General features: G+C 43.6%; 1 protein-coding gene and 1 long non-coding RNA gene across 3 annotated transcripts; both read left to right on the top strand.

Moving 5' to 3' along the window:
• The first annotated feature begins 31793 nt into the window (after nucleotides 1-31793).
• On the top strand, nucleotides 31794-62839 carry LOC138284737 (uncharacterized). The gene is made up of 5 exons (XR_011201450.1): nucleotides 31794-31946; nucleotides 34438-34580; nucleotides 37688-37824; nucleotides 46669-46767; nucleotides 62570-62839. It is a non-coding gene; the product is annotated as an uncharacterized lncRNA (long non-coding RNA).
• A 46679-nt stretch (nucleotides 62840-109518) lies between these two features.
• OSCP1 (organic solute carrier partner 1) lies at nucleotides 109519-240543 on the top strand. Of its 2 annotated transcripts, none has more exons than XM_069223864.1 (10): nucleotides 109519-109796; nucleotides 121729-121883; nucleotides 123784-123951; nucleotides 124466-124546; nucleotides 162230-162333; nucleotides 166763-166891; nucleotides 171451-171520; nucleotides 180498-180637; nucleotides 182282-182345; nucleotides 233113-240543. In XM_069223864.1, the coding sequence occupies exons 1-10, from the start codon at nucleotides 109685-109687 to the stop codon at nucleotides 233227-233229; spliced, it is 1140 nt and encodes a 379-aa protein (XP_069079965.1). In that variant the 5' UTR covers nucleotides 109519-109684; the 3' UTR covers nucleotides 233230-240543. The 2 variants fall into 2 exon arrangements, with proteins under 2 accessions (XP_069079965.1, XP_069079966.1); XM_069223865.1 differs by lacking the exon at nucleotides 233113-240543 and adding an exon at nucleotides 226787-227190.
• Nucleotides 240544-288358: the final 47815 nt, after the last annotated feature.

Here is a 288358-nt window from a genome sequence, read left to right as displayed (position 1 = left end):
ATGATGCTGGCTGACGGGTGATAATGGTGGCGAGGGGGACTGGTGGAACAGTTAGGCCATGAGGACCTTAAGGTACCATGGGGACCCTCCCCAAACAGCTCTATGCAGGCCGCGGTTGCAACGAAACCTCCCCGAAGGACCCTGGATGTCCTGACTCTGAGTAGCTCGCCTCCACAGGTACCCATGATCGCTTCCCAGCCCTGAGTTACCCGCAGTACAGCCTTACCACTGGAATAACCTCACTCGCACAGTGAGACGCCATTGGGCCGGTGGTGCTGTGACTGCCACCCCGTCCCCCTTCATATGGGCTCAGATGGGGCATTGAGGAAGAGGGCATGAGCCGATCCCGGGGTGCGTGAGTGGTCAGCAAATTCATTTTACACACAGAGGCACTGGGAGTGAGGATTACGGGAGGATGGGCCGCACCATCGGATTGGTCTGGCCTCGCACGCGGAGGCCTTGCGGTGCATGATAGGGCCCCTGCCTCCCCAACGAAGATAACAGCGAGACTTGCAGGTGCTTACAGGAGGCGTGAGCTTAGTGATGGATACGTTCTGACCGCATTGGGCCTACCTTTCTCCCCAAATAAACAAAATCTGACAGGGTCACAGGACAGACTTTCCCTGAGAGGGAATCCCCCACATTCAACATCTATTTTTTTTTAATCTGCCTGCAATGTGACTGAGTGATATTGATACCCAGCCGATTGACCAACACATTGTTTATATTAGTAGTTACCTGCTGAAGTTCGGAGGCTTGCCCTGCAAACTACGATTAGGGCTATGTGACTTGCTGGGCTTTATTGCCTCCCATGTTGCACAGACTGATCTCCGCATATAGATAATCAAGCACTGGATGTGACTGGTACTCAACAGCTTTACTTTCCACACCATCACTTTGCATACATTAAAAAGTGCACATTACCTTCTCTTGGCAGGCACATCCCCAAATCTGCACTGTTTTTTACTGATTTCCCAGGCAGAGTCAAGGGTGAGACAGAACCATCCCGACATCAGGCGGCCTGACCCTGACTTCTATTGCCACTCTGCTTCCTTCTGGCTCCTTTGTTTCGCAATTATCCTCCTAAGCTCACCGGTGCTCACCAATAATGATGGGGAAGCCCATTATCTCGAAAATATTGACCAATAGCATGAGTGAAGCGATGACACTCTATGGCAAGACCCTCGATAGCCTCCAACACTTTGAAGCGACTCTAAAGGTGCACTGTGCTCAATTTGACAAGGTACTCCAAGCTATTATGGACATTAAAACCTTCTATTTCCCTTGATGTGAATCTATTATGAGCTGATCACCACAAACGGGTCAATCGAGTGGAGGAAACAGAATCCACTCTTGCCACAGTGAGGCCGACAGTACAAGAGTTACAAGAACGGTTGAAACAGGTGGAAGAAGAAGTTGCCACTGTACATCGCAGAGTGGAGGAGGCAGAGGGGTGCTCTAGATGTAATAACATGCATCTATTGGGCTTCCCTGGAAGCATTGATGGCCCTAGCATGTAACTATTTCTCAAAAACTGTCTGTCGAAAATAGTCCAGATAGACAAGGTGCCGATTTATTTTTCTATCAAGCGAGCACCATACCCCAGGAAGCCCCCTCCTGCTCCACCGTGGCCCGTAATAGCTCGTCTGCTCAACTACCATGACAGTGACCTGCTGCTACAGCAGTTTCACACAAAAGGCCCTCGACAATATAAAATGCAACAATTACAGCATACCCTGACTTTACAATGGAGGTACAGCACCAAAGGAATTCCTATGTCAAAGTTAGGCAATGTCTCAGCGAATTGGAACTGAAATATGTTCTACTGTTCCCACTGAAGCTTTGAGTAACTGAGGGTAAAACTGTGCACATTTTCCACTGGCCGGAAGATACATGGACATGGTTTCATGCTAAGAACCTGGCAGGTGTTCAGACGGAGATCTCTAAGATCGAAAGCTGTCTAAGCCTCAAATCACAACAGAGCAAAAGGAGATCCGTAAAGGCAAAGCCATCCAAGGACCAGTTGGCGGCTGAGCAGGCTTGGGCTGTCTCCGCGGCCTTTGTTCACAGTATGAACTCCTTCACCATCCTACGCAAAGAGCAGTTGTCAGAATCAGGATCAGACTCGAGTAGTTCTGTTTCCTCCGCCGCCAGGGCCCATCCGGGTCTGAAAGTCACCCCACACTCAGCAGATGACATGTGAGGTAGACTCTCCTGATGTGAGGGTGAGATGGCTTCATGGGTCCAGGTTCCTTTGGGGTCTGATGCCCCTCATAAACGTAAGTTACGTTAAATGGAGGGGCCTGAATGCCACGCCATCCACTACGTGCTCATACCATTGACTGCTTTCAAGTTTCACTTAGCCCGCTCCCGCCAGACTGCTCTGCATGGACATCACTATATTGCAGACTATTGTTATGCGCTGGTTAATTTGTTTGAGGGGTTGCGGCTAGGTGCACATGAGCGTTCAGGCCAGGGGGGATAGGGGAGTTTAATTGTTTTTTATTCAGGGACAGCTCCTCCTCTTTGGCGTAGGAGCATCACCACCCCCCTCCACCAGCAGCAGCAGCTAAAATACTTTTACAAGAAAACAATAATAAACTGTGTATTACTGTTTTCTTGTAAAAGGAGCAGGGCCACACGCTGTGACGATCACGGAGGGGGAGTGCACAGCACTCCCCTCAGTGCGCATGTATGTTTGGCCAGCCTTCTCGGCCCAGCAGCATGAAAGCAGCGTTAGGTTTGGAAGCAGGGCAGGCTGGGAGCCTGTGCCTGCTCTGCAGTTGAGGACCGAGGATCGACGCAGAAAGAAAGGTACGCTTTTTTGTTTTTTTGTTGAATTATTAAATATCGTTTTTTTGTCTCCCGCTGCCATGCGCAGCGCTGCCCCGACCTTTTTTCCTCCCGCAAATTGTCACCGTTTTTATAATCTGGCTGGCTTGTTGTATTATTGGGGCGGTGGGGGAAGGTGAGGGCGTGGTGGTGAGTGCTGAAATCCTGAAATCTATGGTCTGAACACATGGCTACTACCTTTAATGCACTAACATGGAATATCAGTGATACAGCCACCTCTGCTAGGAGACACAAGATTTATGCATATCTCTGAGGTGGACACATACCCTTTGCCTGTCTCCAAGAGATCCATTTCACCATAGGGGAGCTGGATAAGGTAAACAGGAGATGGAATAGGCAGGTATATGGTATAGGGTACTTGGCTTGTGCCCAGGGGTTCTTAGCTGTATCGCCCCAGAGGTACCATTTGTAAAAAACAGGGTTCAAGTCAACACTGAAGGTCTGTACGTAGTCTTAGAAGGAACTCTGGATGTATGTCTCTTTTATTTAATATCCCTCTATGCACCCACACTGCTCAAGGTGCTTTTCAGGACACTCTCTCCAACTATGCATCTTGCCCTTCAAGCCCCGGTGATATGGGGAGGTGATTTCACCTGTATTCATGATTCAGATTTAGATTGTTTGAAACCCTCACATCCAGGCACAGCAGGTATACAAGTAACGAAACACTTTCAGCAGTGGTCCAGGTTATCTGATTTACATGATATTTGGTGCTTGGATCATCCAGGTTAGGAGTATTCGTGCTATGCACCAGGGCATCAGGAACACTCGACTAGACTACTCCTTTTGTAATACTAATTCCTGGCCTCTCATACGCAGTTCTGAATACCTGGGCAGGACCCTTTCAGACTACAACCCACTCTGGATTACATTTCAGTGGGGGAGAAAGGGATTCCATCCCCACATGGCAGCTCCATACAGAAGCTTTGCAGGACCCTGCTTACAAGGACACACTAGCTGCGCACATTTCCACATATTTTGCAGAGAATGCAGGATCAGTGGGAGCCAGTGGGTTAGAATGGGATGCTATGAAAATAGTTATGAGGGGGCACTGTATCACCACAACATGGGGAACAAGATCAACTCTCGCTCGCAGTGTACTAGAACTGGAGGCTCACCTGCGGACCCTCAAGCTTGAGGCCGTGTGATTCCCACAGTGTGCCCGCATCTGGCTAACTTGCGTTGCCAATTCCGGGAAAAGGTGAAGCGGCTTGGGGACATGGACTATAAGTTCTTCATAACCCGCCAGCATGCTGATGGTGACAAGCTCGGGTGCACACTAGCATGGTTACTGCGATCAGAGACCCCCAGGAGTCTGGTAGGTGCCATACTTGAAAGCACAGGAGGCATTAGAAATGCTCAAACAGATATTAATGAAGTATTCGCTAAATACTATGAGCGGCTATGTTCCTCCCCCGGGGAACTTGTGAGAAAAGGCCTCTTTTGTCTTGGTTAGTCCTGACTTTTGCCTGGTATTTGACGTGGTCTCAAAGTTGTTAGTGCCCAAGGCCTCTGCCAACCAGGTTCCCTGGGCCAGATCTATTTCCCAAAACTGTTGTGAAGCACTGGCACAATTCAATTGGCTGCCACTATAAGTCCATAGTAAATGGTACTTAGGTACTCAGGACAAGCATACTAAGGATAGGCCCCTGAGGGCAGCAGCACAGATTGTGCCACCCTCTAGGGCCATGCATTCATAAGCACCCAGCACTGCCATTGCAGGCTGAGTGTTCTAGTGCAATCCCAAAATGCAAACTCAACCTGGCACACAGTATGTGTGCCGTGCCCACTATACACTGCATGCAATATTGGTAATTCACCTCTCTGGCAGGCCTTCTAGCCTAAGGCAGGGTGTACTATCTTGTATGAGTGGGCATAGATACATGAGCAATGTCCCCCTACAGTGTCCTTGCCAAACTAGGAACATAGTAAGTGAACAGAGCAGCCATTTTAAATGCATGTGCTGGACAGTGGTCAGTACAAGTTTCACAGCTACATGATGGCTACTCTGAACCCGGGGTTGTTTGGAATCAAACAACTCAGAATGATAAATCTAAACTGGTACCAGTATTGGATTTATTACAAAAAGTATCCAGGAATCATCTTAGAGGTGCCCCCTGCAAATGCTAACTACCCTGGCATGGTTGCTGGCCGATCAAAACAAGCCTGCCACCAACAGACAATTTTCTGGAACCCTGGGGTGAGAAATCCCGCTCTCTGGGTTCCAGAGCAAAGCCATTCCTGCTATCACACCTCCCCCCAGGAATGTGCACTGCCCTGCTAGCGAGCTTCAAAGGGTTTTCAGCCCTTGGAAGTTGACCTCCACGCCTGCTGCTAGCAGCAGATGGCCGCCCCTATTGCAAACCCCCACTTTTGGTGGAAACAACGGTAGAAAAACACACAAATGACAGGAGGAGTGGTCAGCCCCAGCTTGTACCACTCGTAATGTGTTGCATGTGAGATGACCCCTCAATTTAATTTTCCTACATCCTGCACAGAAGGAAAATAGCTAATCAGGAGTAGTGAGTGACCTCTGCCCACAGGAAGTGGTCACTTAGTGGGTATAGCCATCCTAAGGTAGGTGACCCATTGGTCACTAATAGATACTCCCTTAAATGCCCATTAAATACAGTATTTTGTGGGCACCCCTAGAACAGAGATTCAGATTCCAAGAACAAAAGAATACCAGCAACAAAGAAGACCCAAAGATTGAGAACTGAAGTCCTGCTGCACCAAGAAAAAGATGTCAAACCCTGCCTGCTGCACCCAGGACTCGACATTCGCCGCTGAGAGTTGCTTGGGTATTGGATGTACAAACTGTCAACATCAGGGCAGTGCGCACTCTACAGGCAACTGGAATGCAAAAGCCCAACACTTATGAAATAACGTAATTCATGCATTATGTTGCTATGCTGTTGTTTAACTTTTTGCATTGCAGAGTTTAATCCTGAAGACTTATATTCAAGGTGCTTGTAAATACTGTTCATTTGCAATGTATTGCTGCAGGCTTTCAGAGTGTGTCAGGGTGTGGTCCCTTTCCAGGGCTTTCTAGAAGCTTTCTCTGCAGCATGACTGGGTGTTGTTTGTGGGCTGGGCCAGACTATATATAAGGGAGCCAGCCCAGCTCCACGTGCTCACTATTCAGAGGTCCCGGTGCAGAGCAGCAGCAATTTCCTGAGCTCCTGTTCCGGAAGCCTACTTTGATCTTCCAGGCCTTGTCCTTCATTGTATTGGTGATCCTTGATCAGGGAGGTAAGACGGAGGTCGGGCTGGGCCCCCGATCCCGTTTTCAAAGGCATTCGAGTTCTTGGGCCTAATTTTCATATTGGGAGGTTTTTCCTTGTGCGTGTGAATGTACTCCTGGTTTCTGGCATTTACGTTGATATTCGAATCGGCAAGACGCGCGATTCATTTCTCGTGCTTAACTCTTGATACTCATTGTGCGCTACCATTTCTTGGCAGTTACATGGTGGCATTCAAATCGGCCAGACGTGCGATTTATTCCTTCTGTTTAACTCGTGATACTCATTGTGCGCTACCATTTCTTGGCAGTTACATGGCGGCATTCGAATCGGCCAGACGCGCGATTCATTCCTTGCATTTAACTCTTGATACTCGTTGTGCGCAACCATTTCTTGGCATTTACATGGTGGCATTCGAATCAGCAAGACGCGTGATTCATTTCCTTGCATTTAACTCTTGGTACTCATTGTGCGCAACCATTTCTTGGCTTTTACATGGTGGCGTTCAAATCGGCAAGTCACACAATTAATTTCCTTGCATTTAACCCTTGATACGCATTGTGCGCAAGCATTTCTTTGCATTTACATGGTGGGATTCGAATCGGCAAGACTCGCGATTCATTCCCGCATTTAAAACTTGAGGTTTCAGATCGCTTGCAGTGTTCGTGATCATTTCATGCCATTTGCATATTATTGTTGAAATCAGCAGTGTGCGCAATTCGTTTTTCTGTATTTAAAACTAAGTGTTAAAATTCTAGATGTTACTTTATATGTGCATAATAAGTCCTTAATACAACCCCTATTGTGTTCCAGGAAATCGTTCAGATTATTTTTAGTCCTCATGCAAAAAGACCATGTTTGATTTTGAAAACATAATTCTAGAAGGTTCTTATATTCCTAGTCAATGTTTAAACTTTTTATGAAAAGGTTCATTGAGAAGTTGTATTAATCAATCTTCCCAGGTAACCAGACGTCTTGAGGCCTAGTTATTTAGTCCTTTCTTAAGTTATCCATGGTTACAGTATGACAATGCTTAGAATCACAGTCTAGTAAATGTCAATGTGATATAATCCTAATATTGTGTGTTTTAACCTTTTGTTTCCTACAGGTCTCCTTCCCAGCTGTTCCCATCCTAATCCACTTTTCCCCGCTTGGACTCTCTCAGTCTCTGTGATTTATCTATCAGAGTCTTGGAGCTGTCTAGTGGTGGACATCTTGGGAACGTGCGCAGACCCCGAGGATCTGGTCTCCCTGACACAAACCCCAAGAGGACCTCCACACTTCTGAAAATCGCTGAAGATCTCCCTCCAGAGTGACAGCATCACTCTCATGCAACAAAGACGATAAGACTAGTGAAGTCCACTTCACTGACCGGCTACTGACCAGGGAACCGGAGATTGCAGTTGGACCAAACTCCACCTGATGGACCATGTGGACAAACCCTGCAAATGTCCCAAGTTTGGTGTCACTGCACCCTCTAGTGGCCAAACCGTGCAATAGCCCCAGGTACTGGTCACCTAACATCGGACAACCAGAAGGACAGTTCACTCTGGACTGAAAAAGGACCAGGAGGAAGCCCCAGTTGAGGGACTTCAGAAAACACCAGGACCTCTTACCAGAGTGCCCCTGCTGATCTGCAAGTGATCCTTAACACGACCTACCTCCTGCTTTCAAGGGCACCCTTGCACGTAACTCCTGGCTCACCGATTCACTCTGTACGCAGCCGCTGTGTGACCTGAACTGAATATCCAGCTGTGCCCTAGGGGTCCCACACCCCTTGCAATCTTGACACTCCAAGGGGACCCACCGGACTCACTTTGAAGTCCACCTCTGCAGTGCTTTTCTAAGTGGTCCCCAGCAGTGGCCTAACACCAGTTCCAATGACTTTCTGCAGCTGCTCCTGCTGGAACCGGGAGCCACACAAACTTCTCCAGCTGGTCCACAGAGCCCACCGACGACCTCAACATATCTGCAAAAGGAGACAACAGTGAACACATTGCCTGACTTTATATGCATTTTTATGTATTTCTCCACTGATTCCTATGGTGCGTAATTATGCACAGAACTGAGACATTTTCTAAATTTTAAAAATTCATAACTTAAAAAGTACTTACCGGATTTTGATGATCTTGGTCTTAAAAATGTTATAAAAGTTTGAAGAATTTTTGTAAATTGGTGTTGAGTTATTCCTTCGAGTGTGTGCCTTGCTTTATTGATATTGTGAGTAAAACAAATGCTTTGCACTTCTCCAAGAATATGCCTAACTGCTCAACCAAGCTACCATAAAAATTAGAGCATTAGGTGATCTAGTTTTTACCTCTGTAAACCAACGTTTGGTTGCCCGGACTCTCTGCACAGTGGGCCTAGCTTTGCACACTACATAGAGAGCCAGCCTCCTACAGAACTTCCCTTAGCACAAGTGGCCCTTCCTTGTCTAATCTCACTACAATTACTAGACTTGGAACATGCAACCTTTAGAGCCACTCTTGCTCCTCGTCTGCTTGAGGGCCACTAGGAGGCACACCATCAGGAAACTTTGCAGGACTCCTTATGTGAGGCCCTTATAGCGGTTCTCTTGAAACTGGGTAGGGACACCCCTGGAGGCAAGCTCCTATAGACGTCTGTCAATGTTGAACATTGACTATAAAATCTTAAACAAAATCTTTGCCAACAGATTACTTCCAATGCTTGACACCCTTGTCCATACAGACCAACATGGATTCATGCCCAAAAGAGCAACATATTTCAACATTCGGCACCTGTGTCACATAATGGATGCACTGTCTGTTGTGGCTAACCTACCAGTGGCGGTCTCCCTGGACTTTGACAAAGCATTTGATAAGCTGAGTTGGTCCTACTAATTACAGGTGCTAAAGGCATTTGGGATGGGTCCTAATTTTTTAGGTTGGGTTCAGCTCGTATACACCGCCCCTCGGGCACAAGTCCACACACGACATCAAATCTTGCATTCTTTTCCCATAGAACAAGGGACACGCCAAGGATGCTCCTTATCACCAGTACTATTCGCCTTAGCTATAGAGCCACTAGCAGCCATGCTACACATCCGGGGCCAAGACTGGGGCATTAAAGTGGGTCCAGTATGTCATAATGTGTCCCTATATGCGGACGATGTCCTACTATACCTACGGGACCATGCCTAGGCCAATTTATGCCCTACTTAATCACTTTGGGGAATTAGCTGGCCTCAAGGTGAATTGCGGTGAATTGTGCATATTCCCTCTATGTTGGATCAAACAGAAGCACCGAGAAGCACCAGGTGAGGAGCATCTCCCATGGACCTTTGAGACCTTTCAATATCTCGATGTGACTGTTTATCACACTGACAAGGATTTACTCAATGGCAATTATGGCAAAGCCTCAGCCTCAATTCGCCAATCCATGCATTTCTGGACGTGATTGCCCCCTCACCTATAGGCCGAACATTAGTGGCTAAAATTCTGGTCCTCCCGCGACTCCTATATTTCTTTACAACCCTGCCAGTGATACTGGCTAGATCCTTCTTCAAGGCTATGAGGAGTCTGGAATCTGAACTTGTGTGGGTACCTGCTCGGAAGTGGGTCTCGTTGCCCGTACTTCAACACCCTTCCCTTGGAGGAGAACATGGAGTTGCGGATCTAGAGCTGTACTTCATAGCAGCTCAGTTGCAATGGCCCATACGCTGGCTCGCTAGAGATAGAATGATGTAGGGCGGCCTGATTCGGTCAGACCTGGGAGATATGGATATCTTGGAATGGCTTTTTTCCTCAGACAGACCAACTAGGGAGACGGGAAAACTCATGCCTACAGCCAAGCTAATCTGGAATCATTATATTGAACCCAGACACACACCGACACCCTAGGCACCACAGTTACCCTTGTAGAGCATACCAGCTATGAAGAAGCTACTGGGAGTCCATGATCCCTCCCCGTGGTGTGATGCTGGACTTACCCACATGGGTGACATATACACCTTCTGTTATTCCAAGGTCTACAGGAACTTTATGACATGGGGGGGGTCTCTTCCTTGCACACACTGCTATCAAAGCGATGATCGCGGAAATATGGGCCCCGGGGCTGGCGGAACCTCCCTTGCACTTGGATCTGCAAAGCTGCTTGATGCACTGGCTCAGCCGTTGGGCGGTATCAGTTTTATATGCAACACTGCAGAGGGGAAACAGCAACTTCCTGGCCTGGAAAAGCCCAGATAGGATGAATGCTTGGACACAGAACTGACCTTCAAACAATGAACCATGGCCTTAGAACATGTAAAGTGAGTGTTGTGTAATGCTCGCTTAAAGTTTACGCAATTTAATTAAATACATCAAACTTACCTTACACCGCACCACTTACACAAAATGTTTCCAGGGATGCCCCTACCATGCCCAAGATGTGGCCACATGGATGCCACATTTGTTCACATGGTTTGGAAGTGCTCCCCATTACTTCGTACCTGGACCCAGGTGTTGGAACAGGTGTCAGCGGTCATTGATGTTCAGCTGCCGCTAGATCCACTCCTATGTCTTCTGGGGATCACAAAGCATACTAAACATAACAAAAATTACCTGAAGCTAGTAGACCTGGACCTGGACCTGGACCTTTACAAGAGGCTGATTGCTTTGGACTGGAAAGCCTTCCACCCACCCACTGTTAAGTGTTGGCTTGGAGTGACTTGTTAATGGGCCCTGGCAGAGGCAGACGCCATGATGCTTGATCATAGGTCACGAGGGGGTGGCGGTGTAGCTATGATGTGGGACACGTGTCATCAAACTATTTGACAGAATGCACCCCCTAACCACCTCCCCAAGAAGGATAAGGCACCCAACAGTATAAAATCAATATGTGATCTGTTTCTCCCTCACACACTGGACTGCGAAGCTCCACTGGGAACCCCCACCTCCACCTAGATAGTATTTGATGAGAAGTGTCCTCCCCTCTGCCTCCCCGCCGTGCCCAGGGACACTCTGCCAATGGGCACCCTGAGTGTCTAAGAGTGTCCTTCAGTCTCTCAGAGCTGCATAGTCCAAGATCAAAATATAATACCAGCCAGACAGTTTTGGTTTCACTTGGAAAAACAATGCATAAAGTTGAAATGTTGATTTGTTATGTTAAACAATGCACATGTTGGCTATTATAAAGATATTTGGGTCGGTGCCTAATTTGTAAATAAAAACTTGCCGGTGCCCAAAGACCTTGTAAACACGTGGCTGCTGCAATTAAATGTGCAAACACAGAATACTGAGGCACCGTAATCCTGAAGCCATCTTGGTCCTCTTCAACTCATTTAAAGCCACTCCCTGCCACTTCCGCTCCTTCTTGCAGCTTTTTGTTTTCTACCATTGAGACGCTCTTTTCGTTTTTTTCTTCCTCCGTCTTTCCCATATGTGTCTTTTGCTCGCAGTAAATGCTTGAGGCAGAAAATTAAGTGCCGGCCTTTAAAAATAAGTGCAGTTGCTCCACACCGGAAAAAACAAGCACAAATTAAGCACTTCTTTGGGTGTAACATGTCACTTTAGAGTTTAGAGATTACCCCAACCTCATCCCCCTCACTGCTTCTTCACACCCTACATGTTAGTCTGTGACTTGCTAACAGATTGTTATTATTGTCAAAATAATGTGGAATTTGTTACTACATACTTTCTATAGTAATGTACATAATTGTATCCCTATACGTATGTGATGCAAGAAAATGGCAATAAGAAATATAAAAAATAAAGTCGCATCACAGCTGTAAAAGGACTCAAATGGATTTGTGCCAAGTGGGTGGGGGGCAACATTGTGTATGGCGGGGGTCAAATTACACTTACATATGCTCATGAATTTGCAGGGCCATGTGTCCTAATATTCATAGACTTTGAGAAAATGTTCACCTCGCTGAGATGGGTAAATTATAGTAAATCTTGAAAAAGGTGATTTTGGGACCTTCCGTTCTGACGTTCGTTTCCGCTCTGTGTTGTGGGTGGACTTAAGAGTGAGTGGCGTCATACCACAGCACCCCCAACTTAGAGAAACACGAGGCAGTGATGCCCTCTGTCCAAACTGTTTTTTTCGCATTTGCAATGGCGCAACTGGAAATCTGGATTAGATGAGACTGGCTGGTTATGAATTTCAGTGGTAGCGTGAGTTGGAAGACCAGGTGGCATTGTGTGCAGACGGCTTGTTATTCTTCCTTCTCTACACCAGATGGACCAAGGAAAGGCTAATGCAGATATTGGGCCTTTAAAATGAGGCATTATCCCTCTGGTCAACTCGGACAAAGCCGCAACTTTTCCAATAGAAGATGCGAAGTCATTGAGGGGTGGGCCTCACGACTGAGGATATTCTCCCAGAGTTTCAGGTATTTGGGGTTCACATTGCATTAGATCAGACATTGTACCGGGGGCTTAACTTGGCCCTGCTTATCACCAATTTGCAGAGAAACTTTCAAGCCTGGGATAGTCTGTCCATCAACATATAGGCCCTCCTTATGACATTGGCGGTAAGTCCCGCTTATCGTCACGCTGACTGCCACCAACATACGGCTGGCGCGGCGGTTTACCGCTACCCATATTATGACACACACATAGCAATCCGTCACTATACAGCCACACACACAAGTCCGCCAGCCCAAAGGTCAGTGATAAACTGGCGGTACCAAAATCCACACCGTTACGCCAACAGAACTACGCCCACAACATTATGACCCATGAATCACAATGGCGGACATTCATCCGCGGTAAACCATTGGTGGTACATACCGCTGTGCTCAAAATACACACACACATACAGAACAACACCACATTGGACAATTCAAACTACACACACCTGACACACATACACACACCACACCCACACACCCACATCAATATAAAACACACACACACACACTACCCACAACACTTCATGACTAAAGAAAATTGACAACAGAGAGATAGAGACATCAAGAGCACCCACAGAATCAGAGCCACAGAACACCATCACCCATACACCATCCACGCACCTTACAGCACACACCCCAACACATCACACCACACACCCTCACACACACCACACACACTACACCCATGGCACCACAAGGACACCCCATGTTCTCAGAGGAGGAGCTAAGGGTCATGGTGGAGGAAATCATCCGGGTAGAGCAACAGCTATTCAGATCACAGGTGAAGCAGACATCCATTGCTAGGAAGATGGAGCTATGGTGGAGAATCGTGGACAGGGTCAACGCCATAGGACAGCACCCCAGAACAAGGGATGACATCAGGCAGAGATGGAACGACCTACGGGGGAAGGTGCGTTCCACAGCAGGAAGACACCAGATAGCAGTACAGAGTACTGGCAGTGGACCCCCACCTCCTGCCCAACAACTAACAACATGGGAGGAGCAAGTCTTGGCAAATATGCATCCTGGGGGCCTGGCAGGAGTAGCAGGAGGACTGGACACTGGTAAATCAACTCTTTACTACTTTCACCCCCCATACTTGCATGCCATCACATACCCCCAACCCCTACCCTCACCCCATCACTCCACCACCTCACATACACCCCACCATCACAACCCACCCATCCCAATACCAAGCCCAGCACGTAACACCAATGCACGGACCCCCATCACAGACGTGCATGGACACACATCACTAAAGCATGCACATTAGAGAGAATCACCTAGCTCACAAAATCACTACTCACACAATGCAAAGCTGACAGGGCAATCACAACCATAGAGGGCAACATACCCATGCACAAGATGTCACACGCAGAAACAATAACACTGCATTTACATCCCCACAGGTCCCCCACACAACGTCACCGGAGAGGAGGTGCCAGCAACTTCCAGTCCACCCCCAGAAGAGGCCCACAGTTATGACAGCAGCTCTGGACGCCTGGATCTGGATGACCAACCTGGCCCATCAGGGATCTCCGGACAGTCGGTTACCCAAACATAGTCCCATACTACCACAGAGCCTCCCCCCTCAGGAAACACCAGCACAGTACCCACCCAGCGGGCCCATACCTCTGTCCCCAGGACACGTCAATCAGCAGTGTGTTCACCACTACAGGGACCCCAGACCACCCCACAAACACAGGACAATCAGGGACCTGGGGTCTGTGGCAGTGGGCACACGGTTCAGGGGACAGAGGCACATGACAACAGGGAAGCTGGGAGGACTACAGTGCGACAGGGGAAGGACAGGCTCAGGGAACCGACTCTCCAGGAGGCACTCACCAACATCCTGGGAGCATACCACCATTCCCAGGAGACGATGGGCCAGATACTGGACAAGTTGCAGGAGACCCAGCGGCTGCAGGAGGGACAGTACCCTGGGGATCAGGGGGGACCTGAAAGACATCCACACCACCCTGGTCACCATTGCAGGGGTGCTGGCAGACATGGCCAACACCATGAGGGAGGCAATGGCACACCACCGGGCCCCTGACACTAGCCACGCCGATGAACAGCCCTCCACCTCCGCTGCTGCTAGTGGACAGGAGGCCCGCCACAGGACGAACAGGACACCAGCACCCCTCCCCCTGCAGAAGGAGAACCACCACGCAACCGGTCCCTGTAATCCAGGCAGAAGCCAGAGAACATTGCCAAGACCCCCGCCAGGAAAAAGGACTCTCCTGATTGTCACCCTTGTGTCCCACTCTGTCACCCTGTCCACCTTGAACTGTCATTGCTCTCCTTCCTATGCCCCCTAGGACAATGCACCTGTGATACAAATAGACTGAACTCTATCCTGGACTTTCCTCCACCATCAACCCAGCCCATTCCACTACCCCCTCTACTTCTTAGCACTTAAATAAACACCAATGAAAAAAATACAAGTATGGAGTATCTGTGCCCCCTCCTCCCAAAGTACACAAACGCAATCACTCAGACACCCAACAGCCATCCACCTCACAACAGCATCCAGCCTATGCACCTTCACCCAAAATCAGCAAACAGACACCTCCTACAACCACTTCCTCTTCCGCCACTCCCAAACCTTCACTCTCTTCCCGCCCCAATGTCCCTAAGAAGCTTTTCCTCTCCATCGTTGACCTCTTCCCTACCTCCCCCTCCACCCCCATCCTTCACATCTGGCCAGGGTGGTCAGAACCCAGTCAAGCACCTCAGCCACCCAGTCCATGGCCACAGTAATGTCGACAGCTACTGCAGGTGGGAGAGGCTCCAGGGAACCAGGCATCAGCACTGAAAGTGTGCCTGCACCAGCTGGCAAAGCGAAGGGTAAGGAGGCACCACCAGCTGGCAAAGCAAAGGGCAAGGGGGCATCACCAGCTGGCAAAGGGAAGGGCAAGGAGGCACCACCAGCTGGCAAAGGGAAGGGAAAGGAGGCACCACCACCTGCGAAAGGGAAGGGCAAGGAGGCACCACCAGCTGGCTAGGTGAAGGGCAAGGAGGCACCACCAGCTGGCAAAGGGAAGGGCAAGGAGCTTGCACCAGCAGGCAGGAAGGACAGGAGGCCTGGTGCTGGGACTGCTTCTGAGCCCCCACCACCAACCATGGCGGTTCAGCCGTCCAAGGCTGCACGGGAAGGGCTGGAGCCTCCCCCCACCACTGCCTGCACCGCCAGCAGCACCACTGCCAGCAGCAGCAGCCCCAGTGGGCAGCCACCCGAGGCTCCAGGGGAAGGTCTGGAGCCTCCCCCCACCACTGCCTGCACCGCCAGCAGCACTACTGCCAACAGCAGCAGCCCCAGTGGACAGCCATCCGAGGCTGCAGGGGAAGGGCTGGAGCCTCCCCCCACCACTGCCAGCCCCAACACCAGCCCCACCGCTGCCACTACTGAGCAGCCATCACTGCCGGCGGGCAGTGTGTAGTCCTGCCTCCATAGCCTGTAGTGCGTCCTGGCCCCAGCAAATCCTGTAGGTGTGACACCCAGGTGAGAGACTGTGAACTTGCACTCCCCAAGATCTGCATCACAGGGCACAAGACCCCCTCCAGAACCAGTAAAAGAGGCCATCCACTCACCCTATTCTTGCCAGGATGAAGCACACTGGGCACAAGGCCCCCTCCAGAACCAGTGGAAGAAGCCATCCACTCACCCTATCCTTGTCAGGATGAAGCACACTGGGCACAAGGACCCCTCCAGAACCAGTTGATGAAGCCATCCACTAGAGAGACTGTGGCCTTGCACTCCCCAGGACCATGCAGTGGGCAAACCACCCACTAGAGAGACTGTGGCCTTGCACTCCCTGGGACCAAGCAGTGGGTAAACCACCCACTAGAGAGACTGTGGCCTTGCACTCCCCAGGACCAAGCAGTAGGCAAACCACCCACTAGAGAGACTGTGACCTTGCACTCCCCAGGACCAAGCAGTGGGCAAACTACCCACTAGAGAGACTGTGGCCTTGCACTCCCCAGGACCAAGCAGTGGGCATGTAGCCCCCTCCAGGACCAATGGCGTTGTACCATCTTCTGGCTGAGGTGCCCCCTCTTTACCCGTCCCCCTGAGGTGCCTCTGTATTTTCGACCTGAAGCCCCTGCAGTGTTCTCTCCATGTTGTTGCAGGAGTGAGGTGGGGCCTTGGCCTATGTGTAGTGTCCCTGTGGCCCACGGACATTGAGGACTGGGCAGTGTCCCTCCATTTGTAAATATGTATATACTTTTTGATTTTGAAGCACGTATTTATACCATTTTATCTTATTACACTCACTTTAATCAATTCCTTTTGTCCTTGCTTTATTCCTGAGGGGTACGGGTGGATATGTAATGTTGTTGCATGTGGTTGTGTGTATGGTGTTGGGGGTGGGTGTGGGGGTGTTGCGTGTTGTGTGTGTGTGTCACTCTCTTTTTCCTCCCCCCTCTCCTGTGTGGTAGGCGGCAGTACTCACCGTGGTCGTCTTCGCCAGCGTTGATGTTTGTAATGCAGGAAGAGGTATAGCAGCATGGGTAAGATGTGTAACTCTGGCTCCATGGTGTAGTGGTTGTTCTCTGAGTGTCCAGAGGTGAGTCCTTTGCCTTCTGTGTTCTGTTTCCACCGTGCTTTTGTTGTTGTTGGTACTGCCCCAGAAAAGGTGGCGGATAGACCTTCTTAATACAGTGGGCGGAGCATTGTCTTCCGCCTGGCGGTTGGCAGTTACCACCGTGGTGCTTGTTGCTTCCACCGTGGTCATAATTCCTATTTTTTTTACCGCCGGGCTGTTGGTGGTATTACTGCAGCTTTATCACAGACCGCCAGGGTTGTACTGAGGGCCATAATCTTAGCAGTATTGCACTCTTTAATATGGTGTCCTTGCCTAAGCTGTTGTATACAATCCAAAATTATCGACACATTGTTCCAGACCAATACTTCTACACCATCAATTATATGTCCTGTCATTTTATATGGGAAGTTAAAATAGCACAAATCTCACGTGAAGAATGCATACAATCCTCATATGAGGGTGGCCTGAGAATAGCCCACAAGCGAATGTGTAATTGGGCTTTTCGATTGCTAATAGTTACTGATTGGCTCTTTGAGGCCAGAGATGACCCGACTATTCAGGGCAAATTAGATCCATTCCAGAGTTCAATACTCATACTTTATTTGTACAGTGCTTCGTTCTCAAGCTACATTCCGAAACGCACCCGGGGTGAAAAGTGATCAGGTGAATGTGGTGTCAGACTAGGATAACACCAGAGACTTTCTTCTGGTGCGGCACAGTGCTAATGCAAGTGGACAAACTTTGGGAATTTCGACAGAGGTATCCCATAGGAATTTCCAGATTGAGGGGTGTATATGGATTTTGCCACCTCAAATTATTTAAAGCACTTGTGAAGTAAACCGAGTTATGCCACTTAAAGTTCTTTAGACACAACTACGACACACTGAACTAATAACATTCCCAATGCACAGCTTTCATAGAATTTAATCCCTTTGAGGCAAGAATAACAACAGAACCCCTAGTAAGGCTTGGGACATCACATATCTGGCAATCCATGTCCATAAATGTACCTCATTGATTCGTTGCACTGTAGGCTTTGTGGGAGCGTGACATTGGCCCATTGGGAGATGAGGAATGGGCTGAGGCCATAATGGCACCATGTGAAATCGGTAGTCCAGCACGCCTATGTCTCATGCAATTCAAATAACACAATAGATAAAAAATAACACAGTAGATATTAGTCACCCTAACAAATTATGGAAAATGGGCATGTTGCGCTCTCCTGCTTGTGCCCAACGATATTGGAGTCTGGTTCTATAGTGTGGTGTTGCCCAGTGATTAAGCATTATTGTCAGTACCCTGGATCAGTATTAGTGAAGGTGTTGAGCAACACTGTTGAAATTGTAGCAAAACTAAGCACCCTGGCCATAATAGGTGACGGAGAAGGATCCCCATATTCTGGTATTTTGTTGTGAATTGGTTTTCTCCTAGCGAAGAGAGACATTGAACAACTTTGGCAGTCAGACAATGCCCCAAAACATGCTGAGTGCTTCAGAGGAATGTACCTCTGCGTGAATATGAAGAATATTATATTACAGCCTAGAGTCTCTCGCACAAAACATAGCAAGATTTGGGTCCCCTAGTAAGATACTTTTGGCCTAGAAACGGCATGAACTGTAAGAAATTTGAAAAAACTGTTGATTTTACATAGATTTTATGGTCTTCTTGGTTTTACCAATAATGTAGATTTGATTGTCTCCTTAGTTTTTACCAGTAATGTGGATTTGATAGTCTCCTTGGTTTTACCAATATTTATCAAGGTACAATAATGACCCTGAGTGGCAGAGAGTGGTCAGGTGATACTTTACTCAGGTTCCAGATGTCAGAATCTGTTGGGGTAAGCTTGAAGTGGTTGTGCAGTGCCCCAAGTATTAGAGAATTGGCCTGGGACACAGGAGTCCAGCACTCTAGGATTTTCCAGCTTTATGATGATCTAGTTGTTGTTAGCATAGCTGAAGCAAGTTAGGGTTGGAAGATTTAATCAATGCTCAAGATTGGCCCCCACCTCAAAACAACACCATACAAGAAAAAGACAATCGGTGGTACAGCTTTCTCTTTTCAAATGGCCAAACTATGGAATTCATTACCCCCAAATATAAGATCCTTCAGAAGACTATTGAAGAGTTGACTCTTTCCTAAATAACCACCGTATTCAAACAGCAATGGGCTCCATATCTCCATGTACGTAAACATGGTATTATTTGATTATGTGTACATATTTAGATATGTGTATTTCTTTATACAAATACGTATAATAACTGTTTATTTTGAAATATATACATACTCTTTAGGCCTCTTTAACAAATGTATATTTTACTTAAATTAAATGTATTTATGTATGTATTTGTATGTATAGGTGTATGTATGCATATATATTTTATGGATATGTGTATTTTTCTATGTATAGATATATATGTGTATATTATTCTACACTTGACATGTTCATAGGTCATTGCAAAGTTTCTATATAAATTACTTTATTAAGATGCTTATGAGTCTGTTTTTATTTTATCTATCACAATAGGTAACTATTATCTTAACTATTTATCTACAAGCATAAAATACTGTCATAGAAGTACACAAATACATTAACTTCAAATATTGGAACTCTAGAAAGCCTCTATTTATACAACTATATAATTCAGTATCTTATATTCCTTACACATTTATCCCCTTGATTATCTAATCATGTATCTATACATTTACTATTCTAGTCCTACTGTCCAAGAGAAAAAAAAACATTTTACTCTCTTTAAAGCTTTATTCTTTCTTACCATCGCTCTATCCCACTAGCTATCTATCCTCCAGGTCCACTCTCTGACTCATCCCAAAACCATTCAACTACTATGACCTCCAAATAACCTTTCCAAGACTCTTCCCTCCTCTACCCCTCCTGGCTCACCCCAAACCTCAGTTTACGACAATGAACTCCCAAACAACCCTACTAAATTTTCCATAATTTATCTCAAAGTGTGTCTTGAAGAGTAGCAGAGATATGGTGGAATTTTGTGGAGTGCTGGTGATTGAGGAAAGGTGTTAAAATAAAAAGAGGAAAGGAGGTTTTGACAAGGTAGGAAGGGAGCCAGTTCAGGTGGCTGCCTTTAATTCAGATGTAATTCTTTCTATGTATTACAGTGGTGTAGTGTAATATATTAGATGTGGAAGTTTGATCCTCAAGCAATGAGACAGAAAATCTAGGGCATTTTAACAAGCCCCTGGTGCCACCTTGCGCTGCCCTAGCGTCATATCTTGTTACGCTAAGGTGCCGTTAAGGTGGCCTTTCTCCCATGCTGTATTTACAAAGTGGTGCAATGATTGCATTGCGCCACTTTGTAAACTCTTGTGCCACATTATGCCTATGCAGGGCATAATATATGCAAGGAGGGCGTTCTGACCCAGGAAGGCCTGAAAAAATGGTACAGTGAAATTTACAACATTTGACTGCACCATTTTTTCAGTCATTTTTAATGCCTACTCATAGCAGGTGTTAAAATGACGCACCCATTTTAATCAATGGGCCTCCCAGTGCTTTGCTGCACTAGCTTCAGAGTTTTTGACACTAGTGCAGCAAAGCGCCACAATAGCGCCAAAAATGTTGACACTATTGTCCTAATGACAACCATGGTATGCATGTATTGTAAATGCAGCGCAACCATGGTGTCGCTAGGTGCGGCAGGGGTGACAGAAGAAAAGTGGTGCATTGGGACCGATGCACCACTTTCTAGTAAATATTCCCCTTTGTTTGTTAACAGTATATCAAAGTGAACTTATCAATGTAGTGTTGGTCAATGTGATGTCTCACATCTATAGACGAAGTGTACGTTTTTCCCAGAGAGAATGGTGGAAGATGTTCCTTTACCTTCCACCCAGCACTCCAATGCTAACCTTCAGAGCAGCTTCTTCATTCTTGGTAGAAAGTCAATCTAACGAAAAGGCGCCGCAATACACATTAAAAAGGAGCCCTTCCCATACAACACCATCTAATTGAGAAACTTTAGTCGAAACTTGCTAATAAGTCCTACTAATTGCATGTAAACCATGCTGCTCCTTAGAAATTCTTTAAAAAAGAAACCGATAGAAAAATCTCAAATATTAGTTCTGAGGATGCTGAAGGCGATTTATTCCGGACATGTGTGAATGTGCGGTATTTGGATGCAAAGGCTCTTTCGGTTCCTGCTGCTTTCCTATTGAGTTGAAGTGGCCGCTCCTGCCGTGTTTTCGGCTGGTGCAGCTCAAAGACTGCTGGCTGGGTTCATGAAACTGCAGTCTATTTTGTAATGGCAGTTTTTCCACTCTCAAAGAGTTTAATAGTTTTACATTATGCATAATGCAGTATACAATAAGCAGACCTATCAGTCAAGATTACATTGTTTTAATGTTGTACAATAAGATTCTACAATGTCTACAATCAATGTTAAATCTATTCTAGGTGCACAACATATCTAAGGTACATAACAATTTGTATTTTTATTAAAAGAAGCTTTTACGATTTAATCCAATTGAGTTCAATTAATCTGACAGAGAAGAATGCAAAAGATACACCATTTCTTGTCCTAGAAGCTCTAAAACAGTTATAAATAAAGGACTTTAGTCATTGAGATATTATCTCCTGCCAGTATCAGGCTCCGGGCATCCTTTTGGGCTTTGGTATCATGGAGGCATACAGAGACATCACTTAAGAGAACAACAGTCTTGGATAAGAAAATGTTAAGAAAAGTTGTGTGAGATTAATTGATCTAGCTAGTCACATCCACCAGCATGTGAGCTTTCTGTAGTCCACAAACATGTCCACTAAATTTCCATGGCAATAGTTGTGTCTCCAGTCATTTTTCCCTCAAGAAGACCTATCATAAATAGTTGCCTAGCATCTAAAACCTCATCAAATTCACTGCTGTTTATAAACTGCATATAAATGAGAGCTTTCCAAACAGATCACCAATACTTGTGCCAAACAGTTGAAGGGATGCCATAGCTGAGTCCCTTTCACAGTTCTGTTTGGGTGTCATGAAGGCTAAAGGAATGGTTTGTGGAGAGGCAGACAGCAGTCTCATTTATCATAATTCATTTTGTGATCATTGTGATAATTCTTGTGAGTCTTTCGTAATCCCCAAAGATACATAGCTTGAATAGATAGTAATGTGTCTTGTCATTTAGAGGCAGATGGTTCCTTGTGTGCAAAGTCATAAATTGAGTGAAAATCTAGTCAGGTTTGCACAAGACTAAAGTAGTCATTATGAATTTGGGGGTCACCTGACCGCCATGGTGGCAGTGGCGGTCGGTCCACCGCCAGGCCGGCAGTGAAGACCGCCATAATATGACAGCAGCAGTGACCCGACCCAAACACGGGCACATCACCACCAGAACCGCCAGTGTGGTCCGAAAGCAGTTGCCATCCCCAGGCCAACAGAAGGCATTTCCCAACCCACCATATTACCAGTCAGCAGACCACCAAGATTTCTGGGGCGGACAGACCACCATGAAAAGCCTGGCGGAAACAAGCAGTTTATAAGGTTTTGCTGTGGGTGGTGGGAGTGGGTACAGTTTTTGCCTTAGAGGGAGGCTTTTTGGCTGGGGGAGGGACATTGGAAATACTAGGGGACCCTGGGAGGGCTGGGAGCTGGAAGGACTGGGCTGGGGGAGGGGAACGTGACGCTTAGGGACAACACATGGATAGGCTGGAGGAGAGAACCCGTCCAGGCGGGCAATGAAAGTTTTTAGGAATAGTGGGGTGGATTGTGGGAACAGGTTTAGGAGAGGAGGTAGAGGGAGTGGTTGTAGGACGTGTAGGTGTGCTGGACTTGGATGTAGGTGCATGCAAAGTGTGCATGTTTGAGGTAGATGACTGTTGAGTGGATGAGTGGGGGTGTTTATGTGTCTTGGGAGGAGGGGGGAAGAGAGGCTGGGAGAAGATAGGCAGGGTGTGAATGTATGTTGAGGTGGTGTCTGCAAGTAAGGTGGGTGTGCAGCATGTGTGTGTGATGGTGGTCAGTGCATGTCTGTGTGTCTGCTGTGGTGGTGACTGTTGGCAAAGCTGAACTTGTGGCTGGATCTGATAATGAGGATACAGTGCTGGCAGGAGTGAGTGGTGATGTGACTGTGAGGAAGGAGGTGGTGGGGGAGACAGTGGAGGCAGTGGCTATTGTCATGTTTGCTGGTGTGTGTTGAGTGTGTGTATGCTTGTGATGTGACCTATGGTGCTTGTGTTTGTCTTTGCACGTCTTGTCTGTTGTCTTGGGTCCATGCAGGTCTGATGATGTGCTTGGGATGGGTGGGGGGAGAGGGCTCCGGGAATGAGCATAGGTAACTGGAGGGGGGATGGAAGAAGTAGGGACACTGGCTGCCATCAAAGAGGAGGCCAGAGCCTGAAATGATCTCTGTAGGCCAGCCAATACACCGTAAATGCCTTCCAGGTAGGCATTGCTTTGCTGCATCTGGGATGCCAGCCCCTGGGTGGCATTCACCATGGTTGACTGCCCCACAGAGATGGTCAGGAGGTCAATAGCCTCCTCATTGAGGGCAGAAGGGCTGACTGAGGCAGGGGCAGACGTGCCTGCGGCGAAGGAGATGCCCACCCTCTTAGGTGAGCGAGCACGGGCAACTCGGTGGGGAGCTACTGGGAGGGCGGTGCTGGTAATTGGGGTGGTGGACGATGTGGTGGCTGGGCTAGTCCCAGAGGGGTCCGCCACCACCAGGGAACTTCCATCGAAGGAGGAATCAAACTCAGATGTAGCAGTTCATGTCTCCCCAGTAGTGATCTCTTCGCCCTCCAACCCAATGGTCCCCTCGGCGTCGGTGGACTCTGCCTCCTGGGTTCCGTGGGCTGCAGCCTCCCCACTCCCCAGTGCCCCTTCTCCTTTGCCTGATGATGCTAATGCACACAAGGACAGAAGAAGACAAGGAGGGAGGGTGGGGGGAAAGAAAGGGCGCATTGGGGCAATTACAACACTTATGCCACATATGAGCCACACTTTACAACAATACACAAGTTACATACAGTCTGCTGTGCCAAACACCAGACTACACGAATGGCTACTGACAACAAGAGACCATGCAATTTGAAGCCCTTACCATCCCCCATCGACAACACTACACTGATACAGCAGGAGATTGTGACTACTCACTAAACCATGTGTGGGAGTTAACTTAGGGACATCTTCACTTACCACATGAGAGTGTGAACAACCTGCATTTGCCTGGACATACCACATAGCTAGTTGAAACAGCAGTACATGAGAGTCACCAATGTTCCCTTTAGTTCCAGGATGCATCCCTCTACATATGTAGCCATGTCTGTAACTTACAACTACCTATCAGACAGACCAATAAGCATTACAATGAGGACCTCGGTTACAAACCCGACTAGAGGTTACTTAGGCATCCACTAGCTATTAGCAAACTATACAATCACTATGCAACTCAATACCTACATGAAGAACACTGTGAGTACTCACTCCCTTATGGCTGCTGTGCTGCCCTCAAGCGCCCATCTAACTCTGGGTAGGCCACTGCCAGTATGCGGGCCATTAGGGAGGTAAGGGTTTGACGGCCACCTCTCCCTTGTTGGGAGGACATCCCCAGCTGGACCTCTGCGGTCTTACGGGCCCAACGGCTCAGGTCCTGCTACCGCTTTCTGCGTGCTCAGCCGGCTATGGACCCCCAGGGTCCGCACTTCCTTGGCGATGGCTCACCACAATCCCTTCTTTTGATGGGCGCTGACTTGCATGGGAGACACAGAGATAAGGGCACATTTATGTAGACTCCTCAACCAGTTACAGCAATGGACTACATACTGTATCCATATCACAGTCATGCTACACATGATACATACCTATGTGCACATAAAGTTTGCATGACACAACACTCTCAAAAAGACGTACTGCATGCACACACATGCAACTACATACAACAGAAATGTGTATCAGGTGTGGTGCATTTGAAATGGCCAATGTAGGGTAGTTTTGTTAGGAAGTCAGTATTTTGACCGCAGCAGTCCACACCGCCAATGGCTTACCACCATTGAAAGACCGCTGTACTGATTTGTGGGTTGTCCTTTGGTGGGCGGTATCTTCTTAGCGTGGTGGTGAGGGTGGTGGGACCGCCTCTTTCCCGCCTTAGTTTGGCCTGGCAGTGTCAGATTTGTGGCTGCTTTCTGGCGGTTTTGTTTTTGTGACTTGTGATATGGTGGTCGAATTGCCACCTCAGCGGCGGTCTTTTGGTGGCCACAAGCACGGCGGTCTTCAGTAAAGATCGCCAAAATCTTAATGACCACCTAAATGTAGACTTTTCAGTGTACACCAGTAAAGGCATTTACTTTGTATTAGAATGTGATAGGTTCTCCTATAATGGTGCCTTGGAGGATAAATATATATTCTGCTTGTTTGTTTCAGTCACTTTGTGAAATGGGGATCATTCAGCTCACATTTAAAAAAGCCAACATTATTTTCTTTCATTGGTTAGTAGTGTTTTGTCTGTATTCTTTTTCAGCAAGAATAAGTTCATATTTAAACCAGCCAGCTTTATTTTATATACTAATCCTGTGCTTAAAGACTTTCTTAGAAAAATGGCTAAAGGCTTTGCCACTTTTCTAGCTTAGCGTAAATGTCACTGGGCTTATTCTATGCCTAAAAATTCTGCTTTAAAAAACATATATTTTAGGTGACCAGATTTATAGTGTTGGTGGTGTCGTAGAAGTTATCTATATGAAGGAGCAACTCTCTTCCTACAGCCTAGGAACTATCCAGGTTTTCCTACTTGTTTTTTGCACATATATATATATATATATATATATATATATATATATATATATATATATATATATATATATATATATATAATATGTTTAGATAGATAGATAGATAGATAGATAGATAGATAGATAGATAGATAGATAGATAGATAGATAGATAGAGTTAGGTTATTCATCAGTTATCATGCCCTAAAGTAACTATAGCTTGCACCCCCACCATCCACAGTGTTGTCATCAATGATGTCATTTCAGATGTTGAAGTGATGTTATTTATGATGTCATAGAAAATGTAATATGTGATGTAATTCTGGAGGTAATTAGCAGTGCATGGTGAGAGCGTGTTATAGTTACTTGAGATACATTTAAAACAGTCATTTTGACATTTTCACCTAACCATAATGGTCCTTTAAACATTATTTGTTTCAGTGAATTTTGAAGGTTTTTTCATATGCAAAGTGTTAGACCTGCCAGCCTTGGTCATCCCCCAACGTTTTGCCTTTTCACCAATTATAGTTAGAGTTATCTCAAGTAACTATAACCCGTGCCCTTAGGTAACTATTACTCTTGCACTGGTAATGCACTGCTAATTACCCCACATAATAAATCATTCACAACATCTTTGATAACATCATTGATAATATCAATGTAACATTTGCAGTAAAATTATTTAGCAGAAAACTGTGCATGGAGGGGCGCGAGTTATGGTTACCTTAGGGCACAAGTTATAGCTACTTGATTCTATTTCCTACCTATAATGCCCCTGTAACCTTTATTGTTTTCTCCAGTGAAAATAATTAAATATATATATATAATTTTTAATATATGAGGCTGGCCAAACAGCTAAAGTTAGCTGTCTGTAGGCCACACCTAAAAATGTGCTTAAGGCAGTACCCCGCCTAAAAGCTCCTGGAGAGCGTGACGCAACATGGGCTGTTATTACAACATCTTTGAGGGCTGGTTTTGGCTTACAGCCTAGCCTGGTTTTAGGAAGTCTGTTAGATTGTGGAGAAAACTCAGCAAACCTGTTTGTTGCAACTCCTTACCCACTGATGTGACGAATTGTTAAAAATATTTCATGATTCTTTTGGTATTTCTTTGAACAGTAGAAGAAACGTTTCTATCAGAAACGCAGTAGTGAGAACAGCAATTGTATGTACACCTATGGTCATCAGTGCCTTGGATCTAAACATTTTAAGGTGACCAATGCTAGGTGCTTTGTAAGTGATGTTATTTACCCTCACTTCGGAATTGCATATAAACAATGGAAATCTGTTCATCTTGGCCTGAAGACTTCCATCTCCAAATTCTGTCCCCTGAATCTTAAGATCCCTGAGACCCCTAAGAATATGAACATACACATGGAAGGGTATCCTTTTCAGTGTTACTGAGGGGCGGACGGGTTGGATTGGGGCTCTGTGTCTTGGATTGTAGGGATGGTTCTTGGCGGTTCTTTTGAATGTGGGCAGGGATGGGATGCTACCGTGCAGTAGTACCCGGAGGCAAGGGGCACAGTCCTGCAAGGAGTGACTGGTGGTGAATGATTTTTTTGTCTGGAACCTGGAAGCGTTGAGACAGAGGAGGGCTTTGAGAGGCGGTGCGTGCTCTGTGGCCTGCGTTAGATAGTTGGATGGCGAGAGGTGAGACGTAGAATGAGATATTCTTTTGAATGTAGAGGTAGCGCAGCCTGGTGTCACCATTGCAGGGAGTGGAGGTAGGTGTCAACTGAGGGGGATTAAGGGCTGGCAGGGTGGCAGAATTCAGGGTCCTGCCTAGATCAGGTAAGGATTAGTCACTGGGGCACTGATGTCCAGGAGATATGGCCTAATCGGGGAACAAGGTCCAAGTATCACCTCAATATCCTTTGCTTCTGGGAGAAGTACTTAATCTCCATGTTGAAAATTAAAAAAAATCCGGTATTGTGATAAACGCTCTGATGCATTTTAGCCAAATTAGCTCCATATAAAATTAATAAAAAAAGATAAGCCAGGTGGAAAGAGGTGAACCACTGTGGTGTATGAGGTGATGCAGGAGGGCAAAAACATGTGGCTGACAAAGAGGACTCTTAAGAGCCCAGCAGAGGGCGGGGGGAGTAAGGGTTGGTTGTTGAAAGAGATGTGCAGGTCACTGAGAAAAAAGTTTATTGGGAAGTCAGATCATCTTTGTGAGCTGTGAAAATGGGGAAATTAGCAATCTGCTTTTTGACTGAGTTAAGAATCTGACAGCATTGAGACATTCAGTCTCCGCGACTAGTAAGTGAGGATTGAAAGAGAGGATGGCTTGGGAACCATCAAAGGGGGCATTCTTTTCCAGACTTCCTCCACCTTTCTTTCCCTCATCCTGTCTCACCACTCCATCTGCCCCTTCAAGGTTGTTGCATTACAAGTGCCCCGAAGCAGCGAGAGCAGCACATAGGTGCTCTAGAGATAATATAATGAGTTGAAAGCTAACCCAAGAGAAGGAGGAAATACACCCTGGCACAGGTGTATAGAGTGTAAAGAGGAGCACTGCAAAGATTGAGCTTCTGGTTGTCCCTGAGGAGAGAGAGGTTGGCACAGATTAGGTTCCATGACCAAGACTCAGTGCACTCAGTAAGACTGGTGGTGAACTAGGAGAGTGAGTCCTAGTGATGCCAAGGGTGAACATGGTTTGAGAAAGATGGAGGGCTCGAGTCGAGGGTAGACGCGGAAGACAGCGCCTACCCACTTTTTTCACAGTTTGGACTCCGTCTACCCTGCAAAGTATGTGGGCTCCACAGAAATATGCTAAGCTTCTCCCGGTGTAATTTTTGTAGACACTGGGACACATTCATTAGCGCCTGCACATTGTCTGTTTTCGTTCCGAAGAGGGACGTGCAGGCAGGAAAGGGGCTTGTCAGATTCCAGCTGAGCCCATAGCAAAGGCCAAAATTAAGGGGACATCAGGCCTCCTTTTGTTAAGGCGAGCCTAGGTAGAGCACATGCGCTGTCTCTCAACATGCTGTCATCTACGTCTGTGGGCTTTCACCACACACATCACTTTCATTCGTTCCTTGGCCTGCCTTTCAAAATTCCTTTGGTTTGTTAGGTAAATGCTTTAGGTTTGTGCCGCCTTGAGGCTGTTTTGTTACCGCCTTGGAGACTGACCCTTTTACAATGGTTATTGCACAATGGGCTACATACCCTAGTGTCGGCACACTACTTTTTTCTTTTGCCTGGTATGTTGTTTCTTCCTCTGGCATCTCACTGTTTCTTTACAGTGTCTGCACCCAACAAAGGCTGCAAGCTGGGGGGGGATTATATTTTATGTATTTATTTAACATGAACTAGAACAAAAGATTAGAGCACTTTACATATGAACCTGTTAGATGTGCAGCCCCATTCCTAAATTCTTCCCAAGTTTAGCAGTTGAAAAATATACAAATAGACACCTTCTGAATAGAAAAAACACTAGGGAAACTCTCATTTTGGCTCTCCCCAGCACAGCAGGAGAGCCGTTACTACAATATTCACTGCACTCGTGAAACTCGCCCCATAATGCTTTGGAAGGCATTCCTTTCACAATACATTTCTGTCCATAACTCAGCCTATGGTGGATCTAGTACAATGGGACCACCACCAAAACGCCCAGTGTGACCTGGTCTTTCTGTCCAGCTTGTCTTTTGGGTCCCCACACTAGGTTGGATGGCCCAAAAATCATAACCTCTCATACCATTCAATGGCTTTTTAATTTCTCTCATGGTTGGAGCTTTTGCTTTACAGCTGGGAGTAGTTTGTGTTCTACGGGCCTTTTTTGTAATAATATTCTAACAGGCCTGTTAGTCCTGAAAATGTGTAATGCACTTTGCCCTCCAATGGCTGAATATATGGTTACACTGTAATGCTCCCTGCCTTTTTTTTCATGTGGTTATGTCCTCTAGGGGCTAACTATATGGTTACATGACCATGTTTCTTCCAAATGCTATTTATATTGGGGTATCTTCTGGGGGATGTTCTGACCATTACAGTTTAATGCCAAGTATATGAAGGAATGCACAAATACAGTTTATTTCTGATAAAGGTTTAATGTGCTGCATGGCTAAATACTTATAAGGCACCAAAGGCGAGAACTTTTGGCTATGCCAATGCTTGTGGAAGTATCCTGGCTGGAATCTATCGGGAGCCTCACACCTAAAAGCAATGGAGGGGAAACAAAGACACACAGTTTATCTCTTCACAAGTACACCAGAGGTATTTTTCGGATTTGTTCAGCCCCTCTATATAAGACATAAGCATGCACTGAAAGTACATCAGATGTGTCAGTCTGTCCCAGTTTTTACACAAAGAAAAATTAAAATACCACTATTTTGTTTTATTTCTTTTGTAGCGCTTTAGCGCTACTCATCCCAATGCAGAGTTTAAGAGTGATGTACCTCACATGTACATATTATGCCCTGACAATAAATCATGTGTGTAAATCAATGTACAGGATGTGTTTCATAAGACCATGTGGGTTGCAAGGTGTAGGAGTGACATGCCCTTCCTAGCTCACTGTGACTTACAATCGATGAACTGCAAGTAACAAAAGGATCTCAGTGCTAAATGCAGTAACCCGCCTACCCATTTACAAAAAATAAAAATCTGTTATCTGCTGTTACATAATGTGCTTTGCAGGAGACATATGAACTCTCTATGGTACTTGATTCAAAACTGGGACTAGACAAAACACATATAGCTCTGTCCAGCAAATGTGTTAACCACCAGTTATTTTAGCATTATTATTGGTCCCTAAGATTTAGTTGGTGCACAAAGATCTCTGCAGCAGGTACCTCAACCCCATAAAATATTTTAAAATGCACACTTTGCAATCAATTAAGCAGAACAGATTTACAGCCATGTTTCTCCTTGTTTCCAATTTATTTTTGGCAGTTTTAAAAAATAAATGTAAAAGTTGAGGCCCAGATTTGGCGTTAAGATTGCTTCACTATTTTGATTGTCACAACCCCAATGCAAAATCTAATTTGTTAAATATTGTAATGTGCTCAAATGACTCATGTTAGACTTCCTAAACACATGGGAGGTATTACTTCTTGTGATGTCAGTACCTGGGAGGTCCTGGGTTGTGATGCTACTCCCTATGATTCCACAATGTCATGCGCCATGATGTCACTTGCATACCGCCTAAGATGTTTAGTCCCCCACTTCTTTTTTTAGGACTTGAGCCCTGTAAAGATGCAACTGGCTGAGCCAAAGATGGCAGAGATATCCGCAAGGATGGCAGGGAGGAGGTGTGAGAAGGTCGGAGCGTTTGCTCTGTGGAGACCCATCTTTTGGGGGTGCACATACTAGGCGTGTGAGGGGCACAGGAGAAGTCTGTCGGACACTTATTACGGATTTTGCAGTGAACAGTTGAAGAGTTGACAGAGGTGGTCGAGGACAGGCTTTTTGAAGGGGGGCTGGGAAGAAGGCCTGGTGTGTTGACCATAGAGGCAGCAAGGACATTCTGTCATATTTCTAAATAGTGCATTGCTAGAGAGGATAACGGTAAAGTTTAAGGGTAATGCTGTGCAGTAGGACAGGGCAGGAGAAATGTGGACAGCAACGCATTATCTGATTGTTGAGCACACCCATTAGAATGTAGTGCCAGGATGCCTTTTAGTTAACAGTTGGCGCTTTATAAGTACCAATAATAATAATAAAAGTTACACTCAAACCTCACAGTCTCAAAATTAATTTGCTTTTGTCAAACTAATTATAAAGGAATTCTGAAAAATCACTTGTGCTGCGGGGAAAGTCCTCGGCATAGTAAAGGAAACGGATGGAAACACGGGGCCATTTTATTCTACTAACTGTGTATGCGGCAGGTGCATAGCTTCCATGGGTGCAGCAGGTGCAGTGGCACTGGGGCTCAAAGGCCCGGGAATTCATTTACATGACCCACTGGCTACGATCCTGGTATGTGCTGCTTATTAAGTGAGTGGTACTGGGTGTGAAACGTCGGCTGCCATTTTCCTTCCCGAAAAGGCCTGTGCTGTCACAAGTCTTTCCGGCCCAAGAAGTCAGGAGGGGCAGTTTTATGATAAGGCGGTGAAATCACACCACGGAGGCTGAACGGACACGAGCCACTGCGGCATGCCGTCTCTGCTGTCCCCTCCCCTCACGAAACGGTTTGCAATTTCCTCTTTCTCGCCAATTTAAACAATTGCCCCTCGGTGATCCGCTAGACAGCCCAGAGCCAGTGCAAGGGTAAGTGCCCCTGTCATGTGTCTAGCGTGTGTGCGTTTGTGTTTTTCACAGCTCTGAAGATCGTGTGTTTTTGTTGTTCCTGGTTTTAAGGGTGGAAGACACATTCATAGATGTAAAAAGCCACATTGGTGATGTGGGCTTTAAGTTGAGATCAGAAACTCTGCATTTATAGCTCAGGCTCCCTGTTTGACACACCATGTGAGCTTTGTCTAACCCACCCGATTTTACTAGTTGCTTTTTCAACTTCTGAAGTGGGAGTACGTCAAAGTTCCTTTAAAAGGGCTGGTGGGGGCGCTTAGTCCAAAGTTTCTGAAGAATGTTGCAGAGACAGGATATGTTTTATACATCACAGCAGAGAGCTTCCCACGGCAGTGGGCACAGTGAGTCTCAGTTATTAAGAGGTAATGCTGCTTCTGGCGTCTGTATAGCGCTCACCATCTTCGTTATGGCATCGTAGCACAATCTCGAGTGTTTAATGGTGTTTGGTTGTTCTATCCACAGATGCTAACAGAACACATTAAACTACCACCAGGGAGACCTGTACGATTCAGAGTACAGTATTCTGCAACCCCTGATTACAAATATTGGGTTTAAAACACCTAAAGTTTTACATATCACGAATTGCTCGCGCTGAGCCTATTCTATGCGCTTGAAATGTACTCAGATAACTGAACTGAGGCAGAGAAAAGATAGTGACCTACCCAGAATCACGCGATTAGTTGAAGCGAGGAAGGCAAGATCGGAAGGCAGTGAGGGCTTCTAGTTCCGCAGTGAGCAACTTAACCACATGCCCGCATGTCCGCCATTCCTGATCTGGGAGCATCCTGGATCAGTGGCTTGGTTGGTTAATCCTTGGCCAAGTGATATTACCCGTGTTGTACCTTATTATCACGTGCATAGTGCTTCATGCCCCTGGAGGTGCTCAGAGGCACTTTATCAGTCGTCGGCCAAGAAGCCCTCTGTTAGCATAGTGCAGCTAGAGCAGATGACGCAGCTGAGCTTCTAAGGGGTGCTCTGGTCAGGGCCCAGCATACACGTAGTTCTGCTTATGCAGAAAGGGGTGCGACAGGTATGCCTACAGATACATACCATCTTCTTGGCCGGCCCACATCCCGGGGCCGAAGCCACTGGAAATGCGATTCTGTAGCATTTTCCACATAATTGTGGGTTTACCACACTTATGTAATCCATCACACTTTTCAGATTTCACAGTAAGTTTACATCTCAACTGTAATATAATGTATTTGTTCAATGAATTAAAATTGTTACACAATAAATCGTGCACAAAGAACGACACTACATTTATGAACACTAACAGCTGTGCATTTTTTAACCCCATTTAAAATTAATAAACGTCTCAAATGTTCACAAGGAGACAGCCCAGGGAGTTATTGGGTCGCTCGTTTGGTGCCGAGGTTTGACTGTAACCTGTAATCCCACTCAGCCTTTCATCCTTCTGAGATGGAGAAAATGAGTGTCATGGAGCTAGCTAATAATAAGAGGATATGACTGTGGTTATTTTGGATGAATGCTGGCATGCAAGCTGCCGTTAGTACGGGGCGCTTCAGCCACAGGAGAGAATTCGTGTGCTTTGTGCGTTAAATTAATGAGTCGTTGTGCCGTACCCCATCCAGGCTTCTGCCTCCTTCACAGACCCCTAAAGGGATCTATTTGGTGAGCAGGGTCCTTAATTCTGAGGCACATCCCAGTCTCAGTGACATTTACGCTACATGTTCACCAGGAAGGCAATGGGCACAGTTCGCTCTGAAGTATGTAGTTTCCTGCACAGTCCGCTTGCGTGAGCATCCGAGCTAAGAATGAAGTGTGCCATAGGATGAATACAATGTCATCACAGTAAGAAAATGTGATTCGTCTGTTCTCTGTAAAATGTTTCCTGGCGTGTTGTGCAAAACCTGTGTAGCTCGAGCTCATTGTGCGTGTCTTAGTGGCGTTCTCGCCAGTGAGAGGAGCGCGCCCTCGTGTCAGAGAAAACGTATTACAAGTCAGCGAGACATATTTAGCAGCAATTATTCCTAGTAGTAATATGTATATGAAACAACTGAAAATAACCTCGAGAGATTCTTTCAGTGGTTTATGATTTTTATTCAAGCGCAGCCGGCCACGACTAAAGGTGTGTTGATGTGAGTCAGTGAGTACATTTGCATTGTTAGATTAATTAAAATCATTACAATATGCACTGTTTGACGTAATGAAACAAACAATCAAAGAATAAAAAGCCTCTTTCCAGTCAGCGAGATAGCTCAGTGGCTGACTGTGCCTGCTGCTGCAGAGCTCGCTACGCGACCTGAATGTCATCAGGTGCAAACCCAGTGACTTCAATTTATGTAACAGTTCCTCGGATTGATGAAGTCAGCCCCATGAGAGATGGTAACAGATATTAGTGACTCGAGCGTCGCCAAACCGTGTCAACAAGGGCTACATTTTTAAAAATGTTTTTTCCGCTAAACCGGACCTGTTGTTTCTGTTTAAGGACCCGTTCTGACCAGTGGGATATCTCTACGAAAGCCATGTCTGTGGTCACTCAGCAGCCAGGCGCAGCCCCCGGGGTGACCATTTCGCCGACGGGAGAGTGGGGCTCCGGCATGTTTCAATGCTACGACGACTGCGGCATATGTGAGTTACTGCTACCTCTGCACTGGGAACCCAGCAAGTGAAATAAAGTAAATGCTGAAACAGTGGGGCTTGTTAGGGATTTTCACAGAGTCGAGGCGCTGTTTATGGCGAAAGGGAAAACTGAGAAACTAGTTTTTTTAGTAGAATCGCGAGCTGTCAAAAAAGAAGAAAAAACAAGAACAGGTCTGTGTGTGTGCTCCTAAATGTGTTTATTTGTAGGGCCCGGGCACCAAAATAAATGTGCCCCATTAGTGAGTCTAAAAGCTAACAAAAGTTGCTTATATTTGCACATTAGGGTAATTTGAACGTGTAAAGGTGCTTTGCAAAGTATGGGCGAAAGCATGCGTTTGTGCTTACTGCAAGAAATGTTTGTTTTAATATCAGAGAAATCAGTAGTAAAAACTGGCCCACCTGGCTATAAAACAGGCCCACAGGCTGCCAAAAAACACGACCCACAGATTGCTCACCCTACCACTGCAGCCCACGTGTGTTAGCGTAGCAGCAACACGTCGCTTCAGAAGGTGGAGACTGTCCCAATGTAGAGAATGTACATTATGCATCCTGTACCCGGGAATGGCCATCAGACAGTACTTAGGGCCATATGTACGAACACTTTTTCCCATAGATACAGAATGGGTAAAAACCTTTGCTACATCTGGCCCTTAGTTTCATGGTTTATTCTGACCTGCCTCCTCAGCCTATTTCATCATATACTGATGAAATGTCCCCTGCAGTCTCCAGCTTTACTCTGGCTATGTCCCAACTTCTGCTGCCCTTTGAGTCGTGGCTTTTGCAGTTCTCTTTCTTAGCTAGCCACCACTTTTACACGTGCTGCATATTCACGTTTCAAGTCCTCGGTCCGTGAAAGAGTTTTATCTAGGGATACATTGATGGGGAGGGAGGGAATTGTCATTCTCGTTTTGCTTTCACCCACCACGCATACAGCATGGAACAATAGGAGAAGTCAACTTTATTCATTGACTCCCTTTAGATTGATGAAAGCACAAAGCCTTTGTACATTCTTCAGTTCTACCTAAACATAGTTCCCTAACCTTCAATGATAAACATGGTTCAAAATGTACTTTTTTTGTTTTTATCATAATTTTAAATACCAGCTATTTATTTTTCATGAACAGTAGGTGTCCAGGTAAATTAGGATTTATCTTCCGTTTTCTTAAAAAAACAGTAAAAATGCATGGCACAATTAAAGGATTGTTATTAAAAAAAAGCTTCACTATCAAAAAAGCCACCACAGTGAATGCATTTTTCATTTAAACTGTGAACTGCAAGCTTGTGGCAGCCATGTTTAGGCGGTGGCATATTTTCTCTCTTTCGTTCTTTCTTTCTTTCGAATTTTTATGTTTGTGGCTTGTAATAAAAAGAAAATAACCAACACATCAGTTTTTCCAAGGCCAGGCCTATTGGCTTTGACAATACTTATTTGCGCTGGAAAAGCTTCATGGAAGATACATGTAACTTAGAAGACTTTATTAAAAACCTTCCCCAATGTGGTTAGAATTTAATATGAATTTAGGAATCCCCAAAACAGCTCTTAATGCTTTCCATTTTCTACAGTAGGAACCTTTTGTACATGACATTTACAGACCCTACTTCTTTTAATGAATTCTGTGCTGGAGAGCTTCAGGATAATATGGCCACAGCCATGAAAGGTAACACAGAAGTCAGAGTAGGTTCATATAAGTCTTCCAGCATAATGTGTTGGCAGATATATATATATTATTCTCTATCTTGTTTTAGTGGTCCACTGTAGTGCAGTGGTTATATGATTTATGACATGTTCCTTTAGGAGGGCGGTGGTCTTCACAGTTTGCTGTTTTTTTATTGAGGTGGGCTTCAGTGCAGGAGTCCAAGAACCTTCCAAAGGCAGGGCAAGATGAGCCTTCCCCCACCCTAGAAGTGCTTCAGAGGAACAGACAAGTAAGAAGCATGCTGGATTTGGCTAGGAAGCCTTGCTCCCACGAATGAGCAAATATAAGTGAATTACTGCAGAATACTTGCTGCCCAGAAATAGTCTCACCCAGACTAAGGTGCAGCGGGAAATCTGTGTTCTTTTCAGGGAGTGGGGCGAATGCAAATCCTAAAATGGCCTCGGAGGAAACAGGAAGTGTGATTGGCACGTCAGTGGCAAATCCAAATTTTTGAATTAGTAGCAGAATCCTGAATAGCGTCCCCTTGCATGTTCAGGGTGCTCTGGAATTTACAGTGGCCAGTAGGGATTCTAAACCCCCATTTATGTTCTCTTACAGATGTCTGTAGCTCCTTTTATGTCTAATCCAAGGAGGCCACAACACCGGCTGGACGTGCGACACAGAAATCAAGTTAATATGCTTATTGCCCCAAAGAGCTGGCCTTAAACCAGTACGAGGATGAAGGGCTGGTGGAATAAAACGGTTGTCCAAGATTTTTCATAAATGAGGGCCAGCCCTGTTTGTGGGAGGACTGGCCCGTGGCACCTAGAGTGGCTAAGTAACAGTGGTTGCTTGTTGAGTAGTGGCATTTAGTAGTGGCATTAGTGGCCCTATATTCAGCTCTTCGGTTGAAGGTGTACTCTGAATGTAAACTTCTCACAGTTTATATACACCACTTGGCACTGCGGTTTAACCTATTTCAAAAGGCCCACATTTTGCTATGGAGGGAACCCAATACACAGTGAACTTCAACTCCAGGTCCATAGCTCGAAGTTTCACCGGTAGACTAAGGAGTTTAACTTGGCCAAAAGCTTTGTTCGTTTCCTTCACCACAGGCTGGACATGCTTAACAATATCTCTGTTGATGGACTCCACTAAGAAAAGACCCTGCAAGGGATGGTAGGGAATCAACAGTATTTGTCGATCATGTTTACATTCAGGTGTTTGTGGGCAAATGGCAATTCATGTGGCATGTGTCCCACAAGGGGTATACAGCACTTTATAAATATTATGGTCCAATACAGCAAATAGGACTCAGAAAGACCAAGAGATTTGCATTAAATCACACAGAAGTGGGTCCTTCAACTGTATCTCTGAACATGCAACTATAACCTAAAGGCCAGGGTCTCCTTTGCAAGCCTAAGAGTATACTGATATGTTGTGCTTTTGTTTTTTCAGGCTTCGTTGGGATGTGCTGCCCATCCATCCTAGGCTGTTATGTGGCACACAAATACGGAGAGCCCTTCCTGCTTGGCGTGGCCCCTGGGGGCTTGACTGCTCTGCGGACCCACATGCGCCTCTCTTATGGAATCAGGGTAATGCGACTTTCTATACATTTGATGTAGATTCTATGGGGGTGATGAGACCCTTTCTTGGACCCACATAAATATTATTCATGTGTGACAAATATAAGTATAATCTCTGACGTCAACAGTGGCCGTTCTTCACCTATATGTTTACAGTGTGTTATGTCCTTACTTCGAAACAAACACGTTTGATATGGAAACTGGACAAAGAACTTGGCTGAGGTGAAACTCCTTGTGGGATGTGAATTCAATGTGTGATATCTGAAGTTATTATTTGATCACGTAAAAGATTCATTCAAAGATATTCCGAATTTTATTTGGCGGACGAAAAAAAGAAAAGGCTACTGGTTATTTGTTCACAACTTGGTCAAATACATTGAAAACTGCTTATGTTTATAATTTTTAAAGCACATGGCTACCCCAACAAACCATAAATGAGCAAAACGGTGGGAACTTAGAACAACCAAGGCTTCAATTTCCTACTAAAAGCTGCTTCAATAGGACAGATTCGCAGCTCAGAAGGGAGGGAATTCCAGAGTGCTGGAGCCAGGAAACAAAAGACTCGTCCTCCTGTCTGGTTTTCACTATCACAGGTACAGTCAGGCAAATATGCTGTTAGAAGACCTCAAAGCTCTTGTAGGGGTGTGGTAGGGTTTGAACAGTTGTCTAAGAAAGATTGGGCCAGTATTGGCAAATGCACGAAAGGCAAACATAGTAGCAAATGTGCAGCCACATTTTTAACAATCTAGAACTAAAAACCTGAACTAAACTAGAACTAAAAAGAATGATTGCCAAAAACAATTGATGCTAATATTTTAATGAAGATTTGCCCTGAGTGTAAGCATTGTTGCAGACGTTGCATTTTTTTCATTCATCAGAATTAGCAAAATTATTCCAACACAGGTCCCATTCAGTGAAAATCATAGAAGAAAAGTCTGCAATCTTTTAATTTCTATGTAGGTTCTCAAAACTGGAAAAAACTGCAGCACATGGATTTTTTTTTGGTCAACAGAATTCAGAAAGTAAAGTGCATTTCGTGTGCAATCTCGAAAACATTAATTCTGCTTTCCACAACTCTCATTTAAAATCCCCAAATTCTTCATTTTCTAACTGAAAAAAAAATGAAATTTAAATGTCCTATTCAGATTTAAACCAGAGCTTCCTGACCGACTGTAGATCTGATCTAGCGGCAGTCATGTGTCCGCCACATATAGAGCACGTGCCTGTGGTACTCGGTCACATTTTTAGAGGCTTCCTTCTTTTGGCAAGTACCCCAGTTTTATATTCCACAGATGTCTGTCTTTTTGGCAATATATAATGTGACTGCGTGGTGTAAAGATTATCATGGACAGAGAGTGTTCTCAATTGCCTGTTAGAGTGGCCAGTTTCATTGTGCTTGTCTTACTCAACATGTCTCTCGCACGGTTTGGAAGAAGTGATGTGCCAAGGGCTTTTCTCGTAAACCATGTCAAATATGTCATGATGTCTGGCTGAAACCTGTCGTCGAGCCTCTTTGAGAGGTCTTTCTTTGGCCATCAGTGATATGTGAAGTGACAGTCCTTCTTGATCCTAACATTATTCGGATCTTTTTTCTTGGAATCACTGAACTTAAAAAAAATGGTGTTTTTCTCTGTGGTAATTTCCCTATCCTTAGTTTCTAATTGAGTCTCAATACTGATGTGAAATCACTTGAGGAAAACATTAAATTGTCGATGCATCTGGGGAAGTTGGCTAGTAGTCCTATGACGATAAGGAGAACACCTTCTCTGCTGCAAAATCTGTTTCAGACTGTCAGTGTAATTCTCTGCTGTCCATATCCTAAAGTTGCTTCAGAAGAGGAATAGAACGTCGTGGGACAAACTATAAAACTCTAATTAAATTCACAATGTAGAGCAAAATGTTGGAAAAACAATGGAAATTAATTTGAAAAGTGGTGCAGTTCTCGCAGTACATATTGTCTATTTGTATACATTTAGGCCCTCATTACAAACCTGGCGTTCAAAGACCGCCAGGGCTGTTTCGTCGGATGCACCGCCAATAGGCTGGCGGTGCAATCCATGGAATTACGACCGTGGCGGAAGCGCCGCAGTCGCACCGCCGGGACTGGCGGTTTACCGCCATGTTGGTCCCGGCGGTTTACTGCCACGTTGGTCCCAGCGGTTTACCGCCTCGTTGGTCCCGGCGGATGTGATCCTCCAGTGCTCTTGATTTCCCCATAGGCAATCTCAACCCCTGAAGGTAAGGGAGGTAGGGGGACAAATTCTAGACCGTAAGCAGAAAAATAATATTGCAGATTCTTTTTTTAAAATTTATTTTTATTTGTATTTTATGGAATTTCACTTAACATTGACATCACAACATCACTGATAATCATTCCCTCTCCTTCTCCCACAAGAGTGTGCATTCAATAACCATCACAATGCACAACAGATGGAATTTCGGCTATACATAGTGTTCCTTCTACTTGCGCCTCCCTGCACCCGTTCAAACAGGTCGGGTTGTTCCACACTCAAGCAACTTACTCAGTGTCTCCACCATCACTTGGTACAGTTTCTTCATTGTCCTCCAATTGTTCCAATTCTACTGCTACAAGATCCCACTCTAACATTTCATTTCTTGGCTCTTAAATAGCAGAACCTTTTATTAACCAACTTAGTGGAGCCCATTATGTAGAGGAATAATTGGCAGGCCTTACCAGTTCAAGATTCGAACCTTGAGCTGAACCCACTTAGTCTTTGAACATAAATTCTTTCAAAAACCCACCCTGGCCTACTAAAGGAGCGCACAGGATTCGTTATGCCGACATTTCCCAATTCACCTTTTTGGCAATGTGCAACCATACTCTGGCGCGGACGTTGGCATCATTTCTCGTTATTTTGTTTCCTTTTGCTACACCACAAACCTCTGCAATATTGTATTTGAGGAAGAAGTTGCGGCTGATGCAAGAATTGACATTCATGAACGTGCATAGAGTCTGTCGTAATAAGCATATAAGAAACCGTATTCAGAGCAAACTGTCCTTGCCTAACATTTTCTCCCTGCATCACTTTATTACATTGTGAACATTTTAATCAATGGGGCGGCACGCCATTTTGTGAACTCATTTTAACTCCTGAAATGAGGATTAAATCAGAGGAGAAGGTAAGCACAATCTTTAAATCCAGAGGAGCAGGTCAGGTGTCATTTTGCGTCTAAAGACAGAGTGACTGTACTTCCTGTGCAACCCTGATTCCACTTCCTGTTTCAAAGGTTGAAGGCCATTTTCAAACGGGTGTCTAAAGGAGTAAAATGGCAGTAACTAGTGTTAGTAGAAAATCAACATGTTATTTTTGGGCAAACGTTTTCTTTCTGTATTGGCTTTCCAGAAGCCAGCTGGATACTGAAGATAAGAAACAGATTGCAAATACAGAGTCAGAATTTTGCAATAGTGTAGGTGCAGGGATCTGCAAAGTCGGTCCTGGAGAGCTGGGTCCATGCCAGGTTTTTAGCATATCCACATTTAGAAGAATGTAGATTTCTGAAACATCTTTTTTCTAAATGTGGATATTCTGAAAAACCTGGCATGGACCCGGCTCTCCAGGACCGACTTTGCAGAACCCTGGTAGGAGGAATATGAACAGTAACCCAACAGTAAAAAATACTCTACTTACTAGACATATCTTTGGGGAAGAGGAATCTTAAGGTTGAGAAAAATCACACACAATGCTAAACTGTAAGTAACAGATATTCTTCCGGAAGGCACCCACATTAATGGCAGCAGCAAATAAAAATAAAACACCTGTGGACCCATAAGAGGCCTTCTTAACAGTTGTAGGCACCAATGTCTAGTCGCTAACTTGTTCTCTTCTACAATGTGGAGCTGGGGCTTCTAGTCCTGACTCTCCCCTTTAATGACAATAACGTGTGATGCTGATCGATCCTTTTTGTTGTCCTACACTTAACTGTTCTTATCTGCCACCCAGGGAGCTTTTAGATCCATGCTTACCCTATGCTAAGCACCTAATAACCAAACTAAACTTTAACATTTACGGTAAAAAGGCTTCTTGGCTAAGGGCAGTTTGCTGTCCATCCATCCCTCACTTTTTCATCGATCAGAATTATATGTATCAGGGGTGCCCAACATAGGTCCAAGTGGCACCGATCCTTGCAGAAGTTTCTGATTAATAACCGACTGTGAAAGTGCTTTCAGTTTAGGTCAACTGTATATGAATTCTGCATATGTGGATGTTCTGAAATCCTAGCATGGAGCCCTCCCCCCAGGATATACAGTAAACACTCCTGATACATACTGACACACCTTTACTCAGAATCACCTAGTAAAGTGCACTTCCTAAGTCTCAGATGAGGAGACTCCGGTCCCCTGCTGAAGTGCAAGGTTCTTACATCAAGCACCATAGCATTCATGGTGTCATCATCAATAACAATAATAATGTAGCAATCACAGAAACTTGTTTGTAACATATATTTATACTCTTTGTGGCTTATCAAAGCGCTCTAACAAGGTACACAATAGAACTCAATTTATTACCTGCATAGCATTAAATGTTGCGTTGACTCACCCAAAACTTCAATCTGCAGAATTTTGCAGCAGTCCCATCAACCAATTGAGATATTTTGTAAGCTTACCTACAGCTTCACCTGCCTTCAGAACAGTCTGCATAAACCACTTTCTCCAGTTTGTAGAGCCCCAATGGCTAGTCAAACACACGCTGCCACGCTGATATTGGTGACGTCACAAACTAAGGCTTGGTGTATAACAAATGCAAAATAGGTGGTGGTTAAGGTATGGTGTTCGCATACCCTGTCATGGATGTAAGTTAGGGTGAATGAAGTCCGATCACAAAGTGAGTAAATCCGAAAAAAGAGCAGTCAATAAATGTAATGCTCATGTGGTCACAACTCCCAACCACCTAGGGTGAACCAATCCATTCTGCAAAAACAGTCCAGCAAACTTATAAAGAAGGTACCGAAGCACACACAGGGAATGTGTTGGAAGAATACAAAGACCGTGATAAGTGAAAAAACGTCAGCCAATAGGTCTAGTTGCTTCTTATCTGTTAATTCATCCAGAATCTTCAGGGCATAAATCACAGTACTTTCTTTAAGAGGCACCTGACACATGCTTTGTCCACAGGAATATTTCAAGACTACTGTAAATAATGTGGTACGTCTGATAATGCAGTCTGTCAGAATCAAGGAATAGTTCAACAACTGCTTTGAAAAGTCCTCATAAACATGACCAGAAAGATTCTAGTGATGAGCAGCAGCGGCTGCCACTAAACAGAGGTGGTGATCGGAACAGGAAGCGATGGGACAGGGGCGGGAGTTAAAAAAATAAAATAAAAAAAAACACTTACCTTCAAGGGGAGACTGGTTAGTCTCCCCTCCGTTCTCTTCCTCTTCCTGGCTGCAAAGGCTCCCAGCCAATCACAACACTGCTGTCACCAGCATGACAGCAGCGTTCTGGTTGGTCTGAGCAGCCTGCTTCGCTGCTCAAACTGGGAATGGAGCCTGGGCATGTTCTCCATTCGGCTGTGCAATACAGCCAGGTGGAGAACACAATAAGTGCACATGTCTGTTTGGCCAGCCAAACACAGCCGGCCAGGTAGACATGCGCACTGATTGTAGTGCACGTAGCCCTCCACTGGCCCCCTCCCTCCAGCCCAGCCCCACCCCGTACTACATGGAAAAATAAAATGATGATAACGTAGTGTACGTTATTGTCATTTTATTTTTCCTTTTTGGAAAACCCAGCGGGTGGCGCTCCTCCCCCTTAGTGAAGGAGCCAGCCCTGGTGCTGAGGGGCAAACACTATACACGGAGTGCCTAAAACAAGTAAATAAGACCTCCCAGGCAACACAACAGGCATCATTCAAAATTGCCAAGGTGTTGGTAATGTAAGCAATTGCCCAAAATATAAGCCTGTTCAGGACTGTGATCAGCCCCGTTTGGGTAGTAACCAAATGCCAAGTGGAAACACCAGTCTGGTGTATATAGATACTGATAAATTAATGTTTTGTCTCTTTTGCCCCATATGGTCCAACTTGCCTCACTTCCAGTATCCCCACAAACTTGATTCATGTCATGAAAACCCATGGAAGTGCTTGTGCACTGTTCTGTAAAGCATTTCTAGTTGACATCATTCTGAATCCAATAAATACAAATATAATTTGTTCTAGGTCATGACACAAATGAACAATGAGTTCATCAAAGTGTACACGCAATTTCTGTCTATTAACTAAAACATCTGCCTGTTGACAATTTGGAAATTCTAACACCACCTTCCCACTTATTCCAAGACTAGACAACTAGACTCAATTACTATACGGGTGGGAAAATCAATTTGTCCTAATAAGTGCAAAGCTGTAATGTGATAATTATGACAGCCTTTTCATTAAATTTGAGCTGTGACAATAGTTTTTCTGATTATACCAGTCTACCTATTCAGTCAGGAGTATGGATTCTAGCAGTCTCTGATTATGGCACCTTTTTAATCATACCCGACTCGGAACATACCAGAATTTGTGTCAAATTCTTAAATATTCACAAGCTCTGAATATGCACATGCTCTGTTTGTGAAAGGGATCTGGTCAGACAGCTTTCTGACTACATACGTGCTCTACATATGCCAGCACATCCATTCTGCCAGAATTCTGATAAAAGCAAAGTACATGGTATATGATTTTTCCAATTGTTTCCATTGCCCTTTTTTATTTTACTTTCTGAGGAAGTATCCTGTTAATTGCTCTACCAAATTTACCTTTAAGCATTCAATTGATTTCATAAATGTTTCTGTACATAAACTCAGCGTATACTTGTGTTCAAGTGCTTAGGTTGCCACCTGAGGATCAACTAGATCCCTCAAAGTCTGACCTCCTCTTGACCACATTGTGTAAGTCATGAGAAAATCACGTAATCTCACTGTTGCTAAGGTCCAATTGTTACCACAATTGTAAGAATAAACTTAGCACACAACCAATGGCCGAACATGTGCATTTTACAATTAGGTGAACGTTGCAAGGTCAGAGTCAAAATGTTATAAGCCCGAGTTTTAAAACTGTTTAAGTGTATAAGTGTGAAGTTAATGTGCAAGCGTTGTTTTTGCAGTCATTAAAGGATTTACAAATCTTGAAGATTTTGTGGGAGCAAATCTACTCAGAGGGTCTGGAAGCAGGTGGGCGGTGCAGGTTTCAGGGCAGGAATGCCTTGCGAGTTTCTGATAAACTCACAGAAGTACATGTTTAAGGTTAATCACTGATTCCACTGCAGGCCATTTCCGCCCTGCAAAATGTAATTAATATACTTCTGACGTGAGCATAAGTAAAACCTTTTACAATAGGGGGAAAGGGCCGGAGGAATGGACTTTCTCCACGGGGAAAACATTTGCATCGGGTGGAAAATGTAGTGTTTTAACTAGTGATCTTTGTTACTTTCTTTAAAAATGGGACCCCTAATTTATTTTTGCCCATAATTGTTTACACTACTCTTTATTATTTATGTTTTTAATATTGGCATGCATCAAACATGCTTTATTAAATGGTGTCTTAGAGAGTGGTCGTAAAAAATTGCTCTTTAGCAAAACTGGCTAACTTTCACCTGCTGTTTTTCATGTTGCAAATATTTTTGAGGGGGGGCATTTCATTTATTTTGAATGCAAATAAGCACTATTCGTGCTTCCATGCTTTTGCATGTGTCTACATACTAAAGAGGAGCATTATGGGACCAAATAGTTATATTCTGCACACTGTCTACACACTTCTTTATTGGAACAAATTAAATTAAAGCCGGCTGACATTTCATCTGACTGTTATTTTTAACAGTGCTTGCCCTAACAGTAAATATTTTGCAATAATTAATCATATATTCAAGTTTGAACATATTATACATTGCTATACATTCCTTGCCTCAGCAGCAGCAGACAATCTTGTAGTACACAGTAAACTGGGGGCCCAGACTTTTTATGCTGGATCCTCCTGTCCAGAGGACAAGTTATACAAGAAGATATATAGGCCCTCATTACAAGTCTGGGGTCACACCGCCAACAGGCTGGCAGTGTGACTGCCATATTATGACCGCGCCGGAGCCGCCACGGTCATACCGCCGACACTGCCAGGCTGTCGCCAGCCTGCAGCCTGGCAGTTCCGCCGGTTGTAATCCGCCAGGGCGGCGCTGCTTGCCAGCCTGTCCCGAGAGGCTGGCAGTAAGGGTGACTCGGGGGCCCCCAGGCGCAGCCCCATCGCGCAATCCACTGCCCGAATTACGGGCAGTGGAATGCGCGACGGGTGCTGCTGCATCCCCCGCACCGCCACATTGCCACCAGCTCCATTAGGAGCCGGCTGCAATCTTAGTGCCCTGCTCCCCGCTGGGCCAGCGGGTAGAAACTGGGTTTCTGCCCGCCGGCCCAGTGGGGATGTCATAACAGGGCTGGCGGGATTCAGGGCGCATATATGGCCTGGCGGCGGATTAACATTGGCGGGCGGCCTCTGCCACCCGCCAATGTTGTAATGAGGGCTATAGTCCTTTACTTTAAACTATATGTCCTAGGTATCGGGTAGGAATTCCTCACCTCTGATGCAAAGTTCCTGGGAATGGGCATACTGCCTGGGTACTCTAACACCATTCTTAACAAGGCAGAAACATAGTCAAACTTCTGTCTAAATTAGACAAAGGCAAGATCGAGCAACCACTGCCATTCAATCCAAACATGTAAACAGAATGGCCGTTTACCTTATTACAATAGGTTGTTTACTTCTTGTGATGCAAAATGGGAGATCTTCAGTGTGGTACCATGTTGCTGGCATTCATAACAGAATTTTCTAATACATTTTTCTTACTTTGTACTTGATATCCTAGGGGACTATCTGCAATGACGCCTTGTCAATGTGTTTCTGTGGTTGGTGTGAGATCTGCAGGATGGCACGTGAAATTAACAAGAGATCCGGGACGTATTAGGTAAGCATGCCTTTGTACCCTTCTTGTACAACTGTTTCCCTTCCATAGAACTTTTAGACAGTAGAGTTAGACAAAGTCCTTATGTGAAAATATGGTGGCACATCCGTGCTTATTAAGATATCAGAATGAACTTAGACATTTCGATTTTAATGACTGTTGGTTGTCAATCCAAATTGGCCAATCTTTTTTTCTGAAGGTCTGTATATCAATTCAGTTAACACTACTTTGCAGTGGTAAATGAAACGCATGAGTATGGGAATTTGAAATCCCAGATGCTTATTTGGAATTCCAGGTCACTTGGCTTGCACAGCTTTGAAAACGTCAATCAAAGTCTATAGAACAGCAGTACATCTACATGGATATTCCGAATTCCACTTTGCCCTTCTACACTGAAATTTCCCATTAACACATGTACATAACATTGGGCATTGAGAATTCTAATTGTTCATTCAAAATCCCTAATTTATACTGATTTAAATGAATGTATCTGGGTAATCCTAATTTCAGACATCCCTTTTGATTTAATGCAAGACTATGGTCTTTCAGAATTCCAGCAGCTGTCCAATGTGATGTAAATTGAAGCAATCAAAATGGTTATATCAACAAGTGGCTGTTGTTCTGGTGTTATGTTTTCCGTTTATGTTTTTTTATTCCTTTACTTTTTTTATCCCCAGTTGTTTTTGTTTTTAGTGGTCTAAAAATAGATAATAATTTAATAAAAAACTGAATGTATCACTTAATTGTTCTTAATGTTTTCTAATGTAATGTCTGTTGAACCTTGCCCTTTCTGCAGGGTCACCCCTAAACTTTTTGCCTTCCTCCTCTTATTTTTGCTGAGTTTGTTTTTTGTTGGCATTAGGTCCGGTGCACTTTATCACTGCTAACCAGTGCTAAAGGGCTTGTACGCTCTGCTTAAAACATGGTACTATTCCCATAGCCCCAATTGTCATATTTAATTTACTTATAAATCCTAGTAATGCATTCCTTGTACCTAGGGCTCGTAAATCAAATGATACAAGTGGCCTGAAGCACTGATTGTGCCACCCACTTAGGTAGTCCTGCTACCAAGTCTCAGGCCTGTCATTGCAGAGCCTGTATGTGTGGTTTTAAACTGCCATGTTGACCTGGAAAAATAACCCCTTTGCCAGGCCCAAACCTTCCTTCTTAATACATATGTCACCACTAGGGTAGGCCCTGGCCACCCCAGCGGGCAGGGTGCAATGTATTTAAAAATCAGGTTAAGTTTTACATGTCCTGGTAGTGAAAAACTCCTGAATTTGTTTTCCCTACTGAAAGGCCTATCTCTCCCTATAAGATAACACTGGAGTTACCTTATGATAATGTATAAGCCTAATTTCCAAATTGGAAGACATAATTCTTTTAAGTTTAGGGTCTTTGGAATCACAATTTAAAATCCTACTTTATAGTGAAGTCGGATTTTACATTGCAATTCTAAAAATGCCACTTTTAGAAAGTATACATTTTCTTATTTTAGCCATTTGGGTGGTCATTATGAGCATGGCGGTCTGGACCACCATGCCGGCGGTGGTGGTCATTACCACCAACGGCATGGCGGCCCAGACCACGATATTCTGAACATATTCGTGAACTGGCTGCAAGGCAGCCAGTTCACTACCACCCACCACCAGGCCACAGTCACCGCCGGGCTGACTGTGAGCACATTCGGCCCAGCGGTGGAGGAAGGACAGGCGGTGGAATTACGATCCCTATTACACCAGGGATTCCCTGGTGAATTACCCTGCCTGGGAATCCCTGGCAGAATGCATACGGGTGACAGGAATAATCATTCCTGTCACCTGTATGTGACATGCCTGGCCTCTCCCCCTTCCCATTACACCTACCCACCCCCCAAAGCCCTAGAACAGCCCCCACTCCCCACCCCCTGTTCCCCGAAAACCGACCCCCCAACCCTCCACCCCCAAAACCCCATGTTGGTCCCCCAGCCCAACCCTCATCATCCCCAACCCCCACACCTACATACAGGTCCCCCCAAACCTCAACCCCCCACATCCATATTAACCCATTCGCAGACATGCACACATGCATACATGCACCCAGACACACAACCCCGTCACAGACATCCACGCACACCCCCATTCACCCACAGACTCACACACACACACACCCTACCCCTTTTCCTCTCGGACAGCAATTACCTTATCCGTCGCGCTGCTCCAGGAGGGAATGGGCTCCCTGTATGCTGCTCCGCTGCCTCTCCATACACCGCCATGCATAAAACTGCTTCGTAATAGGCGTGGGGGTGTAGGGAGTGATGTGGCGGTGAGGGTGGAGCAGCATCCACCCCCGCCAACGACCGCTAGCATGGCGCATTGTGGGCCTCACCTCCATCAATGGCGGTGAGCCACCATGCGTTATTATTTGGCGGGATGCCGGCCGCCAACACTGGGGGTCTTTTGTTGACCGCCAGCACGGTTGGCGGTGGGGCCATCCGGCCATCTTCATTACGAGGGCCTTGGCACCTGCTGCCTGTCTCTGATCTGGGGTGGGTGATAACTGGGCTTTGTATAATCCCCCTAAACAGCCACACACAATGGGATCTTAGGTGTGACTTGATGGGACATCCTGGCAGGATAGGAGGGAGGAGCTGGACCCAGCCTCACTTACACCTGAATAGGATGTGTCCTGTCCCCACCCAAAGGGCTGCATACCCCTCTGTAGTGAGTCCAGAGCCAGTGCTGGAAGGGCAGGGCCTCGGTTTACTTCAAAGGCCTATCTTTAAAGTCTCCCCCCCCTTCTAAGGCACCACTGTGTAAAAGTACTGGACCTTAGACACCACCACTTCAGGACACTTGTGGACCTGTGGATACTCTGCCAGGAAGAAAGACTGCTGTGCCGCTGAAGGACTGCCGCTCTGCTGGATTGCACTCTGCTGGGCTCATGCTTTGCTGTACTGACTTTCTGCCTGGGTGAGAAGGACTGTATCACTTGAATCTAGAACCCAGAGTGACTTGAAGGGCTACTTGGCTGACCTCCAGATGTGAGGTCTCAGGGACACTAAAGACTTCCAATCACCCTGCTTCTGGACCTTGACTCTGCCATCCGTGAGTCTACCCTGCTAAGTGGTGCCACCCCAGTCCTGGACCCTTGGAAGTGGGCTTAATGTGCTTGCCAGTGGAACCGATATATCCTCTTTGTTGGGCGACGCATCCCCAAGAAGAACTCAAGCATTTCCCCCACTGAGCTGCACATCCTCGAGCAGAACTGATGCACCGCCTCTGATACATGTAATGCACCCATTTAAAAACACTTGCTTCACCGCCGCATCTTGTGTTCAATACATTGCATTCAGAACCACCTCTGTGTGACACTTTTCATGGCTCAAGCTCCTTGCATCTCCTGTCGACGGCAGTCTCAATGATGAAGCTGAAACTCCATATTGCAGCTACACTGCTCATTGGAACCAACGCATCGCCTGGACTGAGCAACCCATACTCAACACTGACCTTCATATTGCAAGCCCCATTGACAGGATCCTCCACATCAATACAACAGGACCTTGCACTTCAGCCTCGTCGCATCTTGGAACCAATGCATCTCCTCGGCTACGTGATGCATCTTTGACGCAGATCTACACAATGCGCCACAATCAGGATTTAAGGTACTTTATTCAGTGGGCCTAACTCGGTTCCTGTAGCCGGCCCGTGCTCCATCGCTGTCTGGCTGAACTTTTGAATTTGTCTCGGTCCGGCGTGACCAGATATCCCCAGAAGCGATTTGTGCTTCTCTGCACTACTTTTTAATTTGAAATGTTTTACTGTTTGAAGTGTGGCACAAATACTTCACATACTACTTCTAACTTAAGACTGACTGCTCTGCGCCGAAATACCAAAGGGTGAGGAGGGGTTAATTTAGGGTGTGCCTTTACCTTACCCTGACTAGGACTGTGGTAGCTGCTTGACCAGGGCTTATACCCTGGTCAACCATAACCATAACCTGATTTCCAACAATATTCTAGAACAATATTGTTGGTTGGAATATGTTTAAGTTTATAATCTAATCAAACATAATTTGGAAATGTATGCAAATTGAGCAGCATTAAGAATGCCAATTAACCCTTCTGACTCAAATGCAAGACCATGGTCACTGCATTTTCTGAAATTTGAATTTCCACTGACCTTTGCATCAATAACATAATGCAAAACAGAGGGCATTCAGAGTTCAGATTAGGCTCTCCTTCCTGTTGTTTTTTCTTGTGGAATAGAATGTGCAAAGAACTTAGGGCCAGATGTAGGTAGATATAAAATTGCGAGTTGGAAATTGCGAGTCGTTGCGACTCGCAATTTCCGACTCGCAAAATGGTATCCAACAAGAAAAGGCGACTTCATTTTGCGACTCGCAAATGAAGTCGCACCGCAGATTGCGAGTCCGCTGTTTGCGAGGTCGCTTTTTGCAACCTCGCTAAAAACGAACACGCAAATTGCGAGTGGGTGTCGCAAATTGCGACTGTACCGCAAATTGCATGCAGGTGCAGCAGAACACTCTGGAAAATACTTCCTGGCTCTTGATGATGACATCACAGCCAGGAAGTTTACTAATACACCTGGGAGGAGGGAGGACCACACCCATTCCCAACTGCTGAACAGCCAACAGGAGGAACAGCAGCTACAATGGAGGAGACAGCCAGAAAGAGAAAGATACAATTTTCAGAAAAAGAACTGGAGGTGCTGACGGATGAATGCTGCCAGCACCATGATCAACTCTTTGGGAGAGCAGCCCTCAGTGTGCCAGAGCTGGAAAAAAGGAGGATTTGGACTGAAATCCAAGAAAAAGTCAATTCAATGGGTGTGAGCCACAGGAGCATTGAGGAACTGAAAAAAAGGTGGTATTACCTGCGCTTCCGGACCAAGGAGAGGGTGGCAGAGCGCCTCCGGGAGATGAGGGGCACTGGAGGAGGACCATCTACCATACCACCACCCACACCCTTGGAGAAAAGAGTGGAAGAGACCCTGGAGCCAGAGGCAGTGTCCGGAATAGGAGAGCTGGACACGTCAGCGCCAGGACCATCAACCAGTGAGTACCATGAAACATGCATGTACACCCATATCTGCCATACCCCCACCCACCTAGTACACAGCAGCATGCACAACCAAAATAGCTCCATGTCAGAGTAGCAACCACCAGCATGGTGCATTATGGGCAATGTAGTCAAGTAGGCAGATGATAGGCAACAGTTTATTAGGAAGCATACAACAGATGGTAGATACTGACAGTGTGTTCCCTATGTCCCACAGGTCTCCCACAAGACACCACCTCCAGCCACACCATCCAGGGGCCAGAGGTCAGCCACCAGGCAGCACAGGACCCAGGAGCAGCCACCACAGGGACCTGCACCACCCAACCACAGTCCCCTCCAGATGCACCAGTGGCCATACTGGAGATTGAGGCAGCACCCGGTCCCAGCCACAGTGCCAGCGTACAGGACACAGATCCACCACCGCGTCGTAGGCGACGTGTCAATGTCCCTCCAGTGTCACAGGGAGAAGTAGGGGACACCTCCATTTCCGCCGCCGAGGCTGCACTCATCCATGGTCAGCGCCTGCAGACAAGGCAAATGAGACTGATTTCAGGGACCATGCGGCGCATGGAAAGAAATCAAACAACAGGGCTGCAACAGGTCCACACAGAGCTACAACACCTGAACAGCAATGTAGGTGACCTTGCGCTCTCAATTAGACAACTAGTGGCTGAACTTGTCACGGAGAGAGAGGGTGCAAGGCGCCGTGACCGGCAGCTAATCCACCGCCTAGACCGCATGGCTTCCTCCATCGTCCGCCTGGCGGTAAATACCACTGGGCTGTCACGTCGCACAGTCAGCCTACAGGTGGACATGGGCGACTTTGCCAGCGATGTGGCTCGTGGGCTGGGACGCATAAGCCACGCAGTCGACATGATGGAGGCACGACAGGTGGACAGGGGCGCGGCAGACACGCCGCAAGACAGTGAGGAGGGCTCTACTATAAGTAGTGCATCTGCCACAGACACCAGGGTGTTGCGTAGTGGAAGTGCACGGCAGGGCACTGCAGATGCTCCAGGAACCAGCCATGCTGGGCGTCCCAGGCGTAGGGTGTGAGCTACGCACTGACATACAATGGGGGCACATGAGGTTAATGTGTCCTCATAGCAGGTGGACTTTTTCAGCCCCTGATCATTAGTTTCTGTAAATAGTTTATTGGTTCACATCATTAAAGTTCTTGTTTGTTCCACTTCACACCTGGGCTCTTTGTGTGTGACATTCGTGTGTGTGGTGGCAGTTACCACGTACCTTCCAAAGTATTAGTTTGCAATGTGGTCCCGTCTCTGTCTGCCTTGATTTGCAATGCTTCTATCCCCATGATGGCGATGTGGTAGCTCTTGCTCGTCATCCTCCGAATCTGGGTCTTCTGGGGTGATATTTAGCCCACGTCGGGTGGCAATGTTGTGCAGTATAGCGCATGCGCCAACGATCTTGAATGCTGTTAATGGGGCATACTGGAGGGCACCTCCACTTCTGTGGAGGCATCTGGATCTTACCTTCAACAGTCCCTAGGTCCTCTCTATAATATTTCGGGTCCTCCTATGTGCACTGTTGTATCGCCTCTCTGTCTCATTGCTGGGTGTTAAGTACGGGGTAAGTATCCATGGTCGTAGTGCATATGCACTGTCACCTGTTTGGCACAAAATGTACAATGTTAGCTGGGCATAGATGGGTTCCACATTGACCTGTGTGTATGTCTGCAAGGTGTATTCAGCTATACCTAGGAGGTATCCGTCTCCAAACTCCCCACGTTCTAGGCGTTGGTGTATCCCACTGTGCCTGAAAATGTAAGAGTCATGTGTACTCCCTGGAAATTTGGCTACCATGTCCGTGATGACATAATGGGCGTCACTTACCACCTGTATGTTCAGTGAGTGGGTACACTTCCGGTTGCGGAACAGATATTCCAGATTTGCAGGAGAGCATATTTGTATATGTGTCCCGTCTACACACCCTATTACATGTGGGAAGTTGGCAATCCTGTAGAATTCCAACTTGGTACTAATGATTTCTGCCTCATTCCTGGGTAGGTATATTTATCTGGACATGTGTGTGAGTTTGGCATCTAGGAATGATCTGAAGAACCGTGAGAGTGCACTTTGAGATACCCCACCTGCCACGGCAATGACCCCCTGATAGCTTCCCGAGGCCAAGAGGTGCAGTGAGCATAGCACTTGCACATGTGTGGGGATGGCTCTGCCGCGCACAGTCTGGCGTTGCAGCTGCGGATTGAGTAGATCTATTAATTCTAATATTGCTGCACTGCTGAGTCTGTATTTATCATATATCTCCTCCTCATTTTGTTGGAAAAGTGTCTGTCTGGTTCTGTGTATCTTCTCCTGTCTCTGGCTCCTCCTCCTCATCTGCTGTGCGGCGTGGGCTCTCCTCCTCCTTGCTATCACATATATCTCCACCATCTTGAGTGACCCAGGTGCCTTCTGGGTCCCCTTTTATACTTTGGTTCTGGTTACCACCTGCTCTGAGTTAGTGGTAAATTGGAAGTGCAAAATGGGCTTTTTGCGACTAGTCGCAATTTGCGAGTGGCTATTTCAAATGGTTTTGCATCCCATTTCCGATTTTGCAGGGTCGCAAATTGCGATTCGGGCCATTTGCAACTCGCAAAAGTTTGCTACATCTGGCCCTTAGGACCAGATGTACAAAAAATAGGAACTGCAATCCCCAAATTTCAATTCTTGTTCAATATCAATTTGGAAATTGCAATACCAAATGTACTTAGGACTTTGGGTTATATGTACAAAATATATGAGTTGTGATTTTCTAATTGTGTTTTGTATCTAATTGCAATTAGGAAATCACAGTTCCTCATGTACATAATAAAGATTTCCAAAGTAGTGATTTCTAATGGGTTTGAAAATAATAAGCCTGCCTAATGAATATTAATGAAGTAGGTCACAATTTGAGTTCTGCTGATTGACTGTAGAGGATGATAGATTAAGTGATATCTAGTTTGGTTTCTTCTGTTTCCACAGGTTGGACTTGTTGTCCTTTCTTTTGGATTTTGGGATAAATGTAGTGCCCTGGTGGATATGTAGCAAAGCAGCCCATCCCTAGGGCTGTACTTACATCCACCCCACTACCATGCATCACAGGACTCACCAGTCCAGTGACCCTGTTGATAATGTTTCTTTTACAGGATCCATTTTCAAAGTGGTTTCCAGCTGCAAAACACAGGGGCTTCCATGACACAGGGTTGTCTGAGAAAGGTACATAATACTGAAAAGATCAATTTATCATTTTTGCATTAAGGAGACATAAACCCTTTAATTCTGTGTGGTACATATACTACTTTAGAAGAACACCTTGGAAATCGCCTCTAGACACAAGATAGCTCTGTCAGTTAAAAGATCACTGCTGTCATTTGGTGGAACTTGACGATTAAGTGATGGAACCAGATCCTTTCAGCCCTCAGAGGTTTATGTATAAGAGTTCTGCTTTTGAAAACAAGACACATTGTGACATAACGTCAAGGGTTATGCAAAACACATATCCCTGTGATTTAATGATCCAGGGATAAACATATACCTACATCACATTTTTAATAACTTTCAGTCCCACATCCACAGCTGAAGTCATTACCAGCAGGTCTTAGTATTTTGCTGAGCATGTGTTGTGCAGTTTATGACAAAAGTGCAAACTGAAAGAAGTCAACATTAATCCCTTCGAATTTGAAAGTGTGGAAATTAAAGTGAAAGTTCAGAAAGGCTGCTCCAGGAGAAATTCTTTATTAAACCAGTCGTATAAACTCATAAAAACACAAAAAAATATTTTGTGTAAAACTAAATAAGGCATGACTGTTCAGCATATTACCAAAAAAACATTTGTAAACATTTTTACATTTACAACAGATACAGGACTGGGGGGCGGGGGAATTGCCCTACATACAGTCTGTTAGGGATTCTAACCCCACATCTCGCAAACATGGACTGTGAGAGTATTCTCATCACCTTAGATGGTCAGTGCATCATGTTGATAGTACACCCATCATAAATAATGGGATTCTCCTTGCAATCCATTGGGCTTTGTGTACTATCCACACAGATGATCGAAAAACTCAGTGGCACCGCCACAATATGCTTTTTTAAATACAGCAGCCTGCTTTAATGCGAACAGGCTATGATTAGTCTGCCTGCATTGAGATGGCAATGCTGCTGCTGATCCACACTGCATGCAATGTTGTCTTCATTGATATGCCGGCAGTGGTTTATGATTATAAACTCAAATGGTTTCTTTCAGGGAATTCAAAGGAGAAAAAAAAATATATATATATATATATATATATATATATATGAATGAATGGTGCCAAACCACAGAGGAGTGTTCAGTTAAGTTGATGAAAACATTAACAAAACATTCAAAGCATAATATGGAGTTGCAAATGGCAAGAATAGAGATGCTCATGAAAGAGTTGGAAAAATTCAAAGATGTTGAGGATGTAAAATATCAATTGAATAAAATAGAGAAATCTCTACAAACATATGAGGGGGAGATTATGGAACGGAAAGCGAGAAAATTCACTATGGACAGATTGGATCATCAAAATGGCTGAAAATATACTTTTGCGAAGAAATGTGATGGTTGAAATCAAGGATAAATTGGAAACATCTAAAAGTCCAGTGTTGAGTGAAACTGACATCAGCTAGGATCCCTGTTCCATGGCTGATGAAGCGACAGTGGAGAAAATGGATTTTCAGAGGGAACTCCGCCTCATACATATGACTACGCGTCAAGGAGGAAGAACTGGACAGCAGATGGACCGCAGAAGAGGAAATGTAGGACGAGGAAGGCAAGAGGAAGAGGTCAAGGAAGGAGCAGGTGACGACAGAAGAACTGAGAGATGTAGCTAGTGCTGCACCACAAAAACCCCTAGTGGTTAACATATCATCAGTTATCTTGAATGAGAATCAACAAAGATTACTTAATTTAGGACTCCCTTTTGACCCAAAGCATGTTCGGACTTTGTGTCCAGACTTTGTGGGCACAAGAAATTAGCTCTCCAAATATGTTTGTAAACTTAAACTTCATCAATATCATCAAATGAGAACTGGAAATGAAAGTGAAAGGAATCTCATATTGGATAAATAGTTGTCTCTTAAAATATCAGACATCCCTGATTTATTAGAAATCCGTGATTTGGCAATGGGAGAGAATATTGAGGAAACACGGTCAAGGTCTGAGGAGATAACATCAGCTCCAGATGGAGTAAGTACTGGAACAGATGGTCTGATCACATGAACGGGTGATTTAAAAGACATCAGATTCAGCTTGGACAATCAAGTGGCAAGTGGGTTGAAACCAAAGGGTACATTTTGTCCTCAATTAACAGCTGGTAATCGCATTGATCTGTTTCAAGAATTGGTGGTTGAACACATTTTTTTATTTTTTGTCCTCATTCCCTTAATTCCCTGGTCAGGACCGCCTCCAAACACCGTATCTAGTTTATCACGAGTATGTCTTGACCTGGGAGAAGTCCATCTTTGGGCTGGGTAACCCTCCAAAATAGTAAATATACCACTTCTTGGACCTCTAAGAGTGTAATAATAGGACCAGCTACAAGTTACTACTTCGCAAACCAGTTAATTAATGGCTCCCAAAATCCCAAACCTTTACTAGTTCCCCTTTCTTTAGTGTCACATACTAAATTATAGAATAACAAGCCTTTCCAGTCTTCCACAGTTGGGGGCAACGGGTTGATCCACTTCCTGCATATCTCCCTTCTGGCCAACAAAATCATATAAAACAACAGTCTTAGCACAGTCTTTTTTTATCCTGTTATCTCCTTGAGAACAACCAAAAATGATCAAGGAAGGGCTTACCTTGCAGTCCATGAGCAAAATCTGGTTAATACTTTCACCCACCCCAGACCAAAAGCGTTGGAGACAGGGACAGTTAACAAACATATGCAGGTCCCCTAACAACTCGGCCCCACACTTGCGACAGCATATCTCATTGCCCGACTCCAATCTTGACAGCTTCTCCGGGGTCCAAAAAACCCTGTGGAATGTAAATAAATGGTTCCTTCTTAAACAAGCTGGCTTAAATGCAGAATACAACAAAGCTAGAGATACTTGCCATAACGCTGAAATCTGCTCTCCTGGGAGATGATCTTTCCAAGTATCTTCTGACAGCACAAAGTCACAATCCAACGTTTCCTGGAGGGTCCAATACCATCTTGATAGTTCTTTTTTACCAACTTCCTCCTCCTGTAATAACTCCTCCACTGGATTTGTGCTGCCACTCCTCCTTTGACTTGCATCACCCAACTCCTCATTTGCCAATATTTAAATTTAGATACATTTCCTGCTGTACCCCTTAAAAGTTCACTATAAGGAGTCAGACCTTCTTCCGTACATAACTGCCCCCATTGCAAAGCCCAGATTGCCGCAACAGAACAGCCAAAATGTCCTTTGTCCATTTGGGAGGTGGTTGAACAAATTAGCAATCTCAGAAAAAAATTGCATGATAGGGAAGGAAAGTACAACTTCTTGGTTAAGGATTAGAAAGATATTCTCGAGTTAAAGAATAATCCTTCCATTAACATTAAACCCTCTGATAAAAGGGGCAACATTGTATTGATGGACCTGGGCTCATACCAATTAGAAGCAAGAGACAGTTGTGCAATGCCACACATTAAAGTCGCCTTCCTGGAAATCAGATTAAACACATGGACGAGGAGTATCATATGAAATTAAAAGCTTGGTCTGATCATGGGCTGTTGGATTTGGAGGAGTATCAATATCTAAAAACTGAACATTCAACTATGGCAACTATCTATTTCCTTCCAAAGATTTACACGAATAGAGAGGTCCCCTCTGGTAGACCAATAGTCAGCTCGATAGGGTCCCTGTTGGAGAACACATCGAGGTATGTAGATCTATTTCTTCAGGAGTATGTCATAAATCTTCCGTCATGTCTGAAAAAATTGGATGGCATACCACGGAAAAATGACTACATCATGGTAACAATTGATGTTACATTACTGTATACCTCCATAGGTCATAACTAGAGGATGCAGGCCTGTGAATATTTTCTAAGGGACAGACCCATAGAGCTGTTTGAACATACAAAGATGTTGCTAGATATGTTAAGATATTGCCTCACCCATAATGCATTCCTCTTTGAAAAGAAATATTATCTACAGGAACAGGGTACAGCAGTGGGCACCTCCTTAGCCCCCACCTATGCAAGTTTGTTTATGGGGTGGTTGGAGAAGGAGGGGGCCTGGACTGAGGCGAATGAAAAGTATAATAGAAATGTTGCAATGGGGGCACGTTTTAGAGATGATCTTTTTATTCTCTGGGAGGGTGACGAGATGGAGTTGTGCTCCTATATTGCAAAGTTGAACCAAAATGATAATAATCTACAGTTCACGAGTTCATATAGTAGAACGCATTGTAAATTTTTGGATGTTGAAATGTTGGTTCTTAATAACTAACTAGTGACTAGAATACATAGGAAACCAACAACCAACTGCCACCCATACACTGCTACATGCCAATAATGGTCATCCTGATGCCCTTAAGTGGAGTATTTCATATGGCCAATTGTTGAGAGCTAGAAGAGTTTGTTCCACGAACGATGAGTACAACAGGGAGTCATTAGATATGATGAACAGATTTTTGCAGCGAGGATACCCCATGAGTGTACTTAAGGATGCGAAGCGAAGGGTGGATATGAAATTGAGAGAACAGTTGTTATATCCATGAGAGGGAGGTCCAAACGAGCATAGAGGTAATGTTAAAGGGTTGTTTCTCAAGTATGACTCAGCACAGTTCAATATTAAAAAGATATTACTTAGGAATTGGCATGTACTAAACAGAGATGATCACTTGAGAACAATAGTGCAAGCAGGACCACGGATAAATTTGAAGAAGTCTAGATCTCTAGGGAACATTTTAACATCTACTTTCCTGGACACAAATGCAAGGAGTGAGAACTGGTTGACAAAAAAGACCTTGGGTTTTCATGGATGCTGCTCTTGTAGGGCGTGTCAATATGGACTAGACAGCAAGAGTTGCTAAACATTTCAGGGGTGGACTATATCCATTCAGGAGAATTTTACCTGTAGTACTGAGTATGTGATCTATGCTTTGATATGTGGATGTAACAAATTGTGCATAGGCAGCACCACTAAGAAGTTAAAGGTGAGGATCCTCCAACATATGACAGCAATTGTGAAGGGTGATAGAAGTTATCCTTTTGGCAGTTCACTTTGAAAAGAATCATGCTTGATCCCTGAATACCTTTGGATATTTCGATTTAAAACATATTAGGTTACATCCAAGGGGAGGTGACAGGTAAAAAACATTATGGAGGGAGGAAACCAGACTAATATTATTGTTGGGAACTGAAGCCCCATATGGACATAATTTGGATGCTGAACTATATGTATGTTTTCAATGATACACACTGCTGCACTTTATGGCTCTCATGTTGAATTTGGATTTCCCGAATTATTTATCTCACTTAGAGTGTATTTGACTGTTGACACCATGTTACTAACTGTGTACCATTTGAGCTGGTTCTATTTTTGATAAACTTGATCCTCAGCACCTTATTGCTTATTTGATATCAATTGGACCATCTTGGTATAAATATACCTGAGATTTAGCACTTTATTGCATGACTTGCACTAATATGGACTCCCATAGTTAATGCACTTGGCCTTATGCACTTTATTGCGTGATTTGCACTATCTCAATCATTTTTAAAAAAAAGTTTTACATTGATGTATTTAACTTTGGTCACTTTATTGGTGATTTGTACTAATGTGGTCAACGTAGCATTGAGATATCCGTTTCTTCAGCATTTTGCTGCCCTTACTTCCTGACTGAACTAATTGCATAAATAGTTAATTGTGGATATTAATATATTTACTCCACTGACACTAGCAATTTATGTTATATATTGAGATTGTAATTAGTGTTCAATAGTGTTGGAAGATAATTGTCTTCATGAGGTGGGTATTATGACCATCAATTAAGGTTGCTACATCTATCCATATAAGAAATATAAAAGTTATAATGAACTTTAAAATATGAAAATAACAACGTTGTGAACATAAATGAAAATGTTTTTATGCTTTGCGATATTATTAGGAGTAAAAAATGGCAATCGCAATAGAGATTATAACTAGCGTTGAGTTACCTTAGGAGATGATCGCTTTCATAGAAGACGTAAATGAAATGCTAAATATGTTCTATATTTTTTATTTGATTTTTTTCAATGGTGGTCGCCAGTAGGTAGCTATTGTTAGGATCACGTTTCCATAAACAATTCTTTTTTTTTTACTTACTTATATGTTTGTCACCATTTAATGAATCTTCATGAACCGTTCCCAAAAATATGTTTGTAAGCTTCTTGTTGTGCATGTTAGGATCTCGTTTCCATTTAAAAAAAGTTTTTTTTTTACTTACTTATATGTTTGCCACCATTTGACGAATCTTCATGAACCGTTCCCAAAAATATGTTTGTAAGCTTCTTGTTGTGCATGGGAAGTTTTGGGGTGATCCTTGAAGAGGGTGCCAAGATAAAAGGAGGGTCAACAACGTGTGTTTCCCATATTAATTTGCATAGGAGTTTTGAACACGACTACAGCCCAAACCACTGGACAGAATTACACCAAATATGACAGAAAGGTAGGTTTCAGTACACAGATTATGCTTTTGGATATTTGGTGTAAATCCATTCAGTAGCTTTTGAAATATTAAAGGGGAAATAAGTTTGTATTTCTAGGGCGCGGATCTGGCACAACGTTTTTGCGATTATGCGGGGCACTGGGTTGGGTGGTTTTAGGGAGTTGGCTGCAGGTGCTGCGGCAAAGCCCCACCGCACACAGCCTTCAGCCTTGTGCTGCGGTGGTTGGATTAACGTATATTAATGAAAATTACTTTACGTTAAAAAACATAGATGTTCAGTGAAAAAAACAAAGGTTACAGGGACGTTATAGTTAGGAAATAGAAATAAGAAATCCTTAGAAATTCACACACAAAAAAAGTTACAGGGACGTTATAGTTAGGTCCTGAATTTACTCGCTCAAAACCAGAGAAATGCAGCAGTTATAGTTAGAGTTATTTCAAGTAACTATAACTCGCGGCCTAAGGTAACTATAACTTGTACCCTCGCCACAATATATATCTCAACAGAACTCTATTCAAGTACTCAAGTACATCGATACTTCACTATCCATGCACTGCAGTAGAATTACTTAAGAAGTGAAGTAACACAACTGCTGGCCAATTAAATGGTCCTAGAGAAGATCACCTAGGGAGGTGGATCAAATTAAATGAGCTCTAGCGAATCGCCAAAACTGTCTCTAGCTAGACCTATAAAAGTTCCTTCAAAATATATTTATCAAAAAGTTAACTAAGTAGAACTACATCCAACTTTATATGATACGTCGTCCGTATTAACAATGTCTCTATTGTCAGTTGTGAGCAACAGAACTTCTTCATAGGTGGGTTAACACAACTGCTCCCCAATCAAATGCCAGTAAAAACAATGATCTACAAAGAAGTGTTATGCATCTGAAAAATAATTCTATTAAGCACAGAGAGGTAAGAATGTTCCCACTCAGTTATTGTTATGTTTCTACTATGTATTTCAAACGTGGTGAAACATTCATGTGTATCTTTTTGTACTGACCTATTCTTACCACCCTTGAGATCAATGAATTGTTCATGTCCTGTTGTTTTTGTAAGTGTGAATTATTTTGTTGTATTTTTGTAGGGTGGGAAGTGAGGCCAAAACGAAGACTTGACAGCATGAAGTGATCAGCAGCAAGGAAAGAGAAGGAAGTGGCAGCATCAAAAAGTGTTATAGTCCATTTCTGTTTAGATTGGTTGTTTCAGGATGATTCAATTTGTAGTTTTGATGTGTTATACATAGACATTTTTTTTTTTTTTACTGTGTTACCTTTAACTGGCTCCTACAATGAAGCAATGGAAAGAGAAGCCATAATCCTCGCCTCTGTGTCCTTAATAAAAATTTAAACTTTCAGACAGAAAAACTAGGAATATGTGCATTGAACCCTAGTAGTGCCAATTTTAACTACACAACAGGGATTTGAAAACAGAATGAAAATAGTGCTGGATTCTGCAGCTTCACAGAAAAACTAGGAAAGTTTGCATTGAACCCTAGTAGTGCCAATCTTAACTACACAACAGAAAATTGTACTGGATTCTGCAGCTTCACACATTTTTACATACTGAAAGGTTCTTCAAAAAAATTGTTTATAACAAACCTATGGAAGCATACTTCATGTTGTTAGAGGTGCTCCCAGTTATGCAACGGGCAGTAACCCAGGCAGTAAGCCATGTGAAGTATCACTCATCAGAGTGTAGACTAATGCAGGTGAGCTGTTTACATAACATTACCACATTGAAATTCTCTCATCTACCATACAAGAAGATGCCGCCAAACTTCAACCTCAGCAAGGGCACCTCCTTTGTGGTTCCTTGTATCAACACGTGGTGCCCTCTCTCCTCAGCGTCAGCCGTTCATTGATGCTGCTGCTACCACAGAAACCAACTCTATGCATACAAAATAAAATGGTGCACCCACATCCCAAGAATGTCCAAGATTTGATACAAAAAGCTTCAATTATTTTATTTCATCATCTCAACACATAGACCGCCAACGTGTTTAGTTCATTTCATATGAACTTCCTCAGGCCTGTGAACAATAAATATAAAAATCCAAACATTAAAAACATATTACAAAATCCACCACAACGAAATCACATGTGAATTAAATACAAAAACGTAAAAAAAATACAAAAAATGTATTATTCCCTCAACTCCACCACTCATCACCACAAGATTCCAAATAAATGAAAACACATTCATATCTCCATTTTATTGTTTTAAAAACATGTAAATCCTTAAAAAAGACAGATGAGGTAAGGTACATAAAGCCCAAAACCCCCTAAGATCAATTCCATTATGGAACCCCCAATAACCGTGAAAATGCCAATAACATCTGGGTATTTGGAACATTCCAAGACCAATGCCCACTTCAAAAAACACATTATATTCATATAAAATGTAGGATATCAACAGTATAAGTATCTCCATTTCATCCATCAATAGTTACCACTTGGGCCTGATATCAATTAGTAACCATCTCCCAGGGTAAATGATGCACCTACCACCTGAATAATGCACCCATATTTCTTAATTACTGTTGGACTTTTTTGCTTATGCAGGGTCATCCCCAATATTTTTGCCTCCTGCCTCCTATTTTTTCTGACCTGTTGCTGTTGGCTTTTGAACTCTTAGAACTTTACCACTGCTAATCAGTGTTAAAGTGCATATGCTCTCTCTGTAAATTCTATTGTTGATTAGTTTATCCATGATTGGCATATTTGATTTATTAGTAAGTCCCTAGTAAAGTGCACTAGAGGCGCCAGGGCCTGTAAATCAAATGCTACTAGTGGGCCTGCAGCACTGGTTGTGCCACCCACATAAGTAGCTCTGTAATCATGTCTCAGACCCGCCACTGCAGTGTCTGTGTGTGTATTTTTACACTGTAAATTCGACTTGGCAAGTGTACCCACTTGCCAGGCCTAAACCTTCCCTTTTCTTACATGTAAGGCACCCCTAATGTAGGCCCTAGGTAGCCCTAAGGGCAGGGTGCAGTGTATGGATAAGGTAGGACATATAGTAATGTGGTTTATATGTCCTGACAGTGAAATACTGCCAACTTCGTTTTTCACTGTTGCAAGGCCTGTCTCTCTCATAGGATAACATGGGGGCTACCTTTAAATATGATTAAAGTGTAGATTCCCCTAGAGAGTAGATGGACATGTGGAGTTTGGGGTCCCTGAACTCACAATTTAAAAATACATCTTTTAGTAAAGTTGATTTTAAGATTGTGCGTTTGAAAATGCCACTTTTAGAAAGTGAGCATTTTCTTGCTTAAACCATTCTGTGACTCTGCCTTGTTTGTGGATTCCCTATCTGGGTCAGTTTGACAGTTGGGTTGTTTTTCACCTCGCACTAGACAGTGACACAAAGGGGGCTGGGGTGTAACCTACATTTCCTGATTAGCCATCTCTGCTAGGAGGGAGGGGTGGAGTGGTCACTCTCATCTGAAAGGACTGTGCCTGCCTCTGACAATGCCGGCTCCAACCCCCTGGTGTGTGTCTGAGGCCTTGCCTGGGCAAGGCAGTATTTCACAAGTAGGCGTGAGTCCCCTTTGAAGAAAGGTGACTTCAAAAACTAAAATGGGTATAAGAAGGGCACCCAAATCTACAGACTTTAGAGACACTTCTGGAACCAAGAGGAACCTCTGCCTGGAGAAGAGCTGATAGCTGAGGAAGAAGTGCTGCCCTGCCTGTGACTGTGCTTTGTGGAGCTTTCCTGCAGTGCTGCTTCTGCCAGAGTAAGAGGGCAAAGACTGGACTTTGAGTGCCTTCCATCTTGTGAAGAAATCTCCAAGGGCTTGAGTTAGAGCTTGCCTCCTGTTGTTTGAAGTCTCAGGGACAGCAAAGACTTCTCTCTGCCAGCACCTGGAGTCTCTGGAGAGACTCCTGCTCCAACAAGTGGTGCCCTATCCAGTCCCTGGGCCCTTGAAAGGAAAGCTGGTGGAAATCCAAGAAAATCGACTTCGGACGACTCCGGACCGACGCCGCTGCTGAATCCGGTAACGCCGCCTGCACCTGACGCCGTGACCTTCGCTGGAACGCGACGCTCTTCGCAGGCCCGACGCCGCGGCAGCCCCGCTGAAGTCCACGGTTCCGTGGAAAGTCGCCGCACCCCGTCGTGACCGACACCGCTCGAAGCGCGTGGATTCAACGTTTCGCACAGACGCCGCGATCCCCGACTTCGCGCATCGGCTTGTTTTCACTCTTCACCAAAGGTACTGTACTTGTGGGTCTACACGACTCCGTGTCCGGCGCCGCTGGTGTCGGCTTGTTGGGAACGACTCCGTCACAACGCCGTGTTAACATCTCATCGAAGCATTTTGTTTCTAAGCGCTATTTTTGAGTTTAATCTCTAAAAATTCATAACTTGACTTGTGTATGTCGGATTTTTGTCGTTTTGGTCTTGTTTTGTTTAGATAAATATTTCCTATTTTTCTAAACTGGTGTTGTGTCATTTTGTAGTGTTTTCATTAAGTTACTGTGTGTGTTGGTACAAATACTTTACACCTAGCGCTCTGAAGTTAAGCCTACTGCTCTGCCAAGCTACCAAGGGGGTAAGCAGGGGTTAGCTGAGGGTGATTCTCTTTTACCCTGACTAGAGTGAGGGTCCTTGCTTGAACAGGGGGTAACCTGACTGTCAACCAAAGACCCCATTTCTAACAATTACTAACATACCTTTTCATACAGATCTGTATCTCATTCCTTCCAATGCCAACACATGGTATCATACATGTTGCAAGAACCATCATTCGTAAACCTCTCTCTAATAAGGACACCTGTAGGGGTCAAAACATTCCTTTAATTGAATATGTCCTGAACCTAAAAGTCTCTATACATTTAGCCTGACGCTGTGCTACTCAATTTCCTAAATCCTTTCGATTGTGCACTTGGGTACTCCATTACATACCCCCTCCCAATCATAATGATTATATACGCCTGTCTTTTCCAAACAATCAACGTCTTCATCTATAATTGAAAAGCACACATTTCACAGTCATACATATTCAAAAAGCTCAGATCCGCATATAGGGATCAAGTCACAGAAAAAAAACTATACTAACACAAGGACAAAATGTACACCAAATCACATTTCGTATTGCCAACATTATGGGCCTCATTGTGACCCTAGTGGCAGGCGGTAAGCTGGCGGTAACACCGCCAACAGGCTGGCGGTGTTACTCCAGCTATTATGACTGTGGCGCAATAGTCACGGCCATACCGCCGGCCCCTCCACTATACCGCCATTGAAAGGCTGGTGGTAAGGGGGACTTGGGGTGCCCCTAGGGGCCCCAGCACTGCCCATGCACTTGGCATGGGCAGTGCAGGGGCCCCCAGACATAGCCCTGTCACGCATTTCACTGAAAATGCGCTACGGGTTCTACTGCACCCGCTGCACATCAGCATTGCCGCCAGCTCTATTACGACCCTGCAGCAATGTTGATGTGACTTTTCCACTGCACCAGCGGAAAAGTCATAATAGGGAGCCAGAAATACCACCGTCACTGGCGATATTCTGTCTCCCGCTGCCTCAGCGGTCTTTTTGAAAGACCGCCGAGGTTGTAATGAGGGCCTATATAATAGCAAAAACATCCGCTGTTGGTGAATATCACCTTGTCATCCCAAACCGCCATCACGGATGTTGCATTATCATCCCAATTTGTAGTAATCTCTCACCTCATTTTCTTTTTACAAACTTCGGAACAATAACATATAAACAACAAACAGAAGCCAAAAGATCAAATATGCTAAATAATACAAGACCATCCCCATTCTGGTCTACTCTCAAGATACCACGTTTGCAACCGCGCGACATGCATTGCCAACGGCCACCAAAACAGAAACACACTATATGCTCTCCAAGACATCCCATCACCATCCCAGTCGTTCTTTACCTTCAAACATACCTTCAAAAGCAATACAAATTATCCCTGTTTTAATCTACCTTCAAAGCATCATGCTTGCAGCAGCGCTACATACATACTACGCGTGCTCTCTAGAGCATCCAGTCGCCATCCCAGCCGTTCTTTACCGTAAACCATTTCATCCATTCAACTTTTAACCTTAGATCCAATGGTTCCCTTGCTCCATTTGCAAACACACTTAACAGAATCCGCGTCCCTCTTCGGTACATCCGGCAGTAAATTTCACGGTCAGTCCACAACAAAAAAGCAGGTAGCCTGAACACCCACGACCTTTTATAACACCCCTAATGGTCAATCCATCTGGAAAATCCATTCATGGACCTCATATAAATTGCTAAGCACGAAGGCTGAAACGTCAGTGCAGCAGCATTTACCTACAGTGCTGCTGCCACGACGCCCGGAAAAAGGCAAGTGGTTGTCAGCCTGGGTAATGCAAGCTTAGCTTATTGTGTTGGTGGTGTGCGGAGCTGCAGCCCCCTGTGCTCTTCTGATTTGGCAGTAAAGTCTTGGGATCTGACTGAGCTGATGCCAGTAGGACCGGGACTTGAAAGGGGAACTATTGAGAGACGCCCCCTCAGTTTAACAATTAAGAATCACATGTCTGTGGTCACAATGGGCAGATGGCTGGAGCAGTGTCGTGAGAGCTCCCCTAGGGCAGACTCGGGCTTGCCGCAAGTTGTAATGAAGTGAGAATTCTCTTTTCTGCAACTGCTGAGATGCGGCAGTGGTCACCCCGCCTGCTCTGCTAACTTGTTGTTTAAGACAATATGAAGACTGCAGCTCCTCTGTTTCCAGTTAAGCGTAAGTATGGCCACAATGACATTACAAGGCACACACACTGCAGGTAGGCTGGATTTCAAGGACTCACCCTTCCCTTCTCGCGGTAGCTCTGGCCTGTCACCAGGGACGTAGCTTCTGAGGGGAATATTTTTTTTTCTGGTAAAACGTTGTGTACATGTGCTTTCAGTCGGCTGTGGTGAGGTGTCTGTCAGATTTCACCAGCATTTTTTATATACACAAAGACAAAAACGCACACACTTTATCCCTGTCTCTGTTTTGAAAGTCTTCAAAACTTTTGGTAAGTTTACAAAATACTTTGTTTTCCCTCATTCAGTACCCCTACCAATCTGCATCCCTCTCCCTCTGGGGAAGAGGGAACAATGCCACAACACCGTTGCTGTGTGGAAAAGGCCACTTTATTGGAAACAGGTGCACTTACGAATAACAAACCTTGGCCTTCGCCTTACAAAACTAAAACCTCACTAAACATCCAAATCACCTATCCAAAGTCCTCCCCACAACCCTACCCAGCCCTCCCCCTCCCTTTAACCTTACCCTGCTGTCTCTTCTTCCGTTCATGCTTTTAATACTGTTTTCCTTGTCAAACCCGCTTGTTCACCTTATCCAGTTCCTAATTCAACCTGACAATCGACCCTGCAAAGTATCATAACTGCTAATGCCCAACTTCCTTCCTGTCCGTCGTGTCCTGCTGCTGTCCCCTCCCTTTAATATCTGAAAGTGTCCTGCCAGATTTGCTATCCGTACGTATTTAGTTTGTCATGTAAACTCTCTCTGCCTCCGCCACCAGAAAAAGTCAGCTATCCTGAGTTGTTCCTGTCCCCCCATCCCACTTATTTGTCCACCGTGGCATCACACTCCCTGAAGCATCTCCCTCAATGTTTCCTTCATATGTAGGAGATAAAGCTCCCTCCCCATAAAAGACAAATTAACCCCGTCCCCCTAAATAATTCCACATCCTCAAACCTTAAATCCTTTTGCTCCATAAAAGTAATACCTCGCCCCGCGCAAAAACCCCTCATCTCCTTATTTATTTTCCTCCTCGCCCAATCAATGGCACCCGGCTTTTTAGCCCCTGGCCATACCCACCGCGGAACAAAACCTGTGAACACCACGTGGCACCCCCGCCACCGGCGAAGAATCTCCTCCAAGTCCCTCTTCATGCCCTTCATGAGATCGAGGCCCGTCTTCTCCACCAGGTCATTCTGCCCCACATGTAAAAGCAAAACTTCCGGGCAAACACCTCGAACCACTAACTTCTGTAAACGTGGTAATAACTCTTTCCATCTTAGGCCCCCTTTCTCATCCCAGCGCACATCATATTGTGCCCCATCGAACCCGAGGTTTTCTCCAATGGCTGTTCGGCGTGCTTGGTGCTGCGCCCACTTCACAAACGAATCTCACACTACCCAGATAGAAAGAAAAGACACGTCCAGATCTGGCACCACACCTGCAGGAAAAAACAAAAAACATTAGACCCCACTCTGAAACCCTGTTGCCCCCCCACCTTTCTAACGTAACTCCTAAAACTGTCTGACTTCCACCTCCCCAAGCCCATTAAATCCTCCTTACCCCATCCCCTCCTTCCAGCCTCCGTAGCCACACCAATCCTGAACGAATGAGTACCGAATTGCCCGGCATCCTGGCCAATCGCTACCAAACCCTTCCTCATGATAGCTAAAAGCTGGTATGCTGTCACCATCTGCCCATCACCATGCAGAAAAACTGGCCCCTCCCGTGACCTGCTGTGTTCCTTCCACAGCTTATCGAGTAGTAAGGGGCATATAGAAACCACCGAATATCTCCGTAGGACCACGTCAACCCCTCTACCCAGCCGATCAGTTTTGGAGCACCTCAGCCGAATCGTCACTCTGCACCCGTCAAAATACACATCCTGCCATGAAATGCCTGTCTTTCGCCCCAAACCCAATAACTCAGAGCCCCAGAAAGCCCCAAAAAACACCCATGCCATAAGGGTCTTAAACAGCAATGTTTCCTGTTCATCCACACACACATATTTCCCAGGGTCCTCAAAATGCCTTCAACAAGCTCAGAGATAGTGGCTGTCTCGCTCTCTCTCTTACCCCCTTCCTTTGCCCAACCCTCAAGAATCTGCTGCCCCAGCTCTCCCACCGATGGGTGGTAGCCTCACAGAAGCTTTCCCATAAACCCCAGCGCCGCTAGCATACCTGCTATGGTTACCCTGGACTGCCCTCGGCCAATTAATCCCATTATAAAGTGAACCACATCTTCCACCCTTTCACCATGCAGATCCCTCCTACATGCTCCAGAACTTAAAAACTCCTGCAAGGCACTTGCATAAGTGTGTTGCGTAGAGGGGGCCAAAGAATTAATCACCAAGCGAAGCATCCTCTTGTGCCTATGTTCCACATCGCGGCTGGCATTTCCGTTCTGCTCAGGTCCTTGTCCAAGACTAACTCTCGGAATCTCTCCCACTGTGAACGAGACAAAGCATCTGCAATGTCATTGTTCACTCCTGGTACATGCCACGCCCTAAACAAAATATCCTGACGTAAGCACTGCAACACAAACACCCTAAGCAGCTGCAAGACTTATGCCTCCCCGGACGACTGCCTATTAACCATCTGCACCACCGCCAAATTATCCACCCGGAACACTACCCTCTTGTGCTGCAACAAAACAAATGCCTCCACAAACATACTGCCACAACCAAAGCAAACAACTCAAGAAACGCTATGCTGCGCCCCCCATTCTTCCATTCCACCGGCCAACCCTCCGCGCACCACCGGCCTTGCCAGTAAATTCGAAAACCATGTGCCCCTGCTGCGTCTGAAAAGATCTGCGCATCCCACTCATAATCCTGCCACCCCGCAGTGGTATGCCGTTAAAAGACTCCAAGAATGTGCACCACATGCGCAAATCCTCCCGCACACCTGCCTTGAGTTGCACATGATGATGGCGAAGGGAATGCCCCGCTAAAGCCATCCCCAGCTGCCTACAGAAAGTCCTCCCAGCTCTCACCACCCTATAAGCAAAATTAAGATGTCCTAGCAATACCTGCACCTCCCTCACTGTTACCTTACTCTTCTGCAGCATGGCCTGAATCTTCTGTCACATCCCCACTGCCGTCCCAGTCACCGTATCCAGCTCAATTCCCAAAAATGATAAAGCCGTACAGGGCCCCATGGTAATTCTCAGGGGCTAAGGGCACACAAGGGCCCCCTTCACATCCTGAAATTGCTGCAGAATCACCACGCACCTCGGAGAATCCGCTGGCGCCGCAAAGAAAAAATCATCAAGGTAATGCATCAAGTGTCTGTGCCCCGTGACCGATGTGAAAATCCAAGGTGAACATGTACTGAAACATTCAAAGAGGGAGCAGGAAATAGACAAACCAATCGGCAGCACCTTATCCACATACCACTGCCCCTGGATTCCCAGCAATTCAAAATTGTGTGGGTGGACCGGCAGCAGTGGAAAAGCAGACTTGATATCTGGCTTTGCCATCAAAGCCTGCAGCCCCAGCGCCTCCATCATGTCAATAACCACGTCGACCAGCGCATAGGACACTTTTGTCAGCTCCTCCGGTATTAAATCATTAACCGAAGAGCCTTCCGGCCAGGAAAGGTGTTTAATTCAACGGTATTGACCAGCCTCCTTCTTGGGGACCACCCCAATTGGGGACATAATAAGGTTCTTCATCGGCCACGCTGCAAAAGAGCCAGCCATGTGACCTTCCGCCACTTCCTTGTCCAATTTTTGTCTCACAACCTCCTCCCTACCCCTCACCGATCTAAGGTTCTCAGCCCACCTATGCTCTCTTGGTCCTGTATATCCCAGCCGGAAACCTTGGGTGGAACCTGGAATCAACATGTCAGCGTCCTGTCTCCTGTCATAACCCTGTAACCAGAAAATAAGGTGGTCGAAATTAACCGGAGTACGTGCTTTTTCCCGCAGGGCCCTGCCTAAGTTGCTGTCCTCCCAGGCCTGGGTGCTGTCCCCAATGCTGACCTGTCCTTGTGCTGCACCCTGCATCGCCAGGGTGGGCTGTCTGTAACAGTGTACAAGAGCATGCCGTCCTGCACACCTGGAGCACTCGTGTCTGAATTTACAGTATTCTCAAGTGTACGTACCCTTGTTGTAATCCCAGGATGCTCCAACCCTCGCATTCGCACTAGTAGCCTGAAACGACTGCCCTTTTCCTGCTTCCCTCACCCCTTCAGTGGGGCGCTCCCGAAAGAGCAGATAAGCAATCGGGAGACCACTGGCTGTAAAAATAGTCCTCCTGAACTTTGCCGGACCCATGGTATGCTGCCAAAGATACGCGTCTATCTCACCCCACTGCACCTCCGGGTCAGCCGCCATTCTTGCCTTAAATTCCTCATCATATTGCATCCAAGCGTACCCACCATAATTAATCTGCGCTTTACGAATAATGTCCATATATTTAAAAAGCGCCAATGACCTGTCAGGATGACGTTCGCGATAGACTCTAGCAAAAATCAAAAAGGCTGCTGTCCAGTTCTCAATAGTGACGGGCACCCTTGGACGCTTAGCGATCTCATATTCTTCTTCTTGGAGCCCTCCTTCGACCTGACTTCCCTGTGTAATAATCTCAACATACTCCCCCTTCCATATCTTTTCCTTCGTTGTCTGCATGAGGTGTTCCCCCAACGGCTTGGCTTTGCCCATATAGGGCAATTTTGTGCCCTTTGCAAATCACTGACCCCGACTTGTCTTCCACATTAGCTGTCCCGTCCCCTTGTGTCGCACCCCGTTTCCCCTACGATGCCTCGCCGTCTGTTGTCACCCCCACGTCTGCAACATATACATACCCTTGACCAACCGAGCCTCTCCCACACCAGCACCATCCCTCGCCTCAATAGCCACCGAAACCATGTGCGCTTTTCCACCGCACGTGCCCCTACCTGGAGCCAAGGACGGCGGCCCCTCCTGTGCCTTCCGCCTAGCCAGCTGGGCTCCTTCCTGCATGATTCTGCCTGGTCGCACCGCCATCCGGGATTCCTGTAAGGACTGACCAACAGGGTTAACAGTGCCCCCCCCCGCTGGTTTCCCACCAATCCTCCTTCTCTTCCCCATCCCCATCTGAGATTTACCTTTCCCCGACACTCACTTCCTCAAAATCCAACTCCGCATCCTCTCCGTCGTCCTCTCCAGTCCCTTCCTGACAGCACATCACCGTCTCATTACTTACCAATGGACCCAACTCACCACCTCGAACCTCGTTGTAGTGGCCGCCATCCGCCCACAGTACCCTCCTGATGCACCAAGACGTTGCCCCCCCAGGGAAAGCGACATTGGTGGGCGCACAACCCCTACCATCACACCTACCTCGGGGAGCCTCCATGGCCCTATGTTGCCACATCCCATCCTCTGTTGACGCCATCCAGCTGCCCGCCCTTGGGCCTGCCTTCTCTTCGCCCCAGTGCTGCTAAGCTGCACCATGCTCGCCTGGGTAGTCACCACTTGTCCCTGCCTCTTCCTGCCAAAAAGGTCAGATGTGCCGGTATGAAACCTGTCTCCCGTTCCCTTTGCGACAAGCGAAACCAGAGCTCCCCCCCTCCGCCTGACACCCCAACACTGCTAGAGGTTTCCCTCCCCCCCCACCCGTTCAAACCCATTCCTGGTCTGGCCCCCGCAAACCCTTGATCCCGGGTACCATACACGCGCCCGGGAGCTCTTACCTGCATAGGCGGCGAACGCTTGTCCACTCGATTCCCATCACCCTCACCCCCCTTCACTGTCTGATTCACTCCATACTAACATTGTAGGCCACTTCTGAGATACCGGGATCCGGCTTCCCCCCCCATGCTCCAGCAAGCTTATCTCTCCCCCTCCAGGTTCACCCCTCCCCCACCTTATCCTCCCGTCCCCTCCTTATACCCACTTCTCACCCCTGCCCCAATCCCTTCTGCATGACCCCCCGCTCCTGAGGTCCTCTTGAGCCTTGCTGCCTGTCCTTGGGGTCTCCCCACCCCGTTTCTGCCCCCCTTGTGCCCCATTGCTCACCCGTAGGACACTTGCACCTGTTTTTCCTCCCCCTCTCTTCGCACTTCTTCCTGCTGAGCGGCCGGCCCTGAGCTTCCCCACCATTTTCGGCCCCTCCCCTTTTGCACAGATGTTGCGGCTGCGCTCGGGTCTCGTGCCCGAGTGTCGCCCACCCCAACCGCCTGCCTGACTCACTTTGCACGCGGCATGGCCGTGCTCAGGTCCCGCTCCTGAGCGCCGCCCACCACAACTGCCTGGCTGATTCCCTCGACATGCTGAGTCTTCCTCGGGTGACGTCAAGCCGCGGGGAGCTGCCCTGCGCTCCACGAACCAGATGCCGCCGCTCCTCCCCGGGCACCACGCCCCTTCCCCCGCACGTCACCTGCTCATCCCAGGTTCGTCCACGGCGCAGTGGCGAACAAGCCCAAACCACCTCCGCAACACCTTCTGCCACCTTCCTTGCCGGGCGCAACTGAAGCAGGGCCTTCGATTTTACGAGGTTCATGCGCCCGGCTTCTTCCAAGAGCAGCAATGCCTGCTGCACACGTTTGTCGGCCTTTCCCGACCACCTTACTGACCTCGTCCACGATGGAGACACCCCGAGCAGCCCGGCACGAAAGGTAAGAGTAATCCTCTTCCTTTTGTTTGTATTTTTGCGAATATATAATATTATTATAATTTTGTTTTTTTTAGACTCCTCCAAGCTCTCGATGCGCTGGAATGCCTGACCCTAAGTTCAAAACTTTTTTGACCCTACCTAAAAACACAGCCACTGTTTCACCTAATGACAAAATGGTGGCCGTGACCTAAAATGTCTCCCATACATACCCCCACCCACAGCCCAAAAATATAGCCCAAACAGCCCAACGTCGCCCTGGGCCGTACCACCTTCCCCAAAAATCCCAGAGGGAGACCTCTCTCCACTCGGCAGTCCCTTCCCGGCCCGGGGCCCCATTCCAATGCCCTTTAAGCCCCTCTCATGCACCCTGCCCTACTATAATGCATTTTTACATTATATGTCAGCATAATTGTCGGGAAATCTGAAGCTCACTGTAGTGGGTTCCCTTTCTACCATTAGGATCCAATGATGACTTCCTCGACTAAATGGGGAATGACTCCCACTAATATGGTTTCTTTCTGTCCATTCCAGACAATTGGTACCGGGACCAATGGATATAGTTTTGGTCTCCGTGAATGCAACAGATAGACACAAGATCCTTTACTGGGATTTCGCTCGGTATCCGGATACTGACGGGCGAGTTATTACCGTTTGTCCCTCTGACACTCCTGCTTTAAATTCTGGTGCGCGGTGGTATGCGCAGGCAAGGTCTATTGCGGTGGTGGTATCTATTTTCGGATGCTGTTTGATCCAATTGCGAGTTTGCAGGGGTAACGCTTCTAGGAATTGTTCTAACAGAATAATCCTAATTATTTCTTCTCTATCCGGACTGTTGGGTATTAACCATTTTAGACTCAGATCTTGGATCCGGAAATAGAGGGCTCAGGGATTTTTCGTCGGGATCCACCTGGTTTTACGGAATTTAATCCGATAATTCTCTGTATCATGTCCAAGTCTTTCCAGGATTCAATTTTTTATGTCGGGATACAGAGTAGTACCACCAGGATTTATGGCTTGGTAAGCTGCCTGCAAGGTACCCGTCAGGTGAGGGGCTACGTGTTGACCCCATCTGCCTTCTGGCTATGTGGCAGAGGTGGCAACTCGTTCGAAACTGGTGAAGAACATGTTGGGATCTTCACTATCTTGGATTTTTTGCAGGACTGAACTGGGTAAATTGGGGTGTACCCGTGTCGCAGCAATCGTATCCATCAATTTCTGTAATGCGGCCGACAGATGTGTTTCTGTAGATAGGTTTTTAGCATGTATTTTATTTAGGAATTTCTTTTTTAAAGTGTAAAAGAAAAAAAAAACCTTTGGAACGTTTCCAGCAAGGGTCGTTAAATTCAGCTTACATTATTAACCCCCTGCTTCCTCTTAACGCGACAGTGGTGAGGGAGAGGAAAAAGAAAGAAACGAAGACACTATCGATAGAGAGATACCCAGGTGACAGTGATAGGGAAAATAAAAAAAATAAGAGAGTGAAGTGATGACGAACTGCAGACCAGGTAAGTGAAACACGTTTTATTGGAAGAAGAGGCATAAGGAACAGGTCCGTTGAGGGCAACAGCTCAGACTCAACTGACTTCAGGAGACTCCGTCATAGAACATGGAATCTCCCTAGGTCAGCAACTGAAAGCATTCCATCTAAGAAACAGAACACACTACACATCCCCCTTCTTTTCCCAAAACAAAAGAAATAAAACAAATAACAAAAAAAACAAAAAAAATACAAGGTAAAAATACTTACAACATGGAACACGGAAATCAGGAAAAATTAGCTATGTATCCTAACACGTAATCCTTTAACCAACCAGGAGGTGTCACTTTCCTTTTTCCTCCTACTGAGTCACACTGTTGCACACGATCAGATAAACTCCAATCCCCATTCTCAGAGTCGGCTACTGAGTCACTCGTCACATCTTCCTCCTCACTCAAAGCACAATCATCTAGCACGTGTGGTGATGCATTCCTCTTTAACGCATCGTGAATATTAACCTCATCCTCCAACCATTCTGCTCCTTTCTTCTCACACCTTCTACTGCTAAAACGAACACCACCACATCCAGATTCCTGCCCATTCCTAAGTAGGACAATGCGCTTAAGATTCCACACCCTACCATCACTCAGTTTTACGGCATTATGCAAAACCTCCATAACTCGCTCAGGATTAAAGTACTGGCTCTCACCCTTTCTTACCCTATAAGGTTTTTTAACTCTAACCCAATCCCCAACATTAATTACCACTGATTTGACATGATGGAGCTTGTCATAATAAGACTTCGATTTCTCTTGAGACTTATCCAAATTATCTCTTACTTTCTCCATATCCCAGTGTTGGATACCAGTTTTAACCAACCAACCCGGGTTATGTTTGCATCTCGGACTTCTACCCCTCATAACAATGAAAGGGCTGAGTCCAGTAGTAACATTCTCAGTAATCCTATAAGCCCACACTGCTTTAAAGACGGCAACGTGCCAATCCTCTCCACCATCCATTGTACCCTGAATTATACCTTTAATGACTCTGTTGAACCTTTCTACTGCGCCATTGCCACTGGGATTGTACAATGAAGTGGTTTTATGCTCAATCCCCACTCTCCTAAAATACATTTTAGCAGCATCTGACATAAACTGTACACCATTATCACTTAATAATTTAGCAGGAACGCCTTCAGCCAGGAAAACCTTATCCAAAAACTCCAACACACTGGTAGTATCAGCTCTTTCCAAAATACCAATTTCAGGCCATTTTGAGAACAAATCAATCATAACTATTACAAACTCTTGAGAGTTACCTACCGGACCCAAGAGATCAATAGCGACATATTCCCATGGTTGCCTAGGTATGAACGTTTGCTGCATAGGCGGTCTAAGGGTACATAGACTCTTGTCAGCGGAAGAACACACATGACAAGTTCTGACAAATCTTTCCACTGATTTGTCAACACCTGGCCACCAAAATAACTCCTTAACCACAGACTTAGTTCTAACGATGCCAAAATGGCCCTCGTGACATAATTCTAAAATGGCTTCTCTTATACCCGATGGAGGAATTATTCTATCACCTCTCCAAAGAACATTGCTCACAACCGAGAGTTCGTTCCTAACCTCCCAAAAACTCCTGCATTGTTCAGACAACTGATCCTTCTTAGGCCATCCTTCTAAAACGTATTTTAAAACAGACCGTAAATTGATGTCTACCTCCATTTCCTTCCTCCAATTATCTTCATTCAGGGCAGGGCTACCAGAATCTTGTACAAGAGCCACGCTCCATTCATACCACGGATCATCCACACATCTCTCCAACAAAATAGGTAATCTGGAAAGGCAATCCGCCATTACATTAATTTTGCCAGGTACATACACAATACGATAAATGTAATCCTTTAAGCGAATGCAACCTTAAGATCCTGGCCGAAGCTAGTACACTTCCTTCACTTGTAAGAAGTTTAATTAAAGGTTTGTGGTCGCACCGAATAGTTACGTCTTTTCCCCAAACAAATGCCCGGAAGTGCTCCAAAGCCCAAACACAGGCTAAGGCTTCTTTCTCTATAACCGAGTACTTTTCTTCCGATGGGGACAATGACCTGGAAGCAAAAAGTATAATTCTTTCCTTACCATTACAACCCTTTTGAGATAGCACAGCACCTAGGCCCTTATTACTAGCATCTGTGGTAACAAAAGTATCTAGCTTAGGGTCAAAACTTTCCAAACATGCTGCCTTGCTTAAATCACTTTTCACGATCTCAAACTCTTGATTGCATGCCTCACTCCATGTGAAAGGAGACTTCTTTTTGAGTAAACCCCTTAAGTTATAAACCTTGCTGGCAAAGTTCGGAATAAATTTGGCACAAAACTCCGCCATGCCCAAAAATGATCTTACCTCATCTTTAGATGTAGGAGGTGATACCTCCACTATAGCATTCACCAAGGATGTCTTAGGTTTAACACCCTCACCACTTATCTCATGTCCCAAATACTCCACACTCTTTTTCGCAAACTTGTACTTACTCAGTTCCACAGTTAACCCTTTATCACCTAACACTTCCAATACATGTTCCAACCGCTCATCATGCATGCTCTTATCTTTCCCAAAGATTAATATGTCATCTTGGAAACACATAACCCCTTTGATTTTCCCAAAAAGTTTGTGCATAAGACGTTGAAAAACAGCTGCTGCAGACGCAAGACCGAAGGGCATCCTCTTGTATTGGAAGCACCCAAAGGGTGTGATGAAGGCTGTTAGACCCTTGGAATCTTCAGATAAGGGAATCTGATGATAAGCAGACGACAGATCAATAGTAGAAAACCAGCATGCTCCCTCCAGACTAGAAACCATTTCCGTAATCTTGGGTAAGGGAAACCGATCAATCAGAATATTATTGTTTAAGTATCTCAAGTCCACACATAAGCGGATTTTTCCGTTGCTGCGCCGAGCTATCACTACAGGCGAAATCCATTCCGAGCTTTCAATTGGCTCTATCACATCCATTAATACTAATTTATCTAGCTCCTTTGAAACTTCTTCTCTGATCATGATCGGCACAGTTCTGGCCTTATGAATTTTCGGTACAGCCTCCCTCTTCAATATGATTTTGTGCTCGAAACCAGTAAGTTTCCCCAAACCCTTGCTAAACACCTTTGGGAACTTAGATTCTATCTTGGGGGTCAAAGAACATTCATCGTTCACCATTAAAACTTTATCTTTGCCATTTGGATCCAAAATCATTTGCAACCGTCCTTGATCCTTCCAACCCAGAACTGACGGTCCTTTTTTTGCCACGTATAGTTTTCCCCTGGCATTCCTGTTCTTGAATGAGAATGCCAACCATCTAAAACCTAACAAATCAATTTTTTCTCCTGTGTAACTCTCCGGTTGAATGTCTGGTGGTGCAAGCTGTTTACCAATTTTTTCCATGAAAAATTTGTTCCACACATCCTCGTTCACAATTGTAAAGGGTGAGCCTGAGTCAGCATACATTGTGATAGGTACACCACCTATTTCCATGTTGCATATGGGTTTATCCTTAGTGTTCGCCTCCATTATATTGAGAATGAAATTCTTATCCTCATCAAATACTCTAGGTTCCGTTGTACTTTCTTCCGTATCACACCTTGCAACATTTTCACCTTCATATATACATTTAATTATTTTCCTTTTACTTTTGCAAACCTTTGCAAAATGGCCCACGATTCCACATTTGTTGCACTTCACATTTAAAGCCGGGCACGACTTGGAGTGAGCCAAATGGTCCTTGTTATCACATGTGTAACATCTTCTTTCAGGTTCCTTACTCTGAAAGACCCTTCCAGTTTTGCGATTAGAAACTTTATAAATGCCATCCTCATTTTTCCCAGTAGATTTTAGATCTAAAAAGTATCTTTCAGAGATCTCTGCCTTTCTTACTATGGCTAAAATTTCTTCCAGAGGAGAGTCACCATTTATCCAAAGTATTTCCTGAATGGATTGATTATTGCAGTGCATAACTACTTGATCTCTAATAAGTTCGTCATGAATTGTCCCAAATTTACAGTCAAGAGCCAGTTTCTTTAAGTCCGCAATGTAGTCATCCACCAGCTCACTTTTTTCCTGTTTTCTTTGGAAAAACCTATAACGGACAATTCCCATACAAACTTTTGGAGCAAAATATTTGTCGAGATCCAACAATGCGGCATTAAAAACACAAATATCCCCACTTACAGGGTTTTTAAACATCTTATTATATGTTTTGAGACCCATTGGACCCAAGGAATGCAAAAGAATCCTCTTTTTCTGTTCTGCGGACATCTTGTTATCAACGTCAATAGCGCCTAAATAATTTAAAAAATAGTCCTTCCACTCCAGCCACTTGATGGGTGGTGAATTACCTATTGCCCAAAATGCTTGCGGTGGAACGATGGTAAAGTTGGCTTGCGCCATATCAGAGGCCAATTATAAAGAACACATGGTAAATTAAGGCGCTGACTTAATAACTAAAATGTTCAACTCCTCCCTTCCCGGACCTGTTCCCAACAATAAAATACAGCTCTTCACAATAACCTGTCTTCACTTCCTTCTTTCCTAAAAGAAAATCGTCTTACTTCTTCCTTCTTTTCCTTCTTTATCTTCTTCTGTGTTAAGAACAATACCCAAAAGACTGAAGAGGTATCAGAATAGACAGCGTCTTTGTGAATCCAAAAATGAACGCCTAAGGACGCTCGGAGAAGGTTTGGTGTTACGCGTCTCCACAAAGTCAATTTCCTAATAGCTAGCGTCTCCGTCTCCTAGGAGACGCTAGCGGAAGCGGCGTCAGTCTTCCCAGCGTGTGCGTTGCTGAGGAGACGAACGTAAGACGCTAGTGGAAGCCGCGTCAGTCTCCTCAGCGTGTCCGTTGCCTAGGAGACGCTCGAGAGACACGACGCGCGCTCCACATTAACGGCTGTAGCCGTGCGATGAAACGGGGAAACTGGAAAACAATTAAATTAAATTAAAAAAACAAATCTTCACCGGAAAATCCCGCGCTGGCAGATCAAGTCAGCAGGCACCAGGTATCGCACAGCAAAAGGGAGCAATGTGACTAGTGCAAAACACCCAGCCGAATTCGGGAATTAAGGCAAAATTTCGTCGAAGTCCACTCCTACGTCGCCAAATTGAAGTGATGACGAACTGCAGACCAGGTAAGTGAAACACGTTTTATTGGAAGAAGAGGCATAAGGAACAGGTCCGTTGAGGGCAACAGCTCAGACTCAACTGACTTCAGGAGACTCCGTCATAGAACATGGAATCTCCCTAGGTCAGCATCTGAAAGCATTCCATCTAAGAAACAGAACACACTACACAGAGGGAGAGGAAAAAGAAAGAAACGAAGACACTATCGATAGATAGATACCCAGGTGGCAGTGATAGGGAAAAGAAAAAAAATAAGAGAGAAAAAGGAATATCAAGGATAGAGCAGTGCGAGCTTTAAGGAGCTGCAAAGCCCCTTACCAATATTACCCCGAAAGAGTTGAGCATGCAGGCACTTACCTGCAAAAGCCACGCCCCTCCAGGGCCGTGGCTGGCACTGTGATTTGTAGACTGCTCCGGTGCCAGTTCTTCACTGGATGTCGGCGCGGTTGTGAGTGTTTCACTCTTTTGCTCCTCTGCTCACCGTTCAGTGGTTTGGCTCGACATCGTTTTGGGGCCTTGATTCTCTGCCGTCTCGATTTTTCTCTCCTCTCCTCCGTGCTCTGAGCCTCTGAACCTATCTCCGGCGTTGGATGCACTGGTTTGAATTCCGGCGCGTTTAATCTGACATCCGGGTTGGAGTCAGGTGATGCAGCTTCCGGCCACGCAAATGTACCCCCGGGGGACTGTTTACTATGTCCCGGGGGTATTGTTTGTAATGGAGCCACTTCGGTCCCGTTACACTCACCCCCCCCAAATCTTACTGACCAAGCTATGCTTTAGCCTGTCACAGTGTCATCTGGTGAAACAGTGCCCTAGTTCTCTAGGTATGCATGTCACAGCCATGATGGTGCACTGACAAATGGTGGGTGGTAGGAAGAGGGATTCTTTTCAACCAAAAAGACCTCCATGTGTTTTCAGGTCAATGCTTGACTGGGTCATCCAGTCCAGGTTTTATTATTTCTGTTCTGGTGTGTGAAATCCTAATGTCGTAATAAAATAACCAGTGCTACAAGTCTCACAATAAACACAAATTATTGGAATATTTTACTTACTCCTGGATTAATCAGGGAAATTTGACAAGTTCCAAGAGGCTTATATTAAACAGCATCCTCAAATAAAAATAAGGTTTAAATTAAATAAATCAAACAATAACAACTAAAATTAGAATGGAGCCATAGAAACTGGCTCACTGAATTAAATGCTCATCGCTGATATCTCCTGTTGTTAAATACCAACCGTCTGTAAGAATTGCTTAGAGGTCAACTCAGCCTCTCGCTCTTTAGAGGTGTGCAAATTGAGTATAATTATTTGAGAAAGTTTCCAGAAATGTTTAAAATTAACAGTAATGAAGAAAGGGTTCATGCCTTCCTAAATAAAAACACTCCCTACCCCTACCCCCTCCACCTCATGTTCTTTTTTGTCTTGTCTAATGACTTACCTCTTTTATCCTCCACGGCGGGCCTTGTGGATCGTCAGTGCTGGATCTTGGTGGAGTGCAGTGCTCCCTGTGGCGGTATCCCAGCCTGGCAGTGTTCTAGTGGGACAGCATGTCTCTCTCTGGAACGTGGCTTGCAGACGCTGTGATGATGCCAGGCGGTCCTGCTGCGGCTGTGCTTCCGGATTGGTACCTGTGCTGGACTGTGCGCGTATACGGAGGCTGTGTATGGTGTTCCTGAGGCAGTAGGAACAGGTTTTCTTCTCATTTTTTTTCTGTTCCTGTTTGTCAGGCTTTTCTTTCAGTGCCTTGCAGGATTGTTTCTCTCCCTTGCTCGTTGTCTCCAGCTGCTGGTCTCTTTGTGTGCTTTTTTGGTGGTGCCTCAGGGGCCACCTGCGTCTTGGGTACCTCTGCTGGTGTGGTTGTGGGATGGTCTTGTGTGGGGTCTTTCAGTGTTTCCATTTCCACTTGGCTTCCTGGTCCTCCCTCTGGGGTTGTTGGGGTGAGGATTTTGACGGCTTGTCTGTTTTCTTGTTTGGCTTAGCTACTATGGGGGTTCCTCTGATGCTGGTTGTGTTCTTGCTGGTCCTCCTTTGTTGCCCTTGCAGGCATTGCTTTTATGCCTTTTTCTGTTTGGGCGTTGTCCTGTATACTTTCTTTCTGTTGGGTGTTTTTGGCCACTTTGTTCTGATTCCGGTTCCCTCAGTCGCGTCTGCAATCAGGCTGTCATTCTTTGGGCTTTTTGGTCCTGATATGGTGCGGGTGTGGTGTTCTCCTGCTGCCTTGCATTGAGTTGATTGCTTGGGTCACTATGCTCTGTCCTCTGTCTGCCTGGGAGGTTTTCTCTTCTGGGCACTCTTTTGGATGTGATTTTTGTGACTCAGTTGTCTGTTTCTCTTTTTGCGTGTTATGTCTCATTGGTTACGAAGGAAGGTGGGGGAGTAGGACTAGGAGTAATGCCATTAACGGTAAGTAATGGATGCATTTCCTTTTCCTTTCCGTTCTGGTACTTGCCATTTTGCAGTTATAAGGCAAACCACAAGTACGTGAAGGAAAAAACAGGAGTATGAGAGCTACTTGCGCCTCACATGAAAGACTATGCATTTTTACATAAGCAAGCACAAATCTGTACGTTTTCCAGAACCAAATCAGTTCCTAAATCACAGATGAAAGGGTACAAGCACGCTCAACCTGGATAAAGCAATGTCTATTATGTGAAATTTGAGGCTGTGCTGATTGATATCCTCAGAAAAGGTAGAACACACATTTTATTTGATGCGTCGTGACCCACATCAGCTTTTGTTCATGGAGTGGAGCATAAAGCGTTATTTTATTGTCACTAAGTTGTCATATACATATCATTTGTGAGTGGTTAATCTAATTCTATTACATGGCAATAGTGGACAGGCTGTCTCTTGCCTGAAACTGCCTCTGTGTCAATAGAAATCTGTTGAGATGAAAGGTTAAAGACGCGTTTCTTGTTCGAAATGGAGTTTCAGGAAGACACAACCTGGCGTTCATCATTCGATCAACCGCCCTCCTTCAAATTACCGCTCCCCTTACATTCCAGAATTAATGATGGCTTACTTAAGCACATCATAACACATCCTCTCTTGTTCATTAACAAATATAAAATAAGAAAGTTATTCTACAGTTACATAGCAACCAAAGCCTAATAAATACTATATGAAACAAAGATCAGAAATATGAACATTTGATATAAAAGAAAATAACAAAGAATCACATAAAGCCCAGGAAATGAGCAAAGTCTTAAGCAATAATATATGTTTTCCCGTTGTCTACTAGTAAAGCTACATGTAACAGGATTCATCTAACAAAATCTTCCAGGTAAGATGGTGGCTTTCTAATCCTCTTCTGAAGGACATTGACTTCCTCACTCTCATCAGATTCATCACTGAACTCATTTGGAAGCTCATCAACGCAATCGCCAACAAACATCCATCCCTGGCCACTAACCAGCTCACCATCACTCATGAACATTGTTCCTGAACAACCTTCATCATACTCCTTATCAATTATTCCCCACCTTTTGATATAAGGCTACATTTCTGAAATTCCACCTCTCACCATTTTCTAAAATCACGAAATGTGTACCAACTTGTTTAACCCGGTGAGGGCCCTTGAACTTGGTTAAGCCTCCTTGTATTCTGCCCGATTTCAGTTTCACCCACTCTCCTACTTTCACACGTGGACTAGTTATTTCTCCTCTCTTGGGAAACCTAATTGAATCATTAGAAGTAGTCTCCCCACCCAATTTTTTTTTTAACCATCCTGGCACCAATTTAGTGCCGGGTAAATGCCCCCTCATATCCACGAATGGAACCCTCTGAGTAACACTTTGTGGTGTGGTATGGAAAGCCCACACCATGTCAAAAATGGTGTCCTTGACATCCCACTGATTCGTCAAAGCCAATTGCAGAGTCCCTTTAAGCAACCTGACAGCTTTTTCAGCTGCACCATTGCCCCTGGGATTATACAAGGATGTGCAAGAATGTCTGACTCCTCAAGTTCTTAAAAATGCCACCATATCATGCGAAGTAAGTTGCATGCCATTATCTGTAAAATGAACTGCTGGAGCCCCTTCTTCCTTAAAGATTTTTTTTAAAACACAAATGGTGGTTTTCGTAGTAACATCCCTTAAGAATTCCACCACCAACCATCTCGAGTGAATGTCAACCACCACCACTGCAAACTTCATATCAGGAGGCAACTCTCTCAGTGGTCCAACAAAATCCAAACAGACAGTATACCAAGACTTGCCAGGATCCACTAAATGTCCACCATTACATTTTTCAAGAACCAATCTCTTCTCACTCACTTTGCACAAGCCACAATTTTGCACCCACTCCTTGATCTGATTGTCCATACCTGGCCTCCCAAAAATTTTCCTCAATCTCCTGGTGGTCAGGCCCTGACCAAGATGACCCTCATGCGCTAACTGAAAGATACAAAAACGCAATCCCTTCATGATCACATTATCACCGCACACTGAAAGATCCTCCAACACCTTCAAATAGGGCTCACTGCCAGGGCTAAAACACTCTCTCTCACCCCTCCACACTTAATCATTTTAACTACCCCCTTCATCACGGGATCCTCCTTCATCTTTTCCTGCCACTGCATTTCCGAAAACGAGCCCGTTCCACAATCCACTGCGTCATGCACGGTGGCAACAGTACCCTCCTCATTTGCATCTCTCACACCATCCACTTCCTCCCAGTTCAAAGATAGTCTGGATAAGCAATCCGCCTGAGCATTTTTCACCCTTGCAAGAACTCAACAGAGTATGTATATTCCTGAAGCCTGGCCGCAAGCCTAGCTGATCTGGCTTAACCCTTCCCTGCACCACCTGGAGCCAAGATTCTGACCAGCGATTTACGATCCGTCCGCAAAACAAATAGCAAGCCCCATAAATATACACGGAAGTATTCAGCACCCCAGGCTGCTGCCAAAGCTTCCCATTCTATGACTGAATAGTTTTTTTCAGCCATCGTCATGGTGCGAGAAGCAAATGCTACAGTTTTTTCTTCACTACTGTGAAGTTGAGAAAGCACCACTCCCAAACCGGAAGCACTGGCGTCAACAGTGAGAATAGTTTTAAGACCTCTATCAAACACTGATAATATGCCTTCCTTACATATCTCATTCTTGATTTTGTCAAAACATAGCTGTTGTTCTTCCTGCCACTCAAACTTATTCCCCTTTCGCAACAATTTCTTCAGACTCTCTGTTTTTTCTGCAAACTTTTCAACAAATTTAGCGTAGTATTCCACCAACCCCAGGAATGATCTTAATTGATCTCTATCCTTTGAAATGGATGCTCCACTTATAGCATTCAACAAGGAAAGTTTTGGCTTGATTGAACCCATAGCCACACTGTAACCCAAATACTCCACTTCTTCAGCTAAAAAGGTGCACTTTTCTTGATTAAGTGTGAGACCATATTCCTCCAAATGTTTCAACACTAAGCGTAAGGTGGCATTATGCTCTCCCTCTGATTTTCGCATCACCAAAATGTCATCTTGGAAATAAATTACATCCTTCACCCCTTCCAAAACTTTCATCATAACTCGTTGAAAAACGCTGGCAGTGGATGCCAACCCAAACGGCAAGCGAGTGAACCGAAATGTTCCCTCTGGAGTGATGAATGTGGTAAGTGATTTGGAGCTCTCGTGTAATCTTACTTGGTGGTACGCACTCCTTAGGTCTAGTTTAGAGAAATCTCTTTTGTCTTTCACCAATGTAAGTAGTTCACTTATATTGGGAAGAGGGAACACATCCACTACAATATTCTGGTTGACAGAGCGCAAGTCAACACAGAATCTTAGGCGACCATCAGCCTTCTTGGTCATAACAACCGGCCATTCCCACTCCGACGCCTCAACAGGCTCAATGACCCCATCTTCCAACATCTCTGCCAAAAGTTTTTCAATCCCTCATGAACTGATAGTGGAACTCGCCTTAATTTATGCTGTACTGGAGCAGCATCACGTTTTACTTTAACTTTATGAACATACCCCTTCAGACATCCCAATTTTTTGTTAAACACATTTTCCGCTTCAGTCAACACCTTCATGAGAGTGAGTTCATCCACAACTAGTACTTGATTAGGAGCTCTGGGATTTAAAATAATGTTCAAATCAAACTGGTTCATCCAGCCCAGGATTGCAGGTCGCTTGATCGATATATACACTTTACCTTTTGTACCCCTTGAGCCATACTGTATATTACCTTCCATGTACCCCAAAATGTCTATGGCTTTACCCTGATAACCACCTGGGTTTATGTCCTTTGGCAAAAGTTTAACATTCTGCCACAACATTTTGAAAACACGTTGGGGAATGATTGTGTACATAGACCCAGAGTCCACCATTAGTTCAATGTTCTTCCCACACACATAAAAAATTGCTTTTGGCCTCGCCATCCTCTCTTTCATCTCAGAGGCAGCCCCGTTTCTTATCTTGAGGTTTTCCCTTACTACGAGAATTCTGTCAGTATCCACATTTCCCATTGCACTCTCAACCACACCTACACTAGAACTCACACTCCTATTGGTTTTACACACTCTCGTATAGTGGCCTTTCCTTCCACATTTCCTGCAAATTTTGTTAATAGCAAAACATTTCTTTGACTCAGAATCATGGAAACTGCTACCACACCGGGTACAGTCCCCTTTAATTCTGACACCAGGAATACTTTGTTCCCCTTTGTTCTTGCTCAGACCATAGTCTCTCCTTTCCTTCCTTTTTATTGCACAAATGATGTCATCGGCGCAGTCCTGTTGATCCTGACCAACCACAGATACATCAGTTGCTTTATCCTTCTTGCTAAGTTCTTTCATGCATCTTTGTGATTCTTCAATTATCTTAGCCATTCTGATGGCCTCCGAGAGCAAAGGATCTTTTGCCGCCCAAAGTCTCTCTTGAATTTTCCTTTCCTTGCACTGTACAATTAACTGATCGCGGATCAGTTCTTCTGTCATATTGCCAAAGCGAAATTTAATAGAGAGTTCTCTTAGTCTGGCCACAAACTCATCAATGGACTCATCCTCCCCTTGATGCTGTGTGTAAAACTTATATCTGGCCATGACTAGGTTTACCTTTCTTGCAAAATGGTTCTCCAGCCTTTTTACAGCCTCTTTATAGACGTCATCCATAGGCTGACCATTAGGGCCCATTGCTACCGGCAAGTACTTGAATATTCGCTGCCCCTCATTACCAAGAGCACTTAATAAAATTGCTTTTTTCTGGCCGAGGAAAAATTCTGACCATTAAGTGCTATGATGTAATTTTCTAAAACTTCAATCCAATCCTCCCAACAAATATCGGGTTGACCTGCATGTTGAAGGAAAAATGATGGTGTAATAATATTCCCTACTGAGGCCATAACTCGATTATATGGTGAACTGTGTTTTAATACCACACCAATAAATGTCTAATAAGCTCTCTACTGAACTCTAACAATAGATTTACAAAATAAGTAAGTGCTAGAAAAAACAATGTGGACTTTGTAAAAAGGTAAAGTTCAACTGAATCTGTGACACAAGTAAGATGGCTGCAATGAAGCACTTTTCACACCAACTAAATGAGTGAGCAGTCTAAAATTGTTTAAACCGTAGTTGATAAAAAGTAATTGTCTTTCAAACGCATTCAGAACACTGTCAGGGCAGAAGTCTAGTGTTCAGCTTCAGTGCCGCCCCCCGCAGTACTGAAACATGCAGCGCATAGTTCAGACCTCCGTCTCCGGCTGCGTGTTAAAAATGATCTTCCGCCGGAGCAGATCGTACGCGTATGCCGGCAGCGCACCTCTTCTGAATAAGAAGAGAAATGTCCAGGCGAACAGGAGAAACGGCGATTACCTCCAGTGATGACAGTTCAAGTGCTCGCTGCTTGTCTGGGCTTCTTTTAATTATAGGTCCTTCGCCGACGACCTCCCTTGGAACATGGCACTTCAAACTTCACAACACGTCTGAGTCACAAACTTCAGATCCGTCGCCCTGGAACCAAGTAAGCGTCCAGCCAACCCAGGTTGTGCCTTAACTCCAGGTTTCCTCGTCGCCAAAAATGTTGAGATGAAAGGTCAAAGACGCGTTTCTTGTTTGAAATGGGGTTTATTTCAGGAAGACACAACCTGGCGTTCAGCTCTCCGACTCCACTCGATCAACCGCACTCCTTCGAATTCCCACTCCCCTTACATTCCAGAATTAATGATGGCTTAGTTAAGCACATCATAACAAAATCAATAGGCGGAATCAATACTTAATTTGAGCTAGTGGTTTCCGGTGCTCGGCACAGGCACATACTTAGCACCGGGGCTGGTGACAGTCTGCCACATTGTGGAACTGTCTGCTAAATTTGTATATGAGTATTATAGCTGTTTATTATTTTAATAGACATTAATACTTACTAATTCGTGCCACCAAAGCCATTCTTATAGCTTTGGAGGCCTTGAATAGTATGGATTGAAACACTTGTAGGAGTGTGATAGTTAGTAGTTGTGTTAGTACTGTCATTTGCATCGCACGCTGGGCTATGGATGGTGCAAGCTGCTGTGCCCTCCAGATGAGGGCCCTGGCCCTTCTTGTTTTACAAATTCTATGTCAGGACCGGAGGTGAGGATTATGCATCATCTTTCTTCACTTTTTATTAACAGCAGGTTCAAAGTTCAACAAAAAACAACAATACCCATGGGACCACATCCCCGTGGTAACCAATGTCCAATCACATTGTTATCCGACTGTCCGTAAAAATATGCCATCACGATGACGTCCATCCTCTTTCTTCACTGCTCACTCATACAGATAAGTGCCCCTTCTCTGTCTCTGAGTCGGTAGAGTTTGGAGAGTCTGATTTTGTGGAATTGCTTCGTTAAACGCTTAGTTGACTTGGTTGCCGCGCGTGCGCTGTTTTCTCTGTGGCTGCTTAGCAACCAGGACGCGCGGTAGGCTTTTCTTTGCCCGAGCGCGGTATTCCTTTTCAATCTGTGTCGGGTCCACCAGAGGGTGCTCTTTCGCGCACTCTGGTTTTCCCGAGCGTTCCTTAAGCGTTTTGAGCCGCGTAAGCGCTCAAACGTCTCTCAGGCACGCTTTAGGACTTCAAGTGAGTTTTCCCTACTCACTTTAGTCCTTTCAACCCCCGCATTACACCGCTTGCCGGTTGAGTTTATTTGCTTGCCTTCTAATGCGACGAGATCGTGCGTTGAGGCCGTGCTGCCTCGGAGGCATCCCATCTGACAGGAGTGCGGGGGGGCTTTTCCTTTGGATATTTTAGGGAGTTTCCTGTCATTTTGTCTCTCCTCTGTGCCCCTCATGCAGTCCTCACAGGACCACGATAATTTCCCCACCCTGTCCCCAGGGGAGGGCTCCTCTCAGCGGACTCTTCCTCCTGAGGTGGACCTCCTGTTTACACAGGCCATCAGCAGAGCCTTGGGCCCCTTAAAAGATAGTGTGGTCAGATTGTCAGAACATGTCTTCAAGGGGACAGGCATGTTTGGGGGGACGGGGGCTGACCTTAAGGGAACGGCAGCCCCCAAGAAACTTCGCAAGCATGATGCGGGGCACCTGTAAGGCTTTGGTATTCTTACTGAAGCCTTCCGTAAGATTGCGCGCACGCTGAAGCTTCCACCCTTCCGGGAGGGTTTTGAGCCCGGAGAGACCAGTGAAGTGGTTCACCTTATACTGGATCCTGACCAAGGGTCCCCCAAGTGGGTCGAGGGGGACACAGAGGGGGATACCTCCTCAGAGGAGGACCAGGACTCGGGACGTCCTTGGCGTCCAACTTCTAATGTGTCAGACCCGCCAGGAGCTGAGGACTCCGAGTCGGAAATGTTTCAACCAGAGGATCTCTATCACCCTAGATCCTCAGAATGGCACCCGGATCAGAAGGTGGCGGACTACGTTGCCAGCAAGATCCGTCAACCCCTAGAAAAGGAGGTCCGGGCCCGGTTGCGGGCGGAATGCCCTCGCCCTACGCTCCCGGATAGGGTAGCGGCAACACCTGAGTTAGACCCCAAAATGTGCGCTTTCTTTGGGAAATACGTTAAGGATCCCAAGAAGGGTATTGACCGTTCCTGGAGAGGGTGTCAGGACAAGTTATTGGATGTCCTTGGACCCCTCACGCAGATAATTCTGCTCGCTGAACACGCGAAGCGTAATAACACTCCCTTGCCCACGGATATTGTGGCGGGGTGGGCCCAGAGGGCGGTCTGCCTGTTAGGAAATGCTAACTGTGCACTTTCGGCGGAGAGGAGAAGGTCCCTTTTAATAAAAATTGATCCCAAGTTAGGAGAACTCTTCAACTCAGAGGCGGGGGTGGTTGCCCAAGGGAACTTGTTTGGTGATCCTTTTGTAAAGGAACTGGGCAAGTTTGTGGCTACTTTTTCAGCGCTGGATAAGGCGCAAGGCTCGATTAAGGAAATCTTCCCAGGGAAGGTTTTTGGCACGGCCAGAAGAGGCAGGAGTCGCTCCTCCGGCCGAGTATTCCAGAAAGGCCCCAGTGCCTACCCCGCCAGAAACAACGGATGGAGAGACGGTTGAGAGGGTGCCTTCTTCCCCTACCAGGGTAAGGGCAAGAACAGAAGGAACGCCCTGGGTGGAGCTAACGCCCCCAAAGGTGCCAACGGTGAGTGTTACCCTTTTTTCCCGTCGAATTCTCGGGGGGAGGCTGCGGCATTTTGCGCACAAGTGGGCCCAACTAACATCAGACGCCTGGGTGTTGCAGATGGTGTCAGGGTTCCACATCAAGTTCTGGGGGACGCCGGTTCAGGAGTTCCTTCCGCGTCCCTTAGTATTCTCGGAGTCAGAGGCGGCTTTGATAGACACAGAAGTTCAGGGATTTCTGCAAAAAGAGGCAATTTGCCTATCAACCATTCATCCCAGGGGCTTCCTGAGCAATCTTTTTCTTGTGGAGAAAAAAGACAAGGGATTCCGACCGGTCATCAATCTCAAGGACTTCAACGACTGGGTTGTGTATCGACATTTCAAAATGGAGGGCATCCACATGCTCAGGGATCTACTGTTGCATGGGGATTGGATTATCCGTTTGGACCTCAAGGATGCCTACCTTACGGTCCCAATCTTCCCCCCTCACCGCCGGTTCCTCCAGTTCATCTGGAAGGATCAGGTGTTCGTATTTACATCCCTCCCGTTCGGTCTGTCATCGGCTCCGTGGTGCTTCACGAAACTGCTCAAACCAGTGGTGGAGTACCTACGGTCTTGAGGGATCCACCTGATCATTTACCTCAACGACATCCTTCTGATGGCTCAATCACGCACGTGACTAATCTCCAACGCAAACACAACTATTCAGCTCCTCCAGGACTTGGGGTTCGTGGTGAACTCACAGAAATCGGAACTGCTTCCCTCGCAGCCCATGACATTTCTGGGGTTTCTCATCGATTCCCAGGCAGCCTCCCTCAGTCTTCCGGGCGCGAAGATTAGGAAGATCAAGAAGGAGTTGACCAAGGTCTTGAGATGAGACAGAATCTCATTACGGCAGTTGGCCAGAGTGGTGGGACTCCTCTCATCTTCGATTCAGGCCATCTTCCCGGAGCCGCTCCACTACAGGGCCCTCCAACACCTCAAGGCTCATCACCTCCGACGCAGCCTCTCTTACTCTGAGCTAGTAGCTCTCCCCCAGGAGGCGCGGACAGAGATCCAGTGGTGGCTGGACCACATGGAGGCGTAGAACGGCAGGGCGATCTTCGGAGCCTCGCTGGATCTGGTGATAGAGTCGAACGCCAGCCGTTATGGCTGGGGAGCTCGTTGTGGGGATGTCTCTTTCGGGGGACGCTGGACCCATCGGGAGCTCAACTTCCACATCAACTGTCTGGAACTCCTAGCGGATTCTTTCGCGATCAGATCTCTGACGCGGGACAAGGTCTCTTGTTGCATTCTCCTGAGAATGGACAACATTTCGGCAGTTCAGTACATAAACCGTCTGGGAGGTCCTCGCTCGAGGGCTCTGGAGGAGTTGGCAAAGGATTTATGGCACTTCTGCCTTCAGCGTCAAATCTCGGTGATGGCGGAATACCTCCCGGGGTCCCAGAACACCCTGGCTGACTGGAACTCCAGATATCTGGAGGATCCCAGCGATTGGCGCCTGGACAGAACGGTGTTTCTAGCTCTTCTGGATCAGTGGGGCCCCTATTCAGTGGACCTCTTTGCGTCCAGATGGAACGCTCAGTTACCCCAGTACTTCAGCTGGCGCCCGGATCCTGGTGCGACAGCAGTGGACGCTTTTCTTCAGGACTGGGGTCAGGATCAGAATTATGCCATTCCCCCTTCCTCTTGATCCCGAGGGTGACAGCACAGGTGCGTCGTCAAGGGGCGACAGTGATTTTGATCACCCCGCTTTGGTGTTCACAGGTGTGGTTCCCCTCTCTGCTAGAACTCTCCTGTGATCTTCCAATTGCGCTTCCGGTCATCCCGACCATTCTGTCGAGTCCAGAGGGACAAGCTCACCCGTTGGTCCTTCAGGGCCATCTCTCGCTAGTAGCTTGGAGGATTTCCGGGATCGTTGGACGGACCACAGACTTTCACAGGAGGCTGCGGGATTCATCAGACAGGCCTGGGCTCAAAGTACCTGTAAGAGGTACAGATCGGCCTGGAACCGCTGGGCTTGTTGGTGTGTGGGAAGGCCCGTCAATCCCATGGGGGCCCATATTACTGATATCATAAATTTTTGGGCCGGTCTCGCGGCGTCCGGTCATTCCTATTGCACGATCAACTCGGTCCGATCTGCAATTTCTGCGGGGCATCCCCCAGTTAATAAGTGCCTGGTGGGGGAGCACCCGTGGGTGTGCAAACTCCTGAAAGGCATTAGACTGACCAGACCTCCTGAACCCAGGTATTCATCCCTATGGGATGTCAACCAGGTTTCGCGTCTATTGACCTCCTGGCCGGACAATCAGTACCTTTCACGAAAGCAGTTATCAGCTAAGCTGGCTACTCTGCTATGCCTCATCTCGTGTAAACGAGTCTCAGACGTTAGGGCTCTGGATATTTCCGCTAGAGTTTTTTCCCCAGACGGGGTGACCTTCACGATTTCGCGGCGGACAAAGTGTAATACCAGGTCAGTAACCTATCTGGCGTTTGAGTTTACTCCCAAATTGTGTGTGGTACGATGTCTAAAGACTTATGAGGATGTGACGGCAGAACTCTGCCCACCGGGGGAGAGGCAATTGCTCATTTCAGTTAAGAAAGCCTTCAGGGCGGTTTCCTCCCCCTCCATTGCCCGGTGGGTCAAATGGATATTGACGGAAGCGGGCATCAATGTTCAGGTATTTGGAGCTCACTCCACCCGGGGCGCTACGGCATCCAAAGCAGTCCAGGTAGGGGGAAGACTAGAGGACATTATGAACACGGCTGACTGGTCGTCAGAGTCAACGTTTAAAAAGTTCTACTTTAAGCCTATTCATGAGGCTGCTTCATTAGTGGTAAGTAAGCTTTGAACGTGCATTATCCTGTGTGTAAACCTTATATCTGGCCATGACTAGGTTTACCTTTCTTGCAAAATGATTCTCCAGCCTTTTTACAGCCTCTTTATAAACGTCATCCATAGGCTGACCATTAGGGCCCATTGCTACCGGCAAGTACTTGAATATTCGCTGCCCCTCATTACCAAGACCACTTAATAAAATTGCTTTTTTCTGGCTGAGGAAAAATTCTGACCATCAAGTGCTATGATGTAATTTTCTAAAATTTCAATCCAATCCTCCCAACAAATATCGGGTTGACCCGCATGTTGAAGGAAAAATGATGGTGTAATAATATTCCCTACTGAGGCCATAACTCGATCATATGGTGAACTGTGTTTTAATACCACACCAATAAATGTCTAATAAGCTCTCTACTGAACTCTAACAATAGATTTACAAAATAAGTAAGTGCTAGAAAAAACAATGTGGACTTTGTAAAAAGGTAAAGTTCAGCTGAATCTGTAACACAAGTAAGATGGTTGCAATGAAGCACTTTTCACACCAACTAACTGAGTGAGCAGTCTAAAATTGTTTAAACCGTACTTGATAAAAAAGTAATTGTCTTTCAAACGCATCCAGAACACTGTCAGGGCAGAAGTCTAGTGTTCAGCTTCAGTGCCGCCCCCCGCAGTACTGAAACATGCAGCGCATAGTTCAGACCTCCGTCTCCGGCTGCGTGTTAAAAATTATCTTCTGCCGGAGCAGATCGTACGCGTAAGCCGGCCGTGCACCTCTTCTGAATAAGAAGAGAAATGTCCTGGCGAACAGGAGAAACGGCAATTACCTCCAGTGACGACAGTTCAAGTGCTCGCTGCTTGTCTGGGCTTATTTTAATTATAGGTCCTTCGCCGACGACCACCCTCGGAACATGGCACTGATAGAGCGGTCCGTAGTAATAATTTACCTGTGTTCGGATGCTCTTTAGGCCGATGAATCTTTTGACTTAGTGGGAACTCTTTGTACTCTTAATCGATCAGTCTCATCAAAAATCAATAATCAATAACGAACATAAGCAACACCTTGATCAACATAACACTTAACAATTAGTCCAGAATACATTTCGACGAACCTGGCCTCTCAGCCAGGAATAACCACACCAGTTTATTGCAAAGTTAGTGAATTTTATTTCCCTATATTAACAAAGCTAGCACAATATAAATGTGTCTCAACACCAAATGATAAACATATATGAACATTAATAGCTGTCCATAACGTCGAAACAAGTGCAATCTATGAAGCATTTGAATCACGAGGCATTCGATAATGGCAATGCAAATCACTAATACGATAATCTGTAATGAACGAATGGCATACATTTAGTCAGCATAACAAGATCTCAAATTGCATCGTGCGACATATGGAATCCTCGTCTAACCTCAAATTAGCATCGGCATGTGGGACTTCATGCAAAAACAATTTAGCAACATTAATTTAGAAAAACTCTTAACTAGGGATCTTACCAAAAAAAATCAGCAGTTGGTTACCTAAAAGAAACACAATGCAATTTTACAATTTCCTTTCATATTTACCAATTACGATCAGCATACAAGGAAGTCTTCGTCTCACAGGTACCGTTCTTCGGTCAGCATGGGTACCATTTCTTGCTCAGCATGAGACGGGACAAAGGGGCAGGGGTGGACAGGACAAATGCCTCACGGCGGCAAGGTAAAACTACTACTTCATGCAAAGGGACAAATCAAAGTTAAAGTCTCTAGGGCAAGAATCATCAAAGTCTCTTTCTCTCGATTAGAGAAAGCATCAAAGTCTCTTTCAAAATGGCATCGCAGCAAAGTGGGCCATAATAGCTACGAAGTCAAAATGGCGGGATGTCCGATGATACAGAGATGATAGCGCAATGGCAATCATAGCGCGTAATGGCCGTAATGGCTGTAATGGCTGTAATGGCTGTAATGGCTGTAATGACTGTAATGGCTACCTTCTTCTCGTGCACCTGATTTTTATAGACAACAGTTCGAATCCAGTAGGGTCTTCCATTGGAGGGTTCATAGGTTAGCTTCAAATTGACCAATCAAAAACGACAGTTCTCAAGCTTTTACTTAAGCATACATTATCCTTGGAGATGGGTACGCAAGTTGCAACATTGTCTACCAATTAGCTCACTTTCAGAGCCTCCATTGTCCGCACCTGCAAATCGACCTTGAAGTAAGGAGAAAATATGCCAGGCTGGCACGAAACCTTAAGATAAGCATGTGAACAGTTTCTGTGGAAAAGTACAGCTTCAAGCAAAAATACACGTTTATTAGCACAGTGGAAAAATACGAGCACCTAAACCGTGAGACCGGGCAACTAGGCCAAAGCCTCCGCTAAAGTAATGTTAAGCTAAAACATTTCAAACAAGCAAATCATAGCACACGTTTATGATTATGTCGGATTAGTGCAATTCTAATACACCATGTTATATAAAGCACGCATATAAACGTTGGCAAACTACTCTGAGGGCACATTTTGTCCCCGTACAATCTTTATTAGTTCGGTTAAAGTCACACATGATTATTTCAGTACTACGTTTAAGCGTTAATAAATCAAAACCTTCATTTTCTGCTTCATCAATCCCTCCTCTTATTACTACTTGTCATCACACCAAACCACGCCCACAAATTTTATTCCATTAAAATTCTGTCAGTTCCCTTTTCCTTTTAGTTCCCCTAGTTTGCGCTTTGTATTCTTCTGCCATTCTTTTCATAATTTTCTCTTCCTTTCTTCTTTTAATTCTTTCCATAATCATTATTATTCCCCTTTTTATTCCCCAAATTCCAAACACACAAATTATAACTATTAATATTCCTTCTATTATTTTCAATAGTATTCCATTCCAAATTCCCCCAATCCAATGTCCCACTGAAGCAAGTCCTTTTCCAACCTTCTCCCACACTCCTGGCTCTTTCAATTCCTTCAAATCTCCACTTTCTTTTGTTAGATTAGCAAGCATAGTTTTAATTTTCACACTATTATCGGGTATATAGGTACAACAGTGTCGTGCACCAATCATTTTGCAAACGCCTCCATCCTTTGCTAAAAGAATGTCTAAAGCAAGCCTATTTTGAAGAGTCATGGCTCTTTCCGCTGCAAGTTCAGCATCTATCAGGATTATAGCACCTGAAAACTTTGTCAGCAGGTTATCCACTATAGTAGACAACTTTCTTATTTTGATGGAATTCAACACAACTCCCAATGAAGGAATCATGGCTCCAAATATATCACCTACCACAGCAGCTGCGGTCTCTCTCTTCTGGATACGATGGGATCCAGATGTCTTTTGAATCATCGATACGTCATCCAGTTGATAAACCTTTGGGAACACTATACCCAAATAACATCTCCCCCACCATCCCTTTGGAAGACGATAATAGGCATTATGCCCACAAATGTAATATACACCTGGAATGACAGGGTCAAGTCCGTTCATCATGAATGTCCATTTGGCCTTAAAAATAAACGTATGTTTACACTCACTCGCTCCTACAAAAATATTGTCATAATAAGATTCACCTCGATATATACAAAATTTCCCTACATGCCAAGCATCTAAAGCTATTTTCCCTTGTGTCTTTATAGCAGCAAAATCATAATTATCTACTGAAGTCCTCTTATGGAGCTCTTTTTCTAATTTCGCCTTCATTTGTGCCCTTCTATCATCTGTGCGATCTAAAAAGCTTATTTCTACAGCAGAGACTGAGCAAGTAAGGTTCTCCCTATGAGCATGAGCCGTTTCAAAAGGTTGCATGGGCTCTAAAAATTCCCTCATTATTTTAGCATCCCAATCTTTAGCAATCTGGCTTAGCTGTGCTATTATAGGAACATAAGCAAAGGTAACATCATAATTCGAGTAAAAATACTGTATGTTAGTTTGACCATAAAACCTAGACATTACTATACTACATGTAATCCCATATGTAAGAGGCATGTGGTGATAAGTTACCCCTTCCTTTACTGATGTCGGTATCTGTGTACACACATAACAATCTTTCGCATCCATGGTTTCAACATACTCTGTTAGCAAGCGATAGAAAACGTTATACGAAAGCTCTTTCTTATCGTGCAAGAGCCTCTCATCCAATGCTAGTCTTTTCAATGGGGTTAGTTCAGTGACAGTAACAGGAGCAATAGTAGAAGCCTCGATATTCTCAATTTCACCCTTCCCATGCATTCCAAACACAATTGCCATTATTATTAGTACACATGTAATTACCAAGCCTATACACACATATTTACAATATCTCTTTCTATTATTTTGCGTAGCGTACCTAGTCATGATCTGTATAGAATCAGAGAGCTAGAAGCACCTATAAATGAAACTATTTAGCAATTCAGTTACAAAGCTGAACGAGCGCAAGGTTCACACCGTCTTCTTCAAAAGGCCAGTCACTTATCGGTTAGCAGCATTTGTCTCAATTCGGCAATAACTCAGTCTTTATCAGTTTAGCAAGTCTCGTCCAGTTTAACAATGTCTCAGCTGGTTGTTTCTTTCACGTTAAATCGTAGCAAGCAACATCATTTACTACTCTTTCAATCGACAGAGTCTATGAAACTTTTCTTTTCTATTGGTATCTCTTCTTCTTCTTCGTTCTCGATGCTTAGAGATACAAACTCGTCAGTCCAATCGTCATTGACTGCATATGCCCATTCAGGACCGGAATATCTCCTGTTTGGTATCCTTTTCCTTTTCAATTTTGCTTCCCTTTTCGACTCTGCTTCGCTGGCACTTTCCTCTTTTGTCAAGTCTTTTTCTTCACTTGACGATTGTTCCACAACCGCCACTTCCTTTCTTTTCTCTTTCACTTTTGGCCTTCCTCCGTCGCCCAAACTTTCTTTACCCTTTTCTTTTATTGGTGAGATACTTAGTCTTCTCTTTGCACCATGTCCATTTGATGGACCTGCTGTCTTTTCTGTGGAAGCTTGAACCTTTTCGTTCTGTTCTGCCTCGTTCCCTCCTTCTGGGGAATCAATCACGTTCTCTTTTTCTTTTTCTGTATCGTCTGCTTCTGGGAAAGCCCTCCTCTGATCAGGCTCTCCTGCTTTTTCACCTTTTTCGAGCCCTTCGTCACCGTTACTTTCTTCAGGCTCCTTATCACTTTCAGATGCTTCAGGCTCCTTGTCACCTTCAGCTGCTTCAGGCTTTTTGCTACCCTCAGCTGCTTCAGGTTCTTTGTCACCTTCAGCTGCTTCGTCGCTGTCTGAACTTTCTCCTTGGTCTCCCCCAAGCGAGTTGGTGTCTTCGTCGTCAGAGAATATCTCTTTCTCTCCCGTTTCTGCCTGCTCGCCTTCAGTTCGGTTTTGTTCTGTCTCAGCACTCAGCGCTGTTTTATCAGGCACTGGTAGTTTCAGCGCTTCAACTTCCTCATCTGTGGGACACAACACCTTCTTTGTGTGACTGGCGTGAATCCAGTTGGGAACCCCCGCACACTTCACAGCGGTAGTTGTCGTCAGGATCACTTGGAAAGGGCCTTTCCAACGAGGTTCCAGACACGACTTTCTCACGTGCTTCTTTACCACGTCCCAGTCACCTGCTTTCAGTGCGTGTCCTGGACCTTGGATCGGTGGCAAGGTGGTCGCTTCCACCTGGTGAGAGAAAGAGCGAACCACGTCAGCCAGTCCTTTGCAGTAGTCTAACACCATATCATCTGTAATATTCAAAAGCATGTTTGCGGGAACTGCAGGAAGTCTCATAGCCCTGCCCATGAGTATTTCATGCGGAGACAATCCAGTTTTTCTATCAGGAGTGTTTCTCATTGACATTAGCACTAAGGGCAATGCGTCAGGCCATTTCAAATTTGTCGATGCACATATTTTTGCCATTCTTGATTTCAGTGTACCATTCATCTGCTCCACCAGTCCTGAGGCTTCAGGGCGATAGCTACAGTGCAGCTTTTGCTCAATGTTCAGCGCTTCGCAAAGTAACTTTATCACCTCGTTATTGAAGTGACTTCCCCTATCTGATTCTAAAGAGATCGGGAATCCAAAACGTGGTATTAACTCTCTCAACAATAGCTTCGCAACTGTAAGGCTGTCATTTCTACGTGTGGGGTATGCCTCAATCCAGTGACTAAAAATGCACACAATCACCAACACATATTTCAGACCCCCATGCACAGGCATCTCAATGAAATCCATCTGCATTCGACTAAAAGGCCCGCTTGCCCTACCAATGTGGCTCGCGTTCACAACTGTTCCCTTTCCTGGGTTCATCTGCTGGCAAGTGACACATCGATGGCAAACTGCTTCTGCAGCTTGACAAAATCTTGGGTTAAACCAATCAGTTTTGAACAATCTTATCATGGCATCTCTCCCTAGGTGAGCCTGCCCATGATAGAACCGCGCAAGCTGTGATAAGAGACTATTTGGCAAAACAAATTTTCCCTCATGTGAAACCCATAACTCGTCTTGTCTCTTTATACATTGTGATTTAATCCAGGAATCTCTTTCATCTTCCCTGACATTATTTTGTAATGCTTTTAATTCATCTATTGTATCCACGACCTTCAAGGCAAATGCTTCAGCTGGTTCGAGTTCTGGCTCATTTATCGTATTCCAATCATCCCTGAGTAATATACAGTTCAAGGCACAAAATCTTGCGACTTGATCCGCATATGCATTTCCCAGAGACACATAGTCCTGTCCTTTCGTATGAGCACTGCACTTTACCACTGCAACTTCGGCTGGCACTTGAATGGCGTGTAACAATTCCCTTATCCTCTCCCCGTTCTTCACTGGGGATCCTGAAGAAGTCAGGAAACCTCTCTGTGACCATAGCTGTCCAAAGTCATGCACAATCCCAAACCTGTATTGACTATCAGTGTAAATGGTGACTTTCATCAATGCAGATAGTTGACATGCTCTGGTAAGGGCTACAAGTTCTGCTACTTGTGCAGAATAGACTCCTTGAAGCCATCCCGCTTCCAAGACCCCTGTCACAGTACATACAGCATATCCTGCTTTCAAAATCCCCATCCCATCTCTTAGACATGAACCATCAACAAAAAGAATTTGGTCATTTTCATCAAGCTTAGTATCCTTGATGTCCGGTCGAGGTTTTGTGCAAAATTCAGTCACCTGAAGGCAGTCATGCTCGACGTCTTCAGCGTTCTCAATTTCGGCATTTTCTCCAGGGAGCAAGGTTGCTGGATTCAACGTAGTGCACCTTTTCAGCTGCACATTCGGTGAGCCCAGAATTATCGTTTCATACCTTGTGAGTCTTGCTCCAGTCATGTGTTGCGTTCGGGAGCGGGTCAAAAGTATCTCAACTGAGTGAGGGACCATGACTGTTACTGGGTGTCCCATCACTATTCCTTCACTCTGAGTGAGGCTGATACCAACTGCTGCTACGGCGCGCAAACACCCTGGAAGTGCTGCTGCGACCGGGTCCAAAGTAGCTGAAAAATACGCTACTTGTCTGTTTACGCCACCATGGGCTTGGGTCAAGACAGACAGAGAACATGCATCACGTTCATGACAAAACAATGTGAAAGGCTTTGTGTAGTCAGGCATACCTAAAGCTGGAGCCCTGCACATGCATTCTTTCAGTTCAACAAAAGCATCCATCTCATCTCCCTTCAGCTCAATTTTATCCAAGGCATCCTTCTGGGTCAACTTCAGTAAAGTCTTTGCTAGAGTCGAGAAGTTGGGAATCCACTGGCGACAATAACCCACCATTCCCAAAAACTTCCTCACCTCCTTCCTTGTCTTTGGTGGACTCATTTGAAGTACACTCGTTATTCTTTCCTTCATTATTCTCCGTGACCCTTTCTCTATTTGGTGACCCAAGTACTTCACTTTCTTCTGGCAGAACTGCAATTTGGAAGGAGACACCTTATGTCCATTCCTTCCCAAATGTTCAACAGAGCAATGGTATCGGCTGTGCAGCCACTTTCTGTCTTTGATGCAATCAATAAGTCATCAATGTACTGTACTAGAGTTGATTCGAATGGCAATTCTAATGCTTCCAAGTCTTTCTTTAGAATCTGATTGAAGATTGACGGTGACTCAGAAAACCCTTGAGGAATTCGACACCAACTGTATACTCTGTCTAGGAATTTGAAACAAAAGAGGAATTGGCTGTCCTCATGAAGAGGCACAGAAAAGAATGCTTGTGACAAATCGATGACTGAGAACCATTCGGCATCGCAAGGAATTTGAAACATTATCACAGCTGGATTCGGTACTACAGGGCAGCACTTGACTATGATGTCATTTATTTTCCTCAAGTCCTGCACGAGTCGGACCTTTCCACTCGGCTTTATTAGTCCCATGATTGGTGAATTACATGGACTGCTTAACACTTCTTTCAGTACTCCCTGTTTTACAAATTCGTCAATAAGTTGAGCAACTTTCATGAGGGTGTCTTGTGCCATGTGGTATTGTGGGGTCTGGGGAAAGATTGCATTGGGCTTTACAGTCACTTTCACTGGTTCCACTCCTTTCATCAATCCCACCTCTTTCCCTGTCATATCCCACACTTCCTTTCCGACTGTCTCCCGTAATTCGGCTGGAATATCTTCCTCAGTTATCATCGGGAAAAGACAAATCAGAGGATACTCTTCATCTACTGTTTCCATCTCGTCCCCCTCTACACTGTCCTCTTCTTCCCCATCACTGCTCGTCTGTATTGTTATTCCTTCGTTCGAACACATGATCGAACAACCCAATTTGCACAATAGGTCTCTCCCTAATAGTGCTATCGGGCTTGAGTCACATACCACAAACTGATGTACCCCTTGATAGTTACCGATGCTGACTGGTACCGGATCTGTTATTGGGTTCGTCAGATGTCTGTTTGCTACTCCCACCACTTGAACTGTCCTCCCTGAGAGTGGCAAATTTGGTACTTCACTGCTCTTAACAGTTGAACGCGTGGCTCCCGTGTCAACCAAGAATGAAACACGATGACCCATTACTCTTCCCTCTACGTACGGACCCCTTTGATCAACTTCCAAGGATGCCGCAAGCACACAATCTCCTTCTTCTCCTGAACTTTCACTCTCCCATACGTTGTTTATTCCACTCTCACTGTGTAATGGGAACTGTTGTACTGTGCCATTTGTACTCATTACCTGACCCGAGACCTGTGGAGGAACCATCACTTGCTGCTGACTCATTGGTGCCAAGGGTATTTGCATTTGCTGATTAGGTACCATAGGTAACTGCTTTTGCATTGGCTGCATTTGCGTCATCTGCATACGAGGCATCTGCATCTGCTGCGGCTGCATAGGTTGCAATCCCTGCAATTGATTTACGGTCTGAAAATTTGGGCTTGGACCTCTCATTTTCGGTCCCCTCATTGTCTGAAATGCATTGACATCATTGTTTTGCTGACCAACACCTGCACCTGCACCTGCACCTTCCTGCACCACCATCGGGCACTCGCGTTTCCAATGTCCTACAATTCCGCACACGTGACACGGCATCACTTTCTTCATTGCCTGTACACCCGTCACAACAGTGTTCAAATCCGGACCATTATTCACAAAACCTCCTCTGCCTCTGCCTCTGGCCTGTGGCTGAAACGCCATGTTTCCCTGTAACTGCGGCTGCAGTTGCGGCACCTGCTGTTGGAACCCTTGCATACCTTGCAAACCTTGCAGACCTTGCAAACCTGTCTGAGCTGCCTTAAGCTGCATCATCATCACCTTCTCTTTCAGCCTTTTCTGTTTCACTTCAATTTCGTCGCTACAGTATTTCGCATAAGTCAAGACTTCGTCAATCGGTTTAGACTGCCAACAAATCAAATGTGACTTTATCATTTGACTTATTTCTGGTCTCAGCCTTCCACAAATCTGAACACAAAATGGAGCATGTCCTTCGCCTCAATTGTTTCCGTGCCACTGTAATTCTTGAACGCCTTCAACAACCTCTCATAGTAACTATGAATCGATTCTTTGGCCTCTTGGGCAGTTCGATCAATCTTCTGCCAATCCACATTCTTCGCGGGTACCTTAGTCTTCAAATGCTCAATCACCTTATAGTACAAGCTCATCACCAAAGGTGATGGTGCGCCCGTCTCCCTGTCTCTCTCTGGTTCACTTGTCGGCCAACCTACAGCTCTTTTGCAATCCTCCCACAAATCTGCCGGAACCACAATCTCAAAGAGAGTGTTCACATTTTCCCAGAGACATTTTGCAAGCTTCACAAACCTGTCAGTCTGCTGATACCATTCAATCGGTTTCTCTCTTAGTTTGGGAAAATCGTCCGTAAAGGACTGAATGTCGCTTCTGTGCCATGGTACATGTACTAATTTTCCCCCTGCTGTCTCCCTCATTGGTAACATTGTTACTGTATCACTACTCTGCGGTCTTTTCTCATTGTGCTCTGTAGCACTGTCCCTCCTCTTTTCCTTCCTCTTTACCCATCTGCTTTCCCACTTGTCTAAGCACCTCCACACTTGTGCACTCTGCAGCAATTCTCTAAGGTGTGTCTTCATGCCTGCTGACCTCATGTGTTCAAAGTCTGTGGCCCCAAAATCTAACCTGTAGCTTCGGCTTAAGTGTTTCATCTTGTCTATGTCAACCCCGTTTCTGTCGGCTGCTTCTTGCAGACTCTTATGTACCTTGTTCACTTCCTTCGTAATCCTGGGACATAGATACCTCAGCTCTTCTTCCGTGTAGGACTCTAACCTGTTCACACCCATAGTCCCTTCCACCAATTCTTGTGCTTCCATGTTCAACCTGACCCTATTCATATAGTCTTCTCCTTTCCCACTAGCTGAATTTTGTGTGGAATTCAGACTGTTGAACCACTGTGTCAGCTGTTGCGCATTCACCCCCATCAGGGTAGCGTTCACATCGACTGCCATCGATGGTTGCGGCAACTTTTCAGTGTTCGATGTTAGGGGTATTATCAGTGGGGGGCTCGACCTCACCAGTGTTGACTGAGCACATATGGGACTAAACTCCATCAAGGACCCAGACCCAGTTGGCTGAGCCGCTATCGGAGTTATCCCTGGAGTGTTTTCTATGCACCTCCTTTCGGTCCCATTCTGCAGCATTGATCCCTGACTGCTCGGACCCAAGTTAGGCTGACTATACAGAGGTACCGGTGGACCTACAGTAATGGGTAGTGATATTGCGTCTGGGTTCTGTCCATTTCCCATGTTCTGTGGCATGTTCATGCCCACACCATGGGTCATCATTGTCGGCATGCCCATCTGACTCCCCGTCATCTGAGCATGTGCAGTTCCTCCCTGCATCTGCTTTTGAGGCATCAAAAACTGAGTTGATTCAGCTTGTGCCATTGTTTGGTTGTAACCATTCTGTACTCCCCTTACGGTTGGATCTAGAATCATTCCTGCACTGTTATCACTGTTGTAGTACCCTGGCATCTGCGGCTGATAATTTTCTGCTGGTTTCAACACGGGCACATCTGGATATATTCTCCTAACCTGCGGTATCTGCGGGGTGAACAGCAGACTCGGGTCCTTAGATCCCGATGACGCTCCTGAACTCTGGGTTTCACTGTTCTGTACCGGTGCCGGAGGGGCAGAACTGGTACTTGGACCTTGTCCATTCTCTGCATAAGGCGGTGGATGGTCGTTCAGCAATTGCATTATCAACTCCTCATCCTCTAACTCCTCTTCTCTTCTCAACTTTTCCTCGCGGTGGACCTAGCCCATCATCATTTTGTCAATCTATTTTATCCAAGAAAAATCTAATTCAACTTCTCGAGTGGGGGTCTCAAAATGCGTAACCGTTAATTCAACACCATGTACTTTAAGAGTACAGGGTCCCAAAAGACGTAACCGTCCTCTGCTACCATCTACTGATAGAGCGGTCCGTAGTAATAATTTACCTGTGTTCGGATGCTCTTTAGGCCGATGAATCTTTTGACTTAGTGGGAACTCTTTGTACTCTTAATCGATCAGTCTCATCAAAAATCAATAATCAATAACGAACATAAGCAACACCTTGATCAACATAACACTTAACAATTAGTCCAGAATACATTTCGACGAACCTGGCCTCTCAGCCAGGAATAACCACACCAGTTTATTGCAAAGTTAGTGAATTTTATTTCCCTATATTAACAAAGCTAGCACAATATAAATGTGTCTCAACACCAAATGATAAACATATATGAACATTAATAGCTGTCCATAACGTCGAAACAAGTGCAATCTATGAAGCATTTGAATCACGAGGCATTCGATAATGGCAATGCAAATCACTAATACGATAATCTGTAATGAACTAATGGCATACATTTAGTCAGCATAACAAGATCTCAAATTGCATCGTGCGACATATGGAATCCTCGTCTAACCTCAAATTAGCATTGGCATGTGGGACTTCATGCAAAAACAATTTAGCAACATTAATTTAGAAAAACTCTTAACTAGGGATCTTACCAAAAAAAATCAGCAGTTGGTTACCTAAAAGAAACACAGTGCAATTTTACAATTTCCTTTCATATTTACCAATTACGATCAGCATACAAGGAAGTCTTCGTCTCACAGGTACCGTTCTTCGGTCAGCATGGGTACCATTTCTTGCTCAGCATGAGACGGACAAAGGGGCAGGGGTGGACAGGACAAATGCCTCACGGCGGCAAGGTAAAACTACTACTTCATGCAAAGGTACAAATCAAAGTTAAAGTCTCTAGGGCAAGAATCATCAAAGTCTCTTTCTCTCGATTAGAGAAAGCATCAAAGTCTCTTTCAAAATGGCATCGCAGCAAAGTGGGCCATAATAGCTACGAAGTCAAAATGGCGGGATGTCCGATGATAGAGAGATGATAGCGCAATGGCAATCATAGCGCGTAATGGCCGTAATGGCTGTAATGGCTGTAATGGCTGTAATGGCTACCTTCTTCTCATGCACCTGATTTTTATAGACAACAGTTCGAATCCAGTAGGGTCTTCCATTGGAGGGTTCATAGGTTAGCTTCAAATTGACCAATCAAAAACGACAGTTCTCAAGCTTTTACTTAAGCATACATTATCCTTGGAGATGGGTACGCAAGTTGCAACATTGTCTACCAATTAGCTCACTTTCAGAGCCTCCATTGTCCGCACCTGCAAATCGACCTTGAAGTAAGGAGAAAATATGCCAGGCTGGCACGAAACCTTAAGATAAGCATGTGAACAGTTTCTGTGGAAAAGTACAGCTTCAAGCAAAAATACACGTTTATTAGCACAGTGGAAAAATACGAGCACCTAAACCGTGAGACCGGGCAACTAGGCCAAAGCCTCCGCTAAAGTAATGTTAAGCTAAAACATTTCAAACAAGCAAATCATAGCACACGTTTATGATTATGTCGGATTAGTGCAATTCTAATACACCATGTTATATAAAGCACGCATATAAACGTTGGCAAACTACTCTGAGGGCACATTTTGTCCCCGTACAATCTTTATTAGTTCGGTTAAAGTCACACATGATTATTTCAGTACTACGTTTAAGCGTTAATAAATCAAAACCTTCATTTTCTGCTTCATCAGCACTTCAAACTTCACAACACGTTCGAGTCACGAACTTCAGATCCGTCGCCCTGGAACCAGGTAAGCGTCCAGCCAACCCAGGTTGTGCCTTAACTCCAGGTTTCCTTGTCGCCAAAAATGTTGAGATGAAAGGTCAAAGACGCGTTTCTTGTTCGAAATGGAGTTTATTTCAGGAAGACACAACCTGGCATTCAGCTCTCTGACTCCACTCGATCAACCGCCCTCCTTCGAATACCCACTCCCCTTACATTACAGAATTAATGATGGCTTAGTTAAGCACATCATAACAAAATCAATAGGCGGAATCAATACTTAATTTGAGCCAGTGGTTTCCGGTGCTCGGCACAGGCACATACTTAGCACCGGGGCTGGTGACAGTCTGCCACATTGTGGAACTGTCTGCTAAATATGTATATGAGTATTATAGCTGTTTATTATTTTAATACACATTAATACTTACTAATTTGTGCCACCGAAGCCATACTTATAGCTTTGGAGGCCTTGAATAGTATGGATTGAAACACTTGTAGGAGCGTGATAGTTAGTAGTTGTGTTAGTACTGTCATTTGCATAGCACGCTGGGCTATGGATGGTGCAAGCTGCTGTGCCCTCCAGATGAGGGCCCTGGCCCTTCTCGTTTTACCAATTAACCGCTGGCCGGAGTACACTATCCTAATTTTTATTTTATTTCTCACTTTCCTCTTTTAAAATGTTGGCACGTATGAATTCTGTTTTTTCCATTAAATGGGGGCAATTGTAGTTTTAACGTGCCCTCGCCGGCAAACTTAATTTACTACAATGAGCAAAATAACTGTTTGCGTTTGTCCCTCGAAACGTCACCCATAAGAGAATGTAAATGTTACGCTTCGGCACTCCACAGACATAAAAAAAATGTAGCTCTGTTGAGCCAATGTACAGTCTTCAAATTGAGACTGCATTATAAGAATGTGAGTAATTCTAAGGTTGTATTTGTTGTCCAGAAAATCAAGTTGGCACAATTTGTGAGACAATGCTAATTGTTTAGGCTTTACAGATCTATAGTCATTTTCGATTCTAAACCCGCATTCAATATGGCCGCTCCATTTGCCGGCGGAACGTATCACTTCAGACATTTTCACGGTTACGTGCTGCAGTACGTCACGGTTCTGAAGGAGGATTGGGCGCTGATTGGTCTTTGCTGTCTGCGTTGGCCTGGCAACTGTGATGTGGCGTCTGAGAAGAGGAGGCCCTGGCAGGAAGACCCCGTACCTAAGCTTTGCCTTTCCCAAGACCCCCCATCGCTAAGTCAACGCCGTGTGCTTCTCCATCTACGCAGGCAGATAGAATCACCGAAACTAGCCATGTCTTTACGAACGCTGCCGCTTCTCTTCATTAACCTGGGCGGGGAGATGCTGTACATCCTGGACCAGCGTCTGCGGGCGCAGAGCATCCCGGGGGACAAGGCTCGGAAAGGTGAACCGTCTCCACAGTACACCCCACCCGTCCTTCGCTACCAAATGTAAACGAGTCCATCTTCCTCTAAACCAAAGGGTACAGAGAATTCCAGGGAACGCTAGAAAAACGACATAGCCGTTGTTCCTTCGCACACATACATCCAAGGGCCTACAAAGGTGGGTTCCTTGCACCTCAAATTGATCCCGCAGCCTGAAACAACAGGGGATCCGGGTGTCAGGCTCAGTCCAATAAGGATGACCGACCCCTTGGCTGCACACTATCCGCCTTACGCAGTGTATCTTAATACCTCAGTCACAAACACTACGGCACCTAAGAGCTCCGACTATGAAAAGAGAACGACTGGTAAATGTGAACATCTTGACGCCCTTTTCGCTTCCCCCGCTATCCACCACAAAGTCAGGGCTCAGATCATTCATCCGATAGGAAAAAGCCTTCAAATGCGAACCTGCCCCCTTCCCAACTCCAACAGCACATCCCACTCGCCCTCAATAGAACACCTTTACAGCTGTGGGTTACAATCATCTAAGGAGATGGGCTTCACAAGCGGACATTTGCTGCTTCTCATGACAGTACCTCCGTCTTCTGGGCGTTCATTCATATTGATCACTCTCCCGCAGTAAGACTCAGAGTGCCGATTACCACATACCCCAGAACAAATCCTCTCTATCCAACACGACAACCCCCAGCATCAGACCCTCATCCTTCGCTGCGGCTATTCCCTGACACAATACAGTCATTTTCCATCACTGCAACTAGCCCCTCTCAGGCATAGGGCCCATCGCAGGCATAGAGCACGCCGCGAGACACAAACCTGAAAGGTGTTGCTCCATCTAGGTCTGGGGTCACGCAACATCTGGTTATAGATCTTGGGGGGAAAAACCCATGCTCCCTCCCTCAATCCATTTTCCACAAACACACAGATATAGCAGCCTTCACCAGAGTAGACTCAACACCCGAAGGGGACAAATCCGCAAAAAAATTAAAACTGGTATGACAATAGTTAAAACTACCTCGACAGCGCACTGAAGGCAACAGAAGACATTGCCTGTAAAAGTGCCACTTCATGCTACAGCACATCTCACTTAAGTTCCTTCAGAGTGCCAGGGTGGCTCTTCAAAGTGTAGACTATCCTGATAGACATGGACAGGACAGGTGAACTTGCTAGTAGCATCCTCCAACACTGCACAAACACACATTATTTCACGAAATATATTTTTTTAAAGGTGATCCTATTCCCAAGAAGGTGCTCCTTATAGCACCCCAGCACCTTTCTTGCAACATCTCCATCTGATGACATTTGAAAGGACAGAGCAAGAAAGGCGATCTGAAGCTTAGATCCCCAACTCACTAAGCACATACCATGTTGTAAACAGCGAGCATTGATCCAAACCAAAGGCAGGGGAAGAGATAAATCAAGAATACAACTACATCCGTGCCTCCAAGTTAACACTGTCCTTCTAAAGTTGTAACTGTTGATTTCCAGGTTTCGTTTTGGCTGTGTGCTCCTCTTTTCATAAGATTTGCCGCTGGTTGTTACATCTTTCCTTGCCGAGTTTTCAAATGATGTGTCAGGTTGTTCCTCTGGTAGCTTACTGTAATTCAGTTACTGTTTATAGAGAGGCCATGCTTTGAAATCTGATTTCCATGAGAATGTAGTGAAGTTATAGTGTGTGTATAATATATAATGCTAGCGCCTCGAGTTCTGATTCTTCATACATAAATTGTTTATGTAATTTTGAATACTTTGTACATTTCAGGGAGTTGTGGTCAGAGTTTACTGCTTAGTTGACTATGAGATTTAGACACATCTGACAATCAACATTTATGCTGCCCTATTTTATTGAGTACTACTCTGGTGACACTATTAGAAACGCATGGTTACTGTTGTATGAAATGTGAATAGATTGTGTTTAAGACAATCCTTCCATAGATAAAGTAACTATGGATCGATCAGAATGGAAGTGAATAAGAGAGGAGGTACATCGGGATGTAACAAGTCAAATAAATGGCTGTGAAATAAACCCAGCAGGCAAAATAAGGCGATGAAAAGAAAAAAAAAACGACGGTCAGACACAAAGTATACTAATTTGGGTTGTAATGGGTGAAAGAGAAGAAGTTGTGGCGTCAACATTTTTGCGCGGTATCATCGTCTCTAACTGTAGAACGGTTTTGGATTGCAGGTGGATAAAATAACATTCAATGATGCATAGCTTGCCTAAACCTCAAATATTGCAGATCACAGACTCATGAAATCTAGAGAGACGGAATTTCATGTGATGTTTTGTGTGCCCATTTCTATCTTTAAATGGGTGATCTCCTAATGATGAGGCTTGCTGATTAAAACACGCTCTGGCTATTCTGAGCGTGTCTAGTAAGGAGATGACATACAATTTGTGATTTTTGTTCATTAGATCAGTGAATCACACAAGGCCACTGCGGATGCTGGAGTGTTCTTGGAATTCATTCAGATACTTGTTTGAAAACATTTGAGATTAAAGAGTGTAAGTGTGCATTGGGAACCTTTCAAGGAATGCATTTATGTGGAAACACGGTTATCAGTACAGCGCTTTAGCTATAGACAAAGGACGTCTCAGCAGTTAGGAGATGTTGATACGAGGGCTTGGACCAATGATTCCAGTATATGGCCTGCAGAAGGGAGGGCTGGTCGTTAAACTTGTTGTGACATCTGCCGAAACCTGCAACTGCGTTTTTGTGCTCTTAATTCTGCTACCAATACAAATAGTCGTGTGAACTGTTAGTCAACAGAAGATGAGGCTTTTTAGTCACTGGCTGGACCCAGCATTTATCTCCTCGCCCTTTGCTATAATTAGTTGGGAACATTTAGCTGTATCTGATGGTAAAACCGTTTGTTGTGGAGTTCTTACAAGCCTCTTAATCTATAGGTTACTATCAATCTTGAAACGAGGATTCAAATAGTTTATTTCGAAGTTAACATTAAGGACAGTATTAATTTAGGTTGATTTATTTAATATTTTGAGAATTCTTTAACTACAAATATTTACAGTATTTTTAAATGACTTAGGGTATTTTCTCTAGGTTTGCTTTGACTTCTTATGTAGCAAGTTTGTGACCTTTTATTTCAAAAACAGTAAAAAAAAAACAAGTTTGAACATTCTCAACATTACCCTTTAGCCATTTCCAAATAAATCAATTTTGGGCCAAACCTTTTGCTAGCTACTTACGCGTTCCTTAACATGCCCCGTCTCTTTGGTTGTAGAGCTGCATTCTGTAGCCCGGTCATTTCTTCGATATTTGCCCTGCTTTGGGCCTGATAGAACTTGATTGAGCACCAAAAGACTGTATTTTCCCAACTCTGATTGAAAAAATCATTCTAGAAATATACGCCCAAGAGGTCTGAAGTGGTCAGTGGAGTATTTATTTTCTGTATAGTACTGTGTTTTATACCTTGGCATGTGCATTCTTTTCTTACAGAGCGGATCCGGGATGCACACTGGAACAAACGTTATCTGTTTTGTTAGGTCACTCATTGTTCAGAATCTACCTTACTAGGTTCGGCCTAAGGGTTTTAGGTAATTTCATTTTGGTGCAGGAGGCAAATCGCAAGAGAAAGTTTGGGCATACACGCAGAATGTGTATGCAAAGGCATAGATTGTAGGGAACCGGACCATGAACTGCAGGATAAAGTAATTAATCAGTGTAATTAGAGCAGTGGCTCAAGCGGAGCTATAGACACCTAGCAAGAAGGAAGGTCCAGTGATTAGGCCTGATTATTTAGGTGTTCATGTAATGGGTTGCCTCGCGATTCAAGAGCAAACCACAAACCTTTCCACTTTACCCTATTGGTAAAATTAGCCAGAGTAGACTAAGCATCTAATAGTTACAGCAAGATAAACAATACATGATGGACAGAAATAGGTATTCCCATGGGAAAAAATCGTCAAGAAGTAAATCCAGAAACTACGAAGCTTTGTGAAGGGAGAAAAACGCCAGATCTGGAAGGCAAACAGGCTAGATTCCAGAGACGAGTAACATACAGGTCCTCACATAAGCAAGGAACAGGGACTCTGGGTGTGTGGAAATATTGAATCAGAAGCATCATTCTGAAAGGCTAGGAAACAGGATAATATAGTGTAAAAGCAAAGAATGGAAACCCAGCGGTAAGCAGCACTTGCTACCAGGCAACATGTTAGTCTCAGAGGTTCAGACCAGGATCTTCTTTCACAATGATAATCTATTATCAAGACTTATCTGCGACCAAGACAGACCTTGGGTTTAGTTCAGAAATAAAGGAGAAAGCATACATGTAGTATTAGTAAATGCGTGTGAACTTTTTTTCTACCCACCGGTAACACAATTTTAAGGTAAAATCTTGAATCTGCATTCATGCAAATGGAGTTTGATAATTCAGAGTCCTGTATTTCAGATTTTATTTAGCGCAGAGAAAGCAGAGTGTAGAAAATAGATGATGATTTTGGATCAAAAAGCCTTTTGTAGTATCTGGTAGCATCACGCAGGCTTGATCAGTTGATTGTATTGAGACCAGAAACACTAAAATCACCCTTTTTCCAGGCATCAGAACGTGTCAGAATATGTTTTTTTGTCATAGAAACCAAACAATTTGAATATCCAATAGGATTTTGTATTTGTTATCAAAAAAATGAGTAAATTAAATATGTCGTTTTTAAACCTTACACAGACCTGAAATTTTCGATACTCGACACTCATTTCACATTTCACAAAAGTTAGGTTTCTTTGGTTTCATATTCTTCGGTGTTGACTGGGTGTTCATACAAATGTACAAGCAATTGCTGGTGAATTTAAGTGTTCATTTAAAAAATAATAGCCATAAACAAGGAGTCGATAATAACTGTTCAGACTGCTGTCTGTCATAAACAGTGGATACTGTAGGCCTTTTGGGGCTACTTACTGGTATGCCCTTCACGAGACTTGAGTGCTAGCCTTCTGTGTAGGTGTGTCATGTTGCCTGGACTCAGTTGTGGCTTTGGAAAAGAATGTTGCCAATGCATGGAAATCCATTGTTTGGGAAGCCAGGTCTCGTTGAAGGTTGTGTGCACTCACAGTTGACAGTGGGTTTTGATTAAATGTGGGAGGGTTAGTTTGAGAAGGTGGAGTGGGGCAGGTTGGTGGGAAAGGGGAGGTGGCAAGAAAAATGGATAGATTTGTTCTGAATGTTTTTCTTGAACCCACTTTGTTTGTTTTATATGCTTCGTGTAGATGAATGGACAGATGGGGACAGAAAAAGAGGTACTGTAACCCTTCAGCTGCATGCCATAGTCCAAGAAACACATGCACACCCACTTGCAAAGATGCTTAAAACCCTGTAGCCCACAGTGTGGTAGCAGTAGTAATTATTAATGCTGGAAGCAGGATGCGAAGGTTTGTAATGCCAAGTTTATCGGTCACAAAATATATTTGTGCTTATATAGCAGGGATGTGGATAATAAGCGATTGAGTTCTAGTTTATTCCTGCATCTACTATAACTTCTCCCACACCATCTTTACTTGGCCCCCTTCACGGTTACCGTTATGGGCTTTTCAGCCAGCCTTTTCAGTCACACTAGGTACTAAGCAGCCCTACACAAATTCCTAGCAGCCAGGTTTTTTAGAAATATTATGAACCACCTTGACAGTTCTTGGTTCATCCTTTCAAGTCATCGGCGTTCCAAGGCAAACGGATACTCTTCTAACATTACAGCTTTTGCCAAGTGGAGATAAGAGTGTGGAGAAAGGCATGCAAGGTGATTATTAGCACAGGTTAATCTCTGAGGTTTTATGGTTAATGCTGCTGTCATGACCAGGTTAATTGTCAAGCTGGTTTACAATTGTTGAAAAACTTTCTCCCAGGGAGCCCTAATACTGGTGCTGAGTATGCCACTCTGCATTGAAGGTGAGGAACAGCATATCAGGAAAGGGGTTCTTTGACTGTGATGAAACTTTTTGGTTTGCACTTGATAAGGGCAAAAATCACCGCTTATTGCAAGTCTTATGGTGGTTTCCTATGGCATAGTGATGATTTTTTTAATTTTTTTTGTTGCTCCATAGCTTGACATTCTCAATGTCAGAAGTATGTGATCATACGTGTTTGTTGGTGGGATTTAAGCTGGGCACATGTCTCACAGAATAGACTAGAGGCACTAGTATGAATCTGATAGTGGGGTGGAGGCAGCTGTGGAGTTTCATGGCAGGTTAGTTTCTGAGGCTTATAGTGCTTATTCATTTCTTCTGTTTTTTTGCTTGTTTGGGGATGAATATTAATTTTGAAGTAAAATCCTGTTGTCTCTTCCATATTTTGATCACTTTCATGATTAACATGTTACTGTGGAATGCCATTTTTGAATCGTACTCTGGTAGTTTACCTTGAGCTGGTTTTATATATATATAGATATAGATAGAGACATTGCCTCACATGTGCTCAGTGCAAATATCAGGACTAGGGTAGTAGATTTACCATGGTTGTGCATTTTATGCAGCATTGCCATATCGAACTAGCTGGCATTCAGGAGGTATGCAGTGGCCAAGACTGCCATTTTTTGAGTTTTCATGTTGCAACAGAAAGGAATGTAGTTGAACTGGCCTAAATATTTCTATAGGTAAAGCAACAACAATAAGCATTGCACACCTTTGCGCTGTTTCTTTCTTTTTTGAAAGGTCTCTCTTAACCACACATTATGATCAGTTCCAAGATAGATTAATGTACCTAAACATGAACATCACTGGCCTTATGGCAATGTAGAATAACACATTATATTAATCCATGAAAGAAATGTATGTGGAGGCTAATAACCCTTTTTGCTTTCACATTTATTCAAAAATGCTACAGTATTTGTTCTATGAACACAAAAATGACCTTTTGAGTAATACGCCGAATGGAGGGAGGGGACAAATTGTGTGGTTAACCAAGACAGAAAAAGTGATGCCATAAATGTGATAATTTGGATGTGGTCCGCCTGTCGGAGTGAGATTAGATTTAGGGTAAGAGGGAACTGGCTCAAACTAAATACCAAACAAAACGATGTTCTTTGATTCATCCTACTAAGCTTTTTGTCAACTTTGGATACTGATAAAATAACACACCAAAAAGACAGAGTAATAATAAGATTGAGACTCTTTAGAGAGATCCACTCTTTACATCATGTAGGCACTTTTTAAGGTACCTTTAATATGTCATCTCCACAGTGACCTTTTTGGGTTCCTCAGGTTTGGTGGTATCTTCATGAGGCAGCTTCAGATTATTAAGAAGTTAGGATACTGTTAGTCCAAAGGCTACAAGGTGATCTCTACTTAGAAGATAACAATCACCTGGGTTTGGCATTCTTAAGCGTTAAGTTTTGTCTTTTTCTTTAATTGGTTCCACCCTCTGTTAATCTCAGTCTATAAAACTAGGGAAATTCTAAATATTGTGTGCTCCAAAAAGCATCTGAAAACCTGGCTGTTTTCAAATATTTTGAAGGGTAGTTGGCCTTCATCTTTTCCCTACTTCTAAGAAAACTTTGGGGTGACCAACCACTTACGAAAGCCACTCACCATAACATAACATTGTTCAAAGACCAATTCTCTGCTCCAGCATTGTAATGGAGTCCCACATTGTGTTTACTTGTGATCATGGAAATACCGCGTTGACACACCCAGACTTTGTAAAGGTGAAAGCTGAAGACCCAGCTTTTTAAGTGTTTGATATTTTGTTCACTGTGTGGTTTTAGATATAATTTGCCATTTAATTGAAGGTAAATATAAATGAACATAGGTATCCTGTTGTAAGGTAAAACCTCTACAAGGTCCCTTTTCTGACACTTGCAATAAGTATGGAACTTTTTATGACATGCTTCTCACAAGTCACTGTATTTAAGCGAGACTATATGTTTCAGAATTCTAAATAGCTGTGAACATTGGGCCTTATGTTGCTCTGTTCAATGCAGTATGGGGCACTGGCCACATTGAATTACTAATAAAAGGAATTTGCACGATCCAAGCACTGTTGCTTGTATAAAAGTCCAAAGGCAACAAGGGAAGAGGCATGAATTTAATTTAATACAGAAAAGACGAGAATAAAAAGGGCTAAATTCCATTACGGCAGATTCCCTGTCAGGTTGTTGATAAACCAAACATCAATGTGTAAAAGGAGGAGAGAAAGGGGGATGAGATTGAACTACAGAGTGGATTGTGGTTCTATTTCTTAGACCGCAATAGGCAGTCATTACCTAGAAGCAGAACGTATCTGGTTTAGGGTAAAAGTCACCTAAGTACCTATGGTAGTACAATACAGGAAGTCAAATGCTGTGGAGGGCGAGACCAAGACTGACCAAGGAAGTCATTTGAGCTTAGCTGGATTGCCAAAAACGGGCAACTAGACACCAACAATAAAGGCTGCCCATTTCTGTTGCACGCACCGTATGCCATTGGTATGCCCCAAAATGGTGGCACGTGTGAAAGTGGTCTCAGGAACCAATACTGCTAAGAAGCACAATCTTCATAAAAGGTATCCAATTTACATTTATTTCGAACGTGAATTTGTTCAAGTACCAATTGTAGTCAAGGATAACCTTTTTTCAACCGCAAACAGTAGCGTGTGAATTAATGAATACTTACACGCGCAATGTTTCGCCTCCTGACTGATCGAATTATGGAAATTTAGAAGCAGACCCCATACAAATATTTGTTAGGTGAGTCATTTCTTTTTTTACCCTTCCATGCCCTAGTTTCACATGTTCCCATTTTAGAGGAATAGAAAATCAAATGTTAATGGTATCTAAAATATTTAATTCAGCATGTGTAATTTTTGTTCAAGCTGACTACTAAAATCCTCAAACGTTATGCAAGGGATGCATAGCATCTATTGACACAAAGGTGTTAATCTTAGGGCTCAGTAACTGAAAAACCTGCCCAGGTGCTAATCCCAAAGTTAGAAAGCAGCTCCTCAAAAAGGGACATGGCCCATGGCAAGTTATTCAGTTCTAAAGAGCCCTATACAACGAACGTTGAGCCTCCTGGTATTTAAATAATTTAAAAACAATAAGCATTGACAAAAGCCGATAGGCAGATAGGCCTGGCTTGCATTTTGAGTCCTGGCTAAAGCATTACAAAAAAAGTCTACTGCAGCGCAAAAACAAAACAAAAGTTCAGGCGGTGCAATAATGATTGTTCTCACTCTATGGTGGGGGTGACAGGTACATGGACTCTATATTTTTGACATAAATAGGCAGAAACCTACTGGTAAATGTCTGAATGGGAGGAAGAGTGTTGGGGTGGGATAGTGTTGTCTTGGAACTGTTTTTTGTAGAATCTGTTATCTTTTGATGGGCTGGGTGTTTATTTAAGTATCAGGTATGGTAATCGACGTAGCAATGAAAAAATAAATAAAGCGGATGCTTTTTTGTATACCATGCGTCTATGGGATAAAGAATTCCGTGTGTGGGGACGTAGTGCAGTTTGAAACTGTAAAATATTCCCTCGTGAACTTCGGTCCATGCACTCGATAGGAGCAGCCTGTAGTATGAGGTGAGAGTGAATGCCCCTCTGGTTGGATCCACACCTACTATATATGTATGGTAATAAATTGGTAACACTGTGTCTTTAAGACAGTTGCACTGTCAAAGCCAGGCTTAAAAAAGAACCAGAAAAGGGCAGACCAACTGGTGCCTCTAATTACTGCCGTACTAGGTACGGATAAGCGTGTGAGTATAATTAAATGTGATAAATCTGACAGAAATTGAGGATGAAACACGTCCTTTCAAGAGAAACCGTCATGGCTCCTCATACATTTATTAGACCAGCGAATGAATAGTGAATCACAACCTTACTGAATTAAAAAAATATAGTGGCAAGTTGGTGAGAAGAACTTCAATAAGAACTATGAAGAATGTTGCTGCTTGGCAGCATTGACCTGTTCCACTGCAATTTTACAATTATAGTACTTTCCTAATAGTAATCTTAAACTGTGGAAGACTAAAATATTTTTTATGGATTTTAGAAAAGTGATTTCTCTTTTATAGTTCAATTTGTGTTTTATGCCTAGTACCCAACAATCTTTTTTGCATAATTATGTAAGCTCAATTTGCAAGTATCCATTCCTAGAACATAAGTGGATACAGTTTTTTTGCTTCATGTACTGCTGTCTTAAACTACCTTCATCGGAAAACAGTTCAAAAACATTGAGAGAATAAAGATGCAGACAAACAGTTTTATCCTTGCTCTGTCATAATCTGTCAGTACTTCAAGGAGTTGATCTGTTTACTTTTCATGGTGTCCCAGGTCGTCATTTTTCAACTTTGATACCAACTTCAACCTAACTTTCATTTTTCAGTATTAAGTCACTAGCAAGATAAGTATTCACACCTTGTAAGAAAATATTTAGCAGTCAGTGGGGCTTTGCAGGTTTTGAAACCATGTCCTGGGGTGTGATGTTACCATAAACATATACACTGCTTTCATTAATGCATAATTTGAACAGTGCTAAATGAATGAGGATTGTGGTGGTCAGATGTCTGGTGCTCAATTAGTTTAAGCCTAGAGAAATTAATTCACCAACCCCAGTCGACTCTAACACCTACCCAGTAATAGGGAGTCCTATGGATTTATCCAGGAAATCTGAAGTGATCATCACTGTTAGCTCAGGGTCTAAAGTTTTCGGGTAGGAAGTCTGTGCCAGTGATTAACACGTCGTTAGAGGGCAGCAGCACAAAATGTTTTTCTTAGGTCTAAGACCTATTTGTCAGTATCAGCAGTTGCGTTGCACAGACCGGCATTTTTAAAGAGAGGGACGTGGCAGGAGTGGATTGCCAAAGTGTTGAATGAGAAGGCGGGGTTTTATAGACCCAAATTTGTAGAAAGAGAGATCTGAGGTGAAGTTCGGTATCAAGGGTGGCACCTACGATCTAGGTAACATTATTTTGTCTGATGCTTTGTAGTAGAGAGAGGAGCATAGCCATGGAGATTTATTAGCTGTCAAGCCAACAAGATAAACCTTAGTCTAACTCAGGATATTCACAGATGAGGAGGTGTGGCTAAAGTAGATAAAGCTATCTTAGGGTATTGCCGCATCTGGAAGCTCTATTAAGATTGAATATGAATTCAGTAGTGGGAGAAAGAGATGCTAGGAAGATGTAATGGCCTGACCTGTGCTTTTCTCCACCAGCACAGGGGCGCCACATTTACCAGCTATTTCCTAGAAACAGAACAATGATGGTGGACTACAGGAAGTTGCCTAGTTATCTTTATCTACTGAATACAGGAAGGGGGACACCAGAGTGTGAAAAGTCAAACCAGTCTAAGGAAGACATGCCGTCACCCTGACCCGATGTGGTCGGGCACGGATAAAGAGAGACAGGCAAAAATGAGTGAACACCAAATTCTATTGCACACCCAATGCTACCCTTGTATGCCTGAACTCCAATAAAGATCTCACTGTGAAGACATTTTTAGCGAGCGACTCCTGGTTTTTATGATAGTAGCCTTAATGCTGTATTTTTGGACACTGTTGTAGTAAAGTGAAATAAACCTTCTTAGTGTTGAAGAAGGTAATTGATATTTGAAATCGTCTGCCAGTATAGGGGATCTAAAAAAGATTGCATAGCAAAGATTTTATTATGCAACCAATTACTTTCAAATAGAAAAACTCATAGATTTGTCTCCTTGTTTGGTGAACTATATCGTTCATTGTGCATGTTATAAAATTATGTGTACTTTTTTAAACTACTGTCGAATGCAAAAACATGCAAACAGCTGATCAGTTATTTCATTGCTATTAATGTAGTCAGAAAGAGACCATGTTGCTCATGCATTTTCCCCATTTTCTTCTTCTTTTTATTTAGATCAGTTTTCATGCATCAGTTTAATTTTCACATTTACCAGCAGGCGATTGTGGTTCACCTTTTTCTTACTAGACTTGCTGTAGCGTTCCTTTCAGTGGTCTTCTTTTTGGGTTTTGCAGTAATGAATGACATCATCACAACAATGTTCAACAAGAAATTCATGGAAGAGCTGTTTAAGCCACAGGAACTCTATTCCAAGAAAGCCCTGAGAACCGTGTTTGACCGACTGGCCCATGCATCCATCATGAGGTTAAACCAGGCCAGCATGGATAAGGTATGCAGGGATCAGTCATTCGAGCTTACAAGTATTAATTGGGAAGCAGCAGTTGTATAAGCCAGCCTAATAGAGGTATTCAAAGGGAAAAGACCATGCAGACCCAAGGACTGCAGTTTAGGCAAGATCTCTGATGACCAAAAAACACCAAAAGTGCTTTAACATAGCCTGTTGACCATGTCATGACTACCACTTGGCAAGGGATGCCTTTGAATTGTGCTAACGACAATAAAAACACTTTTAGAAAACACTCACTCAAGGTAATATTTTAAACAACCTTGCTGACTGAAGTCAGTGAAGTATTTAGTCAAAGGCCCAAATATAAATTCAAAGTTATGCTGTTCTAGACTTTGTTTTCAAATGACTCCAGGGGAGGAATAAAAGAGGCGGGGTATGTCTGTTTTCTGTTGTTGTGGAAGATGGGGTTGTGTCTCTGCATCTCTGTTTTCTCTTTATATAAAAAGTACGTTCTTATGGGAAAAAAGAAGAGGTCCTCTTCCCTAGGCACAAAATAGAAATTAATGGTATACTGTAGCTTCAAGTACTATCACACTCTGAACCCGAATTACAATTTCTAATGAGAACCTCTTTGTAATCGAGAGATAGCAATATGGTTGTAAATGTTATCTCATATGTACTTATATTTCCTGTAAAGTAATTCTGCTGCATAAGTAATGACAAGCAAGGGCACATTTGTTAAATAATGTCTCCAATTTGAAATTAGCACTTACTTAACCAGGCAAAGCCAATTGCTACTGTGTTGACATTGCAAGTCGCTTTCACTTTTAATGCTGTAGTACAGCTAGGTATAGTCGAGATGGACATACATATAAAGCACCCAGCTCTTTGTAAGATTTTCTTCAGTCCTAATTTATAACTACGCTTATAAATGTAGCATTTTGCAAGGGGACACTAGATCAGTTTTGCAGTTTCTTACAAGTTGACTTGTTTTAAAAACCTAATTTGCACTTTGACATGATGTAATCATATTTTTGATGCAGGGGTCTATTGAGAGCTACTTGTTATCTCTGCCATGGCCCAGTTGCCTTGTCGTGTATACTTTTATTTTCAAGAGCCAAAAATACATGCCTTTAGACTTAGGTTTCCGCTTTTATTACCGGATTCACACATGTGAAAAATGTGTTTGTTATCTGAGAGCTGCAAGTTTAGTTTAAATACAGGTAAAAAATGGCAGTGTGTGATGGTGGAACAAAAAAATTACTATACACATGATCCGCGCAGCAGTAGTGGGTGATCGCCTTTCCCCAGATGTAACAAAGGTCTGAAGAAATGTACGGAAATAACACAACTTCTCAATTATGCCAATTTTATACATTCTGTTTGATCACATAGACTTTTTAGCTGTGTCAGAAAAACGGACGTGCACGTCTGGCTTTTTAGTGTGAGCCTGTAAATATTTTAGAATCTCTACCCATGTATGATCTCTGTCTGAGCTCTAGGAGGTCAGTGCTCCCCAAAACGTCTTATATGTTCTCCACTGTGTAAATGCCTGTGAAGGTTCCAAATCGTTGATAAAAATATAGGAATTGTTTGCCTATTCTTTAGTGATCTATCTGCAGTTATATTTTGGAGGACCAGGGTTGGTATGCTGGGAATTTCAAGTGTTAAGTGGGGCTCTTCCTATCAATGAAACATGCACCCTCGGTTGAAATATATGCTGTGATATAAATAGAAAAAACGAGTTGAGTTTCTGAGGGAAGATGCTTATAAAAAGATAGATTATGCTCATAAGGCTATCAGCCACAATCCAGCTAAGCCACATTACCTGTGCCCATAAGGGATAAAGTGGATTTCCCACTGCATATGATCTAACGGACATTGAATCTGTTCCCAGTGACATATTCTATTTCTGTTTTTTTTTTTTTTGGTGCTGATTTAGCTATATGACTTAATGACGATGGCATTTAAGTACCAGGTCCTGTTATGCCCTCGGCCAAAAGACATTTTGCTTGTCACTTTCAATCACATGGATGCCATCAAGGACTTCATACGGGATTCTCCTAGCATCCTAAACCAAGTGGATGAAACATTTCGGCAACTAATTGAAGTAAGATAATATGGTTTTCTTTACTTTAACATACATTTCTTACATCGCACCTATGAGAGTAAGTTGTATTCCAGTATCTGGTTAGCTTTTGTATTTCAATGGCGGTGAGGTGTAGATCTACAATTTGGGGTATTGTCTGAATTTCATATTGTCCAGTTTAGCACGACCCTTGAATGAAAATCAGCACACAAGGAAAGGTTTGAGACAAAGATTAGATTTAAGATGGTTCTGAGAATTGGTGGCAGTAAGTGCTATCCAGCCTTGCTTAGATTCAATACATATACGAATCGATAACATAATTTACCTCGATTTTGTAACAAAGCTAGTAGGAGTTTGGGATTCTGGGCAATTTGAGGGTCAAATATTTTAGTTTCGCTTCCCGTCCAAGTTATGCAGAATAACGTGTTATAGTTTGCCTTTCAATATCCCACACCAAAGTTGGGGTTAGTTATTTTACATGACATTTGCCAGTGTTAAACAAAACGTTCTACGTCTCACCTTTTATTTCTCCTAGATGTATAATTGCCTACCTGCTGGGGAGTTTCAGCTGATTAGACAAACACTTCTTATCTTCTTTCAGGACATGCATATTCGAGTAAGTGTTACCTCTCATCACTCACTTGCATGTATTCATATGCCCTTTTTAGGATACACTTTACATGAACAGAAATATTAAGAACACAACCCCTCTGTGAATGTGTACAGAATAGAGTAACCTTGGTTGTTTGATCTAATTTTTTTAAACATGTGTCTCTAAGTTTTCTTCATGACTGGGGGTGAATGTTTGAATTGTTCAGCATTCCGTCCATCATCTGTTCTTTTTACATTTGTCACCGTAGGTGGAAAGAGTATGCCCATACGTGGGCCTTGAGCTCACTGCGCCACTGGATTAAAGCTAGCCTGGCTGATGAAGGGTGATACCCTGAAACCGGTCCTAGGATGCATGTTTCCAGTCCAGGGAGGACCTGGCTTGGCAGTTCGGGCTGGTCTGTTCCCATCGGGAGCAGGGTCAACACTGATTTGTATACGGCTGGGTCCAAACAGGGGTGGCATAGTGAGCAAAAGAATTGATGGATTAAACCCAGATCTTGGACTGGGGGTAAATATTTGGTTCTCATTTCATCCATCATTTGTGTTTGATTGCATTTGCCGCCCCAAGTGGAAAGGGTATGCCCAGATGTGGGTCCTGTGCTTGCTATGCCACCAGATTCAAGCTAGCCTGGCTGATGAAGGGCGATACCCTGAAACCGGTCCCAGGATGCTTGTTTCTGGATCGGGGAGGACCTGGCCGGGCAGCTCGGGCTGGATGGAACAGGGTCAAGACTGATTTGCATATGGCTGGATCAAAACTGAAATGGCATTTCAAGCAAAATAATTGATGGATTAAACTGAGATCTGTGACTAGGGGTGATCCATCATTTGTGTTTGTTGGCTTTTGTTGCCCTAAGTGCACCGGGTATGCTCATACGTGGGTCCTGTGCTTGCTATGCCATCAGATTCAAGCTAGCCTGGCTGATGAAGGGTGATACCCCGAAACCGGTCCCAGGATGCTTGTTTCAAATTCAAGAAGGACCTGGCCTGGCAGTTCGGGCTGGACTGTAACCCTGGGAAACAGGGTCAAGACTGATTTGCATATGGCTGGGTCCAAACTGAAATGGCATGGAAAGCAAAAAAACTGTTGGATTAAACCCAGATCTGTGACAGGGGGTGAATGTTTGATTTGCTCTGCATTCCGTCCACCATCTGTGGTTTTGCACTTTTTTAAAAGTGGCATTTTCAAACTAAAAACAAACTTCACTAAAAGATGTATTTTTAAATTGTGAGTACAGAGACCCCAAACTCCACATTTCTTTCTGCTCTTAAAGGGAAACTGCACTTTAAGAATAATTAAAAGCAGCCCTCATGTTAACCTATGAGAGAGATAGGCCTTGGAACCGTGGAAACCAAATTTGTCAGTATTTCACTGTTAGGACATGTAAAACACATCAGTACATGTCCCACCTTTAACATACACTGCGCCCTGCCCTTTTGGGGCTACCTAGGGGCACCTTACATGTAGTAAAAGGGAAGGTTTGGGCCTGATAAGTGGGTACACTTGCCAAGTCGAACTGGCAGTTTAAAACTGCACACACAGACACTGCAGTGGCAGGTCTGAGCCATGTTTACAGGGCTACTCATGTGGGTGCTGCAGGCCCACTAGTAGCATTTGATTTACAGGCTCTGGGAACCGATAGTGCACTTTACCAGGGGCTTACCAGTAAATCAAATTCGCCGATCATGGATAAACCAATCAGCAGTAGAGAGCACATGCACTTTAGCACTGGTTAGCATGGGTAAAGTGCCCAGAGTCCTCAAGCCAACAAAAACGGGTCAGAGAAATTAGGAGGAAGAAAGCAAAAAGTTTGAGGATGACCCTGCAAAAAAGGCCAGGTCCAACAGATACCATTAGTGAACCAAGACACAAGTCAGTTGTCTTGTGTTCCTGATACATGGCCTACTAAACCTCAAATAAAGCAGGTGCAAGGGAGCAGACACAGAATTAATGTATTTTGAGGTGCTCTCCTGTAATGATGAAAGGAGGCACTGTGAAAAAAGTAATTGCCAAGAATAATAATGTGGTCACAAGCAAGCCTCGAATCAATGCAAGGTTTCCTGGTATCACAATGTGCCATACAGCCAGTACATGGTTATCTCTTTCCCTTTCTGGTATAACATCAACAGTTAATACTTTGTGTTTAATTTTGGAGACGCTAAATCTGTATATTGTATTAACTAAATACACCTACTAAGTGTTACATTGGGTTGACACAAAGGCCTTGCTTAAAACAAATACAAAGTTAAGGGAATGCCAGATACTCTTTTTTTAATTTTGCCATTACTGGCTTCCCCTAACTAGAACTGTGCCCCCACTGTGGTCAGTGTTGGTATCAATGATGTCATTTGAGATGTTATGAGTGATGTCCTCAATTACATTATTGAACTTCGTGAGTGATGAAATCTGTGAGTGTGTTTTTTTGTGATTTGGTGTGGGGGTCCCACATGTTCTAGTGACCTCATTTAACTATAACTGGTGAATTTCAGTGTTTTTTGTTTAAAAAAAAGAAGCGTTTTAACTGGCATTTTTACCTAACTATAATGTCAATTTAACCGTTGTTTTCTTTCGTGAATTTCTGAGTTTTTTTAACATAAAGTATTTCCGTATCTCACTATAACCTCACTTTAACTTTTGTGTTTTTCAGTGAATTTCTATTTACATTGAGAAAGCAATATTACAAAGTTTAAAACAATGTGTTGCCTGTAAGAACGTAAACCAGTTGTTTTAAATGTGCGCGGGGGAGCATCCAACATATTCAAGTATTATTGGTTGTGATATAAGTTGTTCCTCCTATTTGATCGATACTTTTGTACATCGAGAAAAGTGTGCACAGTGCATAATTGTATGGTCATATTACTTTGTTAGAAAAGGGAAGAAAGGGGATAGAAAAGAAAACAAAAGTGAGCATAGAAAAACTTGAAGGCAGAGCTCAAAACATAGAGAGGTGGTAAAAAAATCAAGGGTGGGGTAGAGTTAGAGGGTGGGAGTTGGAGAAAAGACTTCAGAGATCCAAGAGGTCCTTTTTTGAGTTGGGTACATCAATTTGTTTATATGAAAAAAGGCTAAGAGTCTCACATCCCCACCATTGAAGTCCAATTTGAAGTAGGTGCTCGTACACTATTACACATCTGTTGCTACAGTGTGCCTAGGCCTCATCCCAGAAACCTGGTGATCAATCCTCAATGCAGAACTATATATAGTGGAACACTCAATTGCACTTATAAGCAAATACAAACTTGTAACATAGCACCCTAATGAATACGAAAACAACAATTCAGTAATATTTATGATTCTTGTTCGTTCCTCTTGAAATCATAGTCCAAAATGTATATGAGGTGGTGAACCATTTTTTACTTTGTCTTGACCTAATCAAACTTTGAATACAGTTGGTCCACTGATGACGAAATACAGATAATTCAGCCAACCATGGACCTTTTCAAGGCTATATAGGGAAAGAAAGTTCCCAAAGTATTCTGGCAAGTCAAACAGAAAGTACTCTTCCAAGTATTAGGACGTATTGTTTGAGAAATGAATCAACCAAATTTTGTGTGATAGATGTAGCTATATAGCCATGCCTTACTGTAGGGAAAATAACTCAAAGTGTTTATACATATCCACTTATGATAGTTAGTGAGAGCGGCAAAATGGAACTACATACATCAATCCTGCCTTGGACCTTGATAAGTCCTGAAGTAACCATGTAGGCACTGTGAGTATTGGCATGCACTGCCAATGCAAAGCGACTTCAGAGATCCAAGAGGTCCTTTTACTTGGGTACATCAATTTGTGTCTATGTCTAAGGAGGTTTTATCTTCTGGAGATAGAGATCTGAGATAATCCAAACAGGTTTGGTGAGTGTAGCAGTGGGGTTGATGGGTGATAGGATATTGTCTGAGCTCCTTATGAAGCAACCCCACCCTACCATGTGTCTTGTGATATGCTATTAAAGTTTTTCCACTCACAGAGGATCGTTTTGAGACTAATTGGTAGTAGTAAACATATGAGGGAAAGGTCTATGTCGTAAAATTTGATTGGAGGATCCATCTACCAAGGGCCTAGAATAACATTATACAGGTTTAAGGTGATATTTAAATGAAAAATATAATTGATAACATGTTTAACCTCTGACCAGAACTTCTTAACATTAGCACAATAAAACAGGATGTGGTCGAAGTTGGCTTGCTTTTCACAACAACTCCAGCAGCTTAGAGAGTCACTGATGCCTTGTTTATGTAATCCTTCAGGGCGCTAGTAACATTTATGGATAGCACAATGTTTACACTGGTATATCATAGGCAATATATTGCATTTGAGAGAATGAGTCCAAATGATATTCCAGCATTTTTCAGTCGAATGGGATTGTACTTAAGGCCCAGAAGGAGTTTTCTCATTTCTTGATAAGTATTTTATTTGTTCTGTTGTTTATTTTTCCTTGAGTTATATCAATCTTGCTAACCACGTAATCTTTTTAAAGATTTTTCTAGTTTGTTAATATAGTCAGAGTGGTGTGTGGTGTTTAATTTGCCTATGGCAGGCATAAATTGCCAAAACGTAAAGAGGTTCTTATTCGGAAGCATATTTTTGGTTTGTAGCATAGCAAGGGATAGCGGGTAATTATCAAACTAGTACAAATCCCCGAGAATTCTAGTCCATTTTTCTAACTGATCTTTCCAGAACACTTTTTTTTACCATCCATTCTTATATTCGAGTTGTGACAGAGGGAGATCATGTTTGACACTTCAATTTTATGTTAATATCTGCAGTCAAGAGTTTTGATGGCTTTAAATGGTATCTTTAAATGGTATATTTTATAATGCCCGAGTTGGGGACGCTAATTATACTTAAGTATGGTATAGTTAGCTTGTTGAAAAAGGATAGTGTTGTAATGTGTCCTTTTCTGTTTCTACCCCGGGGTTGCAGAAGACAGTGTTGGACTGAACCACCAGCATTCTTGCCTAAACAAGAAAGCTGTTTTGTAGTTGTAAAAGTTTGGTAGATTCAGGCCTCTTCTATATTAATCCGATCTGAGTTTATGTAAAACAATTATGACTTTTTTCATATTCCAAATAAATTCTGATATTGTCTTATCAAATAATTTGTAGAAGTTCAGGGGAAAAGAAAGAGTAAATATACTTGATAAAATTAACTTGGGGTAAAATCCTCATGTTAATGCATTCAGTTCTGCCCCATCTTGTAATGTATTCTGGGGACCAAGCTTCTAATATGTTTTTAACTTTGGGAACAAGAGAGTTTTCAAGTGGTTTCTGGTGTTTTCAGTGCTTTTTTCAAAATTATACTTCTTCTATTTGTAGGTAATTAGATTGGTTGTTTTGCCATTTAAGACCAGAGGAGCTTATGCTTGTAGGATGGCATAAGTTGTGAATGGTAAACTTTCTGTTTTATCACTGTTAAGGGAGTAGCCTGATACTTCTGCATTTTTATTGGTTGTCTTCAGTATTTCCAGGATAGCTTGGTCAGCTTCTTTTGTGAATATCAGTACATCGTCCACATAGGCTGGAATTTTGTGAGCTAGTGAATTGAAGGGGACACTTTTGATCTTGTAGTTTATTCATATGTCATATAAAGGTATTATGTGGCAAATAAGAATAATGGGGGGGGTAGATGGCATCCTTGTTATTTTCTTTGAGCTAAGTCATAATTCTTGGATTTGTTGCCATTTACTTTAATGTGCAGAGGAATTTGCGTACGGTGCCATTACTATGCGGTCGAAGTCTGAACCCAGGTTGAATTTTCTTAACAGACCGTAGGAAAGTGTGTAAAACCTAATCGAGGGCCTTCTCTGCATTGAGGGAAAGGCGATTGTTGGTTTAGTAACTGATTTTCTCTAGAGAGTGGGCAAATAATCTATTGTTAACTGATGCATATCTTCCATTGAAGACACCTGTCTGGATGCTATGGATAATGATGGGTAGTACTTTTTCTAATCTCATCCCTAATATTTTGCAGTCTACATTTAGTTGTGATATTTGTCTGTAGTTGTTGGGCTCTGAAGGGTCTTTTTCACAGTCGCCACCGTGTACTTATGATTAGGTCAGAGTTTCCGTAGCAAGAGTGTTTTTTGTTTTGCTAATAAGTTTGGCACCGCTTGAGGAATCTTCAAATTTCAATTTTTTTTTAAAAGTCTATCCAGATCAGCTCCTTCTTGGAAAGGTTTGGAGTGAACCGTCAAGTGGGGACTGGCAAAAATGGGTAGGCGGTTTTGCCAAAACCAGTTTTTCCCCTACCTTTTCTCATATGAATTTTGGGAGGCAATACGGAAAAAACAGCTGGAAGAATTGCACCAAATTTGGCAGACAGCTAGACTTTTTTATTAGAAAGTGTGCTTTTTGTGTTTTGGTGTGAGGAGCCCCTCAAATGCCCCCCCCAAAAAAAAAAGATTTGTGATGCGAAACCCAGTGAGGACTTGCACGTGTACTGCTGGAGTTAACATGGCCCTCTTGTGTAGTATTGCTGGAATAGGGGCCCATGCAAGCATTGGCCCATGCAAGCATTAAAAGGTTGAGCTTGTGTGTCATGCCATATCTTTGAGTGATGCTTGTGTGATGGTACCACAGGTGTACCACAAAAAAAGGAAAATGTGGGGTAGGTGTCTGTGGCGGGTTGTGTGACTGTGGTGGGTTGGCCAGTATTGTGGGGTTGACCACCTGCAGAGGGTTGGCCACAGAGCCCCGCTGCAGCCGATGCCCTGTGGCCAACCCCTCTGCTGATCATGGGCAAAGGTCGTGCACAGTAGGAGGTTGGCTGCTGATGGGGGTTTGGTCACAGGCAATGCCTCTAACCCCCTAAAGTTCACTGTCAAAGACTATGGTCAGTGAGGGAGTTTGACGAACATGTTAATAAAACCTACACATTCACTGAAAAAAGTAAAAGTTAAAGGGATGCTCTAGTTAGGTATGATAATATCTATCTTTGTTAAAGGCTCAGAAATTCACTGAAGAAAAACAAAGATGATATTTGAGATGTTGTCAGTGATGTCATCAATGGTATCATTTTACATCTCACGAGTGATGTAGTATGTGAGGTCATAAGCAGATCATGGCAGGGTGCAAGCTATGGTTAGCTCGATAAACTGGTGAATTTGAGTGTTTTTTGTAGTAAAGCAATATTTCATATTAATACAAGGCCTTACTATAATGTCCCTTTCACCGTTTTTTCAGTGAATACACTCATATGCGCGCCACGGCAGCAGAAATTAATGTACCCAATAAGATATGGTAGGCAGAGCAAATTTGGTTGAATTTTGTTATAATTTGCTTCTTGGTGCAGAGCAGGCACTTACTTCTCATTCTGTTGTTCTTCTGATAATGAGAACGAATCTCGCCTTTTTGCTGTAATGTGTCTACTGTTGCAGGTAGAGTTGAGGTACTATTGCAGTATTTCTTTAGCACATTCCTACCTTTTATTGAGGCTCAAAAGTGCCCTTCATATAGTCAGGTAGAAGGGAACCCAACCAACTCAGTGCACAGATGAGGAAAACGGTGTTGGTTGCAGTGTCCTCTATTAGTGTTGAGTTTGGTATCCTGTGTGAGGCACCGAGAGTGAGCTCCAGATTTGTAGTACTGCCTGTCACATTTTGGGAGCCTCCAAAACCTATTGTTATTTTGAAGTCTGGATGTTCATTTTCATCTATATGAGTCTATTCCCAGGCCTGCATGTACTGACAGGGAAATGCTTGCCCCCATTGTGTTTTTAGTGAGAGTTCATCCAGGGGTGAATTGGAGGCAAACTCCTGTTAAGTCTGAGGGGAAAAATCTATGAAGTCCACCCTGGAGCAACAGAGTCCTAAAATCTATGGTTGCACTTTTAAGCTAGCCGCAAAAACCCTATATGGAGTTCATTCAGAGCAATAGAAGCCAAATCACCTGGTGCACTTTTAACCTACTAGTACTATTTTAAGTGCATGCCACAGTGCAATCCTAGATTAGCCAACTATGGAATCACTTGTGTATGTGGACCCCACCTCTGAGGTGTGGCAATTTCTGCCCTCTGGCCATTTCCAGAACCTATAGGCACAAAACATAGTTGCTGGAAACCACATGAACTGCTGATAAAGCCCTTTGTCGATAGCGCACAATCACAGATTATCAACTCCTTGCTGAGAGGATGTGATCCTCCACTCCCTGTTGGTATAAAACATCATGGAGATGTTGTCTGCCACAACCTTCACCTACTTCCCCTAAACCTTAGAAGGAATGCCACGAGAACCAAAATTACTGGCTTCAGCTCCTACCTACTTTTGTGACACCTGAATTCCGTTTCACAATTACATGCACATCCTCGGGGTGAGTGCCCAGGCCTAGCAGGCGAATAGCTGAGTGTGCAGTCTAAAGTGCCTTCCTGACAAATTGATAAATCTATTTGTATATGCTTTCCACCACTTAAAACTGCAGAAAAAGCTATGCACTTCCTGCTGTTTAAAATGGCACCAATATACTAGAGCTCCTGAGAAGGAGTTAAACAAAACCTTTTGTTCACTGAAGCGAAACAGCCTTGAAATAGAGCAGGCCCTTTCACACACTCCAACCAGTTGGCCAGATAAGGGTACAGATGAGTTCCCTAATGAGGCAAATGTGCAACCGCCATAGCTTGACCCTTAGTAAATGACCTGAAGACCGTAAAAAGACTGTGTGGTAGAACAGCAAACTGGCAATGCTCTCCATTTACCACAAATCTTTGGTGCTGCCTGTGACATTTGTGTATGCGAGTGTTCAAGTAACTAACCTGTAGATCTGAAGACACCCTCCAATTGTGCTGCTGCAAAACCTACAAGACCTCTTGTAAGGATACCATCTTGAACTTCTCCTTCCTTCAAAATATATTGAGGAACCCCAATCTGAAGACATGTATGAGCCCGCATTCATTTTTAGGTATAATTAAATATCTAGAATAAGGACCTTTACCTCTCTCCTTCAATGGAACAATCTATCATACCTTTCTGTTGACGCTCTCTGATCTCTTTCATCAGGATGACTGTGTATGAGAGTAGAAATGTAAAGGGAAAAAGAGATGCCTTTGTAAAATGTTGATGAGAAGAATCCCCTTCTTCAAGCCTTAAGACTCAGTGGTCCAAGGTGCTCTACAATTTTAACAAAGCTGCACCAATCAGCCTCCAAATTGCATCAAATGACTGTGCACCATCAAGGAACTAAGAACGTGTTGAGGTGATTATGACAGGAGAGGGGGTGCAATTGCAAACAGGCAGTGATGGCAGGTGGCAGCTGAACTGCTCCTGTGTGATCTGAAGCACTGTAGCGTTTGTGTTGGATCAGGTCAACTGGAACCCTCCCTGCTTCTTTTTCCACAATTGCTGGTTGGCTCACTGTCTTCTCTGTGACCTGCAGCAGTCGTTGGAGCAGTAGGCATTTTCTTTTTGCATTTTGATAGACCCCCCCCACCCCCCCACTCTTGGGCACGTTGGAGTGGGGATGAAAGTGCACCCTGGGGTAATTAAACATCTCCTTCCACTATGGCATATTTTCAACTCCCACCTTTGGGCACGGTGGTTTATAGAAGGCTAAAAAAATGACACCTGCCACAGTTTGCAAATGCAAGGAGAGAGACTTTAAATTTCCCTCTGGCCTTTGGGCAAGTAGGAATGTTTTGGGTGGTATTGTGCCCTCCATGGCCCTTAAGCAAGGCCTGGGAGGGAAAAAATAAACTGGTAAGCTCCTTCCAAGACCCTCAATCAGATTTCAGCCATTGTCTGTGTGCGAGGATTGTGCTGAAGCCATTAATGTGCCCCCACCCTCTGCAATTTTGGCACCCTATCCTATAATCCATGTCACCCAGAATGTAAACATATTGGCATGGAAAATATACATTATTGGGTTTTATGTATGAAATAGGGACATAACATATGTCTGTAGATCCAGAGGAAGGTCACAGTATTTACGTAGCCCGAAATAATTGTCACCACCCTCAGAGTCCATAGATGTACACCATGTATTTCATCTGCGGTCCGTATGTTATGTTAACTGAATTTGTACAGCACCTGGGTACTCCAACGGGAGTGTCCTAACGCTAGGGTCCAGCTTACCATCCGCATATGTTCCTGCTTTAATCTAAAGCATGTCCTATTCATCTATGTATTTAACCTCTGAAGGCATTTTGTTGCCAGATCTTCATGTTGCAAATTAAATTCAACATGTATATATCTTGTCAGTGAGCACACCTTCACTGTAATATATTATTTATTGCGTTAGTTTCTTCTGATCACTACTAGGCACATCATGAAATAGGATGAAAACTTATCATGATTATAGTGTCCACAGCAGTCAGCAGTAAAGTCATTAATATCCTGCACTATTTAAAGAAGATTCAGGGTCCCACATGCTAGCAGCAAGCTTCTGCATGTAATTAAGGTGTGTTGCTTTCTAGTTGATTTTACAAAACATTTTCAAAACATGTATTTGGTAGCAACAGTGCTTAATGTGAGACCGTGGTTTTCAGTGCTCGGCACGTGCGCTAATTGTTAACGCCGGCTCTCATGATAGTCTGTCACACGGTGGCGCTGATTGCAAATTTAGAGACGAACATAACAACAGTTGTTTGTTAATTCAAAATACTATAAAATGACTAACACCTGCCTCCCAAGACAATCTTATAACTATGGGGATCTGGAATAGTTTGATTTGTCACACTGGGAGAGGTGTGATGCATAGTAGTTCTGTTGGTACTGTCGTTTGCAGGGAGAATGGGAGTTGCACGATGTAGTGGCCTCCTAACAAGGGGCCCAGCACTTTCTGTTTTACAAATCAAGCACTGGGTAGCAGAAACTACTTTAAAGCCTTTTTCTGGCTTAATCCATATTTTAACTTTTCTAATCTTTACATGCGGCTAATTTGGGTTTCCATACTTTCAATAAGTAGACTCCAAACACAATCACGGGTATTATGTAATTCCCATCAGGTCTATCCAGTGCTCCTTTTTCTCCAGCCAGCACCTCTGCCTTTGCCCTCCTGCTGGGAGCACTCCTATGAAGTTTACTGGCATCACTGGAAGTGATGAGCAGTGACTAAAACTGGCACTATACGTGCCCTGTGCTTGCTAATCTGCTTTGTGTGTACCACACTGGACTTTAAAAAAAATAGGATTGCATTGACCTGCAAGTATTTCACCATTATTCTTTGTGGGTTTTCTCATCAAATATCGTCTCTGACATTTCCTTCAATTTATAGGTCGGAATTATTTTTTTTATTCTAGACACGTGCTCATTTTTTTGCAGTTGTCTCCAGTCAGAAGCAAAGCATTGGAATATATTTTGCAGCTGCTCTTCCAATAAGCCTGAAGTACAGTGGCATAACACAAAATGATAGTACCCCATGCATAATGGACTCAGTGGGGTCCCACGAACGTTAGCCACACCCTCCTTAACCTGCATGGGCCTGCTCGGTAATGCAGAATAGCTTTCCCAGTGCTTAATTTGAGCCAGTGGTTGAAAGTGTGGGGTACCAGCACTTATTTTTGGGGGTCGTCACTTATTTTTCTGCATCAGGCATTTACTGCGAGCAAAAGACATATGGGAAAGATGGAGGAAGAGAAGGACGGGAAAGCGTAATGAAGGCAGAAAGCAGAACGCTTTAAGAGTGAGCTGAAAGGGCAGGGAGTGGCTGTAAATGGATTAAAGAGGCCAAAGATGACTTTAAGATTGCACTGCCTTGCATTCTGTCCTTTCTCATTAAATTGCAGCAGCTGTGTGTTTCAGAGGAGAGCTTTGCCCACCAGCCCGTTTTTATTTACAAATTAAGCACTGGGCTTTCCCGAGCGTTTATTTCTTATTCCGTGCCATTGCATTCATTCTACTAGCATGCAATGGCATGGCTTAGAGAGTGAGGGGAACACCTCCAAAACAAGAAAACTTCTCGTATCGGAACATCATTTAAAGAAGCATAGGTAGATGAGCCACTAAAACCGCTCAAGAGACTGGGTCCCCGCCACTGACCTCCCAATGTATTTATTGCAGTTTTGATAAAAGTGCTTCTGCTGAAAGGAGCACACTTTCATAACAATGTAATGCTGAGCAGGCTTCCATGTTATGGTAGGTTTTCTACGTTTTATTTGTCCTGCAGAAATAAACCCCCAAAGGGGTAGTTTCTCACAGCAGAAGAAAAAATCTATGGCCCCGATTTTCAGGGAGGTCTTAGGCTGGAAAACTGAACCAGGGATGGTCTGCCCTAAATAGAGGGGCCTTCAAGTTCATAAACCAGCAGTCCTGTGGCTAATGGGCAGGTACTTGAAGTTTACCAGTGGCAGTGACAGTTGAGGGACTGTTGTCTTTACACCATGTGATTCTCCCACTTTTCATTGAGGCAGTGGAACGGGGATGTGTGCCGGGGTAGCATCCCATTAATTTACAGGATGGCTCCCACGCTGACAAACTGTAAATCAGTTTCTTAGTATTAAATCAGGCTTACTACTGGATCCCTGCCACATGTAGAAGTGTGGCTTGTACTGTAGTTGGGCCTTATAGTCCCTTGCTAATCTCTGCTGTTCTGTAAACATACAGAAATTTCTACTGGATCTTATTCCAACTGGATATTGTTTATCCTGTAAAGATTCCTGCCCTTGGCAGTGACCACAAAAATATTCTATTCATTGTCACAGTGTGACTTGCACCTGTGATGCCAAAGGAGGATTCAACTCGCGTTGCATAAAGCCAACATTTTAGATGTGTCTGTCAGTTACAAATGTATTTCACGTTGATCTTTTTCTTGATTTTGTTTTCACTTGTATCCATTTTTTCCCCACCACCAATAGTTAACCTTCAGATCCAGAGGCTGTAGGAAGTGTATGCAGGACTGTGGAAGACCATGACCGCTTTTTGCGATTTGATGCTATGCCAGAAATTCTGAAAGCCAGTCATTGTGTGAGAATAACCAAAAAAGTTGCCACAGATGTGTGAGAAATCTGACGGACATTTGGTCTCTCGTGATTTCCTTAAGAGTGAGGAAAGAACTTGCTCTCTCCACTTGAGGAACATGTACTTCCTGTCGGATGTAGAGGATGCTTTTGCTTATACAAGTCTCATTAAAGACTAAGGGCCTGATTTAGATATTGGCGTACTGGTTACTCCGTCACAATGGTGACAGATATCTTGTCCGCCTAAATCTGAATCTCATTATATCCTATGGGATTCAGATTTCAGCGTACAGGACATCTGTCACCATTGTAGCAGAGTAACCCATCTGCTAATAGCTAAATCAGGCCCCAAGTCCTGCGTTTATTAGAGACAATCTTACCTGCTACAATCACATGTCTGTTTATTTTTTTCAGATCCTTCAGCTGTGTGTTTCCTGCTATAATAAAGTCAGGAGTGATAACAAGGACTTTCCCCTTGATACTTGCAAAACTAGATCTTTCTGCAAAAAAATCAGACCTCTGCTCTGAAATTATACAAAAGAGTACAGGGACTTTTTTCTGTCTCTACTAGTGCCAAGAAAACAAGATCAGTATTTGTTCTCAAGCCAAATGTAAGAGACTACTCAACTAAATTTGAGATAGCACAGGAGAGCAAGGTTATGGTTTTACCTTGTTGATTCGGCGGGGGGGGGGGGGTGGATTGGGACTGGAGTCTTGGCACTGCAAGTAAAATCGTGAAGCAAACCTCCAGTCTTCAAAGTGGAGCAACAAAAAATACCCAGAAAAGGATCTCAGTTTCTATAGGAACAAAATGGTGGTCATCACAGAGGGTGGGAAAACACAGGGACATCAGCTTCTTTCGATCATAGGAAACAGCATAGAAAGGAACAACATTTGAATCTGGGTTCTTGCTGAAAAACCAAAGATCCTGCACATTCAACCTGGATGCTGCGAGGCTGATGTCAAACAAGCCCTGTATTTGATTTGATTCTTATACATAGGTTTATGTCTCTGGAATATTTCGTTTCTGATGTCTTGGAGACAGTGAGAATGGCAATCTGCAATGCTTTTATTACTCTGACTAACACACATGATATATCCCTCACTTACCTATAACGTTCCTCTGCACTTCATCAACACGTGGATGATCCCAGTCGTAATGCTGGTCACACAGTTGACCTCGTCATCTCCATGAAAATCATCATTGCCTCTGTTAACTCTACTTCGTTATGCTGGTTTGGTCATTTTCTAATTCACATATGTTTTTCCCTCATTAAGTATAACTAACAGACAGAAATTAGCTTCAAACGTGATCATGACTGGAGAAAAATTACTCTTAAGAACTTCAGATTACATGATTACATTGTAACATGTGGAGAATTTTGTGCTTCCTTGTGAAAGCTAAATACTGACCCAATGCTTACGGAGTTGTCAGTAAGATTACATTCACCTCAAGAATAGAAAGTTGCTAGCTCTGGTGTGGTGTATTTTGTCTGTAAACAACAACAACGTTTACAAAAGAAAGTACAAAAACATTCCTATTCTCAGTGATTACTAATGATAAGGACAGACATATACAAGACCGCTTTCCGTCCCACCTGCAGATAACTGTTAACAGGGAGTTCACATTAAGTCTAGTCAGTTAGTTCCATATACTAGTAAGGGTCACCCACCCAAATGATTCAAAACGTCTGTTTATTTTAAAGGGAGGTAATCCTTCAGGCACAGCTTCAGGTCAATTTAGTTTATTTAAAGAATGAGGGAGAGTAATGCAAATGGCTATCTATCAACAATGGGTTTATTTTTATCAATGGTTTCCTAATGTCATCATAAACAAGAATGTGGGGGGGGTGGGGGCTTAAGGGCTTGTCTTTTGTGGTGAAAATCTGTCCCTTTGCTTCGCAGCAGAGACCGTACCTTATTTTTATCTGTTTAAGGAAGGCTGATGACAGCCAGGTGCAGAGTATTCTCACTTCATTGTCCCCTTGTTTTGTAATATTCCTACTGCTTGGAACCAGTATCATCACTACTAACTGTGACAACCATCCCCTTGCTTAAAGGCTCTGTTTGTGCTTTAACAAGAAAATAACAATTGAAACAGAGCCTCACCAAACAGGTTTCAGGACTCTGGACATCCTCTCCCTACAAAATGAGTATAAAGCGGGAAACTAAACCATACCACGGTTCCAGTTCCATATTCTTCTTGATCTAGGAAGTGAGTGCTCTGCTGAGTACTCCAGGAGCTGCAGTAATCCAGGGCTGGTGTTTGTATAAGAGCCTGTCCCACTGAGAGGTGAGGGAACATCATGTGAAGACTACTCAATTTGATGGAGAAACTGTGGATCGCCCTATTGCCTGTAACCCTGTCTGCGTTTTCAGAGAGGAAAGAAGAGTGCCTGGCCCTGAAAGAGGAGAAACTGTCCAGGAAAAGCAGCCCAGCCATGCTCCTGATGCGTGGGGATGCAAGAAAGATTTCAACTTCTGGTCAGGATCCTGACCCCACCTTTAGTGATTATCCACACAGTGAAATCACAAACAAGAAGATTCTTATCATAAGTTTTCCCGTGTCAGTATGTATACTGTGCTAGATCGCTGCAGCAGGGCTGCAATTGCCCCCATTGAACCAGCCACTGTATTCAGTGTGGGAGGTGTAAGTATTGGTGTAGCCCATGCTGTTGAAGAACCCTGTAGCTTAGCACCATTACTTTGTATAACATTTTGTTTTGCTGTCCTATCAAAGCTCCTCTTTTTTGGTAATAGATGCACTGGGCTGGACAGTATGTTATTGTTTATTTTAGTTGATCATTGAATTCGGAGTCTCTGCCCCCTACACTAATTCCCTGAGAAGCCTTTGCCTCCTCGCACTCGCTATCCTGAGAGTCAAGGGTGAATTTTGCAGAACCATACTCGGATACATCTTAAACCACTAGAGGCAAATAACTCCAGCCACCATGGTTGCGGTCCATTAGCCCCTGCCTACCACGTGGGTCATGCTCATGCTGAGGCAAAATGGTGTCAATGTATTCTCTTCTACTATTACTGTTGAGTGCAGCATACAGAGTTTTGAAGTTATTAGTGCTTGACATTCTTTATAATGTCTTACATCCACAATAGTTACCCTGTGTTAGCAAGGCAATGGGTGCTCAGGAAATCCTTTTCATCACTGTTACTTCAATTGTTGTTACTGGTAGTAGTAATAGTACTAATAATAGGAATATTATTGTTGTTATTATTTGTATTGTTATTAATATTACATTAAACTTCCAAACGAGTAAACGTGTTGAACTTGTGAAATTGGTGAAACGCCAAGGAGCTCGTGATGACCCAAGTGGAATGCAGGTGCAGGGCTATTCTCTTCTTGGCAGATGTGTTAGATCTAATGTTGATGAAGAGGCCACGTGGATAAGTTACCAAAGCACCTTTAAGATTTAGCATTTTCATTCATTCAACCTCCCAGGGGATTTTATGGCAAGATAGGAGGTTAGCATTATGCGTAAATCTTTTGTTCACTCCTTCTGAGCAGCACTTTAAAAGTTCCAGAGTAGAACAGAACTACATCATAATAAAACAGAACTCTCAAGTCCATAATTCTCTCTGTCCTCCATATTCTTCCTCTTTTGTTTGCTGCCTCTGATTAGGTAAGTACTCTACAAGTTTTATTCAAGGAAATAATTCATTTTAAAGAATAGAACGTACAGTTTATAGTTAGTTGTGCAGTTATGTTTAATCAAATCCAGTTTATGGGTTTATAGGTTTTGCTTTAAGGATAGAGAGATGTGTTTGTCCTGAATCACCTGGTTATATTAATGTGTGTTAGCTAGAGATATTGCTAAGTATTTATTGAAGGTATAAACGTTTAACGATTAGGCTTTTTGTAAAATCTTGAAATAAAATGTTTATGAACTTTATTTAGGAAAGGGCGTACTTGCTGTTTGGGCTGTTTTTTTAATGCGAAGGCCATTGTGCGGCTCAAGCTCCTTCTGACGAGTGTTTACCAAACACTAGAACGTGTAATACAACACACTGCCATTATGAGTGTGGGCGACGCATTGCATTATCCAATGGCAGCATTTTAGCTTAGGAAGCATGTAACATTGTTTTGCAAGGTGGTAGGCCTTGTATTAATAAAAAGGTGGTCCCACGCTTGTGACAATTAACTTCAGCTGTTGGTTACTAAGCAACTTGCTTTGCTGGCCGTCTTCTGAAACTATTGTGTTTTTCTGACAAGGTTTTAGTAAATGGAGTACGAAGCTTAAGAGAGCATATTTCACTACTAAAATGTATAAAAAATAAGGGCTTGCAAAAAAAACATTAATAACATAAAGGAGTATATATTAGGAATCAATTCCAAAAATGTATTAAAAAAAGAAAACACATGAAGAGTGGTGGTGAGAAAGGAGTTCTTTGCAGCTCAACAAGATCAGATGTCCGAAGAGACATACAGGTTGGACAGTAAAGAACTGCATTAGAGGAAAAAAAAAAATATGATTTTGAAAACTCTGATGATGGACTAGATTATGAATATATTTTCAAATTGAATTATAAGAATGGATTGAATGATGATGTCAGTGAGGAGAATTACAGTCAGAAAAAAGAAAAAGAGTATGGTTGTAGATGCAATGGGTGAGAAATTGTTTGACCCCCAGGGAGTTGAAACACCCTAGAAGTAAGGAGTGGTGGCCACTTGATCATGTGGCAGAATACATAAAATGATGGGTGAGAAAGTCATTGGAAAAAGAGGAAAGGAACTTAATGAGGGCAGAAAGTTTGCACACCATTATAGATGAAAAGGTCACTATGATTCCCATTATAGACCCAGAGGTGAATACTTATTTATTTAAAATGGGTAAAGACACAAGGAAGGGTTTGGAGTAGTCCCTCAAGTCCTGTCAAAACAAAAAAATATTTGGATATTCTTGGCATAGTGGCAAGAATTTTTAATTTAGTTGAAGAAGCATACATAAAAGGAATGGATGTAAATATACATATATTATGAGGTTGGTGCAAAAGGCAATTTGGAGGAAAACCATTTTAAAGCATATAAAACCAGAACTGGGGGATCTTGCAGTTAAAGAAACATCTGAAGAACCAAAAGGCCTTCTTTTAAAAAAAGGAATGGTTAAAAATATTGGAAAGTAGGGTACAAACTTTCACAAGCCTAGATAAGGCTCAATTCTCTATGAAGAAAGTGTTCCCAGTGAACAGTTTTTATGGATGGGCCGGGAGGTGAGGGCAACCTCCTGACTACGGATATTATAAGTCCCACATTTCAGGATACAAAGGTCGTTTCCAAAGGGGAGGAATTTATAAGCAATCCTCAGATTTTTATCTTCGAAGGGGGAGGGGAGGCAGATCTAGTGGTCAATGCCACAATTCATCCACAAACCAAGGTAAGAATGAGAACAGTTTTTTTTTTTTTTTTTGGGGGGGGGGGAGATGTTTCATAGAAAAGTGGAAAGAGGTTATAGATGATCCATTGATTATAGCTACGATGAAAAGTTATCAGAGTTCGATTTGGAGCCTCATCACAGCAAGGAACCAAAATAATTCGTTTTTCTAAACAGTTTGGAAGAAATTGTGACAGAAGAGGTGAATAAAATGTTGGAAAAATGCAATTATGCAGCTAGTGGAAAGATTATTACAGCTGGAGACCGGATCCAGGAGCTATGGCAGTAGATGCATTTATGCAGAATTGGACAGGGAAAAAAGGATATGTGTGCCCTCCTTTTTTTTTTTTCAATGATTCAGAAAGTCTTACTTCAGTGCAGGAAATGGACATGTCAGATAGTACTGGTGACACCTTTTTTGGAAAACGCAAGCATTTTTTCCGACAGCTTTGGAGATGGCCTTAGAGAGACTTTATTTATTAACATCAAGGAAATGTTTATTAAGAGGATCAGAAGAGGGAGAGCATCCTCTAATTCTCTTGTGGTCGCTCATCCTTCTAGTTTGGAAGGTTTCAGGAAATTATGGAAGATTCACAAAGCTTTTGGAATCTGCTTCAGGATTACTCAATGAGCCATGGGCCCCAGGCACTAAGAAGAGATACAGAAGTGCATGGGGATTAGGTTTATGTTGGTGAGTGGCAAGGGATTTGGATCCTGTGGAGGCTGATGAGATAGAGGTGGCTAGTTTTTTGGTAGAGCTTTTTGAAAAGAATCTTTCATACAGAACTGTAAATTGTTACTAATCAGCAGTAGCTGCAGGACTTCTTTGGTTCAAGGTGTTTCAATTGGAAAAAGTCCATTCATTTGAAGAGTGATGAAAGCGATGAGATTAAAGAGATGTCCAAGGCCTAGTTATCAATTCAGTTGGGATGTGGATTACATTTTGAAACTGTTTTAACAATGGCCAAGTAATACATATATAGGAGTAAGAGAACGTTCTTGGAAATTGGCAACGCTGCTATGTTAAATATCTTTTAGAAGAGTTTCAGTTGCAGAACGTTGGAGATTTCAGACCGGTTTTATCGGACTACAGGGGTATTGTTCAAGGTATTGAAAAGAACAAAGATAATGTCCTGTTCCATTTTCTACCCTGATTTGGATAGTTCACCTACATTTTGGGTGGTGAAATGTATTAAGGAGAGTGAGTGCAGAATGATGGAGAAGAGAACTGCTGGACTGTATCAGGTGTTGATTTCATATGTCAAACCATTACAAGCAGTTACGAATGCAACCATTGCAAGGTGGGATAAGTGTGCAATAAAGCAAGCAGGTATTGGTTTGACAAAAATTCCAACTCATGTCGTAAGGGGTGCCATGGCAAGTAAGACATTTATGTCTGGTGGAAGGCTGGATAAAATCATGAAAGCACCAGATTGGTCTAACGCTGACATATGTAAAATATATTGTTTTAAGCCTATTGAGCACGTCTCTTCGTGATTTCAGAAATTTTGAACATTCACAATGCTGGTCTCCTGTCTATCCATAAAATTGTGATTCTTATAGGTTTACTGCATAAAGAATTGAAATTTTATTAAAGACAGGGAGGCTAGCATTATCCAACCACACCCTCCCAGTTTTCACTAGGGCTAAGTGGTTTGTACTTTATTTCATAAAGTAATATTAGAAATGTATATTGATTTAATGTTCAATGGATAGATGTTTTAAAAAAAGAGTGTTTATAATTTTTCAGATCAGTAGAAGATTACTCAGGCAGACGAGTAGGAGAGGGTGATGTTGATGAACAGAAATAAAAGAGGAAGAATGCGGAGGACAGAGGGTTTTATGGACTTGAGAGTTCAGTTTTATTATGATGTAGTTCTGTCCTACTTTGGAACTTTTAAAGTGCTGCTCAGAAGGAGCAAATAAAAGATTATGCATAATGCTTGCCTCCTTGTCTTGGTAAACCTACAAGAATAATCATTTCCCTTACAATTTGTATAGTGTCTATCTTGAAACTGTTAAAAATGACCCACTGATTCACACTGAGCAGATTCATCACATGCCCGCTCTACTTTGTTTCCTTTTCTACAAATAAAGTAGTGCTAACTACATCTGAATATAGTTGCGTAAGTTTTCCGCCTTTGCACTTTGGATGTCAAGAGAATGAGGTAACATGTCCCAAATGAAGATCAAAGAAGGTGAGATATGCCACCTGTTTACAACAGGTTAGAAATAAAGTCCTGAGTTACTCATGTGGTTCTGTAAGCTGCGGCTCCACAATGTCTTCTCATTTTCTTCAAAATGACCCCAATACGCTGAGGCAAACCTTGTATGTGGCTGGGAAGCGGATTCTTTGTTGAGCAGCCAAAACATCAAACTGAAACGCAATAAAGCCTATTCGTATTATCATAGGTTCTTTTAAGACAAGGTACAAAGCCAAATTACTTGGACATTTCCTTCAGTAATTCTTCCCTGCAACACTTTTTGTTGACTTTTGTGATGTTTGTGAACTGTGCTTTAGAGAGCTTAGGGTCAATCTCAAATATGACACTTCTGTGCTGCTCGTATCGATTTGTGTTGCTCCGAATGCGTGCATTGTTTTTCAACCAGTCACGCACTGAGGCTAGGTCGTGTGGATTTGGTGGTGTAATCCCAGTGCTTCATATAAGGTTTCAGATAGTTAAATGGGGCATGGGAAAATTCTGGATGTATAAGTACCCAAACGGGTTTAGGGATGGCTTTGTGCTTACAGAATTCTACTTATCCCCAGCTGAGGAAAATAAACCGATCTGGGGAGGGGAATTCTGTATGCCTAAGTGGTCGAACATTGGGTCCTTTTAAAAGAAGATCAGAGGCCATCAAAATGAATGGTGTTCAGAATAGCAAGAGAAGCTGATGGCCTCACCGCAAGAGCCATGATGATATAAATCTTGTGTTTGGAGCCTGCCTTCCGTCAAGTGGAAATATAACCTGTAGGGGGATAGAAGGTCAGTATCTTGGTCACAATGACCTCTTATCCAGTATTGGATCTTTCATAGATTCACATGCTTGAATCATTCCCCGTCTTCGAAGAGGGAGTCCCACAGTACCATAAAATAGCAGGATACATCATCACCATAGGCCTTAATGGCAATGGACCATTTTTTAAATAACATATCCACATCCTTTTGTAAAAGGAAACAAACTTGAGCTATGACCAATCGGGTGACAGCACCCCTAGATCACTCTCCAGAGAGGCAGCTTCCCTCTGATTGTTTACTGCACGTCATATGAAGGGAGTATCCCTGAGCTCTGCTCAGCTTTCCCTTTGCTTCAAACAGGAATTCCTACAACTATGGCTGATATTTCCAAAAAAGGACTCTTCAGATCTTGCAAGTCCTGTGGAAAAAAGATACTACATGTGGATGATCCACATAAAGAATGCCTTTACTGCCTTTACCGCAACCACCAAGTAGAGGACTGTAAGGTTTGTAGAACCTTTTCTTCAAATACTCTTAAAGAGAGAGAGTGGAGATTACTGACCTGGCTGCAGAAGTTCAAAACCCAAAAAGTATCAATTTCTGAGGAGGAAGGTGACACTTCTGAAACGTCACAAAAAAGGGCAAGATCCTCTGACCAAGGGACATCTAAGGATGGTAGAAAAGCCCTAAAGAAACATCAAAAAGACACTCTGCAAAAAGAGAAAAAAATAATCTCCTCGGAAAAGGTCTCCTCTGAGCCCACCACTCCTTCCCTGAAATCTAGAGAGATTTCAAAGACTACAAAATCACCGTCGACGACACGGTAACCGTCTATGGCAGTATTGACAGCGGCAGTGAACACAGTATCTTCCACTACACCTTCGTCCATGGGAACAATTACAACAACAGCCGTCTACGCACCCATTCTGTGTACGAGAATTCACTCTTCATCGACAAAGCCGCTGACTACTACATTGCAGACGAGAGCATTGTCGATGACTACCCCGCCGACGAGACAGCATTTGGCGATAACTTAATCGATGACGACTCCATCTGCAACAGTCCAGTCTACGACCTTGCCGTCGACTGTAACACCAAAGAAGACAACCATGTCGACAAAGGCATCGGCGACGAGAATTAAAATACCTGAAAAGACTTTAACACCAGCCATAACATCTCCTAACAAGGTATGACCTTTTCCCTCTTCTCACCTATTGGATATGGAGGATTCGGATGACAACGGACCTTTAGGAATCATGTATAGTCCTTCCCAGCTACTCGTGAAATGTCAGGAAGATGATGATTTTGAGGAGGAAAAGCAAATCTATTGCCAGCAATAGTATGCCCTCTTCCAAGAAGGTATTATGAGCACCATTATGCACTTCAAAGACCGCAGGAAGAGAAGCAATTGCCTTTTACCGTGGTTCAAGACCTGCAAATGATTTTGCAAGATTATAGAAGGAGGTTTCCTGAACCACCAACAGAACATCGGCCATTGCCACCTTCAGTCTCAGCCCCATTTACACCTCAGAATCTGCCTACACCTATCACCCCCAGGCTTACACCGAGGAACATTGCGGCGCCACCACGAGAAGACCCCTCTTCATCGGAGGAGGAAAGGGAGATAGCCGATAATTCCCCTCCACAAGATGAGTGGGATAACTATTTAATTCCCACACCTTCACCTCCACTGCTGCATCCATCAGATTCTCCTCCTGAGGACATCATAGGGTTTCACAATTTGATGGACTGAGCTGTAGCACGATTTCACCTTCAGACTTCCATTAAGCAGGCTGACTGCTTCCTGTTTGACTTTAAGGCACAGCAGGCAAGTCATTCTGGTCAATCTCCATTATTGATTATAAATGCAATGAGGGGATTAAAATAATTTTTAAAAACGGCTACCGTGACTGCTGTGCCACCACGGGTAGATAAAAAATACAAAAAAGCCCCGGAAGACCCCCCAGCCTGCCTTACAGGGCATCCCAAACCGGACTCAGTGATATTGCAAACAGCACAACGCTGTTCCAATAACCCATCCGCCCTATTTCCAATCAACTAGATAAAGAGAGCAGTCGTCTGGATAACGTGGGGAAGAAGTTCTCCCTCATGTCTGTCATTGTAGTGTGAACAGCTAACTCGCTAGCGATACTTGCCCGCTACAATAGGCAGATGTGGTCTGATATCAAAGACCCCATAGACCAGATTCTGGAAGACAAGAAGGCAGAAGCAGCAAAGATCCTCTAAGAAGGGGAACATACCTAATCTGAGGTAATAGACTGGGTGCTTGACATAGCTTTAACAGGCTTCCGTCAACTAGCAGGAGCAGCTGTCCTCAGACGCCAAGTGTGGCTTAAGTCGACATCTTTTAGGTCGGAGGTCCAATCGAAGGATCTAGATATGGCCTATGACGGGAAGACGCTTTTGGGAAAGCACTTTGCTCTGCTAGCAATAAAGAATGACACAGACACTAGATCCCTGGGAACCCTACAGTATAGGAAACTGCCCTTTCGATGGGTTCGTGGAAGGGGTTTCTCCTACTACGAGGACCATGTTGACATCCTCAGCAGTTCCAGCGCTTTCAGTCTCCGTACAGGTAAGGATACCAACAACAATACCATCAGCCACCGGGAGCGGCCTATAACAGGCAAGGCCCTCGCCGGAAGCAAACAGTGACCACCTTTGGGTGCCGGCTACAAACATCACATCACATCCTGTGGGTGCGAAGATTTCCAACCACCTACTCCAATGGAGGGAGAGAACTACAGACAAGTGGATATTGGGCTTGTTCGCTTTTGGCTATACTCTAGAATTTGTGCAAAAACCACCAGACAACACTCCATCCCCCCCGCCCACACCTGTCTTCACTTACTAAGAAAGGAATCCCACATCATGGTTGCAAAGGGAGCAATAGAGAGCGTTCAGTTTTCACAAAGGGGCATAGGCTTCTATTATCCATTCTTCCTCATCTGAAAAAAGACAGAGGAATGGAAGCCTATTCTGCATTTGAGAAAGCTGAACAAATTCTTACACAAGCAAACATTTTGGATGATCACCTCTCCGATATCCTGCATCTCCTTGTCAGCGGAGACTTCATGACAACTCTTGGTTTGCAGGATGCATTATTTTTCACATCCCCGTATATCAAAAACACAGGACATTTCTTCGCTTCTCTGTAGTCGGTACCCATTATCAATCCAAGGAGCTTCCATTCGGGCTGAATTCGGCACCTTGTATATTCACTAAGTGCCCAGCACCTGTAGCAGCTGCTCTAAGAACCCAAGGTTACCAAGTTTTTCTCTACCTGGACGACTGGCTGCTAAAGCCCCAACAAAGTTTCAGGCTGCCAAAACCACTCAAGCCTGTCACAGCCTATTTCACAAGCTGGGTCTCAGTCAATTTACAAAAATCTGTAACTATTCCAAGTCAGACTGCAATATTCCTGGGTGCTCTTCTGGATACCATCAACAGCAAGGCATATTTTTCTCAGGACAGACAAACCGAGCTAAAAGCACTAGCAGTCAGACTGTCAAAAAGAAAGTCCACTTCGGTTCGCCTCTACAAATCGTTGTTGGGCATAATGTCTTCTTCGGTCAGTCTGGTACTTCTTGCACTCCTCGAGATGAAACCGTTGTGAGAAGAATTGCAAAAACAGTGGATCCAGACAGAAGGATCATTCAACAATATTGTGACTATTAGCCCAGCTATGAAGAAGGCTCTGGTATGGTGGTCCCAAATTTCTCATTTGTCATGAGGCCTCACATTTCTACCTCAGATCCCCGAGTTCATCATAACAACAGATGCTTCCCTGCAGGGCTGGGGCAGCCACCTGCAAGACTTGCAGATTCAGGGGCACTGGTCAACGCAACAGAAAACATGGATGGCAAATCAACCAGTTAGAATTGAAGGCCTTATCCCTCACTCTGCAGGCTTTTCTCACGAGATTTGCACATGCCTCTGTGCTGGTTCGCACATACAATACAACCAGCAAGCGTTATATCAACAAGCAGGGAGAAACATGGTCTCTAACTCTCCCAGGATGCTCAGGAGCTCTGGAACTGGCTCACTGTTCACAACATATCTCTAAAGGCAGAGCATGTGTCAGGAGTAACCAACACTTTAGCGAAAACACTCAGCAGGACAACATACAGCTGTCACAGGTGGGAGCTGGATCAAGGACAATCATAATATTCTCATGCTGGGGTAGACTTCTTAGTTCAATTAATTCAAGGATTTAGACCTTCCTCAAGAATGCATGGATATTCTTTCCAAAGCAAGAGCTGATTCCACCATCCAAACGTATGAGTTTAAATGGAAAATATTCTGCATGTGGTGTCAACAATCTAATTTTCATCCTTTAAAAGCATCTCCGGGGCAAGCCTCATCGTATCTATTACCTCTGGTAAAATCTGGATTAACGCATGCATCAGTCAAGGTCCACCTTGCAGTGATTATCAAGATACAGAAGGTCTTCTCATTCTCATTCGCCATCTGTTTGCTCAGAGAGACTGATCAAACAATTTATGAAAGGATTATTGAGGGCTTTCCCTCCAGTCAGACCCCCATTCCCAGAATTACATCTCAATTTAGTACTGGCTCAATGAATGAAATCACCCTTTGAGCCCGTTCACAAAGCTGACTTAAAATTTCTTACATGGATGGGGGCTTTATTATTAGCGCTCACTTCTGTAAGAAGGGTTAGCAAGATACAAGCCTTCACAACACAGTCACTTCACACTCTGGATCTCAAGAGATGTATTAAATTCTATTTGCATCGTACAAAGGACATATACAAATCTGATCAACTGTTTGTGTCATATAGCCAAGCACGTCAAGGGTATGCAGTTACCAAGACTATGATTGCAAGATGGATTTCGGCAGCAGTCCAATATTGTCATACAAGCGCGGGTTAACAACTAACAGTCAAAGCCAATGCACACTGAATGAGAGTGGTATCCACCTCAGCTGGTCTACTTGCGGGTGTGCCATTAGAGAAGATTTGCTGTGCTGCAACATGGAAAAATGCCCACACATATACGCAGCATTACTGCCTGCAGTTGGCACTCAGAGAGGAGGCAGCCATAGGACAAGCGGTGTTAAGACATTTGTTCCAGTAAGGTGAGCCTCTATTTAAGTGGGATATGTTATTGTTTTATATATTATGATTATAAAAGTAATGATATTGCAGTGTTATTTCACACCATCCACATATATGGTATTGTTTCATGACACAATGCTGAAATACTGCTTGATATTCTGATTCAAGCACGTGAATCTATGAAAGATCCAATATTGGATAAGAAAATGAGTTACCTGTAACTGCAGTTATCCAGAATTACTAACTTTCATACATAAACATGCAACACACCCTCCTCCCCTAAGAGGCTCCCCTCATAACTTATATTCAAATACTTCAATTGTGCTTGAAAATCTGAGGAAAACTGCCTCTCTGGAGAGTGATCTAGAGGGTGCTGGCTCCTCTTTGGTTCCTTTTACAAAAGGATGTGGACATGTTGTTAAATAGATGGTCCATTGCCATTAAGGCCCATGGTGATGATTCAAACTGGCATTTTATGGTACTCCCACTTCGATGGGGAATGATTCAAGCATGTGAATCTGTGAAAGTTACCAATTCTGGATAACTGCAGTTACAGGTAAGTAACTCATTTTCTTAACAGCTACAGTGTCACGTGTCTATGACTCTGAACCAATTGTCCATTGAAAAATCACCAATCCTTTTATCCCCATAAGGGACAGTGTATGGTTGGCACAACCCTTCTGACTGAGACAAGTTGATGCAGGGTTAGGAGAATGAATCCGTAGGTGGGTGCTTGGGACATAAGGACATTCTGCACCACAGCCTTACATCTAGTGCCCATGTCCATTTAAGTGGTATCCATTACAAAGAAAGACATCAAGCAAATCAGTAAGGAAGCTAGATGAGAACATAAAAGCCCTATCAAGTGTTTTCCACACTGTTACCTCAATGCTACTGTCCCTATCAGCCTGGTTGTGTCCTGTCCAATATAGTCACCCAGGAAGTCCTCTAAAAAGCCAAATGACAGAAATATCAGTGCCTTCCAACAAATTTGACAATGTACGAGGCAAATTACACCACTCATCTAATGTGAAATTGTGTGAGGGAAAGTATACTCACCATAATTGTTTTAAGTTTGTAAATTAGTGCCAAAATATTTTATTGTAATAAACAATAGTTAAGAGAAGCGGGCAGTGCTTAATTTGTGAAAATAAATAAATTAAAAAAAAAAAAAAAATGAGTGGGGATTCCGTAGCTGTGCTCAACTGCCCACAGCCGATTCCAATAAATATTGGCAAGCCCAATGCCAAGGCTGCGCGGACGCGGTCTTTATTCCATCTCTTGCCTTTTTCATCCACCATCAGACACACCCTCCCCCTTTATCTCACTCTTGGAAGTTCCTGCTTTCTCTCTTTGTGACCGGTTTTCCCCTCTTTCATTTCCTCTGTCTTTCCGATGTGTTTTTTCCCCCTCTCTTGCTCTCGGTGAAAGACTGATGTGAAAAATAAGTGCTGGTCCTTAAACAAAATGTGCCAGTGGCACCCACCAAATTGAGCACTGGTGTGGGAAATGGCACTGGAAACACAGGCAGAGTGTAGTCATGTTGAAGTGCAGAAACGTGCAAAACATATTTAAAATGTGCAATGTTGATTATCTTCTACGGAGCAGCCCTATCTAAAGTGGCTGCGCAGCCTTCTGAGCATTTGTAAAATACAGTGGTGCCTGCTGCAAGAAGGATGGTGACCGTGATGGGTCAAAAAGATAAGAATTAAGACTTTGTGAGTCATGCACTGTGAAGGGAGCTAGTGCTCAGAGAATGAGTGCTCCCACTTGTGGTGCATTCACATGTGAAACATGAACAGTACCTATACCCCACACAATGTAGTAAATGGTTGTGCACATTAAGGAAGTGCCTTAACTTGTGCCCAACAAATTTTGCTTTTGGTCTTGAGGCTGGCTGTTGGAAGAAGTGCTTAGGGCTTGGAGGACTAGAATGTAAAACATTGGAAGAATGAATCAGGGAAAAAATTGAATAGTAAAGGGAAAGCAGGAGTAACCAGGGGAAACTTCACCCAATCCCAGTGCGAGTATGTTCAAGGAAGGGATATACAAAGAAGAGAAAGACTGGATGGATCCAAACACTCAGGAATATGGGGAGAGCAGGGGAGGATAAGAGAGTTATTTTGAAATCGATGACATTGAACGGTAGTTATGAAGAAACCTTCGTTTCCAGAGGAAGGGAAAGTAAATGAAAACACAAGAGCGACAGAGAGCCTAAACGGTGTACGTATTTTACTGCCATGCAGAGAAAGAGTAGATGGATTTAAACTGTGTTTTTGTTTACTAATTTATTTTTTGAGGCTGAGTCTATTACACGTACAGTACAGCGGCCTTCCGTAACTAAAACTGCACCCCAGGGGTGTTTGACAAAGATCAGCTAGTATATGGTGTTTAGATCTCAGTCACATTTAGTCCTTGCTTAAGCAGATTTTGTTTCTGTGGAGAAACTTGCTACATTGACTTCACCTCCATTTTAAGCATCTTTCTGGAGCTATTATGAAGCAAATCATGCAGGGATTTGAAAATGCATCCATTCTTTTGTTAAGTTTCAGTTATAGTGTGAGGTTCACAAAGAATGCAATGCAAAGTGCACTCTGAGATAACGCCTGGCTGAAAGTATAACGGAAACACAGAAGTGAAATTTGAGGGAGGAAGAATAAGCTGCATAATCAAAGTGATTACTTATCAACACTGCTTGGATCTATGAACTGTGAAGCACTCTGAGGGCCAGCAGAAGGGAGAGAGAAATGAAGCTCGATACCTCACGAAGAATATCTCTTTCTAAACTAATTTAAGAATTGTCCTTGTTCCCCTGTAAGCAGCAGATGCATAGTATCAACTATGGAACTGTTAAGTCTCTTTTTAAATAATGAGTAAATAACAGTCCTTCTGAATAAACATGTTGTAGGTATCTGTAAGAATAAAAAGTTAAATTGCTGCAGCAGCTTTATTGAGAAAAAGTGGTGGATTCTAACCATCCTCAGAAATTAATAGATCTTGAAGAAGGCTTTCGACAAATCAGCTAAAGCTGAAACTCATGATATCAGAGTTTACAATTTTTCTTAATTCACATTTTACTTAATCAACATCAGTACAACTTGAACAAAGAAGATCAGCATAAATAGAAAACAGATCACTAGATAGATGACAATAGCTCATGAGGGACTAAGTTTATAGAGAAGTATAATTGAGTGCTATCTGAGTATTACAATTAGATTTCTATAGTTTAGTAACGTTTAAAATCAACCGACTTGGTCGATAGGATGTGCAGTCACGTAAAGATTTCGGTTACACTAGGAGATCCCCTATTAAATACATACCACTCTCTGAATCACCCATATGCTTTAATGTACATGTATGTTCAACTATGTACTTGACTTCTGCATCATCATGGCATATCTCCATGACAGTACTGTGACTCTCTTAAGATCAGGCCTGTAGAAAACAGGTGTGACACGTTTGACTGTGTTATGTCCTGCCAGAATCTCCACTCCAGCTGCAACAGGTAGCATTCACCTCTTGGTCATGTCTCTGTCAGGTCCCCTTTTTGTTGACAGAAATATGGATAATGGGTCCAGTATACATTTAGTACGAGAGGTCTTGGGCATGAGCAATGTATAGGTGTTTAAGGTCTCATTGCAACACACCAAGGGCCTGACTACAACCTAGGCGGAGGGGATTACTCCCAAACGTGACGGATATCCCACCCGCCATATTACAAGTTCCATTATATCAAATGGAACTTGTAGCACAGCGGATGAGATATCCGTCACATTTGGGACGGTGTAATCCCCTCCACCAAGGTCGTAATCAAGCCCTAAGCCTGAAAGCCACTTTTTAGCTGTGGGCATTGGCACCTTTATCAGCAAATCACCCTTCATATTTTGGCTAATAGAAGTGCCATGCACAAAAGGTCACACTGAAGTGGGCAACTTTTTTTTACAAAACTTAAATCAGCTACTAGTGGAGAGGAAGCAAGGGCATTTTAGCCATTTCTAATAGCAAATATGTCACTCCAGTAGGGTGAAACCAATGGGCATGATCAAGACAGATGCAGAAGGACTGTAGTCGCACTGGATTGTAGTATACTGTTAAGAGAAATTTGAAATGTTGCAAGAAATGTCAGGTGTTAAGGAAAATATGTATGGCTGAAAGCCTAGGCCCATCTCAACCAGTGGTGTGGCGATCAATGCTACAGCTGGGGGAATGGATTTTGAGCGCAGAGCCGAAAGGGAGCCTGTTCTTCTATACTGCTTCTGTGCAGCAATTCACAGTGTGGAGCCCGCCCACCTTTTCGTGCTATAGGATGTTTTCACTGTCATGTGTTTTAGAAAATGTTGGGGGAGGGTTGTATGTCCTTCTCCTCTTTCATGTAACAAGTTTACCTAGGTAATAAAACGTAGAGCTCAGTAATGGAAAGCAGAACAAGTTTTTTGTTTCCCTCCAGATCCTATGACCAGGGCCTTTGGAACTATGTAGCAGGGGAGGACCAAATTATGTGACTGGGTTGACTGCTTTTTCATGCTGCATAATTCAAATTATGTGGCGTATTGTGGCACCTTTTGTGATAGTATTACTTCATTAATTTAGCATTTATAGACATCTTAACACTGTCTGGGTAAAGATATCCCCTCACTAGTACCGGTTTCATATCCAAATACTACAGTAAGCGACTGAAAGGTGACTGGTTACCCTTTGCAAAGGGCATTTCACTGCGCGGCAACATGTTTCTGTGTTTTTAGTAACTTTTATACATTTGAGCTACAAACCCATTTTTTTTTGTTAAAATCTGCAGATTATTTTGCAGATGGTGGGTTACTTGGAAATGCATAATAATGCGGAAAACGCAGTGGCTGCAAAGTCACATATTTCCAGAGGCCCTGCCTATAAGGAGGCAGGCAGAAGCAGCAAATGTTCTCTTGCAGAAGAAGCAGCTCTTGTGTAGCACCTTACTATCGAATTTGTTGGCTGCCAGTTAAGCAAGGGCAGCAGCATCTCATAACAGTTTGTCTGTAGTTTACGGAGCAAGAAGAGAAATACTATCAAAGAGGCATGAGGACTGAGCACCGATTTGCCACGCAGCAGGTACATAAGCTCTGATGACCATTTTGTGATTTTATTTTTTCCATGGTCCTGTATAATCTACCAATGTAGAATTATTTTTCTTTGCATTCAGGTGGCGCCTGCTGCGTAGTGCCATTTAGAGTCATTGAACTGTTCCTAACATTCTCATGAAATGACATATGAACACTCCAACTTAAAAGAACTGGAGCCATATTGATTAGATTGTGTGTTGACCAATTCCAGTGAAATCGCCAGTTGCACACATTTTGATTTAATTTGTCCCTAGATGGTGTTCTCGTGCACCTCAGAATCCGTTCGCATGCAGCCCTGCCTCGCCTCTTTTCATATGAACTTTGCTTTATGTGCCATAAGTGGCCACAGTAGTACCACAGTAGTATTAATCACCAAGGATAACAGTCAGTTTTCCTTATAACCCTTCTTATTGCTTCTGGGAAGTCGCTGAGGAGCCAGGAGCATTTAATGACTGTTGGGTGGGCCTCAGTTCGAGGATGCAACCACTTCCCAGATCACCTTCCACCTGTTGCTCCATTTTTCAAAAACACTACCACTTCACACTGCGACAGGTAAAAATGGAGTGGGCATGTGCTGCTCCTTGGAGGCTCAAAGTGCACCTTCACTCAGTATGCACATTAGATTGGAGTCTTACTGCTGCTCAATGTAAGCTCAAAGGGCTGATGAATTGGTTAAAGGTCAGTTAATGAGTTTTTGTACCGTTGTGGCATAGAAGGCTAATTTACCTGCTGCAGAGATTTGATATTATCTACGTATTACCAGTGTATGATATTCTTCAGGTACTGGGCACGTTCTGAGTGTGTACTGCCTACATTTCAAGATGCCTTGAGCCTTTTCTGAGTGAAGATAGCAGTGCAAGCTTCCCTTATTTGGAACAGTCTTGGAACATCCACATGGGCATTCTGTGTGAGCAGTCAGGGATGCCTGCGCTGCCAATTTTGTACCTGTTGTACTTCGGTATCTGGACAATACAAATCTGACAATAGTTCTTAAATTAATATATTTTCTAAGCAAGGGACTAGCTGTGCTCATGTCTGTCTTCTCCCACTCCCAGTTGGAGGCAGTGCTCTTCAATATAGCCTTGCACACTCCGCAGTGGCTCTGCTCCTTCTTAATGGGAGCCTACATGCCTCAGCACATGACATCTATGGCCTGAAGAAATATGGCCGCATAACTTCTATCCTGATGGAACTCACTTGCTCCCCTTGACCTCCTGCATTATCTTCAAAACCAGCTGCATAATTTACACACCGCACGGACTGCAGATCTGGATGAGTCCTGCCGCTTGATATTGCTTAGCTGCCTTCGACACAGTCAACCATCCCACCATCTCATGCACCCTAGAATGTCAAAATGGATTCACCGTGAACGTCCTTTACTGGTGCACCTCCTACTTTTCCAGTATAAACCAGTTTGTTCTCATGGGCAGTTCCAAGTCCCAAAAGTTCCATATCACTTGGAAAGTCCCCTATAATCCATACTGTGCCCTTTCAACTTCAACCTGTACATGGAGCCACTTGGTTCTCTACTCCCAGATAACAACATCAAGATTTACCAATATTCCGATGATACTCAACTCCACATGAAAGTCTTCTCTGCTTCAGACATCCAACATCTCAAACACTGCACATCAGCCAGACCAGTGTTTTCCTGAAGCTCAACCTAACGGAGAAAGAATTCATGCTATTTGCCAACAACACTAAACAAGAAACAATGCAAACCTAGCTCAATGGCATAAACCGTGATGGCTTCAAACCCGAACATTCATCAAAGGCCAAATAACTCCAACGTCACCCTCAAAGAACACATCTCCAAATAAACAGAGATGGCCTAGTACCTGCTCTCTGTTCTAAAAAAAAAGAAAAAAGAAAAAAAAAAAAAAGTCAGACCTTTTCATCTGGAAAGTGACTTCATAACTGATATTCATACCCTCACTTTTGTAACTGACTTGTGGTAACGTCCTGCACAATAGTATTCCATATTCCAGAGTGGCACCTCGTAGGGGCATCCTACAAGCTGTCACATGTCTCATACAGGGGTTGAAAAACTATGTGGCAAGGATCTGGAACAAAATCCACATATCCTTCAGGACTGTCCCAGTGCTGCTCCTGTTTAAGAAAGATTTGAAGACTCACCTCTTTAAAGAACACTAAAAATACATTCATTATCCACAACCCAGCTACCACTCCTATCACTTGTTGATTTTATGCTGGTCTTTGAACCTGTACAGTGCCCCAATGCCTTTTGACTAGGTTTGTGCTATTGAAATACCAAATACATACATACATACAAAGTTGTCATCACCAGCACCCATACCTGTTGGGCTGACAAGCTCACAATCGCTGGTGGGCCATGGTACACCTGCAGCCAGGGCACCAATAAAATGGAGGAAAGGGAGTGGAAAACAAAAACCTCAAGACATGCTTCTTCAGTTTATGTACACAGGATCTGGAACATCATCCCTGTATCCATCAGGACTGCCCAACCCCTTCTCCATTTTAACAACGGAAAGAGGGGGAGGGAAAAGAAGGAGCAGACAAACAAGAGAACTATAATTCACAAAATAACCTCAAGTAGGTAACATCAGTCTCCCATCCGAAGGAGTATGCAAAGGTAAACTAAGTCCTTCCTTTCCTGCAGTGCACACCACATCAGTCTCTGGACAGTTGTTTGGGACAATCATCTTGTGGAAAACCCACATTTTCCTGGATGGCTTTGGTAGAACCCACTTTTGAAAATAGGAACTCTGTCCCCTGGTATTCAGACTTCAGTCTCACTGGATAGCCCACAGATGCATAATTCTTATGTTCATCAACTGCTGAATGTTCATCATTAGCACTCCCTTCATGGCCAGTGTCCTCAAGTCCAGGAATTTGAACATTGTTGCATCTCCACATTTCACTACTGTCTGTTGGGCTCAGAATTTGATCAAGTACCTCAGCTGACTGCCATCACAGTGGCACCAGAACTTCTCTTGTACTGGCTTGACTTAGGGGGGAAAAGCCTGAAAGCTTTTGTCACAATGTCAATTCTCTCATAATGTTGCATACCCAATAGCTCAGGAAGACTCCTCCTATGCTGCCTTACAAGATCCTCTGTCGGCGCCTGCACTGAAACACCAAATATCTTGATTTGAGAGCTGCTTCTCAGGTTTTCCAAAGTGTAAATCATCTTCTCCAAATCTCTAAACCTCCAGCAGCTCTTGAAATCAAAGGTCTTCATCTTTTTCAACTTTGCATTAATTTATTTTGCATGACCCTCAAGGACTTGTACTTTGCATGCAGTTTATTCCACTTTTTTTTTTTGCACAGCCAGAACTCTGCCAAATAGATCCTTCAATTTATTTTCCACATCGTGTAGCACCATCTAGACACTTTCCATTTCACACTTCAAGTAACCATGAAGGGGATTATTGGATTATAAGAAGGACAAATCTTCCTTGTTTTTAGACAACACTCCTCATGACGTCTAATAACATTCTGCTTGATACAATCTCTATTGATCCATAGTCCCGGGGGAGAACAGGGGTAGGACAAAAACTCAAGTGTCATTGTCTTCTCTCAACAAAGGGCTTTCCAAGGTGCCAACAAAGTGGGCTGTAGCAGCAATAATGAACCTCATCAGTGTTGCCCATCAGGGGGCACTCACAGTAGTAACCCCCAGTGTGAAGCAATGGACTGAACCTGTATCCTCTGTGGAACACAAACCTCTTGTGGGAAATCTCATTTATACCCTAACTTACCATCTGGCACGCTCTCTCCCTCCCCAGAACGGCACGTTTCTAGTTAGGCAATAGCATCTCTGACTTTATGCCATGCCGCTTCTACCCCTATTTCAGGCCACCAGCCTCTCTAAGTCCCTATCTCCTATCCTTTGGCGGTCCAGTTCACATGTCAGCAACACCAGCAGCATCTCAAAAGTCAGTTTGCATGCTCAAATGCATACCATCCAGGGAGATCATGGTTTAGCCACCTCACGGTCTCACCCATCACAGCCAAACTCCACTTGAGTGTCCAAGGTGACCTCTGTGTATTCCTACATGCTGTTGAGTTCACAAGGAAGCACTGCAGTTAGCTAGGCTAGGAAATGGGAGCCTGGACAGGGATCAGTGCTCAATCTGTAACAATGTGAGTGTCAGGGTACACAGTATTTCCAAATAGACCACTGTGGTTTACACTATTCACTGCCCTTGCCAGCACTGCTGAACACTAACCCTTACACAGTACAAGTATGACATTTTGGACTAATATAGGTCACTTCAAGTTGCAAAGACTATCTAAACCCATTGGTTTAAAAAATATGTTGAAGTATATTTCAGACTTTGTTGATGAGATCTGCTAAAAAAGGTGGTAGACTGTTAAAATAAGTGGAAATAAGTGCTAGTGCCAAGCACTGGCAAACTCTGACACAAAATGTAAACCAATGACAGGGGCCACACTAAACACGATGAGCCTTCAATATAGAATTTTAGATGGATCCAGTTAGAGTGTACATATACAGATCACATATTGGAACAATGGGCCTGATTTACTAACACTGGATTTTTCAGAACCACAAACACCTGTGTGCGCCTTACGGTGTCTTTGTGTAGTATCCACAAATTAAACAACTCTTTTGGCTCTGGACCAGGCAACATCCATACCAGAAATGTGTTTCCCATAATTGTAAGAGACTAGTGTAATTGTTCACAAAGCCCAGAGACCTTTGACACCACAGTGAAAATTGATTTCCTTATACCTGATTCTGGGAAGTGATTAAGCAGGGTTGAAGAAGTGTGTCTAAAGGAAAGAGTAAATGAGTGATCCATCTTATTTATTTTTTGATTTTTCTATAGTGCTGCTATTCCTTTGGAGGTGTAAGTGGGCTTTACAACTAACCACGGAAACCCCAATACAAGTATTGAAGTCAGTTCACAAAAAAGAGGAAGATTAAGAGAAAACATGGATAGAGGTTAGAACAGAAGAATTAAGGCTATATTGGATATGGGGCGCCCTTGGGTATTGAGAACTGAATTCTGAGGTGGATCCAATGCAAATCAGAATCTCATGGTCCTAAAGCTCCTATGGGTGTGAACTAAACCGTCCCTTTGTTATTTAATAAGTGAACAACATCCATTAATACACTTCAACTTTCCTTTCTTTGAAAGCAGCATTTCTGTTCATCATCAATAAAAGCATCAGAGAGCATCATGTGTTGAGCCTGGATCTATCACATACTATTTTGTGTTTAAGAATGCAATCATGCTAAGCCTTGTTTTCTACCACTTCATTTGGATGTAATCATACCATTTTCAGTTATCTTTCCATACCTCATCCTCTTAGGCAAAAGAAGTCTTCATTGGTTGCTCAGCATGGTTGGAACAAATCTACCTCAGCCCTTTTTGGAGTACCTGGAGTCGCCAAGAGCTTCGCCATCATTCAGCTGACCACCTCCAGGGGAAACGTGTGACTCATTATTCTTTGTTGTGAGGTTAACCTGACCCCAGTTCTTGAAGAGCTTACAGCTCATTGTCCCTTAAGCTTGGTAACTCCTACTAATTTACATCAACAGGTTCTGTGCAAGATAACTACAAAATAGCAACAACCTCTCTAAATCTTTAAATTTCATTACGTCACTCTCTGGATTCAGAAGTATCATGCTTCTGTTCAATACACTCTAAAGTACTGGTGTATTTTCTTAACAATCCTGGTGCATACTGCAAAAATTTAGTAAGTTTATATATCTTCAGGACCAAAGTATTGAAAGGAACCTGTTTATGAGCTGGTGGTGGAACGTTTCTGATGAAATACACTTTTATTTCTGTCTCCCTCTATTATTGCCCCTTCATATAAGACCCTTGGATTGTTCCTTCCTCTCTTGTTTGAAGGAAATCTGTGAGGAATTAAGGGCAAAAGCTGCATGTGGCATAGGTTTTGGCCAGAGCATCTCGATATCTGGTAATGCCGGTCAGGACGTATGGCACTGTTGAGGGAGTGTTTGTGCCTTTCCTTGCATTTGAATGGTTGTCAAGTCTAGTCCGGCCACTAGAAATATTTCTAAAGATGAAGCACTGCTATCAGAACTAGAGCATCCTATTAGAAGTATTTCTGTAATAGGTTATTCACTCATAATGTTAATTTGTTAGGTTATTGATCCTTCTCTGAGAGAGCAACAGTCTGCTGCAAACGGAACACTGAGCATTATACAGCAGAATACAGTGACCTTACATGTCTTTCTATCCAATATAAAGACCCAGCTGACTGATGTTGTGTTTTTGTCCCAGGTGTCCATCTTCCTGAAAGACAAAGTGCAGAACTCCAATGGTCGTTTTGTGTTGCCGACATCTGGCCCTGTCCCATGGGGAACGGAAGTGCCTGGGCTGATAAGGTATGTTTTTGACAAAAGGCTCTGGAGAATTTTCAAACATTAATCCTGATGAGGAAGCTGGGAATCCAGATTTCTGAAATTTTAAATCCCCAGGATTATCAGGTTGTAGTTTGACACATATTTTCAGAGCGGTTCACTTCTAGGACCTCAGACAGTAAATTCAGAGTTCCTTAGCACAGTTAACATTAACATTTATCTCAGGATGTATGTTTACATAGGCACTTATGCAAGGACACTAACCCAGCATTGCTTTTAAGAATATTTTAAATACAATTTGAGACAATATAAATTTTTTGTGGTATTTGTATCTGGTTCGGTGTGCTTTTGCTTTTTTTACTTCATTCATGCTAGATGCATGATTATTTGATCAATGTCCTAGATATTTCCTAACAAGGCCCTGTTATGTACTGCTATGTTATTTCCTGTGACTTACTTATAATCCAAGGTTGTGTGGTGTTAGCTTGCTCAAAGTGTGCAGTTGCTACCCATAATGTTAAGTTTAAAGGTTCTGTGTTGTTATTGCGTGTTATGTCTGCAGAAGCTATCAAAGGATATGTGATGTCATTTGCATAGACCCTTTGATTTTGGTTTAATACTACTAGTACAAATCCTACTTTTGAGTACGACATAATCAGTTAAAAACCAAAACCAGAGTAAACTGCTAAAAGGGAAAGATTTTTCCAAGAAATACCCCGTAAGTGTCAGAGTCACCAGATCCTCGGGGTTTGTGCACGTTCCCAACACTTCCACCACAAGACAGCTCCAATACTCTGATTAGAATTGTCACAGAGTCTAAGAGAGTCCAAGAGGGTAAAAGGGGATTAGGAAGGGAACAGCTGGGAAGGAGACCTGTAGGAAGCAAAAAGATTAAAACACACAATATCAAAATTACATCATATGAATCAATACTAGGCTATGACTCTAAGCATTGTCATTCTGAAAACATGGACAACCTAAGCATAGACTTAAAATGACTAGGCTTCAAGATGACTGGATACCTGTGAGGGAATCAAGAAAAGTGAAAATGCAAGTTTCAGATTCAAGTAATATCCTTTGCATGAGGATCAGGAAACAATCTGAAGGATTTCTAAAACATCATATGAATCGTGTTTGAGAAACATATTAAGAACACATAACATTACATCGAGAACTCTGGCTTTTTTGTTCTCTCAAATTGCCGGAACATGAATTGCACACATTGCAGATTTTTACATTAGTAGTAAATACCATAGAATGATTGTGCACCATGAATAACACAAATTAGACTCAAGGAATAAATCACGCGACTTGCCAACTCGAAAGCCACCAAGTAAATGCCTTAAAATGGTAGCATACAATGAGTAACATGAATTACAATCAGAAATGAATTGCGCGTCTTGCCGATTCGTGTATCACCATGTAATTGCCAAGGAATGGTAGCGCACAATGAATATCAAGGGTTAAAGCACAAGAAAACGAATCGCACGTCTTGCCGATTCGAAGGCCACCATGTAACTGTCAAGGAATGGTAGCGCACAATGAATAACATGAATTAAGCACTAAGAAAGAATTGTGCGTCTTGCTGATTCAAATGCCACCATGTAACTGCCAAGGAATGGTAGCGCACAATGAATAACATGAATTAAGCTCGAAGAAAGAATCACACGTCTTGCCGATTCGAATGCCGCCATTAAACAGCCAAGGAATGGTAGCGCACAATGAGTAACATGAATTAAGCACGAGAAAATGAATCGCGCGTTTTACCAATTCAAATGCCACCATGAAACTGCCAAGGAATGGTAGCGTACAATGAATATCAAGAATTAACACACAAGAAAGGAATTGCGCGTCTTGCCGATTGGAACGCTACCTTGTAAATGCTATAAAATGGTAGCGCACAATGAATATCAAGAGTTAACACACCAGTGAAGAATCGCGCGTCCTGCCGATTCGAATGTCAGCATGCAAATGCCACAAAACGACCAAGCGCACATTCACACGCACAAGAATAAAGTTGTTTGTAATGCAAGATTAGGCCCAAGAACTCAAGCGTACTCGATAACGGGGTCGGGGGCCCAGCCCAACCTCTGTCTTACCGCCCTGCTTAAGGATCACCAGTGTATTATGAAGGGCAGAGGCCTGGAAGATCAAAGTAGGCCACCGGAACAGGAGCTCAGGAAGTTGCTGCTGCTCTGTACCTGGACCTCTGAATAGTGAGCACGTGGAGCTGGGCCTGGCTCCCTTTTATAGAGTCTTGGCCCAGCCCACAACCACACCCAGGCATGCTGAAGGGTAAGCTTCTAGAAGGCCTTGGAAAGGGACCACACCTTGACACACTCTGAAAGCCTGCAGCAATACATTGCAAATGCACACTATTTATAAGCACCTTAAAAATAAGTCTTCAGGATTGAATTCTGCAATGCAAAAGGTTAAACAACAACATATCAGCACAATGCATAAATTACGTTGTCTTGAGAGTGCTGGGTTTTTGCTTTCTAGTCGCCCGTAGAGGACGCACTGCCCTGGTGTTGACAGTAAGCGTTGAGCTTAGACACTCATTTAGTAAGTCATAAGTATGCACTTCGAGCACATTTCCTTCTTGTTTGAGGTGGGTAATGTTAGGTCTATATATGGTAGGATTCCTCAACTCAGTATTTCGCATAAAGTTTAAGGGAAGGGTTGGCAATCCATGAATGATGATTAGTGAGCTCCAGTTAGATTATTTTTATGAATTTAACTTAGAAGAATGTGCTGATTCTTTTTGTGAATTCTACTGAGAGGAATGTGCTGAAAATGTGGTGCTCCTGTGTTTTTGTTGGACAACCCTGGGATTTAGCATTAGTAGCAACTGGATGCGGGAATACGTTTTTCAATTGAATTGAAGCAGGTTTGAAATTGGCATCATTGACTGAGCAGCCTTCCTTCCTGCCTTGTCATAGAGCTGCCACCTTTCCCCTTCCCCTCCCATTGCTTCCTATTTTCTAACTAAAACCCAACAGTATCTTCGAAGCTGCTTGCTTACTTGTAGACTCATTTTCTCAGATATGATTGTTCTTGTCAAATGGTGTTCTCAGCTGTACTATTAAAGGAGGTGGGGTTCCGTCATTACAAAGTGCCTCCTGATTACGCTCTCTGTCTTGATCATGTTGAATAGATAAGGCAAGTTAAGTAACCTATTTTCCAAATGATTAGGCAATTTTATGATCCAACTCCACACTCTTCTCTGTTTTGCTGCTCATCAACAAAGTTCCATTCATCCAGCTGTTAACAATACATAGTGACAAAATCTTTGTTAAATCACATAAGCTGGTGGCCAGGATGATTCAAAGGTTTAATCCAAAAGGCACAGTTGAAAATCATCTTTAATGTTGTCATGAAGAACACAATTGTGATGTCAACTTTGAGAATGAGAGGAATGCTTCATGATGTCAGAGCTCCACAATGCAGCGGAAAACAACCCAAGAGTGTTTCTGTTCTTGTTCTTGGCACAAGAAAATATGACTGCCTTGCATAGAGAAGGCTGACCACCCTTGGCATTTGAATCTGGAAATAACCCTCAAAGTATCAATATGAGAACTAACAAGCCAGTAGGACTCTGCTTTCAGACTTTGGTATGTTTCCCTTGTGGCGCCACTGTGAGAAGGTGAAGCCACATGTCTTTATTTACTATTCCCCATCAGATTATGGATTAGAAACTGAGTTTATCCCCATCAAAGGATGCTGTGTTATATTTTTTAAATATAATGTGAAAACGAAATTTACTGTCAGACGTTTTGCTACAAAACTCCAGGTAGGAGAAGAGATGTTGAAAACTTGGCTTTGTAGGAACGTTTGGGTATGGTGGAGGGAGTGTATGGGGGTGCATTTGGCCCTGCAACTAAGTATGCTAAAGTGGCAAGGGTGATGGACTGGAATGCACCTAAGCTTGCTTGAGTTGGTCAAGTCATTGGTTGGCATGCTTGTCCTATGTACAAAGTGTTGAGTGTGATTTGTATTTTGTTGGGGGCTGGGGGGGATAGAAACTCTTTTGCATGCACTCGTATTCCGTTTCCATCTTTGGCATGAGTTTTGCCTTCTCACTTAGACATCCCCTTGGCTTATTTCAACCGAAGTGCAATATAGCTTTTTATCCACAGAGCTATCTTTTTAAGTGCACACATTAATGTACAAATACATTGTTTGATGGGCGATGTTTTGCACACTGTGGCAAACAATGTTACTTTCAATGCATTTCCTTTTTTATATTAGACCAATTCTATCTACTTCCCTTAGTAAGTCTATGGTAGCTGCTGTGGGAAGCATTGGGATGCCTATATGTATTGGATCACAGTCATTCAGATTGAATTTGATGGCTTTTATGCGTATCATCCTTTGGCACAAATCGAGAAAATCTATACTGGTTACTTTGGTAGGTTGTTGTCATATGTGTGTCTTCTTTGTATTTTTACAGGATGTTTAATTTTAGTGGTGAAGAAGTGAAGCGAGTTGAATTCTTGAATGGTGGAAGCTATTCTAGTCCTATGAGAGAAGGCTCATATGATCTTTACGGAGACAGAGTCCTCAAACTGGGAACAAACATGTGAGTTAACAGTTAATACTGCAGAGAAATATGTTGTGATCTTTCATTTTAAGGGCAATTAACTTTACTACCCAGAACTACTGTTAAAATAGTCCATTCTCAAGACCTCTTTGGCATCCAAACTGCTCGGTGAAGGATTGAGTGACAATGTCCATAAGATTATTATTGGTCAAAGGGGATAATAGCTATGTTTAGTTTTAGTTTTTTTTTTTCAATCCCCTATCCCTGTAACTAGTCCCTGCTGCTGACTGTGACCAGTTTGCGACCTTCCTACATGCAAGTCTCAGATCTGTTTTTGAGACGTAAAGCCAATCAGCATGACTGAGTGCCAGCAGATGCCACTTATTTTATCCAAGGAAGACGTGTGGTGTAGCAATTAAAGAGCGAGTTGCGAAAATGTGATCACATCAGAACTGGCAAACATAAAAGTGGGCAAAGCACATCATATTCTACCTTCCTGTTGAAAGAGTGTTCTGAGTAAATTCTAATCTGATGAGTGACTTCACGGATAGATTAGATAGCATGTGAAAGGGAATAAAAGGGTAGGAACCCTTTCAAAATAATTAGAAATCTTTAGAGAGGATTACTACATCCAAATAGTGTACTTAAAATAGATTACAATATTTTCCAAAAAAGTAAAATATCACAAAATGTAACTTTGAGATTATTCAAGCTTTCTTGTTAAATAAAATATGAATATGTCAGCAGAAAGCAAACGAATCTGAACATATACGTAAAAAATAAACATTTCTAAGATACCTTATGAATATATGAAGAGGATCTTTTGGAGTGTTGCATATGCAGGGCATCCACTGTAAACCTGGAGATGTCGTGCTATGCTATGCTTTTGGTTCACAGCCCCTTTGTTTAGAGGTTTGGAGTGTCTCCTCCCTCACTATCCGAAACCATTAGCAGGTTGACCATCCACTCCAGATAGGGTATTTGGGTTTAGAGTGGCAGAATGTCTGTCTTATTTAATTCAGGCTTCCAGCGCTCTTTTTTTCTTGTGACTTCCATGGAATTAATGGAGGTGCCAAACAGGAAAAAAGACTCCCAGGTGTTGAGAAAACTTCCAGCACATCAGGGTTATTTCTTTCTTGATATTCAGAAACAAACCCTGCTGGCAACCATTACATTTTCACCCAAAGCCTTGCTGCCGAAAAGATACCCTCAAAGTCAGCAGGGATCTCAAAATATTGTAGACAGTTGGCTACCAAACCATGAAGGGTCTTTGCAGCCCAGTGGATTGGAAAACTACCTGTTGTGGCCTAAATGACATTGTAGTCCAAAAAAACAATTTTTGTTAATTTAGATAAAAATAAAGCTGGGTCAGATACTATGGTGGTCATTCTAACCCTGGCGGTAAAAACCGCCAGGGCGAATGACCGCGGTAGCACTGCCAACAGGCTGGCGGTGCACCGATGGGCATTCTGACCGCGGCGGTTCAGCCGCGGCCAGAAACGGAAAGTCGGCGGTGTACCGCCGACTTTCCGCTGCCCTTGAGAATCCTCCATGGCGGCGGAGCGCGCTCCGCCGCCATGGGGATTCTGACACCCCCTACCGCCATCCTGTTCCTGGCGGGTCTCCCGCCAGGAACAGGATAGCGGTAGGGGGTGCCTGGGGGCCCCTGCAGTGCCCATGCCAATGGCATGGGCACTGCAGGGGCCCCCGTAAGAGGGCCCCACAAAGTATTTCAGTGTCTGCTATGCAGACACTGAAATACGCGACAGGTGCCACTGCACCCGTCGCACCTTCCCACTACGCCGGCTCAATTCTGAGCCGGCGTCCTCGTGGGAAGGTTGATTTGCCCTGGGCTGGCGGGCGGCCTTTTGGCGGCCGCCCGCCAGCCCAGGGCAAATCCCAAAATACCCTCAGCGGTCTTTCGACCGCGGAGCGGTATTTTGGTGGGGGAACTTTGGCGGGCGGCCTCCGCCGCCCGCCGAAGTTAGAATCACCCCCTATATTTCCTTTAGAGACTCAGAGGCTCATTTACAATCTTATGTGGAAAGCACCCAGTTGAGCAAAGTCTATGACCACCACTCCCCTGGCAGAGGACTGCTCGTACTATTGTGAGATCCCTTTCTGTCTGCAAGTACTTGTGTACCGGCTAGAAACACTTTTTTGGGTTTTTTTTGCAAACAAACTCCTAAAGCAGAAGTTTGTTTTTGGGAAATAAGAAAATACAATGGCTGTAACATGCAAGTGAAAAACTCATTGAGTGTCATAGCCATCATTTGGCTTCCGGGCCTGTGACCTCCGTACCCCATATGGCAGCCCCAGACAAGGAAATCTAGTGATTGGTGCCACACCATAAATAAAGTGGGAAAAATCCCTATGACCTGACCGGATCCTGTGGCAGATGGGCTGCCTGGTCGAGGGTTTCAGCAGGCAGAGCTGGATTCCCTGTCTTACGTTGCCCTTCAAATGAGGTGGGCAAACAATAGTTTGGCGGCATAGGTGGTCACCTAAAACAGAAAAAAGTGCAAATTATCTTGTTGGATACTTTTTAATATTTAAAGATTTCTAAATATCAAGATTAAGGGTTAGAAAAAGGTATTATAACTGGGAGTTAGCATTGGAATGCTATGTCAAGGCTTCATAGAACCAGTAGAGGTATTAGTAGAGAGATGGTAGCATGGAAGTTTATTCTGTTATTTATCTCCTGTGACTTTGTGAATTTCTTTTTTTTTTGCCACAGTTTCTTTATAGAGAAAGAGGGAGCAGATAAACTGAAGGCGTTTATGTTCTGGGGAACTCCATCACTCTACTTGGGTGATGTGAGTAACTCCTGAGTGGTCGGAACACCTTTTAATGTTATTCATGAATACAAATAATCTGTGGTGAGATCTATATTAAAAGCTATGCTGTATTGAGGAGGTAAAATGCTGGAACACAGCACTGGCACCAAAACAAGGCTTATTCTAGAATAAACCTCACACAGGCTACACATTTAATTGCTATATATGTTGCTCAGAGTGGTGTTCCCCTTTAGGACAATTGTTTTGGTATCGGATTTATCCTAATCTCGGTTTTCCCATGTGATGCACTCCATGGTCGTAGGCAAAACACAAACTGCTTTACCATTTCAGCTACAGAGTATCTTCAAGGGGATCGCTCAAACTAAATACAAAATCCAACCCTATTAAGTGTCAGCCTTCTGGACCTTTTTTTTTCTAATGACTGTTTGCGATTGGGTCTCAAAATAAAAGTGCTCCCCATTAGTCAACCACATAACTAAAATATGGTCCACATTTGTAAATCATACCAGTTTTAAACTTGTGAAGATACACTGTATGGGTATTTTGCAAGCCAGGGGAGAATGCATGCACCTGTGTTTTCTCCAAGAACTACTTGTGGTATTGTCAGGGAAATCAACAGCAGTGCCCACCTCACCATGAAACAGGCCCACAAACTGCTAAAAAAACAGCCCACACACTGATGTGTCAGACTAGCTTGTCGGGCACTGTCTGATTGTCCTATAGGCCAGGCCATCCCGTGCTCCCGGGGAGGATTACCTTGTGAGATGTGGGAATTCTGCTCAGTTGGAGGACCTTCATCCATTCAGTACAGTGTCATCCAGGAAAGTAGAAACCGCTGGATGAGAAGAGGGGCAAGGAAGGCACGGTAGTCCTGATAAAGGGAGGTTGCCCTGAATCGTGAACATGGCCCCCAGGGCCATATTCCAAGACTCTCCTCAAGTATAATTTTTTGTCAAAGGAATTAAGGCAATAAAATTAGTTGCTACGTATGCCTTTCTTTGACCATCCCAGGTTGACATATATATATAATGTCGTGTAAGTATGAGGTACCTGCACATTTATATATGAAAATGATGTGATGACAGTTTGGTATTTGATTACCCTGACATTTGTTACGTGAACTCAGTGCCATTTGGTGAGATTGGAAATCAAACAATGCGACATGGTAGCCAAAGCACAAGGTATTTGGAACCAGGGTGGCGCAGTCCTCACTTTATGCCTATATGTAATCCTCCAATGGGAGCGTGTCCTGATTGTTTAAATACAATAGGTGTTCTAATGTGCACTTTTAACTTGGAATTGAGAAAGGCTTGTTAGCCGAAATGCGTTAGCCTAGGACATTAAATAAAGGATGCATCACACACCACACGAGTGCTCATCTGTGTCTTTAAATGCATGTTTGCATTTACCCTTACCCACACCTTTATCCCTTTCTTTAAGAACATACAAAATAATGTTATTAAAAAGAATATACTCATCTGCATGATAAAGGTTCAGCATGGTAAAAGCTATTTCCCAAACTGTACTTGCCCAGCTTCTTTCTCTTCTTAGAGTGGGCGTGTTAACAGAATTAATCTGATGCAAATTAAGCATACTTCATGTTTCCATTGTTTCATGAGCAGTTTTTCCATTAAGGGCTGCTTTTTAAAATTCGTTTCTTTTACGAAGTTGGAAGCTGTCCCAGTTTCACTATTTGACCCCTTCCTTCCAGTCCATCCCTTAACACGCAAACACTCTGCAATAATATTGCACTATTTCTTTACACCTATAGCCTCTGATTGACTTCTTCCTGTGCCACAGGTACAGCGTTAGCCGTCCAGTTGAGACACATATGTCAGGAACGTCAAAGAGTTCAGCATCACATACCAAAGTAAGTATTATTGTATTATTTAAATATTTAAATAAACATTTTATATAACTATGTACATGCTTTGATTAAAAATGTAGTCACTTGTCATTTTGTAATCTATTTGCTTTGATGTCTGTGTTACTTGAGAATTCATTTATGACTGGCCTTTACCTGCGTGGTTTGCCACATATTGACCACCTCTGTGCTACATGTGTTTCTAAGGGAGGGTGACATGTTATGGCTTAATGCGGATGGAATGTTAAGCATGTCTCAAGTGAGAAACCAGCCGGAGGATAATCGAAGCCTCAAAAGCAAATGATGCAGCTACTATTAGGGTATTTCTTCTAAGTATATACCTGTAAGTAATCAAGAAGACTCTTGTTGTTTATGCCACTGATCCCTGTCTTGCACCAGCCTCCCAAGAGTCCTCTTCATAGAGCTAAGTGTTACAAATGGAAGAATAAACACATCTGAGACAAAAATACTGGATGCCCCACCTGTCTCTTACACAGATACAGCTTCGAGGTCCCCACAAGATCATGTTTGGCCTTCTCCTGAGAAGAGTGGAGTGGTCTGCGATGGAAAAGGTTTAGCTGAGCACGAGTCACAGAAAAATACTATAGCTACAAAGACCAGATGATACAGTCTAGGAGAGAAGGAGTACCCTAGTCTTAAATCAGCGTTCAACATCAGTGTGGTGCTGCTGGGTAGGAAGCCATTTGGGGAGGGTGAATTGTTAGCATTGCAGTGTTCTCTTGTACTGTGTGGAGACTGTAAGACTCCCCCTGAGGTGTGTTTGATAAGGCACTACCTGCACTGGGTGAGGGACAAAATGTTTAACTTTCAGATAAGGCATGTTGTGAATCACTCTTTACATTTTGGGTGGGTACCAAATTGTCCTTGTGGCTCCTCTTTTAAGTGCTGTTCGTTATTTTGGAGACTTGATTTGTGTGGTGTTGCACATTAAGGGAAGTTGTTAGTATTCACAGCACGGTTACTCTTCATATTTAAAGGCTAATGAACAAGTTTGCATCTTCTTTACAGTGTTGGTTTACATATGTGAATGTGTGCAAGAGCTGGGAGTGTTGGTTCCTTCTTTAGAAGAAGTGGTGGATGAAAGCAAGGCAAAAGAGAGCTATGATATAAGGAACTTTCCAAAGAAGGTCTTTAAGAGAATGTTTATTAATTTATGATTCTGCAGTCTGTGCTTAACTCAGATACTGAGAGTCGACCCTTTCGCTTCACTTATGCTTATTTCAATGCATAAAGAGAATAGTTGAGTTGGTATGTAATAGAATAAGTTCTGCCATCTTATGACTCAGTCACTATTAACAGTTAAATGCCCCTGGGTTATGAAACATAGGACCTGGCAAATGAAACTTGCTGGTGAGGTGGACTTTACTTAACCTAACGGTTGGTGAATATGTATTCTACCGCTGTATACTTTGCCTCTGAAAACTATGCCTGCTCTGTTGTGTCTTCCTGGGAACGGAAGTAGAGATGTGGTACTAGTCCAGCACTACTTGGTGTTTTTACATGTCATCACTGAAACGTGCAGACTCCTCCTGTTTATTTGTGAGTGAACATGGAGCTGTTTGTTTGTAATTTTGAGGGTAGTGTAGAAGGGCAGAATTAAAGTACATCCATTTATGCTCCCCACAATTTAAACTTTCACATCATCCATGACTGCTTCCACACTAGAAATAGAAATGTATATCACTAGATCAGTTGTAATCCATCCTTTATACATATTATAGTACAGAAGTTTTTTTCTGCTTGACTGGTAGGGTAGTTGCCCAGGAAGGTTCCCCGCGCCCACTTCTCCAGCTGCAGTGGCCAGAAATCTGGGCATTCAATTTGATTGCCACTTTCCTTTAAATCTCATGTATCTTCTGTGGTTAGATCCTGCTTTGAGATTATGAGGGCTAAAAAAAAATTGTATATTTACTTCTGCTGGATGCTCAGATATCGGTAGTTCATGTCCTAGTCACTTCTAGACTAAATTACGCCTATGTGCTTTATATTGGCCTACCAGATTATCTCATAAGGCGCCTGCAAGAGGTGCAGAATACTGCAGCATGCCTTTCATTTAAACTATCATTGCATGCCTCTATCTCCTCCTATTTAGCGGAGTTACAAAGGCTGCTAGTGAGAAAGAGAATCATATTTAAGTCTCTGGTATTAGACCACTGGGCTTTTATGAGACGGGCCCTCTATCTCTCTGAGGCTGCACCCATATGGCCTGGTAATACCTCGCCACTCTACCAATGCCCATATGACGACTGTCTCATGCTTTTAAACTGGTTCGAAGAGGTGGGTTCTCTTTCACTGTTTTGGTGGCCCAGGCCTAGATTCGACTTTCTTTACAGGTCAGGGTCACGTGGAACAAATTCAGTTTTCGGAAAATGCTAAAAACATACTTGTTTACTTTACAATGAATAATACGTTTGTGATCTTTACTTGTCTGTTCAGCGCCTTGACTTTCTCTGAGTAGCTGCACGCGCTACAGGATTGTTCTTTAATATTATGTTTAGGGAAATATTAGCAGGGGATTAAGTTGGTAAGCAGCACACCCACATCTTCACACCATTACAAAGAAAAATCCCAAGAAAAAGATTGCTTTCTGTTTTATTTTTAACCGCACAAGACATTTAGAGCCTTTCCCATCTTGAACATATTTGAGAAGATGAGAACATCGTATGAAGAACCCAGCCAAAGCACCTGTCATGGTTCCATGTTTGGGGGAAAAAAAATATAAAGCCCAGAGAACAGGCCAGTTTGTCTCACAAGATATCTGAGGACAGATTCTTTCATCTCTGCTGCAGAGTCCCCTTCCATTGGAGCATCTAAAGTTCTCCCTATTCTGGGGATATGTGACATACACAGGTCGCATTAGATCTTTCCTATCTCCACGTTACTTCAGAAGAAAAAAAATAGCTCTAAAGTCATTTAACAGGAAGGGGAATGCACAGCCTTATGTGTTATAGAACCAGCTATGGATGTTGTCAGTATAAGCATCAGCCCAAATGTTCTGTGCTACCCTCCGCCTTAGAAATACATCCTTCTCCCCAGAAGAAGACACCGAGCATGACTTTCAGTAGGGATTTTTCCCGTTCCCTAACAAAATACTCTTTCAGTATCTTGAGATATGTTCCACTAATGACTTCTGTTTCAAATCCCTTTGATACTGATTATCCCAAAATGGGACGTTGGATAGGATAAAGTTCACTTCATTTTATTGGAAAGTAAATCGGAGGAATGGGAGCCCTCGTAGGGGACACTTGGACACTATCAATGTCCCAACACAGTCATGACTGTCACTTGTGGACCATCGGAACCAATCAGCTAACTAGAAATGCAGAAAGGCCTTGAATGGCGGAGAAAGCTGTGCCATCATACCCTTTTTATAATTTGTCGGGTCTATTGTGTTTTTCCAAAAGTTGACTCAACAGTTTTGGAGTACCCTAGATATGCTTTATGATTTTTGCAGAGAGAACTTTGCTAGAGGGCAGCCTCTGATTTTTGCTGCTATCCTTGTGTAAGCAAGGAACGTGGTCCCTCTGACTGCTGGTTGGGTAGAAAAATTCAGCAATAATCAAGGGTTCAGTGGGTCCCTCGGGTCTCCCCATCCCAGTGCCATTGCAGCTGTGGCACCACTGATGGCCATGCTCCTGTTTATTTTACTGTCTTTATTCCCTCTTGTGCCAGTGACGTGAAGGTGAAGTTTTTGGCCACAAGGGATAAAGGCGTACATCTAGTGCACACACTGACATCACAAATGAGAAAATGCTGAGGCTTAGTGCGAAAATTCATCATGGCTGCTCCAGCTCTGGCGCTTTTACTTTGATCCTCTAGTGCTGATTTGTGTTGAGAGGCCCCACTGGAAAAAAAGGAATACTTCTCTTTCAAACATGCATGTGCTGAAAGGATTCCTTCTTTCAGATCACAATAGAACTGCGATCCCTGAGCAGGTATTTTTTCTAGTACACATCCGAGATTCTACAAAAGAAGAAATACCCCTTCTTCCTGGTACATTGGATACATTTCCACATCTTTCATGGAAAAACAGTCTCTCCCTTATTTGAGGTTACCCTAGAGCGCCTCCTAGCCCAGGAAAATCCCCAAACTCTAAGTCTGAACCATTATGCAGTAGCCTTTTATCCTTCCTTAAAGTAGGCCTCGATTTACTAACCTTTCACTCAGTGCAGCAAGGCAACATGCTGCACTGTATTGCATGAAATGGAGGGAGCAGAAATGTGCTATATCTACTAAGATATGGCACACTTCTGCCCTCTCATAGCGTTGGCACACTTCAGGTGGCCTAGCGCCAGTACTATTGTGCAATGGTGCCTGCATTACGGGCAGGATTTGTTTGTGTGGGAAGAATACCTTCCTGCACAAAAACAATCCTCGGAGGCATGTTCTTTCTATGTCTGCTGCAGAATGAGCACATATGGAAAGAGAAAATAATATGGGGAAATGAAATTAATGCTCCTTGTTACGCCTCTCTTGGGTAGGTTCCTCATTTAAGCACAAACCCACACTTACTGCCTTTAGCAAATCTGGATTTGCTTCAAAATATATGGGTGGATGCATGATAATGTGCATGCTCCACCCATATAATGCCTACTCGAAATAGTGTGCTGGTTTTTTTTTCTTTTACAAAGACACTATTCATATCAGCCCTCGCATGTCTTTGTAAATTTCAATTAGTATTTTGCATTCTGACTGCCCCCAAAAAAGTGGCATAACCATGATGGAAAATGTTAGTAAATCTGAGACCAAATATTTATCATCTGGAAGGGAAAACCTGTTAGACAGCAGGGAAATAAGAGGAGTGGGCACCCTTGCATAAGGGCTGGCTCCCTAGCATCTCAGAAACTGGCAGCATTTTCAGTCATTGGGAAGTCTGATTGGGAATGGTTACCTCCCCACCCCCCATGATCCCTGCTTGAGAGGAGCAAACGCACAAGCTCCAGAGGTGTCGAAGTGTAAAAGGAGCACCACATGCCCAGGACCTGAATCATCCTCTCAAACCCTTTAGCCATCAGCAACCTTCTCCATCCTCTGGGTAAACAGATTGGTGGGGTGGGGTATGCCCCATCTCTACTAAATGGTGAAGAGCACCCTCATACATGCCTAACTTTATTGAACCTCTCAGGCAAAAGCAGTCTTCCCCTCCTCCCTCCTCTTAAGAGCCAGAGTGATGCATTGCTAATTCCTTTCTGTACTCTCCCCGACTCATCACACGACTGAGGAAAGTGCTGTAGACTGTCAGGTTTTTTTTTCTGCTGCTGCGTACTAGTATGAGTGGTGGGAAATGTGGCTTCTTGGACACAGAAGCAAAAAACAGAGTGACAGAAAGAATGTTTGAATTAATTTCAGCTCCTGGCATTTGCTCAGACTGCATTGGAGTCCATCGATTTTTGAACACTACTACCAAAGAGGAGACCAGCCATAAACAAATTAGCCTTGGTCCCCTGGCTGGTTTCAGCCTACTTTGGCCTCTTCAGGGAGGTGCTGCCTGAGTCCTGTGGAGCTGTGGCACAGAGGGAGTGAGGAGAGGCACCCTTGGAAACAGTGCCTTACAGAACAGATTCCAACCCAGGATCTGTGGCAGAACTGTGATCCACAAACAGCAACCTTTTCAGCATGGGCACCAACATCCTTGTAGGAAGCTGTCCTGGTGTGTAGTAGGTACCCAAGGTACTTACACCTTATACCAGGTCCAGGTATCCTCTCTTAGTGAAGTGTAGGCAGTGTCTAGAAGCCAGGCTCTCTAGGAGACATACAAATCTCATGCAGTACCACTGTAATCACACAGTACTTGCACACATGAAAGAAAACATTCAATTGTACAAAAATAAAGGTACTTTATTTTAGGAACACAATACCACAAAATACCAGTATAATACTAGAAGGGCAACCCTCCAATAGGAGGTAAGTTATACACTAAATATATACACTTGTAATCATAAATAGGCATAGAAAAGGTTAGAAAACAGTGCAAATAGCAAAAAACAATAGTGACCCTAGGGGGAGCACAAACCATATACAAAACAAATGGAATGCAAACACAGGATCCCCACCTAAGTAAGTGGAATGTGTAGATGGGGGCTGGGGTACTAGAAAACCACACAGGTAATTAACACAACACCCCCCAGGGACCAGGAAAGCAGGAGTAAATCACTGGATTTTCCCCAAACCACCCAAAAGGAGGAAAAGAAGAAAAGGAAGACACCCAGACAAGACTGAAAGAAAATCAGCTGTGGATTCCTGAAGTAAGTAGACATTTGGAGAGGGAGGACTAAGTCCAAGAGTCACAGTGGAGTCCCGTAGGAGTAGAAGCTACTACCCACCCAGCTGTACTTGCAGGAGTTGGTCGATGGTGATAAAGAACATGTCAGCACTGCAGCCCTAGAGCTGGAGAAGAGTTCCTGATGAATGCATAAGATGTCCCACGCTGGAGTGAAGATTGCAGACTGGTGTCGGTGCAGGAATCCCACCAACAAGCCTTGACAAAGGCAAACTTGCAGTTAGTGGAAAAGTGGTTTTGCCAGGGACCATGAAGTCCCAGGAGGACTCAACCCAGGAAGGAGAGTCACAGGGGACCCTCAGCGTCGCAGAGAGTCCACAGGAGCAGAGGCAGCACCCACAGGAGTCCCACAGGACGGGCACACAGGAGTCACAGAAGGAGCCCAAGCAGCACTACAAAAGAGGATCCCACGCCACCGGAGAACCATGCAGAGGTCTGTGCTTTGCAGGAAGGAGCACTTTGGGCTGGAGATGCACGTCGCCTGAAGATCCCCTGGAGGATGTGTCAACAAGCCTTGGCAGCTGCAAATGTACTGTCCTGCATGGGAAGGCAAAGGCTTACCTCCACCAAAGTTGGACAGCAGGCAGAGACGACCAAGAGGACTACTCCTGACCACCACTTGTGAAGTAGAATTCACGCAGCTCAAGATGAGGGGAGATCCACACTGCCGGTCTTCGTTTGCTGTAGGTGCCTGTGGTAGCAGGGTAGTGACTCCTTCACTCCAAGGGAGATTCCATCTTCTTCTTGTGCAGGCTGAAGAGCTGCTGTCTTCTGAGGATGCACGGCCGCGGAAATGTTGCAAAGCTGACAGGAGTCATGGAAACAAAGTTGCAGAAGAGTCTTCTTTGTTGATTGAGTGTTGTCGGTTCCTGGAGGGTACATACGCAGTTCCAGTGGCCAGAAGTCGAAGTGGAGGTTGCAGAGGAATCCTGCTGGAGTATTGCAAGCCAAACCTGAAGACCCACCCAAGAGGGAGACCCTAAATGGCCCTGAAAGGGGGATTGGTCACCTAATCAGGTAAGCACCTGGCAGGAGGGAGCTCTGACCTCACCTGCCTGGACTGGCCACTCAGATGCTCCCAGAGTTCCCTGCCAACCATGGAAACATGATTGCAGAACCCAGGGACCCTCTGGAGGAGCTCTGAGCACCACCCACAGGATGGTAATGGACAGGGGAGTGGTCACTCCCCTTTTCACTGTCCCATGTTTGCGCCAGAGCTAGGACTGGGGGTCCCTGAACTGGTGTGGACTGGTTTATGCAAAGAAGGCACCAAATGTGCCCCTCAAAGCATACCAGTGGCTTGGGGAGGCTACCCCTTCCAAGCCAGTCACACCTATTTCCAATGGGAGAGGGTGTTACCTCTCTCTCCCAAAGGAAATCCTTTGTTCTGCCTTCCTGGGCTTGATCAGATCAGAAACCTGTCCGTGGGGTGGCAGCAGCTTGGGCTGCCGTAAAACCCTGTAATACTGGTGGTAGCAATGCTGGAGGTTCTCTAAGCCCCCAGAGTGCATGGAATCGTACTTCCAATACTTGCAATAGTATTGGGGTATGATTCCGACATGTTTCATACCAAACATGCCCAGGTCGGTGTTACCATTATGTAGCTGGACATAGGTAGTGACCTATGTCCAATACACGGGTAAAATTGGCATCTCCACACTCACAAAGTACAGGAAAATGGCCTTGGAGTTTGTGGGTGCACCTTTGCTAGTGCAGGGGTGCCCTCACACACAGGTACCTGCACCATGCCCTCTGGGCTGAGAGGGCCTACCAAAGGGGTGACTTACAGTGACCTGGTGCAGTGACCTGTAGTGAACACGGGTGCATGCAACCGTTTCACACAGACTGCAATGGCAAGCCTGCATAATAGCTGCTGCAGCCCATAGGGATCCCCTGTAACCCAATGCCCTGGGTACCTAGGTACCATATACTAGGGACTTACACATGGGGGGACCAGTATGCCAATTGTGGGAAGAAAAGGGTGCAATCTACAGGAGAGAGCATGCCTTTATCATATTTTGGGTTTGGCCCTGTTATTTGGATCAGAAAGGCGACAAATAAATCCTACTGTCTAGCGATCTTTCCCGTGTCATGGGAGGCACTTTTCCATTTCAAAATATTAATGTTATCTAAGACTACCTTCAAATATTGGAGCTTGAAGAGGTAAAAGAGAAGGAGTTGAAAAAAGAGCAGGGGGCACTGGGCCAAATGGATGGCAGCCCTCAGCTGACATCAAGAGGCCTGCTTCTCCTGCTCTTGGGAGCCAGTGTATGCTAGAGCCAGTAGAGGAATTGCACTTATGGGCAGGCCCTAATCTTGCCATCTGTCCCAAACACCAAGCTCAACTGGCAATCGTTTTTTAAAAATGCATGTTTTTTGCGAGTTGATCCTGGATGTAGACTTCTACAAACAGTCATAGTGTAGCAAACAAAAGGTGGCCATGTGACAATTTTGCAGTCATGTGGGATTTTCTGGGGATACGTTGCTTTCCTTTTCAAGCCTTAGTAATGTAGGATGGTCTTTGTTTTACAGTCAGATCAGATATCTGTTGGACTTATTTGGGTACAAAAAGTGGCTTATTAATGTCAGGTGTTTGGCTGATGACATATTGGTGACTAGTAATAATGATCAGTGCTGTTGTCTGGTTTTGTTGACTATTAATGAGCTATTTTGTTCTTGCAGGAAAATGCTGCTCCTAACCCTCTGGCCAAAGAAGAGCTGAACCTCTTGGCAAGGCTAATGGGAGGGCTTGAGATGAAGAAACCAAGTGGCGGTGACTCAGGATTCCGTCTGAACTTGTTCACATCCGATGAGGAGGAAGAGTACGTAAACCTTTGATTGCTTTGGAGTCTTGCAAAAATATTTTGAAAATTGTATGCTTGCTTTGCAAACCAAGAACGCCAAAAGGCAAACCTGTACATGATTCAGAAATCAATTGCTAAAACTGAAAACTAATGTTGGGAAGCTGTGCTGTTTCGGCACCAAGAGCCTATGTATTGCCATTCAGCAGTGCTTAAAGCTTTATTGGCAGTGGGGCACATTAAGGTAAGTTGATAGTATTCACAGCATGGTTACTGTCATATTTGAAGACTGATGAACAAGTTTGTATGTCCTCGACAGTGTTGGTGTGAACATGTGCATGTGTGCATAAGTTGGGAGTTCTGGTTCTTTCTTTGTCAGAAGATATTGGATGAAAGCAAGGCAAAAGAGAGCTAAGATATAAGGAACTTTCCAAAGGTGTTCTTTAAGAGAATGTTTATGCTTTTAGGATTTACAGTCTGTGCTTAACTGAGTACTAATTTAGAGTTCACTGTATTGCTTCAGTCATGCTTACTTTGATGCATAAGGAGAATAGTTGAGTTGGTATGTAATAGAATATGTTCTGCAGTCTCATGCCTCAGTCACTACCAACAGCTTAATGCCTCTGGTTTGTGAGACATAGAACTTGGCATTTGAAACTTGCTGGTGAGGTGGTCCTTATCCATCTGTTGGTGAATATGTATTCTACAACTGTATACTTTGCCACTGAAAGCTATGCCTTCTCTGACATGCACACCAAGAAACAAAAGTAGAGGATCACAGCATAATAAATATGAACATTGGGGGACAGGCAGCTACAATTTGATTCACCATTTGAGTACTGGTGCAGAGATGTTTGCCACAAAAGGCTTTGACAATCTGACACCCCATCTCCTGGAACCTCTGTGCCAATGGTGACCTATGCAGCTGCTTAGTGTTGACTTATCTGTGCAGGCTGTGGCTTCCCAAACCAGATTTTGCTGCATCAGTATGATGAAACTAAGGATAACCTGGGTCCTTGTTTCAGCCTCACCGTGGGCCGAAAATTGTCCCTGGATCACCATCATTATAAGCAATTCTTACCTTGTACTTGCTTCCCAAGTACTCTTTTTACCAAGTGCTCTATTCACGTAGTTTCAGTAATCCTTTGCTATTATCTAGATGAGACTGATTCTCATATTATGGACTCTTGAGTGGTGACCAGACAGCACTGGATGTCGACATTGTATATCAGCAGTGTGTGCCTTATTGGGAACCCAGAGTAGGCAAGACCTCAACAACAGGCAGCCTTTTGAACTTCCATTGTCTAGTGGTGAGCTCAGTGTCACCCCATCCAGATTTCTGGCTAAAGGCATGAAAATGCAGATGGAGAATCTTGAATGTATTATGGGAGTCTACCTATAAATTAGTTGGGGTAAAGGCGGATCAGCATCCTGCTCTCATTCTGTTCCATGTACATATGTATCACAGCTGCAGGAGCTTCTTTCCAACCCATATTTACTGATCAATGTCCCTATTATGGAGAACAAGAAACTTTGGTCATTTAAACTGATGTGACTTGGAAGGTGAAGGATGTTTTAGTGTGTCTGAAAAATGAATTCCTCAAGTTGCTGTCTTATGTATAATACCTACCCTGTACTTCATCACAACTTCTGTTTTATTTCAAGGCACGCTGCATTAACAAGACCAGAGGAGTTGTCCTATAAAGTCATTAACATTCAGGCCACACAGGTAAGGGGAATGATTTCTTTAACGTGTTCAGAGTTGTATTCATGGAAGATTGCATCACCTGGAAGATTCTATACCTGCACCCAATAAGGAGTACCTTTGGTGGGGAAAATATTAGACGCTGAGCCCAAACCTCCAATTCTTTTATTTAGGCATAACTTAATAGACCATGCGCCTAGAGTTCAACATGAAAATAGTCATGCATGTGTATGGTACGGTTCACCTTCCAACAGTCTGCTTCCTAGCTCTAACCCCAATTCGGCACAAACTTGTGTTTGGGTCTGAAGTGGGCTTACACCTTTGCCAGGAAAAATCTGGCACACATAGGCCGCATGGACTTCTTGTAAACCTCGGAATAGGGACTAAAATGCACCATTAAAAGATTGTCCACAGTTCCAAAGTGTGCAAAGCACAGTGGGGTGCAAAGTTTGCACACAATAAATACCGAACACTACCCAGTCAGCATTTACTGGGGGAGCAATTTACAGGCCTTATACAGTCTGCTCACAGGTGAGCAGTGGTGACATGCTGTGAAGTGTTGAGTGTAGACTGTCTAAAATACTGTACTTTACTATGCAGTGTCTAATACACTGGAGATAAAACTTTAGTGAGATATTCTTGTAAAGTGGAGAGAGTTACCATGGAAAGGCTGGCGGCAGACATAGCTTCTGTAAGTGACTTTCAGGCTCAGTATCTAGATAGCAGAAGATTCGGGTACAGTGAAAATAAGGCATGCAGGATTCAAAATCTCAGATGGATGATAAACATGCAGCAATTCACAATATGCAGTTGGTAAAGGTCAAACAAAAAAGGGCATCATCTGTGGAAAAGTAACCTCCTGGGAAGAATTATTGTACTTATTAATCAACTAAGTAATTTCTTTTTTACGATTTCTCTTTTTTCACATTTGGCATACATCTTTTAGTCAGCACCACTGTTGTTGTGGGACATCATTCTCACCATGCAGCCTTTCACTTATGTAGGACGTCACAAGACTGACTGACTGCCTTCTCCTGCAGCAATGCACCTTAGAGAGCCTGTTGAAGCAAACTGCATTATAATAGAAACCTCACCTTTCTCTGAGACTTCTTCGTGCTTGGGCCACAGCAAGAGATTGTCATACCCAGGATCTGATCCTTTTTCATATATCTTCAAAAATAAATTGTGATGTGAATATTTACGTTCTCTTGTCTGCAGACGTTCTGTGTTTAAACACCTATAGTGCTGTGATGTACTTCATTGTGCGATAAGTTTGTGGACGTCAGTGAAATATTCACATGAAACACTTCACTAGTTTATTGAAAATGGAATGGAAATGGAAATAATAGAAGACGTGTAGCTGTTATTCCTCCACAGACTGAGTATGCGCATGCATATGTATTAGCAACACCTCACATTATCCATGTCCCCTTTATACATTGAAATGGAAGAGGATTTCATCAGAAAACCAATTGTGCTGATATTAGAGAAAGAGGATAATCGCTATTCCACTTATGTGAATTTACCTTTGTGATTTGCTACTCTCTGAATAAAAAAGCAAAACAAAGAACAACTCATCTTAGAGAGAAAAAAAACAATCCTGTCCACATCCTTGCCACCAGACCTTTACATTTAATGTCTGCAATACAGCGCTTCCTCCACAATTAAACACTTTCCCTGAAATCGCATCCGGTCTGTGCTCTGCCAATTCAAGTTTACTATCATAATTATAGGTAATACAATCCTTTCATGATCAAAAGAGGCATATATGAATTATTAATCTATTTTAACATTCAACGGATTGCAGAACTTCAGGATTGTTGCCGCCATCTGTTAATTATTACCCACCAAAGTTAAGTCTCTTGATCCAACAGTTATTACAAGCCAGTTACCAGCAGCCCCACCTGATGAAACTCCCTACCAGCTGGATCAAGAGGAGACCGCTTATTCTGTAATAGTTCCTATTGTTATTCAAATATACCCTTGGCTCAATTTGATCAAGGCCCTTATCCCTCTCTTTCCATCTGGTCCCGAAGTCCAACTCTGTCTCCTATACAGTTTGACATTGGCAACCAGATCCGAGCCCTCTGTTTCTTTGCTCTCTTCCTTTTACAATTGTAAAGAGTTTTTTCAAGGTTATACATACTCATTCTCCAGTATTGGATCTTTCATAGATTCACATGCTTATATCATTACCCGTTGTCGAAGTGGGAGTCCCACTGTAAACTAATAAAGCAGTATATATATCACTATCATAGGCTATAATGGCAATGAAAACATCAGTTTAATAGCCTATCCATGACATTTTCTAAAAAAGGCGACAACACCCTCTAGAACACTCCCAACAGAGGCTGAGATTTTTTACTGCAAGCTGCTCAGTTCTTCAGCTTTTACTTCTTTTTGGATCATCCAAGATTATATTTCCTGTTTAATTTCTCTAACCCTGGCACTAATATGTCAGAGTAGCAGAAAACAAGGTAAATTACTACATAAATATGTCTAACCTGCTCCTCAACACACGTTCTAAGAGATGTGGCTATTTGGACTACAGAATCTTAAATCTGTCACTAATGAGAACAGTGAGGATTCCTTCAACTCTCAGAAGAGGTCAATGTGCCAGGCTCCCCAGAAGGCACACAGAACAGCCATAAAAAGACTTATCATGAGTCTTTATAAGGCACTTCTCACAGAGAGAAAAAATTGAAAGATAAAAAAAATAGACCCTCAACTCCCTCTTCATCTCTGAAAAAACATCAGAGAGATCCTCTTAACCTTACAATGGAGCGTCTAAAAAAAAAATGCCTGTAAAATTATCATTAACAAGAATTACAATGTCATAATTAATGACCATGTTGACTATTATTACCTTGTCTATGATGGCCTCGTCTACAAAGGGCCTCACCTATGATGGCCTCATCTACGAAGGGCCTCATCTATGATGGCCTCATCTAAGACAGTCGTCTATGACAGTCATCTACAGTGGTCGTCTACGACGGTCATCTACATTGGTCATTACGACGGTCATCTACAGGGCTCGTCGACGACGGTCATCTACAGGGCTCGTCGACGACGGTCATCTACAGTGTTTGTCTACGATGGTCATCTACACTGGTCATCTACAGTGGTCGTCTACGACGGCTATCTACAGTGGTCGTCTACGACGGCTATCTACAGTGGTCGTCTACGACGTTCATCTACATTGGTCGTCTACGACGGCCATCTACATTGGTCGTCTACGACGGCCATCTACAGTGGTCGCCTACGACGGCCATCTACACCTACTTTAGTCGTCTGCGACGGCCGACAGCCTCTTCCATGACGGTTCTACGACTGCCATCTACAGTGGTCGTCTACAATGGGCATCTACAGTGGTCGCCTACGACGGCCATCTACACCTACGTTAGTCGTGTGCGACGGCCTCTTCCATGACGGTTCTATGACTGCCATCTACAGTGGCAGTCTACGACGGCGATCTACAGCGGTCGTCTACGACGGCCAACTACACCTACGTTAGTCGTCTGCGACGACCTCTTCCATGATGGTCGTCTACGATGGCCTCTTCCATGATGGTCGTCTACGACAGCCTCATCTGTGATGGTCATCTACAACGGTCATCCACAACAGCCTCATTTATGGTGATCATTTATGACAGCCTCATCTATAATGGTTGTCTATGATAGCCTCATCTATGATGGTCGTCTATGACGGCCTCATCTATGACGTCTACTAAAGCTTCATCTATGATGGCAGTATCATCTACGACGGTATTCTATGACGGCCTCATCTGTGATAGTCATCTATGACAGTCTTATCTGCGATGTTAGTCTGCGACAGCCTCATCTGACGGTTATCTACTACAACGGCCTTGCCTACAATGACCTAGTCTATGGATCCATATCTACGATGGCCTTGTCTCCGTAGGCTTTGTCGTGGACAGTCTTATGTATGACTGCATCCTCTACGAGGACCTTGTCTACCACAAACATTGTCTACATCAGCCTAGTCGTTTACATCCTCCTCGTCGAGCTTGATGACAATACAAATTAAAACAAAAACAATTGTCTACAAGAACAAAACAAAAATAATCTAGGATAATTTAGTGCCAAGCATTAAGGTACTAATATGAGCATGTCTACAACAGTCAATATATGGAGGAGCAGCATATGAAACAATTACACCACTCCACCTCCAACTGCAGAGCATGGGTCAGGTCCATGTAGCTGTAATACTGGACCTTCAGGGCATATTACACCCACAACTGGTGGATTTCCCAACCAGATGAATTTTGGTGGTTTCCATACCCTTCGGAGCAAGCGACCAAACACTTCCAGCTCTCTATAGCAAACAAGAAATTGGTTTGTTTTTTCTTCATGATTTTAAATAGAAAAACTGTCAAACTGATTCCAGTTGCTGATATATTCAGGAGGAATACAATAATGGAAAACCCGGTCATTCATAATCCTGTCTAACTAGCAAGGACACGTTCCTAGGTCCAATTCTATTGTACAAGCTGCCAATTCACTGGCAATACGGGGCAGGTATAGCCACCAGATGTGGTCAGACATGACAATATAAATAAAATGTTTGCCGGAAGATGAAAAAAAGGCTGCTGTAGGTGGGTGAGATGTCAACATAGATTGTGCTGTAGGTAAAGCTTCGATAGCTTCCCCAAAACTGGCAGGGTCAGTGGTCCTTGGATGCTAAGGTTCAAGGCCACAACATTTATAATTTGATGGACAGATATATCTAATATTTTAATGGTACCATGCTGATGCTCTGTTTGGCTAGCATGGTGACGACTCCTTGCAAGCAGTCATGGCTAACTTTTGACACTGCAAGATCTTTTGGGGCATTACAATTTCAAAAAAACAATCCTTAGAGGGACCCTAGAAAGACACTTATCCATTGATAAGTATCTGACTTATCAACCCTCTAAGTAGCCCTTAGGCTAGCTTACCTACAGTGCCAACGTTCTGGTGCTGATTACACCATCCAGTGGGAAAAACAGTTCCAAAAATGTTGTCATCTATGGCAGAAAATAGCATCAGACCAATAAGTCCTGGATCTCGTCACATAAAGATAGATGTTATAGTTCACCCAGATTCCCCCCACTACTCCACCAAAACCTCATCACCATCTCCTTCGGAAGGAGGTGTTAGCTAAGCTGACCAAAGGTTCTTTAGAGAAAGGCCCACATTCTGAGCAAGGAATATGCTTCTATTCTCGGTTTTGCCTCATAATCCAGAAAACAGAGGAGTGTCCATCCGCCTTAGACCTCAAACAAATTAACAAGTATTCCCGGAAACTGTCCTTTTATGTAGTCTCCATCAGCACAGGACTTATACTTTTGCTTCCCCACCCACTCATCCAAGTTCTTTCATTTGGCTTCAAATCAGCTTTTTCAGGAAGGGCTTCCCCAACTTCGACAACTCGTTGATAAAAGCACCAATGGCATTTCAAGGCCACAGAGGCTTGCCTCCATCTAAGAAGATACTGTGTGTTCTATTAGCTTTGGGGCAGCATCTAAATAGTAATCTACAAAACTGGAAACAGCTTTCAAGAAGGGGGGTTTGATCATTCGGCTTTAAGTATGATCTTCTTGTTCTTAAGCAAACCGGCTCTTCATCCCTTTGCGACAAACGAAACCTGCAAATGACGGTTCTATGCAAGTTGGCATCCACATCTAGGATCTTGGAGGAATGCCTTTCGACAGATGGTCCAGGATCTATACCCACCTTTTCCCCCAATACCTTAAATACCAAAGACTCTCACCAAGAGGAAAGCAAAGCAGTGTTGTCTTATCCTGATAGCCACGAGGTGGCTAGTGCAGCATTGCTTTGCTAAGCTTCTTCTGCTATTAGAATACAACCACATTCACCTACCAACATTCTGTAAACATTTGACAATAAACTAATGCCAGGCCCTTTATCTGGACCTGACTTCTCTCCTCTTATGTGCACAGCTCCTAAATTCCATCAGTTCAAAGATCTCAATATTCCTCGGGACTGCAGGTGTATTCTCTCCAAGTCAAAGTGGAAGCCACGATAAAGACATGTAAACGTTAGTGGAAATGTTTCTGCCTATGGCGCCATAAAATCAAACCTACATCCTCTACTAGCATAATCTGTCAAAACCTATTCTGTCTTCTCTCACTAGCTCAGTCACAGTTGGTACATGCTTCCGTTAAGGTACGGCTTACAGCAATATCAAGATATAGATGTTCACCATATTTTTCTCTGTCTATTCTTGCAGAATCATCAAACAGTTCATAAAAGATTTACTCCGTTTTTTCCTACAGTAAGGGCTCCTTCCTTGGACTGGCACCTGAACATACTTCTATTTCAACTCATGAAGAGTTCATTCGAACCCATTCACAGAGCATACCTCATATTTCTCATATGGAAGGTCGTCTTGTTGCTAGAGGTCACCCTGAAAAGTAGGGTAGAGGAGATACAGGCTTCCTCAACTCAAGAGCCTTCTTGCGTCTCACAGGCAATTTAGTACTTCTCTGAATCAATCCACAGATTTATTCCCATGTTTCCTTCAGATTTTGCCTCAATGAACCTTTAATATTTCAGACTTTTCTCCTGCATTCAACATCACCAGCTGAGAGGGTCCATTCATACTCTAGGTATCAAGTGATATCTAAAATTTCTACTTACATCGCAAACAACTCATGTGAACTGACCAACTGTTGGACTCAGACACACTCTTAAAGGTGCTCCAGTCACAATGGCAACCATTGCTGAATAGATTTCAACCGCAATCCAGTTATATCACTCAAAGACTAGCAATTCCCTCACTGAGAAAACTAGGGTGCATTCGACAGGGGCAGTTTCCACTTCTATTACTTTGCGTAAGTACCTCTGGAGAAGATATGGCGTGCTGCTGCTTGGAAAAGTGTGCATATAATTCATGCAGCATTATCACCTGGAATCGGCACAGCGCAGTCATACAGAGGTTGGATAGGTTTTACTAGACCAATTATTTCATTAAGGGGAGCCTCTTTTGGTTCCATGTGTTCATGTATTCATACCGATTTTAATGTATAATGTGTATATATATATATATATATATATATATATATATATATATATATATATATATATATATATATTATATTGCATATGAATGTTGTGTATATATTTTCTACCCACCTTCCGCTATTTGCGCTAATACTATGAGACATACAAATACAGTAATTGCTTGCTATTCTGATTCACATGCGACCCACCCTCCTCCGCAGAGAGGCTCCCCTTATTGCTCGGGATTATCTATTCCCACTTGTGCTTGAAAATCTGAGGTACTCAGCCTCTTTTGGGAGTATTCTAGAGGGTGCTGTCGCCTGATTGATTATGGTTCAAGTTTGGTCCTTTAAAAAAAAAAAAAAGAGGTAATGGATAGGCTAGTAAGTAAAGCTTTATTCGGTATGAAAAAATTCATCCATTAAAACAAATAATCACCAATACATTTGTTAATATAACAATAAAACCATATATAATAAAAACACCCATTAAAAATATAAACATATAAAACCTCATACATAAAAACAATAAGATAAAAGAATCCAATCTAAAAACTCTACATTTTTACGCCAAGTAATAGCTCCCTTCAGGAATGATCCCAGGCCCTTCCACACCAATACATCTGAGGCCATTTGCAACCACATAAAAGCAGGACGATATTGCACGAAACCCCTGGGCCTTAGGAGGGGTAATAGAAATCGAGTTCTGAACGGTGCATAAAAAACACAAAACAATGTAAAATGGGACAAGGTCTAATGGGACAAGGTCTGTTGGGACAACCCATCACAGGGGCAGGGTCTAATAGATTTTTCCCCATACTGACCTAGCGGGAAACGCAGATTACTTCTAATGATCCCCAAACGGAATCGAGTTATAAGAGACCTTTCCCTCACATCTTTTATCTCTAAGAGATAGCACTCAGGACCCACCCACATCTTTAGCATGATAAAATCCCTGATCGATTTTTTCGCTAGGACCTCCCCCTCCCTCTTGGTCTCCTGGATTCTCAGAAAGTTATCCTTAGCCCATTTCTTATCACCACTAGTCAGGCCCTCAGGATAATCAAACCATTCAGGCCGCCCCAGATCATGGGCCATCTTCCTTATGTGCGCCAGCCAGGGAATATTCTTTGCATTGTCGCAAGCCAAACAGTCCCTTAAGATATCCCTAATAAGAGTGGCATGTTCGTTACTCCAGATTGAGATCCATAACAGAAGGTGAGCCAACTGGATAGTGTCCTGCACAAACCCAAGCTCCAGTTCCAGATGAAGGCAAAAACCAGGGATATTTTGTCCAACTCCCAATAGCCTTCTAAAAAACCGATTTTCTTCCACCGTAAGGGCTCGGGTATCCATATACCCCCAAAGTGCCGCACCATACAGCAGGACAGGGAGGCATTTCCGCCTATAGATTTCAAGCAAAGGCTTGATAGGTTTACTACCTACCCTTACAGCAAAGTCAAAAGTCCCACCAACTGTTGCATGAAAAAGCACACCCCTTCTGGCAATACAGGGTTCCCAAGATCCTTTCTCATCAAAAATAACCCCTAAATATGGGAACTCATGGACCCTGCTAATAGTTTGATCCTCCACCCTTAGCTCCCCCACCCTGCTCAAGGGTCTTCCGCAAACCATAAAATGTGATTTCTTAAAATTGACCTCTAAACCCAAAGCTGACATAAAGGAGACATAGGCTCTAACTATTTCCCGGAGACCATTCATAGTGCGGGCCATGAGGACCGCGTCATCCGCGTACGTCAGCACAGGGATATCAATACCATTCACCTTTGGGACATCCCTACAATGTTCCATCAAAAAATCAGACAGTCCATTTGTATATAGAAGGAACAAAGTAGGAGCCAGAACACCCCCCTGGCGCACACCCCTTGAGAGCTTAAAGGCCTCTGAGCATTCCCCACCCTCACATTTGCAACCATAACAGAATGGAGATACCAGAGCAGCTCTACAATATTAGGATCCAACCCTAGCTGATTTAACCTCTCCCACAATATAGACCGGTTCACCTTATTAAAGGCACAACTAAGGTCCATAAAAGCAAGATAGAGGGTACCTTTCCTGGCCTGCGTGTATTTACCGATCATCATCAATAAGTTAAGACATTGTTCTCGCGTACCGAGGCCTTCCCTAAAACCATACTGGTCCCAGCTTAAAATATCATTTCCTATCATCCAGGCCTCCAGACGCCTTAAAATAATCTGTGCCAGAATCTTCGCAGAAGAGTCCAGGAGAGAAATAGGGCGATAAGACTTAGGATAATTTTGATCGCCCTTTTTAAACACTGGGACAATGCAGGCCAATCTCCAAGAGGCAGGAATGCCCACAGCAACTGCTGCATTGAGAACATTTAAGAGAATAGGTGCCCATAACTGGGGGTTAGATTTATACAAATCCATAGGGATCTAATCCGGGCCTGGAGCTTTATTACTAGCGCTACTCTGTATCGCATCCATAATCTCCTGGAGCGATAAACCTAATTGCTAGGTTAGGAGCCATGTCATACTCGTTATCCGGTTATTTCTTTGGGGAGTGCCCTCAAAAATTCTACAAAAGTGAGTTACCCAGGCATCCGGGGCGATGTTACAGCCAAGGCCCTCAGATGTTTCTGTTCCAAAGGAACCTCTATTTACCACCTTCCAAAACAAGCCAGGATCCTTCAGAGCTATAGCACGCTCTAACTCTTCCCAGGCTTTATCTTTGTTTTAGCTTGCTATCCCTCATGGCCCTTTTATACTTCATTCTGGCTTCTTTTACGACGACCCAATCTCTAGGATGTTTCTTAGTGGCCATCTTCAGGTTTGCCCTTGCATCATAGCAGGCCTTGTCAAACCAACCACATTTACGTTTACTGGGGTGGCTGCCTACTGAAAATAGACAGTCTCTCACTGCTGCATTTACTACTGTTATTGCATCCATAACAGTTTTAGGATTAGGAGCCTCTGTCAAGAGTGTTTCCATAAATAAGTGTAGATTTTCCCCCACCACCCTTCCTACAACTTTTTGGGAATCTACTTGTTTCCACCTAAGCCGCCTACCCTGGTCCTTTATCTCCACTGCTACAGGCCTACCTCGTCCTAATTTACGTAGGGCCCCAGGGAGTTTAAAGGAAACTATAAGGGGATTATGATCGCTGAAACACTCCCCTAGCACCTCACCCCCAATCACCAGATCTTTCATAGGTGGAGACACAAAAATATAGTCAATAGTGGTTCCAGACCCTCTTCCCACATAGGTTGGGAGTTGGTGAGTGCCTACTACTTCTATATCACAAAAATTCAGAAGGCCCATCTTCCTTAGTTCCTTAACTAGAACCCTGCCTCTGGAGTCCTGCAGACCATCTACTAAATAATCCTCGCAGTCACACATAAAGGGATTAACCACAGTACTAAGCCTTCCCAACTTAGCATTAAAATCTCCAGAGACGATACCACAGAATTCCAGCCCCACCTCCTCCATTCTATATTTCAGAACCTGAAGAACGGAGAACAGTGCCCCAATTTGGCACCCCACATCCCACACAGCATTATAAAAGTTTACCAGCAAAATATTAAAGTTATTGGAGAAAATTACCCATACCAGCAATATACCTTGGTGGTTGCAGTTAATTTGAAAAGCACCCACTATCTTAGAGAGGCGAATTAGGGTAACCAGGCCACCTTTTGAGCAGCCACCAAAAGACTGCACAGCTGGAATTGCAAATCTGTCATACCCACCCCACACAGACAACCCCTCCGACCAGGTTTCCTGAAGCATGATACCATCATAGTTAACTACACACCTAACCCACGCCTGATCAGATAACTTAGCATCATACCCCGCAATATTCCATGAAATAAGATTACACTGTGGAGGCACCTCTTCCCGCGTAGTCAGGGTCTCGGCGCATTGTCAGTCCACCCCTTCCAAACATAAATTACTGTTGGTGACAATTCTTCTGCTAGTTGCCTGCAGGCTATTCTGACCTAGGGGAGGATTCCTGCCAAAGCCAAGATAAACCCCAGCACTCAATCGCATGTGATCATAAAAATAACCCAGAGGGACCATACCTATTGTACCTGCTCTAAGAACAGCAGGACGATAAGTAGAAAGGAGCCTTTGAGTCAGGGCAGGATATCTAACATTTATAATAATACAATCTTCATTCCCCACCTTATTTTTGGGCCCCACCCAGCCAGTTCTTCTGGCAAAGAGAATATCCTTAAAATCCTTACATGAAAAATCACAGTTCTTACTCAACCAGTGTCCAACCTTATTTATGAGTTGGGCCGTAGACTCAGTTACCCCAGGAGCAAGAGCAGGTACATTCGTCAACACCACCACGTAGGGGGCACAAGCTGGGGGGAGATCCAAACAAGCCAATGGAGGCCTGGCCGTCGGCGGATTTAGATTATTGTTCCCAACCAGCTGTTGGCCGTCCCCCCAAACTGCCACAGATTCAGGATCAGGCTGCCTACTACAACTAAACCTATTGACAGTCCTGTCTGCCCTTAATAGAGAAGTCGGTGCAGCCAGAGCAATCTCAACGCGAGCACCCTGACCCCCAGAATTTACAGGATTAACCAATAGCTGAGATGGTTTTCCCAGAGGCCCCAACAACCCCGCAGCTTCTTCCGGCAGGAACAACTCCTCACTGGAATGGGATCGCCTGGTCGGGGCCACACATCCACCTACACAATGCCTCCCTTGGCTTCCTTGCATACATATCAGAGAAACTGCTTTTTCTATGGCCGATAATTTCGCCACAACGGGGGACAAAATCTCCTGGATCATTTCCTGAAATTTTGACAGTAAAATAGTTACATCACAACACAGATGCTGTCAAGGTGCAGGGTCACTGCTCGTACCCTTAGGGAGCTCCAAGAGAGGTGTTTTCGACTTGGGCTTCATTTTCTTTAAGACCTTTTTTTTCCTGGGGGGAGGGCTACATTTATCCACGGGGCAGGCCGGGGGAGAAGATAATAAGTCTTTTACTTCTTCTGGAGGGGCCTATGCCACCAGAACCCTCTATTGTCGCTGTTGACTCAGCCTGAACAGGCTCAGCAGCAGCCATGACAGCACCTTGGTCCCCCCCGGAAAAGCCACCTCCACATCCATGACCTCCCGAGGGCCACTGTCTGTTGGGGCCTGACGCCAGTCCTCCAGTTCCATGGATAACCTCCTCTCTGCCAAATTGATTTCCTTTGTTACAACCCCGACAGCTCTTGCGAGGAAGGAATCCAAGGTGGTCGTGCCACTTCCCTGTCTACTACCACCACCACTCCCCCCCCCCCCCCCACCCCCCAATGGACCAGTTAACGGACCTCTTTTCCTGCCCATTTTTACAGTAAAAAGGTTTCAACAGCAAAACAACAAGCAAAGCAAACTAATAAGTAAAAGTTAAAAGCTATTAAAAACCCACTATAAAACTCCAAAATATACTCCAAGAATTAGCAGAAATATATAGTCACCCTCCACTGGAAACGAAAGAGGGGTGGCCCAGCCCAGCCTCTAACGGGCGCAAGACAGGCCCGCCCGGGCACCGCTCGCGCGCGTCCCGCGGTAGCGCGAAGTCAATTTTAAAGGACTCCTGCCCTTGAACAACAGACGCTGCCTCCTCCTGCTGCCCAGCGCGCTTCCCGCGGTAGCGGGAGCGTGAAGTCAATTTTAAAGGGCTCCTGCCCTTGAACAGCAGACGCCGCCTCCTCCTGCTGCCCGGCGCGCTATTAAACTGACCTTTTCATTGCCATTATGGCCTATGATAGTGAGAGATATATATATATATATATATATATACACATATTTATTTATATATACTGCATTATTAAGTTACTGTGGGACTCCCACTTCCACTATGGGGAATAATTCAAGCATGTGAATCTATGAAAGATACCAATACTGGAGAACTGCAGATACAGGTAAGTAACTTATTTGCATATACGGGAAAACCATTGCTGTATTTTTGGGGTCTCAGCATTTTTCTAAGCTGCTGCTATGAGCAGGCGTGCTACTGCCATGGATACAAAAATAAAAACAATCTTCTCCATACCTCCTAATAAACGATAATCAAGGCCAAATAGCATCAGTGATGGGGTAATATCAACCTTTGCTTTAAGCGCCTCCTGCAGAAAGGCCTCAATACCCTTTTTTTCAAGGTGCGCAACTTCCCACATTTACAGAACAGGTGAGCCATATCTGCGGGGGCCTCCGCTGCAGCAGTGGCATTTATCAGCTCTTTTGCCCCAGCTAAACAGCTTAGTAGGAGTGTTTAGAGGTTATATATAGTTGTATAATGTTGGCTTCTAAAGCTTGCAGTGAACAGAACATTCTTACCAACCTCAATTGAAGCCTGGTTATCTACACTCTGTATCCTCAGTCTTTCCCCACATCTGCCCCTGGAATTGCTAAATTGTCCACTGCCAGATCATTCAACATTTTATAAATCTGTCCCATTCTCTTTTCCTGCTGCATGATTCATTCCAGGAGGGGGATTCCTCCAACAAATAGTTGCTCACTCCTGAGCTTTACTATAAAATCCCTGATCTGCAGATATTTAAAGAAGGTTTTCCCTCCCAATCCAAAATCCTGCTGTAGGTCATTGAATTAATGTAGTTGCCCATGACAAAATAGATCACCCAGCCTGACCACGTCAGATTGCTCCCATGAATGACACACCTGGTAATGCAAAACTAATGGAAAGATAGGAGATTGCCACAGCGGAGTAAAGCTTTTATATCTTGTAACTCCTATTTCACTTATTTGCTGTTTCTAGATCTTAAAGGCTGCACCGACCATTTTAAACCTCACCTTCTTATAATCATGTTCAATATGCCTTAGAAAGTTCTCCTTCGCATCCTCCCCCAGAGACAATTCATAGATTGTTGGAAGTTCTGGTTTAATTGGCTGGTGCCCCCTTTAGCCCTAATGAGGATCCCTATATGTTGCAGGAGTGCTGCTTAGTAATACCACTTAAAGTTGTAATCTGCTTCATATGCTGCACTCTATATTTCTGCCAATTCTTTGTACACCTGTTTGACCTCCTTATCCTGCTGCTTCCTATTGTGAGAAGCAAACCTGATGGTCTCACCCCTAACCCCTGCCTTTTATGAATCACAGACTGCCCCACTTGGTGCGCGGTTTCTATTTGCCTCCAGATAGTCGGCTATCCATTTTCTCATGTTTTTAACATAGTTAGTATTTAAGAGAAATTTCATATTGAATATCTACTTGCCTGACTGCCCCTGTGTCCGCGATTTCTAGAATCAAGGGATTATGGCCAGAGAAGACCTTGGGTAGTCTCCTGGTGCCAACCATGCCCACTAATCCAGAAGAAGTCAAGAAGCAGTCCATTCAAACATATTTTTTGTGTGGGCATGAGAAAAAAGTATACCTCGGGTCATGAGCCTTGAGTCTGTCCCAGATATCCACCAACCCATGGCTATTCATAAGATTTAGCATCACTCTAAATACAAGTGGTTTCCTCTTCAGATATTTTACACCCTGTCTGTTATTGATGCCCACATCCAAATGAAAATTGAGACTACAGACTACGAGGGGGATAGGCCATGAGGCCAGTTCCATCAGCTCTTCCAAAACCTCCGCCTCATCTAAATTGGAGCCATAGATAGAACACAGGGTCAAGTTAGCCCCTGCAACCTGACATTCAACTATTGCCCATTTACCTAATTTATCCGCCAAGACCTATATTACATCCGAAATTTAGTCTGGAAGAAACTGTGGCTGTAAGAGTACAGCCAGAGAGATTCAAGAAGAGGTAGTATTTTTCAACGTCCAAAACCTACTCCTTAGCATGATGATGTTGTTACTGGAAATAACATAACACACTGTTTGACTCAGCATAACATACCTGCAGATTTTTCACTTTCCCCTAGTCCACATTTGAGTAGTTCATTCAGTCCCGTTTTCTGAGTTGCCTCCTAGAATTTGTAGACTTGTTTAACCCATAAAACCAGAAGTGCAGGAGCCCCTTATGCATGGAACTAGGAGATGAGAGCTTTCACTGGAAATCACATTATATGCTATGGGGCACGGATCAGAGGAACAAACCCTACAACACATAACTCGGATAGATTGAAAATATGCAATTTTTCTTTCTTTGCTCTAACACTTCTGTTCCTTTTCTCTTTCCTCTCCTTCTCACACCTTTAGGACTTGGTTTCTCTTCCTTTGCTTTTCCCTCTACTTCCATAACATACTGTCTTCCCTTATTCTCTTTCCTCTCTTTTCTTCTGGCTCCCTTTCTTGCCTTCTCAACACTTAGCCAACAGGTCCTGCCATCTCCTCTGAGAGGTATCTCACTCCTTCCCTGTTTTTTAATCTCTACCCTTTCTTTCTTATTCTTTCTCCCCCTTATAATCTGCTTCCTAATTTATTTACATCTATTCCTCGGTTCTTCCCTGTCTTTCTCCACACCCCCTGCTACTCATGTTATATTATGTTGATTTGTGTGCCGCGCATATCACTCAAGTGGGTATCTTGATGCCTAAGAAAAGGGAGGTGTGGTCTATTGGAATAGCTAGGTTTTCAGTTTCTTCTGAAATTCTGAGATGAGACCCGTGGCTCTAATGTGTAAGGGGACGTTGTTCAAGGCTTTAGAGGCCAGGTAAAAAAAGGCGTGGCCTCAGGCTCTGGCTCTTTGGATGTGGAGGGCTCAAGATGTGTCCCCTGCAGGAGCAACTCAATCTACAATGGTACCAGATTTCAGGAAGCTTTGAAGATCAGATAAACATAACCCCAGCAATAATCAAAGCTCTGGTGTGGTGGTCTCAAAAGCATCATCTGTCTGTCGGCCTATCGTTTCTCCATCGCCCAGCACCGTGGTCTATCACCACAGATGCCTCTCTGGAAGGTTGAGGAGCTGTTTTACAAGACCTACGAGTAAGTGGCAAGTGGCCACTGCAGTTGCGGACAATGTACATCAGTCTGCTGGAGCTCAAATCAGTTTATCTGGCTTTACAGGCTTTTCTCCCAAAGATTGACGGTTCAGAGGTGGTAATAAGAACTGACAACACCACTACGATGCATTACCTCAACAAACAGGGAGGCACAAGATCTCTTCCTCTCTCCAGGGAAGCTCAAAGAATATGGAACTGGGTGTCACGGCAAGGCATCATTCTCACAGCAGTGTACCTTCCAGGTATACAGAACAAGATAGTGGACTCACTCAGCAGACAAAAATCGATATGTCACGAATGGGAACTGGACCAGTCCACAGTCAACAACATTTTTTCCCAGTGGGGAACGCCCAAATTCGACCTATTCACCAGCGAGCTGAACGCCAAATGCCAATACTTCTCAAGCTGGCATCACCAAAAGGGATCATGGAGGAATGCATTTTCCATAGCTTGGTCAGGAATCTTTGCATACGCTTTTCTTCCAGTACAATTGATCCCGAGAGTCCTAACAAAGATGAAGAGGGAACCGTGCACTCTGATATTAATAGCTCCTTACTGGCCTCACCAACATTGGTTCGCAGAATTTCTTCTTCTGTCAGTGAAAGCTCTCGTTCCACTGAAACCATCTCTGCATTTTCTGACAATAAGCAGCAGGCAGATCTTGCATCTGGAGCCTCAGTCGATGCGATTATCAGCATGGCTCCTGAGCACAGGGAATTTGCACATTTAAATATTCCACAGGAGTGCAGAGACATTCTATCCAACGCCAGAGCAGCCAGCACCAATTAGGCTTACTCTTGTAAGTGGAAAAAGTTTTGTTTGTGGTGTCACCAACAGCAAATTGATCCTCTTTCCTCATCTCCGTAGCAAATATTACCTTACTTGCTGCATTTAGCGCAATCAGGACTTGTGCATTCCTCTCTGAAGGTGAACCTGGCAGCGATTGCATCGCACAGGCGCTCAGACTCTTCACTTTCGTTATGGTCCTCTAGATTGATAAAACGATTTCTGAAAGGACTTTTCAGAATTTTTCCACCATTCAGGCCTCCTCCTCCCTCATGGAATCTGAATATTGTTCTTGCTCAACTTATGAAGCAGCCTTTTGAGTCAATTCATCGAGCTTTTCTGAAATTCCTCTCCTGGAAAGTTGCCTTACTTGTGGCCCTCACATCAGCCAGACGAGTCAGTGAGATACAAGCACTTTCCATACAAGAGACGTTTTTACAGATCAAACAGGACAGGCTAATCTTGCGCACTAACCCACATTTTATCCCAAAGGTCCATTCGGATTTTCATCTGAATGAGCCCTTATTTTTCAAGACATTTTTTCGATATCCGTCGACTCCTGCAGAGCAAGCTTTGCACTCTTTAGACATTAAAAGGTGTGTTAAATTCTATTTGGACAGGACTAAATCTTTTTGCAGGTCCAATCAACTGTTTGTGGCTTACAGTGCACCCAGGCGAGGTCAACCACTTTCCAAACAGAGCATAGCTAGGTGATCTCCTCAGCAATTCAATTTTGCCATCAGGCAGAGGGCAAGCCACTACATTCGTCTGTCCGTGCGCATTCTACGCGGGCAGTTTCTTCTTCAGCAGAGCTGTTTCCTGGGGTACTGTTGCAAGTCATTTGTAGAGCAGCAACATGGAAAAGCTGCCATCCGTTCACAAGACATTGCTGCTTGGAAGCACTATCTCAAGGAGAGGTAACAGTGGGTCAAGCAGTCCTCAGGAACCTCTTCCAGTGAAGGTGAGCCACCTCTTTCATCCCACCATCCTGATGTCAGGTATGCACATTGTTTATGACTAATAGTCTCAGATTCGTGTCCAACGCTTATGGTGATGTGATTATAATGTTAAAAAAAAAAAAGGAAAGAAAGAATTTGATTTAAAACTTTGGTGTATGTTAACATGTTTTCTATGTGTGTCTTGAATACACGGCTAGAGTATTACAATGTGCATAGGTACTGCTCGCTACTCTGATTCAAGCATGTGAATCTATGAAAGTTCCAATATTGGAGTAAGAAAATGAGTTACTTACCTGTAACTGTAGTTCTCCAGTATTGGAATCTTTAATAGATTCACATGCGACCTGCCCACCTCCCCGGAGAAGCTCACCTTCACCTCTCTTTCTCTTTGTTATGTTATACACACTTGTGCTCTGAAAATCTGAGGTACTGGAGCTTCTCTCTGGAGGGTTCTAGCGGGTGGTGTCTCCTGATTGGTGGATTCTCAAGTTTTTTTTTCTTCTTAAAATGACTGTTAAATTAAGAGGCCTAGGGCCCTTAGGTTTAGATCTATGTCAACACTGATTGGTTAATATGTACCAGGGGCTCCCATATCAATGACTGGGAATGATTCAAGCATGTGAATCTATGAAAGATTCCAATACTGGAGAACTACAGTTACAGGTAAGTAACTAATTTTCTTAACAGCCATTAATTTGCCTAATTTACCAGATAGATGGGTAAGGCTCCAGCCTGAGGTGCAGCCTTTAATCCCAGCAATACCACCTCTAGCAATTGCTGGAATTACATTTTTTTGCTGGTTACTTGCCTCAACTGCAAAAAGTATCCCTAGTACTGTACACTTGGCACATCTGGTACCTGGAATACCGGCCTATTTTGCACTCCATAGTCCCTCTGTTATTTGATACAGATGCCCACACTGATGACGTCCAGGAAAATGTATCCCCGTGAGGCACTTCTGTGAAATGGAGAGCGAGTTCCTTACCACCTTTGTTTAGAAACTCCAACTTTTCCCTCAGTTGGTGAAGCTTTTTTGACATAATTCTGCCAAATCATATTAGACAAAAAACGTGCATAAATATGCATGCATGCATGCATTGCTTTGTTAGTGACAAAATCTGAAAAAGTCCTTGTTTCGCAGTCAGGGGTGCTTCATGGTAAATGTAGGGATCCTGTAGTGCTTGTACCACAGCATTTGGCATACACACTTCTCCAGTATTGGATCTTTAATAGATTCACATGCTTGAATCATTCCCTATCATCAAAGTGGGAGTCGCACAGTACCATAGAAAGCAGTAAAGAAAAAACTACATTGAAGTTAATGCAAAAGACATTCACTTTAACAGCTTATGAATGTCATTAGAAATAACCCAATGGTTCGCCAATCAGCCGACAGCTGCACTTAGAACCGTCACCACAGAGGCTCCAGTCTCTCAGATTTTCTACTGCATGTTGTGTGATGAGAGTATCCCTGAGCTCTGCTCAGTTTTTCTGATTTCTGCTTCATTTGAGAGGATTTTTTCTTCAAAACAGTATCATTTTTCTTGGTTTATATTTTTTCTGACTAAATCATCATGCCAGCTCCAGCTAAGAAAGGATTATTTCCACCCTGTGGCACCTGTGGAAAAATGAGGCTCCACTCGGATGACCTCATAAGAAATGCAAATACTGCCTTCACCCTAATCACCAGATGCGAGATTGTAAGATCTGCCACACTTTTAAAGACTTTAAGAGACAGAGACGCTAGACTTCTGTTATGGCTTCAGAAGTGTAAATCCAGGGAATGCCCTCTATCTGATGAGGATAGTGATACTTCCTCAAAGACTACAGCATAAGGGAGAGAGAGAGCGATCCACTGAAAAGCTGTCCCCAAATTCTCACAAGACTGTTCAAAAAGCCCATCACTCAAGGGCAGAGGAACTACCAACTACCTCAAAAAATGGAAAGGTTACCTCAGCTCACTCTGAACCGTCTACTCCTTCCACCAAGGCAGCACAGTTTAAGAAACCTGCTAGGTCCTTGCCAGCATCGACAAAGTGACTTTTGTCACCTCAAGCTGAACAATGTATTTTCTTGTTGAAGACACCGTTGATGGTTGCCTCGTCAATGGCTGTCTCGACCTTCACTGCTACTACAGCAACGTTGATATTTATCAGCGGCCTTGCCTGTGATAATCTTCTTGTCAGCCTTATCTTCAGCTACGATTTCATCTATCAAAATCGATACAGGGACACAGTTACCATCAGCGGGACACCACCATCGACCGCAACAACGTCGAAGAAAGTGTCTACGAATGGCTCGTCAACATAAGTCATTCTGTCGACACTGCAGCCCCATCAACGACAAAAGTTCAGTCGACGACACGGTTGATGACACCATCAACGGCGACAGCCCCATTGACGCCGAAAGTTCCGTCAGCGATACCGTCGGCGACGTCAGCCTCAACGACAACGAAAGGTCCATCGATGACACTGTAGACGACGGCAGCCCTGTCAGTGGTGAAAGGTCTGTCAACTACACCATCGATGAGAGATCAAACAGGAGAGCAGTTTGTGATACCAATGATGGGACCACCATGAACTGGGGTGCTGTTACCAACGACAAAACCTCCCTCTTTTATTCCATAGTCTTTAATCACTTCAAAGCGCAGATTCTCCTTGGAGACGATATTACCATCCCACACTTCACCCAGTAAAGTGTCAACTATTCCACCTGATACTCTTTTGGAGGATGATGAGGAAGAGGAAGGCTACTCAGATGATGAAGGCCCATTTGGCTAAGCTCATAGCCTCTTAGAGAGTCATGTCAAATACCAAGATGAGAGCGAAGAGGACCAACAATATTATGTGGAACATTACGCACAAAAACAATATGAGCATCAGGTACACACTCCCTATAGTGAGCATCACAAGGAACCAGCAATACAAATGTCAGCCTCATTAGTCACCAGTTTACAACGTGCTGTAGGACTACTTCCACAGGTTCTCGCAATCGAGATCTGCCACCTCATTACCACAAACACTTCAATAGAGAACACTTCTTCCAGCGTGGTCTCCAACAGCACATACTTCACCACTATTTAGAGCACCCCTATACCATTGCCAACGTTGGCTGCTACTTTATCCGACCCTCCAGAAGACGATGCACCTTCCACAGACGAAGATGATGACAGAGAAGAGGGGGAAATCAAGGACACGGCTAACGAATGGGACGACTACCAGATGCAGACACCTTCCCCTTCCACACCACCACCAGTGGATTCCTCATCTGAAGACATCAGGGGGTTTCATGGCCTTTTGGATTGTGCGGCCAGAAGATTTCAGCTCCCAATAGTCGGACTGTTTTTACGACTTCAAAGAGCCAGCCAGAAACACAGTCCGGGCTATCCCAATTGTTTATTTGATATGGGAAGAAGGCCTCAAGGTTATGAAAACACCAGCATCTATGACAGCAAGTCTTCCAAAACTTGAAAAGAAATACAAAGCGCCTGAGGATTCCCCTGCCTGTTTAATCAGTCAACTGAAGCCAAACTCGGTTGTTTCTCAAGCGGCCCAACATCACTCCAGGAATCCTTCTACTCCCCTCTCCTCTCCACCTGACAAAGATGGCAGATGGCTGGATGGTATAGGTAAGAGGTCCACTACCATGGTGGCCACTACCGGTCGAGCAGCAAACTCTCTGGCTATTCCTGGACGTTAGGAATATCAAATGTGGTCAAACATTTCCACATACATTGGCCTTTACTGGATGAACCCAAGATGGAAGACCGAAAAAATCCTGCAAGAAGGAGAGAAAAGTTTGGCAGAAATAATTAACTGCGCCATAGATGTGTCATCCACAGGCTTTCGACAGCTAGCTGGGGCAGATGTCCTCAGAGGTCAGGGTTGGCTCAAGGCCACCTCCTTCCGCCCGGAAATTCAAACTAACATCCTCGACATGCAATATGATGGGGAGTCATTATTTAGCAAGCATGTGGACGACTCTCTTCAGTCTATCAAGACAGAAAGCAACACAGCTCAAACTCTGGACACTCTACAATTTAGAAAACAGCCCTTTTGGGGAGCCAGAGGTCAAGGTTTCTCCACTTTTATAGGAGAATATCAGCAATACAAGCAACACCGGCCCTATCAGAGCCAATATTGCCATTCATATGGCCAACAAAACCAGCAATCCTGTAGACAACCGCCATCTACAGCTTGCAGGCATTCCAGCAGAGGAAAGGTGTCTCCCAGAGGAAGGGACACTGCCAAAAAGCAGTGACCTTTTTGCACCAGCCACCCCCCATCCTGTGAACACAGATTGGGGCCAGAATTTCCAACTTCAAAAACCAGTGGTTCCCACATAACATTCGACAAGTGGATGCTTGATATCATTGCCTGTGGATATACCATAGAATTTCAGAAAACTCCACCAAATATCCCACTGAAAGGACCGACGCCCCCTCACCTGAAAGAGCTTCTCTTTCAGATTTCCACCATCATACGTAACGGAGTAATAGAAATAGTTCAGAACTCTCAGAGGTGAAGCAGTTTCTACTCTCACTTCCTCCTTGTTCGTAAAAAGACAGGAGACTGGCGCCCCATCTTCGATCTTCAATAACTTACCAAATTTCTGAGGAAGCAGTCATTTTGCATGGTGACCCTTCCAGATGTACTACATCTTCTAAACCAAGGGGACCATATGAAGGCCTTAGATTTCCAAGATGCCGATTTCCATGTTTTGATCCACCCCAAGCAAAGGAAATACTTATGGTTCAGGTTAGCCAGCACCCATTACCAATTCAAGGTGTTCCCATTCGGGCTACGATCTGCACCTCCAATCGTCACCAAGGTGTTAGCTCCAGTGGCAGCCTGTCCCAGGCAAACTGGAATGTAAGTATTTGTGTACTTTGATGACTGGCTAATAAAGGCATGCACATCCAGACAAGCAGCAAGAGACACAACAACAACGTGTCTATCGATCTTCCAAACCTTAGGTCTTACAGTCAACGACCAAAAATCCCATTTAACACCTATGACCAACATCACCTTTTTAGGTGCAGGACTGGATACATGGCAAGCAAAAGCATTTGCTTCTCAGGAGAGACAAGACAAGATTCAAAATCTGGCATGGAGGCTAACCGACAAAAAGTCAGTTTCAGTCCAACTTTACAAATCTTCCCTGGGGATGCTCTCCTTATGCATACCCATCATACCAAGCTGCTGTCTCCACATGAGGCCACTGCAGGAAGAGCTAGACGTGCACTGGTTGCAGACCAGCGAATCATTTGATGACACTGTTCAGATTATTCCAGTGAGGTGTGCGTCGCTATGATGGTCATGCGGAACCAACATTTCTGAAGGTCTCTCTTTTCTGGCTCAGATTTCAGAGTATCTCATTATGACGAACACACCCGTAGTGAGCTGGGGCGCTCACCTACAAGACTTGGCAGTCAAGGAAAAATGGAATGCTCAACAGGCTATGCTCCGTATAAACCTCCTGGAAATCAAGACCATCACCTTAACACTCAAGTCCTTCCTACCCAAGATCACAGGATCTTCAGTGCTCATCCGCACCGACAACACCACAAGTATGCACTACTTAAACAAGCAGGGCGGAACATGCTCCCCCGAACTATCTCATCAAGCGCAGTAGATATGGAGCTGGGCTCTTCAACATCGAATAACGCTCAGAGTAGAGCATGTGCCAAGCATATCCAATATCCTAGCGGACTGGTTGAGCAGGACCAGCTCCAACTGCCATGAATGGGAGTTCAACCAGCAAAACCTGGAACAGCTATTCCATCGCTGGGTCAAACCAAACTTAGACCTGTTTGCGACAAGTGAGAACCGGAAATGCTGGTTCTTCGCCAGTATGCAACCATAGAAAGGATCATGGGAAATGCGTTTTTGATAAGATGATCAGAGATCTTTGCTTACTCTTTCCCCCTAATCCCATTTGATCCCAAGGTTTCTTAGAAAAATGCAGAGAGCCTTACCGAATCCTTCTCATTGCTACCCGATGGCCTAGACAGTTTTGGTTTCATGGAGCTCATGCTCTGAACAACCGAACATCCAGCTGTCTCCAATACCAACGCTGCTGATGAACTAACACCATTGATCCTAAATTCAGTGAGTTGTCAGGATCAGACATTTCTTCTGAATGCAGAGACGTATTTGCGAATGCCAGAGCACAGTCCACAAACAGGACATATAAACTTTAAGTGCAAGAGATTTTGTCTCTGGTGTGTAACTTCCAAGATCCATCCTTTTACATTATTACCCAAACAGATACTCCCGTATCGCCTTCAACTAGCGAAATCTGGTCTTTCTCACTTTTCAAAAAAGTACATCTAGCAGCAATTTTCTAGATTTTGGCGATCCAGTAATTCTCCATCTCTGTGGTCTTCAAGAATAATCAAACAGTTCATTAAAGGGCTTTTCAGAACATTTCCCCCTATAAAGCTTCCTCCTTCTCTTTAGCACCTAAGTATAGTACTTTCACAACTAATGAGACATCCTTTTGAGCCCATTCAGAAGGCAGAGTTAAAGTACAAATCTGTGCTCCTATTAGCACTCACTTCAGGAAAGCGACATCCAAGCCTTCACGATCAATCAACCTTTTCACCAATTCAAATCAAACAGTGTGATCCTCAGGACCAACCCTAAATTCATACTTAACATCCCTTCAGACTTTCACCTAAATGAACCAGTAGGTTCTAATCCTATGGAAAAGGGAAAGCTCAGAGCTACCCTTAGTCTCTATAAAGATACGATTAATAAAGTCAAAACCGAGTTTTATTCACGGAAAATTAAGGAAGCATCTAATGCCCTTAGAGAACTTTTTAAAGTAGTACGCTCCCTCACAACTCCTGTCATACCCTCAGAAGTCGAGATTTCTCAAGATTTTTGCAATAAGGTTGCTACCTTTTTTTAAAACAAAGTTTTGCAAATTCAAGCCAGCTTTACTCAATCTGAGAAAGTACGGGATCCATATGAGTTTTTAAACAGTTCTATAGAACAACCCTATGCTGATTAATTTTCAGCTGTTACGGCCGGAGAGGATTAAAGAGCTTATGATGACCATACGGACAGAGAGGATTAAAGAGCTTATGATGACCATTAAATCTGGTTCTCCTAGGGCACATTTTACAGCTCGTTCCTGACCTAGTTTACTCAGCCCTTGATCTGATATTTCAGGATGTCCTGACTATGGGAGTCTTACCCCCTCCCCCTTCATGGAAGGAAGCAACAGTGGTGCCTCTGAAAAAGAACTTAGATGGAAAAGCAAATGATTTTAAGAATCTTCGGCCTATCGCCTTGCTACCTTTTCAAACTAAAATCTTTGAAAAACATATTAATGAAGAACTTGCCAAATTTCTTCAAGACTCTGGTAGTTTAGACTCTACCCAGCATGGTTTTAGGAAAGCCCATACCACAGAATCCGCCCTCATAACTACATCGGACACTATCCGGAAATTAGTTGACGAGGGACTTGGAGCCATCTTAGTGTTATTGGACTTGTCAGCAGCTTTTGATACCATCTCTCCAAATATTATGACACACGGTCTTCACCAAGCGGGTGTCAGCGGCACAGCTCTGTATACTCTGAAGTCTCTTTTTAGAGGAAAGGTCCACTATAGTAAGTTGCGGAGTGTTTAGAGCACACTCCTATCAACTCCTGTGCGGGGTCCCTCAAGGCACTTCGCTCAGCCCCACTCCTTTCAATCTGTTTGTAGCACCATTGGCCAAACTCATTCGATCTTTTGGCTTTCTGGCCACTTCCTATGCGGACGATACTCAATTAATCAATCCCGTCCATAAAAATTGGGAGGAAGTTGCTGATCATTTTCACCACTGCATGAGCGAGGTTAATAGATGGATGGGCCTGAACTGGCTCAAGATGAATGGCGACAAAACTGAAATTCTACTCTTTGACTCTTGCAGGGATCTGTGGACCTCACGCTGGTGGTCATCAGCATGTGGAGACCTACCTGTCCCCATTAGTCCCACCAAGAATTTGGGGATTATTTTTGATAATGGTCTGTAGTTTAAGTTGCAAGTTAATTCCACCACCAAAACCTGCTTTTGGACTCTCAAAATTCTGAAAAAAGTTTTTCCATATTTACAAAAGGAGCTTAGAATGACGGTATACCTTGCGCTGGTGATTTCCTAAATAGACTATTGTAATGCTTTAATGTTTAATATTGATAAAATCTTACTCAGCAACCTTAAATTAATTTAGAATACTGCTTCTCGTTTAATACTAAACCTTCCCTGTTCAGACTCGGCCAGTGGCAGCCTGAGACAGTTACATTGGTTACCTGTCAAAAAGCGCATTAGCTTCAAGACGATATGTTTGACACATAAGTCCCTATATATGAGCGGTTCTGAATACCTGTTGACTAGGCTACGCTGGTATGTCCCAAGTGGTCAGCTTAGATCAGCAGCATCCTACCTGGGCCATGGTCCTCGTACTCGTAAAGCCAGATGGGGCAATAAAGCATTCATAGTGGCTGCTGACAAACACTGGAAACAGCTCCCTGTGACGATTAGGAAGGAACACAATTTCCTGGCCTTTAGGAAGCAGCTAAAAACTTGGCTTTTCCCTCAGTAATTGTATTTCTTTCCTCTCTCCTCTTTCTGTTTCTCTTTTGGTCACTTCACTGCCTGTTGCTTAGCGCTTCAATGCCCCGGCCGGAATGCGCTTTATAAATATGAAAATACAAATACAGTCATTTTGAGAACTTTCTTTCCTAACCCACAAACAGTGGCAGAATTGCATATGTTAGATGTCAAACAATGCTTAAAATGTCACCTCACAGAAATATACATGTCCGTAAAGCATATCAGCTATTTGTGACCTATGGAGACATCAGAAAAGGGCTTCCTGTCTCCAAATAGACTAAAAAAAGATGAATTGCTTTGGCAGTACAGTTTTGCCATCAGCAAGCAGGTAAATCACTGCCTACCAAGGTCAAAGCCCACTCCACCAGAGCTGTTTCCACTTCTACAGCTCTATTTACGGATGTGCCCATTCAACAAAAATGCCGAGCAGCAACCTGGTCCAGTATGCACACCTTCACTCGACATTACTGCCAAGACTCCGCTTAGAAGTCTGATGCAGCAGTAGGGTAGGCAGTTCTGTGACATCTGTTTCAATAAGGTGAGCCACTCTTAATCCCAACCTTCCTCCATATTATTATCACTATAAGATATTGAATGCAATGTTTACTGATAGCTATTCTGATTCAAGCATGTGAATCTATGAAAGATCCAATAATGGAGAAATAAATAAGTTACTTATCTGTAACTGTAGTTCTCCAGTATTGGTATCTTTCATAGATTCACATGTGATCCACCCTCCTCCCCTTAGAGGCTCCCATTACATCTTCCTATTGTATATCTCACTCGTGTTTAAAATTTTGAGGTGAGGGTTCTAAGAGAAGCTGTTGCCTGATTGGCAAAATGTTTGGTCATTTCTAATTAAACTAATAAGCTGTTAAAGTGAATGATTTTGCATTAACTTCAATTTAGTTTTTTTCTATACTGCTTTCTATGGTACCATGGGACTCCCCACTTTGACGACAGGGAACGATTCAAGCATGTGAATCTATGAAAGATGCCAATACTGGAGAACTACAGTTACAGGTAAGTGACTTAGGCCCTCATTACGACCCTGGCGGTCGGTGGTAAAGCGGCGTTAATACCGCCAACAGGCCGGTGGTAAAAAAAAAAAAAAAATTGGATTTTGGTAACGGCCGCTGGGCTGGAGACTTCGGTTTTCAGCCCGGCGGCCGTCACAATCCCATCCTCAGGATTACGACCCAGCCTACCGCCATGGTGTTCGAGCCAAACTTAACGCCACGAAAACCAAGGCAGGAGGCACTATCAGTGCCAGGGAATCACTTCTCCCCCGCCCCCGTCCCAGAGTCCTCCCCCACCCTCCCCCTTCTTCTCCTGCCCCCGCACATGTACACACCCACACGGGCACCCATATAGACACATGCATACCCACCACCATCCATGCATGCACACATACATACCCACACACCAACATACCTTGTCACACACATGCATTCAACAACACACAACATACACTCACATTCAGTCATTCATGCATGCTTTCAACGCGACTCACACCCACATGCACGAATTCCAAAACATACACACACACCTTCCACATACACACAACACCCCCACCCACCCTCCTGTCGGAGAACCCGACTTACCTGCTTGCAGGGGGTCCTCCGGCTGGAGACAGTCCACGGTGCTGCTATCAGCAGCAGCGTCCGCCAGCAAAACACCGCCAGGCCGTATCATTGATCATGATACGGTCGACGGTGTTTTGGTGGCGTGGCGGTGCTGCTGTCAGCAGCTCCGCCTTATCGCCGTCCACTGCCATGGCCGTCGGCAGTATTCCGCCAGCATTCTGGCAGAATACCGTCGGTGTCATAATATGCGCAGACGGCTGGTAGCCACGGCGGCGGTATGTTGGCGGTCGCCGCCGTGGCTCTAGGCGGCAGTTACCGCTAAAGTTATAATGAGGGCCTTATTTTCTTCTTGGGTAAAATGGTTGAAAGAACATCTTGGCGGCTAGGAAACTATCCATGTGTTGAAAATATAGGAGTTGAATAGCTTAGTTGCTGCCAATAGACTCTTATATTTAGAGAACCATGGACTCTCTTTGCCAGGGAAACCCCGGGAGGTTTCGTGGTCTTTCTTTTTTAACCGAGGATGCTTGTAAATTTCATCTAGAACAGGATAACTGAAACTGTTTTTGTTATGTACCGGGTTACTGATTGCAGGAAAAAGTTACATTGGATTGTTTCCTGCATTGAAATATGCCATTCTCCTCAAAGCCGTCCAACAGGAATACACTCATGCAGCCTGGGCGAAGGAGCTTCTATTGCCCATTGTCGGAATTGTATTTATAAATGTATATATGTATTTATTTATTAGCTTTATAAAGTATGCAAATACGGTTAAAGGTATCCTGGCACTAAGAACTGAATATGAATCAGGGTAACTGGCTGCTCTAAAAGTTAAACAGAATACTTCTTAGAACAGGAATTACTGAGGCACTAAAGCGCTGTGGAGAGAGAAAGGAAAAAGATTTTTAGCAACCAAATAGGAAAAACACCGGTCACCTTGTTTTTTTTTTTTGTGTTAATCTAGGGAATTTTAACTAAGTAGGCTGATGAGGCTCGGAAAGGTTACATCAGGAGCATAGCAAGAGAAAAATTCCAGAAGGAAGGGGGGCTCTTGCTTTAAGGCTTTGAAGCAAACACATAATCTTTTAAACACTGAGCGCTTACAGGCAGGAGGCCAATGGAGTTCATCTGTGGCCTCAATGTCAACATCATTAACATTGTTGCAGGTGCAATATAAATCCAGGGTAATTTTACAGACCGCTAATTTTAAACCTGACCCTAAGTTTACTCAAATTCTAACTTTTAGCATGGGCAAATTCCAGAGACTTCAATGGGCTCTTTGACTCCAATGCGCTGCAGTTACCAGATTATCAATACATGAGGAATGATGATGATGATGATGAAAATGATGACAGCAGAGGTGCCAATCTGTTTCCTCAAAATGTAAGTGGTGACTGATTTCCCATCTCATGAAGCTCCTCCATCAGCTAAACACACCCAAATTATGACAGTCAATAAGAAAGCCTGAGACGTTTGCTATCTGTTTGCATACAAAACAGGTCAGATCCCCTCTTTTCATAGTGATTTTAGCTGAGAAATAATCTGATTTAATTCTATCCTTCAGTGAAGTCTTTCAAGATTGTGTAAAGGAGGCTTGAGAAAAACCTCAGCCATTTTCTGCTTTGGTACATTCATTCTTTGTAGTTATTGTAGTATTAGCATTATAGCCTATGGGATACATTTTTGGTGCTTATTGCTTTTCATGTACAGTGGGACTCCCACTTCGACGGGGATGATTCAAGCATATGAATTTATGAAAGATACCAGGATGAGGATGAGTACGAACAGCAGTACCAATCTTATTATACTAATCAAAGATGCTATTATGAACCTTCACATCAGCCAAGAGACACCGTGCAAATGCCTGCCTCTTTGATTAAAGACTTGCAGTCCATGTTACAGGATTATAAGAGGAGGTTCCCAACCGCAGCCGAGGAGCAGCCGCCTCTTCCAACCTCTCCTGCTACACCAAGGGGTATACCTCCACCTCGAGCAACTCCCAGGCTTACACCGCAGTCTACAATAGCCGCTCCACCCATAGATGAAGGAGAAGGAGAGATTTCCACACCACAACATCATAGCGAATAATGGGATGATTATTTAGCTCCTACTCCTTCACCACCACCTCCTCGTCCATCAGATTCTCCACCGGAGGATATAGGAGGTTTTCACAACTTGATGGATAGAGCGGCCACACGGTTTCATTTGCCAACCTCGGTTTCACGACTTCAAAGAACAGGCAAGAAAGTCTGTGAGCGCAATCCCAATCATACACTTTATTTGGAGTGAAGGCATCAAAATCATGGAGAATCCAGCGACTGTTCCACGAGTTTCACAGAAACTTGATAAGAAGTACAAGACGACACATGACTCTCCAGCGTGTTCAACAGGACATCCAAGGCCAGATTCGGTCATCTCCCAACCTGCTCAAAGGCGTTCTAAGAATCCGTCAACACCTATATCTACTCCTCCAGAGAAGGAAGGCAGACGCCTGGACAACATGGGCAAGAGATTTTCATTCATGTTGGCTATAACTGTCCGTGCAGCCAACTCTCTAGCGATTTTGGGTCACTATGATTGCCAGATGTGGTCTGACATAAATGCCTTCATAGATCTTATTCCTGAGAACAAACAGTCTGAGGCATGAAAAATCCTGCAGGAAGGAGAATGCACTTCAGAGGAGATAATTGACTGCACACTGGATGTAGCCTCCACAGGCTTTCGTCAGCCGGCGGGAGCAGCCGAATTGCACCGCCAAGGATTGTTAAAAGCAACCTCGTTCAGACCAGAGGTACAGTCCAGGATTTTAGATATGCCATACGACGGAGAGTCTCTCTTCGGGAAGCATATAGCCTTATTGGTCAGGAGTCAAGTTTGGTTCCTTTTACAAAAGGACAAGGATAGGCTATATGAGTGATTTGACTAGCATTAAAGCCTATGAGAAACAATTTTGTGCTTATTGCTTTTTCATGTACCGTGGGACTCCCACTTCGACGGGGATGATTCAAGCATGTGAATTTATGAAAGATACCAATACTGGATAACTGTAGTTACAGGTAAGTAACTTGTTATCTTCCCCTAATAGCAGGGGATCCAACTAAAAGATATAACATTGCACATAATTATAATTAAGATTGCTTCCGGGTCTCCCTACAAACCAGACACCCACCTCATAAATATAAAACCAACAACTGTCTGACCCCTTAAAGTGCTTATGTACATTGGTTGTTCAACCATAGGATGACAGCCAACAATATATTAAAAATGATAGTGAGAGGTTAAAAACTCAATGAGTGTGTAAAATTGTTTCAGCACCCAAAGGAGCAGGAGTGAAAGATGTTTTTTGCATCCCATTAATCACTACTCGCAATGCCCATGATGAACTTGGCCTGAGCATCCTTAATGATTTTAATCAACAGAACATTCAGCATTATGTTCGCAGGATCCAAGGACATGATTGCCTGCCAACAGGAGCAGACCCCCCCTAATTCTTCTACTTGTTCAGCAACAGGGATCTACGCTCCTTAAGCAGGGATGGACGCAAGCAGACAATGTGTTCAAAGGATTCTTCCCAACTACCACAACCCCTGCATGTGGCACCCTCCCCTGGGATAGACCGCCATGTGGGTAAATGCTTCAAGAAAGCCCAAGTGCCCATCCTTAAAGCCATGGATTTCTCTTTCAAACGAATGCCATAACAGCAGGAAAGATAGCCAGCTGGGGTAGCTGACCCAAATGAATTAATAACCACCCAAGCGTGCTTACGTTTGGCAAGGAAGGCTTGATCTGAGTGGTAGGACCAGAGCTGAGTGCTCTTTTTAAAACCCAATTTAAAAAGGTGTTGAGAAGCCCAGAGATCCTCAACTCTCAGTAGCCGTTTACAATCAGTCAAAAAACGGTAGTGGGACCCTTTTCCTACAGTCACACTGATTTCAAGCCACAGAACTGACTCCAAGCTACCCGACTTAACCCAACGTAACTTGTGAATAAGTTTCAAAAAAGCACCTGCACCTACTGCCCACTGATCAAAAGACCAAATTCCAACCGAACCTGCGCAGGAGATGCAGATTGCGATAGATGAAAGGCACTCTTTTAAATCTTAATAACCAACCTGTTTAACAAACATGAACCTCTGCCCAACATAACTTCCTGACCGTAAGACAGTGAGGGAGTAATCTTTGCCGTCATGACTTTCATTAGTGGGAGCAGGTTGGGCCCCCTGAGGGTTTTGAATAATTTAGAGAAAGCCACCTGCAGAGCCACAGCTTTGACTTCAATCTCCTTCCTATGCCTAACAAAGCTGCCCCTGGTATTGAAGTGCAGCCCTAAATATTTATAAGGTTGATCTGAAATAAGTTTACTGCTCTTATAGTACCAGATGGTTACCAAAGGCCTTTTCTTGCCAAAGGAGACCTCTTCTGTTTTTAGCAGGTTTACTTCCAAATAAGTCGCAGCTGTATAGAATGCAAGTTGGTTAAGCAACCGTTGTAGGCCAACCCTAGTATGGCTGAACATTGCCAAATCATCAGCATAAAGCAGATGATTAAACCGAAGTCCACCAATCTTAGGGTGGTGAGAGTTAACTGCATCAAGAGAGGTGACAGGTCTGCAATGAACAGATTAAAACGCAAGGGGGCAAGCATGCAACCCTGCTTCACACCACGAAAGGTGGTCATTTTCCTAGAAAGGGAGCGGCCATCTCCCACTTTAATGTGGACCCAGGTGTCTGTGTGTATGTCTAAAAAGACTCCCAGGAGTACGGATGGAATTTCCCAGTTCTGTAGTTAGACCCACAGGAAACTCCTGGGAACTCGGTCAAAAGCTGCCTTAAAGTCAACAAAACACCAATGCAGCACAGAGCCTGATACGTTTGCCTTGTCCATCAAACTAGATAGGGCTAATAAATAAGTAGATGTACCCGATGCAGTAGAGAAATAGGAATTAGGCCCTTTGACTCTCCCCAAGATCTTAGATCTTCTAGCACATGACTGGTATAGAACTTAGTCTCATTGTCAAGTAAGGCGATCAGGCCTTAAGCCACTTTTGTGTAATGGGTGAATTATGGCACCCCGCTAGGACTGAGGAATTCTTGAAGCCAAGCACAGTAATCAAAAAGATATGCAAGATGGACTGCCCAAAAGTAGGCATCATGTTTGAACAGCATCTGCGGAAGACCATTAGGACCTGGAGATCTGCCCTGTTTTGCTTTGGAAATAATGCGACAAAGACGGGGCGGAGAGAAAGTCATAACTTTAGATTGGGGGGGGGGGGCAGAAACACTGAAGGCTGAGGATTAACCAGAGCTGCTATAGAAAGATAAACTCCCCACACCCGACTGATTTCCATCAGACATACTTATTGAGAAGTGTCTGACCAAAAAGGCAGTCCAGTCACCTTCTGAGATATTAACGATACCAAGGCCCACTTGGTTCTTTGTTAAATTATTGATCAGAAGCCAACATTTTCTTGAATTCAAGTCCTTGCTGGCGCTTATAATTTTTACCCAAAATAAGCTGGAGTGTCTCTGATTTTCTTCATAAACAGCCTTCCTATAACCTTTCTGCAATTCCTTGAACTTCATTAATAGTGCCCTAGAGTCAGGACTCTTCCTGCTAGCCCTAGCAGCTTTATTGTAAGCTTTCTTTAAATGCTGGGTTTCCCTTGAAAAAACAAAATACATGGGTGAAATAGGATTTCGTACAGGTTGATGAAACCTTGACCATAAAAAGGAGAGAAATTTGTCCAGTAACTTAATTTGGGACACTCAGCCTGCCACAACAGATTCAAAAAAGTTAACTCACTTTGCCATTACTGCACCTCTAGAAGAAGGGCTCCATTTTATGCATTTTAAAGAGTTAATTAAGACACTTAAGAATATTGCAAGACACCCAAAGCTATCAGACTGGCTAAGGTGGTAGGTATTAGTTATTTGTAATGTATATTGAATTATGAAACAACTGTTGTTGTGTTCATCTCAAAATTAGATAGACAAAGCCACTATGTGGCAGGATGTCATAAGTGTCAGTTTGACAATTAAATGCCAGTACCATGCACCAGAAAACCACTGGCTCAAATTAAGCACCAATACCAAGAGGAATGGGGGATGGGGGTGAGGGGGTCAGGCATATTCAGCCTCCTCATTTTCATCAGTCCCCTCTACACCAGTACTTCCGAGTCATTACTTTACGGGTTCACAGTTCTCCATACCAAGAACTTAGAGTGGGCTTAAATCCTGCCCATTGCTTACCATTGGTCTCCTCCGTTGTCTGATTTCCTGCTTCTTATACAGTGGATTGCCTTGTCCATCTTGTGTTTGTCCCTCCTCTGGTGCATAACCTCTTCACCTGTGTCCTTGCACTGCTCACTTTTAGGCAACTACTTTTTTCCTTTTCCTGAAGCACTCCTTGAGAGTGCATGTGTTTTCCAGTTGTCTCCCTCATGTGCTTCACTGCCCCTCATGTGCTTCTCTGTGTGAATTTCTCTCACTGTATGCTTATCTCCCCACCCGTGTTGCTTTCCCTTGTGTGCTGCTTCTCCCATCCTCTACCCACTCCCCATTGCTTCCCCCCCTTACCCGCTGCTTAATTGCCTTTCATAGCGCTGTAGCCATTTTCTTTTATTACATTTTTAAATAGGGGATAACTGGGAAAAGGGACTTTCCTCCTTCTTTTTATTTATTGATCCATTTAGGATCAGTAAATTAAAAACAAAAGGCACTTGCACATCAGTTTGGAGGCGCGAGAATTTGTTTGGATGATCACCCATGCGTGCACTTACAAAATGACACAGCTGTGTTATTGCCAAACAGAAGGCATTGGCAGAGCCAATAAGTCTCAAAGTTGAGATAGGTTGGCTTTGCCAATGTATATTTTCATAAGCGGCAGAGATAGCACAGATCTGACACAGGTGGACTCTCCCGATTGACAGGAACTCAAGGCTGATCCCCTATCGGAGAGTAGTAGGGGCTATAGTTCCAATACTTTTTGATTCCCAAGCAAAGGGGGTGCCTCTATTTTAGAGCTAAGAGTTTTGAACTAGTGTCTCAAAACAGAGACTGATGATTCAACCAGTGCTATAAATGATTCAGGAGCAGAAAGGGCTAGTCCATATGAACTTGCAGGGTGCATACGTTGAGTTTATTTCTTAATAAAACAAAAAATACCTAATGTTTATTGTGTAGGGTGAGCCTTATCAGGTTTCTAATTCTTCCTTTTCAGTTGAGGTCAGCGGTTAAGTTGTTTACCAGTTATGGTATCTTCATATCCAAAACCATTTTGTCTAACCCTGTCTGGACAACTGGATTTGAGACTTCATCCTCTACAAAAAAGCCTTTTTTAATACAATTCAGTTTTTACATGTTTTTGTGAAGAAAGGAAAACATATCTGGATCTGACTCGGCACCCATCAAGTCTTGTTCTGATTCAGCCTTTCCAATTCATAGGAGCAGTTTTAGTTATCAGACAGAATCAGCTGAGAGTGTTTGTGTATCAGAAGTGGTTAATGAGCAAAAATAACATTTATTGAAGATGCACTGCTTTGCCTGTGTCCTTTGGCCCTAATTGTGCCCTCTGTTTTTCTGGTTCTGCATGACTGTTTAAAGATGAGTCCTTTATAATGGTACCTTCAAAGTAAAAACAATTCTACGGACATCTGAGGCACAGGATATATCTTCACTCTCCATTTCTGAAACAACTACAGTGGTGGATGCGCACATCCAGTTTGTTGGTAGGCCATCCATTCAAGATTTAGTTGCATCAGGTAACAGCTGCAGGTGCATTGCTCCAAGGTTGGTGATCTGTTATGTTTTGTTAAATTGATTTGTAGATCACTCAAATTACCTGTGAGGATATCCAAATGCTTAAGCAAGTGTGTAGGCATGTGATCCCCACACTTATTTGAAGACCCAGGTCTTCAGCCTCTTGCAGAACTTAGGAAGAGTGATGGAGTCTCTTATGTGTTGTGTAATTTTGTGTTCTGGGAGCGATGTAGAGAATGAGCAACCTCCTGCTCTGCTTTTGGTAATGCAGGGTGGGAAGGGTTTGCAAGTGAGAGTGGGGCTGAACATAGATGTCTGGATGGGTTGTGAAAGTGTATGCGACTGTTTAGACATGCAGGTCCAGAGTTGTGTTAGGGCTTTGTAGGTGTGCTTGGGTAGCTTGAACTGGCTGCTCTTGTGAATCGGGAGCCAGTGAAGCTCCCTGATGTCGGGTAAAATCTGTTTGCATTGAGGAAGGTTGAGTATGAGCCTTGCAGGAGTGTTCTGAATTATCTGAAGTCTGTGTATGAGCTGCTTGGAGAGTCTGGCGTAAAATGTATTGCCATAGTTGATTCAGCTTGTAATGAGTGCTTGCGTGACGATTCGTCTGATTGGTGGTTGGCCATGAGTTCCTTGGGGTCTAGTTGGTCCTCATTTTGAGGATACAGAGTTGCATGCCATCTGGATTCGTCCTGTAAGCGTTCCTCCAAATTAACACACTGGAATTGAGGCCAATCACATTAGCCCGCAGAGGTTTTCCCCTTCAGTTCTGCCCTGATTCAAGATGTTCATGAACAACACAATTGAAATGTTTTTCTTAAACAAGCATAGAGGAGTAAGTTCAAAGCAACTGTGAAGGAAAGCAACTTCTTTGTCCAGGCTATAGGCTGAGCAGTTAATCTGTCAGCCGCTCATCAAATGAGGATGTAGAATTCAAAATCAAATTTTCTCAGCAGGATATTCTTCCCCAGCCATGGATGGGAATTTATTGTAGAAAGTTGTGGGCTAGTTATTCAAGCAATGGGGGAGACAGAGTATTGACCCCTTTGCCACCAGGGAGCATAAGAAATACAACCTCTTTTATTTTTCACAAATAGCCCTCTTGGGGTGTAATTGCAAAAATGTGATACAGGAGATCTGTGTCCACAAAGCACATCATTGGAATTTCTTTCAGAAGTGACAGATGTTTGTTGGCAAGCGTGCAGCCATTTATCAGAGCGATTTATTCCAATAGATGGGAATGATAAAGGCTGCTGGTGTAATGCCAGTATAAATCATATTAAGGCAAATACAGTTCATGTACTTCAGTTTGATTTACCGTTAGCTGCAAGGAACCTTAATATGGGACTAATTAATGGTTAGTGAGCAGCTCTCTCTGCTTTTTTGCATGGCCAAGTCCCATTGTTCAAATTCCTCATATCAACCAGGGCCTTTTGAAGTCTTTTCATATGACTTACCTTTGGTATTGGCATTTTTAATTGGATAGATAATTGTACCCACTATACTGTCGTCACATGAAATTGTTCTCAAGGACTTTTTGCAGTACATTTTGCAAGAGGGTCAGTGAGATGCAGTCCCCTAAGGATAATTTTACTTTTAGAATGAAACATAATTTTTTACCCTCCAAATCCATTGTAGGACAAAGACATACTTCATAGCTGTAATCTCGAAGAGCATTAAGGGCCAAATGTACAAACCATTTTTGCGGTCAGAAACGGCTGGTTGGGCCATTTCTGAAAGCAAAAATGCTTTTACATATGTACAAAACACGTTATCGAATCGCAGTTTGTGTCTGCAATTTGGTATTTGGAAGGGGCATGCTTATGTCGTCCCTTCCAAATACCAAATCTGATTGGGATGTGTGAATGTTTTGCAACCGAAATTATGGTGGCAAAGTATTCATATTTTACCAGTTCCCTCAAGGAGATGGTAACCCTTTTGCAAATGGTCCCGAAGCGACCCCTTCCTGTTCGAGAATCAAAAACAAATATTTTTTAAGAGCAGGCAGTTGTCCCACAGAACACTGTCTACTCTTAAAAAATGAAATTTCTGAGTTTTATTTTCAGTTTTTTTAACACATCCAGTTTTCCTTTAAGGTAAACAGCCTGCATATAATAAAAATAAAAATGATTGTTTTATTAAAAAAACAGTCACAAGCATGATGGCCCGCTGACCCCAGTAGGCCACCATCCCTGTCATGGCTGTCATTTCTAATGGGTCTCAAATTATGACCTACCTGTTTAATATTCATGAGGTAGGTCGATTTGCAACCTATTGGGAATCACTATTGAAAACGTTTGTTTCCTTACATTACAGTTTGTGATTTTCTTATTGCGATTCGGTAAGAATTGTAATTAGGAAATTGCTATTCCTAAACTTTATACATGTGGCCTTATGTCATTACATCCAGAGAACTTAATCCTTCCGGGTTAAGGAGAACTTATTTGTGGGCTTTGAAGGCAGTATGTTTGACAAAAGTGTGAGAAGGCAGACCATCTCCAAATGGATATCTCTGACAGTCATACCCCGACTTGATAAACAAGCTCTTAATTGGGAATTCCACTCTTATTCCACTAATGACATGACAGGAACCGCTTTAGTGAGGCAGCTACTTTGTGCTCCGTTTTGTTTACAAATCAGTATTGCCTGGAGATTAATGAGAAGGACACGCTGAATTAGCTAGAGCGAAACAATAATTTCTGTTCTATAGCCTTTAACAGTATCCTTAACCTTTCTCCTAAAAGCATGGTAGGAAGGTGAAGAAATGTGTGGGAGTGAACATCTAATAGTAAAACAAGTTACAAACATCTATTAGTAGAACAAGTTACTTATCTTTGGTAACAACCTTTATCATGGATGATTCAGATCCCACAGATTCCTTACATCCCTCTACCTCATTCTTCAGGATATTATACACTAAGGGCCAGATTTATGAGGGGTTTGCACCATGCTTGCACCACACAATGTGGTACATGCATGTCGCAAGCCACTGAGTTATATTTTTGAAGCCACACAAAGCCGCTTTGTGTAGTCCCATACATCCCCATTCAGTATATAGTTGATGTGGTGTCTGTGCTTTCTGGGTTACTATTAGTCGTTTACAAAGGACCAGGGATACAGTGGTAATTCAAACCCTATTTTGTTCTTTATAATATCACACACCAGCACTGAGAAAGAGAAAGACTTTCTATGCTTAATTTTCTTTTTTATTTCAGCAGTCTCATCCTGTTGCCTACCCAAAGATTATTAATTAAACAGCATTAGCACATGTTGCTAACAACAAAATTAATATGAACATTTTTACCATAGTAAAAGTATAACCTGGCAAATTAGCACCCTAAAACCTATTTCTATCCACTATACTATAATAGCACGGATTAGCTTAACTTGCATCTATGCTTTCTTAGGACACTCAGTACATTGCATACCTGTGTACTGCAAGAAGTAATTATCAGTAGAGGAGAAAGAGTCTTCCCTTGAAGGGAAAACAATAATCAGCTGGGCTAATCGGTTCTCCTCTTCAACTTCGCTTCGTATCAGCTCTCCATGTACGATGGGATGCTGTGGCAGTGCAGCAGCCAGGCAGTCTCTGTCATGATTTTCTGTCAGTATCTTGTGCGATAACCGGGGGCAAAGAACATTTCTTGTCTAATGGCTTGATGAACTTTTTATAAAGCTGATAACTGATCTTATCTCATATGGGGAATTTCTAATGAATTTTATGACAAGACCGGAGGCTCTATTATGCGTTCTTTTCTTACTTTAATTCAAACAGCAGCAGTCAAGAAACTACAACTCCCAGAAGGGTTAGCTAATGTCTAACCAATGGGAGCAAAACAATAACCAGAACTGGACCAATAGGAAGGGGCCATAAACCATAGAGAGTACCCTTGACTGCAAGCAGTCCTCTTTTCTTGCTGCTCGCAGTCAAGATAAGTACTCTCCTTTTCGTCTCTTAAGTATTTATTGATTTTTTCAGGTGTTATATTTCATGCATTTAGAGTCTTACTGTATTTTACTGTTACTGTGTTCGTGGTAAAATTTCCCTGTTGCTTTTACCGCTTCGCTGCAGTTTTTCTCCCGTTTATTCCTCTCGCTTCCACACCCCCCCCCCCCTTCCAGCCATCGGTCCTACATGCGCGCGCTCCGCCGAGCGTTCGATTGCGCAGTTCGTTTTTTCCTCTGTCAGCGCGCGTCTCATTTTAACGCGCGTCTGACAAGGAATACCTTACCGGTCCCGCGCGGCTTGCCTCCCGGCTTCTCTTCCTCGTGTCTGCCGCAGCCTTCCTCCTAAAAGCGGCTCCACGTGTTGTCGGCTCCAGAGGACAGCGTTCATATCGTTGCCGCTCCTTGGTGCCGCTTCGCGCTTCAATTGAATTCTTTCCCCTTCAGGTCTCCGCCTTGGGGAGGAGTCAAATTTCAGTTCTCGGAGCGTGTTGCTCCTATTAACCCTTCCTCAACCTTACTTTGGTGTTTTTCCTTCAATACATTTCTGGGACCAGTTTTTTCTGGTATTTCTGCCCACAATAATTTTATTTTACCATGGAATCGGGGAGTTCTCCCTCAAGGTCTGCCTCTGAGGAAGATGAGGAATCCTTTAAACAGGATCTGAATAAATGTATCCAGTCCTCTGTAAAACACGCTATGAAAGCGTCTATGGACAAAATGTAAAAAAATATTGAAAATTCTGTTATGTCCATGGTGTCCAAATCTATGGCCCATTCTGCGGGGGAAAACAGAAAACGAAAGTTATCCTCTTCCAAATCACGTAAAGGCGCACAGACAGGAAGTGAGCTTGCCTCACACCAGACTGAGGACTTGATTCCTCCCAGGCCTCCTTCAAAGGAGGGGATTTCCGCCAAAAATACGGCATCTCAATCAAAATGTAAATCTAAACTGAAACATATTACTGCGCCTAAAAAGATTGTGATTTCAAAAATTTTGGACACGGACGATGAGGACATGGATGAGTTATCTCAGTCTGACAATCCGGATGATACGTTTTCCCCATCCTCTCCTTCCCCCAAACGTATCAAAATTGCGACAGGTGGTCCCTCTTCCATGGTAGTCGACTCAGAGGGTGTTCCCATGTTTGATCCGTCCCTCATTCACCATCCTAATTCAACAGAATGGCTTCCGTTAGACCATGTAGGTGATTACATCACTTCCCACTTACGCCTTCCTTTAGATAAGCAAACCAGATCCAAATTGAAATCAGAATGCCCCATACCATCATTGGACTCCAATATTACAGCAACCCCAACTATTGATGACTCTCTCATCACTTTCTTTACCAAATTCGGTAAGGATCCCCGTAAGGGAGTGGACAAGGCCTGGACCACTTGTCAGGACAAGCTCCTGGACGTGGTTGGCCCTCTGGCAAGGATCTTTGACATAGCTGAATCAGCCAGGTTAGAGGAATCGCTTATTGATCCCTTAGATCTTTCCCTTTGGACTCAGCGGGCTTTTTGTCTTTTGGGCAATGCGAACTCGGCTATTATTCACGAAAGGCGTAAGGGCCTTCTACTCAAAATGGACCCCAAGTTAGCCAACTTGGCCACTCGAGACCCCGGCATTCAGGCCGACGGGAAACTCTTTAGTGATAACTTCATAAAAGACGTTAGCCGTTTCGTTTCGACTTTTTCATCCTTGGACAAAGCCCAACAAAATCTCAAAAAAGTTTTTAACCAACGTGTTTTTTCCCGGGCCGGTAGAGGTAGGAGCCGCTTTACCGGCCGCACAAACAGAAATCAAGGCTCAAGAGGATATGCCAATTCCTCCAACTCCTACTCTCACGAGTTCAAACCCCACTTTTACCCACAAAGAGCTAGGGGTTTCCGCAACCGTGGCCAGCGCTTCTCCAGACCTTAATCAAGGTAAGCCAACCTTCTGGCCCTCCCGTAGGAGGTCGCCTACGCTTCTTCCTTCAAAAGTGGAAGTCAATCTCTGCAGATCCTTGGGTACTCTCGACGGTTCAGGGATATCAGATCGAACTCCTTTCTCCCCCTCTCCAATTCTGTCTTCCTCCTCTACCAAAGTTTTCTCTGGAAATGTCCTCTCTAATCTCTTTAGAGATACAATCTCTCTTAAAAAAAGACGCCATCCATCCTTGCACGCCAGACCCATCCGGTTTCACCAGCTCTATTTTCCTCGTCCACAAAAAGAACAAAAAGCTAAGACCGGTAATCAACCTGAAATCTTTCAATCAGTTTGTCATCTATCGACACTTCAAGATGGAAACCATTATCCATCTCAGGGATATCTTGCTCTAGTTCGATTGGCTAGTCAGACTAGACTTACAGGACGCATACCTGACTGTTCCTATTCATCCTTCTCACAGAAAGTTTTAGCAATTTCTTTGGAATTCAAAAACTTATCATTTTTCCTCTCTTCCTTTAGGCCTATCATCCGCACCCTGGTGCTTCACAAAACTATTGAGACCGGTTGTAACCTTCCTCCGCTCCCTAGGTATCAGACTGCTTATCTATCTCGACGACATTTTGATCATGCATCAGAGCAAATCATCCTTAATATCTCATCTGCAGATAACATCCACTCTCCTCTCAGATCTCGGTTTCATGATAAACCACGAAAAGTCAGTTCTTCTACCCTGTCAACAAATAGAGTTTCTAGGCTTCCAAATAGATTCCGTTTCGGCCGCTCTGTTCCTTCCCCGTTCCAAAGTTTCTGCAATAAAAAAAGAACTAATCTTAACTCTTCAAAAAGATTCTATTTCTCTCAGGGCCCTCGCCAGGGTCGTCGGTCTTCTCTCGTCCTCTATCCAGGCCATCTTTCCAGGACCCCTTCACTACCGCGCCCTCCAATGCCTCAAAATCCTTCATCTTCGTCGAGGGCTGGCTTATTCCGACCTCGTCTCCTTGGATCAAGAATCCCAGATGGAAATCCAATGGTGGATATCCCATTTAGAGGCTTGGAACGGCAGATCCATCTTCCCCTCTGTGCCCGATCTTGTGTTAGAATCAGATGCAAGTCTCACGGTTTGGGGCGCCCGCTGTGGTTCGATATCGACTGGCGGTATATGGTCCACAGAGGAGTCCAGATTGCACCTAAATTGTTTAGAGCTTCTTGCAGGCTCCTTTGCGATCAAAAGTTTCACAAAAAACAGAGCACGATGCTCCATTCTGCTCCGCATGGACAATATATCAGCGGTGCGTTACATCAACCGTTTAGGGGGCACCTGGTCCAGACCGCTAGCCCTACTAGCCAAGAGTCTCTGGGATTTTTGCCTGTCACACAAAATTTCCCTCTTAGCAGAATATCTACCGGGATCATTGAACTCCAATGCAGACTGGCATTCTCGCCACCTCACAGACTCCAGCGACTGGAAATTACACCAGTCCGTCTTTCATCAGATAGAAAGGAAATGGGGTCCTTTCCAAATAGACCTCTTTGCGTCCAGACTCAACACTCAGCTTCCCTATTTTTTTCAGCTGGCGCCCGGATCCACTGGCTTTGGCTACAGACGCTTTCCTACAAGATTGGTCCGGTTCCCTCAACTATGCCTTCCCTCCTTTTATCCTGATCAACAGGGTTCTGAACCAGGTCAGACGCCAGAAGGCATCCCTCGTCCTGCTAACCCCCTTTTGGCAATCTCCGGTTTGGTTCCCTCCCCTACTCGAGCTGACAGTGGATTTTCCTATTCTACTCCCGACATTTCCATCCCTCATTCTAGATCCGTTCGATCGCCCTCACAATCTGATTCTCGACCAATCTTTAACACTCTCAGCCTGGCTCATTTCCGGTCTACCCAACAGACCCACACTATTTCGGCAGAAGCTTCAGAGTTCATCAATAACGCATGGGCACCTGGCACGAGACGAGCCTATAAATCAGCTTGGGCTCTTTGGTCAAGCTGGTGTCTGGGAAAGTGTTCCAATCCCTTTTCAGCGGATCTAAGTCTTATTATTAATTTCCTAGCCGCCCAGGCGGGCTTAGGTAAGTCATACCGCACAATAAATCTTTACAGATCGGCTATTTCCATGAACCACTCAAATATTGACGGCAACCCTATTGGGTCACACCCTTTAATCTGTCGTCTCCTGAAAGGAGTCAAGCTCTCCAAACCCCCTTCTGCGAAGTATTCATATATCTGGGACGTCTCCCTAGTTTTAAATCTTTTCCTCTCCTGGCCAGATAACCCAAGCCTTTCTCTTAAAATGCTCTCTGCTAAGCTTACCATGTTGCTATGCTTAATTTCGATAAAAAGGACTTCGGACGTTAGGTCCCTAGATGTCTCTGCCCGGCAATTCTTACCTTCAGGGGTCCTATTTCACATTTCCAAACGCACCGAAACTAACTTACATTCCGTTTTCTATCCTTTCTTTCCGGACAAGCCAAAGTTTGTTTAAAAGAATATGAAAAAAGAACTGTTAACCTGAGAACGTCCTCTTCCAATCAATTATTGATCTCTTTTCGAAAACCCCACAATCCAGTGACTTCGGCAACTTTGGCCCGCTGGATTAAATTGATTATGTCCCTAGCGGGAATATATATTTCCGTTTTTGGAGCACATTCCTCCAGGGGAGCTATGGCCTCAAAAGCTTTCGCCATTGGGTCCACTTTAGAGGACATTCTCAGGTCGGCAGACTGGTCAAATGATAATGTTTTCAAAACCTTCTATTGTAAACCTGTTAGAACTGCTTCTTCCTTAGTTATTGACCAGCTTTAAACGCGCATAATAGAGCCTCCGGTCTTGTCATAAAATGTAGATTTTCCTAGTAATTTATGACGGAAAGTCTTAATTTTATTAAAGACACGGAGGCGAATATTATCCCACCACATTACTTCTATTAATATGTACTTTTTCTTTCCCTCCCAGCGACTCCAGCACTGCCTCCAGCTTCCGGGTAACGCCGCTAGCTCAATCGGTTCCATCCTCAAGAAGTGACTTCTGGAGGCGTCATCGCAACCTGTCCAGGATCAGCTTCCTCAACCATCGCCCTCTCGTCTCATCGCTGTGGTTCAAGACTTGTGTTCCATTTCTCTATCTCTGGCAATTGTTGGACTTATTTATCCTTTGTTCCATGACTCTATTTGACTTGCTCGTTCAAGAAAAGAGGGCTGCTTGCAGTCAAGGGTACTCTCTATGGTTTATGGCCCCTTCCTATTGGTCCAGTTCTGGTTATTGTTTTGCTCCCATTGGTTAGACATTAGCTAACCCTTCTGGGAGTTGTAGTTTCTTGACTGCTGCTGTTTGAATTAAAGTAAGAAAAGAACGCATAATATTCGCCTCCGTGTCTTTAATAAAATTAAGACTTTCCGTCATAAATTACTAGGAAAATCTACATTTCTGACATAACCTGTGTGCATCAATATGGTAGTCTTAGACACATTAATATAAAAAATATGGTAAACACACGTCAATGCAGGCTACATTGTTGATGTAGAAGTTTGTGTGCCAGTTCCGTCTTTACCTCAGTTATACATCTTTTGCCCAGCAGTGCTCACTCCGCAGGACATCACAATTCATGCGTTTACCACGCAGCCCTTTTTTGGTACTTGGCAACTCAGTACCTTAACATGCAAGTATTTGTTTTTGAATGACATAATTATTATATACTTTTAAATAGGGAGAATTAGAGGGTTAAGACAGAGGTAGGGGTTCAGGATGGGAAGGGTACAGGGTAGTAGGGTATTTTAAGAGGGGGGGTATCTGATTCAAGAGTGAGTAAGGGTACGGGTCAGTAAGGGTTTTTAAGTTGTTTTTAGGGTTCACATATGGGTAATGGTTACAAGATGGTAAGAGGTATTTAGATTTCAGAGATGTGAACAGTACGGTTGGGAAAGGGTTTAAAGGTTTTTAAGGGTTCACAGATGGAGAAAGGTACAGGGTTGTAAGGGGTTTTTAAGGTTGAGGTATGGTTAAGGGCACAGAGTAATAAGGGTTTACAGGGGTTTTTAAGGTTGAGGTATGGCTAAGGGCACAGAGTAATAAGGGTTTACAGGGTTTTAGGGTTCAGGGATGGGTAAGTGTACAGGGTAGTAAGAATTTTGTATTTTTTGAGATTATGAGATGGGTAAGTATAAGCGGTAGTGTGGGGTGAATTTAAAAGGGTAGAGACAAAATATAAAAATATATATATATATATATATATATATATATATATATATATATATATATATATATATATATATATATAAAACCAAGTGGCAGTCACCACTAGGTAGTTATAGTTAAGACTGTGTTTCCATAGAAAAAGAGTTTAACTTTCCTTTATCTTTGGCACCGTTTGACAAATCTTCACAAGATTTTCCCCAAAAAGTCCCCAGTGATTCTTGTTGCGCACTGAAAGTTTAGGGGTGATCCATAAAGCAGGGGCCGAGAAAAAGTGGGGGGTGTCAAAAAAGTTACATTTCCCATGTTAATTCCCATAGGACCCTTGAACATGACTGCAGTCCGAACTACTGGACGGAACTACACCAAATTTGGCAGAAAGCTAGTTTTCAGTAGGCAGATTGTGCTTTTGCTTATTTGGTGTAAATCCGTTTAGTAGTTTTGATATAGTAAATGGAAACAAATATGTATATCTAAGGTCACAAACTCTTTGTGACGACTTCGCGAAGATTAAGAGCTTGTGCATGGAGCTGCAGAGCTGTGATTGGCTGCCAACACTTCAAACCTGCTGGCAGCCATCTTGTCACTCAGCTTTAGCAGACACAAAAAGTAAAAAAAAACTGAAAAAAAACCGGCCCAGGGTAGGGACACCCTGACCCCTTAGCTGTGGCGCTGGGGTCCCAACCCCCCCTTCCCCCAGAGCTAAAAATGATTTTTTTGTCTAATTTGCACAGCAATTTGTGGAAAATTTGTGTTTTTTTAAAAACCTTATTAATTATGAAGCCCCCAGGACAGCCAAATCCCGGGGGCATTTAATATTTGAATGAAGAGGGCTTCCACCACAGCCCCGGGGACCACCCCACCGGAGCACACAGTAAATCCAGCGTGGAAGGGTGTGCCCAGCCCCCCTAAAGCCACAGGAACTGCCACATACCCGGTGAACAAACACTAAAGTAATACTGGGTGGGCTGACCAGCCCCTCCCCCTCGCAGCCCCAGGGTCCACCACCTTCCCAGGGCAGAATGTGAAAATAATGTGGGGGAGCTGTCCGGTCCCCTCCCCCTGCAGCACCGGGGACCGCCACCTCCCCAGGGCAGAATATGAAAAGTAATGCGGGGGCTGCAAGCTCCCCGGGGCCGAATCTGAAAAGTAATGCAGGAGGGGACGCTTGGACACCCCTGCCAGGGCACCCAGGTCACATGGCCGGGGATGAGGCCCCTGGGGCAGAGATCGGCCTGGCAAGGGGGGCTGCAGGGCCCATCTCCCCTCCACCCCAAAAAATAATTAAATGTTTATGCTGGGGGGTCCCCGGGGCCGAGATCAGCTAGGGGAGGGTGGGGCCGTACAGTGTTTGGTTGGTATAGGGGTTGGCCGCAGGTTCTGGCTACAGTCCAGGCCCTGCGCCCAACACCCGCTGTGCCTGCCAAAGGCTGTGCGCAGCACAGGCTTGGTTGGCTATAGGGGTTGGCCGCAGGGTGGTAGATTAACGTATAGTAATTAAAATTACTTAACTTTAAAAAAAAAATTGGAAACTCACTGAAAAACCCTAAGCATCTCAAGTAACTATAACTCAGGCCCTAACGTAACTATAACTCGCCTCTTTGCCATGCACGGCTAATTACCCCAAAAATTGTGGCACTCATGACATCGTTGATAACATCACTGATAATATCAATGTATTATTTGTAGTAACATTTTTGACAAAAAAACTGCGCATGGGGGATGCGAGTTATAGTTATCTTAGGGGACGAGTCATATTTACTTGAGATAACTATAGCAGGTACATTTCTATGGGTTTGTGCGTGTAAATGTGAGTCTAACTATTACATCCCTGTAACCTTTGTGGTTTTTAAGTGAATTTGGCACAGGGCCTGTAGGAAGTTGGCTCTGTATGCACTATTTCAAAGTAAGGAATAGTATGCACAGAGTCCAAGGGTTCCCCTTAGAGGTAAGATAGTGGCAAAAAGAGATAATACTAATGCTCTATTTTGTGGTAGTGTGGTCGAGCAGTAGGCTTATCCAAGGAGTAGTGTTAAGCATTTGTTGTACATACACATAGACAATAAATGAGGTACACACACTCAGAGACAAATCCAGCCAATAGGTTTTTATATAGAAAAATATCTTTTCTTAGTTTATTGTAAGAACCACAGGTTCAAATTCTACATGTAATATCTCATTCGAAAGGTATTGCAGGTAAGTACTTTAGGAACTTCAAATCATCAAAATTGCATGTATACTTTTCAAGTTATTCACAAATAGCTGTTTTAAAAGTGGACACTTAGTGCAATTTTCACAGTTCCTGGGGGAGGTAAGTTTTTGTTAGTTTTACCAGGTAAGTAAGACACTTACAGGGTTCAGTTCTTGGTCCAAGGTAGCCCACCGTTGGGGGTTCAGAGCAACCCCAAAGTCACCACACCAGCAGCTCAGGGCCGGTCAGGTGCAGAGTTCAAAGTGGTGCCCAAAACACATAGGCTAGAATGGAGAGAAGGGGGTGCCCCGGTTCCGGTCTGCTTGCAGGTAAGTACCCGCGTCTTCGGAGGGCAGACCAGGGGGGTTTTGTAGGGCACCGGGGGGGACACAAGCCCACACAGAAATTTCACCCTCAGCAGCGCGGGGGCGGCCGGGTGCAGTGCAGAAACAAGCGTCGGGTTCGCAATGTTAGTCTATGAGAGATCTCGGGATCTCTTCAGCGCTGCAGGCAGGCAAGGGGGGGATTCCTCGGGGAAACCTCCACTTGGGCAAGGGAGAGGGACTCCTGGGGGTCACTTCTCCAGTGAAAGTCCGGTCCTTCAGGTCCTGGGGGCTGCGGGTGCAGGGTCTCTCCCAGGCGTCGGGACTTAGGATTCAAAGAGTCGCGGTCAGGGGAAGCCTCGGGATTCCCTCTGCAGGCGGCGCTGTGGGGGCTCAGGGGGGACAGGTTTTGGTACTCACAGTATCAGAGTAGTCCTGGGGTCCCTCCTGAGGTGTTGGATCGCCACCAGCCGAGTCGGGGTCGCCGGGTGCAGTGTTGCAAGTCTCACGCCTTTTGCGGGGAGCTTGCAGGGTTCTTTAAAGCTGCTGGAAACAAAGTTGCAGCTTTTCTTGGAGCAGGTCCGCTGTCCTCGGGAGTTTCTTGTCTTTTCGAAGCAGGGGCAGTCCTCAGAGGATGTCGAGGTCGCTGGTCCCTTTGGAAGGCGTCGCTGGAGCAGGATCTTTGGAAGGCAGGAGACAGGCCGGTGAGTTTCTGGAGCCAAGGCAGTAGTCGTCTTCTGGTCTTCCTCTGCAGGGGTTTTCAGCTAGGCAGTCCTTCTTCTTGTAGTTGCAGGAATCTAATTTTCTAGGGTTCAGGGTAGCCCTTAAATACTAAATTTAAGGGCGTGTTTAGGTCTGGGGGGTTAGTAGCCAATGGCTACTAGCCCTGAGGGTGGGTACACCCTCTTTGTGCCTCCTCCCAAGGGGAGGGGGTCACAATCCTAACCCTATTGGGGGAATCCTCCATCTGCAAGATGGAGGATTTCTAAAAGTTAGAGTCACTTCAGCTCAGGACACCTTAGGGGCTGTCCTGACTGGCCAGTGACTCCTCCTTGTTGCTTTCTTTGTTCCCTCCAGCCTTGCCGCCAAAAGTGGGGGCCGTGGCCGGAGGGGGCGGGCAACTCCACTAAGCTGGAGTGCCCTGCTGGGCTGTGACAAAGGGGTGAGCCTTTGAGGCTCACCGCCAGGTGTCACAGCTCCTGCCTGGGGGAGGTGTTAGCATCTCCACCCAGTGCAGGCTTTGTTACTGGCCTCAGAGTGACAAAGGCACTCTCCCCATGGGGCCAGCAACATGTCTCTAGTGTGGCAGGCTGCTGGAATCAGTCAGCCTACACAGATAGTTGGTTAAGTTTCAGGGGGCACCTCTAAGGTGCCCTCTGTGGTGTATTTTACAATAAAATGTACACTGGCATCAGTGTGCATTTATTGTGCTGAGAAGTTTGATACCAAACTTCCCAGTTTTCAGTGTAGCCATTATGGTGCTGTGGAGTTCGTGTTTGACAGACTCCCAGACCATATACTCTTATGGCTACCCTGCACTTACAATGTCTAAGGTTTTGTTTAGACACTGTAGGGGTACCATGCTCATGCACTGGTACCCTCACCTATGGTATAGTGCACCCTGCCTTAGGGCTGTAAGGCCTGCTAGAGGGGTGTCTTACCTATACTGCATAGGCAGTGAGAGGCTGGCATGGCACCCTGAGGGGAGTGCCATGTCGACTTACTCGTTTTGTCCTCACTAGCACACACAAGCTGGCAAGCAGTGTGTCTGTGCTGAGTGAGAGGTCTCCAGGGTGGCATAAGACATGCTGCAGCCCTTAGAGACCTTCCTTGGCATCAGGGCCCTTGGTACTAGAAGTACCAGTTACAAGGGACTTATCTGAATGCCAGGGTGTGCCAATTGTGGATACAATGGTACATTTTAGGTGAAGGAACACTGGTGCTGGGGCCTGGTTAGCAGGGTCCCAGCACACTTCTCAGTCAAGTCAGCATCAGTATCAGGCAAAAAGTGGGGGGTAACTGCAACAGGGAGCCATTTCTTTACAGGGCCTGTCTCTCTCTGTGTGAGAGTAGGTGTGAGAGTGTCTATATGGTTGTGAGAATATCTGTCTGGGTGTGAGAGGGGGTGTGAGTGTGTCTCTCTGAGTGGGTGTTTATAAATCTCAGTGGGTGTGTGGGTTTTAGAGTGGGTCTGTGAGTGAGTGAATGAGTGAGTGAGTCTGAGTGGGTGCGTTAGTGTCTGAGGGGCTCTCTGAGTGGGTGCATTAACGACTGAGTGGGTCTCTGAGCATTTGCGTCTGTGTCTGAGTGGGTCTGTGAGTGTGTCCGTGAGCAGGTGTGTTACTGTCTGAATGGGTCTGTTAGTGGGTGTGTGACTGTCTCTGTAAGACTGTGAATTCATGTGTGTGTTTTTTTTTTTTTGAAGTAGCGGGATTCGCAAACCCTGTGCAACGCTCATTGCAGGGCCTCCTGTGTAATGTTGCGACAGATTATTTCCACTTAGACTGTGAGGTATTACTACGGAAAGTATGTTCTTAATTTTCTAGAACACTGAATCCTTTTGCTTTTCTCTACAGGACCAACAAAGGAACAGTGAGCTTGTTCGAATTATGGAAGAATTTAAGAGCGAAGAGCAGTCCAGTCAGACGACTAACAAGGGAGAGGATCTGTTAGCCATGATGGATGGCTTATGAAGAACTGGTTCCCAATCTACCTATACCAAGTTGAACTATGGGGAATTCTCCAGGCCTATACACAATAAATATCAAAAACCTGATACTTAACTCAAGCCGAACATATTTTTTGTGATCAAATGTGGCTTGAGCATTGTGCAGTGGTACAAAGGTGTTTGTTGATGGACTCATCCAAGGGTTTGACCAGGTTTTGCATTAAGCTTCTTTCTGATCTCACTGCAAACTCCAGGATGGAGTGTCAAGAACACCGGATGTTCTAGTGCATAACTGGAATAAAAACTGTAATGCTTTATGTCTACTGAAGGAATGTATGCTTAACTGGAGTAAGGTTCTGTTTCAGGAACTGGTAATAAGCAAGCCATGACAGTGTATTGACCCTATTATACTAGTAGAACGAATAAGTGACTTGTGTGTTTAGCACCTGCAGCAAACAGAACGATTTGGAGGTGTTTGAATAATTAGTAATGGTCTTGACAGATACCTGGCTGAGTGCCTTAGGAATGGAAATCGTCCATAGCAGTGTGAGCTTTCTATACTGTTGCTCAATAGGTATCATCCCCACTTGGAGGTGGCAGATCAGGCAACATAAATGGAGGTCATCCTCTGAGACTGTGGTAAGCGTGTCGGTGCCAATTAAGATGATGGTTTTTTTTCTGTGCAGTTGACCCCTTTTCTGTCTTTTGCAACAGCTATTTTTCTATTGAGTGTCTGAGTGTAGTCAGTCTTTTCCAAAGCAGACAACAAATGAAGATGTTTACTTGATTTGGTTGGGAGACAATGCGTAGTTTATGTTTTGAATATAGGCTAGACGTGTCTAATGTAGGTCTGGGAATGTGGGAGCCTTGCCAGATTTTCAGGATATCCACACAAGATAAACTTTAGAAGTACCTGATTGGAAATCAGGTACATCATTTGGGGCAGCACTCCTAATTCTGCATGGTTCTGGACCCATACTAGCTTGAACATCTATTGGAATCATGGAAGGGTAAGGCAGTAAAAACATTCATACTTTGTCGACTTTCTTGGCCCAAGAAGACAAACGGTCTCTGCAATGATGGTGAGGTTAAAAACTAGATGTTAGAGTGCCATTTGTTAGTTCCCCCTTTTCTTATACCCCATTGTTTGGTACTGTTTGTGTTCTTATGAGGCTTTCACCTTTAAGAATTTGCTCTTTTTTAATCAAATTCCTTTTTTTGTCATAATGACTTAGTTTCTTGTAAATGTTCTAAATGCAGATGCTAAATTCTACTTCAAGATTCAAATTCACAATTTGAGACCTGCCCTTGCTATACTGTCTGAAAAGCATAGAGTAAGAGTGGTAGATGCTGAAGTAAAGGTATGCCAGGTCTACAGCAGTACACTTTCATCTGTGGTCACAGAAACCGTGATCACCTGTGCGATGCCAGAATGTCTCCTTTGGCTTAGAATCATTAAGAGTAACTTTACATAGCTTGGCTCCTCAGTACCTCCAAGAAACCTCAGCTCAGTATCTCTTTCCTACCCTCAAGAATGCAAACCAATGCATTTCGGTGAGTCCCCTATTTATAATTATTTTAAAAGTAGGAGGTATATGTTTCTGTGCAAGCTGCTTAACTCCCTGTTTTTCAAATGACTTTAATTCAACTTCTCTTTTTGTGTTCAGTCAATCTCTCAAGACCTTGTTCTAAGTGTCATGTTAACCATGACCAGCACCACGTAGCACATGCATAGCATGACCAACATGGTGTGCTCAAAAATTGAAAAGACTATACAACTGTCTTCCTTCTTGAAAAACCCAGACCTATTCCCTTACCCACCAATTCAACATTTAAGACCCAATGCCCCATTTTCAGGATATGCCTCTAGAAGGAAACACCTTGTTCTTGAATTCAGTATAGTTGCTATATCAAGCACAGATCATTGAACCTGCAGGATATAAACTTTGTGACCAATATTGCCCGGTATGATGATTAGATTCAGGAAAGACTCGCTAGGTGAGCAAGTAGTATTTGGGTTGTACTTGAGAATGTAAAGTCTGACACTACGAATGCTTAAGCATGTTACAAATCGTAACACATTTTCATCAAGACAAATTCTAGCATGAGAGAATGACACTTATGTCTGAGAATATCTTTCTACAGTTAGAAAGTAGAATGTCCTTTGTTTTTAAAACCGAATTTGTTTAATGAAGTACTCAAAAGGGCCACATTAGTATATTATATTACTGTATTATTATTATTACATTATGGGCTTCCCAACCGTAAGAACCACAGCCTGACTGACGAAATACCAATAGCCTTCGGTGGGTGTAACCGATGGACTGAAAACGTTTGGACGAAGTTTTCAGCCTTATAAAGTAGCCAGGGTCTCTACAGATTTAAACTGCATGAGCTTCTGTTATAACCTCAAAGAGTCCTTTGGGCTGGGAACAGACCAACTTCAGAAACTCACGTTTGAAATGTATCAAGATTCAAAACAGTTATTGTGTCCATGCCTCAGATTAAGGTAACACGTTGGATTTGCTTGTGTTCTTTGTCAAAGTTTAGACGACATCTAGAGGAGGGTCCATTTGAGAAGGTTGTGGTCAAAGCCCTCAAAATCCAACAATGAAAGTGCACTCACCTAGAGGTGAGGCACACATGCAACAAAACAAAGGTAATGGTGAGATAAGGCACAGCTGCTCACAGTTAATACTATGAAAATTTGAAGCTACAGAAATTGTCATGAATAGGATTTCCTTTTGTGAAATCCTGCCTCACAATTACTCCTGGTCCCAATAGTTCACCACATAATGGTATTGATGTTACACACTTAGTTGTGCTACACATGATAATCCACAAACTGTGGTGCCCTGCACAAAAGTAACTCCACATTCTGTCCATGGGGAACAGAATCCTGGTTAGTATTTGGCCTAGCAACAACCGAACAGTCCCCTTGAAAAACAGTCACTAGATCAAGGGAACCATTTTTGTACTACACTTCAGTCCACTCCACAGTGCTTTTCGCAATGATATCTCCTATAAACACAGTTATATCATCAATTGCAGAATGCTATAGTCTCTAGGAACTATTACAGAGACAGAGATGAATTGCAGGATTGAGGAGTTTGAAGTAAGTGTCCGTTCTGGAGTACATCACTGCACATGAAGGACCTACCGGCCTTGAGTGTTTTATCAAATATTTAACAGTGGCCCCTCCCCTCCGAAGGCTAGGGGAACATGTGTACCCATCTCTGGATGACTGACTAAGGCAAGATTGTCTAAGACACACATTCTAAATCGAATAGACCATTTTTCATTCATTGAGGAAGAAGTGCCTTTATTTCCTCAAAGTGGTTAATTTGCTATAGAAATATTCTAGGTTCTAAACATTTAGATAGATTTGTATCCTTTCATGATCAATCCTTGTACTCTGGTCGCTTGAATATTGCATTAATTTGACAAATAGTTTCATGAACATATCCGTGAATAGCTGTGGACATGTATCTGCACGAGAAATCAGTTTAAAGCACAAATCTCAGAACTGAATGTAATTATAACATGCACCATGTACAATAATTCAGCCATCACTGCAATTGTTTATGTGAAAAAGGTTTTGCAAATAATTAGAATTCATCTTGGGGGTAATTTCCTGTCACTATTCAGTTCCTTTTGTCAGCACTTAATTCATTTAAGCTGAATTTCCATTGACAATATTGGAGACTTTCCTTTACATTTTCATTTTGTCACCTTGTGTATCTCTAGTCTTCCGTACCTTATGGACTCCAGCATAAAGAGCACTAGGCTGTTTTAAAATTATTGATTGAAGGGGCGCAACAGTACCATGAGTACTCTATACCATGTGTGTTCTGCCCTGCAAAGCTGTGGGCACATCCCAAGCCATGCATGCCAGGCCTATTGCCCTGCAGCAGCTAAATATCTGCAGATGCTGGCACTGCTCTTTTCACTTAAACCTCAGGCCTTGGCTGTGAAGTCTGCTCTTGTAGCCACCTCTCTGCTCTATCGCAACCTGACATCACTGTGCAGAGCTGATTTATTCCTGAGATATTGGGCTTTGGTCATTTCAGCCTCCCCCCAGCAAGCCAAGAGGTAGCTACACAGAAATCATTTTTAAAAATTAAATAGCGTTCGGACTATCCATCAAATGCTAAAATAGGTCCGTGCATCTTCAAAAACATTTTTGTGGGGGAAAGGCAAGTATTTTTTAGTGCCCTCACCCCATAGGTCTTTATTGGTGTGTTGTGCTTTGCCGAGCATGCGAGTCTATAAAAGTTGCAAAGCTGGCTAGGCCTAATCCATAATATTATTTCTCAAATATGACTAGCATTTGTAGATTCTTTGTGAGCCTCCATATGTCTGTGTTTGGAAAGAGGCGTGCACCAAAAAAGAGAGACTTACATGACACTGTAGATTCTCAGTAGATGTAGCCTATATTACATCATGGAGTTGGGTACTTTTATCATTCCAAATATGTGGCTAAACCAAAAGCATGTTAACGGAAAATACTTCGATGGAAAATATTCTCAAAATGATGTGGATCCATAGAAGATAGGATAGCAAGAGTGATTCGTCAGGGCACGCTCTGCTCAAACCTGTTGGCATGTAACCTGTAGGCCGTGGGTACAAAATAAAACTATTTCCAGTGCTACGAGAAGCCAAACAATGATGGCATAGCAGGAATTGCATAAACACAAAACATTATTGCTGTTATTAGGAAGTAGTCTGTAAACTCATTTAATGTCCCCACTTTTCAGAAAAGTGAGTAGGATAGCAGAAGGCACAGAAACTCTGAACTTCACCTTTGTACGGTTCTATCAGATCCACTCTGTTTTTTAAATCTGATTTCATCCTTTCATGTGTTTGTGGGGGGGGGGGGGAGGGTGGTAGATTAATACAACGAAAAGCAGTATACCCTCTGAAATACAATTATGCTTCCTTCCCATAAAGATTCACTATCATTTTAAAAACAACATTCACTATTGACTGAATCAAATGTAGGCGTAAGATACATTTTTCACCTTTAGCCAGTTAATCTTTTGCAAGAGGTGTGGTAGGTTTTGGCATTTTGTCCTTTACTTCTAACTTCTCCATGGGAGTCTTATCTTATGCCTGGGCCTCTGTTTTTGAAAGATTGTCCAAGCTAACAAGGAGTTTTTGACAGTGCTCCCCCATTCTGATATGAGTGCAGTAGTTTATCATTGTGAAAGTCCAAGTGCATTTTGTCGTTTTTATTTTTACCAAAGATTGGATTGCACTGTACAAAAGTCTCCCACTTTACAACTTCAACACTACATGTTACTGTTGTAACACCAATGTGTTCTCACTGGCAAAAGTTTTATTATCCAAAGAAGGTATTTAGTCAGGTTAAGCACGTGAAACTAACTTCAAGGAGACCATTATGAGTAGCATAGAGTTCAAAACGTGGAACAACTGTTTGCATTTTTAGGCCTTGCCTAAGACAGTGCAGGCAAGGCATTTGTTAGCTTACAGTGGCCTTAGAGTCCACCCATTGTTTACCAGTAGTTGGCTTCATTGTTGCTCTCATACTCTTCTTATTTGATGGCTTGTGTGGGCTTTACTTCCTCATCATGAGTTAATTGCTGCCCTGAAGCATGGACGTATTACTGTCTTTTTACACCGCTCATTTTTTGTTTGTGCTTTTTTCTTTGTAGTTAAGGACTCTACAAGAGTATGTGTTTTCCAGCTTTCTCCCTTGTGTGCTTCTCTGACCACCCACCCCCATATCTGTGTTGCTCTGTCTCACCGTGTGCTTCCCTGCCCTTGTCTCTGTGTTGCTCTCTCTCGCCATGTTCTTCTGGGTTCCCCTGCTTCGCCATGTGCTTCTCTGAATCCCCCAGTTTCTGTGTTGCTATGTCTCGACGTGTGCTGCTCTGCTCCTCCCATGGTGTATTGGTCTGTTTCACATTGTGTCTCTGTGCTCCCCCCATCTCCTTGTTGCTGTCTCTCGTTGTGTGCTTCTGTGCTCCCCCCGTATTGCACTGTCTCACTGTATGTTTCCCTACCCCTTCGGCGTTGTTTCACTCCCCACTGTTGCTTCTTCCTCCCTGCTCGTGTCCCTCAATTTGCTTCTGAGTCCCTCTCTGGTGCTCAGATCGGTAACTAAAAAGAAAAGAGCCTGTATCATTTTGTATGCACACGCCTAAAAAAAGGACACAGCCATCTGTGTCTGACTGAAAAAAAAAAGTCATACATTTTTAGTGATGATGTGCAGTATGGCTAAAATTGGCAAAGCTGATAGGTCCTAAAGGAATAGAACTGTTTGCTTTGCCAGTGCTTGTTAGAGTGTCTTTCTAAGGCAGGGTCATTTTCACCTGTTTCAAGAAATTCGTTCTCATGATTATTTGGAAATCTCAATGCCCTTTTGAACTGCTTTGTAATCCAAATCTCTGGGGATTGAGGGAGGCCAACTCGAATTCTTCATTTGAATTTATCCTTAGTCGGTCTGTTTTGATTTTCACATTCCGATTTTATCTGCTCATCTGTGTTGGGTTCAGTAAATTTTAATGTAAGTATGTAGGGTTGGGAGCCAAACATAGCTACTTCTTGGTACAGGGAGATTAAGCTATTTGAGTATGGAGGGCAGCCTCACAAAGCTGAACAGTAAAGACTGGCCGCTGAGTGACTTCAGTAACAGTCTACTATTCACCTAACCTCAATCAGCATTTTGGAAAAATAAATCCCACCTAAATATCTATGCCATTTTTAGCTTTGCGGTTATAAGGTCATTGAAGGATGGTTTTGTTTCTGGTTTAATTTTCTATACACATTAAGAATTTTGTCTTAATTATAATTACGTCAAAATTAAGGATTTCTTTCTGTTGGCTGAATAGGACCTACCATTTTAAAGTCTTGGAGTTTTTTATTGCTGAATAATTACAGAGCTTGCTTAGTTATTATTAGAGGTACATAATTGTTCCATGTACTTTAGGTTGCAAGTAAAAAAAGAGGAGATTAAAATGCAGAGTTTAGTACAAATTGTGCTTCACTTCATAAACCGATGAATACGACGTACGACTTTTTATTGGGCACAAAAATGTGATCCTTATGCCTTTTTGTTACTAATCTATTAAATGCATTTTTACTATCATAGATGAGTTTAAGTTTAACTTGAACACCATATTTATAGTGGTTCTATCTTTTACGACAAAGGTGTATTTTGCATTTGAAATTAAGTTATCCATATTTATTATTTGACTTTGATTCGAGTCACATTTGTATTTTAGAGATTGTGAAATAATTGACTAGAAACATTTCATAATGTATGTTTGCACTGTCAGAAAAAAAACAATACTGAAAAATAAAATGTCTGTTGGGAGCTCCATTCTGCTAAAGTTGTCTTGGAGTAAGAGTAATTGTAAAACATATGCCTGAACTATACCACGCAGACTGTAGAATGTCTTTCGCAGGACCTTTCCCTGTTGCTAATATTTGTTCTGGATGTGCAATCTGCAGTACTGTCATACCACATGCTAATCACATACTTGTCAACGCTGTCATTTGTATCCCTACTCTTCGGCAAGACTCTTTTCAATGTTTAAAATTTTAGCTAGTCTTTGTTTCGATCACATCTCTGTCTGTAAGAAATACATATAAATAAAGACTCATTGAACAGTAATAGAAATTACCTTGGAGATATTTAATCTGAGTAGAGATGTACCACAATGCTTTAAAAAAGATGAAAATAATATGAACAAGAAAAGACATTAAAGACTGAATCATGCATATTGTGTAAAGCTTCTCCAGTATGAGAGTGTCTTGAAGGCCTGGTGTACTACAAGTGTTGTGTTACTGTGACAGGCAACATGTGATTTACATTTGTTCTGCTCTGTTTGATTCAGTGGCCAGTGAGACATGCAAGAACCGCATACAACTATTGAGTCAATCCAACGGTAATCTCTGAGAAATATTTTGCATTTCAAACTGTGCCTGTAACCTTGCTCAATTAAACTGACACTCAATGAATCAGGAACTTGTGATATAACAGGATTTTCCCTAGAGCTCTTGGACAGCGCTATAAGGATCCCGCAGCCCACAGTAAGAAATGATGGCCCAGCTTTAGGAGGGCCCTAGCGCCTCTTTGCGCCACATTAGCGTAATTTTTTATTGCGCTAATGTGGCCCAACATCGCGCCATATTGCAAAGTGTCACTGCACCATATTTACAAAGTGGTGCAATGCATGCATTGTGCTACTTTGTAGCCTCTTGCGCCACCTTATGACTGCAACAGGCATAATGTATGCAAGGGGGCACTCCCCCATTAGGGGTACCGCAAAAATGGCCCAGAGATTCCACAGCACCATTTTTAGCGGCTATTTTTAACGCTTGGACAGAGCAGACGTTAAAAGGGGGCATACCATTGTTTTCAATGGGCCCCATGTACTCTGCATGATTAGCGCCAACATTTTGGCGCCAAACCTGCACAGTACATCAATAGCGTCAAACATTTTGACGCTATTGTCCCTACCGTGCACCGTATATTAAATAGAGCACACACATGGTAGCAGTAGGGGGTGCTAAGGGGTGCTAGGAAAGTATTGATGCATTGGGTGCAGTGCCACTTTTCTTAAATCTGGCCAATGGGTTAGACAAAGGGGTGCTTCATTAGACCAATAATGCTTCCAAGTTATGAGACCAAAAAAATCAATGCTGGCATTAAGATTGGTCCACTGTAATTATGGGCTCCAAAGTATGAGACACTCATCTCATCACAGCAACTAAACATGTTTTCAGTACTATGATATCATAGTAGTTACATAAATGCTGTATTTAGATATGGCACCTAAAACACCGTTAAAGCAAACAAAACGCTTAATCTACATAAGACCTGAAAATCTGCAAAATACCTTACTATGATAATCTAAGGACCATCTAAATGTTTAAATGAAAATAAGTGATTTTTAAACTTCAAACATAATACAATAAAATACAGTTATAAAATGGATTTTCGTTGATGGTGCAGAAGTAATCTACATTTTAATTAAGGACAAGAAAGCCAATATAATAGGAAACTGCAATTTCCAGCAGCAACCATCACAAAGGACTCTGTGATGTAAAACGAAAGACCAAGGCAACTCTTCTCTAGATACTGCCTCTTTTGATTATTGAAAGAGATGAAGAAACATAACTTGAAATTGCCCCCATTTGAGCTCAAAGAGTGCACTTGATTATCTTGGTTCAAAGCCTTGATTTGAGTGCAGAGAGACGTAAGAGTAAGAGAAAAGTGAATCAATGAACGAAGAATTAGCATTGTGCACGAAACATTCTACAAAGCACTGGAGCCAAAAAGTATAATAGAGAAGCACAGCATGGTAAGACACAGCAAAACAGATTATTATAGTAATAAAGAGAAGCAGCATGGAGGTAACCCTGGAAAGGTAATCAAGATAAACCATCTGAAGGAATGTTCTTCAAGGTAACTACCACTATGGATTTGTGACCATTTTGAGACAAATCAGGAGTCATATTCAGAGGAAGTAAGAAGGTGCAATACAATATCAGACTGATTGTCTTTAATAAAACTTGGATTTTCCTTATGCCAGCTTGGAAAATCCAGAGTTTATGTCAAGACAAGCATGTTTAAAGCCCAGAGCACCAATTAACAGCATGCTTGACAGGCCTCAATGAACAAGTTACTTACCTTTGGTAACACTCTTTCTGCTAGAGACTCTATCGAGCCAAAGATTCCTCATCTTTTAAATATTCCCCAGGCATCAGGCAGGATCTGAAAACTTTTCAGCAGTACTTCTGCATGCCAGTAAGTGGTGCAATGCAGCTCCACACTGACTGCATTCCACTCCACAAATGATGTGCAGAACCTACATAGGCGCTACGCACTGTCCTTTGCCTTTGCTAATGTCCACGCCTAAGACGCAGAGCCCCAAAACGAAATTGGTGTGACGTGTGCAGATTCCTAGACTTGAGATCTTATTACTGTATAAAGTCCAACCAAAGAGCAGGGAGACTGGGAGGGTCGATGAGGAATTTGCTGCTAGAGCCTCCACCAACAAAGAGCGGTGCCAAAAGTAAACAACTTGTTCTTCTGATAGAGCCTTCTAGCCACAGATTCCTCACCTTTCAAACAAATACCAAAGCAGTACCTATTTGGAACGGGGTCTGTGGATGGACTCAGACTAGAAAGGCTTGTACAACCTAGCTGGCTAAGGGCCCCTCTCTGCGAATCTGACTGTGAAGGCAATAATGCTGCATACACGTATGGAGGGATCCTCAAGAAGCGGCCTGCCAAACCTCCAGGAGAGCGAGTTTGCATGCCAACACTGTGGTAGCAGCTTTGGCCCTAGTAGAATGAGTGCACAATCCTCCCAGAGGCTGCTTTTTAGCCAATATGTAGCAGATTTTAATGCAGAGCAAAATCCAGTAGGAGATGTTTTTTTGCTGCAGAGATCCCCACATACAGCGGATTGTCCACCTGGTATTCTTAGGTAGATCTATGTAAAAGCTCACTGCTCTCATGAAGTCCAAGTGATGAGTCTCTCCCTATGTTTCTTCTAGGCTGCACATGTGCTCTAAGCTTTGCTTCTTCCAGTGCCAAGAACGTCACAGGGAGCGCACTTGGTGCTCCCAGGACTAAGAGACCACAACAGGAATACTTTACTCACGCTAGCCACATATTTACAAAGATGAGGTAGGTGTGAAAAACTCCCTTTTTCTTATGGTGTGTGACAGGCAGCACTACAGGACATCGACTGAAAACAAAGTAGCTGCTGCTTCCATTAAGTTTTTTTAAAAGGGAAGGCTTCAGGCAGGAGCACAATCCCACACTGTGTGAAATAAACATGTGATTGTATATCACGCAGCAGTGAAATGTTGAGCTTGATTATTTTGCTATAACAAAACACTGAGTTGTATTCATGTGTGTTTTTTCATTTCCAGGCCATATTCCCTACAAAACAATAAATGGTAAAATCTTTTCTAAATGCTGAGCCAGTTTAAATTTTATGTGCCAGGTGCACAGACCTCTCTTAGAGCCTGTGCACGAGCTGAGCCCTGAAATTATTGTTATATAGATCATACAACAAACATCACATAAAATATGATCTGATCTCTTCAAAATTTTAAAATACGTATTTCTTTAACATGTGACAGCGTTCACATTTATATGTCACATTATAGATCTGCACTTATTAAAAGTGATATTTTTTAAACATTAACCTTTAGTGAACTAAGATCCAAGACAGTTGTCATGTAAACCCTGTATGTGGACCTGATTTTCTCGGAGCAGCATTATTATAGACTATTATTACACCAAACACAATATTTTCTTTTTACAACTTGTACTCAGAACTAGGCCTGGGCAGGGTTCACAGAGTTCCATTCTAAAGAGCTGCTAAAAACTCTGTAGAATTCTGCAGAGGTGGAGTTCCGTGACCCACGGAGTCCTGAATGCGCCCGATCTCGGAAGCGCTAAGCAGGGTCGGGGTTAGGTTCCAAGATCGGGCACATTCAGGAGAGTGCCGTAGGCAGTGAAAGCTGCCGTTTCAGGCCTCTTGTGCACTGTCCTGAATTCAGGCCAGGGCCGTAGGAAGCAAAAGCTGTCAGGCCTCTTGTCCTCTGGCCTGCCACAGACAAACATGAGATAACTTTGACTGGAGGAGGTCTGTCTGCTGGATACCACACCAAGCCACATATTTATCCCAATGACAGGAGTATACAGTTTCAGAAAGACAACAGTTCAAGCTCCTCAACCACGCATTCAAGGCCCTGCACGAACCGAACTGGGAGCCAGTGGAGTTTTTTTTTTAGGTGGGTGTGTTGTGGGTGCAACGAGGGAGATTCAGGCTAAGCCTTGCTACGACATTCTGGATGGCCTCTAGCCTTTGAACTAGGTGGGCCTCGATTCCCACATACAGGGTGTTTCTTTGTTGACTGGTGATTAGGGCTTGGGTAATAGTGCGTGTCACGTTTTGGAGAATTCTGGTCCCAGTTGAAAGTACTTGCCTTCTGCAGGTCGCCATACCAATTCTCCTTGTAATAAGGTTGGCCAATCTCATCACCCACATCATAATCATCTGAGTCCATGCCGGATAGGGAATGGAGGATGTACTTTCATCTAGGTGGAGGCAGATCTCGTAGAGGAAGTGGGGCCTCTATGGTGGCCGAGCGCGACCTCAGTCTAGTTCGTACTGGTGCCAACTCTGCGTATGAAAGGACAATTGAGGCTGCTGAAAAGTTTCTGGATCAAGATTGATGCCTGGGAAAATATTCAAAAGGTAAGCCCATAATTCTGCATTAGAAAAAAAAGGTCCAAGGGCTTTTAATTAAATTGCTACCTTCAAAGTGTCCTGTGGGGTCCAGCTGATCAGAGGCCTCGGATGCCACTGTGACCGGCAGTCGATTTGGCCATGAATTTAGAGGTATCAATGCTAATGTCTTCTAAAAACGCAGCTGATCTAAAGAGTGAATGTTTATCGATGACCACCTTAAAGTAAAAACATCTATTAAAAATGGAATGCACTTCTGCATCAGATGCTTGCTTCAGTGTGATCAAAGAGAGGAGCAGATGCTGGAGTAAGGCCTGAGCTAAGATGTCAACAACTGATACATGACAAAATTATATTTACATCTCACGTCAATTGAGTAGAGAAGGTGACTGGAACAAAAGAGGTGAATCCCACACATAAGACAATAGAATTGACAGTACTTGCACCAATACCACAAATGGATGGCCCATGAACACAGCTGAGCAGTAGATATTTATTAAATAGTAAGACATGTTCTTGTCAAAAAGATTTGAAATGAACCACAAGGACAGAAGACGCATCACCCAAATTTAGATCTCCTGCTATAGAACCACAAATATAATGCCAACCAGCTTTTCTAATAGCCATGCTTCATTCTTGGACACCAAGATTTCCAATGAAGCTTGGAAGCTGTGCATGAAAGCAAATCCCATTATTTGCAACTCCAGAAACCTGACACACTGGCAGTGAAATGTGACTAAAAAAAACAGACTGAATAGGTTCGTCAACAAATCCTGCAGAATACTTTGAAAGGTGGGAAGTGATGTGGAAGATTCAAACACTGATGAATAAAAGGCCAATGAAGGATAAAGTGGATTCACTAGAGCTGGGCAAGCCCTGCAGTGATAAATGTATGATGCATTAGGTAAGAAATCACTGCAAAGGATGGACATGCATAACTGCTGAGAAGTCACTAATTGCCCAGGAAAGTATTAATGGCCCAGGCATCTGGATATGATGCCAACTCAGGGACCACTGTAGCTGTCGTTTGTTGATGTGAGAAACGAAGTTGCTAACTTAGAGGTGGGCAGCATGATGTAAATCAGTGATTCTTAACCTTTTGACTTCTGTGGACCATCATTTAAACATTACTGGAACCCGGGACCCCTGTGAATAAATATTGGAATCCACGAACCACAATCTGAATCAGCTCCATTCATGAGTCGGTGACTTTCCCCAGAGTCCACTCCAGTAGCGGTGTTCCCAGCTGCACCAACCCCATCATTATACCTGATTCCAATGCGGAGCTGGGCTGGCTTAATTCATCAACTCCGGCGTAGTCCAGGCCAAGACCCTCCAGGCCAGAGACATTGCCTCCCTTTACTGACGCCATGTGGAGAATACAATTGAGGAAACTCTGAGGATCCTTATGGTTATACTGACCCCCTGGAAGAGCCCTTGGCTGACAATAACTACTATGAAGAACTGGCGGATGCCAGCAGACTGGACACCTCTCTGGGCAGTGGCCTAATCCCTCCTCCTAGTATGGCTAAGGAGGAAAGGACTTCATTGGCCATGGTGGTGAGGAGACTGGCTGAGGTGCTGACCTCAGTGGCAGTCAAGACTGACGTCTTGACAGAGGTGCTTCAACCTAGGGTAGCCCCCACGGAACCTCTTCTCCCCTTTAATGAAGCCCTCACTGATGTCTTGGTCGGGCCTGGGCTAAGCCCTGCACTGGTGCCCATCGGCACATGACGATTGCCCACAGCCATCACCTCGCTTTGGGGATCTACCTTTCCTTCCCCAGCACTGCCCTCCTACCTTCCAGAGAGGTTGTCCAGGCCTCCATGACCAAGATTAACCCTGGAACATTCCCTACCACTCCACTGGAAGGGGAATCCAACAGGCTGGACACCTTGGACAAAAGGATGTTCTCTTCCAACAGCTTTGCACTGAAGTCAGTAAACAGTGTGTGCCTCTTGGGCCAGTATTCTCACACAGTTTGGGACTTGGTTGCATGTGTGCTGCCCATGGTGTCTGTGGAGGCCTGACCATACTGTCCCAGGCTATTACTGATGGCAGGAAAAACTGAAAAGTTCAATATATGCTGCGGACTGGACACCATTGACTCGCTAGGTAGAGTGACTGCTTTGTCAGTGGCACTTCATCACCACTCCGGGCTGAGGTCAACTGGCTTTCGGGGAATGTCCAGACATCCCTTATCGCCATGCCCTTCATTGGCACTTGTCTGTTTGGTGATGTTAGATCTGGCAGCTCTTGACGTGGTTTCCCTATACTTTTTGCTTCTGACCTCCTGTTTTTCGACCCTGTGCTGTAATTCATTTTTGCTGATTTGATACTCTGGCCACTTTACCACTACTAACCAGTGCTGAAGTGGAAGTGCTATCTGCCCAAAGGATATTGGTAATTGGTTTTCCATGATTGGTACATTTGATTTACTGGTAAGTCCCTAGTATAGTGCACCATGTGTACCCAGGGCCTGTAAATCAAATGCTATTAGTGGGCCTGCAGCACTGGGTGTGTGAGTAGCCCTGTAAACATGTCTCAGACTTGCCACTGCAGTGTCTGTGTGTGCAGTTTTGTACTGCCAGTTTGACTGGCAAGTTTTACCCTCTTGCCAGGCCCCAACCTTAACTTTTACTACATGTAGGTCACCCCTAAGGTAGGCCCTAGGAAGCCCCATGGGCAGGGTGCAGTGTATGTAGAAGGTAGGACACATACTGTTGTGTTGTACATGTCCTGATGGTAAAATCCTGCCAAATTCGTTTTTCACTATTGCAAGGCCTTACTCTCCCATAGTTTAACAGGGGGTTGCCTTTAAATATCTTTTAAGTGTAGTTTCCCATTGGGAGCAGATAGAGATTTGGAGTTTGGGGTCTCTGAACTCACAATTTAAAAATACATCTTTTGGTGAAGTTGCTTTTTAGATTGTCTTTTTGAAAATGCCACTTTTAGAAAGTTGGCATTTTCTTGCTTAACCATTCTGTGCCTCTGCTTGTGAAGTTTCTCCAAGGGCCTGGACTGAGCTTGCTCCCTGTTCCGAAGTCTCTGGGACATCAAAGACTTCATCTGCCAGTGCCAGGGCTCTTCTGCTGAGAGCCCTGACTTGCTAAGTTGTGCCAAATTCAGTCCCTGAGCCCTTAGAAGTGGAAGCTGATGACCTACAGGGGAAAATCCATGCAACGCAGTGTGCTCGCTACAAAAATCGACATAGCGCCTGTCCCATGGCTGAAAATTTGATGCAGTGCCTGCCTCGCGGCTGGAGAATCAACGCAGCGCCTCTTCTCTATGAGGACCCTTTGCACAGCGCATCAAAACTTTCCACAAATCGACCCTGGGCATCAAAATCTTCAACATCACCGCAGAGACCAGGGGCTGCTTGTCCAGAATTCAACGCCTCCCTTTTCTGCGTGGAAAGAATCAAACCTTTGCTCACCAAGCAGAGAAAGAATCGATGCCCTACCTCACTTGCGAGTATGGAATTGACGCATCGCTTGCTTTTCCCATGCACGCTCGCCTGTGTGGCTTTAGTTTTTTAACACATACCAGGTACTTTGTGCTAAAACAACGCATCCATTGATTTCTATGGATTAAGACTCTTTTTACTTAAAAAGTTCATATCTTTGCTTGTGTATGTTGGATTTTTGTCATTTTGGTCATTTGATTTAAATAAATATTGCCCATTTTTATAAACTGGTGTGGAGTCCTTTTGCGGTGTTTTCACTGTGTTACTGTGTGTTTGTACAAATTCTTTACTCATTGTTTCTGAGATAAGCCTGGGTGCTTGTGCCAAGCTACCAAGGGGATAAGCAGAGGTTATCTGAGCTGTGTATTTTCCTTACTGACTGCCAACTAGAGACCCCATTTCCAACAGATGCCAAGGTAGGTTTAGCGCTTAGGCACTTTAAGGATAGCAGGCCTATCAACTCTCCACAGCACCACACCAGTGGCGCTTAGGCACTTTAAGGATAGCAGGCCTATCAACTCTCCACAGCACCACACCAGTGGCAGAATGGGACTCTCCACAGCACCACACCAGTCCCATTCTGCCTTCGGCCCCTTCTGAGGCTACAGTAGGGGGTTACCAGCTGATCCAATTTCCACCCCGCCACCATGGCCAGCAGGCCGCCGAGACCATTCGTGGCTGCAGATATGGCTCCCACAAGCCTCGAAGGACACAATACCAGAGATCTACGCAGTATATCACACCCTGGTTGCCACAGTGCCCAACTCCCTTTAATATGCCGTCTCATCATCATAGGCAACCAGTCAGCAGCAGATCCAGCACCACCTGCCATTATGGCGGTCTATAACTTTGGACAAATGCGTGTTTGAAACTGTTCAACAGGGTTACGTACGTCCATTCATGGAAATCCCATCACCTATGCCACCATCTTCCGATCGGCTGACGGAGGACGGAAGTACAAGTGAATCTGACCAGAGAAGCTGTCAAGAAGGTGCTGACATCAGAAGTAGATTGTGCTTGCTATTTCTGCTACTTTCTGGTGCCCGAAGAAGAATGGTCAGGAGTTTCAGTCTTCCCCTACCTGGATGACTGGCGGTTGAAAGCAAGCTCGCCTAAGGCAGTCGTTCACCTCTAGACTACAGCAAACCTGCATTCATTGGGGTGCACTTTAAACATGAAGAAGTCACACTTGAATCCCTCTCAGACTGTCCCTTTCATTGGAGCTGTTCTAGACACAGTGCAGTTATGAGCCTACCCTCTGGAAAGGCAAGTCTAGGATATTCAGACTATGATTCTAATTTTTCAGCCTCTATCCTGGATTTTGGTGCGACTGTCTATGAGGCTACTGGGTCTCATGGCCTCCTGCAGATAAAGCATGTCTGTTGGCATATGCAGATTCTGCAGTGGTACCTGAAATCCCACGGGCGCATCATGAGAAGCATCTCTCTGACCTGGTCCGGGTATCAGAGGTGTTAGATCAGACAGCATTAGGGTCTTTTAACCTTTTGCCTACCTCCTCCTCTTTTCCGACCTCGTTGTTGCTGGTATTACCACTCTGTGCACTTTACCACTGCTAATCAGTGCTAAAGTGCTTGTGCTTTCTCTCCTAACCATGATAGTACTGGCTTATCCCCAATTGGTATATTTAATTTACTTATAAGTCCCTAGTAAGTTGGTACTATGTGTACCCAGTGACAAAATTAAATGCTACTAGTGGGCCTGAAGTACAGATTGTGCCACCCACTTCAGTTTGCTTTTACTTTTCACTGTCGTTATTTCAGAAGTAAGGGTCTGTTAGAGTCCTTCTTCTGATTTTTCTACAACTCAACCGCATAGTTACCGGTCTAGTCAACCAGGTATCGGTCTTTCTGACCCGGCGCCATAAATGCCAGCACTAGTGCGGCCGCGCCTAAGGCAAGCCCGTCTGCGCCCGTCCACGCCTGAACGGGCCCAGGGGCCAAGGATTCTGCCCATTTTTAAAATATTGGCACCCTCCCCAAGGCATCCCTTTGCTCTACTGCTGCCAAATCTTGCAAGCACAAGGTGCCTTCTGACAGCACTACAATTTGGAGTTGTAAGGACTGCAACTGGGAACTTCAAACTCCCTTAGCTGTGAAGGATGCCAGAGCTCAGCACAAAGGGACACCTAAGTCAGGAAACACGTCTCACAGCAACAAGGTGGATTATGGTAAGCCGCTCTGCCATGCCCTGATTAATGTCCTCTCGCTTCCCAAACATAAATTAGAAATTAGTGAGATGATTGACATTTTTAATATTGACTGTTTATTTATGACAGAAACTTGGGGCAAATTAGAATTTGACCCTGATTTCATTGAAGCTACTCCCCCTAGGTTACACCTATTATAGATTAGATGGGCCTATGAGCAGGGGAGGAGGTCTGGCCATAATCTGTAGGGCCATTTTCACATGTACATGGACTGTCATCCCCTCTGAGACAAGTGAAGCTATGGCCTTTAAAATTTTGAGGAATAATTTCACTATCCTTGAGGGTTTATTAATTTATCGGCCGCCTGGACCCCTCGCTAGCTTCTATCAAACTTGGATGAATCTGTTAGAACCTATGATCATGTCCACTAAGGCAATCATATTAGGTGATTTCAATATTCATTTTGATGAGACCTACAATCCAGTGGTCAGGGAATTTTTAGATCTAATGGCGGCCCTGGATTGGACCCTTAAAGTATCTGCTGCCACTCATATAGCGGGACATTTATTAGATGGGGTCTTTGCCCGCACTTAGGATCAGCTGTGTATCAATTGGCTCCACCTAAGATTCTTGGGCCCCGTAACTCCAAAAAGCCCAATCAACCTTGGTTTACTAATGAACTTAAACTCCTTCAAAGAAACTACCGTCAACCGGAGCGACACTGGAAACGTAATCCTGTTCCAGAGGAGAGGGATATATTGAAGTATGTTCTTAAAATTTATAAAGCTGCTAGTTTTAAAGCTAAATCTAATTTTTATACTCTAAAAATTAAAGAGGCATTGAATGCCCCTGGAGAGCTTTTTAAAGTGATTAAGGCATTATCTACTCCCTCTAGGCCATCTGAACTGGAAAATTCTCAAGAGTTCTGCAACAAAGTAGCTAGGCACTTTGAGACTCAAATTCTTCAAGAACCCAGTTATTTAAGTTTCAGGAAACTGATCAAAACCTGGCTTTTCCCGCGCTAGTCTTTGGAGTCTTTATCCTTTCCTTTCAAAACATTGATTAAAAAGAAAATAATGGTAGCATTGGACTACGCTGTTCATTGTGTTGGACTATGCCCGTCGGTCATGCATCTTGGGTCTGCTGGTGCACCTTTGGTGCACTTTGCAGTGGTTGCTGACGAACTGTGATTGGGTCAGCAGCAGATCCCTCTCCCCTTCCCACCCTAACCTCTCGGCGGTGACAAATGTGTCCCTTCTGGATTAGGACAGACATCTGGGGAGATGGAGGTCCGAGGACTCTGGTCTCTGGCGGAGTATCAGCTCCACATCAACTTATTAGAGTTGAGAGCGATCCACTTGGCATTGAAGATCTTCTTACCTTCTATCAAAGGGAGGTTGGTTCAGTTGTTGATGGACAACACCACCACCAGGTTAGTGTGAGGTTGTGGACCCTGTGTCAAGAGCCCATGTGTCTCTAAGGATGGCTGGAATGTCAGGACATTTTCCTGGTCGTACAAAAGCTGGTGGACTCTGTACACCAGGGCAGACAAACTCAGGCATTTGTGCCTTGCGAATCACTAATAGTGTTGGCATCTGAAGTGGTGCAAGGTCTCTTCTGCGACTGGGGATAACCTTGGTTAGATCTATTCACCACTGCCTAGAACGTGCAATATTAGCAATTCTGTGCATTAGAGTTTCCAAAGCAGCTCTGCTAAGAGATGCATTTTGTCTAGACTGGGGCTCGAGACTCCTGTAGGCCTTCCTGCCGACAGCGCTCTTGCCTCGAGCTCCGTGGAAAATCAGGACAGACTGGGCCTAAGTCATATCTGTGTCTCCGGATTGGACACGGAGAGTATGGTGTCCTGAGCTCCTGAGCATGAGCATCAATCTTTCGATCAGGCTTCCTCTTGGGGAGCTATGGAGCAGGGTACTATTCCTGACTCTGTCCATGCTATGCCCTCAAGTGTGGAAATTGAGTGGCTACAGTTGATAGTTTTTGATCTCCCTTTGGAAGTGTGTGGAGTCATACTGGCAGCCAGGCATCCATCAACAAGGACAATACATGTTGGGGCAAGTTTGTGGCCTGGTTCACCGAAAAGCATGTTGATCTTCTTTCTGCACCTTGGTCCAAGGTATTGTTTGTTTTATAGTTAGCCTGGCAAGGCTTTGCTTTGGGCACAGTTAAAGGTTATTTTTCAGCCATTTTGGCTTTGTTACAGTTGCTGGGATCAACCCTCCCTGTTGAAGTCACATGTTATGAATTGTTTCCTGAAAGGGTTTCAGCACGTTTCTCCCTAGAGTCTTCATTATGTCCCAATGGGATCTTAATTTGGTTTTAATCTTGTTGAAGTGTTGGCCCTTTGAGCCCATGCCTACCTGTCCATTTCATCTCTTGACAATCAAACCAGTCTTCTTGGTGGCCATTACTTCGACCAGAAGGGTTATCGAGCTACAGGTGCTCTATGTACACCCTCCATACACCTGCTTCTTCCCAGACAAACTGGTCCTCCATACCTCTTTTCTGCAAAAGATGGCGACACCTTTCCACAACTTCAAAAGCATCATGCTACCAACCTTCTTCGCTCTGCCTCACCCTCCTAAAGAGGAAGAATGACTCCATCACCTGGACCCAAAGAGACTGTTGTTGTTCTGCATCGATCGCACCAGAGAACCCCAGGTGGCCAATCAACTCTTTGTTGGGTTTGCCAGAGTGAGAAAAGGGAAAGCAGTGCAAACATGGAGCATCCCCAGATGAATTTTGCTCTGCAACAATATCTGCTAGGCACTGGCCAAGAAGCAACACCATGAGGGCTTGTGGGCTTAATCCACCAAAATCAAGGCTGCAACCACTGTGCTATCCCGTGGAACTCAGGTCCTGGACATCTGTCAGGCTGCTATGTGGGCATCTCTGCACATGTTTACAAAAGACTACTGCCTTCACAGTCAGGTCTGTCGCGAAGGGCACTTTGCCCGTTCAGTCCTCTTTGACTTTTTAGTCTGAGCCAGTTTGCATACCAGTAGGCACCACACAAGTCACTTCTGGTATGGATGGCCCTGACGTGGTACTGATCGACGCCACCTACAGACGGGCAGAGATATTGCTCAAGATTTTTTGGATCCAGTCTGATGTCTGAGGAATATTCTAATGTAAAGAATCTGCAGCTAAATAGAGTCTCTACCAGATAAATTGTTACCAAAGGTAAGTAATTTGTTCTTCCAGAGCTTGTGTCCCCAGCTTCTTCACGTACCTGACTGATAAGGTGTTGTTCGTTCAGAGAAGAAAATAACAGTGGAACCTGTTTGGTGGCAGACTCTTAGTTATATAATGCCGGCCAGCAATTCGAGGTAAGTGATGTTAAGAAACATCTCCGATCAGATTCTCCTGATCATCTGACCTTGAAGGTTGGCTAGCAGAGGTTTCTGCATTTCAATGACAATTGGAAAAAGGTCAACAGTGACCCTCCGTCAGCTATGATCGGGATCAGCCATTCACAGCTGCGCCTTGGTTTTTGCACTCAGGCCAATTATATGGGGGAGGTGAAATGTAGAGACAGGAACCAATAAAATGTCCAAAGGCAGATCATAAATCATTTTAACGAACGGTAACAGGACTACGTGCTAATATGAAAACTGGACCCATATTTACATTACCTTCCCTGCTGAAAGAGCACATGGGCACAAACAGCCTAGAGAAGGCCGAGCAGGGCAACTGAAGGCCAGCACAATGTAGCGAGCTTGGCTTCAGAACATGTCAACAATGTGGCGGTCTGCGCACTGTGCAGTGAAGGTGTGTATTAAAGTGCTACCCCCTTCTCAGCCATTAGCAACTGGCATCGGAAAACAAAATTAATCCCAATGGGAAAGGGGCAAAATGTTTGGTTATCTGCAGTTTCTTCTTAATTTCGCCTTTCCTTTTTCATTAACTTGGCTGTAAGTAGTATTTGTGTTCTTTCTGTTTATAAAACAAACAAGTTCTTGAAAGCGACAACATAAATTTGAATTTATCTTCACGTGTGGTGAGCATGGAGGTCATTTACAGGTTGCCAGGGGTTGCAGCTGTGACCCATGGCATGCTCCTTGCGGCCACTGGTACTGCCTTTGCGATCCGAGGCTTCAAAGGTGGCAAACTCAGTGCCAGGAACACAGTGGCAGCTCTTGGGACCCGAGTCCCTTTGTTTTCTGTCAAATTTCATTACACTAATAGTGAATAATAGCATATTATTCACTATTAGTGTGATAAAAATGGGGTACAATTAGCTGTAATATGCCCCTCCATGGCAGTTCAGGTACGTAATATGCTTTAAAATGTATGTTGTGTGCGTGCATGTGGGTGAGAATGTTTATGTGAGAGAGAGTGTGCGTATAAGTGTGTATGAGTAAAGGTGGAGGTCAAATGGCGTGTGATGCCACTTCCACCACACATGGCATTTTGGTGAACTGACCTCCATGGTAGTGAGTGACTGAGGCAGAAAGGAACCTTCTGAATAGCGGTACCTTAAATATCCCCGCATCCCTAAATTACATCTCTGACATGAAGGCTAAAATTACAGCATGGCTCGTAATCGCAGTAAAGTTTCTTTCGTATAGAAAACGCAATTACAAATAACGCGAACATGTCAGGCTGCCACATTTTGTGGGAGCAAATTGTTGCAAATTGTATTTTTTATTGAGGAGGATTAAAACATCATTAAAACATACAGTACTTTGTGTCCTTTTCAGTTCAGAAATAATCGATTACAAAAAAACTAGATTTCATTCAAATCAAAGAATGTTTATTTTGACATCCACATTAAAACCTATTATCAAAATCACAAGACCTACAATTAACATGCACTCATGAATTTAAGCAAGCTAGCCAGTTGGAAAGTGGTTTCCATGACTTTGCCCCCTTTCCCTTGCGTTTTTCCCTCACGTTTATAGATGCTTTTTTCCTGTAACAGCTAAAACGATATAGAAATAGCCATTGTGTAGTGTCTGCCGCTGCGCGTGCAACTAGGATCTCACTAGTTGATTGCACGCGCAGCGGAGCCGCTCGCACGAGCCAGTTTCTCAGTGTTCGTGTTTTCCTAACGCGCGTGTGGTGCGCGAGGAATCCACGACATCAAGAGACTGCCATTGGGGAGCAGAGGAGTGAGACACGATCGGCGCTGCGCTGGGGTGATGAGTTTTGGACATCTTCAATATGCTGTATCACTGAAGTGATAAAATAAACATTGCTTTCAACAAACATCGTTTTCTCACGGATTATGTCTCCGGTTCAGCTTACTTTATGTGGCGACGAGCTGTGGAGCTGAATCACCCCAGGCTTTTACATCGTTGCTCAGTGACCCACAAATGCCGGTTCTTCTCTTCCACTTTAATCATTTGGGATCCAAGGTTAATTACAGGAAACTTAACCAGAACTGCCTGCTGTTTCTCCCATGACCCTCTAGTCAAAGGGGTGTATCTACAGGAAGTCTAGATCCCTAAGGAAATGTGGCGGCCATCTTTAAGCAGTAGTTTTAACCAAGGATTCTATAATATTTCAGTTTAAAACTTAATCCGGAGTTGGTAAGTTGGTAAAGACTTTACTATCTTGTTTTTACATTTTTTAAAGTGAAATTCTGGCTCCATTTAGCTGTCATGCAATCTGTTAACCCTCCACCACTATTTTTGGAAACACCTGGAGATCCAGTTATACCATGGAAATAGTGGTATGATGCTTTTGAAACGTATTTGGGGGCTATTGGAGCATCAAGATTCAGATCTGAAAGGAAAAAATGCTTGCTACTGCATTCCTTAGGATTCGAGGGAAGATCCGTATTTAAACACTTACCTGATATTCAGCTGGAAGAAGGCAAAGAACTGGATGAATTTGAAGAGGCTCTTAAGAAACTGGTTACCAGATTTGATGCTCCACCAAGATTAGTCATAGCGAGACATAAGTTTTTCAGGAGGGAACAGAAAAGTGTTGAGGACGTCAATACTTATATATCTGCATTGAGGAAACTTGCTTCAGATTGTTGTTTCGAAACATTTACTGATCAGTTAATCCGTGACCGATTCATTTGTCACTGTTCGGATAAGTCTATCAAACAAAAGTTGTTGTCCTTGGGAGACCCGTCTTTATCGGATTCAATCAGAATTGCAAAAAGTATTGAAACTGCAATCAAATCAGCCAAGGAATTAGAACGTGCACAGGTTGAAAAAATTAATGTAGTCCAGAGATCTGACGACAGACGCAAGATGAACATTCCGTCTTCCAGCAAAGGAGAAGTGGCCAAACACAATAGTTTCTTCAAACAAACTAACATATGCTTTAGGTGTGGTTACCCATCGCATCTAAAGGGAGGAAAGATCTGCCCGGGCAAAAAATGTTCAGTGCAGATTATGTGGTAAAACAGGACATTTTGCAAAAGTGTGTCAAAGTAGCAAAAGTGACAATACTAAGGTCAATGCTGTCGTTGGTGATGACAGAATGGGGGAGTTGAGTGAAAATCAAGAAATTATTTTGTCTGTGGGTGACCATGACATAAGAAGTGGTAATCCTGATCACTGCATTGATCCTTACATTTTAATACAGGTTGGTGACAAACATTTAAGGTTGTTAGCTGATTCGGGCGCCAGGATCACTATGATTGCGCAGGAGTTATTTGAACAAAATTGGGGAACATGAAAATTGTACCTACCAGACAGGTCACCAGTGTCGTACGAAGGTAGGAGGATTGATTTAGTGGGGTACTTTGAAGATGTCTTGGTGTTCAAAGGACGACGTACTTTTGGGAAGGTGTATGTGGCAGTAAGAGGATTGAACATTTTGGGGTGGTTCCATCAAGGGTTGTTTGTCATGGTTTTGCGTCCAGGTACAGGTGATCAGGTAGCTGTAATAAGAGATTCCGCCGATATAGAAAATCTGCTTAATGAGTTTCCTAGAGTCTTTTCAGGTGAATTAGGTAGGATAAGAGGCTTTACACATAAAATAAAAGTTAAAGATAATGCCATTCCAATAAAACATAAATTGAGAGGGGTACCATTCAGTGTCAGAGATGAATTAGAAAAAGAATTGGAGAGTTTACGAACAAAGGGAATCATTGAACCTGTTGACTCTTCGTTATGGTTATCACCTTTAGTTGTAGAAAAGAAAAAAAATGGTGAACTAAGAGTATGTGTTGACTTGAGGGCTCTTAGCAGGGAGATTTGAGTGGACTCCCATCCACTGACAAAGATCAGTGAGATGCTCTCTTGCATTTCTGGAGCGAAACTCTTTATGAAAATTGACTTAGATGCTGCTTATCACCAGGTAGAATTGACACCAGATTCTTGTCACTTCACTGCCTTTGTTTCCCCGTGGGGGACGTACCAATATTGTTGTATGCCGTTCGGACTGGTGTCAGCAGCGTCAGTGTTTCAGAGGATAATGTCTACGCTGCTCAAGGGCATAAAGAAGGTGTGTGTGATTTAGGATGATGTGCTGATCCATGCTGGTGATCGACGTGAACATGATGAGATTTTGATGCAAGTCCTGAGAAGGTTCAATAGTGCTGGGATTGTGTTGAAAACAGAAAAATGTCAGTTTCTCCAAACGTCAGTGGAATGTTTGGGGCATGTCTTGACTGCAGAAGGTGTTTATCCCAGACCAGGTCTGGTAGAAGCGATTGTGAAAGCACCTGCACCTCAGGACAAAGTTGGTGTTAAATCTTTTTGGGGACTTTGTGAGTTCTATTCTAGGTTTATTGAGAATTTTGCGACTATAATCAGACCTATTTCGAATCTTCTGATAGCAAAAACAGAGTTTGTGTGGGATGCTGAATGTGCAGAAGCGTTTGATATTATTAAGCAAAGATTGGGTGGTGTTGGTGTATTACAACCTTATGATCATAATTTGGAGTGTTGTTTGACTGTGGATGCCAGCAAGTTCGGCGTTGGAGCTGTTTTGACGCAGATCAGTGGAAAACTGGAGTATACTATTGGATTTGCGTTGAGTGCTCAGAACAAATGAAATACACTATTCTGTAATAGAAAAAGAATTATTAGCATGTTGGTGGGGTATAGAGAAGTTTAAATCTTATCTGTGGGGAAGACATTTTTTGCTCCAGACAGACCATAAACCTTTAGTTTCTATTTTGAATGGTACTAATGCCAAAAGTAGCACACCAAGAATCGCAAGATTTGCAGCCAGGTTGTTACAATTTGATTTTTCCGTGGTGCACATTTCTGGATGAAGGAATGTGAGAGCAGATTACCTCTCTAGGTATCCCATCACTGAAGACGCTGGTGGGAAGGAGGATATTCAGGATGAAAATTGTTTCATTGCGGCCATCGAATTGGAACGTACTGGGTCATTTTCCGAAAAGTGCTGGAAGGAAGCATCAACAAATGATACTGTACTCTCTAAAGTTGTGACGTATGTAGAGGAAGGGTGGCCACATGAGAAACGTTTGGATCTTAGTGTTCAACCTTTTTTAAGGTGTCTGATGAACTGTCAATTGAAGATGGTGTGTTACTGAGAAATGCTAAAATTGTACCTCCGGAAACTATAAGATCTATTATTCTGGAAAAAGCACATGAAGGTCATTTGGGTTCTACCCTTACCAAAAAAAGGGTGAGAGAGTACTATTGGTGGCCGCAAATGGACAGAGACATTGAAACATTAGTCAAAGATTGTCACATCTGTTCCACCAGTGATAAGACCCTCAAGACATCAACTCCTCCGCCTAAGCCTATTGAATGTCCGTCAGGTCCCTGGGAAAAGATTGGTATCGATTTGTTTGGGCCGTTCAACTCGCTTCCACCTAAATTACGTTACGCTTATGTTGCAATTGACTACTTTTCAAAGTGGCCGCATGTGAAGTTTGTAGGACATGCTGATTCCACGTAGGTTGTGTCTTTTTTGAAAGATATATTTTTGGAGGAAGGGTTTCTCAAGGAACTTGTGCCTGATAATGGGGTCCAATTTGTTTCAAGTGAGGTTGGACATTTTCTGAATGATTGTGCTATCAAACATTTGAAGAGCTCACTTTACCAACCGCAAATGAATGGTTTGGTTGAATGCTTTAATAGAGTGGTTGGTGAATGTGTCCAGTGGGCTTTAGCTAATGGGTGTGTGGTTGATGCAGCTGTAAAGAGTATGCTCTGGATCTACAGAACAATGCCCCATACAAGCACGGGGTGTCTCCGTTTGAAGCGCTGAGAGGGAGGAAGCCTGCCATGCTATTTAGACCAGCTTGGTTTTCCAAATTTTTCAAACATTCTATGTGTAAGGAACACATTGACGTCAAGGTTCGTTCGGGTATGAGGAAAGCTCAAGAAAGACAAAAAACATACTATGACAAGAAAAGGAGTGTGAAAGAGTTACGGTTCATGGTTGGTGATTGGGTGCGGATCAAACGATCTAGTTTTGTCAAGAAAGGTGACTCAAAGTTTTCAGAACCTTTGAGGGTTGACAAAGTGTGTGGTAATGCTGTTCGTGTTGGTGGAAGTAATTGGTGGAATGTGGGAAAAGTGGTAAAAGTTTTACCAAAAGATGTTCCTTTGTCACTTAGCGACCCGTTAGAGCAGAATGAAAAGGTGAAGAAGTCCTTGAATGTACAAAAACCTGGTGGGGCTGAACCATTGAGTCCTAAAGTATGGGACGCTTGCTCCAAACTGTTGCCGGTTAGGAAACGTTGTAGAGTACACAATTTATCTGTGAGGTACCTTTAAGTGAGGTTTTTCTTGGTTTTGCTCAAGTTTTAATATCTATCGAGAAATGTAAAACATGATTGTAGGAAGTTGGCTCTGTATGTGCTATTTCAAAGTAAAGAATAGCATGCACAGAGTCCAAGGGTTCCCCTTAGAGGTAAGATAGTGGCAAAAAGAGATAATACTAATGCTCTATTTTGTGGTAGTGTGGTCGAGCAGTAGGCTTATCAAAGGAGTAGTGTTAAGCATTTGTTGTACATACACATAGACAATAAATGAGGTACACACACTCAGAGACAAATCAAGCCAATAGGTTTTGTTATAGAAAAATATATTTTCTTAGTTTATTTTAAGAACCAAAGGTTCACATTTTACATGTAATATCTCATTTGAAAGGTATTGCAGGTAAGTACTCTAGGAACTTTGAATCATTACTTTAGCATGTATACTTTTTACACAATAAGCTGTTTTAAAAGTGGACACAGTGCAATTTTCACAGTTCCTGGGGGAGGTAAAGTAATGTTAGTTTTAACAGGTAAGTAAGTCACTTACAGGTTTCAGTTTTTGGTCCAAGGTAGCCCACTGTTGGGGGTTCAGAGCAACCCCAAAGTTATCACACCAGCAGCTCAGGGCCGGTCAGGTGCAAAGGTCAAAGAGGTGCCCAAAACACATAGGCTTCAATGGAGAGAAGGGGGTGCCCCGGTTCCAGTCTGCCAGCAGGTAAGTACCCGCGTCTTCGGAGGGCAGACCAGGGGGGTTTTGTAGGGCACCGGGGGGGACACAAATTAGCACAGAAAGTACACCCTCAGCAGCTCGGGGGCGGCCGGGTGCAGTGTGCAAACACGCGTCGGGTTTCCTTCAGTTTTCAATGGGAGACCAAGGGGTCTCTTCAGCGATGCAGGCAGGCAAGGGGGGGGCTCCTCGGGGTAGCCACCACCTGGGCAAGGGAGAGGGCCTCCTGGGGGTCACTCCTGCACAGAAGTTCCGTTTCTTTAGGGGCTGGGGGCTGCGGGTGCAGGGTCTTTTCCAGCCGTCGGGAAATGGAGTACAGACAGTCACGGTCAGGGGGAGCCTGGGGATTCCCTCTGCAGGCGTCGCTGTGGGGGCTCAGGGGGGACAACTTTGGTTACTCACAGTCGTAGAGTCGCCGGAGGGTCCTCCCTGAGTTTTTTGTTCTCCACCAGTCGAGTCGGGGTCGCCGGGTGCAGTGTTGCAAGTCTCACGCTTCTTGCGGGGAGTTGCAGGGGTCTTTAAATCTGCTCCTTGTAACAAAGTTGCAGTTCTTTTGGAGCAGTGCCGCTGTCCTCGGGAGTTTCTTGTCTTTTTCGAAGCTGGGCAGTCCTCAGAGGATTCAGAGGTCGCTGGTCCCTTGGAAAGCGTCGCTGGAGCAGGTTTCTTTTGGAAGGCAGGAGACAGGCCGGTAAGTCTGGGGCCAAGGCAGTTGGTGTCTTCTGTTCTTCCTCTGCAGGGGTTTTTCAGCTCAGCAGTCCTTCTTCTTGTTAGTTGCAGGAATCTAAATTCTTAGGTTCAGGGGAGCCCTTAAATACTAAATTTAAGGGCGTGTTTAGGTCTGGGGGGTTAGTAGCCAATGGCTACTAGCCCTGAGGGTGGGTACACCCTCTTTGTGCCTCCTCCCAAGGGGAGGGGGTCACATCCCTAATCCTATTGGGGGAATCCTCCTTCTACAAGATGGAGGATTTCTAAAAGTCAGAGTCACCTCAGCTCAGGACACCTTAGGGGCTGTCCTGACTGGCCAGTGACTCCTCCTTGTTTTTCTCATGATCTCTCCTGGACTTGCCGCCAAAAGTGGGGGCTGGGTCCAGGGGGCGGGCATCTCCACTAGCTGGAGTGCCCTGGGGCATTGTAACACGAAGCTTGAGCCTTTGAAGCTCACTGCTAGGTGTTACAGTTCCTGCAGGGGGGAGGTGTGAAGCACCTCCACCCAGAGCAGGCTTTGTTTCTGTCCTCAGAGAGCACAAAGGCTCTCACCGCATGGGGTCAGAAACTCGTCTCTCAGCAGCAGGCTGGCAGAGACCAGTCAGTCCTGCACTGAACAATTGGGTAAAATACAGGGGGCATCTCTAAGAGGCCCTCTGTGTGCATTTTTTAATAAATCCAACACTGGCATCAGTGTGGGTTTATTATTCTGAGAAGTTTGATACTAAACTTCCCAGTATTCAGTGTAGCCATTATGGAGATGTGGAGTTCGTTTTTGACAGACTCCCAGCCCATATACTCTTATGGCTACCCTGCACTTACAATGTCTAAGGTTTTGCTTCGACACTGTAGGGGCATAGTGCTCATGCACACATGCCCTCACCTGTGGTACAGTGCACCCTGCCTTAGGGCTGTAAGGCCTGCTAGAGGGGTGACTTACCTATGCCACAGGCAGTGTGAGGTTGGCATGGCACCCTGAGGGGAGTGCCATGTCGACTTAGTCATTTTCTCCCCACCAGCACACACAAGCTGGCAAGCAGTATGTCTGTGCTGAGTGAGGGGTCCATAGGGTGGCATAAGACATGCTGCAGCCCTTAGAGACCTTCCCTGGCATCAGGGCCCTTGGTACCAGGGGTACCAGTTACAAGGGACTTACCTAGGTGCCAGGGGTGTGCCAATTGTGGAAACAATGGTACATTTTAGGTGAAAGAACACTGGTGCTGGGGCCTGGTTAGCAGGGTCCCAGCACACTTCTCAGTCAAGTCAGCATCAGTAGCAGGCAAAAAGTGGGGGGGAACTGCAACAGGGAGCCATTTCTTTACAATGATGTTTAAAAATGTAGAGCGTAATATGTATTATTACCTACATTTAGAAGTGTAAAGCGTAATATGTATTATTACCTGATGTTTTTTCCCCAGTATTTTATGGTAATGTAAGGGGGGGAAAGGTTTATTGCTTGTTTTTGTTGGAGGGTTGGTCTTGATTGTTTGTTTAAAAAAAAAAAAAAAAAAAAGCGAAAACTAGGATCTTGCTAGTTGATTGCACAAGCCAGTTTCTCGGTGTTCGTTCCACGACGTCAGGAGACGGCTGTTGGGGAGCGGAGGAGTGAGACACGATCCGCGCTGCGCTGGGGTGATGAGTTTTGGACAACTTCAATATGCTGCGTTACTGAAGTGATAAAATAAACATCGCTTTCAACAAACATCGTTTTCTCACAGATTATGTCTCCGGTTCAGCTTACTTTACATTGCCTGTAAGATGGCGTCTCATGCCTTAATCATTCGTCATCTATGCAAATTCTGGCCACAACCATGGCAACAAACAATGGATAACATTATCGTATGGTTGTTTAGCATGCTTAGCTATCCTATCAGGGTTACCCAGTTCTGAGCACTTAGTGATATACCATCTGGGTCTAGCAACAAGCACAGTTCAGAAGCGCCAAGTCTTTTGAAACTTTCAGAAAACCAAAAATAAATGTCAGGTTCTCATAAAGACAGACAAAACATTCCGCAGCTTGGGGCCTAGGCAGGAGAAAGACCCCCCACCTTGATGGCTTCTCCTCACTCTGGGAGCTGTGGAGAGATTAGTACTGCATGATCGAAAAAGGCGATTAGGCAGAGAAGGTGTGAGCACTGATCTCAGGCAGCGTAGGCCTGAATTCGACATTATTCCATGCATATAGCACAGAGCTTTAAACTGAATTTGCTTTTCAATCAGAAGCCAATGAAGATCTTGAAAAAGAGTGGAAACAGAAGCATGCTTAGCAACGTGGAATAATAATCTGGCGGCCGCATTCCGGACTACCTGGAGTCGCCTAAGTGAGGTTGTAGGGACCCCCAGATAAAGAATGTTACCGTAATCCAACCTAGAAGTAATCAGTGCCTGTATTACTGTTCTTTGGGCAGAGAGGGGGAGACACCAGAGGATTTTCTTTAACCATCTCAGAACACCAAAGCAGGAGGAGGCTATTTTAGTGATTTTATGACTCATTGGCATCCTTTTATCAAGTCAGAAGCCTAGATTCTTGATCAGAGACCGGAGTCAGAGAGGTACAGAGAACATCCAGCCACAGATGAGATCCCCAGAGATGAGGATGATGGCCCACCAGCAGAATCTGTCTTCTCCCCCTTTAATTTAAGGGAGTTATTAGTCAACCAAGCAGCCACTTTCATAAGGCAAATATTTAAAGCATCAGAACTGTGATTTCCCTTAGATGATAGAGAGATAATGATCTGATTATCATCTGCATAGGAAAGACCACAGCTTTCCACAATATCCACCAATGGCCGCATGTAAATATTGAATAGTGTCGGACTGAGAGCAGAACCCTTCGATACGCCAGATGATAATGGAAGAGGGCATGTGTCTCTCTTGGGTATGGTCCAGCCGTCTAATCCCGGTAAAACGAGTTGTGGGGTTATTTCAATCTGTGTGCCTATGATAGTACCTAAGAAACTCACCTTGTTTCCCCAAAGCTCTTTTAATGTAATACAGGTAGCAAACATATGAACAGTCTCTTGTTTCTACCACTCCAGAACAGGGCCAATTTGAATTTGGTCTCCTCCCACAATTAAATAAATTAATTGAAATATGATAAAGCATATACTAAATAATGTATAAGAATATATTAAAGAATCTATATTGTTATGTAGTGCCGAACCCTCAGTATAGCTGCAAGTAATACCTTGAAGCCTAAAGTTAAGGATAGCTGAAAAAATACATTATTTTTGTCTAGCTCTAGTCTTTCCGCCCAATTAGCTGTCTGGAAGTATATGTCATCCATTTTAAGGTCAGGTAAAACTTTTAAACTTCAGCTCCCGTGAACCATCAAAGCATATTTAATAGGTACTTTCATAAATGTAATTTTGTTCCTATCAAATTTCAAAAGGAAGTCTCCAACTTGAAGATATTTAACATTATCCTCATTATCAAGGCTGAATTTATCCTGCAGTTGCTGAATGTATCAAATCTGCTCACCTATAAAAATATCAAGGAATTTGCTGATCCCAGCTTGTTCCCATATTTGACAATATTTATCTGGATAAATTGCAGGAAAGAGTGGTGAAAGCTAGAGAGGGGTATGGCACATGTATCTTGCCATATTGAACTTGGTGGACACTCTACTCCATATTTTATATACAGCTAACACGGTTTTGAAACAGACATTTTTAAAATACATTTGCTCAGAAAATTCAGTTAAAACCCACTAGCTTCCTTTCCCAGACTCAATTCATATATTACTAATGCCTTTTCTAACTCAGGTGCATAGCCCCGATGACCTGCGATCAAGTAATTTGAATGTTGTAATATTGCAGTTTAATAATAATGCCTAAAGTTCGGACATGGCCATCCACCTCTTTCTGTCGCCACCCAAGAGCGCTCCTTTGCCTTCCTAACCCCCATGGAAGCTATTGCAAAAACAGACCAGTTCCTGAAATCATTTCATTCCAATTCCAAGAGGAATTGCTTTAAACACGTATAATATTCTGGGTCGTATAGCCATTTTTTGGGTTGAGGCTTCGTCGCATACGCTTGCGCATGCGTTTCGCTAAGTGAGCCACTTTAGTAATTAAATAGGGCTCGGAGCCCTGTCCACGTCATGTCAGTGTTTGTCATTGGCCTGCGGGCTTGCCTGTTAGAATCTGCTTGATTCCATTAGTGGAAGGCATGCATACATCATGCCTTTTCCGATGGATAGCCCTCCTCGGGCGCATCGACCAAGTACAGAAAACATACGAGGCTCGCTTTATTCTGTCCGGCTCGTGGACTACTTTTTTCTCAATTTTCTCAGCGTGATCTCGCTTGGCAGAAGTTGAGCGCTTTACATAATATCGACCCTGTTACGCAGTTAATTGCACTTTTTTCGGTTAGTACATAAATGCACTTTTGCCGATAGGTTTGCCGATAGGTTTCATTACCAGTGAAAAGTCGGGTTAGGAGTTTACAACACTATCAGCTCTAACACGAGCAAACGTGAGACCCGTTGCATTGCAAATGCTTGTTATTATGTTACAATGACCCATTATCGTTATATGTACGTTGATTATGTCATATTTCTGTATCCTATATAACGTTGTATCATATTTTAGTGAAACTAATTTCCCCACTACAGCTGTTAATTTGACTGCTATGGCACTATCAAACGTTCTATGGACTTGAAACTGTGTAATATTATTGTAAACTATCAGAATCTAAGTACTTTTAGGAAATATCCACAAACTGCCCCAAATTGAATAGCCTTTGTCTCAGCTTCCTGCAGGGAGGTTTATATGTCTATGTTCATTATAGCAATATCATCAGCATAGGCCAATACTCTGGTGGTACATCCACTGAAAAGAAGTGGGCTAGTCTTATTATTCCTCAACAGTCTTTGCATATAAGGTTCTATATAGAGGGTGTTACAAATGGGGCTTCTGGTTGGCTAGGGTATGCACCTTAGCCAATCAGAATTCACCCACCCTAGTCAGGGCAAGTTAAATACACACACTAAATTAACCCGTTGTACAATCCCACACACAGTAACCCAATGTAAGCAGCACAAAAGAAAAAGAACTCCACACAGTGTTAGAAAAATAGTATAGGATATATTATAGGTTTTAAATAAGATCAGAAATAGCAAACATTCAATTGGTGAGGCTTAAAACACATAACTTGGTCTTGTTGTTAGAATCAGAGTCATTTGGTACACTCGTGGTCTTGAAAGCAAAATTGTGGCAGTGCTTCGCCTCAAGGTAATATGGTATTTCCCCAGTTGCGCTCTCCTCACTTGAGTGGCGGAGGAATGGTGTTTTGGATGAGGCTTGGCCCCTTCCTCCATGCAACAGGGAGAAATGGTGGTGCAGGCGAGGAGGCAGGAATCGATGAAGGGCTCCTTTGAGGAGTCCGGTCCCCAGACTCGCTGGACCAGGTGAGTTGTGGGTGTCGAGGGATTGTTGCACATGGGGGGGGGCTCTTCCGATGAAGAAGGCCCAGGATCCCACGCGGTCTGGTCAGGGTGCGAGCCCAGAAAACACTCCCACCAGGTGGAGCTATGTCAGTCTGTAGAGCTGCAGGCTCTGGGGCACAACGGCGGCTTCAGTCCCATCTGCGGGGCTGGTCGTTGATCCTGGAGTCCCCTGGCAGTCGACAATGGGTACAGTGGTATTCTTGGACACTCCAGGCCAGGGGTGAGCTTATGAGGGTCACTCTGGCAGCCTCATCAACGGGGAGGGGGGTGCCTGGATGATGGGTTCCCCTTGGAAGTGACGATCCCTCTTGCAGGGAAACCAGTGGCAATAGGGCGTTTTTGCTAATCAAGAGAGTGGCTCTCGGCGGCCTGTGGTGACAGACGGTCATGGATGGAATACACTTTGCCAAGCACAGTCCCTGGGGGAGTAAGGCAAGCCAGGCAGGCCCTGGAGACACTCTAGTGTTACTTTGGTGAATCCTTTTAGAGTGCGGGCAGACATCAGCTATCACCAGGGCAGCACAGCAGGTCAGAGCAGCAGTTTCTTGGGAGCAGTCAGGTCTGGCAGGGTGGCGATCCTGGCACTCAGCAGTCTTTACTCCAGCTAGTCTCTTTTCGTCCAGAAGTATACTGTTCAGTGGGTCAGGAGGCCCACTACTTATACAGGAAAGAGCCTTTGATGTGGGAGATGACTAACAAAGAATTCTTGTGATGTGGCAGGTCCCCCTTTCAAGTCAATCTCGGCTCCAGCCAGCCAATGGGAGGGAATCAGCCCTCTTTTGTGGAACCCAGCCCTTACCCTTTGAGATGTAAGTGTGAGATCCTTCCCACCCCTTCCCCAGGAAGGCCCATCAGTATGTAGATGAATGCAGATATGGCTGAGTATCCTGTGTTGTGGGTGGCAGAAGTAAATGCACAAGTGGAATACCCAAGCCAGACTTGTATTGGAGAGAGGCTGTAGGCTCACAGGGCAGTGAGTGCAGAGACATGTACACTTTATAAAAGTGGCATTTCCTCAATGGTAGCTATAAATCCGACCTTACTACTAAAGAGGATTTATTATTACCATTCCAATGGCACTCAGCATGACCCAGCCACTCCTCTGAGATCTAAAAGTACAACTTAAAGTCATTGTAAGATATTCCTAATGCTGGACTATGAGAGGGGTAGGCCTCACAGTGATGAAAAAAACACTTGGTAGGGGGGGTTATTACCAGGACATGGAAACTGGGAAGTAAATGTCCTGCCTTTTTACTTACATGGCACCCTGGTCTGTGGGCCTGCTTGAGGGGTCTGCTTGAGGGGTCTGCTTGAGGGGTCACTTATGTGTAAGAAAAGGGAGTGTAGGGCTTGGCAAGAGATTTTAAATGCCAAGTCGAGTGGCAGTTAATCTGCATTTACAGGCTCTGCAGTGGAAGGCCTGAGAAATGGTTACAGGGTTACTTAAGTGGGTGGCACAACTACTGCTGCAGGTCCATTAGTAGCATTTAATTTAGGGGGCCTGGGCATATGATATACCACATTTCAAGGGTCTTACAGGTAAATTAAATATACCAATTGGGGATAAACCAGTGTTATCATGTTTTTAGGGGAGAAGCACATGCACTTTCACTCATTAGCAGTGGTAAAGCGTTCAGAGCCCTAAGGCCAACAAAAAGATACAGTAACAAAACAGGGGGCCAAGGCAAAAAGGCTGGGGTAAGATCACCCTAAGGATGCCAGGTCTAACAGGGCAAATAAAAAAGGGAGGCATGGACAGCCCTGTCTTGTACCCTGAATTATGTTGACATTGTCTGATTCCATCCCCATTATGTGCAATTTAGAGGTAGAATTTGTATATAAACTCTGTACAGCCCTCTTAAATAAGGAGCCAAACCCCATTCTATCTAAAGTCCTCCATAGGTAAGTCCATGTAACATGGTCAAATGTGCTGTCTGCATCAAGCAGTATCATTGACAAAGGTGTACCATGTGTCTCAGCTTCATCAAATCAGTTGATTGTTCGCTTAATGTGGTCCCCTCTCCCTCTTTTTGAAACAAAGCTGTGTTGCCACAGAGAAACCAATTTGACAATGATCCTGCTCCACCGAGTAACTATGATTTTATAATACATTCTGGTGTAACTATTTACTAAAGAGATGGGCCTATATGATCCCAGATTTTCTGGTGGCTTCCCCTTCTTTACAAAAAAACACTATGGGGGTTATTCTAACTTTGGAGGAGTGTTAATCCGTCCCAAAAGTGACGGTAAAGTGACGGATATACCACCAGCCGTATTACGAGTTCCATAGGATTTAATGGACTCGTAATACGGCTGGTGGTAAATCCGTCACTTTTCCGTCACTTTTGGGACGGATTAACACCTCCTCCAAAGTTAGAATAACCCCCTATATGTATGTATGTATGTTAGATTTATAAAGCGCATTCCGGCTCACAAAGAGCATCGAAGCGCTAGCATAAAGGTGAGGAAAACGCCAGGACCATCAGGAGAAACACCGGAAAGAGAAAAAAAAAAAGACACAGGGGGATCGCCAGAAAGAGGCTTGAGCCAAGTTTTAATCAGTTTCCTAAAACTTAAATAACTGGGTTCTTTCTTGATATTCAGAGGAAGCGAGTTCCAACATTTTGCTGCAGCCACAGTGAAAGATTTATCACCCCATTTGGCCCTGTTGGTACGAGGAAACTGAATTCTATAGGACTTAGATGACCTGAGATGTCTCTTGGATTCATACCAACAGAGCCTAGTGGTCACGTATTGAGGACCAATGCCCTGAGCTGCTTTATAGGTCAGGCAGAGCGATTTAAAGATAATCCGCTGAGCCACCGGGAACCAGTGTAGCTGTCTAAGGCTACCTTTGACTGAAACCCAGCGAGAAAGATTAAGAACAGCTCTTGCAGCCGAGTTCTGGACCAGTTGTAGCTTATTCAACAAAACTTTGTCTAAATTAAGAAAGAGCGCGTTGCAGTAATCTACTTTGGACATAACCAGAGCTAAAGTGGCAGAGACTCCATTCATGTTGGAGATAAGGAAAAACTTTCCTTAGCATTTTAATCAGCCAAAAGCATGTTTTTACAGTATGATTCACCTGACATTTGAAAGATAAATGATCATCAAAAATAATGCCCAAATTCTTACTGACAGTGGTGGGGATTGGGAGGGAACCACAATCTGTTGGCCACCAGCGTAAATTCCATTCTTGGTGCTCGACCCAAAACAAAGAATTTCAGTTTTGGCAATATCCAATTACTGAGTTCTTGCATACAATTATTGAAACGATCCGCCACCTCCTCCCAGTTCTTATTAACTGGGATTATTAGCTGTGTGTCATCCGCATAGGAGGTGGGGATAAATCCAAAGGATCAAATCAAAATAGCCAGCGGGGGAACATACATATTAAACAGGGTGGGGCTTAGTGAGGATCCTTGTGGTGTCCCGCAGGGTAATAAGTAAGGTGTGGAGTTGAAATTCCCACAACTCACAGTGGTCCACCTGTTAGTCAAAAAAGATTCCAAGAGTTTCAGAGCCCATTCTCTAATACCTGCTTGATAAAGCCGGGTCAGTAAAATTTGTGATGAGATGGTATCAAATGCCGCCGAGAGGTCCAGTAAAACAAAAAAAGAACCTTGCCCTTCATCTGCCAATCTTCGAATGGAGTCAGAGGATGAGATAAGAGCGGTCTCCGTGCTATGCGCCTTTCTGAAACCATGCTGAGAGGGATCTAAGCCTCCCACTTCCGCTAGGAAATCTAATAGTTCCGTATTCATGATTTTCTCCCAAATCTTTGCCAGAAAAGGGAGAAGGGCAATTGGCCGTAGATTATCTAGGTCCTGGCTATCACCATCTGGCTTCTTTTTCAGGGGTACAACTATAGTCTCCTTCCATATAGCGGGATAAAGCCCGGAAATCAGGACCTCCTGAAAAACCGGAACTACTGCCCGAGCCATGTGGCCTGGGGCCATTTGAAAAATCAGACAAAGTTTTACAGCTAGTTTTAGGATCAGGGGAAACCGAAGAAGTTTTTACCCTGAAAGCCTCATAAGGAGTGAAATTGGCATGAATTCAAAGAATTTTATTCTGAAAAAATGCCTAGCTACCTTATCACAAAAACTCCTGGGAGTTTTCCAAATCGGGTGGCCTTGAAGGAGTAGATAATGCCTTAATCACTTTAAAAAGCTCTCTAGGGGCATTCAAAGCCTCCTTAACTTTAGCAGTGTAGAAGTTAGATTTCGCCTTAAAACGTGCTGTTTTGTAGATTTTAAAAGTGGACTTAAGTATGTCCCTTTCCTCTAGGACAGGATTCAATTTCCACCGTCGCTCCTGTTGCCGATATTTTCTCTGGAGGGATTTGAGTTCACTGGTGAACCAAGGTTGACTCAGCATATTCCGGCTACAGGGCCTGAGGATCTTAGGGGGAGCCAGTTGAGTCATAGCAGTTTCAACACCCTGATAAAAACTGTCTAACAAGGGCAGAGACAACTTACTGGCCCTATCCCATCCCTCTTCTAGGGCAGGTGCCAACTCTTCCAATTTGATCTGTTTCCAAGGTCTAATTACTTTACTCTCCGTTTTGTACGAAGGGAAGGAATGATTAATCACAGTTTTAAAACTCAAGAGATGATGATCAGTCCAACTTAACTGGGTCTTAGTTAGTTCCAACTGTACTTCAGTACGAGCAAAGACCCCATATAATATGTGACCCGCTATGTGGGTGGCGGAAGATACTCTGAGGGTCCCATCCAGGGCTACCATGAGATCAAGAAATTCCATAACACTGAGTTGAAGGTCTCATCAAAGTGGATATTAAAATCTCCTGATATGATTGCCTTAGAAGACATGACCATGGGTTCCAGCAAATTCACCCAAGTTTGATAAAAATTCGCAATAGGTTCGGGTGGCTGGTAAATCAATAAACCCTCAAGAAGCATATGATTATTCTGTGAAATCTTAAAGGCCATCACTTCACATGTTTCAGAGGGGATGCCAGTCCAAGTGCATGTGAGAGCGGTCCTGCAAATGATTGCCAGGCCTCCTCCCCGACTCAGGGGCCTATCTAATCTATAATAAGTATACCCTGGAAGAGTTGCTTCAATAAAGTCAGGGTCGGATTCTAATTTACCCCAGGTTTCTGTCATAAATAAACAGTCACATCGGAGCAGGAAGCGGACGTAGGGCTGCTTCCCTGTCCGAGGGGGAAAACGGCCCCAAATGGCCTTCCCCACGTTTGGGAAGGCCTCGTATGAAAGGGGAGTCTCTCCCCTTTCATACAAGACCTTCCTGAACGCATTTCCTGGCCCAAGGGACAGGAAACGCCACTTGACACCAGGGATTTCACTTGGGGGGGGGTCGCCCCCTTGGAAAACGTCCCCCCCCCCCGGCCATATTTTTTAATTTCAAGCTTTAGGCGATCGTGCCACCCCCAGGGGCTAATTTGTTTTTTTAAAATAAAGAAATTGACAGGGGGTCACCTGTGGGCACACAAGTGAGGTACGATTTTTATCGGGAGACTTGGGGAAATGCTGGGTGGAAGGACATTTGTGGCTCCTCTCAAATTCCAGAACTTTCTATCACCGAAATTTGAGGAAAAAGTGTGTTTCTTTTCCAAATATTGAGGTTAGCAAAGGATTCTGGGTAACATTACCTGATCAGAGCCCCACAAGTCACCCCATCTTGGATTCCCCTAGGTGTCCAGTTTTCAAAACTGTGCAGGTTTGCTAGGTTTCCCTAGGTGCCAGCTGAGCTAGAGGCCAAACTCCACAGCTAGGCACTTTGCAAAAAACAGCTATGTTTTCTTTGTGAAAATGTGATATGTCCACGCTGTGCTTTGGGGCATTTCCTGTTGCGGGCACTAGGCCTACCCCCACAAGTGAGGTATAATTTTTATCGGGAGACTTGGGAGAATGCTGGGTGGAAGGAAATTTGTGTCTCCTCTCAGATTCCAGAACTTTCTGTCACCGAAATGTGAGGAAAAAGTGATTTTTTGGCCACATGTTGAGGTTTGCAAAGGATTCTGGGTAACAGAACCTGATCATAGCCCCACAAGTCAGCCCATCCTGGATTCCCCTAGGTGTCTAGTTTTCAGAAATGTGCAGGTTTAGTAGGTTTCCTGTTGCAGACTCAAAGACGATGTCGCACAAGGTAGGATTAAACTTCGTGTTTATTTCAGGGTAAACAAAGAACCACCTCCATACAGTAGTATGTCCCCGGCACCCTCCAACCGTCTCCTCTCTCTGGCCGCACCTCCTGCATTCCATTCCCCGAGGCCACATTCCACACACCACATTCTACCCACGAGCCCCCCATTCGACTCAACAACCCGCGAGCCCAGCCCTAGATTAACCATACACAACATTTCCCTAGGTGCCGGCTGAGCTAGAGGCAAATATCCACAGCTAGGCACTGCAAAAAACACATCAGATTTCAATGTAAAAATGTGATGTTTCCATGTTGCCTTTCCTGTCGCAAGCATTAGGCCTACCCATGCAAGTGAGGTACCATTTTTATCGGGAGACTTCGGGGAATACAGAATAGCACAACAAGTGTTATTGCCACTTGTCTTTCTCTACATTTTTTCCTTCCAAATGTAAGACAGTGTGTAAAAAAGACGTCTATTTGAGAAATGGCCTGTAATTCACATGCTAGTATTGGCACCCCGGAATTCAGAGATGGGCAAATAACCACTTCTGCTCAATACCCTATCTTATGCCCATTTTGGAAATACAAAGGTTTTCTTGATACCTATTTTTCACTCTTTATATTTTAGCAAATGAATTGCTGTATACCCAGTATAGAATGAAAACCCATTGCAAGGTGCAGCTCATTTATTGGCTCTGGATATCTAGGGATCTTGATGAACCTACAAGCCCTATATATCCCTGCAACCAGAAGAGTCCAGCACACATAACGATATATTGCTTTAAAACATCTGACATTGCAGGAAAAAGTTACAGAGTAAAACGCTGAGAAAAATGCCTGTTTTTTTCTGCTCAATTTCAATATTTTTTTTTTCCAGCTGTTATTTTCTGTAGGAAAACCTTGTCGGATCTACACAAATGACCCCTTGCTGAATTCAGAATTTTGTCTACTTTTCTGAAAATACTTAGCTTTCCGGGGTCCAGTGTTGGTTTCACACCCATTTCTGTCACTAACTGGAAGGAGGATGAAAGCACCAAAAATAGTAAAAATGAAGTATGTCCCAGTAAAATGCCAAAAATGTTTTTCTGATTTAACTCTGCATGTTCCTGAAAGCTGGAAAGATGGTGATTTTAGCACCGCAAACCCTTTGTTGGTGCCATTTTCAGGGTAAAAACCACAAGCCTTCTTTGACAGCCCTTTTTTCCCTTTTTAAAAAAAAACAAAAAACTTTTAGGTGTATTTTGGCTAAGTTCTTGGTCTCCTGCAGGGGAACCCAGAAACTCTGGGTACCTTTAGAATCCCTAGGATGTTGGAAAAAAAGGACGCAAATTTGGCGTGGACAAACAGTTATGAAGGCCTAAGCACAAACTACCCCAAATAGCTAAAAAAAGGCTCAGCCCTGGGGGGCGGGGGGAGGGAAGGCCCAGCAGCTAAGAGGCTAATCAACGCATGACAAAGCGGCTTATCATAGGCTGCCTTATTCCCGTGGGCTATATTACCTGACTTTGAGATCCTACCGTGCTGAGCTCTAGCCTCCTTCAGGGTTAGGGGGAGAATGTATTTTCCAATGGCATGCCTTACAAATCCAGCCTGACCTACAATCTACTGGCACCTTATGCTTGCAAGGTTTAACAAACGCCTTGCAAAAAGATGCATAAGAAGGAGCATTATAAAAAAAAAAGGGCAGAATCGCTGGCACCTGGGCCCGTTCGGGCGCGGACGGGCACAGACAGGCTTGCCTTATATTGGTAGCTGTCCAGGAATCAGGAAATATTTCCCTTAGTTTAATTGCCCTAGACTGCTCTACTATCTCAGAGGATAATAATGAAAAACACTGACTGTAAAATTCCCGCGGTATCCCATCACTCCCTACTGCTTTCCGAGAAAGAAAGGAATCCCTAGCCCTCTTCATTTCTATTAATGTTCTTGCACGATCTAACTCTTTCCTATCTTCATCAGAAAGTGATTCCAAACTGACTTCATCAAGGAAGTCCTTAATGCTGTTGTGAGAGGGAATATTTTCTTCTTGGTGTACTGATTGGTAAAACTCCTCAAAGACTGGCAATTTCAAGCTGAGAATTTACCTTGCCCATCCTTGCACTGCTTCGGAGCTATAGTATCCCTTACCTCGTTCTGATGAAATATTAAAACTAATATTTTCCTGATACTGCCACTATATCCATAGCAATCTTCCCTATGTGTTTGAAATTTTCGAGCAGCCCTCTGTGCATGAAAAATGCAGATTTTAGTTTTAAGGACTGCAATTTTCTGCTAAAGCTTCTCATCGTTGTGATCAGCGCTGCTATTGTAGCTATATGTTCCTTCTCTAAGAGCATCAATTCACTATTGCACTCATTTGACCCGGTTTCACTGAAGTTTCTGACCACTGAGTGCGAAGCATAGAGTTTCCCTGCTGATGCCAAGCCTTAAGTGTATCCCATAGAATTTCCAATGATGCACTACATTTGTTAGAATTCAGAAATTCTGGGATCCACCTTCTCATATTCCTGACATACCCAAAATCCAATAACAGAGCTCTTTAAAAAGGCAATCTAGAATGAGACATTTTAACTTGTAACATGCTACATTCAAATAACAAAGGATTGTGATCAGAATATCCCCTGGGGATTGTTTTTTCCCACATGCATTTCTTAAAAGACTAGCTGAAGTAAGAACAATCTAGTCTGGTGTATTATGGGGTGGGAAAGGAAAGTAACACTGAGATCAGTACTGTCAGTTGTGCTCATGTGTCTGTTAGGCTGTGTAGTTTCATAAGGTTACATAGGGCAGGGCTCTGAATGTCTCAGGTTTCCGCCCTACTAGAGAATGCTGTTTGGCCTATACTGCTATCACAATTTAAGACACCGCAGACAATTAATGAGGCTGTGTCAGTTCTACAGATTAACTCAAAAACTGTTGTCATCTGCATTAGACTCATATACAGAACACATTGAATTTGTATGATGACACTTGACTCTCCACAATGGCCCACCTCCTCCGGTTGGTAGAGGCCTTTCTATTACCTAAACAATAATTCCCTTTGGATATTATTGCCACACCTCTTACAGTAGAGCTGAGCCTTAACCCTCTCTGCATGCTGTAACCTATGGTCCTGATCAGATGTTTTTGCATGTGGTATGTGCATCTCTTTGCAACATATTATCTCAGATTTAAGCATTTTAATCCCTCACACACATTCCTTCTTTTTACCCTCATGTTTAACCCTAAGACATTAATTGATGCTATTCACATTAATTTTATCATTTGAAAAACTGAGTGATTCTATATATTAAACAGTGGCTATTGTTATCAAAAAGTTGTATTGTCCTTCTTTTCCAACCTGTTCTTCATTGCACTTTTCACTGTCACTCCATTTTGCTGTTAACATTCCTCTAACTGAAACCTGTTGCAACTTGTATATATGCTGCCTATGCCTTCTCGTGTATCCTCATCTGTTTATTCCTCCTAGACCATACTCTCCTCCCCCTTCCCCCATGTGTTATCCCAACACACCGGCTCCCCACCTCCTGTCCACACTGCACTACCTATCCCTGCTACATCCATAACAGGAAGCCAGACCAGCCAAGACACATGGCTTGGCAGACCTGTGTGAAGATGAGTGCAATAGGTGCCACTGCCTAGTGAGCAATACTATTCAATTCAGTGATCTGTACTACTGATACAAAACTGAAAGATGAAACTTTGTCTATGTTCCAACCCGAGTGTCTTTGAACTCCAGTGCCTTAATTTCTGAGGCAAACATATGACTCATAATAATTTTAATCATTTTCAATCTTTCCAAATTCATCAAAAATGTTTGACACCCTTATTCCTGAAAAGGCTTAATCAATTGTTGTAACATCCACTTTTTCTCTACAATTGCATAACAGAAATCAGGCCTTACAAAGAAAACATGACCTTTTTTGATTACAGTTGCACTTTCTCAAAGGTTGTTGTCTGAGTAAAAAATAAAAAAATAAACAGTATGGCCCTCGGTTCGTGATAAGATTTTGCTCTCCATGGGGTTGGTTGATTCAACATAAGCGGTGATCTGTATGCCTGTTGTAATTTGTATTCCCAATTCAAGTCTGGAACAACTTTATTACAAAACGTTTTGCATCATTCCCCTCAGGTCCTGCTTGCCCAAAATTCTCAAATTGTTTAGCTGTTGGAGATTCTCAAGATCCTCCAAATTCTACTGAACAGAGCAAGTTGAAACTTACCACTGGCTGGTTCCCTAACCGTGCAATATCAGACTCTAGAATGCACTTATGCGCCTCTACCTCTGAAGTGGTCTTAACTATCTCATAGCATGTTTTAGATCATTTGAAGATTGCCCCTTTTAGTTTGCTTGTGGCAGCTCAAGTCCTTCTATTATCACTTGATTATTCTCCTGATGGGCCATGATACCTTGATAGATTGCCTCCACGGTGGCCACATCACCCTTTTCTATTGTGTTCTTTGGAAGCAAGGTCATGACATGGGGTGACCCTCTAGCAAAGGATTGGATTGGATTATGGTGTAGTCTCACTTCAAATGATTCCTCAGCGTATTTCCCCTATCTTTGTTTACAGAGCGTTTAAGCACTGTGGGCGCAGTTTTTCCCCTTCAGCCCATGAGTCAAAGTTACTATCAGAATCCAACAGGCTGCTTTTGCCATTTACAGCAGGGAAGTCTGTTGACATATCTGAGAATGAAAATAATTGATCTCAAATCTCAGGCTCCACTACAATTTTATCTATTCGCAATCTGTTTCAGTTTTTTTCCATATTAACTGTGTCAGTTATATGTAGGATCTTAAACCTTAATTTTTGCTTTAGTATTCATCCTGAGAAAGTCTCTGCCTGCTTCCCGTAAGATTAAGAAAGGCCCCTGGTCAGGAGCCTGACTGACTATTGATGAGATAGAAAAAGCACTTGATAATTTGTCGCTTCTATTAATGCCATCATTTTCTTTGGTCCGGCCTTGCCTATAGTGCCCAAACTACTAAGTCTATCATGGAGCACAGTCATCAGAGAGCCCACCGGACTGTGAAGTTTTGTAATAGGCTCGCCTACATTTATGGCAGGAATTATGAGAATTCTCTCCCCCAGACCAAACCTGCCCTCCAGCGGAGGGATTTACACAGCCTTTTGGCCGTTCATAATGACTGTTGTCAAGCTGAGAGCTATCACATTATTCAACAGGATCTCTGGAATCACTGATAGATATTGATTCTGCATTGGTTGTAAGCAGCTGAGTAACTACGATGGCGGGCAAAACAGCAGGAGCCTGAGGCAGTGTAGAGTTCACCCTGCATCCACACTTGAGCCACAAAGTGCAGCCAGCTTGTGAGTACCAAAAAAAAAGGCACTGTCAGTTTTGCACAGCTCGTGTGTACAGTACTGCCAGATGAAGAGCGAGATATAACTGGTCCGGTGGGAGCCACAATAGCCCCTCAGCATTTAGTGTCTGGGACAGGGTCTGAGACTAAGCTCACAGCTCAAGAGTCTGATGAAGTGAGTGACACCCGGGACTTGGGCGCCATAGGCGCTTTTGGAGCCATTTTATAGCCATGGTGCCCAGCCCAGCGCTGAAAGAGACCACAGCCCTGCAAGGAGAAAAATCGGTGCTGCAGAATCAGCCTGAAATGTACCCAATACACAATGGACCTGCGCTCTTTCAAATATCACCATGTGAGGGACCATATCACTGCAGCCTTCTAATCCAAGGCAGCATTTTCCTGGCAGTATTCAGCCAGATTTGCAAAGGAGAGAGGAGCCGGTGCAATCAGTTGAATCAAATGACTGCCATCTTTGCTTCCTTCCAAATTACAAATCAGAAGCAGCCTGACCACACAAAATGGCATTAAGGACACCAAGTTATGGGCATAATCACACACCAACTGCACATGATTCCCTATTCCTGGATGTGTAAACCATTACTGGGTGCAACCTGCACACCCACTAAGTTGCACAGGCCACATAAATGCATATTAGAGGGTATGTAATCTGCACCTAATTTTTGTGGCCGATAATGGTCAGGCTCTAAAATTGAAAATGTTAAGTTTTTAGAAGTGGAAGACTCAACTGCTTTTTGGACAAAGGTCAGGACCCAAGAAGAGAAACCTCAGGCTCACACTATTTTCTACGTTCTCCCTTCATCGGCCATGATAAGCAAACAGGTTACCACATTTCAGAATGTGATTTTAGCTGGGTGGATATGCTCATTAAAAACATAAACAACTATCCAATTCCATTTGCTATAACCTGAGCAAAGTTGTCTCAAGAATCTCTCACACAACAAACTTGACAAAGCTTGAAAACAACAAAAGAGTTGTTAAATCAGCTGGTTAGGTGGGAGACTGAACAGGGGGCATTGTCATTCAAGACCAATATAAATATAATGGCACCATATGTAAAACAAATAGATAATGTGGAGTGAAACATACCTCTAACAAGAGAAGCTACAAAATAACTTCCCAGTCTAGTTAATGGCCTCACACCAGGAAGACTAAACACAGCATTGGATCCTAGAACGCAAATCATCTTTCAATGACTGCACAAAATCCTTCAGGATCACTATAGATTGAAAAAAAAACTCAACATGCAAGCACGCATCTCCTCTCGGGCAAAAAGTGCCCATCGTTAACTCAGACTCCTGATCAGGGATAAACCCTTCATCCAAAGCAGACTTCAAATTAGTGGTGCAAGCCTTGGTGTTGTCCAGACTCATCTATGGGATCTCCCTACTGTCTGAGAACCCAAACACACACATTGCTCCACTGAAATCAGCACTTCGCACTGCAGACCGACTAGTCTTGGGTATCAAATGCTCTGACCACATCACCGCTGTTCTTACCTCCAATTGAAGCAAGAAACATCTTCTATCCTATTTATGTTGTTTCTTATACAAAGCGCTTTATCCAGGTACACCCACAATCAAAGAAATCAGTAAAAGCTATCCCCATCCTTCACTGTGAAGATGTAGAACTCCCTCCCACCTGGGATTCGGTTAAATCCAGTCCATGTCTTCTGAAGAAAGAGATAAAAGCCCTCCTATTACACTGACACTGACCTTTATGAAACATCTCTTTCTTGGTCTATCTGCACTTGCAGTCCTTACTTACTGATGAGAATTTGCTGGTATTCTTGGCATCCCCACAGTTTGCTGTATCTTGTTTTTATATTCTACTTTTGTATATTTGCCATTTGATCCCACCTGCCCTTTATTGTAAAACTGAAACCTATTTGACTTTGTAAAGCACTGGGACACCCCAGTAGTTTGGAATGTACCGTGAAAACCTACTAATAAAATCAATTTACATGAACTGGATAACTGAGAAATAATTCTTTGAAATATGTTTAAATGTGGAAAAGGCATTATGGGGGTTATTCTAACTTTGGAGGAGGTGTTAATCCGTCCCAAAAGTGACGGAAAAGTGACGGATTTACCACCAGCCGTATTACGAGTCCATTATATCCTATGGAACTCGTAATACGGCTGGTGGTATATCCATCACTTTACCGTCACTTTTGGGACGGATTAACACTCCTCCAAAGTTAGAATAACCCCCTATATGCTTTTAATGTGTAAAAAAAACATTTGGTATGTTTAAAATATCTATTGGGAATCTTTGTTTCTTTTGTGATGTTACTCAGAACTCTATGAGGAGAGTTCGATGGACTATTTGTTCCACAGTGACAGTTGCCTGTAGACGGAGAGCTGATCGGAATATTCCTTGTTGTGGGTTCATTGTTCCTATGATGTTAAAATAAACATCATTTTGGATTTATCCATTTGTTCTGGACTGCGTTCATCATTCCACTGTATTACAAAATTTTGGTACCAGGAGTGGGGTATGTCAACGAACTCACTGATGGAGAAATTGTAGGAAGAACGGGAACAAGGAAACTTACCTATGCGGCACCGGCACCAAATTCATATGGTGAGACGGAATCTATGATTTGCGGCACAGCGGCACACATGTTGAAGAGCACGCTCATTGCATGGTGGGAATGAGCTTCCGTTGAGAGGAGCAAGGACATCTTTAGTCATCTTTATTGTTTTGCCGGCTATTTTGGTTTGGGACGCTTTGCTATAGTAGATATAAACATGCCTTTGTCATTCTGTTTTGGGGGCCATTTTGAGTAGGGACATCTTAAAAGAAAACAATGTTTCAGAAATTGGTTATCACATTTTGCTGAGAATACTTGGAAATATAAAGTATTTATTTGACAATTTTATTGCACCACTAAATATATAATTGATGTATTTTTTGGCAGATTCCTCCATTTCTGGCCTATATAAATATTTATTCAGTTTTGATGTAGCTATTTTGCTATAGCCATTACTAAATTGTCTTTATGGGCATATCACAAGGAATAATTCAGCCACCATCATTTTGCAAAAACATCAAATGGAAAGAGTTGTTATGCATACTAGAAAATTACAACACTGCCCTTGATGCAAGTGATTATTCCCCAGTCAGCAAGATACCTCTGCTTTTCAATCATTTGGGTATAGCTGGGGAGAGAGTTTTTGATAACCTTCCCATTATACCAGCACCAACTACTGAGAACACACCCTGGGATGTATATTTTGAGGCAAAGGATTGTATGTGCAAACAGTGTTCAGAAGAGCCAAGTGTTCTTTTGGAGAGACGTAATTTTTTCAAGTGCAAACAATCTAGTGATGAGACTGTTGAGGAATGCATTGCCACACTGAGAGTACTAGCATCTAAGTGTGAATCTGAAAGTAATGTGGACATCTACATAAGGGATCAATTTGTTTTCAATTGCTATTCAAGGAAAATACAGGAAAGACGTTTGACTTGTAGAAATCCATCCTTGATGGAGACTATAGACATAGCAAAAAGTATTCAGAGGTCTATTGTTACCACACAAGTGATGTCAAACCATGGAGAAGGTTCAAATTAAAGGGGTTTGTCTCCTATTAATTGCATTTTGAATTAAGCACCTTTTATATGTATTTTAAGTAAAGAAAATAAATTCAGGAAAAATGGCAACACATGTTACAGTTGTGGATCTTGGAATCACATGGGAAATTCTTCATCATGTCCGGCACAAGGAAGGAAATGCAATCAGTGCCACAAGATTGGTCTTTTTCAGTCTGTATGTAGGACACCTGTGGGAGCCTTTAACAAAATGAAAATCAACAGTGTCAGCCTGCCTAACGAGGAAGACAGGTTGCAAGAGTGCATGAACAAATTTACCAATGTTTTGTTGACAACAGACTCGAAAGAGGAGGATCTATTAAGTGTTGATGATAGCAGAAGTATAAAAGGACCTTTTTGTCAAGTGACTACTTATAGTAAAATAATCACAGTAATGGCACATTCTGGTACTTCTGTCACTATTCTAGCCGATTATACTTTTTACAAGCTGTGGCCGAAGGATACAAAGTTGATACCTCCTGATCTCAGTCCGAAAGCATTTGGAGAACAAGATGTAGATTTATTAGGATATTTAATTTCTCATCTTGAATATCTTAGTAGAATAATCAATACTAAAATTTATGTTGATGTTAAGGGGCGGGACATTGTGGAATGGAGAGGTTTGGCAAAGTTAGGCATGGATTTATGTCCTGGCCATAAGGAACCAGTGGTACTCGGTGAAGTGCCCATTTTAAATATTGAGAGTGATGATGACATAAAGCAGTTTACAGAATTATCCCAAAGTGTTTCTGGATACCATAGGTCGAGTAGAAGGGTTTGTGCATCATATTAAACTTAAAAAGGAGCTGTTCAGTTGTGCATACAGTGAGACCAGTACCTCAAAGTGTGAGAAGTGATTTGAAGAATATTTTCCAGAAACTAAGAGAAAGGTGTGATTACAACCACGGATTCACATGAATGGGTGTCACCTATTGTTATAACAAAGAAAAAGTCTGGTGATTTGAGGCATTGTGTGGACCTTAGATTACTTAACCAAAATATAGTAGATTGTTATCCATTGGCTCGTATTCAAGAGATGTTAGCTAATGTAGGTGACGCCAAATATTTTACAACCATAGATTTGCATTCAGCTTATCATCAGATAGCACTTACCCCAGATTCTCAGTCTTTGATGACGTTAGTTACACTTTTTGGGGCTTATAAATATCTAAGATTACTTTTTGGCCTTGGCTCTGCTGCAAGCATTTTTAGAAAATGTATGGACAATTTGTTTAGTAGGGAAAAACAAGTTCCAATTTTTCAAGATTATATTCTTGTTTTTATTAAAACTAAAAACAAACACATTGTCGTGTTGGAAAGAGTTTGAGCATATTGACACAACATGGAATGACAGTTAAAATAGATAAATACAATTTCATGACCAAATAAGTAGAATATTTGAGGCACACAATTTCCGAATCTGGAATTAAACCTAAAGCTTGTAATGTTAAAGCCATAGTAGAAGCACCATCACCCACTGACAAGGAGTCAAATTTATTTCTTGGGTCACTGTGAATATTATGCACGGTTCATCCCAAGTTATAGTTTATTAGTAGAACCTCTGCATTCTCGCATCAAAAAAGGTGCTAAATTTGTTGGGTCTGACCAGTAAAATCAAGGTTTCAAGGAAATTAAACAATTAGTTATATCAGCTCCTTCTCTACAACCATTTGAGTCCGAAGGAAAGTCTTTTATTACAGTAGATGCTAGCCTCAAGGGAATTGGCACAGTGTTTGGACAATGGCTGTGAGGCTGGGAGAATAGTGTAGCTTTTGCTTCTAGAACGCTTTCAGAAGCTGAAGCAAACTATAGACCAATAGAGAGAGACGATTTGGCCTGTGTGTGGGCGGTAGAAAAGTTTAAAACATATGTTTGGGGAATGTCATTTGATATGCACCCTGATCATAAGCCACTTGTTTATTTGTTGAGTGTTGATGGACTTGGCAAAGCATCTGTGCATCTGATCAGATTGCTGCCCAAACTCCAAGAGTATAATTTCAGTATCAAGTACCTTCAAGGGGGAAAAAATTATCATGTAGATCGTTTGTCGAGATTACCTTTAGCTGAGAGAGATGAGAGGATGTCTGTAGATGAAGTGTGTTGTAGCAGTAATGGATGTGAGTGCTACATGCAATGGTGCAATTTCTGAAAAAGAGTGGTTGACAACTAAGCTGCAAGATGACAGTTTACAAAAAGTAGTTCAGTATATCAAAGTAGGGTGGCCATCTACTAAGTATTTATCGTATGAATTTAGGTGTTTTGGACAGGTGTCTTCAGAATTATCAAGTGAGAACCAAATATGCACACAAAACAATTTATTTGTACCACCACTTCCTTACATGCACTCTTTACGGAGTTAGGCATCTGGGCATTTCATCTACGTTAAAGAAACTCAAACAGTATTTCTGGTGACCAGGTTTGGACAAATCTGTTTCATCCTTAATAGAAAAATGTCCGCAGTGCATTGTTTCCGAGAAGCTTTGGAAACCACGCGCAAACCTTTGCTCCCTGTATCTCTTCCTGAGGGTCCATGGATTAAAGTAGCAATGGATTTTTCAGGACCTCTCCATCTATTACCTAGTGAACAGAATTATTTAGTTGTTTTAGTGGATTCTTTTTCAAAATGAACATATTTTGAGTTTGTTGAAACACCTTGTACTAAATCTGCTGTTTTCTAGAAAGAGTATTTTCAGTTGAAGGAAATCCTAAATGTATTGTTACCGATAATGGTACGCATTTTGTATCGAAAGAGATTAACAATTTTATGCTCAAATATGACATTACTCACTTGCAGGTAGCACTGTACAGCCCATCGTCCAATGGATTAGTTCAGAGGGCTAATTGGTTTTTGAAAGAGGGTGTTCAAACAGCACTTACTTCAAACGTTGATGTGAATACATTTTTGAAGGAAAAAGTTTGGGAGCATCTTACTACACCTCACTCTACCACTAAGGTAACTCTGTTTCGTAGTTTACAAGGTAGGGAAGCAAAAACAAATCTGTGCCTAGCTGGCTTAATAAAAACACAGGATCGAATACTCAAACTGACATTCCTAATGGGAGCAAATTCAGAGAAAGGGTGTTGTCCAATCAGATTAAACAGAAGGAATATTATGATTCTAAACACAGAACACATGAAGTTCAGATACAAGTAAATGACTGGGTTCTGATTAAGAAGCCTAACAAAGTAACGAAGGGAGAATCAAAATTTACATAACCTGTAAAAGTAATTAAAACAAGCAAAGCTGCAGTTTTATTACAAAATAAAGGGTGGTGGAATATGGATAGTGTAGTACCAATTTCTAAAACATAAGCTGATATTTATTTCAAAACATGTTATAATAATGAGAAAGACAATTCCATGATCTCCACTGACGTTTGTTCACCTAACACACAATTGGAAAGTGTTACCAGCACAGGCCAAATAGATAAGGAAGAATCTTTTACACAACCCGACACTTGCACAAATGAGGGAACTATAAGTCAGCTAAATGAGATCTCAAAGATATAGACCACTCATATTGGAAGCTATATTTCGTGACTTTGTAATGTATTGATTTTATGTTGTGTTTTGTTAGCTTTGAGTATATTTTCTTTTCATTATTTATTTCTTATTTATGTTTTTGTTTTTCTTGTTATGGGAAGAGGGTGATGTAATATGTTTTAATGTGGAAAAAGCATTATATGCTTTTAATGTGTAAAAAAGCATTTGATATGTTTCAAATGTCTATTGGGAATCTTCGTTCCTTTTGTGATGTTATTTGGAACTCTATGAGAAGCGTTTGATCGACTCTCTGTTCCACAGTGACAGTTGCCTGTGGACGGAGAGCTGATTGGATGTTCCTTGTCGTGGGTTCGTTGTTCGTATGATGTTAAAATAAATATTGTTTTGCATTTATCTGCTTGTTCTGGACTGCGTTCATCATTCCACTTCATTACAACATTCTTTTAGCTCAAAAGAAGCATGACTACAAAAGTCCTTGATCTATAAACTGCCAAAGGTCCATGAAAATACATACTACTCACCTAACCACTTCACTGTAGCTGCATGACCTTCAATTCCGGAGCCAGTGACAAAGGACAATCTCACTTTATTCAGGTATGCACATATAGCAGCACATCTTTCACAAAATGTGTTCACTTGAGTGCAAAATGTGTGTTTTTTGTACTCATGTACGTTGAAAGCGTGTACACGAACATGCTAAGCATGGTCATATATTCCTCAATCATAATCTCTCCAAGTATTGGAAGAGGCATTGATGTCAGTGTCCCCACACATTACACCGCTGACTGTTCAGGTAATGCACTCAATATATATTTCTTTATATTTAAGGCTCAGTTTTCCTTGCAAGTGAAAAGGAGAGAGATTCTTGTGCGCATCTGTTTGTTTTACATTTTGAGGAGACCGTTATTTTTGATGATTCCAAATCATACCGAAATGGTATACATCTCCAGAAGAGATTTATTAATTACATTTTCTTTATACGGACAGGGTCGACTAAGAAACATTTAATACGATCCAACCCTTGTCAATTAGGAAACCATTCTAAGCATTCATAGGAGAAAAAAATGTAGCAACGCATCTAGTCCACATTTTATCAGCACCATCCAGCTACAAAACTGATTGCAGAAATGTTGGGTTTAGAAAGTATAACAAGACATTACATTGCCGGGACTTAATTTGAGTTGCAGCTGTCTTCTGAATCTATTGTTATCAATTATTTCAAATATAAAAACAGAGACCTTGTATTTTGCCAAAAGGAGTATTGTACACTCTCCTTGTCCTATTTGGTGTGTCCTTCAGCCACCTAAGGAATACTTCCATTGAAATGGATGACAAACTATTTCACATCTGAAAATTAAACTCATTGTTGGGTCACACTCAAATTCTTTATCTCCTCCATGCCTTTTGTGCAGCAAGCAATCCTTGTTTGCTGTTTTCCCGAGCTCTGCAAAAGCCAGTAGACCTGGTTTTAATGCCCCAAACAGCATTCGTAAATGCCTGTTTACATATTAGCCCTTTAGGAGCAAAAGATTTCTCTTCTCATCAACAGTGCAGTCCATCAGGTTTGGTTGATGTGGCGGTCATGTCAAAGCACAAAGGGCTGGGAATCCTTCTGGAATAGTCTCATACTGCAAGGAAAAATATTTCCTGAGGCCAGAGGAATGTCTTTTGTTTTAAGACAGAATGTCACCAACTTTGAAAGTGAAAGAACCAAAGCTTTTTACTCTAGCTGCTTTCACTTTGATTGCTATAACGAGGGCCGTAGCTCAGTCCCCCGAGCACTAAACTGGACAAGAGATGTACATTAGGGAGTTTGTCGGAAGACGTGTGAAACATGTTTTCAGGTTAAGTTACAAATTCAAAATGATCAAACTAAGCCTTAATCCTAAACTCAGTTTTGCATACATTTAAAAAATACATTATTTTTGTACTTCGGCCATCAAGGCAAAACACTACAGTAGTAAACATTGTCACCTATTTATATTTTTCCTACTTACAATAATTATTTTTTTAATTCAACAGTTTATGTAGGAAAACCACAAGTCATCCACAAAAAAGATGCCTTGCAGAATTCAGAATTTGGTTTGCTTTTCAGAAATGTATAGCTTTACAGCTTCACTAATGGGTTTTGCACCTTTTTCCACCATCAAAGTGCAAGTA

Source organism: Pleurodeles waltl, chromosome 3_1, assembly GCF_031143425.1.
Source record: "Pleurodeles waltl isolate 20211129_DDA chromosome 3_1, aPleWal1.hap1.20221129, whole genome shotgun sequence".
NCBI lineage: Eukaryota > Metazoa > Chordata > Amphibia > Caudata > Salamandridae > Pleurodeles > Pleurodeles waltl.
This window is presented reverse-complemented; position numbering and strand designations above follow the sequence as displayed.

Coding starts and splice junctions, on each gene's coding strand:
- OSCP1 (XM_069223864.1), top strand. CDS start 109,685: ATGTCTTTACGAACGCTGCCGCTTCTCTTCATTAACCTGGGCGGGGAG. Junction 121,884..123,783: donor ACCAGGCCAGCATGGATAAG/GTATGCAGGGAT, acceptor GTGCTGATTTAG/CTATATGACTTAATGACGAT. Junction 171,521..180,497: donor GTTCAGCATCACATACCAAA/GTAAGTATTATT, acceptor TTGTTCTTGCAG/GAAAATGCTGCTCCTAACCC.